This window comes from Oncorhynchus clarkii, chromosome 18 (genome assembly GCF_045791955.1).
Source record: "Oncorhynchus clarkii lewisi isolate Uvic-CL-2024 chromosome 18, UVic_Ocla_1.0, whole genome shotgun sequence".
Classification (NCBI taxonomy): domain Eukaryota; kingdom Metazoa; phylum Chordata; class Actinopteri; order Salmoniformes; family Salmonidae; genus Oncorhynchus; species Oncorhynchus clarkii.
In genome coordinates, this window is record NC_092164.1 from 18655023 (window position 1) to 18905005 (window position 249983).

The window sequence follows — 249983 nt, forward strand, 5'->3', positions numbered from 1 at the left end:
GTGTGTGTACACCCCCAAGCAGTGGTGTACGCACACAAGTCTCCTACGGCCATCGCCAGTATAGCCAGTGCCTGACATATGCACGGTCTTCCCAGCTCAGCACGGCCCATCTGATACACCCCTCTGGTTTATTGATCCTCTTCATTGCAGGAGAACGAGATGCAGACAGCATCCTCCCGGCTGAGCCAGACCAGCCATAATCATGATCTAATGTCCTGCTTCTCTGCTCAATAGCTGATCTCTGTATCATGGTATAAATCTGATGCTAACCTCATGATTGTCTTTATTGTGTGACTGTTTTCATATCATGTTGTATTGACGCTGTCCACAGCCCGTGGATATTCAATACATAAAGGCTTTATGTCCTTTTTGACACATTTACGCTGGTGATGTGGAATAGAAGGAATGGTCAGTAGTCATTGTTCTCAATATGTTATGTGTTACACTGACACACGCACATTCTTATTACGTGATCACTCATTCTGTTCTTTACCATACAGCAATGTTCCCTGTTCTTCAGAACCAGGACCTTGGACAGCACCCTGCCTGTTCTCATTCAAGAGCCCCCTCAGTCAGCAATGACTTTGACTGCCCACATTGTCCCTGCCTCAGTGTGTGTGTGTGTGTGTGTGTGTGTGTGTGTGTGTGTGTGTGTGCACATTCATGTGTGTGTGTGTGTGTGTGTCTTGGAGTGTTTGTGTGGGCTCCTTGCACATTCCCTCTCTCTCCCCCCCATAACCCTCGTAGCCATGGCAACTGTAATGATCGATTCAACGCCATTTGATGCCAAACCTTTCAAATTTAAAAGATAAATAATTGTAGATGCTGGTGACTGATGTGCAATGTCTCCCTATAAATATAAATAAGAGATAGTGGTAGCTGAAAGAAGTGCTGTTAGTTGAGTAGAATTTGGTTCATTTAGTCACTGGGAGTGACTTGATTTCCATTGTTGACAATGGAGAAAATAACCAGGAGACAAACATGGCATGGATAACATGAACTGGAGAAAATAACCAACAGCATGCCTGTGAAACATGTTATTGGAGAGAGACTCACTCTGGCTCCTTCATACACACACACACACACACACACACACACACACACACACACACACACACACACACACACACACACACACACACACACACACACACACACACACACACACACACACAGATTCTCAGTCACAGGGCCTGTGGGGATTGGGCCTGAGAGAGGGGATATGTCACTTCTACTTTAGTCAAGCAGACAAGAACTTGCATATCTCTTCCTAGTCTGTGTTCAAGATTCAGGCTGTGACATTTGACCATGTTTCTGTATTTCAACTAAGAATGTTTGGTTCTCTTGTTATTTGCAATGAGTTTCAATAACACGGTTTGTGTATTTGTTTGTGCGGGACTTGACGACACACAAACACACACCACAGAAGACGTAAAGTGGCAAAGGAGTGGACAGAAAGAGGAAGGAGAGAAAGAAAGGATGAATGGAGAGAAAGATTATTAGAGGAAAACAGATGGCTCCCAATCACAGTGGTCCTTAGGGACATAGAGGAACAACTCTCCACACCTCAGGCTTACGAGCTGGGTGGGGTACTTAAACATATGTGTGTGTGTGTGTGTGTGTGTGTTTGTGTGTATGTATGTGTGTATGTGTGTGTGTGTATGTGTGTATGTGTGTATGTGTATGTGTGTGTGTGTATGTGTGTGTGTGTAACGGGATTGAACTCCAAATCCTTCATTTCCACTTGCTGCCTGTCATCTGTGTGTGTGTGTGTGTGTGTGTGTGTGTGTGTGTGTGTGTGTGTGTGTGTGTGTGTGTGTGTGTGTGTGTGTGTGTGTGTGTGTGTGTGTGTGTGTGTGTGTGTGTGTGTGTATGTGTGTATGTGTGTGTGTGTGTGTGTGTGTGTAAGACTACTGCTTCAAAGCAATACTGTAAGGGGTTTGTAAGATCTACTATGGTTGTCATATACTCACAGAGGTTTGTCATTTGACGTTATCCGACGTATAATATAATTAAATAGTGTAGTTCAATGTCTCTTAACAAAAACTCACACGTGAAAAAATGCTGCCTTTGACATCATGACATCATGGCTGGTTGTGCTAAGGGAGTAACAGCTATAAAATTAGCTTTCAAGATAAACTCAGACACATCACACTTCCACACACAGATAATGTGTGCATGTGCAGCCATATGAACACGCACACACACACACAGGTCGCACACCCACACACACACACACACACACACACTCACACACAGATGACAGGCAGCGAGTGGAAATGAAGGATTTGGAGTTCAATCCCGTTACATTATGCAGCAGATGGCGTCCAGGCCGAGCCCGGCCAGGCCTCTCCCAGGGGTACACCCAGGAGAGAAGGGAGGATATGGGGAGGAGAGGTGGGTGGGTGGGTGGGGGGTTATGTGAAGAGGGGTGAGGGACAAAGCTGCTCTCTCTCTCTTTAATGCACACATCTATTTATTTTCCTCTCTCTGTGCTTCTCTCTGTTCTCTGGGTTAGTGTATGGGACAGTGCACCCAGGCATTTGTCCCTGGCTCCATGCTCAGGCATACACACCACTGCAACGACCACCACAGCCCTCTCCTCTGCTATGTTCTGTCCTCCACCTCACTCTGCCTCTGCACTCCACCACCCCCACCCCCCCCCCCCCCATCTTCCAGCCCAGCTGGGTCTGCACCTGAGCTCAGCCACAAAGGGCTCCGACCCTGACTGACCTGGCTTTGAGAGGAGGAACGAAGAAAGGTGAGAACTGGAAAAGGAGAGAGAGGAGAAAGAGAGAGAGGAGAGGGAAGGAGAGGCAGAGTGCAAGAGAAAGGAAGAGAGAAAGGAAAGAGAAAGAGGAGAGGGAGAGGGGGAGAGAGGGAGAGAGAGAGCAGGATAGAGGGAGTGAGGCCATTGTAATCATGACACTGTAATGGCTAATGGTTTTCACACTACGTTGTTATATTTATGGTCATTCCCGCTTGGCGGTTGATTAGCTCAGTGTCGCTTATTATTGGGCTCGCCATTCAACACACACACACACACAGCGGCCTGTATGCCCCCGGATTTTGCCCAAGGCACTTTTTGTTTTGTATTTTTGAATTAATTGAGCTGGCACTCAAGTGTTGGTCCAGATGTCGCTGTGACCTGTGGGGATTATTAGAAATCTGTTTCCCAGATCATTTATGTGGACCAGTTCAAGGAACGCTCAGATCTGGACACATCTTTGACTGTGACACTCAAGAAGTTTTAGCAAAAACAGAGAAAACTGATTGCTAATGTAGAGAATCATGGTCTTCTTCCAAAAATGAACTTCATCTACACACCCCGAATATCACCATGTGGTACATTCTGTCTGGTCTCCAATGACCATCATGGATGCCCAGGGGTCACTTGGGGCCCTGCAATCTTCCTGGTTGTGCCAAAAGCACTGTGCACCTTGGCAGGACTCAGAGCCTAATGAACTCATCAGCCAGCTGGAGGGGCTTGGATGAGCTTGGAGGGGCTTGGAGGGGGAAGGTTTAGAGAGGAGCAGAGGAGGGACTTGGAAGGGGACGGTTTAGAGAGTAGCACAAGAGGGACTTGGTAGGGGAAGGTTTAGAGAGGAGCACAGGAGCGACTTGGAAGGGGAAGGTTTAGAGAAAAGCACAGGAGGGACTTGGAAGGGGAAGGTTTAGACAGGAGCACAGGAGGGACTTAGAAGGGGAATGTTTAGAGAGGAGCACAGGAGGGACTTAGAAGGGGAAGGTTTAGAGAGGAGCACAGGAGGGACTTGGAAGGGGAAGGTTTAGAGAGGAGCACAGGAGGGACTTGGAAGGGGAAGGTTTAGAGAGGAGCACAGGAGGGACTTGGAAGGGGAAGGTTTAGAGAGGAGCACATGGGAAGGCCTGGGTGCTGTGTGCCACAACCACAAGAGATGACAGGCCAAGAACGAGGGATGGAGATGGAAGGATGGAATGGAAAAGAAGACGGCACATTGGAGAAGTGAAAGTTGGGAAGATGGGAGGAAAGGATGGACGGAGATGGAGGGAGTACATAAGTGTCTACTGCAGATGTAGAGGAGTGAGGTGGAAAAAGGAGAGAGGAATTATACAAAGAGAACCAGAGAAAGAGTTAAAGAGCGAGATCGAGAGAGAGAGAGAGAGAGAGAGAGAGAGAGAGAGAGAGAGAGAGAGAGAGAGAGAGAGAGAGAGAGAGAGGGCAAAATGGAGAATAAGGAGACTAGATAAGAGGAAGAGAGGAGAAAAAGATGTTAGCACGGGCTACGGCTTTCTGAGAAATCTGACAAGAAGTATTGAAAATTGTAAGTGGGGAACCATGCTGGGCCATTTGGTGACTAATGGGGCTTTTTTCAAGTCTCTACTCTTATGTCACCCTGCCTAGTTATGAAAGCTGAAAATAACTAATCTCTTGTCTTTAGTTTATCCAACAGGTTATATACACATATTCAACATAAAAACACTCAGTCTTTTCCTTGTCGGTCTTTAATTCTCCAATAAAACTTCAATGTCCATATTTCCCCTGTGTACGTATCTGTGTATACAGGGCCTTCAGAAAGTATTCATACCCCTTGAAGTATTTTACATTTTGTTGTGTTACAGCCTGAATTCAAAATGGATTCAATCTATATTTTTCTCACCCATCTACACACAATACGCCATAATGACAAATTGAAAAAATGTTTTAAGAAATCTTGTATAGATAATGAAATACAGAAATATCTCATTTACCAAAGTATCCACACCCCTGAGTCAACACCTTGTAGAAGCACCTTTGGCGGCTATTACAACTGGGTGTCTTTCTGGGTAAGTGTCTAAGAGCTTTGTACACCTGGATGTACAGTATTAGCTCATGATAAAAAATCAAACTATGACAATTTGATTGTTGGTCATTGCTAGACAGCCATTTTTAGGTCTTGCCATAGATTTTCAAGACGATTTAAGTCTAAACTGTAACTTGGCCACTCAGGAGCATTCAATGTAATCCTGATAAGCAACTCCAGTGTATATTTGGCCTTGTGTTTTAGGTTATTGTCCTGCTGAAAGGTTATTTCGTCTCCCATTGTCTGTTGGAAAGCAGACTGAAAAAGGATTTCCTCTAGGATTTAGCCTGTGCTTACAGCTGTATTCAGTTTATTTTCATTTTTTAAAACAACCTAGTCCCTGCCAATGACAAGCATACCTGTAACATGATGCAGCCACCACCATGCTTGAAAATATGAAGAGTTTTTGCAAGAAGTGAATTGCTTTGCCAATTATTTTTGCAGTATTACTTAGATGCCTTGTTGTAAAGGATGCATGCCTTGGAATATTTTTATTCTGTACAGACTTCCTTCTTTTCACTCTGTCATTTAGATTAGTATTGTGGAGTAACTACAATGTTGTTGATCCATCCTCAGTTTTCCCATATCACAACCATCTAACTCTGTAACTATTTTAAAATCCCCATTGGCCTGATGGTGAAATCCCTGAGCAGTTTCCTTCCTCTTCGGCAACTGAGTTAGTAAGGACGCCTGTATCTTTGCAGTGACTGGGTGTATTGATACACCATCCATAGCCTAATTAATAACTTCACCATGCTCAAAGAGCTATTCAGTGTCTGCTTTTTTTTTTTTACACATCTACCAATCAGTGCTCTTCTTTGCGAGGCATTGAAAAAACCTCCCTGGTCTTTGTGGTTGAATATGTGCTAGAAGTTCACTACTCGATTGAGGGACCTTACAGATAATTGTATGTGTGGGGTAAAGAGGTGAGGTAGTCATTCAAAAATCATGTTAAACACTATCATTGAACATGGAATAAGTCCATGCAGCTTATTATGCGATTTGTAAAGCAAATGATTAACTCCTGAACATAAATAAGCTTGCCATAACAAAGGAGTTGAATGCTTATTGACTCAAAACATTTCAGCTTTAAATGTTTTATTAATTTCTAAAATGTTCCACAAAAATACCACTTTGATATTATGGGGTATTGTGTGTAGATCAGTGGCACAAAATCTCATCCTATTTTAAATTCAGGCTGTAACACAACAAAATGTGGGAAAATGTAAAGGGGTGTGAATACTTTCTGAAGACACTGTATGTGTGTATATGTGTGTATATGTGTGTATACGTGTGTATATGTGTGTATATGTGTGTATATGTGTGTATATGTGTGTGTGTATCCATGAGAAGACCTTTGTGTCCATATGTGTCTCCATGCCTCTGTACGGCGCGCCGGCGTCCTGCTGGGAACACCAGATGGTGCAGAGGTCTGCCATGGCGATGGCCACATTCTCACATGGGAGCCCTGGCTCCGGCTCCCACACCTCCTGTTCAACACAGTCCCCCCCCCCCCCCCCCCCTAACAGACTTCCCCACAGCCAGAGTCCACCCTGCCGACGCTACACAGCTACGCTACACAGCACCAAGAGCATGACACACAGCAACACAAGGACAGCTCCTTAATGGGCTCACTGTGCCAACGGTTCCCTCCGTTCCCATCTGACATGTGTGCTTTGGTGTTTGTGTGGGTAGATGCAAACGTAGTGTCGTTGAGTTATTCCCCAGGAAATGATGGCGACTTTTCTTTTCAATCCACCTTGGAGGTCCTTGTTGGGAGCAACACAAATATTTTGTGATTAGAGGATAGTTTTGGCGACTTGCATTAAAGGGAAAATCCACTCAAAAATGATATTTTGGTATTGTTTTGCATCACCGTGGCCTTGTGGCCGGCGACACTTTGATTCTTGAAAGTCCAATATCTTGATAACTTGACTGCTGACATGCAAAACATTTAGGGACTGTATCAACAGTGGACTACTGGAGAAAAAAAAACATAAGATTTGACCTTTGACATGTGACAATCAACAAAATAACAGAAAGTTGACATCAATCTAAACACAAAACAGCTTCTGTCTAGACAGGTCTTGAAGTTGAGTGACACACTGACTGATGGCCAACTGGCCCAGACAGACTGGACTGAGCTGAGGGTTGGTCACAATGTCCTCTGTCTCTATCTGCAGAGTGTCCTCCCAAACAGCCCCCTGTGGCACCACATCTCCTGAGACAACACAACCCCATAAACCTCCTGACAAAGTGACTAATCCCTCCCATTTCACCGCTTGCTCCGTCTCACTGGGCCCAGGAACATCGCCGGGAAGGGTCTGTGCGTGTGTGTGTGTGTGTGTGTGTGTGTGTGTGTGTGTGTGTGTGTGTGTGTGTGTGTGTGTGTGTGTGTGTGTGCGTGCGTGCGTGCGTGCGTGTGTGTGTGCGTGCGTGCGTGCGTGTGTGTGTGTGTGTGTGTGTTTGTGTAAAACTACTGCTTCAAAGCAATACTGTAAGAGGTTTGTGTGTCTTCCGACAGGTTTGGACAGGAGAATGGGTGTCAGAAGAGATTGAGAGAGGGCTGAGAATGGGGCTTATTCAAGAGGGTAAATTTCTATCGTCACAGGACGTTCCGATGGTAATGTACAGTACTGTGTACAACAGACATCACCTTTCTACATTACAGTATATTACCTTTCTTTCTGTAATGTTCTAATAGATGAAGAATACATCACTGAAGATTATTTTGAGGATAAACCAGTCATCTTCCCAAGTCAGTACATCATCTGTGCATTAATTGCCACATCCTTGGGGCAGCCTGTATCTGTGGCTTGGACAGGGGCCTAGGGGGTCCAAGGGGTCCGGGGACCACAGACCGCCACGCTGGTCTTTGGAGCAATTACAGCAGCTCACTGCACTGCCGCTGTCAGACTGCCTCTGTCCTCTACCCCCTGACATGTCTCCTATAGCCCCACGACCCCTCGCCATACATACCCCCCGCTGCCACTCTCTCTGTGTCACATCTCCTGTCTATCATCCCCTCCACACACACACACACACACACACAGTCACACACACACGTGTGCAGACACACACACTATACCGGCCCTGTTAACATAGATCTGTTCCTCCTGGCACTGTAGCCAATGCCCGTATGTGTGTGTGTGTGTGTGTGTGTGTGTGTGTGTGTGTGTGCGCGTGCGTGTGTGCATGTGTGTGTGTGTGTGTGTGTGTGGCTCCAGGCCACAGCGAGTCAGCCGTGGTCCCCTCATCCTTTTAATCACCTCGTTAGGCGCAGTCAGTCACAACACTCTCTGGTCACCGGCTCTCTTCAGGACCCCTGGCCTCCTGACCCAGTCCTGGTGGTACCACTGGAGGACAGGAGGAGATGAGAGGAGCAGAGGAGAGGAGGAGAGGAGAGGAGGAGAGGAGGAGAGTAGGAGAGGGGAGCTGGAGATGAGAGGAGCAGAGGAGAGGAGAGGAGGAGAGGGGAGGAGAGTATGAGAGGGGAGGAGGAGAAGAGAAGAAAAGAGAAGATGAGGAGGAGTGTGAGACAGGATCTATTATCTTCAACCAGCAACACAGAGAGAGTCTGGTCAGACTGGCACTGCCTGGTAATGCCCACAGGCCCCCTTAAACCAATAACTGGGACCCTGCCTGGCCCTGCAGCTCTAGGCATGACTGTTCTGTACGATGTCCACTCACTGATAACTGTTATCTGTTGTATTAGCCCCTCCATCCTGTATGATGTCCACTCACTGATAACTGTTATCTGTTGTATTAGCCCCTCCATCCTGTATGATGTCCACTCACTGATAACTGTTATCTGTTGTATCAGCTCCTCCATCCTGTATGATGTCCACTCACTGATAACTGTTATCTGTTGTATCAGCCCCTCCATCCTGCACGATGTCCACTCACTGATAACTGTTATCTGTTGTATCAGCCCCTCCATCCTGTATGATGTCCACTCACTGATAACTGTTATCTGTTGTATCAGCCCCTCCATCCTGTATGATGTCCACTCACTGATAACTGTTATCTGTTGTATTAGCCCCTCCATCCTGTACGATGTCCACTCACTGATAACTGTTATCTGTTGTATTAGCCCCTCCATCCTGTACGATGTCCACTCACTGATAACTGTTATCTGTTGTATCAGCTCTTCCATCCTTCTGATCCTGTTGACACAAGAGATGATGTGAGGTCATCTTCACTGTGACAGTGTATTGATCCCTTCTATAGTAGGACTTCACTTGTGTTGATTTTGTAGGTGGTCATCAGTGGGTTTTATTCTGGCAGGCAGTCATCCTCTTATAACATTGATTGTTTGACAACTGTGTTTGACTATTGATAGTTTTCTTTTCTATAATAATCATGTCAAAATACATTTAACCAAAACCAAAAACGAAAAGAAAAAGAGCAGGATGAGCTGTAGATCTAGTATGTCTATATGCCTCCGTCTGATGTTGAAGGGAAACTGTAGACCGTTCCATCTGCCGACACCAGAGGGGCGATGTTACAATCTGGGTTCTATGTCTATGACTGGAATAGAGGTGGCCCTGTCTTTCATAGTATAACAGTCTAATGGTCAGAAATCGGACTTGAGTTGTCGAAATAAAAACCGAGTTGGAAATATGGACCAAATAGCAACAAATTGATTTTATGAATTCATGTTAGACTTCTAATGAAGAACCTCTTGCTCTGAACGTCACGTTTTCTTAGCATGTTTCAACCTCAATGTATTATAATTATTTAAGGCCTAATAGCCTAATAATTAGTTTCAGTCTCGAAGTGAAATAACTGGCCTAATAAATCACCTTTTATAATGTGAACCAACCTTACTGGTTGTTTCAATAAAATCGATTTTTTTTCCGTTGATTTGCTTATATATTCATTTAATTAAAAATAGGCAGATTTTTACTTTTTATTGTATAGTTCAGAATTTGAATTAATCTGGAGAAAAAAAATCTAAATGTTTAAAGTCCTTATTATCCATTATCGTACTCATCTCTGGTTCCTCTTTGCCCACTATCCCCAGAGGGACTACTGGAGGGCTGAGGGGCGTGAGTAGAGAGAGGGAGGTGAGAGGGAGTGGGCGGTGTTAGACAATACCATTCCTCAAATATATTCCATCCCTCCGTTTCTCAAGTAAGCCTTTATTAGTTGGGATCGTTTGGATCTTATCTCTCATATAAGCCGCGTGCTGGACCCGAGAACGTTCGGAAAACACAGAAGTGGAAAAGAAGGGATTATCTTTCGGCTTTTCAATGCACTGACTGTTGGCACACGGTGCACAAGGGCCTTTCTTATCACGGTCATCTCCATCAAGAAGAACGGACAAATATCTGCACTTTCAGCGAGATCTTATCGACACAACAATCTATTGTTTCCAGCTGGGTGTTCACAAGGCACAAGATTTTTATCTTCAGAAATATTTACCACATAATCGTTAACTATACTATCAACTATACTATCATCTTCCCAACGAAGTGATATACCACAACTTGAAATTAGATGGTTCTGAGATAAACAACATTTTATGTTTGATTCGACTGTTCAAAATCTCAAAAAGTAAAAAGCAATTAATTGCATAAGGCTGTCAACAGTAGGCTATAATTCCTGTCATGAATTGGACTAAATAAGATGGTTTGTGAAAAAAAACAAAGGGAAGCACAGAGTTAATTTGGAGTTGGAGTTTACTCCAACAGCGATCAAGAATCATCAGACAGTTGTGTCTCTCAACTGTTTGTCAAGGTAAGTGTCCAATTAACGAGTAGGCCTAAGAAAAAAGAAAAAACATGTCTATGAGGTACTGACCGTTTCTTTATTAGGCCTGTATTACATATTTACAACAAAGTACACAGCTCGTATTTATCCATTGCATTGTTGATACAACAACATTTTGTGTGGCCCAATTCAATGTCCAGCAGATGTCAACAATTGTATCCTTCTTTCAATGTTGTTCCATCCTGTCAAGTCATACTGCTCGAAGCCAAGCAGATGTGTTCATCTCACTGTGACAGATGGACGACTTTGAATATGGAATATGTTAATTTGAATAGCATGGTTTCTCTCAATATTTACCACAATTTGCTTTAATATTCTGAAAAATGCTATGTTTGCTGCAAAACAAATCATAAGAACTGACACATAAGTGAAAATGGCCTATATTTAATATTTAATGCTCTATAACAAAAATCATTGTATAATAAATTATGCATTGGAAAAAATAGAAGTACAAAAACCTATTACAGTTTACAGTATTCCCATCACTGTCTGTTGCTTTTGCAATTTCCATTAAGACTATCACATTTCTAAATATTCGGCTCTTGATCTCAAATGATCAATTTTATGATTATGGTCTGCCTATGATCTACCCCCTGTGACAGGTCATAGCAAGACATCTATGCAAAAACGACTCCCAATCATAATATTGAAGGAAAAAGTATTATTGCGTTCACAACATTATACTAAATTAATCAATAATATCTCTCTCTCCAGCTCTTTTTGGATACGAACTGAAAAACATATGAAAAGACTGAAAATGATGCTGAGTCCAGACCAAGCTGATTCCGACCTCGGATGGGGACAATCCGACGCAGAGTCGGTGCTCAACGACCTCAAGGTCGGGTGCCTGTCCGACGAACCGATGGAGGGGGAGGGGAAGACGAGGTCGCTGGCCCAACCGACCCTCAGCAGGGAGGAGAAGAGACGGAGGAGACGTGCGACGGCCAAGTACCGCTCGGCCCACGCCACGCGCGAGAGGATCCGCGTGGAAGCGTTCAATGTGGCCTTCGCTGAACTGAGAAAGTTGCTGCCAACCCTTCCCCCTGACAAGAAACTCTCCAAGATCGAGATCCTCAGACTTGCAATATGCTATATCTCCTATCTCAATCACGTTCTGGATGTCTAGTTGAAATTAGTGAGTTACATTTTCAAATGGGAGAATTGGACAAGGAGAATGGAGGGACCAGAAAGAAATATGGGTGACATCATGTCACTTATGAAATCGGGGATACATGAAAGTTGCCAGAAAGTACAAAAAAAGAGAGGGGAGGAAGGGGGGGGGGGGGGGGAGGAGTCTGCAGCCTACAGCCTACTTATCCATGATTTTGAAGAAAATGCCTGTTTGATATTGCGTTTTGGTGAGGCTGGGTAACCCAGATGAACGAAAGGATGGATGTAAACGGAATGATATAGCTGCTTTATAGACATAGCATAGTTGATGTTTCCATAAAGGAGAACAAGTTCAAATGCATTAATGCATTAGTGCCACTTATGACGCGTACAATTGTGACCTTCATCATTGTTATTTAAGTTTATGGAATTATTTATTTAAATGTGTTAATATTGAAGGTTCTCTTATTTATTTATGTTTATAATAGACAAACGTATTTTATATACATGTCCATTGTTTGTATCATTGTATACATGTATATTTTAGGCTGTGATGATGAACTTCGAAAATTATGTTGTTGCTCTTCAAATGGCACTTTCTGTTTTTGTATTATACGTTTTTTTTATTTTATTGAATTAGTACGTTAAGTGTAATATACTTTCATTCATGTCATGTCTATTGTCTATCAGGCAACGATAAGCACTTAATCATGTTGGGTTAAGTAAACTCATAAAACGTCAAACTTCGTTTAGTTCCCTTAAGTGTAAAGGGGAAGGAAGTTAATCAAAACTGAACAATACACTTCGACTAACCGGATATAAAAAGCAAAAATCTAATTGAATGACATCGTTTGTGTTGATATCACTTTACAATTCAGAGGCAAACCTCTTTTGCTGTGACCAAAAATCATTTCAAAATATTCTGATTTCTATTAAATGTTTTTATTTCCTTAAAAGCTAGAGGTGTTTATTTATATATATGTCTCTGCTTTGTATCTCAAAAAACATAATAAGTAATTTTATAGCGAAGAAAAACATATCTTCTATCCAAAGATTTTTTGTCTCTTCAGGGTTGTGTACTTGTTGCTTTATGCAGATATTTTGTAGTAGAGTTATTGTGACAGCTGATTTTTAAGGAACGCATTTTTTATATTTTCCGGTGGTGTTTTTTGATTAAAAAAGGGAAAGAAATACATGGTATTGAGACTTTTCTGTTTTAATTGACATTTTATTGAGACTAAAACTGAGAATAATTACTTGGGAATCTCCTTTCCAAAAATAGTCACACAATGTTGAAATTAGTCGGCCAGTTGCTCAGGGGGGAAAATCCCTTGCATAATGATTGGAGTAATATGAATGAAATGGACAGTGCAGTGGCCTTGATAAAAAAAAAATGATTTTAATATTTAAACAGCAGCTGTCATCCTGGAGGAAAAGCACGATGGTAGCCTAGCCTATTACACTTCCGAAATTATCTTGATTGACGGGCCTCTATATCTTTCATCCCCCCCAAACCCCCCCCCCCCCCCCCCCTCCAAATTCGAATGATAGGCATATACAGTATTATTAAATGACGTCGGTGTGAGCCTATATCCCGCTGCTTTGAAACTGTTTACACACACACGATGTAGGTAGTGGTCAAGCAAGCAAAGAGAGCATAGCCTATATGTGATTTTTTTCTCTCCTGTGCATGTATTCTGTGCTGCTCCTCGCTAGCTCCTGGCTGAAAGGCGCTCTCCCCAGAGAGGGGGCAGGTGTTACTCCAGACGAGCCAAGACAACCAAATTACTGGCCGTCTGGCACCTCCCGTGGGAAAGAGAGAGGGAGAGGGGATGGAGGAGAGATGGAAATTTATGAGCGAGCAAGCACATTCATGTAATATTGCCAAATATGAGCAAGGATCCAAATCTTTGTATTTATTTCTGATGTATTGCCATCAATTCTGCTAAGGATTGTGGTCTAATAATGTAGGCCAATGCATTAGCTTAAGCTAGCGCAATTACATTATTTAGGTTAGGTCACACATGGTGTTTTTGCGCTTAAATCGGATAATATGTACTAAACAAACGAATAAAGGAATATACAAAAGTAAATAAATATCTGTGATATGAACATTAAATATGTATGTTGACAACCCCTAGGCGATTTGTACGAGAATAATTCGTTGAGGTGAGCGGGGGGGGGGGGGATCTCTTTGGTCAATATTATTAACAGTGACGAGGTGAAAACGAATGGAGAATTTTGTGCAAGTCAGTGGGCACCTTACATAATTTCGATGCTATATGATTTACTTGCATTATGAACACCTTTAAGATTAGAGATGTTTTCTGATTATTAATTCACAATAAACTAAAACAGAGAAATTACATGTAGGCCTAGCCCTTATTCATTACCCCAATTCTATTACATTACATTGAACCAACCACTGGACGGACGTCCACTTCAGCCTTGTGACGAACATGTCCAGACGCTCAAGCGCGTCCTAAATGCTCTGTCTAAACGCGAATACCACTGGCACGCTGTACAGTTTCGGAAACATTTTAAACAAAACTTTTATGTAAGCTAGAAATAATTTTCAATTACAAAATATACACTTACTGTATGCAGTTTAGGAAACTTGCACCCGACCACACTTCCAGCCCTCCAATTTCTGCTTCGAATGTCTGCAATGGAGCATAAATGGGGAGGAAGTTTCCTACCTTGGCTGGGGCTGTGCAACTTTCTAAACTGCGTATTTGAAATATTATTTCTCCCTGATGTGAAAGTTATGTATTGCAAGCGAGAATTATTACTGTTTCTTAACGTTAAAACAGAGCTTTGGGATTGGAGTTCATTGATCCAGCTGTGGTCCATACATTCAATTGAGAACTCATAGGTATACCCCCTTTGATTGTGTCATGTTCTGATTTATTGTTCACATTTATTGCCCATTTTACAGAGTTCCAATACATATGAAGTGTATTCCATAAGCATTTTCCTCTGATGGTAAGAACATTATCCTTTCTCCTCTCACTTGTGTTAACACCTCCTGGTTACCTTTGTACCATGTGACCAGTGACCACATAACCCCAATGTGAGAATGCCCCTAGTGTACAAAACAACAACATCCCTGTACAGACAACATATACACATCACATGAAATGAGCACATAAGAAGGCCAAAATGGCTCCTACAACACCATGGCAGACTCATTAATAACCTGCATAGGCTCATTCATGAATGGTTGGAGGCATCTCCAAATTGGTTTAGAGCAGGTGTGTCACATGTACTGATGACCCATAAACCCTATGATCTCTCTCTCTCAGGGCATCTATGGAACCAAGGGAAATGTCAAAGGGAAGATCTCAATTCCATACCTCCTAACGTCCTCTCTCATCTCCTTCTGGAAGACCTTCTCCTCCAATGGCTTTTGAGAAGGAGACGAGGTAAGAGGAGAAAGGATGCCAGGAGTATGCAATTTAAATCTTCCCAAAGGCCATTTACATGGGCAACTTGACGTAAAGCACCACACTGTATACTGGGATCGTGGACCTTTGAGACAGAGAAATAAAACAGCCTGGTCCCTTCCCATCATGCCTCACTTCCTCCTCCAACATCTCCTCCTCTTCCTCCTCTTCTTCCTCCTCCTCATCCACGTCCTTGTCACTATCCTCAGGTGGCTGCTGTAATAAGGGGTGGTGGGGCCTTGCTTCGTATGTCTTTATCTGAGGAGAAGTGAGGGAAATGGGTTTTTGTCATGTCCAAGGTCTCTCCTAGTCTTGTAATCAGAAAGGCTCTATACTTGCAGAAAGATGTCCTTCGAATACAGTATGTCTGTCTGTCAGTCAGTCAAAGCTTCTTATACAATTGGCCCTTTATCATTTCTCTAATTGCTTTCTCCTACATTTGACCTCATATAAACCAGCCTTCCTTGGATTACTAATTCAATTGCTGGTAGACTATTAAACAGTTACTTGAATGAATCCCTCTTGTTGTTTCTTTAGCAACATTAACATTCTCTAAATGGTATTTAATTCAACATACTGTGTTCAATTTGGATTGGCCCTTGTACAATGGAGAGTATTTCATACTATACATGCTTTAGATTGCCATAGTCTCCCAACAGAGATATTTCACATAGTGAATATATTCTCTTCAACCCCAGATAGTAAACCAACCAGCATCATTCTGGCCAACCTTAGCCTCAGACTCCTGTTCAAGCTTATTACGTAGACAGTCCATCTGTACTTGCATAAACTGTAAGACCATTTGTGTTCCCTTCCCCATCCCAAAAGGTTCTGTTGCACCGCCATCGGTCCCCTTCAATTTATTCTTTACAAACTCATGAGAGGGGAGAACCCAACAGACAGGCAGACAGACAGCCACGGCCCAAACCGCTGTGGGCAGTGAACAGACTGCGAGTGTGACCGGTGCATATGTGTTTGTGTGTGAGAAAGAGCCCTATTGCTTCCCCCTTTTCACCGTGGATTATGTCATGGCGGAGGCCTACAAGTGACCATATGTCAGGAAGTGTGCAGACGGCCTGGGATGACTATGACCATTATCAACATTTGGCCGTCCTCTCCCGTTCATCATTCAGGTAGACTCCTTTAAAGCCTGGAGTAGAAGACACACACATTCTTTCATTCTAAGGGGCTTGATAGCTTTGTGTGAATTTGCTAGGGACAAAAAAATATGACAACAAACAGCCATATGTTCCCTGTGTGAGGAATAGAGGAACAGCATTTGAGGGTTTTGTACCTCTGTTTTTTTTATCCTTTACCTTTTTTCTCTCCACTCTGGATATTGTAACAATTATCAATGTTCAATGCACCCCCCCTCCCCCCATCCTCCACCTCCACTCCTGCTTCCTCCTTTCCTCTTCTCGACCATCCCCATCAGAGGTGTGTGTTGTGAAGTGTGTGTGGGTCCTTTTAAGCAGCGAGCAGCACACAGCAGGACAAAGGCAGGTCCATGTGTTGAAATGCGACCCACGGGATGGGACGCATTATCCCTGCGCACTTCACCAGCAGGGTCCCAGGGCTCGAGCTGGCTCGTGGCCCTTTGTCTCCAAACAGATGGAAACGGGCAGAGAGGCGAAGAGGAGAGGAGGAGGAGAGACACGGGAAGAGATGAATGGAAACGGGGAGGGTGAAAAAAAAGCGAGTCAGTCTGTTCTCATTAACTCTGGGTATTGAAGGCGTCGCGGACCTCACAATGCGTCAGCAGCCCTGGATGGTCCCGCTGTCATTCAGACTCACGCTCCTACCATCTGTACAGTGGACATGTCATAAGGTGTGTGTGCAATGCATACATTATCCAATACTACACGTCCCAATCTGGCACGTTAATATGCCACATTCATGAGCTTTGAATTTGTTTACGATTTGTTTTCCAATTGTTGTGTATTTGATGTTTCCAGCTTGAAAAGGATAAACAATACTTTGATTATTTCTGACCACGAATAAAGCTTTTTCAGTCCTGGTGGTGCATCTGAGGCCTTTGAAATATAAATGTGAAATGTTCAATCTAAAATGACATGGAGGATCGAAAAACGAGAGAGAAAAAAACTTGAAAAGCATAGATGTATCTCATTATAAATTTTCTTGCTCTTGCCCGCACACATGCACAGACCAATAAAAAAGGAGCACAACCATTTTTCACGTTTTGATGGTTCAGCAGGCAAACTAAATTCAAAATACGCAAATACAAATAATTTGTCACACACACTGAATGACATTGCAGTGAGAATATCTCATTTAGGTAAAAGACGATTTGGAGAATCCAAGTCAGCCCAAATAACATCCTTGTTGATGTGTGTTTGTGTGTGTGTGTGTGTGTGGTCTCATAAGCTGCATCTCTTTTCACTTCGTCTTCATTTTACATGCTTTAATTTCTCTTTTTTCTTTTTACCAAAATCCCTAAACTCATAAACTGTGTGTCTTCGGGGAGTGATCCATCCATCTTCCGGACACTAAATTTAATGATCTCATGGGCCCACCTTGCATGCTCAATAGAGACCATCTGCACGCGACGCTTACCTTCATGAATAAAAGCAAAATCTGATAGTGAGTGCTGTGACTCACACCACACGCGTGCCTAGTTAAATGTGAGAGCTTGCCTCGCACACCCATAGAACTGTCTAATCAGATTCACTGCTTTCACTCAAAATGATTGATTGGTGAGGGGACGGGTCTCTTTTGTCAACTTGTGCTGTCCTATTTAATGAAGTAATGCTTACTTGAGAACATCAAGAAAATGTTGTTTTGCAAACTTGCAATGATAATAAATAGCCAATATAGCTTGTTCTTGTTGCTGTTAGCCAGTGTTTCGAATTAGCTGAAGATGGTCTGTAGGATTATTTTTTTAAATTCAAAAACATTGCAAAATATGACACAAAAAATATGTTGATTATCAGTGTAAAACTAAAGTAAAACAAACTATTCAATTGTAAAGGTCATGTTATTTATCCATCCTTGCCGGCATAAAACGAAAACATTATCTCAAACCCCAATATATTTGAAAAACAACAACATAACGTGGTCTCGGTATCCCAATGGCAATTCACAATAGCACAACAGCTTGTGCAGTGCTGCACGTTATACTGTAATGAAACTGTACTACTCTTATATGGCCAGAGCGGGGCGCACTAACCTTAAAATCTGAGAAAACCCAATGCTCAATTTAATGTTCTGTTATAATGAGGTGTCCAGGCTATTGACCAAACATGTCATATGGTCTCAGGGATTGACCTTGACTAATATGCGGCAGGTAGCCTAGTGGTTACGATCTTTGGTCCAATAACTGATAGGTCGCTGGTTTAAATCCCAGAACCAACTAGGTGAAAAATCTGTCTGTACTCTTGAGCAGGGCACTTAACCATGATTTCTCCTGTACATTGCTCTGGATAAGACTGTCTGCTAAATGATGTAACTGTGTGATGAGTGAGTTTTAGGAGCCTATTGGTAGTCTTATGCCTTCTTGTTTTCACCTCATGTTTCTGTCAACATACATGTAAATAACCCTGATGATCCACTTTTATCAACCTCACCATTCATTGAACCTTAGAATGACATTATGTACTTGTCAGTTAAACCTCCTTTCCCCAGCCTCTGTGTTTGCATGGCCCTCAGTGGGGAGGGACAGAAATGAAGGGTCAGGGGGTCATGTCCTGGTCATGACCTTTATTCTCTGCTGAGGGGAGGAGGTATTTTTGGAGGTGGGGGGGCTGAAGAGGCCAAAATACACATGCTGTCATCACATGATGTCATCTCCCTGCTCAGCAGCTTTGTTGTGTTAGATGTTTTAAAATATTTGTATTATAAATGAATAACACACTAAACCCATTTGGAACAGTTCCTAGTATTTCCTGTTCCACGCGTCTGGGTGGGGGAGAGGGGAAACAGTTGAGAATCGATTGGTCTTCAGAGCAGACTCCTTGCCAATGAGGTGCTCTGAGGGTATTTTGCAGACTGACACATCATTGACATCATCTGACCTCGACTGGCATAGAGGCTCTGGAGGTCTGAGGGGGAAAAAAACAAAACATTATTTACATTCCACCTTTAAGAGCCAGTGCTAAAGCTTCACTGAGCTCTTTGTTGTCTTTGACTGACTGGAACCAAGCACCCTGTGTAAGGTTCTGTATTTATTTTCTGAGTCAACCTTGTGTTCTGTTTCTTTGTGTTCTTGAACGTAGCCCTGTCTTTCATTTTTGTTCATTGATTTCACCTGTGTTAGTTACTCACCTGGTCTCATCAGCTCCTTATTTAGTTCAGTTCATTCTGTTTGTGCCTTTGTGAGCTATTGTTCATTTTGACTCTACTAAGCCTTTTCCTAGCTTGTTTGTGAGAACCAGTTATAGCCTTCAGTCCTAGTTTTGATTCACCTGCCTGTTTGCCTACCTGTGTATGACCATTGCCTGCCCGTGACCACGATTCCTGCCTTCTGCGAAGGCAAAATAAACACGTTGCGCACTGCTCGTGAATCTACAACTTGAGTATTCATTACACCCTGCAATATCTCTCTAAGGTCCGATGGACTGCACTGATAAAACAGGATGCTAATCACTCATCTGCTTTGTTCATGTTGCAATGAGATAAACCATGATGGTACTTAAGCAAGAGGATGGCACTTTATATTACAGGATACATTTCATTATTCTAGAATCTATATAATGGGATAAGCCTGGTGAATGCACCGCCCACAACCACAGGGCTCTCCAGAGGGTGGCGCGGTCTGCACAACGCATCACCGGGGGCAAACTACCTGCCCTCCAGGACACCTACAGCATCCTATGTCCCAGGAAGGCCAAAAAGATCATTAAGGACAACAGCCACTGCCTGTTCACCCCGCTACCATCCAGAAGGCGAGGTCAGTACAGGTGCATCAAAGCTGGGACTGAGAGACTGAAAAACAGCTTCTAATCTCAAGGCCATCAGACTATGAAACAGCCATCACTAGCACAGAGAGGCTGCTGCCTACTTTCAGACTTGAAATCATTGGCCACTTTAATAAATGGAACACTAGTCACTTTAATAATGCCACTTTAATGTTTACATATCTTGCATTACTCATCTCATATTTATATACTGTCTTCTATACTATCTACAAACTAAATTGCACAACTATACCGCTCTGTCATTGCTCATCCATATATTTATATATTCTTATTCCATTAATTTACTTACATTTGTGAGTATTAGCTATCTGTTGTGGAATTGTTAGATGTTACTTTTTAGATATTGCTGCACTGTCGGAACTAGACGCACAAGCATTTCGCTACACTGGCAATTAATATCTGCTAACCATGTGAATGTGACCAATAAAATTTGATTTGAATGTTCATATTCAGATGAATAAATTACAGTTAGGCTAAGTGCATATATGACTTAAAAGCAGTGGTGGTTCTAGCTTGCATGACTCCCTGGGCCAACCCCCCCTTCAGCGCCCCCCCACAAAAAAAAAGCACCATTCTGCACTAACTGTCATTTTTATTGACATTTGGAACAACACAAATAAATAATCATAACATTTAAAACTAAATAAATATATATACAAAAATAAGACTCATAAATATAAAAAAAAGTAACAAAGACAAACAGAAACATATTGCAGTATATAAATACAAGTAAAAAAAGAGAATTATTACACTATTACCCATTTGCTAACAAAAAAACACAAATAAAACTAAATTGCACAAATCCTATATCACTCAAATACACAAATAGAATAACACACTTCTAAAGAAGAGACCCTGATTATTACACTATTGCACTTTAAACAAGAAACACACAAACTAAATTGCACAACTAATTGTACAAAGTTAGAGGTGGGCTATCTGATAGATCCCCCCGCTCCCCCTACCTCGGGCTTCCAGTGGGGAGACCTGAGGTCAACATATTGTTTTACTTTGCCTGGTTTCTATGGCACCAAACCCTAAGCTATTTGCACTCTCCTGTCACTTTTCCCACTTCAGCCACTTGTGACAAATCCACCTAACAGAGCCGAGCTGCGGGTGTTCCTGACACTCACTGAAGGTTTGAAATGTGGATGTGAACTGGACTCTGACTCAGAAATGAATTGCAAACACCTGTAGCCTACTTGTCAGACAAGTGAAGAAGATTTTGCCAGTCATTTGGTGCCGCGGTTTTATCCTATTTGACTATATTTGCATTGTACAGCCTACTGTAATCACTTGACAGTTCACAGTCATCACCATTCCCCCCTAGCGCACCATTGTCGCACTACACATTTCCTTTTCTCTCGTCATGTAAGTGCTGCCCCCTGTACAACGGCTTGAACCCGGGCTGGTTCCCGACTGTACCGTGTGCTTGAAGGGAGAAATATGCAATTTACATTTCTGGATGAAATCTCATCTTGGAATGGTTTACCTCCAGTGAAGGTGAGTAGCCCTGCTCGAAACAGTCAGAATTCCAACGTCTGCATCCCACGTTGAGGAGTTGTTCGTGTATTTTATGAGTGCGATTGAGCCCGATGTAAATTGGGAGTTTGGTTGGCTTGTTCCTGCTTGATGTAAGCTACACTACTAATTATTTTTCTTCGGTGGAAATGTTATTTTTTTTTACAGGTAGGCAGGCCTACATTGTATTACAACAGTACAACCTACGAGTAACCGTTTGTGTTTTCTAATACGCTACATGAGCTGTAGGCTACATGTGGAGAGAAAAGGTGATTTAGAATTCCCTCAATCTAAAGGACTGCAGTCAGCCAACGTAGGGTGTAAAGTTAACCCTTGAAAGTCATGTAAAGCAGGAGTTAATGTTTTCTAAAGCGTTACACCTAGAATGACAACAATCGCTTGTTTTTCAATTCAATTGATTCAATAATAACATAACTCAAAAGTCTCAAACACACTTTCAGACTTAACTTTGAACCACTTTCTGCACACGGTTGACCGAATTCGTTTGTAGTTCAGTCTGGCCACCTTGTTACCATCAGCGACAGCGTTGCGCCTCCAGAAACAATGTTGCACAATGGCTCATTGATATCATTCACGCTCGTGCAGACAGTTTCATATCATAGACCGTTCTCCTTAAACATTGCTCCTTAGTGTTTGTGAATATGCTGGTTGTTGAACCAACTGTCTGGGCAGGGCTCGGGAGGCCTTGCAGAGACCAGGGAGTTTCCTATGGAAGTCTGCCATTTGGGTTTACAGGTAGGATCGGGCAGAGAAACAGCTGTATAGCTCTACTACAGTCTGAATATGCTGTTGTATGAAAATGACAGTCCAATCCGAAAACTAGCACTTTGCATTTGTTAAGAGTACCGAATAAATTTGGTAGAATTCCCATGATTTGCCTTCACCACATGCTTGGTGTTAGCCAGGCTGTAGTGAAGGTGTAACAATGTAATGTAAAGTGCTACCTGAACCTTCTGGACTGTCTGTGTTTTGTATTCTGAATGTAGTCTGGCCATTTTAAGAACTTCTCGCCAATGAGGTAGGATTTTGTTGAAACATTGTTCAAGACTGTGTTGTATAAATGAATAGATTCATAATAATCTAACATTTCATTTGGGCCTTCTAAACTATGCGGAACTTGGAATATGTTACATAGTAGTGCCAACGAGTGTCACCCAGACCTGAAAATCCCAAAACATACAACAGACCGGTATGGTAATTCAGCTGAACAGACCATGACAAACCACAGTAGATGGTATATCTGTGTTGAATAAACAAACCCACAATTTTTCTCAGTGTTTAATCATTTGCAGACTGTGCCAATAAGATGTAGCTAACCTACCTAAATTCTCTAGATGTTCAGTATAGAGTTGACTCCAATATACAGCTCTATTGAAACTCCACGGCTATGAGCATTGTACAGACTAGCAGTCTCGACTCCCCCACCCCTAGTTGCAGTAAGAACCAGGATGGTTGGTTGGTGGTAGTGCTTAGGAAACACTGAACAATGAAACTCCCTTTGTGTTGTGAAACATGACTGACTTGTCTCAGACAAGAGAAACACACTCACTTGTGAAGATGGATATATCTTCCTGTCTGACCATGAATAATTCACAGATCCATTATCATATATTTTATCTGAACACCGAGCCTAACATCAGAGAAGTGTGATTTATAGGTCGTTTCCTTGTGGGATTTGAACAAGTCATCCTCCTGCAGCGCTCTCCATTCTGGTAGGCTAAATGGTTTCCGTTTGTGCGTCTCTTCGCGTCGGCAAAGATAATATTTGAAAGCCGATGACATGATAACTGTCATAAGCTCCTCGTGTGAGTGACAGCGTGTGAGTGATCGTCAACATGGATGGGGAGGGATGCTGCCCCTGTGAGAGCTTTAGGTGTAGCATTGTGGTCTTTGTGTCGGCGATCAAGAGAGATGTGACGGCAAACCAGGTGGAAGGAGTAGTCACCAATCAAGTGCCTCAGCTCTGCTACAGAAGTACAGAGAGACAGAGCTGCATCCTGGAAAAAGTCCAAGAGGACATCTTTTTGCCGTAATCTTAGATAATGTGCAACATTCAAAGTACATACAACAGCAAGAAGGGGGTTCTTCATCTTATCTTATTTTAATCCATTAATCCGGTATGTTTGGAAGCCAAAGTGCTGCAACACGGACTGTAACACTGCTGCAACATTACAGTAACAGGCTACACCTTGGAAACAAGGTATTTATTACACAGTGCCTCCTCCTGTTTTTGAGTTTATCATTTTGAATAGAGAAATCACAGCTTAATTATTATGCTCCTCATGTACTATGAGAGCTGTCTCTCTTGGCTCTAAGGCTGTGTTTAGACAGGAAGCCCAATTAGGATATTTTTTTTACCAGACTAATTGGTATTTTGACCAATCGCATCAGTTCGTTTCACATGAGATCTTTTTCAGAGCTGGTCTGATTGGTCGAAAGACCAATTAGTGAAGAAAAAAGATCAGAATAGAGCAGCCTGTCTAAACTCCGCCTTAATAACCTGTGGTGTCTGCCTCTCTTGTGAGTCCCAAATGGCACCCTCTTCCCTTTATAGTGCAATACTTTTGACCAGGGCACATAGGATGCTGTATTCCCTATATAGCCCACTACGTTTGACCAGAGCCGTATGTGTCCTGGTCAAAGGTAGTGCACTCTAAAGGGAATAGGGTTTCATTTTTTGCGATTTGTTTCTCTGCATCTCTGACACTAATGAATGGCCGGGGGAGAGGGGGACATTCTGGAATGTTGATGCAATTAATGGGTTCATACGCTCCATGGACAGCATCTCGATGACCATGTGATTCCAAAGAACACATTTAGTCGCTGACTCGTGTTTCATCCCTCGGTCGACTCCCCTCCGGCGTCTCAGATGAATCACGTTGTTACCTTTTAACTGAATAAGTCTCTCCCGTGTTCAGCTTGTCTTTCGTTACGCTTGTGTTAGCTTGTAGTTAATAGAGTCCAAGTAGATTTTACAGTGAGAAGTATGAGGGGATGTGTGTGTACCGGTATGCATATGTACATGCATACTCAATTAATATTGTTTCATGTGGGAAAAACACAAACAGGACAGGAAGGGCGTGTCTCGTTGGGAGCTGCTTGGACAAATGTCAGTGTTGTCCTTTTGTCCTCCAGTGATTTGAACGCTCCTCTCTGTGTCTCAGCTAAAAGGTCTTAGTTCCTCACATCCGCACCACCACAACAGCTGTTTGCCTCTGATACGTATGGCCTAGCTGGAATACCAGGCCAGTGCAACGACTGTCCTATTCACTCTGTCAGAGGAGATGGGTTAGAGACTATCTTTGGCTAATGAAGGTCGGACATATCATTGGCTGGTAATGATGATGAGCTTTTAATAGGCCCTTTGCTTATGTTGTGGTGAGGTGTGGGAGGGGCTCTGTCAGGCACACCGCACAGCTGTACTTCCTGGTCACAGGCTAGCAGGAGACGGCTTCAGTCAGGGCTCCCCTTTGTTCCTGAATACCTTCCCCGGTTGGCAGAGCTTTGTGCTTAGACTCGGTCACTAGAGAGAATTAAGATGTCTTTTTGGGAAAGTACAGTAGTCTAGTTTCTCTTCCCCAGTTTGGGAGAGAGTCCCATCTCCTATTAAAGGCTGTGAGTAGTGAAGGATCTGTAAATTAGGCTGTCATATACAGTGGGATTAGATTACCGTCTTTGGCGCCGGAAGCTTGGTTGGAATTACAAGACCAATCTGTGGACTCACTGTCGCTGTGGAAACCATGAATGAACAAACTACCTTTTACCGTAAGGATGAAAAAGGCAATAATTTATTATTTTTTTCACAAAGAATGAGCTACAGGACGTCACCGTTCCTGCGTTGTTCTGTTGTCGTTTTGTTTGCTCTGTTATCACCAGACCGTTACGACAGCCTGCTCTGGAGGAGGAAGGATGTGCCGGGGGGGGGGGGGGGGGGCTTGAGGGTCTGTCTGGGTTTGGATTTGGTTAGCAGGCACTTGATGCGGCTTTGTTAGTGAGCTGACTGGTTAGATGGTTGTTTTCTTGTTTCTTTGCTCTGATGTTGTGCTACCGCATGTTTGTCATCTTGTGCGTTTCACTCAAGGGTATTTACACTCCCGCAGTTCCTCAAGCATGAATCCCAGAGTCACACCTGTGTGTGTCTCTACCTTGCAGACCAGTCCTCATGCCTCTGTCTCCCTTGGCTCTCTGAGGGTGTGGTCCTTCATAGTGAGAGGATGTTTATCCAGTGTAAACAGGAAGAGAGCGGCTGAATGGAGGAAGATTAACAAGGAGGCTCTCATTGGCAGGCAAACGCCAGCTTGTCCCGCCGTAGACCAAATCAGAGGCAGGCAAACGCTGCTGGCTTCGGCTGCCGCGGATAACCTGACGGCTTCCCTAAGTAGTGTGTGTGTGTGGGGGGGGGGGGCACAGTGTCTTCAGCTTTAGTGCTGCACGGCCACTGGCACCACTCTAAGTAAAGACCAGGGACCAGATTAGTGTTTCCCTTATAGATCTGTTGAAGACAGCCCTTAAAGCTGCCTTCAGTCACCAACATCTTCAATTGAAACCCAGTTTGGCCAAATTCGTTGACAAAGCAGCTTAGCTGGGCTTTTGGGCAGGTGGTGACTGGCCAGGTGATTGTGGTATTCTCTCTCTGACCCCCATCCTGGCAGGGACCTCGACCCCATCTTTTTCACCCTGTTAATCCCTTTCATCCCTCATTCTTAAAAGGATTAGCACGGGAGATGGAAATGCCTCTGTGATGCTCTCTGCAGAACCAGCCTTATTTGCTCTGTCTGGGCTCTGTCTGGGCTCTGTCTGGGCTCTGTCTGGGCTCTGTCTGGGCTCTGTCTGGGCTCTGTCTGGGCTCTGTCTGTGCTCCTGTAGCAGTACCTTTACCCTGGTTGGAGTGTCTATAGTCTGTCTGTAGTCCTCAACCCAGGCCCTCTGCCTTACTCTGGCCAAAGTGTCTGTAGCCCTGCCTTACTCTGGCCAGAGTGTCTATAGCCCTGCCTTACTCTGGCCAGAGTGTCTGTAGCCCTGCCTTACTCTGGCCAGAGTGTCTGTAGCCCTGCCTTACTCTGGCCAGAGTGTCTGTAGCCCTGCCTTACTCTGGCCAGAGTGTCTGTAGCCCTGCCTTACTCTGGCCAGAGTGTCTGTAGCCCTGCCTTACTCTGGCAAGAGTGTCTGTAGCCCTGCTTTACTCTGGCCAGAGTGTCTGTAGCCCTGCTTTACTCTGGCCAGAGTGTCTGTAGCCCTGCCTTACTCTGGCCAGAGTGTCTGTAGCCCTGCCTTACTCTGGCCAGAGTGTCTGTAGCCCTGCCTTACTCTGGCCAGAGTGTCTGTAGCCCTGCCTTACTCTGGCCAGAGTGTCTGTAGCTCTGCCTTACCCTGGCCAGAGTCTGGATTTTTCTGCCTGGTCTTTTGACCAATCACATCAAATATTTCAGTGCTGATCTGATTGGTCAATTAGTGAAATAAAGATCAGAATTGTGCTACCTGTCTAAAAGCAGCACCAGAACTATTTTGATTGCCGAACTGGCACATTGACTGAGCTGGCAGCTGGCTCTTCCGTAGAATAAAACAGCCTTAGAGAGGTTTGTCATCATGTTGTTCAGTATTCCCTCCGATGATTCAGACGTTTAAAAGTGTGTCAGCAAGAGTGCTGTCAAAATATCCAGACTTTGTTTGATAGAACTAGCTTTCTCAATCCCCATGTGCAAACACACACACACACACACACACACACACACACACACACACACACACACACACACACACACACACACACTAACTATATGGGTCACTGTTTACATTCACCCCAAGTGCTACTAGTTTCTAGTATTTCTCTAGTTTTCCTTTCTAAGTGTCAGATAAGATGGCACGGGGCAGTATCTTGGATGAGCAGTTCTTTTCAGTGAAACGACTGGAACAAATGTGGTTATGAAAACAGAGAGAGTGCCCCAAGGGAGAGTTCGAGCCCCGCTCTACTTCCCATGGCTTCAGTTGTGACTGCTGCGGTAGTTAATCAACATGTTTAATGTGTGCAGAAGTGCGCTTTGCTTGTGTAACCGGCTAGCTAGTTAGCGGGGTGCGTGCTAATAGCGTTTCAATCACTAGCTCTGAGACCTTGAAGTAGTTGTTTCCTTTGCTCTTCAAGGGCCGTGGCCATAGGTAATGGAGCCATAGGTAACAATGCTTTGTGGGAGGCAGTTGTCGGTGTGTGCAGAGGGTGTGCAGAGGGTCCCTGGTTCGAGCCCAGGTAGGGGCGAGGAGAGGAACAGAAGCAAAACTGTTACACTTGTGATAGTCCAAAAGTGTTTGAATGAGCACGCATACTGCTAACTCCAAACACGTCAGGACAGCAGGATGTGACTGTGGAGGAGACGGAGAGTGGTGACTGTGGAGGAGACGGAGAGTGGTGACTGTGGAGGAGACGGAGAGTGGTGACTGTGGAGGAGACGGAGAGTGGTGACTGTGGAGGAGACGGAGAGTGGTGACTGTGGAGGAGACGGAGAGTGGTGACTGTGGAGGAGACGGAGAGTGGTGACTGTGGAGGAGACGGAGAGTGGTGACTGTGGAGGAGACGGAGAGTGGTGACTGTGGAGGAGACGGAGAGTGGTGACTGTGGAGGAGAGTGGTGACTGTGGAGGAGAGTGGTGACTGTGGAGGAGAGTGGTGACTGTGGAGGAGAGTGGTGACTGTGGAGGAGAGTGGTGACTGTGGAGGAGACGGAGAGTGGTGACTGTGGAGGAGAGTGGTGACTGTGGAGGAGACGGAGAGTGGTGACTGTGGAGGAGACGGAGAGTGGTGACTGTAGCACTCTGGTTAATTTCACAACAGATCTGGGTCAGTTAGAGTGGATTTCCTCTGCTGCAAGGGGTCATGGGAGTTGGCATGCTTTAAGTGTACACTCCAGTGAGTGTGCTCGTTTCTGGGATATGTTCGTAAATTCAACAATGTTCACTTTAACCTCTCTCCTTCAGATCCTTGTTTACATTGAAGATTTCACTAGGGATTTTGGCCCAATACAAGCCAGCTGTATACCAGAGTAGGGCGGCTCATTATAATGTCCAGAATGGGGCAAATGGAATGGCATCAAACACCTGGAAACCATGTTTTTGATACGATTCCACTGATTCTGCTCCAATCGCTAGCACCAGCCTGTCCGCCCCAAATAAGGTGCCACCAGCCTCCTGTGCTGTATACATTATTTATCACCTGTGTTACAATACAACATATGTTATCACTTTGTCAACGTTCCTTTCTGAAATGCTACATTTTCATTGAATTCTTCTTTAAATGTGATTGGATGGTTCTAGGTCAAAATGGAATCTTTTAGTGTTGTACGATGAATGATGCTGGCGCTGTTGAGAAGTGTACGTTGCAAGCTTGGCTTATCAGCTCTTCTGCCATATTGCATTGATGCGTGTGACTTTATGTAGCGTGCTCCGTTCACCTTCCTGTCCCGTTACCTCCAGCTGTTAGAGGCTCTCTGTCTACCTTCTCGATGGTTTACCTGTCGTGTGTGTGTGTGTGTGTGCGTGTGCGTGCGTGTGCGTGCGTGTGTGTGTGTGTGTGTGTGTGCGTGCGCGCGCGTCTGTCCCCAGCTCTCCCTGCTCACATGGCTCTCTCTGTTTCCCCAGGCGTTGTTACTCAGCCATGTGCCTAATCGTAATCCCTGTTGTTTCACTACGTCTGTTTCTGCCCTTTTCACTTCTGTTCCCTCTTCCCTTCGGTCATTTAAGAACAACTCTTACATCATATCCTCCTGTACATGTAGTCAAATCAAGGGCACCCAATAAACGCTCTTATCAGACCTGCGTCTCCTAGAGAATGCTGTAAAGTCTTTAGCCGGGTCTAGGAGTAGAACTAATGGTATGGAATTAGTGGGGAGTAAAAAAAAAAATACAAAAATTCTCCCTTTGATATTGAAATCGGCTTGATGTTTAAGTTACGGCCCTCCTCTGCATCCACACAGCCTTTAGCATTTTTCTGGGAGATTGATCCTCTTGGGAAAGAATGTTTCCAAGATTAGAGACTAAAACACAGAATATAGGCCTAAAGCTAAATTGGATATTTTACGGTATCTGTTTGTGTGTTGTTGGCTGGTTGTCTCAATTCCCCTCTGAAAGCTTCTTGGTTTAATAATGTGATAACCAAACACTGTTTTACCTGGAGCACTTTGTCTGTGTGATGATGTCACGCTAGTGGAATGCTGGGAGAGAGGGGCCTCGCTGCTGGAGCTGGTCACTGCCAGATTTCCCTCTGGAGATGGCGGGGGGGTGAGACCGGGGTCGGCGAGGGAAATGGGTTTGTTGCTCTGCATCCGACCATTGTTTTGTTGAAGCTCCAGACGTAGACCTGCATGCTCTGCACAACATTCCAATTCAATCTCTCTTCTCATAGGCCAGTCTGTCTGTGGAAAGATTTATTTCGTTGAGGGAGGGATTCATAGCTAGGTCTGCTGCTGTTCTGTTGTTTGTGGGTGTGCTTAGTGCTTACACTCTCTGTGAACTACTGTAGGTTTGGGTTGTCAAGGAGGTTAGACGTAAGAAGAGCCTTTCACAATTTACCTTTATATTAGAATCAACAGAAACTAGTCCAATGGTTTCAAATCTCTCCTGTGTCAAGCTTCAATTGGTGTGTGTGTATGCGATCCCTCCCACACAATCTTCATTAAAATAATGATTTCCCCATCCTGCCTAATGGGAATGTCAAATGCTGCTTTAGTGAAGCGGTTGTGTTTTTCTCATATTTATCTCCTGGAATGTTAATTCCAGAGAAAAAGGTGAAGTGGAAGCTATGTGCAGAGATCCCAGCTGTCCAGATCTATCTGCAACACACATTCTTGTCTTTCAGTATCAACTGGGCTATAGCAGACCACCACTTCTGTCCTCTGACCAGACCTGGCTGTCTCTGTCTCCTCCCCAGGTTGATGTTTCCTAGTCGGGAATCCCCAGGGTTGCTTTCAAGATTGACACCCGACAGCTTGCAGCCTCTGCCAATCTCCTGAGCGAGCTCCGCCTCCCACCGGACAAGACTGCCCACAAGCTCCCGCTGTGTCTGCCTGCGGCAAAGCCCAGCAACCTCCGTGAGGCCCTTGGCCAATTGCCCGGGAGGAAGGACCTCGTCGCCATGGACACGGAGTCCACCTACTCAGGGTACTCGTACTACTCTGGTCGCTCCCGGGGATCCCACAGACATGGGTAAGAGGAAGTTATTGACGTTCATACCCTCTCTAGTTTGAAGGATAGACAGTCGCGAAACCTCTAATAAATTGCTCTCTTCCTCGTCCCTCCTTTTCTACCCTGTTCTCTCTGTTTCCTCTCTTTCTCTCCTTCATTCCACTCGGTCGCTATCCCCTCTTTCCCCTCCCTCCATCTGTCCACCACAGGGCAGTGTGGGGTTATTTGTCTGTCATTAGTGGAATAGCAGTGTCTGACAGGCTCAGGAAGGGAGAGGGGGACAGGTGCTGAAGAGGCCTGACTGATGGCTCAGCTGATACAGAGGGCCACAAGCAAGGGGCTCCTGTTCCACACAGCCCCTCCTTTATCCAGCCTGCACATCTCTCTCTCTCTCTCTCCCTCTTCCTTCCCTCTCTCTCTCTGGGACCAGTTACCCAGGGTGAAAGGATCCCTCTACGACTGAATCTGGTGGGACCCCCTGAAACCTCTGGTGTGCTTTCTATCCCTCTCTCTCTTTTTCTTTCTCTCTATGCTCTCTCGTCTCTCCCGCGTCAGACCCCACTCAGCTTCAGTCAGTCGCCGATCCCTTGCTCGCAAGCCCCAGACGTGTTGAAAAGCCAGCAGCTGCCCTCGTTAATCTCCACTTGACCTCTTCCCTCGCTCCCTCTCTCCAGTGATGTCACCACCACTCCCTTGGGATAGATTTGGGCAGGCGTATCACTGGATGGAGAGGCCTCTCCGCTCCCCTGCCCCAGCTCTCCTCTCACGTTCTCCCGGGGGGAAATTTGACCGTGTAGTCTGAAGCTAGGCAACGAAAACTGGGGACACTTTTGTAAATTAAAGTGGGGTTGGAGGTGGGTGAGTGGAACTCACTTTCCCACCCAATCACCTCTCTTCCTGTATCTGTAACTGAAGAGAGTGACTGTGTCCTAAAGATCACCCTATTCCCTATATAGTGCACTGTTTCTGGCCAGGACCCCCAGGGCCCACAGGGCTTTGTTCAAAAGTAGAGCACTATTTAAGGTTTAGTGTGCTGTTTGGGATGCAGGAAGTGAGTGATGGCAAATTGGAGAGGCGGTACAGGGCCTCCTTGCCAAACTCCTTTCCACTCTCTCCTCTCCCACTATGCTAAGGCCACTGGCTGGCCTCTAATTCAATAGACAAAAGAGAAACGCTTGGCTTTGAAAACCCCCTGTCTCCTCTGAAGTATAATCCTTTTACTCTGACGGGTGCCATGCATGAAGAGGCTTTGGATTGCCATTGTCTAATTGCATCTGTGCCAGACATGGATGGACACACACACACACACACACACACACACACACACACACACGCACGTGTAAACAGCTGTGTAAACAGCTGTGTGCCTCTCTGAGATCCCATGTCTGGCCTTGGTACACAACTAAAGCTAAAAAGATACCAGAGAATGAACTTCCAAGGTATTACCATGGCTCAAGCTGCGTGATCCTGTACCGTGTCAAACGTCTCTCCCACTGACTCTGGATCACTGCCTCGTGCTGCTGTTTTTGTGGTGTCGTCTCTAGCGCGATTTATACACAGGGAACCCAGTCAGTCCCCATTGTAAGCCACTGTGCCTCTGTAGACAGTGGCGCTTGGTCTTTTTAAGGACATCAGAGTAGTTTGCTACCTATTGACGATTCTCCCAGACCAAGATCACCTGCCTTTCAGCATCCGCCGCAACGTGGCGTTGAGTGACGTCGGTAACTTCTGAGGCTTCTTTCTCTTCTCTAGAGGGGCTCTTCTTCTGTGGCTGTGGAGCGTGCCAATGATCATTGACTAGTGAGTCTCACATTGGTAGTCAGTCATGTGGAAAATTGGCTCTTTTTGATTGGTAGGACTCCAATTATATGGCGGCACACTCGATTAACACGTTGTAATTTATTCAATTCACTATCTCATGCCAAACTTTTAATCCCTTTGCTGCTTGGGGTGTTATGGTTCCCCAAACTGTTCCCCTTTCTGAGGCAGGCCACATTTTAGGGAGACACCCTATTTCTGGAACTTTCTGATTAGAGTTGATGCTAATGGGAAAAGCCAAGTGGAGTGAAAATACCCCCTTACCCACATGCTGCTTTTGAACTTTCCAACTGAAACTACATTTATTTTAGTCAGGGGTCTACAGAGCAGGTCAAGGAGAGGCACCCACCTTGCCTGATTAATGCTATAGGGGAAACACTGGTACATGTCATACAGTGTGTACCCTGTCACCTGATAATGGAGCTAATCCTAGCCAACAGTCTGGCCTCACCACGGCCCCTATCACACACTGCTCCCTGGGCCTCTCTCTCTGGCTCAACACTGTGTGGAGAAATGTCATTGAGCAATGCTGCCGCCATGGATTCTCCCCGTCACTATGAGGGATGGGCAAATGAACGTGCTATGTCCAGGCTTGAAGCTATAGAGACCTTGGCTGTGTTGATTTAGGGTTGAGTAAATGACCTTTGTTAGTTTATCTGCCACAGCCACACCTCTTTGCCTGTTCACCCCCCCCCCCCCCCTTCCTTGTTACAGTTACACAGAGTGAGCAGAGCTGCCAGTGTCATTGACTACAGCCACTCTCTCAAGGTGAAGTGAAAACGGCCTCTCTCTCTCCCTGTAATATGATTATTCTGAGAGTGTGGTTATGTATTTGGCTCCTCGTCATCCTCCCGTTAGCTGACACTGGCAGTGAGTACCGAGTTTCTTGGGCTCTGAGCTCCGCCGTTGACACGGTGCCTGTTTTACACAGGTGTGTGTGTGGTTTGACTGGCCAGCCATGCGGAAAGCGAGCAAATTCATCCACAGACAGACTCTTGGCGGAGGAGGTGCAAATCGGCTTTGTTTCCCACAGCCCTCTGTGTCAGTGAGAGGGGGTGCACAGACAGTGTCAGACTTAGCTGCGGGTGTTGCGGTGGAAATCGCTCCCAGGTTTGGCGCTGCCGTAGGTTGCCAGGCTTCCATCCTCCATCTAAAAGCCACATCTGCTTTAGGAAGCCACTCTGGAAGTCAAATTCCTTTTTAATCAAATGATACCAGAGGAGGGCTGTAGAATAGCAATGAGGCTGGCTGGCGTTGTGTGCTAATGATGCAGGAGGAGGAAGAGTTGCACATTGATTTGCCCACAAGCTACTTTCTGCTTTCCTGAAGTCTGTTTCTGAAAGGCAGGCTGGGATATAAAAAGGGTGCTTGAGACTCTCTCCTTCATCCTACGTCCTACATTGTGATTTTAAACAATCACACCAGTCATAAGCAGCTGCCTCCAGACGTACCCGTATATGAGTCATCCAATCTTTACATCGACTCCCGGATAAACAGCTTAACTGAGCCTACCCCGATGTGACTTACAACCCCTATTGGCTGGAGGGGTATACCACAAATGAGTATCAATGAGTAAGCCAGCTAACTTTGATAAACAAGCAGAAACAGCTAGTTATTTTCTTGTTCATGGAGCTAAACTTAGATATGAGTTTTTGGTTGTTGAGTTAAGCAGACCATGCCCATTTCAAGCTTATCTTTCCAAAAATGTATTTCCATCATATTTAAGCAAGTTAGCAGGCTAACTCCTTGATCCTGCTTTGTAGTATAACCCTCTACCCAACCCTGGCCTGTGCAGCAGTACAGTACCATACCATATTAATGAGTACTGTAAGTATGAGTACTGTAATAAGTCCCCCCACCCTCTCTCCTCACCAGCTATCTCCCAATAGGGCTCCTCCAGTTACTAATCACTGTCAGTGTGAATGATGATCATGCTCCTCGCTGGACTAATTGTAGCACTAGTAATGATATCCATAATTTATTTAAGGATTACTTCGATCTCCGCTTCCTTCTAGATTCAATGTATTAGTTCTGAATGTCTCTTGGTGCCTCTCCTGTTATTTCTGGAGTACCATGCAGTGCTGGAAGTAATGTAAGTCAATGTCCTCTCTGGGAGTCCCCAGTGAAAATGAATGGCGGAGAATGCCAATCCACTATGACTGACTCTTCAGATTTCCCAGCCCCCAGTGAAGAAATATGTTTATTAAGAATTCTAATCCTGTTCCAATTTATCTTTGCATGTTGCATTATTCTATTTTTCTGATATTGTTCATCTGAGTTTGTGGAAGCTGGCTGCGGTCATTTTCAATAGGAAACCGTGTCCTGATCAAAAAGGGAAAAACCCAGAATAGAGGCAGGAAACCGATGTGTTCACCTCTCTACCACAGCACATTGGCTTCTATAGAGGTCCATTACTTCCATAGCAGCCAATCACACCAATTCCCCCGATGAGCCTAACGTCAGGATATCCTGATGGGCTGTCCAATCAGCGTTGATCCTTCAACCACTTTTACCTATGCTGAATGCTTCAGCGGCACTCTGAAGTGTGACTCGTCTATTTAGTTGAAACTGATTGCTGTTTTGATTGCTTTAGGTCAATCAATAATGGATCTATGAGATCAATAGTGTCTATGTCATTGAATATCCACATTGCAAGCTTAAGAAAAGTGCATAGTGCTCTTTCATGTCCTGGCATCCAACTCTCACAACCAAATCCATGCCTATGTTCCGTAACAGATGGGTAAAATGTGCCAGTAACACCTATTGAACCATTTTGTTTGTGGCATTTATCCTAATGCATAAGGAATGCATATCTACAGTGCTACGCACCCAAAAAAGTGAATCTGATATGACAACGTGAGGTATTCTAAAGGATTTGAACATCCCTAAACAAGGCATACTGGGACACACCAGGGTCCTATGCCAGCACTGAGACTGAGGTGGCCACGTTACTGCCTGCAGTGAAAGAGAGATACAGGAAAAGCCACCCCATTTAGAGGAAATGTCATTTGTTACACTCGATACATCACTTTTATGGTCTTCACAAAAGACTCCTTACACGGAGATATGCTCAGAGGACAAGAAATGAACATTTAGGGTCAAAAGAAAAATGGCAGCAATATCTTGAACTGTGCTTGGTCTTCATCACAGCTAGAGGTTTGCGCCAGTTTTAAATCATGATTTTCCCATAAGTTGTTTGTTGATGTCCCTGGATGGCACTCCGGTTGTAATTCAGCCCATGTTGTCTAGCATTTGCAATTTCTGGAATTTTTAATAAAGACGTACAACACGTTTTCATTCTGCAACTTGTTTGTTTCCCCCATAATCCCTCTGCGATAAATTAGATCAGACCGAGCCTGTCCTGTTATCTCCACACTATCCTGTTTCTCTCTCTCGCTCCTCATCTCTCTTCTATTCTCACGCTGTCCCTCTGTAACAGACCGGAAAGTACTGTATCTAGCTACTGTACAGTACAGTACCATGGCTATCCCTCTAACAGACCAGACCATGAGTATCTAGCTACTGTACAGTACAGTACCATGGCTATCCCTCTAACAGACCAGACCATGAGTATCTAGCTACTGTACAGTACAGTACCATGGCTATCCCTCTAACAGACCAGACATTGAGTATCTAGCTACAGTACAGTACCATGGCTGAGGGCAATTGGAAATAGAATGGGATTGACGAGATCAGATTAGTGGAGGCTGGGAGGGCGATGAGCCTCCGCAGTGTCCGGGGTAGTAGAGCAGATGGAGCTGCAGTGGGCACAGTGCCATGTGTTGTACTGTATATGGCTGGATGGAGAAACCCTGTCTGTCACTCACTCCCACACAGGATCTGGGGAGTGGGGAGGTGAAGAGGGTCAGTGCCGGGGTCGGATCCACTAATGGCCCTCGCGGGGGAGATTTTAACGTGGGAGGAAGTGAGGTGAAGTAGAGGCGAGTTCACAGCGGTTTGGTTGGTAGTTGGGTCATGAGGGAGGCAAGGAGTGGAATAAAGAATGCTTTGCCACCTTTAGACTCATCAGTAGGTAAAGGCCTGATCCCCTAGTCCTCTACTTCCCTTGTCCCCTAGTCTCCCACTGCTGGCTTGCCTCAGCAGGGTTGGTCCTGGTCGATCCCTGTCTGGGAGACCAGATGCTGCCGGAAGTGGTGTTGGAGGGCCAGTAGGAGGTACTCTTTTCTCTGGTCAAAAAATGTTTTATCCCAATAACCCAGGGAAGTGATTGTGGACATTGCCCTGTGTAGGGTGCTGTCTTTCGGATGGGACGTTAAACGGGTGTCCTGACTCTCTGCGGTTACTAAAGATCCCATGGCTCTTATTGTAAGAGTAGGGGTGTTAACCCCGGTATCCTGGCTAAATTCCCAATCTGTCTCTCATACCATCATGGCCACCTAATCATTGCCAGTTTCCTATTTGCTCCTTCATCACCCCGTCCTCTGTAACTATTCCCCAGGTCGTTGCTGTAAATGAGAATGTGTTCTCAGTCAATTTACCTGGTAAAATAAGGGTTAAATTTAAATTAATGGTACTCCATTCCCCTTGTCCTCTATTCCCCTGGTCCCCAAGTCCTCTATTCCCCTGGTCCCCAAGTCCTCTAGTCCCCTGGTCCCCTAGTCCTCTATTCCCCTGGTCCCCTAGTCCTCTATTCCCCTGGTCCCCTAGTCCTCTATTCCCCTGGTCCCCAAGTCCTCTATTCCCCTGGTCCCCAAGTCCTCTATTCCCCTGGTCCCCAAGTCCTCTATTCCCCTGGTCCCCAAGTCCTCTATTCCCCTGGTCCCCTAGTCCTCTATTCCCCTGGTCCCCTAGTCCTCTATTCCCCTGGTCCCCTAGTCCTCTATTCCCCTGGTCCTCTAGTCCTCTATTCCCCTGGTCCTCTATTCCCCTGGTCCCATAGTCCTATTTTCTGACTCAAACAGCGTCTGAGTTTTCACCTAAGCCCCTGCATACGTTCACTGTGAGAGAATACTCATTAAAGACATTCTAAGTAAAAGCCAGCAGGATTATGAAGACTCCTATAACCCTGTTGTTGCTGATGCTATGGAATAAAAGAGAGAATGAAAATCAAAGAGAGAGAAATAACATGAGGCTCGTACTGGAAATCCCGCCTGTGGCAGTCCGTTGCTATTCGCCACGCCGACATGCACTCTTCCTATCCTCTCCTCTGGTCTGCTGGTTGTCATGGTAACCCCGTACCTGTCGTTATTTCTCAGGGAGCGCAGCCGCGACCACCACAAGTCACGCAGCAAGGATGGCAGCCGCTCGGAGAAGTCTGTCACCATCAACGCACCACCAGCAGAACCGCTGCTGGGAGACTCGTCTGTACTGGGGGAGGAGGTCCAGGTAGGCCAATCCCTGCTCACACAGCCCACACAGCCCAGACAGCCCACACAGCCCAGACAGCCCACACAGCCCAGACAGGCAAAAAAACACATTGCTAGAAACCCTCCAAATATGAACTTGGCCTTTTTTTCCCTCACATGACAACTCCTTAACTTTTACATTTCTATATTCCTATGTTTTATTACCCTGATTTGTATTTATTGTGCAATGCCTCATTATGATGGTAATTTAATCAGAAAGGCACGGGCACATACAGTATGCGTCGGTGGACAGCTCAGCTCACGTGGCTGTTTATCCGTGCTTGTAGTTGGATTTATGGTAAACAACTTCTTTGTAATACAAATGAATGCATCAAATGCACATGTATAAATCCAATCGTGGGAGCAAGTCAATCTATCCACCAGCCGGTCCGGACAAGCCCTGTGCCTTTCTGGTTGAGCTGAAGACTTCACAGGCCTGTTTGAGGCTTTCAGATCACACACAGTGTGTTTATGTCCCTTTTTTTGTGTTGTACAGCTAGTGCACATAGTCTCTGGTGTTAAACACTAGGCATCTTGGCTTTACGGGTTTCAGGCTTTGGCTGATAAAGTACTGCTGGAAGTGGGCTTTGAGTGCTAGGTCTGCCTGGCCCTTGAAGAGAGGGAGGGAGGGAGGGATATAAAATTAGATGTTAACAGCAAGACAGACCGTTGGACAGATCCAGATGTGTTGGCTTATACACAGATTTTGCCGTCCACGTGCAAATTCTATGTTCACTACAGTAGAGTATAGCGCAGAGCAACACTACCACTACCAGCCCTTCTCTCACCATGACACTAACCCTTACTGACCCACTTGGCAAACTCCTTTGCGGTAAACTCCCTGCGGTAATGCTGATGGGTGTATATGCCCTGGGGGGGAAGAGCAGTAGCCAATGCAACTATGCTACAGCCAATGCTAGCTAACCTGTAGCAACCATCCCATATCTATCTTGACTTGAGTAGCCTAGCGAAGCTAGCTAAGCTATTTGAGGCCACATGATGCACTTTCCCCCCCAACCCCATTCAGATAAAACAACAGGCTACCTGTTGGTAGTTCGTTGTAGCCGACTACTTCACATTTGGCTAGCTTTTACTTCTGTAATTGTATTCCATCTTGCATTGCATTAGTGAAAGGCATAAACAAACAAGCTACATACCTGAAGGCACCGGATGGCTACCGGTCTTTTTATGGGTCGCACCATAAACTACATTGAAAAGTTTGTTTTATTAAATAGTCATTAGACAAATACAATGTCACATCACGTGTCACAACAACAATGTCACATCACATGGATATTTTAATTTAATTTAGAAAGCTTTTTTCAGTGTTAAAATAGGCCTATAATCATTTTTTGCCTGCTGAAATGAATACCCATATTCAAGTGTTTGATGACTAACATCCGTTCGGGTATTTTCGTATATAGTAACCGTGCACATCCCAAGTACAGACATTCACATGTGGCCGGCTGCACAACGTCTTAACGATGCATTGGACCGTCATTTTGACTCTGGAGGCATATTTCCTGGAAATATCTATCCAGACATACTCACATGCTTTTCATCTTGTGTAATTGATTAGTGTGTGTGTCTGGGGTTTGGCTGTAGCGCTGTGTATGTGTGAGTATTTTCTGTGTTTTGACACTGTGTGTGTACTGTGCGGTGTCTTTGACACGGTGTGTGAGCCCAGATGCAGGGGCTTGTGTTTGTCAGGAGGGTGCCAGCCCTCAGCAAGCTGTGGCCCTCTCTTACTCTGCTATAACCAGCTCTCCAGAATGAATTGTTTTTTGTCAGGGTGCTTGTGTGTGTGTGTGTGTGTGTGTGTGTTTCGGGTTGTTTGCTGTTGAGCTTGTCAGGGAAAACTTGTTGTGTGACACTGAGTAAATACTTCATACTGTAAGCTATACTTTGTTTGTCATTGTGCGTTTGGGTACAGAATTTGAATTGGCAAATCAGGTCGTTGGTCTCAGTATGCTCCATTTTTTTCTCATCATTTTGTCTTGACAGTTTTATGAGTGTGCAGTTCTTGGTGATTCTGCAGTGAAGTTTGAACAGAGCTGTTTGCTACTATATTGAACGGCTGCCATTGAGGGAACCAGTCCACAGCTCCAGCCTCCAGGCTATGCTAGTGCGCTAATGCTCAACCCTCTCCAGTCGAGAGAACAGTAGCGGTCCCTATTCGTCTCGACTACTCATGTGTATTTATGATACATTATATCAGTGTTGTAACGGTAGATTGTAGATGTGGAATGGGGACTTCTGAAGTACTCGTCTCTGGCATAACAGAGTTGTGCAGCTGTGAGTTGTGCAGCTGAGGAATGCACTCTAGGTCCTCACTGCTCTACCATTATGTGAAGTGGCACCCAGGAGAAACATGATATATTTATATATGTAAATAAAAGCCAGGAAGCATTCTTTGAGAATGAACAACCCTCCACCTCCCACCTCTCCTGCTGACACAGACAGCTGTTTGAAAAGAGAAAGTGGATCTAACTTTATTTATAGTTCACGGGATGTCAATGAAGTCAGAAGTCTTATAGAACCCAACAATTTGACACTGTGTTTGTGTGCGCCTCTGTGTGTGACTCATTCCAGGCCTCCAGCTCAAAGCTTGTTTGTGTCATGTAGGCTAATTCTGGTTTGTAAAGGCATATTACACAGGTTGCTGCACATGTTCACGTCTGTGTGATGATCGTGTACTACCTAACCTCGGCATTGAAGTGAATAAGAATCTGGCTTAAAGGAGTGGGACATTTATTTTTTGGGGCTGCCAATTGGTCGTCGTGTCATTTACTGCAGGCGAAAGCCAAAGGGGGCAGATGTAGTTCCTGCCAGTCCCTCAGAATGGAGGCAGTGCCAATCAGACATCAAACCAAACTCTGCCAGGCTCTGATCCCCCAGCCCCATAACAAGCACCTCACTACTGTACCTCCCCACCCCTGTCTACCCCCCCTCCTCTCCCTCCAGCTTAATTCTGCCCAATTACAGCAGCGCCTGTCCTCTCAGATGGTAAAGAGGTACCAACACGACTACACTGTATTTCTAGGCGGAGTGCATGTACTTCGGTGTTGGGGATGTGGTACAGTAGTAGCGATTTCGGGACCTTGGATGTGGCGCAGGGCTTGTTCTCATGTCTTCTCCTAACCCCATGTTGAGCCTCTGCTTCTCCACTAGTTGAGGTCTCTCTAACAAAATGATTCCATGTTTCTGTGTTTTTGATGTTCTTGGAAGTTCCTTGCTCTGCCACGGTTGTCCTGGGGTTGAGGCGAGTTCCTTGCTCTGCCACGGTTGTCCTGGGGTTGAGGCAAGTTCCTTGCTCTGCCACGGTTGTCCTGGGGTTGAGGCGAGTTCCTTGCTCTGCCACGGTTGTCCTGGGGTTGAGGCGAGTTCCTTGCTCTGCCACGGTTGTCCTGGGGTTGAGGCGAGTTCCTTGCTCTGCCACGGTTGTCCTGGGGTTGAGGTGAGTTCCTTGCTCTGCCACGGTTGTCCTGGGGTTGAGGCGAATTCTAGGTCTATGCAGGAGACAAGTGGTCGATGAAGGCGCTTCTTCACACAGGAAGTGAGTTACTGTGTCCACTCCAGTCCTTTTTTGAGATCTGCGTTTTACTTGAATCTGTAGAGTATCTATGAATCTTTTTTTATTTTTTTATGACATCTCCATCTTTTAGTAGCAAGGCATCTTCTAGCGGTGGTGTGACTGGTTGTTTTGTCATCCTCCATAGAGGCTGCTATAAGCCTGCAATCCAATGTCTATGAACAGTTAATCCGTACAAAGACTGTCGTCGTCACCGTGTGTTCATTGGCTGGCCCGGACCGCCCAGGTCCCTTGTCAGGCCCTTCGCTATTGGCCGCAAGTCGTGACACTGTCACCGTAATGCTCAGTGGCTCAGAAGGAATGGACGGAGAGTGGTTTTCACTGGAGCAGGCAAGGATGAGCGGAGAGAGACAGAGCGGGACAGAATGAGAGAAGTTGCCCCAGGGAAGTGAAGGAATAGAAAAATAGCGTTTAAAGATGGGATGGGGGGGTATGGGGGTGGCAGGCAGGAGCCCTCTGAGCCTAATTGGTTTGTTATTTTGTTTGCTGTCTCTCTGAGGGGCACAGCTGCTTGTTTAATTTACCCCCCCCCCCCTTCATCCTCCACTGGCCCTTTCACCCCCCCCCCCCCCATATCTTGCTGCTATTAGGACATCCCATGTGATGTCTCTCTCTGTGTGTGTGTGTGTTGCTTTTCATAGCCTGTACATTAAACCCAGAGACACACAGCCCATACAGAGGAATCTCTCTCGGGGCGTGATGGGGTGATGGAGATCTAGTGGTGAGGCTGCAGCAGGGTAGCGGTGGAGGCAGAGAGGTTGTCTCAGCGTGGAGAGATGCACTAGCTGGATCTTCATGGCCAAGCTTCTCCCTGTCCTGGCCGGGCGACGCTGTTACGTGTAAAAGTTAGCTGTTTCGACATGAGCTCTCCGCTCTCTGCTTTGATGGAGACTATGGAGGTGATGATGGGGATGGAGGAGATGGCGGTGGAGACCTCCAAGGAAGAGGACGACTCCAGCGCTCCACCTGGGGACACTCCTACTCTCAGCCCAGGGCCATGCACAGAGTCAGGCCAGGTAAGACACAGTAACCACGGACTGTGTGTTGGATGGCCAATGGCTGTAACATTTCCTTCTATCCAAGAGGATGTTAAAGGTCTGGATACAAGGAGTTGACATGAATGCAACTGGCAAGTCATTAGTGTTCAAGTAGCGTGCGTGCATTTGTTAAATACACTGAGAGACAGTGGTTTTGGTGTAGCTGTTGTGGTCTGTGAGACCACTGTTTTTAGAAGTGATTTCAAAATGGCCGGGGTTTTTTGTTTTGGAGGGAGAAATCTGCTCTGTGATGACAAAGCTGGAATCTTATGGTCCTTTTACATGATGTTCAAAATGAGCTGCATCTCACGATGTGATAGGAGGGTTAGAGGACAAGTGTTTAGTTTAAATAGAAGTCATTTTCCCTGGAGAACTCCTATTTAACCCTACTGGACTCTCTTTCTGGCAGTCTGAACTCCAACGTTGTTCCTGGCTGTTCCACCTATTTCCTCCATGTTAGTGTAGAACATTGCTTCTGCCCACCTCCCCTGCCTCTCTGTCTTGACATGTAATCGGCAGCTTTGTTTGCTTTGCGTTGCTTGTCACGGCTGTGGTTGGAGCTGGATGTGAACGGCTTCAAGGAATGCCCTCTGTGCGTTGCTATATTTACACACAGAGACACCGCTCGTCTCCCAGGAGTCTGTGTGCTTATGCTCCTACTCAGTTGCACAACGGAATGCATTCAACCTGAAATGTCTTCCACATTTAACCCAACCCCTCTGAATCAGAGAGGCTTCCTTAATCGACGTCCATGTCATCGGCGCCCGGGGGGGAGGTGTTGTTAGGGGGGGTTAACTGCCTTGCTCAAGGTGAGAACGGCAGATTTATTTCACCTTGCCCGATCGGGGATTTGAACCAGCGACGTTTAAGTTATTGGCCCATCGCTCTTAATTGCTAGGCTGCCTAGCGTGTGTTAGATTGTGTAGATGTCTTATTGCTGAATAGGTTTGGCCAGTTCTACCCAGTTTCTCAGCACTCAGAATATAAGTGTTTTTATGCACCTCTCTCTCTTTGTTTCTCTCTCTGTCTGTCTGTCTGTCTGTTTCTCTGTCGGTCCCTCCCTCCGAATCCCTCGATCTGTTCAGATTTCACAGGAGTTCTCGTTGCCATTGGGATGTCAGTTTTGCTCGCGCCCCTCTATCCTGTGTCCTCTCCTTTCAATGGCTACCCTGTCCCCTCCCATCTCCTCTCCCCTCTCTTTCTGAATGTGTAGCAGCGTGTGGGAGAGAACATGTCAAATTGGATGTTTCAATGGCTATTCAGCTGACTCCCCCCCCCCCCCCCCCCCCCCCACCACCACCACCATAGAGGTGTTGGTGAATCACCACAGGTTTCTGATTAGGGTGGATGTTGTGGATAGGCCTGACAGGTGTGTGTGTGGGGGGGCACAGGGAAACCCCAGGCAGGCTAGGGCCCAAACTTCCCCATCCAAAATCTCCATCTTAAACCAGCGCTGGTTGGTACGGGCCAACCAATGGAAAACCCTTAATGGAGTGTTTCTCTAGATCACTTCATCAAAATGAGATTGATTTAAAATGGGTTTTTCATTCTCTATTTGGAATCATTCCATTCATGGAAGTCCTTCTCTCTCTCTCACTCTCTATGTTTTGAGGAATCCATTGCCACTCCATGGTGAGAGCATGAAACAGGATTTCTTCAACATCCTTTAGTGTTAATGAGGGCTCTCTTACACATACACACACTCTCTCCCTCCTCTTTCCTCTCCTCTCTCCCTTTCCCCTACTCTCACACACACATAGTTGAGAGCTGCATCAATTCCCTTGCCTCTCCTCCTCCACCCGCTTCCTCACTCATTACTGTGGCAGGTTTGGATTTTGTAGGTCAAGTACTGAACCTGGTGTGTTTTCTGTGGACACACTGCTCTTCCTGGTTCAGTGGGCAGGTGGAGACTAGAGGATCTCAGTGCTCTGGCTGTGGGCTGTGGTGGTAGAGTCAAGGTGCTGATGCTCAACACCACCTGGAAACTACACAATGGGGTCAGCTGACTCCTATAACAAAAGCACAGCATGGAACTGTTGAAATGGCACTGAAATATGTTCCAGTGTTGAATGGTGCAATTCAAGCCAGCCATGTGACCTGAACATTCAATCAGATGTGGATGTTTGTTTTCCACCGAAATGCAAATGTGCAGTTGCATAACAACCGCCTATGTCTTGACCCTGTGTCCTCTTCACCCCAAAGGTCATACAGCTGCGCCACACTGTGATTTACAGCCCTCCCATTGGTCCATTATAAGGATTATTCTCTGGAGGCCAGGCTGACTAGACTAATGGCTATTTACGACCGTTAGGTTGTGTTATCGGTCAGGATTGTATCAGGAATGTTATCCGTTAGGTGGGTCAGTTTTACTGTTTCAGATAAGAATCTGGACATTTTGACTGTGTGTTGTCAAACCCTCCCTTGGACTGCTTGAATTGGCAGAAAGTAATGATATGGGAGGATTCATTACTAAAAGGATGGACGCACAGCTTGGAATTCAGCCTGTAGGAACGGAGGAGCGACAGAGGTGTAGTTTCTATTGTGTACACATCACCAACAAACTAACATGGTCCAAGCACACCAAGACAGTCGTGAAGAGGGCACGACAAAACCTTCTCCCCCTCAGGAGACAGAAAAGATTTGGCATGGATCCTCAGATACTCAAAAGTTTCCACAGCTGCACCATCGAGAGCATCCTGACGGGTTGCATCACTGCCTGGTTTGGCAACTGCCGGCCTCCGACCGCAAGGCACTACAGAGGGTAGTGCGTACGGCCCAGTACCAAGCTTCCTGACATCCAGGACCTCTATACCAGGAAAGGCCAAAAAATTGTCAGACTCCAGCCACCCTAGTCATAGACTGTTTTCTCTGCTACTGCACGGCAAGCGGTACAGGAGCACCAAGTCTAGGTCCAAGAGGCTTCAACCCCCAAGCCATAAGACTCCTGAACATCGAATCAAATGGCTAACCAGACTATTTGCATTGTCCCCCCCTGTTACTAACTGTTATTATCTATGCATGGTCACTTTAATAACTCTACCTACATGTACATATTACCTGGACTAACCGGTGCCCCGGGACATTGATTCTGTACCGGTACCCCCTGTATATAGCCTCGTTATTGTTATTTTATTGCTGCTCTTTAATTAGTTGTTACTTTTTATTTTATTGACTTTTTTTTGTTGGTATTTTTCTTAACTGCATTGTTGATTTAAGGGCTAATAAGTAAGCATTTCCACTGTAACCTGTTGTATTCGGCGCATGTGACAAATACAAATAGATTTTATATGCCTCACTTGGTTCTCTCTGACTTCATTCAAATCTGAGCTCCTTTGAAGTTGAACACAGTGTGATAACCATGATGGGTTGTCTGTAAGTGGCTTGGGATAGGGACATCAAATACACTTCTAATGTATTGAACCCACAACAGCAACACAATGTAATAACCATGGTGGGTTGTCTGTAAGTGGCTTGGGATAGGGACATCAAATACACTTCTAATGTATTGAACTCAACAGCAACATTGAACTAAATGTAGTTTGTCTCTGGACACTGCAGTAGGAGCTGGCCTGATTACAGTGGGATATTAACTGTGGATGCTGCATCTTTCCGACTGGGATAAAGCTTGGCCTTCTATTGTTCTGCCTCCTCCTGCCCATCCTGTGCTGTTTTTAAATACCCCCCCCCCCCCCCCCACACACACACACACACACTGTGCAGTCCCCTATCGCAGATGGATGGTAAATGCATCCTATATGAATTCCCTTTTTCTCCCTTCCGTACTATTTTTAGCTGCCTGCTGATTTCAAATTGGAGTCCTCTGCTGAGGAAATCATATCGGGCTCCATCTGTTGTCGTTGGGGAATGAGGGAAAGAGCATCTAGACAGACCAGAGACTGTCTGTCCAGTCTCCCCGTTGGTTTCTATTGGGCAGTCATCCCTGGCAGCTCAGTTAGCAGGCTACACTGTGGGCATGTGTTGGTACAGTGTTATAAAGGCTCTTATCTGTGTTGTTTTTAGTAGCTCTCGCCAGCCACAAATGACCTTTATTATCTGTTGTTGCCAGAAAACACAGACGTCAGCGCCTCGCCTCGCGTACCCCAGTTGGCAGTCACTCCATTCGCTGTTTTCTTTTTCCATTTCCTGTCTTTCTCTCTCTCGTTCTGTAACTCTTTGTTTGCTCGTCCTCCCCTCCCTGGTTGACTTTTGAACGGAAATGAGCACAGCTTTAAGCTGTCTATAGAAATGAGCCTAGAGTAGACAATTCCAGCCTGACTTGCCAGATTTATAACTTTTCCTGTCACTAATACATTTGACTCTAGTAGCAACATGCTCATATGCTACAGTATTTAACACTGACTCCTCTCTCTTTCTCTCCCCCCCTCCTCCCAGGATGACAACTGGGGCGAGACCACCACGGCCGTCACGGGGACGTCGGAACACAGCCTGTCCCAAGAGGACATTGTCCGGATCACCAAGGACCTGGAGGACAGCGTGGGCCTGGACTGCCGGCGCTACTTTAGCCTGACCCTGGCTGTGGTTCTGGGCCTGCTGGTCTTCCTCACTCCCCTGGCCTTCCTGGCTCTCCCCCACCTCCTCTGGCCTGACAAGCTCCTGGTGTGCGGCACGGCCTGCGAGGGCCTCTTTATTTCTGTGGCGTTTAAGCTGTTGATACTGCTGTTGGCCGTTTGGGCGCTGTTCTTCCGGGCTCCGCGCGCCGGCCTTCCCCGGGTGTTTGTGTTCAGAGCGCTGCTGGCCGTGCTGGTGCTGCTGTTCGTCGTGTCCTACTGGCTGTTCTACGGCGTGAGGATACTGGACTCACAGGTACAGCACCAGTGTTTGTAACGCGTCTAATTACCGGTCACCACATCTGCCTCTTCAAGTATTCAGTTTGTACGTCATTGCTTTCATCTGTGTCAATCTCTTGTCATGAATGTGTGTACCACAGGAGGTTGGTGGCAGCTTAATTGGGGAGGACGGGCTCGTGGAAATGGCTGGAGCGGAATAAGTCGATTGTTATATTACATATATTACATTCCATTCGCATTATTATGAGCCGTCCTCCCTCAGCAGCCTCCACTGGTGTGTACCTATGTAGTGTGTTGACACTAGCACATGCTGGGTTGTTTTGTTGTTCCCAGGATGAGAACTACCAGGGCATCGTGCAGTACGCTGTGTCTCTAGTGGACGCTCTGCTCTTCATCCACTACCTGGCCATCGTTCTGCTGGAGCTCAGGCAGCTGCAGCCCGCCTTCTCTGTCTGCGTCACGCGCTCCACCGACGGAGAGGCACGCCACTACAACCTGGGCCAGCTCAGGTGAGACGCGGAGGGAGATTGAGAGGGGGAAGGGAGAACGGAAAGGGGGAGGAAGCGAGAGGAGAAAAGTCCTTGAAAGTAAGACGGGACAATTCAGTGGGTATAGCAGGCTGAGGAGAAAGAAAGAGAGAGAGAGCAGAGAAAAGCCAGCAAGTAAGAAGTGTGAGTAAGAATCTCGTGTGTGTGTGTGTGTGTGTGTGTGAGTAATAAAAGGACTTAGTCCTTTTGATGTGCCGTCTGACTGTACCAGGAAGACGTTTTACCTTGCTGAAAGATATAGTAAGACTGTCAAAAGGCATCATAATTGTATACATGGTCATTTCACAGTCCATGGTGTGCTCTCTCTCTCTCTCTCGCTCTCTCATATCCCCTTTTGTGAGGGCCTCAAACATATGCTGGTATTATGCTGGGGCCCTCTGGTTCACCTTTGTCTACCTCAGTACAGTGGCAGATGATGGACATGTAAAGTGCTTTAGCCTCTGCTTCACTAGTGTTGTTAGAGGCTGCCCTGGGGCTGTTGTCGCTCATAAAGCGCCTTGCTATTTTCCTCAGCTGGCCAACGCAGCAGCACTCTGTCTGTATGCGCTTGTAAACAAACAGCTAATTAGTGCTCCCTACAGGCCACACTGGGCATCTGGTCAGAGAAGATTCATACCATACACACTCATAATACACACACACACACACACACACACACACACACACACACACACACACAGATTCTCAGGTTCAAGGGGAGACTGGGTGTGTTTTCAGACATTTTCCCAGGCCTGTCCTCCATTCCCAGGCAACCGGGGAGGACATTCCTCTGTGCAGGCAGGCTGTATGTGTCTGGCAGGCAGACTGTCTGGTCTGGAGGCCTGTTCTTCTGTCTGGCTCTGACCTGGCCATTCTTTGATGCCAATCTCAGGCCTGAGGAAGTGCTCAAGATCCTAACACCAACATTACCAGAGATTCACCTCGGCAAGAATCCTTCTATTCTCCTCATTCTGTCCCTTATCTCCAGTGTGGCCTAACATAACAAGTCGCTACTTATGGTAGAGAAGAGCCACAGGCAACCGAGGCACAGTGAGGCTCATATCTAGGCCAGTGTTTGGGCTTTATTTGTTTGTCTCCTCTCTCTACTGTAGTTTAATAATTGATCAAAGTACCGAGCACCGGAGAGCCTGACTGCTCAAAGTGCTGCCTTCATCACAATGGGTGTATATAGTGTAGTTAACTTTAGGAGGTTGGTTTAGTAGTTTGTACTTGTTTTGTGCTAATGCACAATTGTGTGTGTCTGACGAAACGTCTTCATACAGTATGTATAGATTAATGTGGCGTACAAAGTGGTTTGGGTTTTCCTGTGTGTCAACCCAGGAGTATTATATCTTTAAGTGTATTTAAAACTTGACAAAGTTGTTTTTCAGTGTGCCTTTGTTTTGGAGATGTCAGAATGTGTCTGTCTGTCTGTGTGTCTGTGTGTCTGTGTGTCTGTGTGTCTGTGTGTCTGTGTGTCTGTGTGTCTGTCTGTCTTACCAGTGGTGTCTGTCTGTCTGTCTGTCTCTCTGTCTGTCTTACCAGTGGTGTCTGTCTGTCTGTCTGTCTGTCTGTCTGTCTGTCTGTCTGTCTGTCTGTCTGTCTGTGTCTGTCTGTCTGTCTTACCAGTGGTGTCTGTCTGTCTGTCTGTCTGTCTCTCTGTCTGTCTTACCAGTGGTGTCTGTCTGTGTCTGTCTGTCTGTCTGTCTGTCTTACCAGTGGTGTCTGTCTGTCTGTCTGTCTGTCTGTCTGTCTGTCTTACCAGTGGTGTCTGTCTGTCTGTCTTACCAGTGGTGTCTGTCTGTCTGTCTGTCTTACCAGTGGTGTCTGTCTGTCTGTCTGTCTTACCAGTGGTGTCTGTCTGTCTGTCTGTCTTACCAGTGGTGTCTGTCTGTCTGTCTGTCTTACCAGTGGTGTCTGTCTGTCTGTCTTACCAGTGGTGTCTGTCTGTCTGTCTGTCTGTTTTACCAGTGGTGTCTGTCTGTCTGTCTACCATACCAGTGGTGTCTGTCTGTCTGTCTGTCTGTCTGTCTGTCTGTCTGTCTGTCTGTCTGTCTGTCATACCAGTGGTGTCTGTCTGTCTGTCTACCATACCAGGGGTGTCTGTCTGTCTGTCTGTCTGTCTGTCTTACCAGTGGTGTCTGTCTGTCTGTCTGTCTTACCAGTGGTGTCTGTCTGTCTGTCTTACCAGTGGTGTCTGTCTGTCTGTGTGTCATACCAGTGGTGTCTGTCTGTCTGTCTGTCTGTCTGTCTGTCTACCATACCAGTGGTGTCTGTCTGTCTGTCTGTCTACCATACCAGTGGTGTCTGTCTGTCTGTCTGTCTACCATACCAGTGGTGTCTGTCTGTCTGTCTACCATACCAGGGGTGTCTGTCTGTCTGTCTGTCTACCATACCAGTGGTGTCTGTCTGTCTGTCTGTCTGTCTGTCTGTCATACCAGTGGTGTCTGTCTGTCTGTCTGTCATACCAGTGGTGTCTGTCTGTCTGTCTACCATACCAGGGGTGTCTGTCTGTCTGTCTGTCTACCATACCAGGGGTGTCTGTCTGTCTGTCTACCATACCAGGGGTGTCTGTCTGTCTGTCTACCATACCAGGGGTGTCTGTCTGTCTGTCTACCATACCAGTGGTGTCTGTCTGTCTGTCTACCATACCAGTGGTGTCTGTCTGTCTACCATACCAGTGGTGTCTGTCTGTCTGTCTACCATACCAGTGGTGTCTGTCTGTCTGTCTACCATACCAGTGGTGTCTGTCTGTCTGTCTACCATACCAGTGCTGTCTGTCTGTCTGTCTACCATACCAGTGGTGTCTGTCTGTCTGTCTACCATACCAGTGCTGTCTGTCTGTCTGTCTACCATACCAGTGCTGTCTGTCTGTCTGTCTACCATACCAGTGGTGTCTGTCTGTCTGTCTACCATACCAGTGGTGTCTGTCTGTCTGTCTACCATACCAGTGGTGTCTGTCTGTCTACCATACCAGTGGTGTCTGTCTGTCTACCATACCAGTGGTGTGTGTGTCTGTCTGTCTGTCTCTACCATACCAGTGGTGTCTGTGTGTCTGTGTACCATACCAGTGGTGTCTGTGTGTCTGTGTACCATACCAGTGGTGTCTGTGTGTCTGTGTACCATACCAGTGGTGTGTCTGTCTACCATACCAGTGGTGTGTCTGTGTACCATACCAGTGGTGTCTGTCTGTCTGTCTGTCTGTCTCTGTGTGTCTGTCGGTGTGTGTGTCTGTTGGTGTGTCTGTGTATCATACCAGTGGTGTGTCTGTGTACCATACCAGGGGTGTGTGTGTCTGTCTACCATACCAGGGGTGTGTGTGTCTGTCTACCATATCAAATCAAATCAAATCAAATTTTATTTGTCACATACACATGGTTAGCAGATGTTAATGCGAGTGTAGCGAAATGCTTGTGCTTCTAGTTCCGACAGGGGGTGTGTGTGTCTGTCTACCATACCAGGGGTGTGTGTGTCTGTGTACCATACCAGGGGTGTGTTTGTCTGTGTACCATACCAGGGGTGTGTTTGTCTGTGTACCATACCAGGGGTGTGTCTGTCTGTGTACCATACCAGTGGTGTCTGTCTGTGTACCATACCAGTGGTGTCTGTCTGTGTACCATACCAGTGGTGTCTGTCTGTCTGTCTACCATACCAGTGGTGTCTGTCTGTCTGTCTACCATACCAGTGGTGTCTGTCTGTCTGTCTACCATACCCCTTACAGAGGGGGACAGTAGCCTCAGTGTGCTTCCTGGTTTCCCCGGGGGGGAATAGGAAGCACGTGGTACTCCCTCCCTCCCTGACTCAGTCTGCAACAGTTAAGTTAGCTCCCTGCTCTTCTTAACAAATGACACGAGACCCGGGGAGGAGGAGAGGGGAATGGAGGAGAAGGGGAAGAGAGGGGTGGAGAGAAAGATGTAAAGGGAGAGAGAGCCTGAAGGTACCACGTTCATCTGTACAAACAATAGTACGCAAGTAGTGTGCCTTTGTTTTGGAGATGTCAGAATGTGTCTGTCTGTCTGTCTGTCTGTCTTACCAGTGGTGTCTGTCTGTCTGTCTGTCTGTCTTACCAGTGGTGTCTGTCTGTCTGTCTTACCAGTGGTGTCTGTCTGTCTGTCTACCATACCAGTGGTGTCTGTCTGTCTGTCTATCATACCAGGGGTGTCTGTCTGTCTGTCTACCATACCAGGGGTGTCTGTCTGTCTACCATACCAGTGGTGTCTGTCTGTCTGTCTGTCTGTCTGTCTGTCTGTCTGTCTGTCTGTCTGTCTGTCTGTCATACCAGTGGTGTCTGTCTGTCTGTCTACCATACCAGGGGTGTCTGTCTGTCTGTCTGTCTTACCAGTGGTGTCTGTCTGTCTGTCTGTCTTACCAGTGGTGTCTGTCTGTCTGTCTTACCAGTGGTGTCTGTCTGTCTGTCTGTCTTACCAGTGGTGTCTGTCTGTCTGTCTGTCTGTGTGTCATACCAGTGGTGTCTGTCTGTCTGTCATACCAGTGGTGTCTGTCTGTCTGTCAGTCATACCAGTGGTGTCTGTCTGTCTGTCTGTCTGTCTGTCTACCATACCAGTGGTGTCTGTCTGTCTGTCTGTCTACTATACCAGTGGTGTCTGTCTGTCTGTCTACCATACCAGTGGTGTCTGTCTGTCTGTCTACCATACCAGTGGTGTCTGTCTGTCTACCATACCAGGGGTGTCTGTCTGTCTGTCTGTCTACCATACCAGTGGTGTCTGTCTGTCTGTCTGTCTGTCATACCAGTGGTGTCTGTCTGTCTGTCATACCAGTGGTGTCTGTCTGTCTGTCTACCATACCAGGGGTGTCTGTCTGTCTGTCTGTCTACCATACCAGGGGTGTCTGTCTGTCTGTCTGTCTACCATACCAGGGGTGTCTGTCTGCCTGTCTGTCTACCATACCAGTGGTGTCTGTCTACCATACCAGTGGTGTCTGTCTACCATACCAGTGGTGTCTGTCTACCATACCAGTGGTGTCTGTCTGTCTGTCTACCATACCAGTGGTGTCTGTCTGTCTGTCTACCATACCAGTGGTGTCTGTCTGTCTGTCTACCATACCAGTGGTGTCTGTCTGTCTGTCTACCATACCAGTGCTGTCTGTCTGTCTGTCTACCATACCAGTGCTGTCTGTCTGTCTGTCTGTCTACCATACCAGTGGTGTCTGTCTGTCTGTCTACCATACCAGTGGTGTCTGTCTGTCTGTCTACCATACCAGTGGTGTCTGTCTGTCTACCATACCAGTGGTGTGTGTGTCTGTCTGTCTGTCTCTACCATACCAGTGGTGTCTGTCTACCATACCAGTGGTGTCTGTGTGTCTGTGTACCATACCAGTGGTGTCTGTGTGTCTGTGTACCATACCAGTGGTGTGTCTGTCTACCATACCAGTGGTGTGTCTGTGTACCATACCAGTGGTGTCTGTCTGTCTGTCTGTCTGTCTGTCTGTCTGTCTGTCTCTGTGTGTCTGTCTCTGTGTGTCTGTCTCTGTGTGTCTGTCGGTGTGTCTGTCGGTGTGTCTGTGTACCATACCAGTGGTGTGTCTGTGTACCATACCAGGGGTGTGTCTGTCTACCATACCAGGGGTGTGTGTGTCTGTCTACCATACCAGGGGTGTGTGTGTCTGTCTACCATATCAAATCAAATCAAATTTTATTTGTCACATACACATGGTTAGCAGATGTTAATGCGAGTGTAGCGAAATGCTTGTGCTTCTAGTTCCGACAGGGGGTGTGTGTGTCTATCTACCATACCAGGGGTGTGTGTGTCTGTCTACCATACCAGGGGTGTGTGTGTCTGTGTACCATACCAGGGGTGTGTTTGTCTGTGTACCATACCAGGGGTGTGTTTGTCTGTGTACCATACCAGGGGTGTGTCTGTCTGTGTACCATACCAGGGGTGTGTCTGTCTGTGTACCATACCAGTGGTGTCTGTCTGTGTACCATACCAGTGGTGTCTGTCTGTCTGTCTACCATACCAGTGGTGTCTGTCTGTCTGTCTACCATACCAGTGGTGTCTGTCTGTCTGTCTACCATACCAGTGGTGTCTGTCTGTCTGTCTACCATACCAGTGGTGTCTGTCTGTCTGTCTACCATACCAGTGGTGTCTGTCTGTCTACCATACCAGTGGTGTCTGTCTGTCTACCATACCAGTGGTGTCTGTCTGTCTGTGTACCATACCAGTGGTGTCTGTGTCTGTGTACCATACCAGCAATATGTTTTTACCTCCAGGTATTTGACATCGTAGTTGTGGGTTTGTGAACCCACCTGCCTCCTCCATATGTTCACATCCACTAACACTCTTCATCCTGCTGTGGTCGTTTTCTCTGTATCAGTCTTGGCATATCCAGCACCACTCTGAGATGAATCCCAGGCTGTAATCCCTCTATACGGGACACATAGCTGCTGCTAACCTCTACAATACACCCTGCAGTGGTAAAGCTGCTTTATAACATACAGTGGGACACACACACACATACAGTGCCTTCAGAAAGTGTTCACATGCCTTGACATTTTCCACTTTTTTTTGTTACATTTGGGATTTGTCTTTTTTTTATCTATACAAAATACTAATGTCAAAGTGGAAGAAACATCTACGCTTTAAAAAAAAAAGATGAATGAAAAATAAAACATTAACTTGATTACGTAAGTATTCACCCCCTTGAGTCAATACCTTTGGTATCGATTACAGCTGTGAGTCTTTCTGGGTAAGTCTCTAAGAGCTTTCCACACCTGGATTGTACAATATTTGCCCATGTTTATTATTTTTGAAACTCTTCAAGCTCTGTCAAGTTGGTTGATGATCATTGCTAGACAGCCATTTTCAAGTCTTGCCATAGATTTTCAAGTAGATTTAAGTCAACTGTAACAAAGCCACTTAAGAACTTTCAATGCAACTCCAGTGTATAACTGGCCTTGAGTTTTAGGTTTATTGTCCTGCTGAAAGGTGAATCTGTCTCAGAGTGTCTGTTGGGAAAGCAGACTGAACCAGGTTTTCCTCTAGGACTTTGTCTGTGTTTAGCTCTATTATGTTTATTTTTATCCTGAAAAAGACCCCCTAGTCCTTGCTGATGACAAGCATATCCATAACATGATGCAGTCATCACCATGCTTGAAAATATGAGGTGGTAATCAGTGAGTGATGTTTTCTGTTGGATTTGCCCCAAACATAACACTTTGTATTCAGGACAAAAAGTTAATTTCTTTGCTACGTTTCTTGCAGTATTACTTTAGTGCCTTGTTGGAAACAGGAAGCATGTTTTGGAATATTTTTTATTCTATACAGGCTTCCTCCTTTTCACTCTGTCATTTGGGTTGGTATTGTGGAGTAACTACATTGTTGTTGATCCATCCTCCGTTTTCTCGTATCACAGCCATTAAACTCAGTAACTGTTTTAAAATCACCATTTGCCGCATGGTAAAATCCCTGAGCAGTTTCCTTCATCTACAGCAACTGATTTAGGAAGGACGCCTGTATCATTGTAGTGACAGGGTGTATTGATACACCATCCAAAGCATAATTAATAACTTCACCATGATCAAAGGGATATTTTTGTTTTGTAGGGACCTTACAGATAATTGTAAGTGTGGTACATATATGGGGTAATCGTAAAAAAAATCTGTAATTTTGGAATAATTTATAAAAACAAAATTCCAATTTGACATTGTGGGGCGTTGTGTGTAGATCAGTGGCACACAATCGAAATTGTATCCATTTTAAATTCAGGCTGTGACACAACAAAATGTGGAAAAAGGTTCTAAATACTTTCTGAGGCAACTGTGTGTGTGTGTGTGTGTGTGTGTGTGTGTGTGTGTGTACAATTGAAGTCGGAAGTTTAACATACACCTAGGTTGGTATGACATCTACTGTGTGCATGACACAAGTCATTTTTTGAGCAATTGTTTACAGACAGATTATTTCACTTATAATTCACTGTATCACAATTCCAGTGGGTCAGAAGTTTACATACACTACATTGACTTTGCCTTTAAACAGATTGGAATATTCCCAAAAATTGTCATGGCTTTAGAAGTTTCTGATAAGCTAATTGACATCATTTGAATAAATTGGAGGTGTACCCGTGGATGTATTCCAAGGCCAACCTTCAAACTCAGTGCCTCTTTGCTTGACATCATGGGAAAATCAAAAGAAATCAGCCAAGACCTCAGAAAAACAAATGTAGACCTCCACAAGTCTGGTTCATCCTTGGGAGCAATTTCCAAATGCCTGAAGGTACCACGTTCATCTGTACAAACAATAGTACGCAAGTATAAACACCATGGGACAACTCTGCCGTCATACCGCTCAGGAAGGAGAAGCATTCTGTCTCCTAGAGATGAACGTACTTTGGTGCAAAGAGTGTAAATCAATCCCAGAACAACAGCAAAGGACCTTGTGACGATGCTGGAGGAAACGTATCTATATCCACAGTAAAATGAGTCCTATATCCTGAAAGGCCGCTCAGCATGGAAGAAGCCACTGCTCCAAAACCGCCATAAAAAAGCCAGACTACGGTTTGCAACTGTACATGGGGACAAAGATTGTGCTTTTTGTAGAAATGTCCTCTGGTCTGATGAAACAAAAAATAGAACTGTTTGGCCATAATGACCATCGTTATGTTTGGAGGAAAAAGGGGGATGTTTTCAAGTCGAAGAACAGCATCCCAACTGTGAAGCACGGTGGTGGCAGCATCATGTTGTGGGGGTGCTTTGCTGCAGGAGGGACTGGTGCACTTCACAAAATAGATGGCATCATGAGGAAGGGAAATGATGTGGATATATTGAAGCAACATCTCAAGACATCAGTCAGGAAGTTAAAGCTTGGTCGCAAATGGGTCTTGCAAATGGACAATGACCCCAAGCATACTTCCAAAGTTGTGGCAAAATGGCTTAAGGACAACAAAGTCAAGGTATTGGAGTGGCCATCCACAAAGCCCTGACCTTAATCCTATAGAAAATGTGTGGGCAGAACTGAAAAAGTGTGTGTGTGAGCAAGGGGGCCTACAAACCTGACTCAGTTACACCAGCTCTGTCAGGAGGAATGGGCCAAAATTCACCCAACTTATTGTGGGAAGCTTGTGGAAGGCTATCCGAAACGTTTGACCCAAGGTAAACAATTGAAAGGCAATGCTACCAAATACCAATTGAGTGTATGTAAACTTCTGACCCAAATATATCTATATATATACAGTGCCTTGCGAAATTATTCGGCCCCCTTGAACTTTGCGACCTTTTGCCACATTTCAGGCTTCAAACATAAAGATATAAAACTGTATTTTTTTGTGAAGAATCAACAACAAGTGGGACACAATCATGAAGTGGAACGACATTTATTGGATATTTCAAACTTTTTTAACAAATCAAAAACTGAAAAATTGGCCGTGCAAAATTATTCAGCCCCTTTACTTTCAGTGCAGCAAACTCTCTCCAGAAGTTCAGTGAGGATCTCTGAATGATCCAATGTTGACCTAAATGACTAATGATGATAAATACAATCCACCTGTGTGTAATCAATTTAACGAATACTTTCGCAAGGCACTGTATATATTACATACATATTACATACATACTGCACTGCGATGAGGGAGAGTGTATATATCCATAATATCCTGTCACTTAGCCTGACATTTCCCCTGCGTCAGCACTAGGTGTGTAAAGTTGCATACCTCCCCCTCCATGTCACTGCTGTTAGGACGTCCCATGTGATGACTATTTCTTTCTCTGTCTCCTCACTCGCTCTCTCCTACTTACTCTTCCATGTGGAACGATACACAGCAGTAGACCTTTCTCATGGTGTAGTATCAATAGGGGAATAAGGAGGAGGAGAGGTTAGTAGAGAGGACTGTGTCTGTCTACAGAGGGGGACAGTAGCCTCAGTGTGCTTCCTGGTTTCCCCGGGGGGGAATAGGAAGCACGTGGTACTCCCTCCCTCCCTGACTCAGTCTGCAACAGTTAAGTTAGCTCCCTGCTCTTCTTAACAAATGACACGAGACCCGGGGAGGAGGAGAGGGGAATGGAGGAGAAGGGGAAGAGAGGGGTGGAGAGAAAGATGTAAAGGGAGAGAGAGCCCTTTGAAATGAAAAGCTTTGAGACAGGATTCAGTGTTAAATAAGAGGGGGGGATAGTGTTTCTAGAGCGAGGGAACTGTAGACTAGTCAGTTGAGCCGTGAGGAATGACCCTGTACTCCTGTAGGCCTGTGAAAAGCTGCTTGCATCTGCTGCTGCTCTCAGTAGGCCGAATGCAGTTACAATGCAGAGGAACCGGGGTCTGACTGTCTCAGCAGCGTACTAACAGGGCTTGATTGGATCAGTAGGCTACAATAAGCTACAGCAGAAAATTATCCCTGGCATTTCTAGATCAAAACCCTAACGGTCAACCTGGACTTGTGTAAAGGCACGTAAACAAAATGGATATTGTGTAGCTGGCTAATCAGCACTGGTACATTGATCACTTGACGACATGTCTGCATTGCCAATGGCTTAGAGATGGGTTCAGGCCATACTCAGTTGTTACGTAATGAATTGCTGAAGCACAAGAATAGAACACATATAAAAAGTCTCAACTGGTGAAATATTGCTGTCTTTGAGAGGTAAGACATGGCATGTTGTGCCGGGACATGACGTCCATGCTGCAGCAGCAATAGGGAGTAGTCTCTCTCTCTCCCAGCAGCGCTGTGAGGTTCTGTTCTGTGTTTATTTGCAGAGCCTAGGCAGCAGGGATATGGCCCTGTGTTCAGGGGGGCGGGTAATGATAACATGATGGTTCAAAGTAACAGTCTCTCACTCACACACACACACACACACACACACACACAGACGGACAGCTGATCGTCCTCACAGTGGCAGACCACATGTAACAACACCTGCACAGGATCTGTACATCCGACCATCACACCTGCGGGACAGGTACAGGATGGCAACAGCAACTGCCCGAGTTACACCAGGAACGCACAATCCCTCCATCAGTGTTCAAACTGTCTGCAATAGGCTGAGAGAGGCTGGACTGAGGGCTTGTAGGCCTGTTGTAAGGCAGGTCCTCACCAGACATCACCGGCAACAACATCACCTCTGGGCACAAACCCACTGTCGCTGGACAAGACAGGACTGGCAAAACGTGCTCTACACTGACTAGGCACGACTTTGTCTCACCAGGGGTGGTGATTGGATTTGCGTTTATCGTCGAAGGAATGAGCGTTACACCGAGACCTGTACTCTGGAGCGGGATCGATTTGGAGGTGGAGGGTCTGTCATGGTCTGGGGCGTTGTGTCACAGCATCATCAGACTGATCTTGTTGTCTTTTCAGGCAATCTCAGCGCTGTGCGTTTTACAGGGAAGACATCCTCCTCCCTCATGTGGTACCCTTCCTGCAGGCTCATCCTGCAATGACCCTCCAGCATGACAATGTCACCAGCCATACTGCTCGTTCTGTGTGTGATTTCCTGCAAGACAGGAATGTCCGTGTTCTGCCATGGCCAGCGAAGAGCCCGGATCTCAATCCCATTGAGCACGTCTGGGACCTGTTGGATCGGAGGGCTAGGGCCACCTCCCCCCCAGAAATGTCTGGGAACTTGCAGGTGCCTTGGTGTAAGTGTGGGGTAACATCTCACAGCAAATCTGGTGCAGTCCATGTGGAGGAGATGCACTGCAGTACTTAATGCAGCTGTTGGCCACACCAGACACTGACTATTACTTTTGATTTTGATCCCCCCTTTGTTCAGGGACACATTATTCCATTTCTGTTAGTCACATGTCTGTGGAACTTGTTCAGTTTATGTCTCAGTTGTTGAATCTTGTTATATTTATACACATTTTTACACATGTTAAGTTTGCTGAAAATAAACGCAGTTGACAGTGAGAGGACGTTTATTTTTTTGCTGTGTGTGTGTGTGTGTGTGTGTGTGTGTGTGTGTCACCCCCATCTTCTCCCCTCAGTGTCAGACCTTGCAGTGTCTGGTTTTCCTGTTTTTATCGATTGTGTATATATCTTTTTTTCACGGTTGATTCATTTTATGTTATTGATATTTTTTTATAGTCGTGGATTTTATTAGCTGATTATTAGCTCAATTATTTAAAAAAAAACTTATGTCCAGGTTCCAAGTAAATCTCAAATTCTCCTTATTCTTTGTCTGTGTGTGTGCGCAGTATTCAGCGGGCAGCATTGGCCATCATAGAGAACTACTACAGAGACTTCTCTGTCCACAACCCGGCCCTGCTCACCGCCTCGAAGTCCCGGGCCGCTAAGCACCTGGCCGGCCTCAAGGTGTATAATGTGGATGGTGAGTTCCCCACAACCCCCGCTACCGGTAAGTGCATGGAGACTCCTTGGGTTTATCTATACATGTTCTCTTATCTGTCCTTTGGGCTTGATGTTTGACTCTCTCCTCTTCTCGGCTGCTCTCTAACACCCAGAGGCCTTTAAAGCCAAACTGAAAGCTTACCTTTTGGACAGTAAGTTCAGTAGTTCTATAGAATAACTCTCTCACTAAAACCTGCATCTCTGAGCACTGGCTGGACTCACTGACGAACCCGCCTCTCTCTCACTGGAGCTGCACACCAAACCAATCCCCTTGCACACCACTTTAATCGGCATGCCTCATTGGTTTAGAGACACCGCTGTGAAATGATTTAACTCACTTGTGTAGGCCACACCCAAAGCATGTGATGTCACTTTCGACGTTGACCTAGTGACTACTTATCGCTGCATCTATTTACTAATGTTATACATTTTCACTTTTAGCTGAACATCTGCTTTGACTGTTTCTGATATGGAATAATACTTTTTTGAATTTGTAAAGAGTGAAATCTAATAGGATATCTGGAGAGAGGGAAACTAAATATATGCGTTTGTTTGAACATGTTTAGTTTTGAAGTGAAGATGCATCATGACTACTTCATGACTACTAAATCTCCTGTATTCCCCAAAAGTGCGCACACCCCCCCCCCCCCCCCAACCCCCCTTGTTCTCTCGTTCATTTTTTTCTCTCTCTCTCTCTCTGGCTCTTTCTCTCTTCCTCTCTCTGGTTCTTGCTCTCTTCCTCTCTCTGGCTCTTGCTCTCTTCCTCCCTCTGGCTCTCTTCCTCTCTCTGGCTCTCTCTGGCTCTTGCTCTCTTCCTCCCTCTTGCTCTCTTCCTCCCTCTGGCTCTTGCTCTCTTCCTCCCTCTTGCTCTCTTCCTCCCTCTATTCTATCTCTGCCCTCCTCCTCTCCATATCCCTCCCTCTACCCTCCAGTAGTGCTTAGAGATGAGACAGCCAGCAGTGTTAAATCAATAGCTATACTGCCCACTCTGTCGCTCTCCTCTCGTTCTCCTCATTGAGGAGCTGGTCTCTGGGGAGTGTCATCACAGTAACTGCAGCAGGGACAGTAACATGGGGAAGTCTGGGAGAGAGACTGTCCTCCCTCCATTATCCATGACCAAGGTCCATCACCTAACCACTAAGCATGGCTGTTAGAACACACACTTCAGATGAGTTGGCAGGAGACATGGCTTTGCTGAAATGAGTCATGATACTCATAGACAGCCACCCTTAATTCCCAATGTTTAGCTTTTCAGTACTATATTTTATACTGAAATGCACATGTACAGACCCACAGTGCTCTCGCCTTTATATCAAGCAAACTGTGTTATTTTGATCACCAGGTAATTCTTCTTCATGGTATTAACCCCCCAACAAAAAATCTCTCTTTCGGGTTGGTAAGTTGACAGGTTCATGACCTGACTGGCTGTGCAAACATGGCTGCCGTTTCTCAGACTGGAGAAATAGGGCATGGATATATAATGGAATTCTCCCGTCCCGAACCCCCAGCCTACCCTACATTAATACTGCAGCAGCTCCAGCCCTCTCTTAGCCCCTATTAACATGAGCCGTCGCTCTCTTGCATATTAACACTCTCATAATGACATGCGCCTGACATTCAACTTTTGAAGTTGTCCTGGGAAGTTTATTAAGACGGACACTCAGCACCGCCCAAAGACACAGAGAGGCAGAGTAGCAGAGAACTCGGAATAACTGAATGTTAAACAGTGGATGCGTGGGTGTGGTGGTTTGAACATGCTTTTTCAACTATACAGATTTTTGTTGATGACTACAGTGTTCCGTCCTTTATGATTTTAGGTTTTACTACTATTCAAAGATGCAAAGAAGTGTTTTTTTTTTTTACATTTTTTTTTAGAAGTGTCTATATGTCTGTCTTACGCTGAGTATAGGGCATGTTTGTTAGTGTGTGAGATATCTTGACACTCTGACTTTGCAAGATTCTGTATCAATAAAAATAATGAACACCTGTATTAAGCTAACATCCCTCTGTTGTCTGCCTCCCTAGGCCCTGGGAACAACGCAGCGACCGGATTGGCCCACTCCCAGTCTCGGGCTATGATTGCCGCTGCCGCCCGCCGCCGAGACACCAATCACAACGAGCTGTACTACGAGGAGGCGGAGCACGAGAGACGCGTCCGTAAACGCAAGGCCCGGTGAGAGACAGGTTTGGGGGGGGGAATGGAAGGACATATGGGGATTGTTTTGGTACGTATTTTGTGGTAAAGGAGCCGTTTGGACTTACCAACCAAACGGATACTAAAGTATGTCTCCTCTCTTTGGTTTGATATTAGATTACGTTTACATTTTGAATCACTAAACAGACACTCTTATCCAGAGCAACTTGTAATTAGTGCATTCATCTTAAGATAGCTGGTGGAGAGACAGTTGTAGTAAGAACGTTTACCCTAAATAAAGTACCAGTAAAAAGGTTGGACACACCTACTCATTCAATGGGTTTTTCTTTATTTGTACTATTTTCTACATTGTATAATTGTAGTGAAGACATCTAAACTATGAAATAACACACATGGAATAGTAACCAAAGAAGTGTTAAACAAATCAACATTTATTCTAGATTCTTCAAAGTAGTAACCTATGCCTTGATGACAGCTTTGCACAGTCTTGGCATTCTCTCAACCAGCTTCAGCTGGAATGCTTTTCGAACAGTCTTGAAGGAGTTCCCACATATGCTGAGCACTTGTTGGCTGATTTTCCTTCAGTCTGCGGTCCAACTCATCCCAAACCATCTCAATTAGGTTGAGGTCAGGTGATTGTGGAGTCCAGGTCATCTGATGCAGCACTCTATCACTCTCCTTCTTGATCAAATAGTCCTTACACAGCCTAGAGGTGTGTTGGGTCATTGTCCTGTTGAAAATAAATTATAGTCCCACTAAGCGCTAACCAGATGGGATTGCATATCGCTGCAGAATGCTGTGGTAGCCATGCTGATTAAGTGTGCCTTGAATTCTAAATAAATCACAGACAGTGTCACCAGCAAAGCACCATCACAACACCACCTCCATGCTTTACGGTCGGAACCACACATGCGGAGTTCACCTACACTGTGTTTCACAAAGACACAGCGGTTTGAACCAAAAATCTCAAATTTGGACTCATCAGACCAAAGGACAGATTTCCACCGGTCTAATGTCTATTGCTCGTGTTTCTTGACCCAAGCAAGTCTCCTCTTCTTATTGGTGTCCTTTAGTAGTGGTCTCTTTGCAGCAATTTGACCACGAAGGCCTGTTCACGCAGTGTCCTCTGAACAGTGGATGTTGAGAAGCATCTGTTACTTCAACTCTGTGAAGCATTTATTTGGGCTGCAATTTCTGAGGCTTGTAACTCTATAAGGAACTTATCCTCTGCAGCAGAGGTAACTCTGGGTCTTCCTTTCCTGTGGCGGTCCTCATGAGAGCCAGTTTTATTGTAGCGCTTGATGGTTTTTGCGACTGCATGTTATGAATCTTTCAAAGTTCTTGACATTTTCCGGATTGACTGACCTTCATGTCTTAAAGTAATGATGGACTGTCGTTTCTCTTTGCTTATTGGAGTCGTTCTTGTCATAATATGGACTCTGTCTTTTACCAAATAGGGCTGTCTTCTATATACCACCCCTACCTTGTCACAACACAACTGATTGGATCAAACACATTAAGAAGGAAAGAAATTCCACAAATGAGCTTTAAACAAGGCACACCTGTTAATTGAAATGCATTCCAGGTGACTACCTCATGAAGCTGGTTGAGAGAATGTCAAGAGTGTGCAAAGCTATCAATAAGGCGACGGGTTGCTACTTTGAAGAATCTAAAATATATTTTGATTTGTTTAACACTTTTTTGGTTACTACATGATTCCATGTGTTATTTATTTATGTCTTTAGACTATTTTCCACATTGTAGAATAATAGTAAATAAATAAAAACCCTTGAATGAGTAGGTGTGTCCAAACTTTAGACTGGTACTGTAGTTATCAGCTAATTCGGTGCTGGTAGGAAAAGACAAGTACAGGTATTTTTGATTTATTACTCCTATGCCATGTAAAGCCTTTTTAGATGCTTCCAAAGCCGCTGTAGTAGAAGTAAACACTCCATCATATGTGCTGAACAACCACATTGTGCTGAACAACCACATTGTGCCCTCCTAGACTGGTGGTGGCGGTAGAGGAGGCCTTCACACACATCAAGCGTATGCAGGAGGAGGAGCAGAAGAAAGCCCCCGGCGACGTGATGGACCCGCGCGAGGCCGCCCAGGCCATCTTCCCCTCCATGGCCCGCTCCCTGCAGAAGTACCTCCGCACCACCAGGCAGCAGCACTGCCACAGCATGGAAAGCATCCAGCAGCACCTGGCCTTCTGCATCACCAACAACATGACGCCCAAGGTGACCAAGTGTTCTCATCAGTGGAGGCTGGTGGGAGGAGAAATCGGAGGACGAGCGGATTGTAGTGGCTGGAATGGAATCGTTTGGTATTTCATTCCAGCCATTACAATGAGCCCATCCACCAACTTAAGGTGACATCACCCACTGGTTTTGACCAACTCCTTTGAGTGGCACCTTACTTGTACAGTAGTAACAAATAATGATGTTATCGGGAACGTGCTAACTCCTCTCCTCATAGGCCTTCCTGGAGAGTTACCTGACCCCCGGGCCCACCTTGCAGTATGGCCGCGAGCGCTGGCTGGCCCGGCAGTGGACCCTGGTCAGCGAGGCGTCGGTCACCAGCGGCCTCAAGGAGGGCGCCATCTTCCTCCTCAAGTGCATAGACTTCAGCCTGGTGGTGACTACCAAAAGGATCCCCTACATCCAGCTTTCAGAGGAGTTCATCGACCCCAAGTCGCACAAGTTCGTCCTGCGGCTACAGTCAGAGACCTCTGTGTAGAACTGTTTTTACCACCACACACCTTTTTTTTGTTTTCAAAATGGTTTTATTTTAGGTTTGCGGTTTTATTTGAGGATTTTTTATATATTATATATGAATATATGTTACACACCCATTGGAAAATATTGTCCTTTTTATCTAGGGTTTACCTGGTTTGAGTTAATATAAAAAAATATATACACCGGTGATGAATTTGACTTGTCTTGCATGCACACACACACACACAGAAGATTGAACTGAACTCTGTGGAGATGGATCTATAGATGAACAATGTGTGCACACAACTGCATATGTGTCAATGTCTATGAACACCGTTGTTCCACCTCTGAAAGACTGATGCCGAGCTCAAGACGAGGAATTGTTTTAATTCCATGGCTCAAGAGGGGGACATCTCACCGAGGAGTCAAATGACACTACTGTTGCTATGGACATTGCTTCATTCCCCCTCAGCCAAACCACTACAGATGGTGAACTGCCACTATTTAACTTCTGGACAAAATGTATCTTTTAACACAACCGTCTCAGGCCTGTCTGCTGTTCTGAAACTATAGCTACTTAATTTACTTTTTTTTTTTGCGTTACATGCACATGTTCTCTACAACTGTATATTGATTATGTATAAACACATTGTGATATAATGTTGTTTTAAGTCTGTGTACTGGGTCAATCTCCATCCCATTTCCTTATATCCCGATCTGTGGATTTACAGAGTAAGACATGAATATCAGTAGCCTTCGTTGTTAAACAAAACCCTTGTTTTAGCTGTTTATAGGTGATTGTTAAATAGATATTCAAATTCAATGCCCATTTATATGATTAACCCCAAGGCTGAAGGCCTTAAATCTCCAAGGGATCTGCTAAAATATTTTTAGGCCTCAAAGTGTGTACTGTAGTACGGCTTATGCGTAAAGCAGCACTTTCCCAGGTGCAATGTCGCAATACAACAGCATGTTATACTGCAGTACATCTCGTCCACAAGCCAGCTCTCTCTCTCTCTGTAACAGAAGGATATTCTGTACTATGTTATGTAATAAGTACTGCTGTCAACATGGGGGCTCAGAATGGTCCATCCATATCCCAAATGAACAGATACCAATATACACTCATGGCTGGTTTGTAAAGCAGAGCTCTTCAAATGTTTAAAACCCATAGTCGCCCATATTAGGAATCCCATAGGATCCTGATTGCTGATGTAACTCAATATTTCCAGCTTCTGTAATGGATTTTGGAGATGTGCTGCTGTCTCGTTCCACTTTTCAATTTTAAATGGGACGTTCACACTTCCCAGCTTAGTCATATTTTGATAATGAGTCCATTTAGGACCTTATATTTGCTGAAACTTGACAGCTACTTTTTTTTATAAAGCAACACATGCCCCGCATATATCTCTTCTCAGGGTTCAGGCTTTCACATCTATCACACTTACTTTGCAAGATAGAGCACTCCGCGAGAGAGAATGCACAGATACAACTAATGTATGACACTGATTTGGACCACAGCGCAGAACTCTATTCTGCAGCTATTACCATTTAAGGTCTAAGTGGTTAATTAAGCTAATCGCCTCTTGAGATGGTGAGTACGGTACTAGGGGGTGAAGAGGAGCCTCCCTTGTAACTCACCCGTCTGGTTAGTCTTCTATTACCATGTCATCAAGCGAGATATCATGTTGAGCCGTGAATCTGGGGACCTGATAGCTTTGAGGATGAACATAAAAATCCCTAATGACATCAGAATCCTATATTCTCCCCTAGTGAATGTAGGTGGCAGATTGAGATCCATCCAGGATGAGTTGCTTCAGAGGTGATCAGGATCCTATCTGCGTAAAACCTCATAAATCCCCATGTAGAATGGACTTCTGGCTTGTAGAGGTCCTCAACGGTATTACAGCTCTGCGTGTCATTCCTAAAAAACAAAACTGCCCGTCAGCGCCACCTGGCAGACAAACCAGAAGGTGTCAGACTTTGGTCTGGCAAGGGGTTACTGTTGATGGGTGCCGACACATTTTCACACATTCACAAACAAACGCATGATGCCCGTGTCCAGTTATAGACAAACCATTTTTAACGATTAGCATGTGGCTCATAAAAGCCACTTGGAAATGCAACTCTCTTTGTTTTCTCGTCATGAAAACAAACATATTTTTATACTTATAGCACGGAGTCTTTTGTACCCATAATTGATGGACTTTATATGAACCCCAACTCCTGTGACTGTGCCTCTTGTCTTTACACTGTATGTATTTATGTAGCCATTCCCTTATTACATGCTCAGCCTTCCCTGTATTGACTGCAGGTTGACGTTTATTGGGATTAGTCTTGCCCTGGAGGCAGAACTGAGCGATTTCCACTAGATGTGCCAGCGGAAAAGTCCAAATTTGCTGTATGGCAAAAATTAATGAAAACAAAAATGTGCTTTTTTGTTCTTAAAGGTTAGTGTTCGCGGTGTGGTTACGAGCAGGACTTTGTGGCTGTGCCAGGTTGTGGCCACCCTGTAGAGCTGCCTCCAGTACACGAGTCTTCCCAATAAATGCTAACCTGCGTATTGACCTCTGTCATGTTTTGCTGGCCTGGTCACAGATCTGTTTGTGCTGTTACTGCCAGGTTCTGCTAACCTGGGAGTAACTGATCTGCGACCAGGCTAAAGGTTAGCCAGGTTGCACCCATACTGTAGAACTCTGCTTGTTACTGACCTGACATCGCATTGTAACCAATGTGTCAATTTCACTATACAACAGGCATTTGTGTAAAATAAACATTTGTATGAACATTCGTTAACTGGCTCTAAGAAAGACTTTTTCAAACATTCCATTGAAATGATATTTTTTGAGGACCATACAACTGTATCCTAAGCATGTCTGTGGTCCTGTGGTGGTTATAGGTAACACATTGAGTGCCATTGGTACTAAGAAATCACTTGTATTGACTGTCACCCAGGCATAGGAAGTGAAATGACCATGACTTGTTGCCTCTTCTGTGAAGGCTCAATGAGGAGCTGTCAGTGTGTGTAATTGTCTAGACTCGAGTTCCACTACTTTATAAATGAATACAGTGCTGCCAGACTAACCACAAGCACCACAGCGTGTTGTTATGACCTATTAACATGTCAAAACCCAATTTCAAACATTCTGCTCTGTCATTGCCCATTAACAGTTTGATCCTGCTATATGAGCCAAATGTCAGCTTTTTGGGTTATTTTGGGGCTGGCTGGTTGTTGTCATGGTGCCCATAGTAATTGGCTTGCTGTCAGGCTCTCAGTGGGGTGCCACACAGCCTTGTGGGTAAATGAATGTGTGCAGCGGCGACGCACGCAACCTCATCCCACGAAAACTAGCTGCGGGCCCACCTGTCACTACTCATCTATCACCGGTTTAATCCTCGTTTCTCCTTCGCTCTCCAGAAGAGCCACAGAAATACATTGTTAGAGTGTGGAGAGGAAATGAGAAGCATTTGCATCTAAATGGAATGTTTTTTTTCCTCATACTTTCCCTCGTTTGGTTTTGTAATGACTTGGTGATGTGTGCTGGCCTGGCTGTGTGCAGACCGACTGAAGCAGAGGGGAGAGATCAGTGGTATTTTGTTCTCACAGCCTGCTCTGAGTCGGGCCTTTTGGGCTTTGGGCTCTGCTGAACAAGATCAGTTCTGGGTAGGGCAGATCTATAGTACTACCCTGTGCTCACAGAGTCTGACAAAGCTCTCCTGACCAAGGAGCTTGACTCTGAAACACATCAGGAATGTGTACCGAAAGGTCCAATGCATCTGTTATCACAATATCAAATCATTTCTGGGTAACAATTAAGTACCTTACTTTGATTGTTTTCAATTAAAATGGTCTAAAAGAAACAAAAATAGCTTCTTAGCAAAGGGCAATTTCTCAAGCAAGAATTTAGCTGGGACTGTCTGGGAGTAGTCTGAGAGGGGAGGGGAAAACAGAAAATGAGCTGTTATTGGCAGAGGTTGGAAACTCTTTCTTATTGGTCTCATAAATGAGAATTTTGCTTTTTCACAAAAAAAAAACAGATTTGGTTATGTAAATTCCATGTTATCGAAGGGTCCAGACACTTTTTTGCGATTTCACTTGTTTTTGAGAAACGTACACCAAGCAGCGATTCACTTCCTCATTGCACTATGGGGGCTCTGAAAAAACATGAACAAATATTTGGGTGTTTTTGGAGCATTTGTTGCTGTTTTTTTAAGAGGCCTCACACTGCACAACGAAGATGAGAAAGTGAATCGTTGCTTGGGGTAAGTTTCTGAAAAAACTAGTGAAATCACCCAAAACAATCTGAAACATTACAATTACATGAATTGAGATTTGGTTGTTAAAAGGCCAACTTCTTCTTTAACTATATAATTTACTGCATCCCACCAAAACAGGCTGAAATTTCAATGTCTTTTCAAGTAGCGCTTACACTAAAATAGCATCATTTTCACAATTTCATGGTATTATTCCAACCTCAACGTGTGGAAATATATAATAAACCCAGGAAATCACATTTGTTTTAATGCACTGGGCTTATAAATGTGCACTAATAGTGGCAGGTGCATGTACAGTGCCTTCGGAAAGTATTCAGACCCCTTGACTTTTTCCACATCTTGTTACATTACAGCCTTATTCTAAAATTGATTAAATTGTGAGAAAGCAAGAACAGGTTTAAAAACTTGTCACATTTACATAAGTATTCAAACCCTTTACTCGGTACTTGGTTGAAGCACCTTTGGCAGCAATTACAGCCTCAAGTCTTTTTGGGTATGACGCTACAAGCTTGGCACGCCTGTATTTGTGGAGTTTTTCCCATTCTCTGCAGATCCTCTCAAGCTCTGTCAGGTTGGATGGGGAGCGTTGCTGCACAGCTACAGGGTTCAAGTCCGGGCTCTGACTGGGCCACTCAAGGACATTCAGAGACTTGTCCCGAAACCACTCCTGCGTTGCCTTGGCTGTGTGCTTAGGGTCACTGTCCTGTTGGGAGGTGAACCTTTTCCCCAAATCTGAGGCCCTGAGCGCTCTGGAGCAGATTTTCATCAAGATTCTCTCTGTACTTTGCTCCGTTCATCTTTGCCTCGATCCTGACTAGTCTCCCAGTCCCTGCCGCTGAAAAACATCCCCACAGCATGATGCTACCAACACCATGCTTCACCGTATGGATGGTGCCAGGTTTCCTCCAGACGTGACGCTTGGCGTTCTCCCATCTCCACAAAGGAACTCAAGAGCTCTGTCAAAGTGAGCATCATGTTCTTGGTTACCTCCCTGACCAAGGCCCTTCTCCCATGTTTTCTCAGTTTGGCCAGGCAGTCAGCTCTAGGAAGATTCTTGGCGGTTCCAAACATCTTCCATTTAAGAATGGTGGAGGCCACTGTGTTCTTGGGGACCTTCAATGCTGCAGAAATGTGTTCCCAGATCTGTGCCTTGACACAATCCTGTCTCAGAGCTCTGTGGACAATTTCTTCGACCTCATGGCTTGGTTTTTGCTCTGACATGCACTGTCAACAGGTGTGTGCTTTTCCAAATAATTTCTAATCAATTGAATTTGCCCCAGGTGGACTCCAATCAAGTTGTAGAAACATCTCAAGGATGATAAATAGAAATAGGATGCACCTGAGCTCAATTTCGAATCTCATAGCAAATGGGCTGAATACTAATGTAAATAAGCTATTTCTTATGCAGGTGCTTCTACACCTGCAGGTGCTTGCTGTTTGGGGTTTTAGGCTGGGTTTCTGTACAGCACTTTGTGACATCAGCTGATTTAAGAAGGGGTTTATAAATACTTTTCAATGAAATTTGATTTCGTTTTTTAAAATAAATTTGCTAAAATATCTAAAAACCTCTTTTCGCTTTGTCATTGTGGGATATTGTGTGTAGTTTGTTGAGGAATTGGTTTTAGAATAAGGCTGTAACGTAACTGAATCTGAATACTTTCCGAAGGCACTGTAACTCCTGAGTGGCGCAGCGGTCTAAGGCACTGCATCTAAGGCACTGCATCTAAGGCACTAAGGCACCAAGGCACTGCATCTAAGGCACTGCATCAGTGCAAGAGGCATCACTATAGTCCCTGGTTCAAATCCAGGCTGCGTCACATCTGGCTGTGATTGGGAGTCCCATAGGGCGGTGCACAATTGGCCCAGTGTCGTCCGGGTTTGACTGGGGTAGGTCGTCATTGTAAATAAGAAATTGTTTTTAACTGACTTGGCTGGTTAAATACATTTTTTACAAATAAATAAATACTAAGGTCAGATCTCACACTGCCAGCCAGAGTCCTGACCAGCATCCTCTCTGGCTATACACTTCTCTCTATAAATTATTCAAACCGTTCTGAATAATGCAACATCGTTAGTCCTTCAAATGCAGGGTGGGAAGCACAGGCAGCACACCCTGCAACCACACACAATTTTAACAACACACACACACACACACACACACACACACACACACACACACACACACACACACACACTCTGAGTGAATCGGTGTTACTGAGTATAAATGAATAATGAGAGATTCACTTAAAATCACCTCCCTCCAGCTACTCATACGCTGTGGTATGCAGACGGTATGTTTGGATTATGGCAAAATGCATAAACATGCCATGCTATGGCTGAAGGGATGTGGTGGAGGAGCTAAGAGGCTGTATCCTTAGGCGATAGGACAGATCACTGCATGTTCTCCCTGCCCCATGGGAACCGGGGAGTGAAAACACTTAAGACCAGAATGAGTGTGTGAATTATGGTTGTGGCCCCCAGTGAGGGTCTCCAGGGCCTTCAGTTTTATTGATACCTGTGTCATGACAAAACGTGCAGATGTTCAACATGAATAATGGCTGAAGTAAACGCAAAGAGCGGGCTGGCATGTAGTTCATTGGTTGGGTTATTCAGTGTCCGGCACAAGCTCCATGGAAGACGGGGACTAAGGAAGGGTTTGGTCGAGAAGGGATACAGCTTTTGTTAAAATTGACTTTTTGTAGCTGGTATAGGATAACTTACACAGCAGGTTAGGATAATTAATGTAGCAGGTTAGAAGAACAAGGTTAATGTTAGAAAAGGGTTTTTTATTTTTTTATTTTAATGTTAGCTATAATCCCTTCTAGACATGACCCTAAGAAAGAGGATAAGAGTAGGTAATGAATGAGGCCCAGGATAGAGATTATCTCTATCAGCTCAACAATGTGGCCCTAAAACCTGTTTGTTTTTTTGTGGGGGAGAAGGAATGTAGTGAAGTAAAGTACATGTACCTCAAAAAACAACTTAAGTAGTACTTTAAAGTATTTTTACTTAAGCATTTTCCACCACTGCACGTACACACCAGTGGAGGCTGGTGGGAGGAGCTATAAGAGGACGGACTCATTTTAATGGCTGGAATGGAATAAATCAAATCAAATCAAATCAAATTTTATTTGTCACATACACATGGTTAGCAGATGTTAATGCGAGTGTAGCGAAATGCTTGTGCTTCTAGTTCCGACAATGCAGTAATAACAAGTAATCTAACTAACAATTCCAAAACTACTGTCTTGTACACAGTGTAAGGGGATAAAGAATATGTACATAAGGATATATGAATGAGTGATGGTACAGAGCAGCATAGGCAAGATACAGTAGATGGTATCGGGTACAGTATGTACAAATGAGATGAGTATGTAAACAAAGTGGCATAGTATAGTATAAAGTGGCTAGTGATACATGTATTACATAAGGATACCGTCGATGATATAGAGTACAGTATATACGTATGCATATGAGATGAATAATGTAGGGTAAGTAACATTTATATAAGGTAGCATTGTTTAAAGTGGCTAGTGATATATTTACATCATTTCCCATCAATTCCCATTATTAAAGTGGCTGGAGTTGAGTCAGTGTCAGTGTGTTGGCAGCAGCCACTCAGTGTTAGTGGTGGCTGTTTAACAGTCTGATGGCCTTGAGATAGAAGCTGTTTTTCAGTCTCTCGGTCCCAGCTTTGATGCACCTGTACTGACCTCGCCTTCTGGATGATAGCGGGGTGAACAGGCAGTGGCTCGGGTGGTTGATGTCCTTGATGATCTATATGGCCTTCCTGTGACATCGGGTGGTGTAGGTGTCCTGGAGGGCAGGTAGTTTGCCCCCGGTGATGCGTTGTGCAGACCTCACTACCCTCTGGAGAGCCTTACGGTTGAGGGCGGTGCAGTTGCCATACCAGGCGGTGATACAGCCCGCCAGGATGCTCTCGATTGTGCATCTGTAGAAGTTTGTGAGTGCTTTTGGTGACAAGCCGAATTTCTTCAGCCTCCTGAGGTTGAAGAGGCGCTGCTGCGCCTTCTTCACGATGCTGTCTGTGTGAGTGGACCAATTCAGTTTGTCTGTGATGTGTATGCCGAGGAACTTAAAACTTGCTACCCTCTCCACTACTGTTCCATCGATGTGGATAGGGGGGTGTTCCCTCTGCTGTTTCCTGAAGTCCACAATCATCTCCTTAGTTTTGTTGACGTTGAGTGTGAGGTTGTTTTCCTGACACCACACTCCGAGGGCCCTCACCTCCTCCCTGTAGGCCGTCTCATCGTTGTTGGTAATCAAGCCTACCACTGTTGTGTCGTCCGCAAACTTGATGATTGAGTTGGAGGCGTGCGTGGCCACGCAGTCGTGGGTGAACAGGGAGTACAGGAGAGGGCTCAGAACGCAACCTTGTGGGGCCCCAGTGTTGAGGATCAGCGGGGAGGAGATGTTGTTGCCTACCCTCACCACCTGGGGGCGGCCCGTCAGGAAGTCCAGTACCCAGTTGCACAGGGCGGGGTCGAGACCCAGGGTCTCGAGCTTGATGACGAGCTTGGAGGGTACTATGGTGTTGAATGCCGAGCTGTAGTCGATGAACAGCATTCTCACATAGGTATTCCTCTTGTCCAAATGGGTTAGGGCAGTGTGCAGTGTGGTTGAGATTGCATCGTCTGTGGACCTATTTGGGCGGTAAGCAAATTGGAGTGGGTCTAGGGTGTCAGGTAGGGTGGAGGTGATATGGTCCTTGACTAGTCTCTCAAAGCACTTCATGATGACGGATGTGAGTGCTACGGGGCGGTAGTCATTTAGCTCAGTTACCTTAGCTTTCTTGGGAACAGGAACAATGGTGGCCCTCTTGAAGCATGTGGGAACAGCAGACTGGTATAGGGATTGATTGAATATGTCCGTAAACACACCGGCCAGCTGGTCTGCGCATGCTCTGAGGGCGCGGCTGGGGATGCCATCTGGGCCTGCAGCCTTGCGAGGGTTAACACGTTTAAATGTCTTACTCACCTCGGCTGCAGTGAAGGAGAGACCGCATGTTTTCGTTGCAGGCCGTGTCAGTGGCACTGTATTGTCCTCAAAGCGGGCAAAAAAGTTATTTAGTCTGCCTGGGAGCAAGACATCCTGGTCCGTGACTGGGCTGGGTTTCTTCCTGTAGTCCGTGATTGACTGTAGACCCTGCCACATGCCTCTTGTGTCTGAGCCGTTGAATTGAGATTCTACTTTGTCTCTGTACTGGCGCTTAGCTTGTTTGATAGCCTTGCGGAGGGAATAGCTGCACTGTTTGTATTCGGTCATGTTACCAGACACCTTGCCCTGATTAAAAGCAGTGGTTCGCGCTTTCAGTTTCACACGAATGCTGCCATCAATCCACGGTTTCTGGTTAGGGAATGTTTTAATCGTTGCTATGGGAACGACATCTTCAACGCACGTTCTAATGAACTCGCACACCGAATCAGCGTATTCGTCAATGTTGTTATCTGACGCAATACGAAACATCTCCCAGTCCACGTGATGGAAGCAGTCTTGGAGTGTGGAGTCAGCTTGGTCGGACCAGCGTTGGACAGACCTCAGCGTGGGAGCCTCTTGTTTTAGTTTCTGTCTGTAGGCAGGGATCAACAAAATGGAGTCGTGGTCAGCTTTTCCGAAAGGGGGGCGGGGCAGGGCCTTATATGCGTCGCGGAAGTTAGAGTAACAATGGTCCAAGGTCTTTCCTCCCCTGGTTGCGCAATCGATATGCTGATAAAATTTGGGGAGTCTTGTTTTCAGATTAGCCTTGTTAAAATCCCCAGCTACAATGAATGCAGCCTCCGGATAAATTGTTTCCAGTTTGCAGAGAGTTAAATAAAGTTCGTTCAGAGCCATCGATGTGTCTGCTTGGGGGGGGATATATACGGCTGTGATTATAATCGAAGAGAATTCTCTTGGTAGATAATGCGGTCTACATTTGATTGTGAGGAATTCTAAATCAGGTGAACAGAAGGATTTGAGTTCCTGTATGTTTCTTTCATCGCACCATGTCACGTTAGTCATAAGGCATACGCCCCCGCCCCTCTTTTTACCAGAAAGATGTTTTTTCCTGTCTGCGCGATGCGTGGAGAAACCTTTTGGCTGCACCGCTTCGGATAGCGTCTCTCCAGTAAGCCACGTTTCCGTGAAGCAAAGAACGTTACAGTCTCTGATGTCCCTCTGGAATGCTACCCTTGCTCGGATTTCATCAACCTTGTTGTCAAGAGACTGGACATTGGCAAGAAGAATGCTAGGGAGTGGTGCGCGCTGTGCCCGTCTCCGGAGTCTGACCAGAAGACCGCCTCGTTTCCCTCTCTTTCGGAGTCGTTTTTTTGGGTCGCTGCATAGGATCCACTCCGTTGTCCTGTTTGTAAGGCAGAACACAGGATCCGCGTCGCGAAAAACATATTCTTGGTCGTACTGATGGTGAGTTGATGCTGATCTTATATTCAGTAGTTCTTCTCGACTGTATGTAATGAAACCTAAGATGACCTGGGGTACTAATGTAAGAAATAACACGTAAAAAAACAAAAAACTGCATAGTTTCCTAGGAACGCGAAGCGAGGCGGCCATCTCTGTCGGCGCCGGAAGTAGAGCTCAATGGAACGGAGTCAAACGTGGTTTCTGTATGTTTGATACCATTTCATTAATTCCATTCCAGCCATTAAAATGAGTCCGTCCTCTTATAGCTCCTCCCACCAGCCTCCACCGGTACACACACATCACACGCATACACACACCCAAAACCTTTAGGTTACATTACATTTATTCATACAGTATCACATATACAATCAAGTATTTATGGAATCAAGACAACACAACCTGGTCTCATAATAACCTTTAACTTATACAATCCTCCGCCATAAAGAAGCTTTAGCTTTTATTTAGAAAATGTAAAAAGTAATTATACGATGTACTGATGTTACAGGTTATTTCACAGTCTAATTAAGTATTTACTTGCTATGGTCTGAGAAATTGCATGGTAACAATTAGTTATTTTAGTGCTTCTAGTACAAAGAACTGAACACTACAGATACCTAACTACCTGGTATCAAGCAGTAAAGGCTATACGTGCACTTGTTTAAATACATCCCAAAGAGACCAAGCGTTTACTATTAGATCATTCCCATGCAACTATCATTTCACCCTACAATTTCCATGAAAATACAAGATAAAATACCAGACTGTTCAATAAAACATAACCCATGAAATCTCTGCTGGACTGCAGGTTAGCCACTGTCATCATGGTCGTCATAGTCTCCATGGTCCTCGTGATCGTCACCATGGTGCCTATCCTCCCTGTCAACCCCGTCATAATCATAATCATCCTTCACATCATCGTCATCCTCAGTGTTGACCTTCCCAGACAGCACGTCTTCTATCCAGTCCTCCAGTTCCTCAGCTGTGGGCAGGTCTTCATCGTTGGACATGTCCAGCCAGACACTGTCCGCCTGCCACAGTGGGGGGTCAAAGTTCAACCACAATCATCCAATTCAATTTTGTCTTCGGCTCAAGAGGTCATACAGATTCTATTGTAACGAGACGTCCACAGATATGATCTTACCATTACGTTGAACCAACAGGTGGAACACAACTTAAGTTAAAGGAGAGCTCAACTTACGTCTGTCACGTTCACAACTCCAATCTGAGGCTTAAACAGGTTCACCTTGAAGGTCTTCTCCCAGTATGTGGTCAGCTGGATCGGGGAGACAGACACAAACCATTGGTGCAGTTTATGACGCTGAACAATCACACCAGAAGAAATAGGTCATCATATACAGTATGATGGTGTGTGTGGGGTCAGAGGTCATACCAGTGGGAAGTCATCAGGGTCAATCCACACTATACTGAGCTCAGGGTTGTTGGTGTTGTCTCTGGCCACGTCTTTCAGGATCTCCAGGAACTCATAACCATCTGGAGAAATCACAGATGGACAGCTTAGAGATATTTGTACGCACCCATTTGTGTGTCTATCCATGTACTGTGTAAAATATGGAATCCGCATTAGGGGAAACAGCGCCACTGTCCGCCCCCAGCACCTTTGTTATTGTTTTTGTTTCGTGGAGGAGAGGTGTGTCGAGAAAATTGGAGTACATGTTCTTCTGTTCTGTGGGGGGGACGTGTCTGTTGTTTTCAGTAGCTTCGTTGTTGTTGTCACATCCCAGATGGACGTTTCAGTTTCACCATTTAAGGATTCCAGCTTTAAAAATGAGAAAATAAAGATCAACAAACCAGGGTCTTCCTCCTCAGCAAAGGCTACAATGTGGATCCCATCCAAGTCATCCTCCTGGGAAAGAGACGTTGAATTTGTAAAGGGTACACATATAATACCACCAGTATAATTCCCTTTTCTCAGGGAGAGGTACAGTAACACTGTAGGTAACTCACCCACGTCTCAAACATGTCCTCTGCACGCAACTTTCTCAGAGTCGCCCTGCGGAAGACAGATCGCAGCCACACAACATTTCAAGAATATCCAACAGTAAACTGGGTCATCCATATGAGATAAGGACTAATAACAGGGACGATATGAAAAATGACTGGATTCTAATGATCTGCACCAATGGGAGAAGTTAGAACCACAGAACTCAAGGGTCGCACACATCGCATTGAATGTGGATCTCCTGTTTATCCATCGATCGTTCAGGGAAGTCTGACTGACAACGTTTTCACGTGATTCTACATGTAAAATCGGTTTGCACAGGGTTCACTCTCGGCATACAAACGCTATTGGTGTGTTCGAGCCCTGAAATGAAATATTTTTTCGGGTTACCTTTTGTGTTGGTGGACAAACTCCACTATCTCCATCTCTGAGAGTTGCCTGCCAGGGAGGATGGCTGGTTCCTCCATGAAGGGCTCATAGAAGTTCACCTCGTTCATCTTCAGAGAAAGGTGCTTCGCCGTCTGCATCACAACACACAACTTATCCATCACTGATGTTGTGTCGAAACTGACCTCGATACTGTCTACACGCACACAGGTTTGACTTGATTCAGGTTTGTGGAGTGTACTGTACTTACAGCTTTGTCGAATGTGGCGAAGAACTTGATGTAGGGCTGAAACCGCTCTGAGGCCTCCTGGAACGCCTTGTAGTCTGATAGAATGGAAGAAGAGGAAGAGAGAGAGAGAGAAAGAAAGAGATTACAGTTTGGCAGGATTGCATTCAAAACTCATCTTCCTTCAGAAAACTATGTGATCAGGAAAACAAGGGTTGACATTCAATTTCAATTTCCCAGCGTAATCTCTCTCCCTCCTCCTCCTCAGTAACAGAACCATTTTACATCCAGCTTCTGAGGCGCCAGGCTATCCTCTCAATAAGCCCCAAGGTCACGGCCGTAGGACCTACAATCTTCTCTCCGAAATAGGATTTTTCCTAATAGAAGCTGCATCATGCCTCTGTCAAATATGAGATTTTATCTTCCCTTCTCTCGTGTCTGGGTTTCTTCTTTGGAGCAGCACTGTCTATAATTGCTCTCGGCCTATTAGACAGAGAACTAGAAGCTATTAAAAGCCTCTCAGGAGGCAAGAAGGAGTGTAGATCAGCCCAGAGCAAAGTGTCTTTTTTAGCATCTGGCTTAACAGCTATTTGCCTCTATTAGGTCCTATGTGGGGTAGTGAGCTTCTGGGGAGTACAGGGCAGGAACAACAGTTGTTCACACAATTCACTTGTTTGACTCGTGTGAACAGGCCATCCCATAATGCATGCTTAGGCATACACAGACTCACATGAGTCCTCTCCCTTGAAGTAACCAATGAGGCGTATGTCTTCCTCCATCCTCTCAAAGGCCCTCAGTTCCATAGGGTTACTGATGAGCTCCACTGGGTCCTCCAACACCTAGAGGGCAGAGGAGCACAACAGCCTGGCCATTCATTAACACAGTGGGAGAGAGTGGGCTGTGATGAGTGAGTTGCCTTTAATAACAGAAAAGTTGCCACTTGTATTAGGCAAAAAGCATTGTTTGTACCGTACACGAGCAATACAAGTTTATTCCTTGCATTTATCTTTTATTAATTCATCATGTTTGCTCTCTACTCCCTTCAAACTCTACACCAATAGCTATATTTACCAGTTACAACATTCCTTCAAACACTAACTCTGTTTTTTCCCCCAGGAAAGACAAGGGGGAGAGGACTTACAGTCTTCTCCCGCTGAGCCTTGCATTACATTGCAGCATTTACATATCATCTAACAAGGCAGAGGCTGTTCATTTTGTATAACATGATGAGCTAGGAAGTCTTCTCCCACTGTGGTTATATCCCTCTTATAGTGGAGGAAGAGACACGTCCCTCTTCCCTCTCTCTTCAACCTTCCTCTTACCTCTCTCTCCCATGTCCCAGCTCCCTCTTCCCTCTCTCCTACCTCCCTATTCCCTCTTTCTCCTCCCTCCCTCTTCCCTCTCTCTTCAACCTTCCTCTTACCTCTCTCTCCCATGTCCCAGCTCCCTCTTCCCTCTCTCCTACCTCCCTCTTCCCTCTTTCTCCTCCCTCTCTCTTCCCTCTCTCCTACCTCCCTCTTCCCTCTCTCTCCTCCCTCCCTCTTCCCTCTCTCCTACCTCCCTCTTCCCTCTCTCCTACCTCCCTCTTCCCTCTCTCTCCTCACTCCCTCTTCCCTCTCTCTCCTCACTCCCTCTTCCCTTTCTCTCCTACCTTCCTCTCGCCTCTCTCTCCTCCCTCCCTCTTCCCTCTCTTTCCTACCTCCCTCTTCCCTCTCTCTCCTCCCTCCCTCTTCCCTCTCTCTCCTCCCTCCCTCTTCCCTCTCTCTCCTACCTCCCTCTTCCCTCTCTCTCCTCCCTCCATCTTCCCTCTCTCTCCTACCTCCCTCTTCCCTCTCTCTCATACCTCCCTCTTCCTTCTCTCTCCTACCTCCCTCTCTCTCCTACCTACCTCCCTCTCTCTTCCCTCTCTCTCCTCCCTCCCTCTTCCCTCTCTCCTACCTCCCTCTTCCCTCTCTCTCCTACCTCCCTCTTCCCTCTCTATCCTAACTTCCTCTCCCCTCTCTCTCCTCCCTCCCTCTTCTCTCTCTCTCCTCCCCCTCTTCCCTCTCTCTCCTACCTCCCTCTTCCCTCTCTCTCCTACCTCCCTCTTCCCTCTCTCTCCTACCTCCCTCTCTCTTCCCTCTCTCTCCTACCTCCCTCTCTCTTCCCTCTCTCTCCTACCTACCTCTCTCTCCTACCTCCCTCTCTCTCCTACCTCCCTCTCTCTCCTACCTCCCTCTCTCTTCCCCTTCTCTCCTCCCTCCATCTTCCCCCTCTCTCCTACCTCCCTCTTCCCTCTCTCTCCTACCTCCCTCTCTCTCCTACCTCCCTCTCTCTTCCCTCTCTCTCCTACCTCCCTCTCTCTCCTACCTCCCTCTCTCTTCCCTCTCTCTCCTACCTCCCCCTCTCTCCTACCTCCCTCTCTCTCCTAACTCCCTCTCTCTTCCCTCTCTCTCCTCCCTCTCTCTTCTCTCTCTCTCCTCCCTCCCTCTTCCCCCTCTCTCCTACCTCCCTCTCTCTTCCCTCTCTCTTCTCCCTCCCTCTTCCCTCTCTCTCCTACCTCCCGCTTCCCTCCCCTTTGATCCTACTCACATCCAGCAGGAATTCCACCAGGGTGTCTGCTGAGAATTCTCCGTCAAACTCAATCACACGGTCGTCCTTGAAGATGTACAGACTGCCCTCCTCCTCCAAACCTGAGGGCCCAGAGGAAAGGAGGATTCAGGAAGCATTGGTGACTGAGTGCCAACTGGAAAACAGGCCTTGACAAATACTTATTTTGTAGAGGTTATGGCATTTTGATATTTTTGATGTAAAGGAATAGTTCAGAAGCCTTGTTTCCATATTCGTGTTTTGTGACCAGGGGTTTGTCTGACCATGTGACCTGACCAGGAAACACACTGGGACCTACAGTATATATGACAAATTACGACGTACCCAGTTTCTTGGCAACTTTGGCATCCTTCTGGGAGTCGACCATCCCAAAGCCAATGTCCTTGTCCTCCAGGACCTGTGCAGTCAGCTGCGGATTTACCAAAACACAACATTTGTCATCAGCCAACTTGGTATTTCAACAATGTAGCAACAATGTGTTGTTTGGGGTGTTGTAGGCACTTATTTCCTTAGTATCCACCTCAATTATTAGAAAAATGCAGCATTGTATTAGTCCACTGTGGGAAATAGAAATATATAACCTGCTTTCAAGCTCAACTTCCTCTCTCCCTGATGCTTGGAATTTGGGCTAGCAACAGCAGCCAGTGCTGTCTTTGTCTACACAGCTTTGATTACCAAGGTCATAGAGGAGAGCACCCTGTGGACTGACTGTGGGAGAAACTCCTTTGTAAGTGTCAGCACTGTTTACTGTTCAGATAACACTTCCTCAGAGAGGAACAAAGGCCTCCAAACTCCCACTGCACTGCAGAGGGCTAAAGTGGAGTTTGACTGAGGTTTTGTTGTGACTGCGGTGGGTACTTCTAACTTTCTGAAAAACAGATGTTTGCAAATAGTTAGGCTACTGTTTAGTATGCATCTATACTGTCACAAGAAGCAATGGAGCCTCTTTCATTAGCTAGTTAATGTATTCTGAGACAATTAAGTAGTTCCAGTGCATTCAGACAGTATTCAGACCCCTTGTCTTCGTCCACATTTTGCTAGGTTACAGCTTTATTCTAAAACGGATTAAATAGTTTTTTCCCCTCATTAATCTACACACAATGCCCCTTAATGGCAAAGCAAAAACAAGTGTATTAAAAAAACAACTGAAATATCACATTTACATAAGTATTCAGACCCTTTACTCAGTACTTTGTTGAAGCACCTCCAGCCTGGAGTCTTCTTGGGTATGAAGCAAAAGCTTGGCACACCTGTATTTGGGGAGTTTTTCCCATTCTTCTCTGCAGATCCTCTCAAGCTCTGTCAGGTTGGATGAGGAGTGTCGCTGCACAACTATTTTCAAGTACCTCCAGAGATGTTAGATTAGGTTCAAGATCGGGCTCTGGCTGGGCCACTTAAGGACATTCAGAGACCAAGCCATTCCTGCGTTGTCTTGGCTGTGTGCTTAGGATCGTTGTCCTGTTGGAAGGTGAACCTTCGCCCCCAGTCTGAGGTCCTGAGCGCTCTGGAGCAGGTTTTCTGAGTGCCTTTTACTGAGGAGTGACATCTGTCTGGCCACTCTACCATAAAGGCCTGATTGGTGGAGTGCTGCAGAGATGGTTGTCCTTCTGTAAGGCTATCCCATCTCCACAGAGGAACTCTGTCAGAGTGACCATCGGGTTCTTGGTCACCTTCCTGACCAAGGCCCTTCTCCCCCTATTGCTCAGTTTGGCTAGGCGGCCAGCTCTAGGAAAAATCTTGGTGGTTCCAAACTTCTATACCATTTAAGAATGATGGAGGCCGCTGTGTTCTTGAGGACCTTCAATGCTGCTGTTTTTGGTACCCGTCCCAAGATCTGTCTAAAAACCTGTTTTCACATTGTCATTATGGGATATTGTGTGTAGATTGAAAAATGTTTCATTTAATCCATTTCAGAATAAGGCTGTAATGTAACGAAAGTGGAAAAACTCCAGGTGTCTGAATAATTTCCGAATGCACTGTATAAAATATAATTATAAGCTGACCTAGAAACAGTCCTGGGAATATACATAATCATCACGTTCTGATGGTATGATATTGCTCTGTTCTACAAGAGAAACCAGGTAATACTCTCTCTGAAACTACCCATCAACCTTTGACAAATGACAGCAATATAACCTGTAGAGTTCACTCTTTAGGTCAGGGGTGTCAAACTCATTCCACGGAGGGCCGAGTGTCTGCTGGTTTTCTTTTTTTCCTTTCAATTAAGACCTAGACAACCAGGTCTAGGGGAGGGGAGTTCCTTACTAATTAGTGACCTTAATTCATCAATCAGGTACAAGGGTGGAGCGAAAACTCGCAGACACTCGGCCCTCCGTGGAATGACTTTGACACGTTTATCAAGTATGGAAAAGGGAAATAAGATGTTATTCTAGTTTTAGTCTGTTCTTTCTCATGACATGTTGTAACAGATAAGCTTCAGTGTCAGAAAGGTATGTGTGGTTGAGGTGCTATTTGGCTTAAACATTTGGCTTTGACTGATCTCTGACATCAAATCTTTGTGTTACGAAGGCTTCTCAAATGGTCATATATCTGCTGTCCAGGCACAGAACTTATTTCTCTTGTCCACACAGTGTCCAGAAATCCTCATTTAAAATGTCCTGGTGGCGCATAAAGATGTCAACTCTATTTATGATGTCACCGGAGTTGAAGTGACAGACGGTTAACTGCAGCGAGGGAAGACATGTAAATCAACCAGCCTGAATGTGATGGAAAGACGATGCCGACCTTGGGAACAAACAGGTGCTTTTACAAAGACGCATCTAAGGAACTAGGATGTGTAATATATCTGCCGTGTCAATTATCAAATTAAATGTATAAATTCACTGTGATTACCATTAAGCCTTAAAGCTCTACATTTCCCCATCCTCATCTGTTAAAATGACCTTTTGTCTGTGCTCTACACATTTTGTCTTGGGGTCGAATAATAATCCCATAATCCTATTCACTACTTTATTGACCTTGTTTACCAGGAAACATCTACTATCCAGGATCCTTGGAATGTCTGTACCCTAAACCCTAACCTTAACCATAACCATTACCATAACTATAACCCTTACCCTTACCTAACCCTAACCGTAACCCTTACCTTAACCATTTTAAATTTCAACTTCAATGGGGGGGATGGTAGGGACATCCCAAGGATCCCTGATAGCACTGACCCGCAGACAAGTAATGTTGGCACCTGTTGGCTGACCTATAGCATCTGAACATCCCTGCACTACCTTCCCTCCTCTCTCCTCCACTCTCACCTCATCTCCTCTTCCCCCTCTCCCCCTCTTACCTCCAGCACAAGCTCAGTCATCTGAAGCTGCTTCTGCCTGCCTTTGTGAGCCGGCTGCGGTTCATGGTAGAGTAGGCACAGCATGTCAAACCTCTTCAGAGCCTTCTTGTAGTTGCGTTCGTTGATGTGCAGAACGCGGTCCTTCCCGTCAAAGCTGGGGAACTCCAGTCCCTGCTCTGCAGTGCACAGAGAGGTCACGTACAGACAGGGCAACAGAGACAGCCAGAAGAGCTGCATCTTTCTTAGAGGGAAATGTCCACTAATGGACAATGAGTAGGAACTGGAAGAAGCAGCAGAAACTATACAGAACTATAACCCTTGAGACTTCAATGGATAGTAGCCAGTACTAGCCACCAATTTGCACCAGTAAAAGTTTTGAAAATAACAAGCAAGAGTAGAGAATTGTTGTTCGCCCTAAAGTCTCCAGCTCTGGTTGTATTATTTCACTCTCTCTTTCTCTCTCTCTCTTCCTCACTCTCTCTAGTTCTCTTTCTGCCTCTCTCTCTCTCTTTTCCTTCTTCCTCTCTCTTTCCTTCTCTCTCTCTCTCTTTCTCTTTCTTGACTGCCTCACACTGTAGTTAAAAAAAAAGAAAGCTCACAATAAAATAGCAAGTGACCCCCTCTCTATTGCACTTTTGGGGCCTTTTTTTGAGGCCAGTTGTTTCTGGGCTTAAAATAACTGTTGGGCTGCGGAAAAGAGGACGGATAGATAGATAGGAGAACCCCAGGGGGTTTCCACTGTCTCTCTATCAGCGCCTGACATGATGAAACATCTCTCTAGCTGTCGGGGGAATGGCCAAGGAGTTGGGATGTGGGGCGGAGGAGAGAAGTGGATCTGGAGTGAGAGGGTTCACCATTATTTTTGGAAGGAGTGTGTTTTCAGTAATGTGAAGTGCTGTTACAGCATGCATGTTATCCTTATACAGCAGGGTGTTTAAAGAATAATAGGTATAAAGCCTGATCTACAATGTGAAGGAAATGTAATCATTGCCCTCACACAAGCCACTGTTTGTGCTAAGGAAGCAACAGTGTGTTTAGCTACTTCGTGTCATATGCCAAATGGCAAGGAGTGGAATGATATCTTAACAGACTGGTACCCAGACTAACAGTGTGTTTCCATGGATGATGAGCATAATGAATACTGATTTGTTCATTGTGTAATGTAGCTCCAAGGCTGGGTAGAGAGGGCCAAAATAACACTTACAATGCCATTGAAGACACGAGAGAAAAGTTTACAAATGTAATATGTCTGTGTCCTATATTTGTCAGGGGGACTAACAGCATTGACCGAGGGTGTGTACATAACTGTGACTGAATGCGTTTTGTGTTTGATCAAATTCAAATCTAATGAGCAGCAGATTGAGGCCTCTTTACATTGAAACAAAAAGACGCAATGTACAGAACCAACCTGGATTCAGAGCTACATGTAACATAGTAAAAATAAATCAGTTTTTCTACCATGTAGTATGTATGATATGTTCCATTTCTTATGGTATGGACATCCACAAATTAATACATCATCCATTTCATATGATATGTTCCGAATTGCAGTTCATACAATATGTTAAGAATGTGCAAAACGTATGACATGTTACGAATCCCAATTTGTTGTGGCTAACGTAAGCTAGGTGGCTAATGCTAATGTTAGCTATGTGGCTAACGTTAGCTAGGCTAGGGGTTAGGGTTAGGCATTAAGGTTAGGAGTTAAGGTTAGGAGTTAGGGTTAGGAGTTAGGTTAAAGGGTTACAGTTAGTAAGTATTTGCAAAGTTGCTAATTAGCTAAAATGCTAAAGTTATCCGTGATGAGATTAGGCAAACTTAGAATTTAACAACCAGGAAATGGAGGAGCGATTTCTGCATAGTGCTTCTTTAAAGATGCACTATGCAGAAATCGCTCTGCCATCACTTGGTTGCTAAAATTAGAATTGTTTGCCTAATTTCAGTTTATGTAACAAAAGTCATTGTGTAGAGAATCATTGTACCATCTAAATCGTTGTGAAATATATGTTCCATAACCAAAAATATTGTATTTTCAGCTGTTTGAAACTGGTGTACAAAACCGAAAGTAAAAGATGCAAAAACTAAACAAAAAATTTGGTCAGGTCTCCCAAGAAATTACATATTGTAGCTTTAAGTAACCTGTTTTATGTAACTATACCAAACATAACATATCATACTAATTTGGGGGTCTCGGATTTAGGTTTACTATGTTACATCTCGTCTATCAGACCAGGCTGACAGAACACACACAAAATGCTCAAACGGTCCCAATATTACGGTAAAGATACGTCAATACCTGTAATTACGGTAAGGGTTTTCAGACCAAACTAGAGGCTGACCAAGCATCAGTCATCGCTAACTGTCTAAGCGAAGAAAATGAAGCTGCCGTGGCTCTTGATCCCTCTTCTAATTTTACAGTTTTGTGGAGTTGATTTCAGCGTAGCCGGATCAGGTAACAATAAAGATATGGAATATGTAAATTTTTGCAGGTCTGTGCTGGACAAATTGCATGACCGAATTATTCTCAGGAGTTTCCATTCATCCTAGCTAGCTAGCCCAGTTAACGTTAGCTAACAAACTAAGTTAGCTTGCAAGTAGAACCAACTGGTTGCATGCGAAATAATATATATATTTTTTTTTTGGGGGGGGGGGGGGGCAGAAATCTTAATAGAATATTGGATACAGAGTTTTCTCAAGGCACCCCTTTAAAGAATTAATTTTATTTAACTGTGTGGCTCAAGTTGTTACTTTAGTTAAGGTTAGTTAATGTAATGCAACAGGTCTGTCAGAGTTGTAGTAACGTTAGGGTCGGATTATCTGACATTTAACCTTTCCAAGCCTGGTCTCATAGACTAGATGTAACATAGTAAATGTAAATCTGACATACTAAATTAGTAAAATACAGTATGTTACGTTTGGTATAGTTACATAAGACAGAAGGTCACTTACAGTAAAAAGGAAAGGAGTGTGGTAGTTGCGTGTTCGAATCTATTCATGGTCAATTTTAGCTAATTGGTAACTTTGCAACTACTTTTTAGCTACTTTGTAACTACTTAAAATGTTAGCTGACGCTAACTCTTAACCGTAACTCTAACCGCTAGCTGAAGTTAACCACCTAGCTAATGTTAGCTACCTAGGTAATGTTAGCAACAACTAATTGGAATACGTAACATATCATATGAATTGCAATTCGTAACATTCGTAACATATCATACGAAATGGAGTGTCTCAGATTTATGTACAGAAAAATAGTAAATGTTCTGAGACCAGGTTTCCTTTCCTGACCTCAGTCTCTTCTAAATACTAGTGTGCAGCTTGCTTATCCCATATGTACAACCCAATGCAGTGTAAGTATCCTTTGCCACGGGCTTTCAGTGTGTAAGCAATCATGCACACTGATCTGTATTTCAGTAGTCCAGGAAGTGCATGCTCTTTGCCTAACAAGCTCTGTTTTATTAGGTAATGGTGGCAGGTGGCAGATATACCTTGAAAAGATCACCAAAGCCACGCAACTTTACAAGCCTTGCAGCCCATACAACTGCAGTTGCCATCTCAGGTAATACATGCAAGAGAACCGATGTTGCTCCCTATGAGAACAGTATTGCTATACAAAAGGGTTTCAGCTTTTTTAACAAAAAGCCATTGGTTGCCTTTTTAGAGCAGACCCTTCATTCTCTCTCCATTGTCCTCAATCCATCCAGTGTCTTGAATGATGACCTACGACCCTTCAGAGAGGGAGTGTCTGAGGAGCTCATGGCGGACACGCTTCGTCGTGGTGTGGGCACCCATTACCAAATCATTAATGGTAAACTGTATCGGGAACAGAACTGTATGTTCCCAGCCAGGTGAGGAAACAAAACATTACAATTAGTCTGTGAAACACATCTGAGTTTGTGTGTGCAAGTGTTTCTCATCAAGCTTAGAAATCAGACCCTGGTTTTGTATGATAAATGTGGTCCATTAATTAGTGGTCGATCATTTAGTAACATTTATTATCTTTAGGCCTATATCAGTAGCGAGCTAGTTAATATGATAGTCATGTCTCAGCTGTCTGTCTCTCTGATTGGTTTAGGTGTAGTGGGGTGGAGCACTTCATCCTGCAGGTGATTGACAAGTTGCCAGACGTGGAGATGGTGGTGAACGTGCGGGACTACCCTCAGGTGCCAGGCTGGGTGCAGCCTATCCTGCCTGTCCTGTCTTTCAGTAAGGTCAGCTCTGCAACCATGCATGTCCTCATCACACGCACACAAAAGTGTTGCTTGTTTATGTTATTTAGACATGTTTTTACTTTTGTAAATGTATACATATTTGTTGGAAGTAGTGAAAGAGAGTTGTCCAATGTGATGGCATTTGTGTGTGTAAAATGAAAGTGTTGTGTGCATTTAGACTGCTGACTACCAGGACATCATGTATCCTGCCTGGACGTTTTGGGAGGGGGGCCCGGCGGTATGGCCCATATATCCCACTGGACTAGGACGATGGGACCTCATGAGGGATGACCTTAAAAAGTAGGTTTGACCTCCTTGTGGTGAAAGGAAACATTTGTATTTTATTTATACTACCAGATCATTTTCCATGTTATTCACAAACACTCTGTTTGTGTTAGATCGGCAGCACAGTGGCCCTGGAAGAGGAAAGAGTCCAGAGGATTCTTCAGAGGATCCAGGACGAGTCCTGAGAGGGACCCCCTTGTCCTTCTGTCCAGAGAGGCTCCAGACCTGGTGGATGCTGAGTACACAAAGAACCAGGCCTGGAAGTCTGAGAAGGTCCGTCTGGAACTACCAATGCAAATGTCTGTGTGACAGTGGCTTGAATGCCTTGAGAGCAGTGCTATGTTTTTCAACCGCAATATCAACAACTGTTCAATAGCCTCTTCTTTTTTTATTTTTTTATTAGGACACACTAGGGAGACCACCAGCTCAGGAGATTCCCCTGGTGGAGCACTGTCAATACAAGTAAGAACAAGATATTATGGTGGAATTGCATTGCGCTTGGTTTTGTGTTTACAATGAATGTTTTACATCAAGTGCATAGATGTGGCTTCACTCTGACACTTTCCAGGTCAGCCTGGATAAAATTAGACTAATTTAACAAATGTTTTTAGCTTCAGAGATTTTTAGATTGACTGAGAGAACATGGACCTTGTTTTCATGAGTTGAGAGGGAAACTTCCATTACCTGTTTCAAAGGTCTGTTAATTAACCCTGGTTATTTATTTTTAAACCTTCAGCTATGGAATAAAACACTACAGGTGTGCATTGTCAGCATCAGTTACGTTTGCAGGGCTCCAAATCATAAACTCACCACCAGACTACCAAGGATAGGGTAACTTTTTCCTTACCCTGTACACACAGTGTGATTTCCACCACAATTCCTACCTCATCATCTGACCTCTAACCCCTCAGGTACCTGTTCAACTTCCGGGGCGTGGCGGCCAGCTTCCGCCTCAAGCACCTGTTCCTGTGTGGCTCTCTGGTCTTCCATGTAGGGGAGGAGTGGCTGGAGTTCTTCTATCCCCAGCTGCTGCCCTGGGTACACTACATCCCTGTCAAACAGGACCTCTCTGACCTCAGGTGACCTGTCTGGCTTGGCTGTGTATCATAACTGTTCAACTGTTAACCTGCTCCATGGGTAGTAAAGTGGAATATGTGGTTTGTCTAATGTCTGAATGTTCTCTGTTATATCTATAGTGATGTCCCCCTTTTCTGTCTTTCCAGGGAACTGCTACAGTTTGTGAAAGAAAACGATGACATCGCTCAAGAGATTGCCGTTAGGTAACAAGCTGGGTTGTGAACTAGAAAAAATGGCTTTAGACTGGTTACATTACCTGTCTGCTTTTTCACAGCTTGTACAGTGTCATGCTAAATAATCAGACTATTGATATTGTTGACTTATGTTAGTTGACCAACCTCTGCCTCCAGGGGTCAGCGGTTCATCCTGGACCACCTGAGGATGGAGGATGTGTCGTGTTACTGGGAGAGACTCCTCACTGAGTTTGGTGGGCTGCTCAAGTACAAACTCCAGAGGAAGACTAACTACAATCAGGTCATCCACAAGCATGGGAGGACAGAACTGTGACCGAGCCGTGGGGGGGGGGGGGGGGTGTGTGTCACTGTATGGACTATATGAAGGCAGCTCCAGTCAATAGATAGCGGCAGATCACACTGCTAATTAATGTCCCTAATGCTGGTCTTAGAATTAGGAATTGCTGGTCTTCACATTTATGCTGTGGTCTCCCCATAGATTCTTCATAGGGTTAGATGTAATGGAGTACCCTTTTAAAGTATTGTGTTATAGAAGATTTAGGAGCTGAAAAATGCTATAAGAAGAAAGCAGCTATTTGGGATTGAAATTACCATTGGGAATAGCACACAGAAAGAGTAGGATACTGTATATGTTGGTTCTATCACACGGTTTACAGTTTGTATTTAGCAGACCTGGGTTCAAATACTGTTTAGGGTATTATAATTACTTTAAAATATATGTGGAAGTAATTATTTAGATATTTTTTAATTTGAAAAGACAAGTATTAGAATGTATTTGGAAATACACTTGGAAAGTATTTGAAAATACTCAAATACACTCCAGCATTTAGCCCAGGCATTCAATTTTTTGATGTTGAAATTAGTATTTGAAAGGGAAAGGGGATATATAGTCAGTTGTACAACTGAATGCATTCAACTGAAATGTGTTTAATGCATTTAACCCAACCCCTCTGAAAATACAGTACTTTCAAATAATTCCAATAAAAGTAGTTGATTCGGGCCACATTTTTTGAAAATACTTTACTTTCTCTGTATTTACGTAACAAATGATCAAATACACATGTATTTGAACCCAGGCCTGGTATTTAGTCTTTCCATGCTCAAAATATCAGCGACTTTATGCCTCGAAAGGAACTTAGGGTAGAGGATTTATAAAGCGCTTGATAGCGTTTGCTATTAGGCGAAATCAGTTACCTCACCCCACACTGAAATTGTGTGAAAAATCAATGAATTTGGTTGATTCTGGGAAATTACACCTAAAAGGCCATTTTCCATCTGCTTTCCCTTACTGCCCTCTAGTGTGTGACAGAAGCCCTGTATGCTGCTCAGGAGTTGAAACTTACATCTTCCATTTTATAGCCAGTGGTCCATTCAACTACAAACACAACCAAAACACTCCTCACCTCAGAGTGTTGCCTCTGTTTAAGAAGAACAATACACTACCATTGCCATATACTGTAGAGATACGATGTAGCTTGAAACACTCCATATTAAGCATTAAATAACTACACTCAACACCAAGTGCCAATAGAACGTGATTCATTAATGTAGAATGACATGTCAAACCCACTGTCACTACACTACTTTACTTGGACCTGCCTTGGAAAAGATGAGTATGAGCCACAATGGTACTGAAATGTTGAATATGTTCAAGTATTCCCATTGTAGAATGTATGTGTTAGTTCTCTGATTCTACAGCTGTGGTATACATGTATGTATGGTACTTTGCACTGTGTATTGTCTTGACCAAAGAGTACGAGGTGCAATGCCAAACTATGTTCAGCTTGTGTTCAAAACATATGATGTGATCTTCATGCTTAGTCAGAGTATTGTATGCACAGAGATTGTACTACCATGGGCAGGTTGATTCACCTGCAGAATTGGTGGAATAGTTTTGGTTTATCTGTTGGGCTTTAATTATTAGTAATTGATGCTATTTTTTTGGCTTGAAACACTGACTATGATATGATGCAATAACAGCCTTTTGTCAATGTTTTGTTTCCTTACATTTTACATTTTTATATCGAATGTATCATTTTAAACTCCGTAATAAATTCACAATGGTCTCCAATGAATGTGTATGTTTGGTCCTCCACCTGAAGGGGGTGCTCTCCAACCAAATAGGTTCAATTTACTAGCTAGCAGTTCAGGGGTGTACCGGTGGAAATCAGAAGCAGGTAGGAAAGACAAACTACAAGGACATTTCAGAATAAATTGGTAAATACTCAGTAAACAACTTAACCGTTCAAACGTAGTCTGCGATATACCTATGCTTAGCTACGTTATACAAATAATAGGCTGTGCTTCAGAAAGCACGGAACTGCTGAATAAGTTCGCATTCACAGCTAACGTTACCTAGCATGATGAATCCCCTTAGCTCTTTGCGTCTTCGCATGGAACAAGATGCTTTGAGAACGTGAAGTTATGGTAAAGACATGCACCGTCTTTGGTAACCGTGTCACCTCACCTGCTCCACTAGAATGCAAACGTAACATATCTATTGTCGTTCAGTCTGCTTCATACGATAGCTACGTAAGTGGTCATCTTTACCTTGGGTGTTGTTGACCTATTTGTCATAACAGCTGATTGTAGCCAGCCTGATAATTTCCAGCCGGTGTAGACCGTGTTTATCAATGTTCCAGCAATGTTAAAGTTAATGTACAGTAGGTATTCTATTGTACACACTAATGACTATGTAATGTCAGATGCGGTATTAAAACAGCTGTTGCACTGTTTGTGTTTTGTCCATTTTCTCTCGATTCCTCTGCCCAAGGGGCATTTATTTAGCAGAAGGATTAGCTGTAACATAAGTGTAACATCCTAGCTCCTGGCCATGTGTTCTCAGATCCAGCTCCCATTGCTGGTGAAGCGTTCATGATGCATCCTCCTGAACGGCCTAGTGCGTCCCCAGCCCCATGTCAGCAGGCAGCCTCTGCCCCCCAGGGCACCCTCTGCACCAGACCACTGGGGGGTCTCCTCCAGCTAGCCATGCCCTCCCTGGGCCGCCTCCTCCCCAGGGTCCATGCAGCTGACAGTGTGGCGCCTGCCCCGGTACACATCCCCTCCCCCCTGCCCAGCCTCGTGGGCAAGCCAGAGTTCCCAGACTCTGGATGGGACCGCATCAAGGATCTCTTCGACAGGGAGTAAGTTATGACCATGACACCTCTCTTCTATTGTCTGTGGCTTAGCTGAGTAAACCCATCACCATCGGGGAGCGCTCCCCATTGCCTACCTGTGCAGCAGATGAGTTTTCTAGCCTGCACCTAGTTTAGAAGGTTCCAGTTATTTTAGAAGGTTCCAGACTTCTAGTGTAGCATTGCCATCACTTGCCTTACAGGGCTTCATACATTGTCTGCTCTGTTTGATTTTAAAGCTTGTTTATACACCCCTTCCCTGTGCTCCCAGTGAAATGCAGAAGTATCCTGAGGAGCTCTCCAGCGTGGTGAAGAGTACCTTAGCTGCCGCCTTGGCCGGCATGATCTACGGAGGGCTGCCCGCCGCCCGGCACGCCAGGGAGAGGTACATCCAGCTCCACCAGGCTGAGATATACCACAGCCGGGTGGAAGCTGTGGTGAGTGTCTGTGGTTGTGAATTAACAGCAGGCCATTACATACAGTGGGGAGAACAAGTATTTGATAACCTGCAAAATCGGCAGTGTTTCCTTACAAAGCATATAGAGGTCTGTAATTTTTATCATAGGTACACTTCAACTGTGAGAGACGGAATCTAAAACAAATATCCAGAAAATCACGTTGTATGATTTTTAAGTAATTAATTTGCATTTTATTGCATGACATAAGTATTTGATACATCAGAAAAGCAGAACTTAATATTTGGTACAGAAACCTTTGTTTGCAATTACAGAGATCACACGTTTCCTGTAGTTCTTGACCAGGTTTGCACACACTGCAGCAGGGATTTTGGCCCACTCTTCCATACAGACCTTCTCCAGATCCTTCAGGTTTCGGGGCTGTCGCTGGGCGATACGGACTTTCAGCTCCCTCCAAAGATTTTCTATTGGGTTCAGGTCTGGAGACAGGCTAGGCCATTCCAGGACCTTGAGATGCTTCTTACGGAGCCACTCCTTAGTTGCCCTGGCTGTGTGTTTCGGGTTGTTGTCATGCTGGAAGACCCAGCCACGACCCATCTTCAATGCCCTTACTGAGGGAAGGAGGTTGTTGGCCAAGATCTCGCGATACATGGCCCCATCCATCCTCCCCTCAATACGGTGCAGTCGTCCTGTCCCCTTTGCAGAGAATGATGTTTCCACCTCCATGCTTCACGGTTGGGATGGTGTTCTTGGGGTTGTACTCATCCTTCTTCTTCCTCCTAACACGGCGAGTGGAGTTTAGACCAAACAGCTCTATTTTTGTCTCATCAGACCACATGATCTTCTCCCATTCCTCCTCTGGATCATCCAGATGGTCATTGGCAAACTTCAGTCGAGCCTGGACATGCGCTGGCTTGAGCAGGGGGACCTTGCGTGCGCTGCAGGATTTTAATCCATGACGGCATAGTGTGTTACTAATGGTTTTCTCTGAGACTGTGGTCCCAGCTCTCTTCAGGTCATTGTCCAGGTCCTGCCGTGTAGTTCTGGGCTGATCCCTCACCTTCCTCATGATCATTGATGCCCCACGAGGTGAGATCTTGCATGGAGCTCCAGACCGAGGGTGATTGACCGTCATCTTGAACTTCTTCCATTTTCTAATAATTGTGCCAACAGTTGTTGCCTTCTCATCAAGCTGCTTGCCTATTGTCCTGTAGCCCATCCCAGCCTTGTGCAGGTCTACAATTTTATTCCTGATGTCCTTACACATCTCTCTGGTCTTGGCCATTGTGGAGAGGTTGGAGTCTGTTTGATTGAGTATGTGGACAGGTGTCTTTTATACAGGTAACGAGTTCAAACAGGTGCAGTTAATACAGGTAATGAGTGAAGAAAAACTAACAGGTCTGTGAGAGCTGGAATTCTTACTGGTTGGTAGGTGATCAAATACTTATGTCATGCAATAAAATGCAAATTAATTACTTAAAAATCATACAATGTGATTTTCTGGATTTTTGTTTTAGATTCCGTCTCTCACAGTTGAAGTGTACCTATAATAAAAATTACAGACCTCTATATGCTTTGTAAGTAGGAAAACCTGCAAAATCGGCAGTGTATCAAATACTTGTTCTCCCCACTGTACATGCAATACGATGTCAGTGCTTTTGTATACATTTTCCCAAGTGAGGCAAAAGCACATTGTCTGTCTGTCAATTAAAAAAAAAAAAGATTGTCTTGTGTTGATGGAGGCTTTGTGTTGTCGTTGTTCTCCCCCAGCGTTCTGCCCATAACGCAGCCATCCGGGGCTTTGTGAGGTATGGCTGGAGGTGGAGCTGGAGAGTGGCAGCCTTCGTCACATTATTCAAGTAAACAATGTCTACATGACTATTCAGTATGGGACTCTTTCCTCTGTGGCCACTATATTAGTTTGTTCTCCTGTGTTGAGTAACATTAGTTGATTACCTCTCTCTCTGTGTGTGTGTGTGTGTGTGTGTGTGTGTGTGTGTGTGTGTGTGTGTGTGTGTGTGTGTGTGTGTGTGTGTGTGTGTGTGTGTGTGTGTGTGTGTGTGTGTGTGTGTGTGTGTGTGTGTGTGTGTGTTCTGTCAGCACTGTGAGCACAGGCCTGTCTGTGTACAGAGATAAGTATACCCTCAGCCACTACGCAGCAGCAGGAGGTGAGTTACTTCAACACCCAAATGGAGAGGATACCTCAATGTATTATACACACCCACACTTATACAAACTACTTCACAGTAATAATTTGTAAGACATATACAGTGCCTAAGGAAAGTATTCAGACCCCTTGACTTTTTCCACATTTTAAGTTATAGCCTTATTCTAAAGAGTATTACTTTTTTTTTCTTCTACACACAATAACCCATAATGACAAAGCGAAAACAGAAATATCACATTTACATAAGTATTCAGACCCTTTACTCAGTACTTTGTTGAAGCACTTTTGGCAGTAATTATAGCCTTGAGTCTTCTTGGGTATGATGCTACAAACTTGGCACACCTGTATTTGGGGAGTTTCTCCCATTTTTCTCTGCAGATCCTCTCAAGCTCTGTCAGGTTGGATGGGGAGCATCACTGCACAGCTATTTTCAGGTCTCTCCAGAGATGTTTGATCGGGTTCAAGTCCAGGCCACTCGGACATTCAGAGACTTGTCCCAAAGCCACACCTGCGTTGTCTTGGCTGTGTGCTTAGGGATGTTGTCCTGTTGGAAGTTGAACTTTGTTGTCTTGTTGGAAGTTGAACCTTTGCCCCAGTCTGAGGTCCTGAGCGTTCTGGAGCAGGGTTTCATCAAGGATCTCTCTGTACTTTGCTCCATTCATCTTTGCCTCGATCCTGACTTGTCTCCCAGTCCCTGCCGCTCATCTTGGAGCTCTACGGACAATTTTTTTTGACCTCATGGCTTGGTTTTTGCAAGGTCAACTGTGGGACCTTATATAGACAGGTGTGTGCCTTTCCAAATCACAATCCTGTCTCTGAGCTCTACGGAATTAAAATTGATTGAATAGATTTTTTTTGTCCCCATTTTAGAAATTTCAGCTAATTTGTTGAAAATGAAAAACATCTAATTTACATACATATTCACACCTCGTTGCTATGACACTTCAAATTGAGCTCAGGTGCATCCAATTTCCTTTGATCATCCTTGAGATGTTATTACATCTGTGGCCAATTCAATTGTTTGGACATGATTTAGAAAGAAACACACCTGTCTATATAAGGTCCCACAGTTGACCGTGCTTGTCAGAGCAGAATCTATACCATGAAGTCCAAGGAACTGTCTGTAGATCTCCGTTATGTCTGGAGAAAACCAGGCACAGCTCATCACCCATCTAACACCATCCCTACCGTGAAGCATGGTAGTGGCAGCATCATGCTATGGGAATGCTTTTCAGCAGCAGGGACTTGGGAGACTGGTAAGGCTAGAGGGAACAATGAATGGAGACATACATGCAAATTCTGCTTCAATGCAAACAACCTTAGACTGGGGTAAAGATTTACGTTCCAACAGGACAATGACCCCAAGCATACAGCCAAAGCAATGCTGGAATGGCTTCAGAACAAGACTGAAAGTCCTTGAGTGGCCCAGACTTGAATCCCATTGAAAATCGGTGGAAATACACCACCACTCCCCATCTCACTTAGCTTGAAAACATCTGCAAGGAAGAATGGGAGAAAATTCCCAAATTCAGATGTACAAAGCTGATACAGACATACCCAACGCGACTCATAGCTGTAATCGCCACCAATGGTGCTTCTACAAAGTATTGGCTCAAGGGTGTAAATACTTATGTAAATGAGTCATTTCTGTATTTAATTTTGAATAAATTTGCTAATTTCTAAAAACATGTTTTCACTTTGTCATTATGGGGCATTGTGTGTAGATGGGTGAGAGATTTTATTTTATTTGGAATTCAGGCTGTAACACAACAAAATGTAGAATAAGTCAAGGGGTATGGATACTTTCTGAAGGCACAGTAAGTGTGATTATTGTAAATGTGTGTGTATGACATTCCTGCCTGTGTGGGTTTGAGCAGCTGTGACAGGAGGCCTATTCAGGCTGAACCTGGGTCTCGGGGGACTGGTGGCAGGCACGGCCATAGGAGCAACCATGGGGTGAGATATGAGGGTTTTAAGTGGCAAAATAATGGGCTAGTTTTGAACAAAGTGGTTACCTGGACTAATAGTGTTGACAGTGGAGAAGAGGTATGAGGAGTAGTTTGAGGGAGCCAGATAGTCCGGGCTTGCCCTGCAGTATGGTACAATATGAACTATGAAGCCTGAAGGATGTCAGAAGCAAGTCTCTGGCTGCCAGCTGCGCCCCCTCCCTGCAACCCCTCTGCTTCCCAGCTGCACCCTTTCCTCCTCTCCCAACCCTCCAGCCCCCCTCCCTCCCCCTAGCCTTGCGCTGGGTGCCAGAGGGACTCATGTGTGTTGCAGAGGGCTGTGTTTTGGGCAGTAGAGCAGGGACAGAGGCCAAGGCAGCAGCTGCCCATCTATTTTTACCACCCCATTGTTACGCCATCTTTTCATCTCCATCCAGCTCCCTCTATCGCTGCTGCACTAGTCCCTTCTGTCCTCTCCTCTTCACCTGTCTTCTCCCTCCTTTTCCTCTCCTGTCTCTTCCCCCTTCCATGTCTGTCACATATTCTTTGATTTGTATGTATATCTAATGTGTCAGTGAAGGTTTTTAGAGTAGTAATGGACTGGGTGTATGTGATCCAACATTCAAGCCATGTTGCTGTGTCTCCAGAGCGAAGCAGAGCGCTGTCTATGTCTGCCTCAGTGCCCAGCCACCTGGACCGTGTGTTTGATGTGTGCAAACAGCCCCGGGTGCACCCACAGCCTCAGCCAGGTGCAGGGGAGTGGGGAGGGAGAAATGAAAGCAAGCAGCTAATCAGATAACACATCACGCTCCAAATGTCTGCCCCTACCTCCCTCATAGTCCTGACACATGGACGAGGTGATAGGGGCGGGCCGGGTTACTAAGTGAGTGACAGCCACCACAGCTCTTCATGCTAAGCTATGTTTAGGGGGGTTGGAATGAGAGCTGTAGTCGATAACGGGAACCTGGATAGATGAAACCCTGATTGATACTCAGGAGTGAAACAATTAAATGCTCAGAGAGGCAGCAACATGGCGTCCAGCTCTGAAGTTGGCCAAACTCTCTGTATTGTATAACAGTCTGAGGGTTACTGAGAGTATGTGACGGCCACAGTGACATAATTTAATGTGACGCAGAACATTGACATGTTGGAATGAAGGTGATGTCAGCTCGGCTCATGTCATCTCTTGTCAGGGTGCCGGCAGGAGCTCTGATCATCGCCATGCAGGGATTGGCGGGAGAAACGGTCCGGGAGAGGAGGAGGAGGGAGCGCAGAGAGCTGTATGAACTAAAACTGGCAGAATGGTACATTACATGGGCATCAAAACACACACACACACATTTTTTGTTTTTTTACTCCTAGTATTCACTCACTTTTTCCTACACCCTCAAGGAGTGCCCGTTTGCAGTTGACGGATGACCTGATTGGTGATTTGAGCAGCAGTGGGCGGATCCAGGATGTAGACCAGGACATACAGAAGATCCAGGAGCTGCTCAGTTTACCACGGAACGAGGGCGTGGCCCAGGACTCTGACAGCCATTGACAGCAGATGAAATACTCTAACTGATACCAATCATAGCCATCCTCACAGACAGACAATGGTGGGTGAGACTTTCCTCACCTCTGAGGACATACTGTTTTCTTTTGATGTCGACTACTCTATTCTATGTTCTGTTGAATACAAAAGAGGACCTACTTATTTGCTCAAATATGTATTGATGCTGAATTATGATTTATACTGTAAATGTGATTACTTTGTCTGGAACTTTGAAATGATTTCCAACGTATTTAATATAAATGGCAATAATGACACAGTATCTTCAAGTCTGAAATTCACTGAATTAATCATGACGTGTGCAAAGTACATGAGGCTGAGAGCCAGTGGGTTTGAAGAACTCTGAGGAAAAGCACTACATTCTAGTCATTTAGCAGACGCTCTTATCCAGAGCAACTTACAGGAGCAATTAGGGTTGTGTCTTGCTCAAGCGCACATCAGATTTTTCACTTAGTCAACTCGGGATTCAAACCAGCGACCTTTCGGTTACTGTCCCAACGCTCTGATCCGCTAGGCTGCCTGCTGCCCAGTGTGTAGGTTAAGACACAGTCACATTGCCATTATGTTCAGATAATTGATCAAGCACCCGACTGCTAGGCAATTCCATAGTAATGATGCTGAGACTTAGATTTTTCACTTTAAAATGTATGCCAAACAAAAAACAATGATTGTAAAGTTAAACAAACCATAAAACTCTATGCACAAGGACAACTTTTAACAATTTCCATTGAACATTTTACAAAAACATTTCTTTGAAGAACAGTGCAAATGCAAAGTTTGGTAACAGAAGGACAGTTTATGCTGTTTGTGCCATCCTTCTGTTACCAAACTTTGCATCTGCACTGTTCAAGTAAATGCATTTTTGCAAAAAATGTAAACATTTATAATTGGAAAATCGGAGTCTCAGCATTCTGTTACCATGGAATTGACCTGCTTTATTCTTTCTTAATGACAGTGGGGCGTGTGTCTATAAACATGAAAATTGAATTACAATCTGTGTGTTTCCATGTCTGTCTTTAGGCCCCTGGGCTTGTCAGCAGCAACTAGGTCAAACATAGCCTCTGCCCCTGCTGTAAACAAGATGTGGCACAGTAACAGCTGGGGCTCGGAACGCGACTCAGATTGACAACAAATAGCCAGGAGATTGGAAAGAGAGACAAGTCGTTAGTTAACAACACAGCTAACATTCTAATTCTACTTTAAAGGTTTGGTCAGTGACGATCGGTGACAGCCATGTGGTTTAGTGTGTCATTAAGTTATGATTGTGTAATTCAATTCAGTAATCATCTGAATGAATTACATTTCATGTCCTATTAGAGAGAGTCTGCTCAGATCAACAAGTGACGTATGCGTTATTATGCAAATTAGTTTTTGTTGAAATGTAATGCAATAGTGTCCCCTTTTGTTCCAGGGAGATATTACTAAATAAATGCATTCCTCTTCACCTCCCAGCTGAAGGCTAGCCTACAGTTAAAATGTAAATCATTTGATTAGAATGGCATTAGGAATGTATGGAATTTATTTTCAGGGCACTGGGCGGCATGTTTTAGACAAAACAATGACAGGCTTTTAAAACATACAGTTGAAGTCAGAAGTTTACATACATTTAGGTTGGAGTCATTAAAACTTTTTTAAACCACTCCACAAATTTCTTGTCAACATACTATAGTTTTGGCAAGTCGGTTAGGACATCTACTTTGACAAGTAATTTTTCCAACAATTGTTTACAGAGAGATTATTTAACTTAAAATTCACTGTATCACAATTCCAGTGGGTCAAAAGTTTACATACACTAAGTTGACTGCCTTTAAACAGCTTGGAAAATTCCAGAAAATTATGTCATTGCTTTAGAAGCTTCTGATAGGATAATTGACATAATTTCAATAAATTGGAGGTGTACCTGTGGATGAATTTCAAGGCCTACCTTCAAACTCAGTGCCTCTTTGCTTGACATCATGGGAAAATGAAAAGAAATCAGCCAAGACCTCAGAAAAACAATTGTAGACCTCCACAAGTCTGGTTCATCCTTGGGAGAAATTTCCAAACGCCTGAAGGTACCATGTTCATCTGTACAAACAATAGTACTCAAGTTTAAACACCATGGGACCACGCAGCCGTCATACCGCTCAGGAAGAAGACGTGTTCTGTTTCCTAGATATGAACGTACTTTGGTGCTAAAAGTGCAAATCAATCCCAGAACAACAGCAAAGGACCGTGTAAAGATGCTGAGGGAAACGGGTACAAAAGTATCTATATCCACAGTAAAACGAGACCTACTTACTTTTTTGGAGAAATGTCCTCTGGTCTGATGAAACAAAAATAGACCATAATGACCATCGTTATGTTTGGAGGAAAAAGGGGGAGGCTTGCAAGCCAAAGAACACCATCCCAACCGTGAAGCTGCTTTACTGCAGGAGGGACTGGTGCACTTCACAAAATAGATGGCATCATGAGGTAGGAAAATTGTGGATATATTGAAGCAACATCTCAAGACATCAGTTAAGAAGTTAAAGCTTGGTCGCAAATTGACAATGACACCAAGCATACTTCAAAAGTTGTGGCAAAATGGCTTAAGAACAACAACGTCAAGATATTAGAGTGGCCATCACAAAGCCCTGACTTCAATCCTATAGACAATTTGTGGGCAGAACTGAAAAAGCATGTGGAGCAAGGAGCCCTACAAACCTGACTCAGTTACACCAGCTCTGTCAGGAGGAATGGGACAAAATTCACCCAACTTATTATGGGAAGCTTGTGAAATATCAGCAATTGTGAGAAACTAAGTTTAAATGTATTTGGCTAAAGTGTATGTAAACTTCCGACTTCAACTGTATTTTACTGCTGCAAAATATTTTGCTGCTATACATTGCATAGATAGTATAACATCTCTACGCCTACAGTGTGTATGTAAAGCTGTCAAAGCTAATGGGATTTCCGTATAGGGCAGGCCCGCTGCACCCGAAATAACATTAGAAAGGTAGGTGTCTTTTGAAAAGCAACCTCAAGAGGTTACGTGAGAAATGCAAATGAAAACCGACCAATTTGGTGCAGTTGACAACCTCACCACCACTGTCAGTTACTTGTCTCACTGGATCAGTGTTGACCTCACCATGTGTCCGCTAACAACGTTGGGTTACGGATGTAGCCTTGGTTCTCTGAGTAGTCTCTGAGTAGTCTGGCGAACGATTTATGGGAACTTCTTCTCGCGATGTGATTGAGATGCTTAATATCAAAGATGTTTAAGTGATAATGCCGGCTTCGGGGACATTATCACTTGTATACAAGTGGTTACTAACATATTCAAATAATGATCGACATTTAAATTAAAAACGTCAATTTATTCGTACTATTTCATCCTTCCACAAGATATAGTCCCAACACAAATCTAGGATTGCTAGAGACGCGACCCAGTCGTTCGTTCTTTTTGTTCTGTATGTATAGACGCAACCCAGTCGTTTGTTCTAAATGGTCCATTGCCATACTGACTCCCTTGCTCGCTAGCTAGCCGATTACGGCTAGTTCACAGTCACGTCAAAAAGTGTAGTCAGAATAACAGCAGTACAAGTAGCTGAATTTTTTAAAGATGTTTTCTAGTTAAGATGTTTTCTAGTTAAGTTAGTTGTTTTCTAGTTGGATACATCCATAACAATGAGTTTATGATGCCTGGCAGAACAAATGTGTTCTCTTGTCATGACACTGTTCAGACAAAATAAAGACAATCCATGACATTCATTTGAGCTGATTTTAATAAATGAAACCATACATTCACTTTATCCACCACAGCTGACTTAAGTGATAATGCCGAAGAAAACGGTGTTTGTTGGATATATTGGCACCGCTGTCTCCCTTGGGTCCAGATGATTCTTTGTGGCCTCGTTATATGCGAGAGTGGCGTATCTGAGAGAGAATGCGTTGTTATATTGTTTTCCAGTACCCTAATTACGAGAGCAATTTAGAAATAACACAAACAGGTTATGGACAACATACATTAGTCCGTTGGGCTTTAGTTGTCTGTTCCCTTCTTTTCCTATTCGACCCAGATGTAACTGGAGGTTGAACCACACTTTCTGGACCAGACCGGATGGTGTACCGGGATTCAGAGCCTGGGAGTTTGAGCTGGGCCATGTCCTTATCCGTGAAGGGAGGGTGGCTGTTTGTGACATATTTTCCTTGCGTTCTTAGCTGTTTGATGTTACCCTGAAGTACATGCTTCGAGACACCAGTTGCGACCGATGGGTGGGTCATTTAGAAACCGGTTGAGCCCACTACTGAGTGCCAGGTAGCTACTTATGCTACACTGCTCCCCCTTCCCAATTCGCACATTTCCATAAAACTGTCGGAGAAGGATGTTAAACTGTTCCTTCGTGACAGTTTTGAAGTGAACAACGTTATTCTCTGCTAGCCAGCCCCCGAAGCAAAGCACAGCCCAGTTTGTGTTCTTAACTGTGTGTTGTTTTTTTTTCCGTTGAGGCTTTTCTCTAGTCTAGGTAATTCAATGCAGTATCCTCCAAATCTGCGTGCATTGGTATTATTGCCATCTCTTTTTCCCATTCATCCATAGTAATGCCGTCGAAAAGATCATAATACATGTTCCACTCATCCGTTTTAGTTTTCGCAACAAAGTTGGATTTAGCCAGTCAACTGAAAAAAAGGTTTGTGTGTTGCTATGACAACCAACTAAATTTGCTGTCAGTGTTCTGACGCATTAATTTTATATGGGACGGTGGAGATCGCAATTAAATATTGAAACAGTATTTAAAAGCTCGGAGAGCGACAGCAATGTTTATACAAAGCTCTGCTGTTGAAAACCAAATGCTAATCTAAAATAAATTAGGAGATAATGTCTAGATGGGTTTTTTTTATAGTGGAGATCAAATTTATACATTTCCTGGCAGGGTTGATGAGACAGTGGATTGAGCAGTGAGATGGAACAGAGTAAATAGGCATTTCAACGTCATCGATTTTGCCGGTGGTAATTTGTGAAATAGACACAGGCTGGAAAGCAGTTTTAACCAATCAGCATTCAGGATTAGAACCACCCGTTGTATAATTACATTCACTCTACACCCTTACTGTACCCACTTAACCTGTCATTATAAAATGCGGTATGACGTGACATACTGTCTATTACTTAAAGTGGAGGAACGACATGAAAGCATAGCGACCCATTACTCTAATCTGAGAACCAAGGTTACATCCAAAACGTTCTCTTTCGTTTTCGCAACATGTCACCAAACAACCCATGGGAGAGGCTCACCATTTTACTTAGTCTAGATGAGTCCCTGGGACATCCTCCTATCCACCACAGGATGCAGCAAAAATATAATTACCCAACAGGGTAGCACAGAATTTCAACTGTGATATATAACCGTATACACAAGCAAGCTGAAAGCTAGAACTTAAAACATGAGGCTTTTCAACTGGGTGCAATAGCACCAAGAGTGGAAGGTCACTGTTTAGGACATCCATCTCACTGATGGTTGATAAGTATGTATGTACAAGGTTCACAGTACGCTTACTTTTCTGGGTTGAGCGAGTGTGCCGTGTCCAGATTCACAGCCCTCACGGATAGTGTGGACATAACATTGAGTGTGATGTACCTTATGAAAGTCATGGGTGTTGCCCTACATTTAACAGCACAGATAGAGTCCAGAGAGAACCTTCTGAACAGGATGGGTAGAAGGTGGATATAATTCTCCAACACGCTTGGCTTAAACAATAGCCAATAGAAAGGCAGTCTTGACTGAGAGCTTACATACACTATATATACAAAAGTATGTGGACACCCCTTCAGATTAGTGGTTTCGGCTATTTCAGCCACACCCGTGGGTGTATAAAATCAAGCACAAAGCCATGCGATCTCCATAGACAAACATTGGCATTAGAATGGTCTTACTGAAGCGCTCAGTGACTTTCAACGTGGCATCATCATAAGATGCCACCTTTCCAACAAGTCAGTTCACAAATTTCTACCCTGCTAGAGCTGCCTCTGTCAACTGTAAGTGCTGTTATTGTGAAGTGGAAATGTCTAGAAGCAACAATGGCTCAGCTGCAAAATGGTAGGCCACACAAGCTGACAGAACAGGACCGCCGAGTGCTGAAGTGCGTAAAAATCAGTTTCATGAAATGGGTTTCCATGGCCGAGCAGCCGCACACAAGCCTAAGATCACCACGCTCAATGCCAAACTTCGGCTGGAGTGGTGTAAAGCTCGCCACTATTGGACACTGGAGCAGTGGAAACGCGGTCTCTGGAGTGATGAATCACGCTTCACGATCTGGAAGTCTGACGGATGCATCTAGGCTTGGCGGATCCAAGGAGAATGCTACCTGCCCCAATACATAGTGCCAACTGTAAAGTTTGGTGTTGGCGGAATAATGATCTGGGGCTGTTTTTCATGGTTCGGGCTAGGCCCCTTAGTTCCAGTGAAGGGAAATCCTAACGTTACAGCATACAATGACATTCTAAGCGATCCCGTGCATCCATCTTTGTGGCAACAGTTGGGGAAGGCCCTTTCCTGTTTCTGCTTGACAATGCCCCCGTGCACAAAGCGAGATCCATACAGAAATTGTTTGTCAAGATCGGTTTGGAAGAACGTCACTGCCCTGCACAAAACCCTGACCTTAACCCCATTGAACACCTTTGGGATCAATTGGAACGCCGACTGTGAGCCAGGCCTAATCGTCCAACATCAGTGCCTGACCTCACTAATGCTCTTGTGGCTGAATGGAAGCAAGTCCCTGCAGTAATGTTCCAGCATCTAGTGGAAAGCCTTCCCAGATCAGTGGAGGATATTATAGCAGCAAAGGGGGAAGCAACTCCATATTAATGCCCATGATTTTGGAATGAGATGTTGAACCAGCAGGTGTCCACATACTTTTGGTCATGTAGTGTAGCTCAAGTGAAGACAGGTGCTCAAATTGTGGGCTCATTTGTGATCGTAGGACAACATCTAATGCCCATGAGGGTATTGAAGGAGCATCGGAGAGCCGTAGCCCGTGGGCACCTTTTAATGAATTGTAATTCTAGACTGCCCATGATGCACCCGCAATCTGGCCATGACCCATACAGATGGCTGCAATATACACTTTTAATGTATACTGAACAAAAATGTAAACACAACATGCAACAATTTCAATGATTTTACTGAGTTCATATAAGGAAATCAGTCAAGTAAAATACATTAAATCCATAAATCTATGGATTTCACATGACTGGCCAGGGGTGCAGCCATGGGTGGGCCTGGGAGGGCATAGGCCTACCCACAGGGAAGCCAGGCCCAGCCAATCAGAATTCGTTTTTCCCCACAAAAGGGATTTATTACAGACATAAATACTCCTCAGTTTCAACAAGCTGGATGTAGAGTTCCTGGCTGGCATGGTTGCATGTGGTCTGCGGTTCTAAGGACGATTCGACAAACTGCAAAGTTCTCTAAAACAACGTTGGAGGTGGTTTATGGTAGATAAATTAAAATAAAGCTCTGGTGGATTCCTGCAGTCAGCATGCCAGTTGCATGCTCCCTCAAAACATCTGTGGAATTGTGTGACAAAACTGCACATTTAAGAGGGAAATGTTATTGTCCCCAGTACACCTGTGCTGTTTTTTTTTGTACCTTTATTTAACTAGGCAAGTCAGTTAAGAACAAATTCTTATTTTCAATGACCGCCTAGGAACAGTGGGGGGATGTTCAGCTGGGGGATTTGAACTTGCAACCTTCTGGTTACTAGCCCAACGCTCTAACCACTAGGCTACCCTGCCGCCCCCATCAGGTGGGTGGATTATCTTGGCAAAGGAGAAATGCTCAAATAACAGAGATGCAAAATAATTTGTGCACAAAATGTGAGATAAATAAGCTTTTTGGAACATTTCTGCCACCTTTTATTTCTGCTCATGAAACATGGGATCAACGCTTCAGTATAGATGGGGACTTCCCTGCAGACATAAGCTACTGGAGAAAGTCAAATTACAGAAAAGATTCCACTTGTAGGTATACAGCGTAGAGGATGCCCTGGCTGCCTGAATTGTATCAATTACCAAGGAGGGCAACTCTGCAGCTACAAGGCAGTCACTTCCAGGGGCCACACCCACAACTTCAGTATGCTGGGTTAGGGTGCCAAAGCTTGCCGTTCGCTTGTGACAGGAGGTCCTTTCGAAGAGGGAAATCTCATGGTTGGGAGGTTGTCAGCTGTGCAAGGTCAATGTGGATCAACTAGTAGAACTGACGTGCTCTCGAGGTTGCTCCCTCGGGTCTTGAGGAAGATCAAAGGAATTGGTGGCAACGCATACAGCATCCCACTATATCCTCCAGTCATAAGGATAAGGGCCTCCACTAGAGAGAAGGTATGCTGCCTGATTCTCCACCACCGGCAGGTGCTCTGAGGGATGTAAGGTGTCTGTTTGCCCAAAGCAGTAGCTCCCTTGCTATCTGCTGCAGTCCCATAGACCTCAGTCCGCCTTGGTGGTTGATGTGTGCAACCACTGTTAAGTCCGTATCAGTACATGTTGTCCTATAGTACTGGGAGGAAGTGCCGGAGTACAAGGTGAACCGCATTGAGCTCCAGTACGTAGACGTGAGCTGTTGTCCATGGTACTGACCATACACCCAGGACTAGTTCAAGGCTGCTCCTCATCCCTGTGTTCAAAGTCACCTGGTTGTAAACTGTGCCTAGGAGAACTCCACTGGGAGTTTGAAGTGCTAGGCGCCACCATTGCATTGCTCTTCAGCAACTCATTGAAATGGTCAGCTTTTTGTGTTTGTCTCTTCTGAGACATAGATAGTGTCTGTTGTACCAGCGCTGTATTGGCCACATGTGGAGCAAGCCCAACTGTACAACATGGACTGCAGCCGCCAGGAGGCCTAGGAGCCTCTGGCTCTCTAGTGCTGTCACCTGTTTTCTCAGTTTGAATGTTGAAAGGCAATTTGGCAACGACACCACTCTTTCTGGAAAGAGTGTTGCTCACATGATTTGAGTGTACAGTGTCAAGCCCAGGAAGTGCACACACTGAGTGGGGACCAGACCACATATTATCCAATCGTCTAAGTAGTTCAGGACCTTGACTCCTGCTTGGCGAAAAGGGGCTAGCACTGCGCTTATGCACTTTGTGAGAATGCGAGGCGTGAGTGAAAGGCCAAAGGGTAGAATGAAAAAACTGAAAACACATTTCGAAGGCAAATCTCAGGTATTTTCTGTGTGCAGGTAGAATGGGGATATGAAAGTATGCGTCTTTCAGGTCCACTGTGGTGAACCAATCACCTGGTTTTACTGACTGAAGGATGGTTTTGATTGGCAGCATTTTGAAGGGAAATGCGGAAAGATGATGACTCAGACACCTTAGGTCCAGGATCTGCCCTTTTTTGCCACCAGAAAATAGATTTGAGTAGAACCCGCAGTTCTACCTCTTCGATTGCATGCTTTTCCAGGAGGAAATGCATTTCTGAGCTGAGTGTTTGCTTTTCAGCAGGGTTGCGAGCTGTTGTTTTCAAGACACCCCTGAAGTGTAGGGTCACTGACAAAATTGTAGTGCATAACCTTGTGTTAGAGTGCATAAGAACCAATTTGTTGGGTGTTGACTCTTTTCAGCTGGAAAAGTGGTGCTCAAGGAAATGGTGTTGCGCTAAGAAATCGGTCCCACCAAGGACGAGGCTCAGCTTGCTGTGGTGCACCTCTGCTTCTTGGCCGATGCTGCGCTCCACCTCGTCTGTAGGGCTGAGAGTGTCTGTTCCTCCACTCCTGAGCAGGTACAGCATGAGTCTGAGCCTGGTTTCTTGGCATCCCAGTTGGAGCCCTGGGATGGGAGTAATGATTTTCTGGCAGGCGCATTCTAGGCTTTGGAATGAGGCGCTGAAGCTCCATTTTGCTTCCTTGTCTTCTTCAGACACTTGGGGGTGGGCCGCTGCTGGGCAAAATATGCCTTTCCACCCTGTTATATAGTCCTTTGTTTCATCACAAAAAAAGAGAGCAACATCTGTCCAGTGAAGTCCACAAAGCATGTTGCATGTAACAAAAAGTCACATCAGTGGAGGCTGCTGAGGGGAAGACGGCTCATAATGGCTGGAACGGAGCAAATGGAATGGCATCAAACCATATGTTTGATGTATTTGAAACATTACCCTTTTCCGCTCCAACCATTACCACGAACACGTCCTCCGCAATTCAGGTGGCACCAACCTTCTGTGAGTTACATGACCTACAGCATGGTCAAGGAAGTTAATGTTTCCGTAATTTTCGAATAACTAAACATATTAATGGTGAATTCGACTGGACACGGTAGACTCCTCCTACTTTTTATTTACACATGTTGGCGTGGTGTCATTGCACAATGGAACAACTGAAGAAAGATGTTAAATGTAATCCATCGACAACAGCCAATTTCTTTTCACGGATGTTTTTCTGGTAAGTATACAACTTTGTTTACAGTTAACACTCTGTAGCTCGATCTTTTGAAAGTAGCCTGGCTATTATGGGTGCGTTCGTAAATTCGCTCTGGCTGTCGTTTGAGAGTGCCAGAGCTCAAAATAACGGCCATTTACGAACGCCCAAAACCGGTTAACTATGGCAGGTGTCATTAAACGTAGACCAAAAAAACGTGATTAAATTGTTGCCAGCAGCACAGTTAGTCACTAATGACCTGGGAAACATAAAAACAGCCTAACCAGCTCTGCTAGGGCGAGTAAAATGGCAGTAGCTGTAATGTAGTGAACATTATGCCACATTCCAGTCCGTGTATGCTCCATGTTTTACAGTTGCCAGACAGTAGTGATATGTCATGTGAACTATGCAATGCCAGCATACTTCGGAGTAAAGTTAAACTAAAGTATACGAATGCCCCGACATCTAAACAACTGTGGATGTTACAATTGGCGACGAGTGAAACGCACAAGAGGCGAATGTAATTAACAAGGCGAACTACGTGCCTATGTGAGTAAACGAAGATAGCAAAAACAGACTAGCCAACGTCGGAATCAGCTAACTAATATCGTACATTGTTACAATACAATACCATGATGTACACACGGAACCCAGCTCGAGGTGGAAACAATTTTCTAGTGGCATTAGACGGCGCGGATAACACACAGAAAAGGGCATTACTGTTACGCTATGCAGGGTCGGATGTGTACGATATATTTGACACACTGCAAGATACCAGAGCAGCTGATGACTATAATACAGCTGTAGCCAAGCTCAGTGCATATCTCTGTCCAAAAATCAACACAGAATGAAACCTACGTTTTCAGACAAGCAAGACCAAATTAAAACGCTATGTACTACTCCCTTTACAGAACAGTGCAAACTGTCTCTAACCAGAATAGAAAGAGTGGGAGGCCCTGATGTACAACTGATCAAGAGGACAAGTACATTAGTGTCTCGTTTGAGAAACAGACGCCTCACAAGTCCTCCACTGGCAGAGTCGCCTCTTCACAGTTGAATTAGAGACGGGTGTTTTGCGGGTACTATTTAATGAAGTTGACGTACAATAATCCCTTTCAGAGTTTTGGCAGTTTCATATCAACAACAAAAATAACGTGTGCTACCCGAACAAGCATAACACCGTTTTTAAATATACTAATTCAGGGAAAACGGAAAGAGGTATTCTGCTCGTTTTTCAAGTTAAGTCTCAATTACTCCTCAATTGAGTTTACGTCACATTTGATAGCTAATGTAATGGATTTTTTTTGCCAGCGCAAGTCTAGACATCAATAGCTGTATTATGTCTACAACGGTTAATACGTTTTGTCAGCCAGGTGTATCTCTACAGCATGGGCATATCTCTGGGTTTGATGTGGACATCCCCATGCATACACCTTATCAAAATATGACTTATTCAATATTGCACAATCCCGTTCTCTGGGCTTTGTCTGCAATCATAACCAGTTTTGTATGTGTGTGTGTGTGTGTGTGTGTGTGTGTGTGTGTTTAAATATCACACACACACACACACACACACACACACACACACACACACACACACACACACAGTGCCCTACATTAATATTCGCACCCTTGGTAAAAAAAAATGTACATATATTTGTTTATACATTCAAAATATTCACAAAAACCTAACCTTTTAATGAAAGTTAAAAAATTAATTATGTTTTTCTCACGTGTGACACAATTATTGGCAGCCCTACATTCAATACTTTGTGCAACCTCCTTTGCCAAGATAACAGCTGAGTCTTCTCCTATAATGTGTAATGAAGTTGGAGAACACATAGCAAGGGATCTGAGACCATTCCTCCATACAGAATCTCTCGAGATCCTTCAGATTCCGAGGTCCACCCTTGTGGACTCTCCTCTTCAGCTCAGCCCACAGGTGTTCTATGGGGTTTAGGTCAGGGGACTGGGATGGCCATGGCAGAACCTTGATTCTGTGGTCAGTGAACCATTGTTGTGTTGATTTTGAGGTGTGCTTTGGATCGTTGTCCTGCTGGAAGATTTGACCACGGCCCAGTTTAAGCTTTCTAGCAGAGGCAGTCAGGTACTTGATGGAGTCCATGATACTATGTATTAGAGGTCAACCGATTAATCGGCATGGCCAATTAATTAGGGCCGATTTCAAGTATTCATAACAATCGGTAATTGACGTTTTTGGAGGCCGATTATGGCCGATTACGTTGCATTCCATGAGGAAGCTGCGTGGCAGGCTGACCACCTGTTACGCGAGTGCAGCAAGGAGCCAAGGTAAGTTGCTAGCTAACGTTAAACTTATCTTATAAAAACAATCAATCTTCATTAGAGGTCGACCGATTAATCGGAATGGGCGATTAATTAGGGTCGATTTCAAATTTTCATAACAATCGGAAATCGGTATTTTTGTACACCGATTTGGCCATTTACATTTTTTTTACACCTTTATTTCATCTTTATTTAACTAGGCAAGTCAGTTAAGAACACATTTTTATTTTCAATGACGGTCTAGAAATGGTGGGTTAACTGCCTCGTTCAGGGGAAGAACGACAGATTTTCACCTTGTCAGCTCGGGGGATTCAATCTTGCAACCTTACAGTTAACTAGTCCAACGCTATAACCACCTGCCTCTCGTTGCACTCCACAAGGAGACTGCCTGTTACGCGAATGCAGTAAGCCAAGGTAAGTTGCTAGCTAGCATTAAACTTATCTTATAAAAATCAATCAATCATAATCACTAGTTAACTACACATGGTTGATGATATTACTAGTTTATCTTGCATGTCCTGTGTTGCATATAATCTGACTGAGCATACAAGCATCTAAGTATCTGACTGAGCGGTGGTAGGCAGCAGCAGGCTCGTAAGCATTCATTCAAACAGCACTTTCGTGCGTTTTGCCAGCAGCTCTTCGTTGTGTGTCAAGCATTGCGCTGTTTATGACTTCAAGCATATCAACTCCCGAGATGAAGCTGGTGTAACCAAAGTAACATGGCTAGCTAGTTAGACGGGTGCGCGCTAATAGCGTTTCAAACGTCATTCGCTCTGAGACTTGGAGTGGTTGTTCCCCTTGCTCTGCATGGGTAACGCTGCTTCGAGGGTGGCTGTTGTTGTGATCCTGGTTCGAGCCCAGGGAGGAGAGTGACGGAAGCTATACTGTTACACTGGCAATATTAAAGTGTCTATAAGAACATCCAATAGTCAAAGGTTAATGAAATACAAATGGTATAGAGGGAAATAGTCATATAATTCCTATAATAACTACAACCTAAAACTTCTTACCTGGGAATATTGAAGACTCATGCTAAAAGGAACCACCAGCTTTCATATGTTCTCAGGTTCTGAGTAAGTAACTGAAACGTTAGCTTTCTTACATGGCACATATTGCACTTTTACTTTCTTCTCCAACACACTTTGTTTTTGCATTATTTAAACCAAATTGAACATGTTTCATTATTTATTTGAGGCTAAGTTGATTTTATTGATGTATTATATTAAGTTAAAATAAGTGTTCATTCAGTATTGTGGTAATTGTCATTATTAAAAATAAATGTTTTAAAAATCGTCCGATTAATCGGTATTGGCCTTTTTGGTCCTCCAATAATCGGTATCAGTATCGGCGTTGAAAAATCATAATCGGTCGACCTCTAATCTTCACATAATCACTAGTTAGCTACACATGGTTGATGATATTACTAGGTTAATTAGCTTGTCCTGCGATGCATATAATCAGTGCGGTGCCTGTTAATTTATCATCGAATCACAGCCTACTTTGCCAAACGGGTGATGATGTAACAAAAGCGCATTCGCGAAATAAGCATAATTGTAATTTTTCAACACTGATACCGATTATTGGAGGACCAAAAAAAGCTGACCGATTAATCAGCGCTTTTTTTGGTCCTCCTTTTTACATATAAAAATCGGCCGATTTAATTGCTGTCAGCTCTTTTTGGACCTCCAATAATCGGTATCAGCGTTGAAAAATCATAATCAGTCGACCTCTACCATGGATCCTAACAAGTTGTCCAGGGCCTTTGGAAGAAAAACAGCCCCACAACATCAAAGATCCACCACCATACTTCACAGTGGGGGGGATGAGGCACTTTTCTGCATGGCTATCTTTCTGTCTACGCCATACCCACCTCTGGTGATTGTTTCCTACTTTTTTTTTATTTTTTCTCATCTGACCATTGAAAGTTCCAGTAACATTTGGCAATTTGTAGGCGCTTGAGTTTGTTTGATGACTTTTTTATTGCAACCCTCCCAAAAAACGTATGGTTATGTAGGTGGCGTCTTATTGTAGTTTTGGAGACTTTCTGACCTCAAGACCCAACTAACGTCTGCAATTCTCCAGCTGTGATCCGTGGAGATTTTTTGGGCCTCAAACCATCCTCCTCACTGTGCGTGGGGTCAATATAGACACATGTCCTCTTCCAGGCCGATTGTTTAACATCTCCAGTTGATTTAAACTTCTTAATTATTGCCCTGATAGTGGAAAATGGCATTTTCAACCGTTGAGCTATTTTCTTATAGCCATTTCCTGATTTGTGCAGCTCAACAGCCTTTTGTTGCACATCATTACTGTATTCTTGGGTCTTTCCCATAGTGATGGAGGACTATGGGAACTTGGCCTAATCACTCAGGTGAACTTAAAAACGTAAAATATGAATGGGAATTTTCTTCAGTTAGATTTTACTCAAGAACTTCTAGGTGTGCCAATAATTGTGGCACATGTTCCGGAGAAAAATGTTTATTTAATTTACTTCACCATTTTTTTTCAATCACTTTACTTAAATTGAAGGTTTGATTTTTGTGAATATTTTGAATGAAAGACCAAGAGGATAAATAGCAAAGGCATTTTTTTTTTCATTGCCCGTTTTGCTCATATTTACCAAGGGTGCCAATATTAGTGGAGGGCATTGTACCAGGATTAATGAAACACAGAATAATAATAATAGATGTTTGGTGAATGAATTATGACCACTGGAGTCTGCCACTAAACATTTATTTGTATTTTTTTGCCAAAACATGTTCTGCAGGAGGGGTTAATAGGAATTTAAAGTAATTTGACATGATTTAAATGAATCGGGTCATTAACCTTTTATTTAACTAGGCAGGTCAGTTAAGAACAAATTCTTATTTTACAATGAAGGCCTACCCTCCCCTAACCCGGGTAATGAACATATATATGACCTTTGAAATTAACACGGGAGAAGTTAAACGTAGGCTATGTCTGGCATAAGCTTATTCCCATACTTTACAATAACTCTGTTGCAGTGGTCTCCATATAGGCTATTCCCTCCATCGCCACACTTCCGCCCAGTTGAAGCTCTCGTGATCTCCATGCCTCTTCGGAAGAGCACCCCTCAGCCTCAGGAGATTACCTTCTGGAGGTATGCAGTCAGTCATTATACCCTAATGTAGGTATATTTGCCTACTATCCAAATAAAGTGCAGAGCATGCATGATGCGTGCAACTCCTCATTCCAACATATTTGAACATTTACTTCAGTCAGTCAGTATGTCATCCATTTAGTATTTTGCCATTCATTCGGTGATCTGTCCGTTGCAATAGGAACGAAATCAAAGAGAATAGAACAGTCTTATCCATTTGTTTATTGAAATCCATGTGTATTCAAATGATCCAAAGTTCGTTAGCCTACCTAATAAGTAAATGTTTAATTTAGGCCTATCCAAATTAAAAAATAGGTCTTCAACTTGTGCCTACAACCTGTCCCAAATAAAAAAATAGGTCTTCAACTTGTAGGCATTGCAATTCAGGCTATAATTTTGGGTACTGGTATCTTACGGAATAATTTGAGTACTCTTTGTGTTTTATAACAGTTTTTATTTATAGGGCTCCCTTTAAAAAGAGACCCTAGATCACAGGCCTCTAAATGTAGCCTCTAAATAAAATGTAAACAAAATAGTTGAAGAGGCACGCGCAGTTGCTGATAGGGAAAACAGATCTGGCAATAAGAATTGGCTATAGATAGTCTTGACCATTTGGCACCCCTTGGCTATTTCGCTCAGGACAGGTTACAGCCAAGACTTAATATGGTGTTTTGTCTCATTTATTGATATGGATATAGCCTCTATGGGATGGGGTTGTGCGACGCAAATTGCTATAACAAGCCTACATACAGAGTGGAATTCACTAATACAACAGTCAAAATGGCTAATATAAGACCTATAGTCCATGCTCCCAAATACTGGAACAAGTGCAGCTATAAAAATAAATGTATGCAATTATTTGGCCATTTAAATAACACACAACAGCATGGCATATTTAGATAATGGAATAGGCCTACCCTAAATCATATTTACTTTCTATTTTGAAGTTCAGGTGGATATTCTAGACAAGGCTCTTTTTTGTCATTCTCACTCAAGTCATTTGCTGAAGGCCCAAGCCTATACTATGTCATCTACTGGTATAACATTGTTATTGAATGCACTTCTAAAACGAGCAAGACTTTTTAAAATTGAAATTAAACTAGAAACAGCAAAGCAACTCTAACGTCTGGGCTAGAGTTACTTGATTGACTAGTTAACTTCGACTAGCTACGTTTGTTTCATGTCCTTTAAGATGCCACATTACTGACAAAAGTTTGTACGCATAAAAAGTTCTGTAACCAAGTAAAGGGACACGTAAAAATGGAATGTGTAAATGTTAATTCATAGTTGTAACATTGGGATTGTACGTTTACAGATCTATTTTAACGTTTGTCTTTCCCGCATGGCTTTTTTTTACGTTCCTAACAATTTACATATGGATTTTCTTACTATTCTAACGATAGTAAGAACGTTAAACATTTTGTTAAAAACGTTAAACCTTTTGGCAGGTATCTGGCTCCATAGATGTGTTCCACAATGCGTGCTCGAGGAGTGGAACTCACCTTCCACCGAGTTGCATTATTTTCCAGAGAATGCATAGAACCCCGAGTTGAATGCTCTGCACCAGAGGTTACTTAGGCAAAAAGCAAGTTTAGAATGTATCACAGCGCCTGTACTGAATATATGTTTATATTAATAGTATGTTTGTTGTCGCTTGGTGTCTTTCCTATATAACTTATTTAGTTTAGATATTTAATATCTTATGGTGTTCTTGTCTATTACTGTTCTGTACTTTGTCATGTTATTTGTACATTTTATGTGGATCCCAGGAAGAGTAGCTGTGGCATGTGCAGTAGCTAATGGGGGTCCTAATAAATTAAACTTCTATACCATTGCTATAATTTAACACATTTGCCACTAGAAATATGTTCAGTTGCAGGTCGAAATGTGTTCAACATCCACTTAAGTAGATAGCCATAGTAGTTGCCTTGGTAATCAAACAAACAGACCTGCTAGTTTAGTTAACCCAAACCATCATATATGCAAAAGTATGTAGACACCCCTCCAAATGAGTGGATTTGGCTATTTCAGCCACACCCGTTGCTGACAGGTATATATAATCAAGCACACAGCCATGCTGTCTCCATAGACAAACATTGGAGAGCTCAGTGACTTTCAAAGTGGCACCGTCATAGGATGCCACCTTTCCAACAAGTCAGTTCGTCAATGTGGTAGGCCACACAAGCTCTCAGAACAAAACCACCGAGTGCTGAAGTGCGTAACGTTCAAACTGCCTCTGGAAGCAAGGTCAGCACAAGTCAATGATTACCATGCGAAAGGCCAAGTCGTGTCTTTGACTATCATTAAATGTGAAGACTGTATATTATCAAATCAATTCTCTGTAATTTAATTACGTGATTAAACTAATCATGTCACTTTAATTAAGTAGGAATTTGGGGCACCACGGACAAATGTTTATAGTGTATTCATTTCCCTAATATAACTCTTCAGATATCTTCACATCTTATCAAAAGTCTCTTGTTAATTAATTTTACCTCATCAGTCTCATTACTAAATGTCGCAAACCCTTGGATATCTGCACGAATCCTAGCATAGAATCATGAATCAGCGATATACAAATTGGCTTAATTATTTATTTACTAACTTAATTAATCACAGAATTACATAAACACACACACACAATAGGTGATATATTGGTTTCTACATGATACAAAGAAAGTCCCTAGCGGACAACCGATATGATGGCTTGGTAGACAAAGGGGTGGGGCAGTTCAAGAAGGAAACACAGAGTGGATTCACAACATACCTAGAAATTGCTAATACTTTGAACATGAACACCCGCTCATTCGAAAAGAAATAGCAATTTACATAATTACGAGTGTCTACCTTTGTTGTGCCTCTCTGCGATTTTCTGGTCCATCTGCTGGATAGTCAGTCGACATGGCGCCTCTGGTTTGTCCACCTGAGATCAAAGTCATAGCTTGTTAGAATGGATACTCCAGAGTATCATTCAGAAATGATCTTAGAACGAATGTGTTTACCAGACTAAAGTATTTAAACAGCTACAGTCTGAGTAATTGTTCTTTAGTTTGTAGATTTCTTAGCCATTTCAAGGTGGGAATGATCTCCATGTTCCCTGCCTTGTCCTTTGGCAGAGTTGTAGTTCTTAACCGTTTCAGCATGTAGCGTCAGCTCCATGTTTTCTAGTCTTAACTGTTCGAGACGTCCGGCTTACCGTGGGTCTCTTTGGCACAGTTGCCAATCATTTCAACATGTAGCTACCGCTTCATGTTTTCTGATCTAATGTACATTTTGTCAAGTGGTTTTATACTCTGTGGAAGAAGGGGGCGTTCCATGACGCCGAAGTAAATGTCTGTACTCACAGGGACGTGTCCACTGACTAGTTCAACTTTATTTTAAAAACCCACACTCTCATTTAGAGGGCTAACATCACATTTCATCTTTTCACAAATAGTTTCATATGTAATCATATACGTTTCACAACATTTAGATGTAAACCCCATAATGGAGAAGTGTACACAACCAAAGACACAGTCATGTGTGTTTTCTGTCCTTCTTGAGATCACCACATGAAACACACACTCCACATGACTGTCCCTTAAGTGTCCACGGACCACTCCCACTCCCTTTTGCCAAGGAGAATGTATTTGTTCTCCATAGGCTCTCTCCCACCATACTGAGAGTTTCTACCAGGAATTTGTGACTGTTGTAAAACCTTATGTGAGAGAGGGGGGAGCCACGATGTACACCCAAAAGGGCCACGTCGTGACACATTGTTTTTAAGAGTGTTTAATCATGATTTCTGCTGACAGACATAATAGGCTACATTGATTCATGTGTAGAATTGCAGGAAATTACATTTTCAAACCTAAATTTCTCTCTCCACAGTCAAGAAGGGGGTAACTAAAAAGTTTTGCTAGCCATCTAGTTCATACCCTGAAAGTTAGCTTGTGTCCAAATTTGGTTTGATTTACTTGCCATCCATAGTGGTGATGACAGAAGTCTGACTGTTAACTTTACTAGTACGAGGACTTGCCGATGTCAAGCGTATTCCAAAAGCCTAATCTCTGTTGAAGCAAGCAAGCTGAGGTGCCTTCAGAAAGTATTCACAATCCATTACTTTTTCCACATTTTGTTGTGTTACAGCCTGAATACAAAATGTATTAAATGGAGATTTTGTGTCACTGGCCTGCACACAATACTCCATAATATCGAAGTGGGATGTATGGTTTCAGAATGTTTACAAATTAATTCAAATGAATAGCTGAAATGTCTTGAGTAAATAAGTATTCAACCCCTTTGTTATGCCATGCCTAAACAAGTTAAGAAGAAAAAATGTCCTTAGGTCACCTAATACTTATTGGACTTACTCTGTGTGCAGTAATGTTTTACATGATTATTGAATGACTGCCTCATCTCTGTAACCCACACTTCCAATTATCTTGAGGTCCCTCAATCGAGTAGTGAATTTCAAGCACAGATTCAACCACAAAGACCAGGGAGGTTTTCCAATGCCTCGCAAAGAAGGGCACCTATTGGTAGATGGGTTAAGAAAAAGCAGACATTGAATATCCCTTTGAGCATGGTAAAGTTATTAATTTCACTTTGGATCGTGTATCAATAGACCCAGTCACTACAAAGATACAGGCGTCCTTCCTAACTCAGTTGCCGGAGAGGAAGGAAACCCCTCAGGGATTTCACCATGAGGCAATGGTGATTTTAAAACCATTAGAGTTCATGGCTGTGGTATGAGAACTGAGGATGGATCAACAACATTGTATTTACTCCACAATACTAACCTAAATGACAGAGTGAAAAGTAAGTCTGTATAGAATAAAATATTCCAAATCATGTATCTTGTTTCCAACAAGGCACTAAAGTAACACTTTCTAAAATGTAGCAAAGAAATGTACTTTTATGTCCTGAATACAATTACGTTTTGGGCAAATCCAACAACACATCACTGAGTACCACTATTCATATTTTCAAGCATGGTGGTGACTGCATCATGTTATGGGTATACTTGTCATCGGCAAGGAACAGAGCTAAGCACAGGAAAAATCATAGAGGAAAACCTGGTTCAGTCTCCTTGCCAACTGACATTGGGGAAACAAATTCACCTTTCAGGAGGTCAATAACTTAAAACACAAGGCAAAATATACACTGGAGTTGCTTACCAAGACGACATTGAATGTTCCTGAGTGGCTTAGTTACAGTTTTGACCTAAATTGGCTTGGAAATATATGGGATGTCTTGAAAATGGCTGTCTAACAATGATCAACAACCATCTTCACAGAGCTTGAAGAATTTGAAACAGAATAATGTGCAAATATTGTGGAAAAAGTCAAGTGGTCTGAATACTTTCCGAATGCACTGTACTGGGTGCTATAATGAAATAGAATGCCTTTCAAGCCAATCAGAAACTAGTATTCAACAATGCCATGGTGTAATTGTAAACAAAACACCAAATACCTTACTGAATCAGCCTTATTAAATGTCTTAATTATTCTTCAGGAAGAGGAAGTTCCTGTGATATTTCCCCTAAATGCTAAAATGTTTATGTCATTTTCAGGAGAGTAACTAAGCTATTTACTGTGTGTTCTGTAATCATTGCAGAACATACTGAGCAATCGGGTAGAAGGGCCTTGGTCAGGGAGGTAACCAAGAACCTGATGGTCACTCTGCCAGAGCTCTAGAGTTCCTCTGTGGAAATGGGAGAACCTTCCAGAAGGACAACAATCTCTGGTGGAGTTCTGCAATCAGGCCTCTATGGTAGTGGCCAGACGGAAGCCACTCCTAAGTAAAAGGCACATGACAGCCCTCTTGGAGTTTGCCAAAAGGCACCTAAAAACTCTCAGACCATGAGAAACAAGGTTCTCTGGTCTGATGGAACCAAGATTAAACTTTGGCCTGAATGCCAAGCGTCACGCCTGGAGAACCTGGCACCATCCCTACGGTGAAGCATTGTGGTAGCAGCATCATGCTGTGGGGGTGTTTTTCAGTGGCAGTGATTGGGAGACTAGTCATGATCCTTGATGAAAACCTGCTCCAGAGCGCTCAGGACCTCAGACTGGAGGCGAACGTTCACCTTCCAACAGGACAACGACCCTAAGCACACAGCCAAGACAACGCAGGAGTGGCTTTGGGACAAGTCACTGAATGTCCTTGAGTGGCCCAGCCAGAGCCCGGACTTGAACCCAATCGAACATCTCTGAAGAGACCTGAAAATAGCTGTGCAGCAACGCTTCCCATTCAACCTGACAGAGCTTGAGAGGATCTACAGAGAAGAATTGGAAAAACTCTCCAAATGCAGGTGTGCCACTCTTGTAGCGTCATACCCAAGAAGACTCAAGGCTGTGATTGCTGCCAAAGGTGCTTCAAGAAAGTACTGCATACAGGGTACTTGTGCAAATGTGATAATTCTGGTTTATATACATTCTCAAAAAATTCTAAAAACCTGTTTTTGCTCTGTGATTGTGTGTAGATTGAGGAGATGGAGGGGGGATTCATCAATTTTAGAACAATGTGTAACAAAATATGGAAAAAGTAAAGTCATCTGAATACTTTCCGAATACTTTTTAAGTTGGACTTAAAGCACTAAAAGCACTCCCTCTATGCAGAATGTAAATGTCTATGGTTCAACTCTCTTCAGATAGGCTTTAGAAAGACCAGTTCAACTAATTAACAAGAATAGCAGTACAGCAAATATTTTATCTTTATTTAACTAGGCAAGTCAGTTAAGAACAAATTCTTATTTTCAATGATGGCCTGGATAACTGCCTTGTTCAAGGGCAGAGGAACAGATTTTTACCTGGTCAGCTCGGGGATTCGATCTTGCAACCTTTCGGTTACTATTCCAACGCTCTAACCACTAGGCTACCTGCTGCCCCAAATGTGAATCAGCTTTCAGATAATTAATTGAAGGTGGTGTGTGTCTTTGCATGGTTTCTTATCCACCGAGGGCCAGTGTGGTAGGGTTTTGTTCTATCCAAACAAAATCACACCTGATTCAACTAATCAAGTCTTGATTGAAGTCTTTGATTAGTTGAATCAGGGTTTTGTTCTAACCACTGGTTAGAACAAGAGCCTAAGTGTACATTATCTGTGCATACAATTGGACATCCCCCTGTTATGAGTGCTACGTTCATTTTTTTAAATTAGGCAAGTCAGTTATGAACAAATTGTTATTTACATTGACAGCCTAGGAACAGTGGGTTTAACTGCCTTGTTCAGGGGCAGAACGACAGATTTTTACCTCGTCAGCTCGGGGATTCGATCCACCAACCTTTAACCACTAGGCTACCTGCCATCCAAAAATGTAATGACATGGTAATAATCCGTTTATTTGAATAACTTTAGGGTAAATTAATATTATCACATTTTACATAAGAAATGTCAGCTTGTACATTTTGAACATTTGGAGATGAATTATATTAGAGGTGGGCTTTTTTTGGAACACACATGGGCTGAAAGGGTACATTCAGTACCCATTAAACCCAGTCTGGACTTTTCACATATTTTATCAAATATTTGTGTCTCTTGTTAAAAAATGTTAAGTAAAGACAAAAGACTTGATCAGAGATTAATCTCCACTTTATTTGTTATTTGATCTCTCTAAAAAAACATGTGTGCAGTATGTGTTTAGAAATGTCTAAACTTAGATTTTGGTGGGTTTATTAGGTACACTTACCATATCAACAATAGGTTAATAAAACAAATACTAAAATATAGTTTTGGGGTGGAATTTTCCTTTAAGTGTCAGTGGTCTCTTAAAAATACCACTATCTCGATATTCTCTGCTGTTACATGCTCATTTCAAGTATCAAAACCCCAAATATGGTTGTACTTGTATTACTCTTGTTTATATTTCTATTGTCTTTTGAGTCTTGTAAACAATCAATGTAAAGCATCTATTACATTTGAGAGAAGTTCCATTTCTCCAGCCCCATCCTTCAGTGGAAGTGGTGGGGCTGACCACAGACCCCAAACTATGCTGCCTGATTATCCATTCAGTGTTTTCCAGGGTTAGGAAACACCACAAAATCAGTAGAGCAAAGCAAGCAAACTGATCACAGGTCAGTCAAAAAGTTAACCTTCTATCCCATGAGCCATACTAGAGTTCAGAGAGAATGTTGCACAGTGTTGATGCACAGTATGATGAACTGGTTGTTTTGAGCACGATGAAGATTTGTGATTTGACACATCCCGATCTGAATGTGCCATTCCACACTGTTCATGCTCTTTCAAGCTGAAAACTGAAAAACAAGGTAACAGTAGTTAGGTTTCCATCCAATTAGTGACAGATTTCCATGTGAATATAAAAACAATCTGCCTTTTGCCATTAAATTCCCATATAATGAATGGGGATTCAGTACATGGGTGCACATTTTGTTTTTTCCCTACCACTACACAGCAGATTTAAAATATTCAAAGCTTGATGATGAGTTGGTTATTTGAATCAGCTGTGTAATGGCAGGGAAAAAAAACTAAATGTGCACCCAGGGGGGACCCCAGGACCGAGTTTGGGAAACCCTGCTTTATTAACAAACAGCTCACAGATGCAGTGTGGGTCGGCTGTCTACCTTAGGAGATTATTATGGATAACAGCGAAATTATTTGTCAAACGGCAGCCAAGCTTCATTCATGTCACCAGAATAAGACCCTCAATATTTATTGGAAAGGAGCATCAAACTCATCACCTTGCAAATTCAGCACCCTGTGAAGTTCATCATAATTGATTTAATCTGTAGCTTAATAAACTGCATGCTTTCCCGAGTCGTAGTGGGAGGACCACACAACATATCATCTCGTGACTCCAAATTTACTACGATATGATGGTTATTATATCAATATTTGCCCATAAATACATTTTACCAACAAATGGATCCCACCATGCTCGAACTAAATGTGTTCTGTCGACATTTATACAATTGTGCCGGCGTGGTTTGTGGTACTGAGAAAGGGGTAAAGTTCACAGTGCTCCTTGCATTTAGATGTAAAAACATTGTTCTTGCATGCATATTGATCACGCAACAGTTACCACCTGTAATAGAATATTCTTTGTTCCATGCTAATTCCTATATCAGTGACACTGCTGAGGGAGAGTGGCTGAGGTCACGTAAAGTTGGCTGACACAACTAAAACAAATGAGCTATTGGTTAACACTTGAACCCTGAAGCAGTCATTCGTAAAAAGATAAAGCTACTTATTTAAGGTACATTTAATTTGTTACTCTTCAACCAAGTTGTCGTAGGGCAGTGCCAACAAACAAGGCCAATTCTTCCAAAAAACCAGGCCCTTCTACTACATGTATATCCTAATAAAAAATAAAAACATAAAGCAGAATATTTAGGACAGTGCATTTTAACGTTGGGGTTCATGGATGAAATGTTGCTCATACACATCCACTTCCTATTTTGTGAGTTCTCTTTCCTCAATCTGCATTGGTTAATTATTGCATTAGTTCATTTCTTATTGCACTGGCTAATTAATACATTGGTTAATTAATGCATTGGTTAATTGATTCATTGGTTAATTAACCTGCTCTGTCTCTCTCTCCCCTCCTTTTTCTTCTCTATCAGTTGGGTAACCCCTTTATTCAGTATTGGAAATAAGCGAAGGCTAGAGGAAGATGACATGTACCAAGTGCTTCCTGATGATGCTTCTCAGGGCCTGGGAGAGGAACTACAGAGGTATGACATACTGTGGCCCAGCTCTATTTTGCTCCCTAGGACATTGCCCTATCCCCTAGCCTAGCCCTTTCCTTCTAGCCTAGCCCTTTCCCTCTTCATTGTTTACATCCCTTATGGTATTTTTTTGTTTGGTTTTCTGAGCATTGAAAGATTACCTTCCCTGGCTCCATTTGAAGTTTCATGTTAAACACTGAATTTAGCACCATGTGTATTTATGCTCCAAATAGCCCGAAATAGAGATTATGAAAATATTAATGGCCTGTGTTCTGTTTTCTGATCATAATCTAACAATGTGCTAATCTTTACAGACATTGGGATAAGGAGGTTCGAATGGCTGCCAAGGAACTGCGGATGCCCAAACTCACCAAAGCCATCGTGAAGTGCTATGGGAAACCCTACGCAGTGCTGGGGATCTTTAGTTTCACCGTAGTATGTAGAAATATATGTTTTCCTGTTCTTGAAAATAACATTTGACCTATGTACCTACAGTACGTGGTGAGTGGGTTATACAGTTGAAGTGGGAAGTTTCAATACACCTTAGCCAAATACATTTAAACTCAGTTTCACAGTTCCTGACCTTTAATCCTAGTAAAAATTCCCCGTCTTAGGTCAGTTAGATCACCACTTTATTTTAAGAATGTGAAATGTCAGAATAATAGTTGAGAGAATTCTTTATTTCAGCTTTTATTTCATTCATCACATTCCCAGTGGGTCAGAAGTTTACATACACTTAATTAGTATTTGGTAGAATTGCCTTTAAATTGTTTAACTTGGGTGAAACGTTTTGGGTAGCCTTCCACAACCTTCCCACAATAAGTTGGGTGAATTTTGGCCCATTCCTCCTGAGAGCTGGTGTAACTGAGTCAGGTTTGTAGGCCTCCTTGCTCGCACATGCTTTTTCAGTTTTGCCCACAAATCTTCTATAGGATTGAGGTCAGGGCTTTGTGATGGCCACTCCAATACCTTGACTTTGTTGTCCTTAAGCTATTTTGCCACAACTTTGGAAGTATGCTTGGGGTCATTGTCCATTTGGAAGACCCATCTGCGACTAAGCTTTAACTTCCTGACTGATGTCTTGAGGTATTCCTTCAATATATCCACATAATTTTCCTACCTCATGACGCCATCTATTTTGTGAGGTGCACCAGTCCCTCCTGCAGCAAAGCACCCCCACAACACAATGCTGCCACCCCCGTGCTTCACGGTTGGGAAGGTGATCTTCAGCTTGCAAGCTTCCCCCTTTTTCCTCTAAACATAACGATGGTCATCAGTATATCCATATACAGTGGGGCAAAAAAGTGTTTAGTCAGCCACCAATTGTGCAAGTTCTCCCACTTAAAAAGATGAGAGAGGCCTGTACTTTTCATCATAGTTACACTTCAACTATGACAGACAAAATGAGAAAAAAATTCCAGAAAATCACAATGTAGGTTTTTTAATGAATTTATTTGCAAATTATGGTGGAAAATAAGTATTTGGTCAATAACAAAAGTTTATCTCAATACTTTGTTAAATACCCTTTGTTGGCAATGACAGAGGTCAAATGTTTTCTGTAAGTCTTCACAAAGGTTTTCACACACACTGTTGCTGGTATTTTGGCCCATTCCTCCATGCAGATCTCCTCTAGAGCAGTGATGTTTTGGGGCTGTTGCTGGGCAACATGGAGTTTCAACTCCCTCCAAAGATTTTCTATGTGGTTAAGATCTGAAGACTGGCTAGGCCACTCCAGGACCTTGAAATGCTTCTTACAAAGCCACTCCTTCGTTGCCCGGGCGGTGTGTTTGGGATCATTGTCATGCTGAAAGACCCAGCCACGTTTCATCTTCAATGCCCTTGCTGATGGAAGGAGGTTTTCACTCAAAATCTCACGATACATGGTCCCATTCATTCTTTACTTTACACGGATCAGTCATCCTAGTCCCTTTGCAGAAAAACAGCCCCAAAGCATGATGTTTCCACCCCCATGCTTCACAGTAGGTATGGTGTTCTTTGGGTGCAACTCAGCATTCTTTGTCCTCCAAACACGACGAGTTGAGTTTTTACCAAAAAGTTATATTTGGGTTTCATCTGACCATATGACATTCTCCCAATCTTCTTCTTCAAACCAAGCTGCTTATCTATTGCAGATTCAGTCTTCCCAGCCTGATGCAGGTCTACAATTTTGTTTCTGGTGTCCTTTGACAGCTATTTGGTCTTGGCCATAGTGGAGTTTGGAGTGTGACTGTTTGAGGTTGTGGACAGGTGTCTTTTATACTGATAACAAGTTCAAACAGGTACCATTAATACAGGTAACGAGTGGAGGACAGAGGAGCCTCTTAAAGAAGTTACAGGTCTGTGAGAGCCAGAAATCTTGCTTGTTTGTAGGTGACCAAATACTTTTTTCCACCATAATTTGCAAATAAGTTCTTTAAAAATCCTACAATGTGATTTTCTGGATTTTTTTTCTCATTTTGTCTGTCATAGTTGAAGTGTACCTATGATGAAAATTACAGTCCTCTCTCATCTTTTTAAGTGGGAGAACTTGCACAATTGGTGGCTGACTAAATACTTTTTTGCCCCACTGTATGTCAGCTTTTACAGTGTAAATAAGTGGATTTGAGTTCAGGTTGAAATCGCTCTACCTCTCTTATTCCCCCGATAGGAGGTGGTTAAGGTGATCCAGCCAGTGTTCTTGGGAAAGCTGATCCAGTACTTTGAGAAGTATGATCCTGATAATATGGATGCGCTGTATGAGGCCTTTGGCTACGCTGCTGGTATCGCTCTGTCCACTGTTGCGCTGACTGTTCTCCAAATTCATTATTACTACCACGTCCTGAGGACCGGCATGAAGATACGAGTGGCCATGTGTCACATGATCTACAAGAAGGTCATTCTACACTACATACTTGCATACAGCATTTTACAAATTAAAATCTTCAAGAACAATTTACTAGTAAATTTAATTCCCCCATAGGCCCTGTGTCTCAGCAGTGCAGCGATGGGAAGAACAACCACAGGCCAAATAGTGAACCTGCTATCCAACGATGTCAACAGGTTTGATGAGGTAAAAGCAGGAAGTGCATGAAGACATGCGGTTACTTTGGATGAAATGGTTGAGCACATCATCACCCTTCATTCCATAGGTTTATGAAGAGTTATGGCTCTAGCTTATATAACAATTGACCATTTTTCAAATGTACAGGAATGGAATGCACCAATATTTGAGCCGTCTGTCATCCTGTCCTGGCAAATAAAGTACATAAGTTAAATCCAGATGTAGAGAACAAAGTCATGGATGAATGGAAAATGCAGATGGTTGCTTAGCACAAATGTTTACAATAGTCCAACGCTAAACTCAAAGCAGACTGAAAGAATATAAATGTATATAACATGGGGAGCCCATGCAGCTTCTTCAGTGGTATGATGACAAGCGTGGCCTGTTGGCCGCTGTATTAGGTCATGAATCCAGCTTGAAGGATCATATCATCTATGTTGTGCTAAATGCAACTACTTAGAAACATTAACAGCTACATTAACCAAGGATCACTGGTCTTTGTAGGTGACCACCAATCTGCACTACCTCTGGATAGCACCTCTGCAGGCTGTGGTGGTTATCATTCTCCTGTGGTATGAGATTGGCCCGTCGTGCCTTGCAGGCGTGGCTGTCCTTTTGTTCCTCATGCCACTACAGACCATGTTTGGAAAACTCTTCGGCTCCCTCAGGTGAATTACATAAGTTACATGACATGGTTTGAACTTAGAGTGGGGTCTTCTTGAGAAAAGTTGACCGTGTCCTTATCTTTAGGGGGCAACGTTTTTCAGTGAGTTGCTCCTATGCTAAAGTGATTATGTCAGGGCTTCCTGTTAAATGGTAACCCATAGGTCAACCTATATGTTAATGATGTGCTTGTTTTAAACCCCTTTTTAGTTTAGACTAATAATTTACCTCTTGGAACACCTAGCACGTGCGAAGAAAAGTTAGCTTCAAATGTTGGCTGGCTTATTGACTGACAATTGAACCGTGAACTCTTGCTTTGGCAGCTGTTCACACGATCAAGGACACAAGTAGTGGAAGTAATAGTTTTTATTAGGCGTTATGAAACCCTAAAGCAATGCAGACTTCTCTGATTCTAGGAAAGAGTTATCTTAATTAAATGCAATTGAAACATTGCCGTTAGTTCGTTAAACTCTGGGAAACGTCAGAAGTTTTTGTTCACAAGGAGATATGTCTGAACTGACTGAGGGAACTCCTTTCCTTGCAGGAGTAAAACTGCTGTCCTCACAGACAGTAGAATACGCACCATGAATGAAGTGGTGTCTGGAATCAGGATCATCAAAATGTATGCCTGGGAAAAGCCCTTCTCAGCACTGGTCAATGAAGTCCGAAGGTAAAAACTACAGTAGTAACATAAATTGTACAGTTGAAGTTGGAAGTTTGCATACACTTAGGTTGGAGTCATTAAAACTTGTTTTTCAACCACTCCACAAATTTCTTGTTAACAAACTATAGTTTTGGGAAGTCGGTTAGGACATCTTGTGCATGACACAAGTCATTTTTCTAACAATTGTTTACAGACAGAATATTTTACTTGTAATTCACTATATAACAATTCCAGTATGTCAGAAGTTTACATACACTAAGTTGACAGTGCCTTTAAACAGCTTGGACAATTCCATAAATGATGTCATGGCTTTAGAAGCTTCTGATAGGCTAATTGACATCATTTGAGTCAATTGGAGGTGTACCTGTGGATGTATTTCAAGGCCTACCTTCAAGCTCAGTGCCTCTTTGCTTGACATCATGGGAAAATCAAAAGAAATCCGTCATACTGCTCAGGAAGGAGACCCGTTCTGTCTCCTTTTCGTGTTGCGAAAAGTGCAAATCAATCCCAGAACAACAGCAAAGGACCTTGTGAAGATGCTGGAGGAAATAGTTCCGAAAGCTTCAATATCCACAGTTAAATGAGTCCTATATCGACATAACCTGAAAGGCCGCTCAGCACGGAAGAAGCCATTTGCTCCGCCATAAAAAAGCCAGACTACGGTTTGCAACTGCACATGGGGACAAAGATCGTACTTTTTGGAAAAATGTCCTCTGGTCTGATGAAACAAAAATAGAACTGTTTGGTCATGATGACCATCGTTATGTTTAGAGGAAAAAAGTGGATGCTTGCAAGCCGACGAACACCATCCCAACTGTGAAGCACGGGGGTGCAAAGTCAAGGTATTGGATTTACCATCACAAAGCCCTGACCTCAATCCTATAGAAAATGTGTGGGCAGAACTGAAAAGGCGTGTGTGAGCAAGGAGGCCTACAAACCTGGCTCAGTTACACCAGCTCTGTCAGGAGGAATGGGCCAAAATTCACCCAACTTATTGTGGGAAACTTGTGGAAGGCTAGCCAAAACGTTTCACCCAAGTTAAACAATTTAAAGTGTGTGTAAACTTCTGACCCATTGGGAATGTGATGAAAGAAATAAAAGCTGAAATAAATCAATCACTCTACTATTATTCTGACATTTCACATTCTTAAAATAAAGTGGTGATCCTAACTGACCTAAAACAGGGATTTTTGCTAGGATTAAATGTAAGTAATTGTGAAAAACTGAGTTTAAATGTATTTGGCTAAGGTGTATGTAAACTTCAGACTTCAACTGTATATGTTTATTTCTATTAGCTGGATACACAAAAGGTATGATTAACCAACGACCCTCAGCTAGATGCGACCAATCCCTTTAACATTCTCATTCCTTGTACTGTCCCAGTCTTTTGTCTTGATGGTGGCGCTGTGGAGCGATGGTGCTTGAACCCCACCATGGCTGCTTGCGGCTATATTTTTTCAATGTGAATTTCCCTTCTGGGACAATTAGATGTATTGAAAATAACTTTTGCATGTTTGCAACTGAATTTAAATTTAAATTTATAGTGTTAAATAACACTGAGAACAATATTTTTTGTGAACAAATGTTTCATTTTGGTGTTATAATAAGGTTGGTAGAAACATGGAAAATCTTTGTGGAAATCGGTTCCAGCTCAAGTCAATTACAAAATCCACAATGCAATGATCTCTCTATTGGCTGGCTGGCTTGCTAGCTTTGTAGCAAAGGTAGTTACACACAATAATACCAAAGACAATATCAGCATGTAAAGTAGCTACTGCAGTTACAGTATATATTTACGCTCAGTGTGTCGTCTTGATCGCTGGTGAAAAGTTTGTGTCTTTCGTAGAATTGTCCGTCTCTCTCCCTCTCTCTCTTTCCGTCTTGGTTAGAGGGGATAGTTCAAAGTGACATTCGTTATAAAAATGGATGTTTTGGCGGTTTTCGTTCTTCGTGTTCAATGATACTGAATTCCTATCTGCAGACTAGTAATTAGTATCAAGACTTGTTCTTATTCTGTCAGTATCGATAGACTGTACAGGCATACACCTACAAGGGTCCTAAAATTCCAAATCAAATAGCTAAATGATCCATGTTATGACCCCCCCCTCTCTCTCTTTCATTCTTCTCTCAGGGAAGAGATCTCCAAGATCATGTCAAGCTCCTACCTGCGAGGCCTAAACATGGTCTCCTTCTTTGCGGCCAGTAAGATCATAGTCTTCATCACCTTCGCCGTCTACGTCCTCCTGGGGAACACCATCTCAGCCAGCCGGGTGTTTGTGGCAGTGTCTCTGTATGGTGCCATCAAGATCACAGTGACCCTCTTCTTCCCACAGGCCATTGAGAAGGTGTTCGAGACCATCATCAGTATCCGCAGGATCAAGGTACTCTATAGATCATCTGGCACAAAATGGCTGCTGTGCCTCACCTAGGTGCAATGAGTTCTTGTGGTTTAGTAAGGTTTGTTTGGCTGCATCATCTCTCTGTTGACCCACAGAATTTCCTTCTGTTGGATGAGATTGAGAGACCCAACATGAGATTCACCTTGGAGGAAAAGAAAGACGCCTCTGTTGAGATCAAGGACTTAATTTGCTACTGGGACAAGGTGAATATTCTGATCAAATGTTGAATGTCCAAAATGTTGATGTACAAAACAAGAAGAAGCCTGTCCTGTGTGATAGCTTCATGTATTGCTATGAAATGTCCCTTTCTTCTCTCTCTCCAGTGTCTGGACGCCCCATCTCTCCAGAACCTGTCACTCACAGTGAAGTCGGAGCAGCTCGTTGCTGTCATTGGACCTGTGGGGTCTGGAAAGGTCAGAGGTCATGCACAGTACATAATACACTATATATACATACGTTTGTGAACACCCCTTCAAATTCAGCTATTTTAGCCACACCCGTGCTGACAGGTGTATATAATCCAGCACACAGCCATGCAGTCTCCATAGACAAACATTGGCAGTCGAATAGCCTTACTGAAGAGCTCAGTGACTTTCAACGTGGAACCGTCATAGGATGCCACCTTTCCAATAAGTCAGTTTATCAAATTCCTGCCCTGCTAGAGCTGTCCCGGTCAACTGTAAGTGTTGTTATTGTGAAGTGAAAACTTCTAGGAGCAACAATTGCTCAGCTGCGAAGTGGTTGGCCACACAAGCTCACAGAACGGGATTGGCTAGTGCTGAAGCTCGTAGCGTGTAAAAATCATCTGTCTTCAGTTGCAACACTCACTACCGAGCTCCAAACTGTCTCTGGAAGCAATGTCAGCACAATAACTGTTCTTCGGGAGCTTCATGAAATGGGTTTCCATGGCCGAGCAGCTGCACACAAGCCTAAGATCACCATGCCCAATGCTAAGTGTTGGCTGGAGTGATGTAGTAAAGCTCGCCACCATTAGACTGGAGCAGTGGAAACACACTTTACCATCTGGCAGTCCGACAGACGAATCTGGGTTTGATGGATGCCATGGGAACGCTACCTGCTCCAATGCATAGTGTCAATGCACGACAATGCCCCCGTGCACAAAGCAAGGTCCATACAGAAATGGTTTGTCAAGATCGATGTGAAAGAACTTGACAAGCCTGTACAGAGGCCTGACCTCAACCCCATCGAACACCTTTGGGAAGAATTGGAACGCTAACTGTGAGCCAGGCCTAATCGCACAACATCAGTGCCCGACCGCACTTATGCTCTTGTGGCTGAATGGAAGCAAGTCCCCGCAGCAATGTTCCAACATCTAATGGAAAGCCTTCCCAGAAGGCCCATGAATGCCCATGAATTTGGAATGAGATGTTCAATGAGCAGGTGTCCGAATACTTTTGGTCATGTAGTGTGTGTGTGTGCGTGTATATATGGTAAAATATGTAGTAAGCCATCAGCCAGCGCACATGTTTACCATCCCATCTCCCACAGTCCTCCCTGCTCAGCGCCATTCTGGGGGAGCTGCCTCACGACAAGGGCGTGTTGAGGGTCAAAGGTCAGCTGACCTACGCCTCCCAGCAGCCCTGGGTGTTCCCTGGAACCATCCGCAGCAACATTTTGTTTGGCAAAGAGCTCCATCCTCAGAAGTATGAGAAGGTCCTGAGAGCCTGCGCCCTCAAGAGGGTAAGACACACTGAATGGAGCTCTCATGGTATTTATTCTAGGAGCGTTGCAGTGGTTGTAATGGCTTTGTGTTCAATGACTGTTAACCCCTGTCGTCTCTGTTATCACTTCTGTGTTTAGGACATGGAGCTGCTGCCAGACGGGGACCTGACATTGATAGGGGACAGAGGAGCAACCCTCAGTGGGGGACAGAAAGCTAGAGTGAACCTGGCCCGGTAAGACCACAGCTCCACTTCATACCAGAGTAGATATGAGTTGAGGTACATTCTATAGATGAATATCCTCCAGTCTCGATCTGAAAGCCTTGTTGTGTCTCAGGGCTGTGTACCAGGATGCTGACATCTACCTGCTGGACGACCCTCTAAGTGCTGTGGATGCGGAGGTCGGGAGACATCTGTTTGAACAGTGAGTGAACCACAGTTTCAGCTAAACAGTTTTTTTTTTTACCAGACTGGTCCCATTTGAGATAAATAGCAGCTCACAAGGTTTCAGACCAATTTACAACATAAAACACAACAGTTAAAAGAAACATACATTTATTTACACATTGAGCAGCAAGATGGTTTGGGGAGGTATGGTGCAACTATGAAATGATGACCTCTTCCTACTGTATATATTTGGTCACATGATTAATGTTGATGGAATTTATATGTTTAAATGAATGATTAGAATATTCCACCTTTGAAACCATATAATTGTTTGAAATGTATTAGAATCATTAAACTATAATCTGATGTGTGTAGTTTTAGTCAGAAGAATTAGAATACGTTTTAGTATGTAAGCAGGGTGCAAGTGGGAAACAAATGATAAGAGTAGCTATCGACAGACAAGCTGGACCACTGTGTTTCTTACAGGACATTCTGTCTCCACCCGGGGAGGGGAGAAACTGTTAGGCTGGCAGAAGATTATGTAACATGTTGCAGAATTAGGGTAAAACAATATATCGGTACAATATGTCTTTATAGTATCTTAAACACAGACTGTCTGAGTAGAATTTGGTGCCGACCTGGCTAGGGGCATCTGAGAGATTGGGGAAAGGACGGGGGAAGTACATCCCATGGTCTCCCTATATTGAGGGATGACGGGGAGTGATTCTCACGGCCACCTCCCTAATCTTTGTCGGCTGGGTAGTAGGACAGTGTGCGTAGAATACCTACTGTTTGTATGTGTATGTACTGTATGTGCGTAGAATACCTACTGTTTGAATGTGTATGTACTGTATGTGCGTAGAATACCTACTGTTTGTATGTGTATGTACTGTATGTGCGTAGAATACCTACTGTTTGTATGTGTATGTACTGTATGTGCGTAGGATACCTACTGTTTGTATGTGTATGTACTGTATGTGCGTAGGATACCTAATGTTAGTGTGTGAATGTAAGTAAGGAGCCAGTATAAAATTTGTACAACAGACCAGCGCTCTCGTGAATAAACATTTTGACTATTTAGCTGGGCCTCCGTCTGTTTCATTCAACCAGTATCTGACAAATTCTGGGTTGCAGACTGAGTAGTTGAATTGAATTGAGTTATGAACATTGAGAACATAATTCTCATAACATGTTTCCTAGAAACAAAGGGTGTCTCAACTAACCCTTTGGCTCAACTTACCCCTCTATCCTTTAGTACAACTGAACTACATTCTTCCCAGACTCAGATTAGGTCTACTTACTGGCTGCTTCTTTAGGGCAGGAATGTTTTTTTTGTATAGCATTTACAAGTAAAAGGATATTGAGGGTCGTGTGGATTCTCTGTAGTTAGAACAGGCCTTAGGCCTTCACCAGCAGGGTGAAACTGCTCTTAAAGTGTCCGTCTGTCTCTCTCCATGTGTCTGTGTGTCCAGGTGTATCTGTGGTATTCTGAAGAATAAGCCCCGCATCCTGGTCACCCACCAGTTGCAGTACCTCCAAGCAGCCAACCAGATCCTCGTCCTCAAGGAGGTGTGTTCCTGGCAGGGTTTAACATTCTACACATGCTTTGTAACCTACAGTGCCTTGCGAAAGTATTCGGCCCCCTTGAACTTTGCGACCTTTTGCCACATTTCAGGCTTCAAACATAAAGATATAAAACTGTATTTTTTTTGTGAATCAACAACAAGTGGGACACAATCATGAAGTGGAACGACATTTATTGGATATTTCAAACTTTTTTAACAAATCAAAAACTGAAATATTGGGCGTGCAAAATTATTCAGCCCCCTTAAGTTAATACTTTGTAGCGCCACCTTTTGCTGCGATTACAGCTGTAAGTCGCTTGGGGTATCAGTTTTGCACATCGAGAGACTGACATTTTTTCCCATTCCTCCTTGCAAAACAGCTCGAGCTCAGTGAGGTTGGATGGAGAGCATTTGTGAACAGCAGTTTTCAGTTCTTTCCACAGATTCTCGATTGGATTCAGGTCTGGACTTTAACTTGGCCATTCTAACACCTGGATATGTTTATTTTTGAACCATTCCATTGTAGATTTTGCTTTATGTTTTGGATCATTGTCTTGTTGGAAGACAAATCTCCGTCCCAGTCTCAGGTCTTTTGCAGACTCCATCAGGTTTTCTTCCAGAATGGTCCTGTATTTGGCTCCATCCATCTTCCCATCAATTTTAACCATCTTCCCTGTCCCTGCTGAAGAAAAGCAGGCCCAAACCATGATGCTGCCACCACCATGTTTGACAGTGGGGATGGTGTGTTCAGGGTGTTGCTTTTACGCCAAACATAACGTTTTGCATTGTTGCCAAAAAGTTCAATTTTGGTTTCATCTGACCAGAGCACCTTCTTCCACATGTTTGGTGTGTCTCCCAGGAATCTTGTGGCAAACTTTAAACGACACTTTTTATGGATATCTTTAAGAAATGGCTTTCTTCTTGCCACTCTTCCATAAAGGCCAGATTTGTGCAATATACGACTGATTGTTGTCCTATGGACAGAGTCTCCCACCTCAGCTGTAGATCTCTGCAGTTCATCCAGAGTGATCATGGGCCTCTTGGCTGCATCTCTGATCAGTCTTCTCCTTGTATGAGCTGAAAGTTTAGAGGGACGGCCAGGTCTTGGTAGATTTGCAGTGGTCTGATACTCCTTCCATTTCAATATTATCGCTTGCACAGTGCTCCTTGGGATGTTTAAAACTTGGGAAATCTTTTTGTATCCAAATCCGGCTTTAAACTTCTTCACAACAGTATCTCGGACCTGCCTGGTGTGTTCCTTGTTCTTCATGATGCTCTCTGCGCTTTTAACGGACCTCTGAGACTATCACAGTGCAGGTGCATTTATACGGAGACTTGATTACACACAGGTGGATTGTATTTATCATCATTAGTCATTTAGGTCAACATTGGATCATTCAGAGATCCTCACTGAACTTCTGGAGAGAATTTGCTGCACTGAAAGTAAAGGGGCTGAATAATTTTGCACGCCCAATTTTTCAGTTTTTGATTTGTTAAAAAAGTTTGAAATATCCAATGAATGTCGTTCCACTTCATGATTGTGTCCCACTTGTTGTTGATTCTTCACAAAAAAATACAGTTTTATATCTTTATGTTTGAAGCCTGAAATGTGGCAAAAGGTCGCAAAGTTCAAGGGGGCCGAATACTTTCGCAAGGCACTGTACATATGACCACAGGTGCATTTCTGCTTACCTTTAACTTTGTTGAGCACATAACACATGTCTGCTGTCAATCTTTATGAAATGAATAGTTCACCCAAAGGCATATGCATTTACATATGAATACAGACTCCAGAAGTCGGGCAGGGCGTTGACGTGTGTATGTATGTGTGTGTGTGTCAGGGTCACGTGGTAGCGAGGGGGACATACTCCGAGCTGCAGCACTCTGGGGTTGACTTCACCTCCCTGCTGAAGAGGGATGAGGAGGAGGAGCCACAAACCAACAACAATCACTCAGTGGTCAAACACGCCTTTTCCCAGAACTCAATATCCTCCCACACCTCCTCCATGCACTCTGTTAAAGATGGAGCTGAACAGCTTCCGGTGGGTCCAAACCCCACTCATTTCCTTTCAAGCCCTTAGATACAGTCACTGGGAGGATTTTAATTCTGAAGTCTCCCTGATTGTTCATCCCTTAGTTAACATGGTATTATCTATTATCTGTCCATCTCCTCCCAGGAGGAGCTTGTCCAGACAGTAGCAGAAGAGAGCCGATCAGAGGGCAACATCGGCGCCAGCCTATACTTCAAGTACTTAAACGCAGGAGCCAGCATCCTGGTTATGCTGGGCACAGTCCTCCTCAGTCTCATCGCGGAGGTATTAACGCATCCAAAATGTCAGGCAGTGAATAGCCATATGTCACCATTCTACCTCATAGCATCTACAGTAAATACAAGCATTTTGACTTCTGATAGATGTGTGCAAAATCTAACTCTGAACACATCAGTGCATTGGAACCAATGACATTGCAATGGTCGAACCAACTATAATGTAATTTGTCACCCACAGGTAGCGTATGTTCTTCAGGATTGGTGGCTGGCTTATTGGTAAGAAGCATCTATCGTTACAGTAGCTATTTGTTTCACAGTTCAGTTGGACTATAGTGAACATTCAAATAACAGTGCTGTTTGATTGACAGGGCAGGAGAGCAGGAGAAACTCAATATTAACAGCACTGTGATTGTCCAAAATGGCCTCAACATCACTCAAGAATTGGACCTCCGTTTCTACATGGGTATTTATGCAGGTATACAGAGGAATACTCTATATTTACGTTTCCCTTTTAAAGAATGGGAATATTTTCCAAGTAAGTATGAGGTTGTCCCCTTCCCTGGGAGGAAGCTTGGCAAAATCGTGTAATGACTGACAAGTCACCTTCTCTGTGTTCAGGTTTGACTCTGGCCTCAGTCATCTTTGGCTTTGCCAGGAGTCTGGTGATGTTCAATGTGCTGGTGAAAGCTGCTCAGTCTCTGCACAACCGCATGTTCATCTCTCTCCTCCGGACACCTGTACGCTTCTTTGACATCAACCCAATTGGTGAGAAACCCCCCTGTGAAATAGAATTGATTTGTGTTGTCTTTTTCTTGTAGACTTGGAATTGAGTCCTGACCTCAAAATGCTTTGAAACTGGTTAGGGTGAGATGGGAACAGACGTAATTTCAACATCTAGTTTTGATTTACATTTGGTTGTTGTCAACTAACGTGAATTCAAAGTATAAAATAAATACAAATGAAAGTATTTGTATTTAGGTTCAAAGTTGTGTGAAAAAAATACCAAATTCCCTTAGATTTGTTAGGAATTGAAAACTGGTCAAGTTGTGGGGAAATGCTAGATGCAAAATACAAGGTGAACAACTTCTATATTTAAAGGTTTAATAAATAGACATAGACAAAAATATGCATATGGGAAGACAGAAACATTCCTCTATGAAGATCGCAGCAAAGCTCTCCCCCTACAGAGGAGAGGGCGGATCTAAATACTCTTGCCTTTCCTGCGTTTCATCCTTCCGTGTCTGATGCCAAAGCATTAAATCAAGGCTAAGACCTTGGGGTTGAATAGACTATACATTTTAAACGTCTTAATGGCTTAGTACACCCATGGTAGATTTTATGGCTCAGGGGCCCAGATACCAGTAACTAAGACCTGATTTATGGCGACCTCTGGCCTTACAGAGGGTACCTAGAGGCCAAATTTCAATAGGGAATAGTCATAAAAAAAATTGCATTATTAGCAGGTGATAACTTTTTTCAAATCCAATCAATTTTCCACGTTGAGTAAACGTCATCACATTAAAAAAAATTGTTGAAATGACGTGGGAAACAATGTTGATTTTTACCAGTATTTGCCCAGTGGATTACTTCCTCTTTTTCTGTCACAGGAAGAATTCTCAACAGGTTCTCTAAGGACATCAGTCAGCTGGATTCCATGTTACCTAATACCTTTGTTGACTTCAGTCAGGTAAGTGAGTTTATAGTCCTAGAGGGGATCATCTATGTATTTTGGCAGGCGGATATAGATTTCCCAATCCAGAATCTATATTCCATACATCTTTGCTTCTCTTCATGTCTCCTGGGCGTATTCGGTCTTGCCACAGTCGATCCTGCAGAACATCGGTGTAGTGGTGGTGGCAGCGGCAGTCATGCCCTGGATCCTCATTCCTGTCGTTCCTCTACTCATCATATTCCTGTTCCTGAGACGCTACTTCCTGCAGACGTCACGGGACGTCAAACGCCTGGAGTCCACCAGTGAGTGACAGGACTGACTGGGACAGTGAGGGGAGGCAAGGGACAAATGATAATTGTACATTTGCTCTATTAATGTGCATGATTTCCTTTTGTGTCTGCAGGCAGCTAAGTTTATGTATTTCCTGTGTTCTGCAGCTCGGAGTCCCGTCTTCTCCCACCTGTCCTCGTCCCTCCAAGGTCTGTGGACGATCCGGGCATTCAGAGCCGAGGAGAGATTCCAGAACACCTTTGACACTTATCAGGATCTGCATACAGAGTCCTGGTTCCTGTTCCTGGTCACTTCTCGCTGGTTCGCTCTCCGACTGGATGGAATCTGCGCGGCCTTTGTCACTGTCACCGCCTTCGGCTGCCTATTCCTCAGAGATGGTAAGAGGTTGAATTATTATTGCTTAAATGTCACACCGTATGTAGTGCACTTTTGACCAGTGCCTTAAGATGTGTATATATACCTTCTATTAAGTCCACCTTAAGGGACCCCTGACTTCATTACACAAGCTGTTACACAATGGTAGAAATCAATGTTGGTTTCATCTGACATAAAAAAAATTGAATTTGAGGTTGGATAATCTTTCTGCTCAAAGTCTTTGGCTCATTGCCTGTTCTCGAGCAACAACTTTTATTACACTTGGGGCCAAACAGTTATCCAAGATACATCACCGGTTGAACGTTTTAGAACAGCTACTCATTCAAGGGTTTTTCTTTATTTTTACTATTTTCCTCATTGTAGAATAATAGTGAAGACGTCAAAACTATGAGATAACACATATGGAATCATGTAGTAACCAAAATAGTGTTAAACAAATCAAAATACATTTTATATTTGAGATTCTTCAAATAGCCACCCTTTACCTTGATGACAGCTTTGCACATTCTTTCCATCGGCTTCATGAGGTAGTCAACAGGAATGCATTTCAATTAACTTCTTGGTGACAGGGGTCAGTATTTTCACGTCCGGATGAAATGCATGCCCAAATTCAACTGCCTGCTACTCATCCCCAGAAGATAAGATATGCATAGTATTTGTGGATTTGGATAGAAAACACTCTGAAGTTTCTAAAACTGCTTGAATCATGTCTGTGAGTATAACATAACTTATGTAGCAGGCGAAACCCCGAGGAAAAAACATTCTGATTTTTTTCTTTGAGGTCACTCTCTTTTCAATGGGTTTCATTGGGAAACCAGATTTCTAAGGGACCTTCTTGCAGTTCCTACCGCTTCCACTGGATGTCACCAGTCTTTAGAAATTGGTTGAGGTTTTTCCTTAGTGTAATGAAGAAGTAGCTCTGTTCAAAACGAGGGTAACTTCAAGTGTACTGTTTGTTAGAGGCGCGTGACCAGAAAGGTAGCATCAGTTTGTTTTCTTCCTGTATAGAACACAGATCATCCTGTCTTCAATTTGAGCGATTATTTACTTTAAAAAATACCTTAAGTTGTATCACAAAAGTAGTTTGAAATGTTTTGGCAAAGTTTACAGGTAACTTTTGAGATATTTTTTAGTCGCATTGCGCAAGTTGGAACCGGTGTTTTTCTGGATCAAACGCGCCAAATAAATTGACATTTTGGATATATATGGACGGAATTAATCAAACAAAAGGACCATTTGTTATGTTTATGGGACATATTGGAGTGCCAACAAAAGAAGCTCGTCAAAGGTAAGGCGTGATTTATATTTTTATTTCTGCATTTTGTGTCGCGCCTGCAGGGTTGAAATATGGTTTCTCTCTTTTGTTTACGGATGTGCTATCCTCAGATAATAGCATATTTTGCTTTCGCCAAAAATCCTTTTTGAAATCTGACATGTTGGCTGGATTCACAACACGTGTAGCTTTAATTTGGTATCTTACATGTGTGATTTCCTGAAAGTTGGATTTTTATAGTAGTTTATTTGAATTTGGCGCTCTGCATTTTCTCTGGCTTTTGGCCAAGTGGGACGCTAGCGTCCCTCATATCCCAGAGAGGTTAACAGGTGTGCATTCTTAAAAGTTAATTTGTGGTATTTCTTGCCTTAATGCGTTTGAGCCAATCAGTTGTGTTGTGACAAGGTAGGTGTGATATACAGAAGATAACCCTATTTGGTAAAAGACCAAGTCCGTATTACGGCAAGAACAGCTCAAAAAAGCAAAGACAAACGACAGTTCCTCATCCACATGAAAGTCAGTCAATACGGAAAATGTCAAGTGCAGTCGCAAATAACATCAAGCGCTATGATGAAACTGGTTCTCATGAGGACCGCCACAGGAAAGGAAGACCCAGAGTTACCTCTGCTGCAGAGGATAAGTTCATTAGAGTTACCAGCCTCAGAAATTGCAGCCCAAATAAATGCTTCACAGTTCAAGTAACAGACACACCTCGACATCAACTGTTCAGAGACTGCGTGAATCAGGCCGTCATGGTCGAATTGCAGCAAAGAAACCACTACTAAAGGACACCAATAATAAGAAGAGACTTGCTTGGGCCAAGAAACACGAGCAATGGACATTAGGCCGGTGGAAATTTGTTCTTTGGTCTGGAGTCCAAATTGGACTTTTTTGGTTCCAACCGCCGTGTCTTTATGAGATACGGTGTGGGTTAACTGATGATCTCTGCATGTGTATTTCCCACCGTAAAGCATGGAGGAGGTGGTGTGGGGGTGGTTTGCTGGTGACACTGTCTGTGATTTATTTAGAATTCAAGGCACACTTAACCATCATGGCTACCACACCATCCCATCTGGTTTGCGCTTAGTAGGACAGCCATTTGTTTTTCAACCGGACAATGGGCAATGGGCCAACACATCTCCAGGCTATGTAAGGACCAAGAAGGAGAGTGATGGAGTGCTGCATCATATGACCCGGCCTCCACAATCCCCGACCTCAACCAAATTGAGATGGTTTGGATAAGTCTGAGTGAAGGAAAAGCAGCCAACAAGTGCTCAGAATGTGTGGGAACTCCTTCAAGACTGTGGGAAAGGCATACAAAGTAATGCTGGTTGAGAGAATGCCAAGAGTGTGCAAAGATAAAATAGATTTTGATTTGTTTAACACTATTTTGGTTAATACATGATTCCATAGTTTTGATGTCTTCACTATTATTCTAAAGAAAAAACCCTTGAATGAGTAGGTGTCTTAACTTTTGACCGGTAGTGTATGTCAAGAAACATAATTAATAAGAACATTTCATCAAATCAAATAATCTAATCAAAATCACATTTTATTTGTCACATGCTTCATATAAAACAGATGTAGACTAACAGTGAAATGCTTACTTAAAGGCCCTTCCTAACAATGCAGAGATAAAGAAAATAGAGAAATAATAGGAAAGTAATAATAAATAACAATAACTTGGTTGATGTGCAGGGGTATGAGGTAGATATGTACATATACAATGTGTCCGGAAAATATTCAGACATCTTCTCTTTTTGTTATGTTACAGCCTTATCCTAAAATGGATTAAATAATTGTTTCCCCTCAATCTACACAGCGAAAAAAGGTTAGCTAAACATTTTTGCAAATGTATAAAAAATTAAAAACATACCTTAAAGAAGTATTCAGACCCTTTGCTATGAGACTTGAAATTGAGCTCTGGTGCATCCTGTTTCCATTGATCATCCTTGAGATGTTTCTACAATTAGTTTGGAGTCCACATGTGGTAAATTCAATTGATTGGACATGATTTGGAAAGGCACACACCTGTTTTATGTAAGGTCCCACAGTTGACAGTGCATGTCAGAGAAAAACCCAAGCCATTGATGGAATCGTCTGTAGAGCTCCAAGACGACAGGATTGTGTCGAAGCACAGATCTGGGGAAGGGTACCAAATCAATTCTGCAGCATTGAAGGTCCCCAAGAACACAGTGGCCTCCATCATTCTTAAATGGAAGAAGTTTGGAACCACCAAGACTCGTCCTAGAGCTGGCTGCCTGGTCAAACTGAGCAAGAAGGGCCTTGGCCAGGGAGGTGACCCAAGAACCCTATGGTCACCCTCTAGAGTTCCTCTATGGAGATGGGAGAACCTTCCAGAAGGACAACCAGCCCTCCACCAGTCAGGCCTTTATAGTAGAATAGCCAGACGGAAACCACTCCTCATTAACAAGCACATGACAGCCCGCTTGGAGTTTGACTCTCAGACCATGAGAAACAAGATTCTCTGGTCGGATAAAACCAAGATTGAACTGTTTAGCCTGAATACCAAGTGTCACGTCTGGAGGAAATTAGGCACCACTCATCACCTGGCCATTACCACTCCTACGGTGAAACATGATGCTAGCAGCATCATGCAGTGTAGATGTTTTTCAGCAGCAGGGACTGGGAGACTAGTCCGGATCGAGGGAAAGATAAACGGAGCAAAGTACAGAGATCCTTGATGAACATTGTGCTCCAGAGAGCTCAGGACCTCCGACTGGGGGAATGTTCGCAAGTATCTGAAAGTCCTAGAGTGGCCCAGCCAAAGCCTGGACTTGAACCCTATCGAACATCTCTGGAGAGACCTGACAATAGCTGTGCAGCAACGCTTCCCAACCAACCTGACAGAGCTTGAGAGGAACTGCAGAGAATGGGAGAAACTCCCCAAATACAGGTGTGCCAAGCTTCTAGCGTCATACCCAAGAAGATTCAGGCTGTATTCACTGCCAAAGATGCTTCAAAAAAGTACTGAGTAAATGGTCTGAATACTTATGTAAATGTTATATTTCAGTTTTTTATTAGCAAACATTTCTAAAAAACTGTGTTTGCCTTGTCATTATGGGGTATTGTGTTTAGATTGAAGATTTTTTAAATCTATTTTAGAATAAGGCTGGTACGTAATTTTTTTGGGGAAAAGTGAAGGGATCTGAATACTTTCCAAAGGCACTGTAACTAGGAATAAAGTATACAATGCATTTGGCATATGAGTGTGCAAAGGATAGATAATTAACAGTAGCAGCATTGTATGTAATGAGTCAAAAGAGTTATTGCAAAATGGGTCAATGTGGATAGTTAAATAACTACCCGGACTAACTACTTAGCCCTCTTATGACTTGGGGGTGGAAGCTATTCAGGGGCCTGTTGGTTCCAGACTTGTTACATCGGTAGCACTTGCCAAGTGATAGCAGAGAAAACAGTCTAAGACATGTTATCTGTGTCTTTGACCATTTGTAGGCCCTTCCTCTGACACTGCCTGGCCTAGAGGTTCTGGGTGATAGGGAGCCCTGCACTGGGCCTTACACACTACCCTCTGTAGCGCCTTGCAGTCGGATGCCAAGCAGCTGCCATACTAAGCAGTGATGCAGTCAGTGAAATGCTTTCAATGGTACAGTTGTATAACTTTTTGAGCATCAGAGGACCCATGCTAAGTCTTTTTAGCCTCCTGAAGGAGACCAGGTGTTGTCGTGCCCACTTCACGCCTGTGGTGGTGTGTGTGGACCATGATAGATCCTTATTGATGTGGACACAGAGCTCTCGACCCGCTCCACTACAGCCCTGTCGATGGGGGTGTGCTCAGCCCTCCGTTTCCTGTAGTCTATGATCATGTCCTTTGTCTTGCTGACGTTGAGGGAGAGGTTGTTGGTCTGGCACCACACTGCCAGGTTTCTAACCTCCCAATAGGCTATCTCATCGTCGTCGGTGATCAGACTTACCACCATCTTGTTGTCAACTTAATGATGGTGTTGGAGTCGCGCGCGGCCACACAGTCATGGGTGAACGGAGTACATGAGGGGACTAAGCACGCACCCCTGAGTGTCCCCTGTGTTGAGGGTTAGTGTGTTGGATGTGTTGTTGCCTATCCTCACCACCTGGGGGCGGCCCGTCAGGAAGTTCAGGATACATTTGCAGAGGGAGGTGTTCAGTCCCAGGGTCCTTAGCTTATTGATGAGCTTAGAGGGGATGATGGTGTTGAGCACTGAGCTGTAGTCAATGAACAGCATTCTCACATAGGTGTTCCTCTTGTCCAGGTGGGAGAGGGCAGTCCCGAGTGCAATAGAGATTGCATCATCTGTGGATCTGTTGGAGCGGTATGCAAATTAGTTGGGTCAAGGGATGAGGGTGTTGATGTGAGCCATGACCAGCCTTTTAAAGCATTTAAGGCTACAGATACGAGTGCTACAGGCCATAGTCATTTAGACAGGGTACCTTGGTGTTCTTGGGCACATGGATTATGGTGGTCTGCTTGAAATATAGGTATGACAGACTAGATCAGGGAAAGGTTGAAAATATCAGTGAAGACACTTGCCAGCTAGTCAGCGCATGCTAGGAGTACACGTCTTGGTAATCCGTCTGGCCCTGCAGCCTTGTGAATATTAACCTGTTAAAAGTTCTTACTCACATCGGCTACGTAGAGCGTGATCACACAGTCGTCTGGAACAGGTGGTGCTCTCATGCATGATTCAGTGTTGCTTGCCTTGAAGCAAGCATAAAAGCATTTAGATCGTCTGGTAGGCTTGCGTCACTGGGTAGCTCGCAGCTGGGTTTCCCTTTGTAGTTAGTGATCGTTTGCAAGCCCTGCCACATTCGACCAGTGCCAGAGGATTCAATCTTACTGCTGTATTGACGGCTCGATAGAAGTTGTTGTGGGATTTCTTATAAGTGTACGGATTAGTGTCCGGCTCCTTGAAAGCGACAGCTCTAGCCTTTAGCTCAGTGCGGATGTTGCCTGTAATCCATGGCTTCTGGTTGTTGACATGCTGTGTAGCCAATTAATAGGGTAAATGTTCTTATCTGTTCCAATCAGGGCTGGAGGCAGGAGCTGTGGGTTTGGTGTTGTCTTACGCTGTCACCCTTCTTGGGAACTTCCAATGGACCATTCGTCAGAGTGCGGAGATGGAGAACATGGTAAGATCACAATAATTCTGGTATTCTGGTATTGTCCATCCCTCAGCTCCCCAGGACCTTTTACAATATGTGAAGGATTTTAACTGGGAATAAATATCCACAGAGAAAATAATCAAACCCAGAGATCAAATCAAATTGTATTGGTCACATACACATGGTTAGCAGATGTTAATGTGAGTGTAGTGAAATGCTTGTGCTTCTGATTCCAACCATGCAGTAATATCTAACAAGTAATCTAACAATTTCACAACAACAAAGGAATGAATAAGAATATGTACATATAAATATATAGATGAACGATGGCCGAACGGCATAGGCAAGATGCAGTAGATGGTATAGAGTACAGTATGGGTATGTAAAGATGATATAAAGTGGCATTGTTTAAAGTGACTAGTGATATATTTATTACATCCAATTTTTTATTATTAAAGTGGCTAGAGATTTGAGTCAGTATGTTGGCAGCAGCCAATCAATGTTAGGGATGGCTGTTTAACAGTCTGATGGCCTTGAGATAGAAGCTGTTTTTCAGTCTCTCGGTCCCAGCTTTGATGCACCTGTACTGACCCCGCCTTCTGGATGATAGCGGGGTGAACAGGCAGTGGCTCGGGTGGTGGTTGTCCTTGATGATCTTTTTGGCCTTCCTGTGACATCGGGTGTTGTAGGTGTCCTGGAGGGCAGGTAGTTTGCCCCCGGTGATGCGTTGTGCAGACCTCACTACCCTCTGGAGAGCCTTACGGTTGTGGGCGGAGCAGTTGCCGTACCAGGCGGTGATACAGCCCGACAGGATGCTCTCGATTGTGCATCTGTAAAAGTCTGTAAATTTCTTCTGTTGCGCCTTCTTCACCACGCTGTCTGTGTGGGTGGACCATTTCAGTTTGTCAGTGATGTGTACGCAGAGGAACTTAAAACTTTCCACCTTCTCTACTACTGTCTTGTCGATAGGGAGGGTGCTCCCTCTGCTGTTTCCTGAAGTCCACGATCATCTCCTTTGTTTTGTTGACGTTGAGGGTGAGGTTATTCTCCTGACACCACACTCTGAGCGCCCTCATCTCCTCCCTGTAGGCCGTCTCGTCATTGTTGGTATTCAAGCCTACCACTGTAGTGTCGTCTGCAAACTTGATTGAGTTGGAGGCGTAAATGGCCACACAGTCATGGGTGAACAGGGAGTACAGGAGAGGGCTGAGAACGTTGTGGGGCCCCAGTGTTGAGGATCAGCGGGTTGGAGATGTTGTTTCCTACCCTCACCACCTGGGGGCGTCCCGTCAAAGTCCAGGACCCAGTTGCACAGGGCGGGGTCGAGACCCAGGGTCTCGAGCTTAATGATGAGTTTGGAGGGTACTATGGTGTTAAATGCTGAGCTGTAGTCAACGAACAGCATTCTTACATAGGTATTCCTCTTGTCCAGATGGGTTAGGGCAGTGTGATTGCGATTGCGTTGTCTGTTGGCCTATTGGAGCGGTAAGCAAATTGGAGTGTGTCTAGCGTGTCAGGTAGGGTGGAGGTGATATGATCCTGGACTAGTCTCTCAAAGCACTTCATGATGACGGACGTGAGTGCTACAGGGCGATAGTCGTTTAGCTCAGTTACCTTAGCTTTCTTGGGAACAGGAACTATGGTGGCCGTAAACACACCAGCCACCTGGTCTGCGCATGCTCTGAGGACACGCCTGGGGATGCAGTCTGGGCCGGCAGCCTTGCGAGGGTTAACACGCTTAAATGTTTTACTCACGCTGGCTGCGGTATAGGAGAGCCCGTAGATTTTGGTAGAGGGCCGTGTCGGTGGCACTGTATTGTTCTCAAAGCGAGCAAAGAAGTTGTTTAGTTTGTCGGGAAGCAAGACATCGGGGTCCGCGACGGGGCTGGTTTTCTTATTGTAGTCCGTGATTGACTGTAGACCCTGCCACATACCTCTCGTGTCCGTTGAATTGCGACTCTACTTTGTCTCTACTGACGCTTAGCTTGTTTGATTGCCTTGCGGAGGGAATAGCTACACTGTTTGTATTCGGTCATGTTTCCGGTCGCCTTGCCCTGATCAAAAGCAGTGGTTCACGCAGTTTCTGGTTGGGGAAGGTTTTAATATTCACCATGGGTACAACATCACCGATGCACTTGCTAATAAACTCGCTCACCGAATCAGCGTATACATCAATGTTGTTGTTCTACGTTATCCGGAACATTATCCCAGTCCACATGATTGAAGCGTGGAATTAGATTTGTTGGACCGACCTGAGGACTGCCGTTTCTTGTTTTAGCTTCTGTCTATAGGCTGGGAGAAACAAAATGGAGTCGTGGTCAGATTTGCCGAAAGGAGGGCGAGGGAGGGCTTTGTATGCGTTGTGGAAGTTAGAGTAACAATGATCCAGAATTTTGCGCATTCGATATGCTGATAACATTTAGGGAGCCTTGTTTTCAGATTAGCCTTGTTAAAATCCCCATCTACAATAAATGTTGGCTCAGGATATGTGGTTTCCAGTTTACATAGAGTCCAATGAAGTTCTTTCAGGGCCGTCAAGGTTTCTGCTTGGGGGGGATATACACGACTGTGATTATAATCGAAGAGAATACTCTTGGTATATAATGCGGTCGGCATTTGATTGTAAGGAATTCTAGGTCAGGTGAACAAAAGGACTTGAGTTCCTGTGTGTTGTTATGATCACACCACGACTCGTTAATCATAAGGTATACATCCCCGCCCTTCTTCTTACCAGAGAGATGTTTGTTTCTGTCGGCGCGATGCTTGAAGAAACCAGGAGGCTGTACCGACTCTGATAACGTATCCCGAGTGAGCCTTGTTTCCATGAAACAGAGAATGTCACAATCTCTGATGTCTCTCTGAAAGGCAACCCTTGCTCGGATTTCATCTACCTTGTTGTCAAGAGACTGGACATTGCCGAGTAGTATACTCGGGAACGGTGGGCGATGTGCCCGTCTACGGAGTTTGGCCAGAAGACCACTCTGTCTGTCCCTTCTGCGGCACCGTTGTTTTGGGTCGTCTGCTGGGATCCGATCCATTGTCCTGGGTGGTGGACCAAACAGAGAATCCGCTTCGGGAAAGTCGTATTCCTGGTCATAATGTTGGTAAGTTGACGTTGCTCTTATATACAATAGTTTCTCGCCGGCTGTATGTAATAAGACTTAAGATTTCCTGGGGTAACAGTGTAAGAAATAATACATTAAAAAAATGAAATACTGCATGGTTTCCAAAGAACACAAAGCGAGGCGGCCTTCTCTGTTGGCGCCGGACCTGTAGAAATAACATTAATTGGAATCAAAGGGTTTTAGTTGCATCCTGTCATTCAGGAATGTTCAGCTGAAACAGCTCACATAAGAAAACAGGGTGAGGGTTATTTTTTATAATAATACGTTTTATAATTTAGAAGCCATACTATTATAAGACCAATGTTAACCAAGCTCCCAGTCTCAGAGTGGGCCAGTCGACGAGATTAGAACCAGGTTTGTTTGTTTGATTGACATGGTTATTTATTTACCGTCCTCAGATGACATCAGTAGAGAGGGTGGTGGAGTACACAGAGCTGGAGAGTGAAGCACCCTGGGAAACCCAGAAGCGTCCTCCTCCTGAGTGGCCGAGCCAAGGCCTAATCACCTTTGACTGGGTGAACTTCTCCTACAGCTCAGGTGGACCTGTGGTCCTGAAGGACATTAAGGCCATGTTCAGGCCCAAAGAGAAGGTTGGCATCGTGGGCAGGACGGGTGCGGGGAAAAGCTCCCTGGCATCGGCCCTCTTCCGCCTGGCAGAGCCAGAGGGCAGGATCTACATCGATGGAGTTCTGACCTCCGAGATTGGCCTCCATGACCTGCGCCAGAAGATGTCCATCATACCTCAGGTAGCTACTGTTGGTGGGTCTTCTATGGCTGCTCTGTCCCTTAGTCTTTCTGAATGTAGTAAAGGAAAAGCTTCTAGTTCAGATATGGCTCTGTTAGAGTTTAATACATGTTTCTGTTTGTGGCCCCTCTGTTCTGCAGGACCCAGTGCTTTTCACGGGCACCATGAGGAAGAACCTGGACCCTTTCCACCAGCACACAGACGAGGACCTGTGGAACGCTCTCCAAGAGGTACTGCTCCTCAGACTCCTATTGATGCAGATACAGTAACGGGATATACTCACACACATTTACATACAGGTTAATGGGCTTTTGGTGGCATCGGGGTCTTACTCCAGTAACTGTTTCCTCTCCAGGTCCAGCTGAAGTCTGTTGTGGAGGAGCTGCCCAATAAGATGGAGACGGTTCTGGCTGAGTCGGGCTCCAACTTCAGTGTGGGTCAGAGGCAGCTGGTCTGTCTGGCCCGAGCCATCCTGAGGAAGAACCGCATCCTCATCATCGACGAGGCCACGGCCAACGTGGACCCCAGGTACAGAGCTGCCTCACACAGACACACACTGTCTGTCCTTTAGAGCTGATCAGCAGAGGCAGTTGATATGCTTTACAACTGGGAGGCATCTACTAGTCAAGCGTAATGGAGTTTCTATATCTTGGTTGAGTCTCTTTCCTGAACTGTGTCCTGGATCTGTAGAACAGACGAGCTTATCCAGAAGACAATACGAGACAAATTCAGGGAGTGCACCGTGCTCACCATCGCCCACCGCCTCAACACCATCATAGACAGCGACCGCATTCTGGTGAGAGCTCTTCCCATCAAATAGATGTGTACCTGTCTCACACACGCGCGCGCAAACACACACACACACACACACACACACACACACACCTCATCAGTCATATAAATTAAATAAAAAACCAGATTGAGCAGGTTGTGAGAAATGCAATTATATTCACTTTAATTTCAGGTTGATCTGAGATCTTATCCTATGTTTGTTTAGTGAAATGAGCTTACCCTGTTTACACTTCTCTGAAGGTGCTAAGTAATTCATCCTGTGCAGAGTGAAGATGGGTACCCTCTATTGTAAACGGAGCGCTAGATCACTTGTTTCCGAACTTTGGGGGTCGGCAGGGGGGTCCCCCCCATCCCAAAAAATTGTTAAGTAAAGGTCTGAATTTAAACTTAATCCTGAAAGTTGTAATAGAAAAATGCACAAGGTGCATCGGCAGTTTTCCTCATCATGACAGTCATTGCAGACCTTAGAGAGCTATTAATCTAGGCCATGTCAGCTAAAGTTGTTTAGCAAGGTTTTTTTGCCTATTGATTGTTGTAAGGTTTGAGTTTTAAAATGGCAAAAAACAATCAGCATTGTGAGGTGTGTGAACAGTTTGTCATGAACAGCGCTTCAGCCCATAGAAAGACAGGGGGGGGACATGGGATATTCCCCAGTGCTGGAAGTGGAGACTTAGTGAAAAGGTTTGGGAACCCCATAGATTTTCACTCCAGGCAAGTTTAGCCAGGTTGACTTACTGACCTTTGACCCTGCCTTCAGGTGCTAGGCGCTGGTATGATCCAGGAGTTTGACGAGCCGTACGTCCTGCTTCAGAACCAGGAAAGTGCCCTCTACAGGACAGTCCAGCAGATGGGCAAGGCTGAGGCAGCTTCCCTGCTGGAATCAGCCAAACAGGTGAGCACTGACACTGCATCCCAACATACACATTCTCTCAACCTAACTTGATTTCTTTACCAATTGACAATATTTTCATTCAGGCTTATATGAACAACGGCAACAGCCATGGCCTTTGAGATGGTTGTGTGACGTTGCAGGGACTTGACGAGCAGAAAGAGAGATGTTATATCTGCCCAATTTATATATTTTTTTCCACTAATTAGTCTTAACTAATCACATCAGATCTTTTCACATCACTCTGGCTGTGTAAATGCAGCCAGAGTAATTTTAATGGTAAGTTGTTGATTACTTATTTGCATGCAAAATCAGGAAAGATTTATGGAACTGACTTTAATATGCAGTGCTTTATCAGCTTTTTAAATTTAAATAAGGAAGCAAAATGTATTTCCTTATTGACACTGATGTGTGTTGCATCTTTAATACTACTTTCATTGACAATCATAAGAATAGTATTACAACAATGGAAGTAGCATTGCATTTTCATACTTTGTGCCTCAATCTTTTACTATTTGAACTGCTGCTACTCCTATTGATTTATTCTACTGCACAGTATCCTGACCTCATGCTGCACTGTGCAATGGAACTAATTGGCGTGTGTATTCATATACTATACGTGCAATAGAAAATTACACTTCACCATTGTACTCACATGAAAAGTCATGCTGTCATTATGCTATAAGGGATTCAGGGATTTTCATGAGGATTAACTTGACCAAAGTGAGTAACCCATGTATGTCTCACGTTGTTTGCATGAGTGAAAGCTGTGTGATGGTTGTAAGGACAATCTAGATCATTTACAAGCAGGAATACCTACCCGTCAATGTGAAAATGCATTGAACTTTAAACTTATCTTGAACTTTGACTTATTCCCTAATGGGACAGTATAGAGAGACCTTGACCTTAGCTTTAAAAAATGTATAATTTTGATTCCATTGGTTTTGCAGTGGATGTAAAATGTAATTGTTTCCCCAAAGGTGGTGTTATTTTTAAATGTACCTATAGCAACATTGTACCTCCTGTTTTTTACATATTTCAGATATATTGATGTTCCTTACATAGTAAAGTTTGTTTGTAAAATGATATTGTGAAATGTAACCTTCATTTTAATAAACTGTTATTTAAGTCTTGTCTCTTATGTCACGTCTTCAACGTAAAAACATGTAGTTGCGCTTCTTTTGGAGTTTGTTAATACTAATTAGTATTGCCTAAAGAAAAGGGCCCAAAATGATAACTCCTCAATTTTACAAGCTGGTTTTGTAAGCCTCTTCCTACAATTTCACTTTACCCTATTCAAACACACACTTAAACAGCATTAGATTATCCATCTTTATAGATATGAACATTTTCAGATCAACCAAATATATACAGGTTTGACAAGTATTTAAATGCATCATCCGTGACATTCTTCAGTGAATACTTTGTGAAATTCCTTTGTGATAATCATGAATTTCTGAGGAGAACCTTGTGCAATGTGAGGAGGATGCATTATATAAAAGGCCAAGTAGGCTGCGTATAGACAGGCAGCCTGATTCTGATATTTTTCTCATCTAATTGGTCTTTTGAACAATCGCATCAGATCTTTTTCAGACCTGAAAAAAAATATCCAAATTGGGCTGCCTGTCTAAACACAGCGGTAGAGTTTTCCTTATCCAATCTTGTTCTGAGGACGAATGTGAATGGTTGGATGAAAGTTTAATGGTCAATTCTTATTTTCAATGACGGCCTAGGAACAGTGGGTTAACTGCCTTGTTCAGGGGCAGAAACTACAGATTTTTACGCTGTCAGCTAGGGGATTCGATTGTGCAACCTTTCGGTTACTAGTCCAACACTCTGACCACTAGGCTACCTGCCTAGTCCTGTGACTTTCCTCACAAAAACATATCACCATGCCAACGTGGAAATTAGATGATTTTACAATTGTATAACCATGTTCGATTAGGGGCTTTATTCAATCCGTATGGCCGAAGTTCCACGTTATAGTGCGATTGAAATTGAAAGGCAATGTCCCCGCGTTCGTGTATTCCAGGGAAACGACACATCAGCTTAATCAGAAATGACCTTTACATTTCAATCATACTATACTGGGGATCTTCTGCGCTACAGATTGAATCTAGCCTTTAAAATCACTCTCAGAAATAGAAGTGATATGCATTCATGTAAACTCATCCGACAAGACCTGACGATGAGGATCAATGTGAATATAAAAAGGCACAGTCAATTACAAGCTAGAAAAGCTCCCGTATACACCATTTCAAGTCCCAGTGCAGCCAAATGTGATTTTCCTGTGTTTTATATACCTTTCACACTATTGGAGTAATACTATGAAATTATGAAAATGATGATGCCCTTGTAGTGTAAGAGCTGTTTGAAAAGACAGGCTGAAATTTCAGGCAATTTTGGGATAAGAGTTTACCATGCGGTAAATGAGTTAATAGACCAATAAGAAAGAGCGTTCCAAACCTCTGCCAATAAGCCAATTGTCAGTTTTCCCCTCCCACTCAGGCCACTCCCAGACAGTATTTGCAACATTGTTGAGAAATTGCCCTTTTGACTAAATAATTAGTGGGATTCATATTTAAACTACCTGAGTTGAGTTTCAGAAGACATTCACAAACCCTATTTGGTACATTGATGCAGTGGCTACAGCAGATACAGTAAATATATTTGGAGCTGCTGGTGCAAATAAGTTGTAAAAAAAAAATGTTTACATCACTGGTATGCAACAACAAAAAAAAAATGACACTTTATATGAGATTGATTTGGTATGGCTAAATAACTTAAGTTTACACTTTGAATACACATTACTACATTTAAGATATTAATTATACAAAAACAGATGAATCATAATCTAAAACTGCTGCAAAAAAATGAAAAACGTGATGTAGTTTACACTTACAATCAGATAATAGGCCACACAAGTGAATCTAAGGAAAGAGTCCTCAAATTTTAGCCCTTGTAAATTGTATACGCAAGTCGTCTGGCAAAAAAATACTTATCAGTCAAGTCACAATTATACAAAAAATTGCCATGGGTCTCAATGGTTATTTCTTTAAATTGATAGATTTTTTATTGAACGTTCGTTTAAATGATAAATAAAATAAAAACGAAATAAGGGACAGTTAACATTTCCCAACTTTTGTAGCTTGGGGAAAAATCCCTACAACTGCGTCAGTGGATTTAACTCAACTCATCCTGTGGCACACTGGACCAAGCCGTTCCACCGCTTTGCAGATTCCTGTCCAAATGGAGTTTCCAACATGTAGTGTTTGCTGGGTGATAAGGCACTGTTGATCTCTGTAGACTGGAGAATGCCATGGGACTGCAGTGCCAGCCAACTCCGAGGAGCAGTACTCCAGGCTTTAAACAATAGTCAAAGCCTCCTCTAGGTTCTTACAGGGCCGTCTCAAAGATGACCAAGTTACCGTCTGCGCCGACCCCGCCGTTGGTCGTACTGGGACGACTCCGGCTATTGTATGCCTGAATCAAGATGAGACAACCAGTGTTTAGTGGATGCCAACCCGAAACACCAGAGGTATGTGGTGGACGCACAAGAACACAACTCCCACACATCTGTGTGGTAGCATGTCACTTTGAACATTTCTAAGCTATTTCACTGGCAGAGAACAGAGTGGGAGAGTAAAGTAGAAATGCTCTGTTGAGTCAGTGTGCTACTTACCTGTTTAGCTGACTGCAGGAGGGCAACGGCCTCCTGCCTGCCTGTCTGCTGGACCATCTTGAAGAAGATACCATCGTGGTTCTGAAGTAGGGTGTGGGGCTCGTCGTATGCGCGGATTTGACCCGCGTCTAGAACCTGGGAACAGAGTCAAGTTATATAGTAAGTAATCTATGGTGTATCATTAGGGATACAAAAAGGACCTGACAAGCCCTTGGACATTAAATGAAAACCAGTGTATTTAAGAAAAAAACTAAATTGTAATACTGAAAAGTAGACCGATACCCAGTTGGACGTGTTGGGTGATCATTGTGACTGGAGAGCTCTCACCAGAATGCGATCGCTGTCTATGATGGTGTTGAGGCGGTGGTGAGCACGGTGCACTCCCTGAAATTGTCTCGTATCGTCTTCTGGATCAGCTCGTCTGTACTACAGAGCCAAGACAAACAGACAGGTGAGGACACGCAAAGCTGGGAGGAAGAAACACACAAACTTTTGTCTACTAGTAGATGCCTCCCAGTCTTATTTTGCATTCATAACCAAGTGGAAAGTTGGTAATTACCAGCTGGATGCATTCACATGCTTTCTTATTGAGAAAAGACAAGTGGCTTATTGACAACAGGCTGCATCAAACTAAAATTACAGCTATCATGCCTGTAAACAAATTAGTGTTCGAAAACCATATTACTAAATTGCTTTTTATATTAAAAAAAAATGTTTTTACTGTTTCATTTAACTGCCAAAATGCTGTTATTGAGAATTTCCTTAGTAGGTGACGTCAGAGGTCAGCATGTGAGAGAAGTCGGAGCTCAGGGATGATGGACAAATTTCCCCACTAGTAATTACCAGTTGGAGGGGCCTTCAAGTGGATTTTTCCCAGTCATAAGTGGTAAATACCACCTTCCCACTTGGCTATGAACGCAGCATTAAAGCATGTCAGCTGCTCAGCTCTAAAGGACAGGCGGGAGGTCCTCCATGGCAACGTGTGTGTGAGAGAGGAAGCTCTTTACCTGGGGTCCACGTTGGCCGTGGCCTCGTCGATGATGAGGATGCGGTTCTTCCTCAGGGCGGCCCGGGCCAGACAGACCAGCTGCCTCTGACCCACACTGAAGTTGGTGCCCGAATCAGCCAGAACCGTCTCCATCTTATTGGGCAGCTCCTCCACCACAGACTTCAGCTGGACCTGGAGAGAAAACAGTTACTGGAGTAAAACCTTGATGCCACCAAAAGCCCATTAACCTGTATGTAAATGTGTGTGAGTATATCTCGTTACTGTATCTGCATCAATGGGAGTCTGAGGCGCAGTACCTCTTGGAGAGCGTTCCACAGGTCCTCGTCTGTGTGCTGGCTGAAAGGGTCCAGGTTCTTCCTCATAGTGCCTGTGAAAAGCACTGGGTCCTGCAGAACAGAGGGGCCACAAACAGAAAAATGTAATAAGCTCTAACAGAGCCATATCTGAACTAGAAGCCTTTCCTTTACTACATTCAGAAGGACTAAGGGACAGAGCAGCCACAGAAGACCCACCAACAGTAACTACCTGAGGTATGATGGACATCTTCTGGCGCAGGTCATGAAGGCCGATCTCGGAGGTCAGATCTCCATTGATGTAGATCCTGCCCTCTGGCTCTGCCAGGCGGAAGAGCGCCGATACAAGGGAACTTTTCCCCGCACCTGTCCTGCCCACGATGCCAACCTTCTCTTTGGGCCTGAACATGGCCTTCATGTCCTTCAGGACCACAGGTCCGTCTGAGCTGTAGGAGAAGCTGACCCGGTCAAAGGTGATGAGGCCTTGGCTTGGCCACTCAGGAGGAGGACGCTTCTGGGTTTCCCAGGGTGCTTCACTCTCCAGCTCTGTGTACTCCACCATCCTTTCCACTGGCGTCATCTGAGGACAGTGAATTAACCACGTCAGTCCAACAGCCCTGGCTTTTGTACTAGCATGGCTTCTCTAAGAAACCCAGTACATCATTGGGGGTGAGCTCCCTGACATCCAGGAAGGGAAGGCCAAGAAAGTCATTAAAAATTCCAGCCACACAAGCCATAGACTGTTCTGTCTGCTTCTGCACAGTAAGCGGTACCAGTGGATCAAGTCTGACAGCAACAGGCTCCTGAACAGCTTCTATCCACAAGCCATAATACTTCTAAATAGCTAAAGAAAATGGCTACACGGACTATTCGAGGTATCCTTGTATTTAATTGTGTCTCTATGCTCACTCACAGGACTCTACACACTCCATGTGCACACACACACAAATACATATCATCATATTAGCTGCTGCTACTCTGTTTATCATACATCCTGATGCCTAGTCACCTTACCCATATACATATCACCTCTACCACTCCAGTATCCCTGCACATTGTAAATATGGTACTGGAACCAACTGACCCTGTATATAGTATGCATACTTAATTTCTAGTGTTCTTATTTCTCATGTTTTTGTTCTGTTATTTTTAGTTCTACATTGATTACTGCATTGTTGGGTTTAGAGCTTGCAAGAAAGGCATTCCACTGTACTTGTGCAGTACGTTAAAACGTGAAACTAAAAGCACAATAGAGAGCGGCATTAAGAAGCTTCAGAAAACCCTCAGGCTGGATTCTTGAAAGAGCTGTTATGGACGAACATTCCATCCTGGCACGAATACCAGCATGAACAAGATGAAAGGCCAAATAGACCAGGAGGCAGTTTCAGAGTCACCACTAATAGTTCTGAGAACTGGGTTACACATCTCAATCAACATATTTACAGACTAAGTTCTCTGGTGAGTTTGTAAAACATCTTGTGAAGATGCAGGGCCAAAATGTGTCGTGGCTCACCTGAATGAAGTCCACAAAGGTCCAAGGTAAGGCCGCGTCCAGTTGGCCGATGTCCTTAGAGAAGCGGTTGAGGACTCTTCCTGGGACACAAGAGGAGACAACACCAGGAATTTAAAGACTTTTCTTTCTTTGTCTACAGATATGATATGTCTGACCTCAAGTAAACACAAATGCAGCATCTCTCAACACAAAACTGTGGCAACAGAAAATCTCTTTCCCTATATGTTCCAGTTTGTGCATGGCTTATGGCTCACCAATTGGGTTGATGTCAAAGAAGCGTACAGGTGTCCGGAGGATAGAGTTGAACATGCGGTTGTGCAGAGACTGAGCAGCTTTCACCAGCACATTGAACATCATCAGACTCCTGGCAAAGCCAAAGATGAGTGTTGCTCCAGTCAAACCTGAAAACACAGATTTCCCATTTTAGGATGTTACATTTTGTAACACAGACAGACACACAAAGGTTATAGAGGAAGAAAGAGCCTGCATGACTGTTAAAGGAATTTCATTCCTATATGTTTATTAATTAATACACTCAGCCCATTTCTAAGAATTCGTAAGATACTTATTTGCATAAAATGGACATAGACCAGTCTCAAAATCAATCAATAGCATTTATTATCGAGAGTACTGATCATGGTACAATTTACAACTGGTTATAAACTAAAAATGATGTCATAGGTTTTGAACGGTCCTTCCTCCACTCCGATACAATGGCAGTATAGTTCACAAGCCTTCCCACATCGTCCACCACCTGTTAGATAATTTACTACCAGCCCAAGGTCTCCCTGTGTAGAGATAAGGAACACAGCGTTCTAGCCAGTCTGACGAGAACTTCATTCGTTTCTACCAAGGAACAGACAGTCTTTGTTCTAATTCTTGATTATAATTACACACATTATATTCAGTACTATGATTATAATAAGATTCATACATCCATACAGTAACATTATAGTATTCTGTTTAGTCATAGTTCTGATTGAAATGTATACATCATTTAGTCATTATTGATAAAAATCCCTTAACAATGACACTATTGTAGGAGAAGCAAAACAATTTCCAGAGTAGGGTTTCCACGGTGTCTCACCTGCGTAAATGCCGAGGTAGAAATCCAGGCTCAGCTCTTCAGTGACGTTGACACCATTTTGGACGGTCACAGTGCCGTTAACGTTGAGCTTCTCCTGCTCTCCTGCCCTGTCAATCACAGAGGAGACAGAGCCAGTCCCAACACAGCATGTTAAAAGGGTAACATGACAGTTGCATGACTGGAAATGAACAGTGAAATTAAAACGTCTTACCAATATGCCAGCCACCAGTCCTGTAGAATGTATGCTGCCTGCACACAAAAACATATGTTAGTAGACCTATATCATTTAATGAAGTCGTCATCAGATTGAGTTTCTTCCGCACTACTATTGCTGTTTTTGACCATGTAGTTGTACTGGGGTTATGATGTCATTACCTGAGCTAGGAACTGAAGTAATACAACTCCTATCAACACCAGGATGTTGGCGCCTGCCTTCAGGTACTTGACGCCGATGGTCCCCTCCGAGCGGCTCTCCTCGACTACTGTCTGGACAGGCTCTGCCTGCATTACACAAACATCATAGGATTTATTGGGGCTATTCATTAAAGCCACTGCAAATAAAATTATGCATGACAACTGTGCAAAGTGAGTCATTCTGTGCACTCTGTGTAGGAGAAACTCTGTAGAGGTTCAAGCAGGAGGGACGTTGAGAATTTACACAACCCCTGTGCTGGGGAATCTGAGCATGTCAACAAGATACAAATTAACTTCTTTTGCAGTGGCAAAAAAAACATTTGTACGTGTTACTAAAGAATTTCAGTTAATTATTAGAGATACTGCCTTGGGCCAAATCAGTGTAATTGTGTAAATGCCGAATCTCTATGGCAAGACATCATTCACCCAAGTGTCGTCAAAATCGTGTCAGTGCTGTCTGAGATATTGCGTGTGACGGAATTTGCTGTGTCTGGCAAACTTCTACTAAAGGTTTGTACGCCTTCTTGTGGACAAAAAGAGCAAACACAGGTAACTTTCTTCACTCACTGCTTTGCTACAAAATATCATAATGGACACAGAGTGAAAATGCTCCTAGTGACTATCTAAGGGCTGAACCGGAAGTGGGGGGGGGCACAGGAAGCTGTTCAGTTCCATCTTTAACAGAGCGTATGGAGGCGGTGTGAGAGACCACTGAATTCTGCGAGAGGGTGCAGCAAGCGGCTTTCAGTCTCTGCTCCTGGGGCTTGTGACCCCTCCTCCTCTTCCCTCTTCAGCAGGGAGGTGATGTTGACCCCAGAGCGCTGGAGTTCAATGTACGTCCCCCATGTCACCATGTGACCCTGAAACCGACACACGAAAGTCACACCTCACCAAACATCTGGAGTTTGCATGTAATGTATACAGTTGAACTCAGAAGTTTACATACACCTTAGCCAAATACATTTAAACTCACTTTTTCACAATTCCTGACATTTAATCTTAGTAAAAATGCCCTGTCTTAGGTCAGTTAGGATCACCACTTTATTTTAAGAATATGAAATGTCAGAATAATAGTAGAGGGTGATTTATTTCAGCTTTTATTTCTTTAATCACATTGCCAGTGGGTCAGAAGTTGACATACACTCAATTAGTATATGGTAGCATTGCTTTTAAATGGTTTAACTTGGGTCAAATGTTTCAGGTAGCTTTCTACAAGCTTACCACAATAAGTTGGGTGAATTTTGTCCCATTCCTCCTGACAGAGCTGGTGTAACTGAGTCAGGTTTGTAGGCCCCCTTGCTCGCACACGCTTTTTCAGTTCTGCCCACACAATTTCTATAGGATTACAGTCAGGGCTTTGTGATGGCCACTCCAATACCTTGACTTTTTTGTCCTTAAGCCATTTTGCCACAACTTTGGAAGTATGCTTGGGGTCATTGTCCAATTGGAAGACCCACCTACGACCAAGCTTTAACTTCCTGACTGATGTCTTGAGATGTTGCTTCAATATATGCACATAATTTTCCTACCTCATGATGCCATCTATTTTGTGAAGTGCACCAGTCCCTCCTGCAGCAAAGCGCACCCACAACATGATGCTCCCACCCTCGTGCTTCGTGGTTGGGATGGTATTCTTCAGCTTGCAAGCCTCACCCTTTTTCCTCCAAACATAACGATGGTCATTATGGCCAAACAGTTCTATTTTTGTTTCATCAGACCAGAGGACATTTCTCAAAAAAGTATGACATTTGTCCCCATGTGCAGTTGCAAACCGTAGTCTTGTTTTTTTATGGCAGTTATGGAGCAGTGGCTTCTTCCTTGATGAGTGACCTTTCAGGTTATGTTGATATAGGACTCATTTTACTGTGGATATAGATACTTTTGTACCCGTTTCCTCCAGCATCTTCACAAGGTCCTTTGCTGTTGTTCTGGGATTGATTTACACTTTTCGCACCAAAATATCTTAATCTCTATGAGACAGAACGCGTCTCCTTCCTGAGCGGTATGACAGCTGCGTGGTCCCATGGTGTTTATACTTGCGTACTATTGTTTTTAACAGATGAACTTGGTACCTTCAGGTGTTTGGAAATTGCTCCCAAATGATGAACCAGACTTGTGGATGTCTCTATGTTTTTTTGGAGGTGTTGGCTGATTTTCTTTTGATTTTCCCATAATGTCAAGCAAAGAGGCACTGAGTTTGAAGGTAGGCCTTGAAATACATCCACAGATACACCTCCAATTGACTCAAATGATGTCAATTAGCCTATCAGAAGCTTTTAAAGCTTTTCCAATCTGTTTAAAGGCAAAGTCAACTTGGTGTATGTAAACTTCTGACCCACTGGAATTGTGATACAGTGAATTATAAGTGAAATCATCTGTCTGTAAACAAATGTTGGAAAAATGACTTGTGTCATGCACAAAGTAGATGTCCTAACCATGCCTTGGTTTTTGCTCTGACATGCACGGTGCATCTGTGGGACCTTATATAGACAGGTGTGTGCCTTTCCAAATCATGTCCAATCAATTGAATTTACCACAGGTGGACTCCAATCAAGTTGTAGAAACATCTCAAGGATGATCAATGGAAAGAGGATGCACCTGAGCTCAATTTCGAGTCTCATAGCAAAGGGTCTGAATACTAATGTAAATAAGGTTTTTCTGTTTTTTATTTGTTATACATTTTAAACCATTTCTAAAAACCTGTTTTCGCTTTGTCATTATGGGGTATGATGTGTATATTGCTGAGAGAAACAAAATATTTAATACATTTTAGAATAAGTCTGTTATTTAACAAAATGTGGAAAAAGTCAAGAGGTCTGAATACTTTCCGAAGGCACTGTATAGGCATAGGGCTGAGACAATAAGACACAGTGGCAGAATAAATTCAATCACATCTTTTGTTTCGTCACAAAACCGGAGAGCAACATCTGTCCGGTGAAGTCCATAAAGCATATTGCATGTAACAAACATTTACATGACCTACACAGCATGGTCAAGCAAGTTTAATGTTTCTGAAATGTTTGGACTACTAAACAACTATTGATTTAGAACCACAGAGAGTTGCCGCTAGTTGAAAAGAAAATAGGAGCTGCCTCCACTATTCCAGCACCATTTCAACTTCAACATTTCAGCATCGTCAAATCACCTATGCTTAGTTGAATACAGTGACAACTAAAAGATAACAAAAACTATTTTGTCCAATCAATGCAAGCTAAATATGATGTTCCTGTCAATAGTACTTGTGTGTGTGCGTGTGCGCGCGTGCGTGCGTGCGTGTGTGCGCGCAAGTACAAAAAAACATGTTGACTCACCCTACTTGTAGAGAAAAGGCAATGCCATCCTCCTCTCTTTCATTTGGCCAAAATGGTCTATGACTATGTCATGCAGTAGGCCTACATGCTTTTAGTTTCTGTTTTCCTAGGCTACCTGGCTAAAATGCTTGCTGGAGTATGGAAAACCAGCCACGTAGTGGAAACCGATGTCTCGCTTCCGGACAGGCTGAACACCTCCCGTTGCTTTAAGGATAATACAGTGCCCCCAACGCGGCCCGCTATCAAGGACTGTGGACTCTCCTTCTCTGTGAATGGCGTGAGTAAGACATGTAAAACCTCTACAAGATCGGTGGATCCCCCACGGGACGGTTGAGCTAACGTAGGCTAACGCGATTAGCATGAGGTTGTAAGTAACAAGGACATTTCCCAGGACATAGACATATCTGATATGGGAGAAAGCTTCAATTTTTGTTAATCTAACTGCACTGTCCAATTTACAGTAGCTATTACAGTGAAAGAATACCATGCTATTGTTTGAGGAGAGTGCACAGTTATGAACTTGAAAAGTTATTAATAAACCTATTAGGCACATTTGGGCAGTCTTGATACAACATTTCGTACAGAAACACAATGGTTTATTGGATCAGTCTAAAACGTTGCACATACACTGCTGCCATCTAGTGGCCAAAATCTAAATTGCGCTTGGGCTGGAATAATACTGTACATTAGAGCATTTCTCTTGCATTTCAAAAATAAAAAAATGTATTATCTTTTACCAGATCTAATGTGTTATATTCTCCTATATTCATTTCACATTTCCACAAACTTCAAAGTGTTTCCTTCCAAGTGGTATCAAGAAAATGCATATCCTTGCTTCAGGTCCTGAGCTACAGGCAGTTAGATTTGGGTATGTCATTTTAGGCTAGTCAAGGATCATATCACCTCCACTTTACCTGCAACCCTAGACCCACTTCATTTTGCTTACCGTCCCAATAGATCCACAGACGATGCAATCGCCACCAAATCACACTGCCCTGCCCCATCTGGACAAGAGGCATACCTATGTAAGAATGCTGTTCATTGACTATAGCTCAGCATTCGAGACCATATTACCCTCCAAGCTCATTATCAAGCTCGAGGCCCTGGGTCTCAACCCCACTTTGTGCAACTGGGTCCTGGACTTCCTGACGAGTCTCCCCCAGGTGGTGAAGGTAGGAAACAACACCACCTCTTCACTGATTCTCAACACTGGGGCCCAACAAGGGTGCATGCTCAGCCCCCTCCTGTTCTCCCTGTTCACCCATGACTACGTGGCCAAGCACGCCTCCAACTCAATCAACAAGTTTGCAGATGACACAACAGTAGTAGGCTTAATTACTAACATCGATGAGACAGCCTACAGGGTTCTGGGAGTGTGAGGGTTCTGGGAGTGTGGTGCCAGGAAAATAACCTCTCACTCATCGTCAACAAAACTAAGGAGATGATCGTGGACGTCAGAAAACAGCAGAGTGAGCACCCCCCTATCCACATCGATGGGACCGCAATGGAGAAGGTGGAAAGCTTCAAGTTCCTCGGCGTACACATCACTGACAAACTTAAATGGTCCACCCAGACAGTGTAGTGAAGAAGGAGTGTCTCTTGAAGTGTCTCTTCAACCTCAGGAGGCTAAAGAAATGTGTCTTAACACCTAAGACGCTCACAAACTTTTACAGATGCACAATTGAGAGCATCCTGTCGGGCTGTATCACCACCTGGTACGGCAACTGCAACTGCACCGCCCACAACCGCAAAGCTCTCCAGAGGGTGGCGAGGTCTGCCCAACGCATTACCGGGGGCAAACTTCCCGCCCTCCTGGACACCTGCACCACCCGATGCCATAGGTAGGCCAAAAAGTTCATCAAGGACATCAACCACCCGAGCCACTGCCTGTTCACCCCGCTATCATCCAGAAGGCGAGGTCAGTACAGGTGCATCAAAGCTGGGACCGAGAGACTGCAAAACAGCTTCTATCTCAAGGCCATCAGACTGCTAAACAGCCATCACTAGCACATCAGAGGCAGCTGCCTATAGACATAGATTAGGAATCACTGGCCACTGTAAGGATATGAAACACTAGCCATTTTAATAATGTCTCCATGTCTTGCATTACTCATCTCATATGTATGAACTGTACTCTATACTATTCTACGGTATCTTAGTCACTTTAATTGTGTGTAAATATTGCATCGCCCATCTCATATGTATATACTGTATTTATTCTATACTATGCCACTGTATCTTAGTCCAATGCCACTCTGACATACACTACCATTCAAAAGTTTGGGGTCACTTAGAAATGTCATTGTTTTTGAGAGAAAATCTATTTTTTTGTCCATTAAAATAACACCAAATTGATCAGAAATAGAGTAAAAACATTGTTAATGTAATGACTATTATAGCTGGAAATGGCTGATTTGAAATGGATTCAGTGTTTAGCTGTGCTGACATACTTGCAAAAGGGTTTCATAATGATCAATTAGTCTTTTAAAATGAACAACTTGTATTAGCTTATTCAACGGACCATTGGGACACAGGAGGGGTGGTTGCTGATAATGGGCCTCTATAGATGTTCCATAAACAATCAGCCATTTCCAGCTACAATAGTCATTTACAACCTTAACAATGTCTACACTGTATTTCTGATCAATTTGATGTTATTTTAATGGACAAAACAATCATTTTTCTTTCATAAACAAGGACATTTCTAAGTGACCCCAAACTTTTGAATGGTAGTGTATATGTATATATATTCTTAATCCATTCCTTACTTAGATGTATGTGTATTTTGGGTATATGTTGTCGGAGCTAGAAACACAATAATTTCGCTAGACCCGCAACAACATCGGCTAAACACGTGCATGTGACCAATACATTTGATTTAGATTTTTTTATTAGACCTCAGTGGGATAACGAGCTTGGGCCTGCTGTGCATGTGCGGCAACTGGGTGCACACAGGGTTGCCATGTCTGCTGTTTTTGAACACATTGGGGTACTTTCAAAAAATATGTCGCGGGTGAAAATGTATTGGCATTTGGGCTGCTTCTAAATTGCACGCGGCCGCCACGGCAATTTCATACAAATATATATTTCACCGTGACCTGCTGCTGCTGACTATCAGGCAGTGAGGCAGCCTGTTTTTGAGTGTGTGGGAGTGGTGGGGAAGGACGGAGGAGTGTCTGTGTGTGTGTTGAGACAGCTGAGTGAGAGGTGTGAGGTGCACAATTAGCCCAGCGTCGACAAGGTTTGGCCGGGGTAGGCCATCAGTGTAAATAAGAATTTGTTCTTAACTGACTTGCCTAGTTAAATAAAGGTTACATGTAAAAAATAAAATAAAAATGATCAAGGGAAGGGTTTTACACATGCTCAGTTCTTGGATCTCAAGCGCTGCGCCAGTACCTCGCGTTTTTCTGTTATGAGGAAAAGTCCAGAATGAAACTGACATTAAATGTGGAGAATTATACATTTGCATCTGTTGGCCATCAATTAGGCTATTTATTTATATGCATATTTAGGCTAGCCTACCATTTTATACAATACATATGTGGAAATTATTATATCTGGAGTCATTGCAAATTTGTGCCACCTGGAGCTGGAAAACGGTTTAGTAAATAGCCTATAACTTCAGTTTGTTTTTGTAACCTTGTGTTGTTATGCAAATATTAATGGACATGTTTAGTTCAGGAAATGGGAAGTTATCAATTATGATTATGGTCACAGTTCTATTGCAATTGCAGACAGACACTTTATTTTGGGACGATCTCTTGTTTCATGTAGTGAATCTGCTATTCAATGCGTTTGTATGGGCTAATAGCCCAAAATGATTTTGTGTCATATCATTTTGTAAGGCGATGCCTGCATCCAACTAACCGAACCATGACGAAATTGGATTACAACAATAAACCCAGATTTTAGTCAGTAGGCCTAGACTATGCCTATTGAAATTATTTTGCAGATAGGCCAATTATAATGGTTTGCAGTCTTAACATCTGGCACATAATAAAGTCACATTCGCATTTTAAAGTTTAATAATGGCAAATTATATTTTCTCTTGTGACATATTCAAATTAATTTATTAGTCACATTTTCTCGCAATAATTAGTCATTTGATGGAAACCCGAATTTTGCTTAGGTCATTAGAAGTTAAATTGAGATTCCTTCTTAATTGACTCAATAACGTTATGGAAAAATTGTTTATTGGTTAGATGTGGCAACTCCTCTCTTGCTGCGAAAAAAAAAATGGGCTAGTTTTCAGGCCTTGTGTGTGGGTTTTAAGTAGTCATTGGGCTGTAAATTCAGGAACACCTGGCAACCCTAGGCGCATTTGGCAGACCGGTTGTAGTTTTTATGGCCGATATAACGAGCTGGTGGCGAAAACTTTGATCAAACAATTCAGGGACGGAAATAAGTAAATCAGATTACATAATTATATGTAAGGTTAGGAAATCGAAATACAATTACGAAATCATCTGTAATTGTCAATGGTAAAACAAAGCTTAAGACGATGTTTGACAACCTTGAAAACAGAAAATGAATGTGAATTCGTCTGGACACGGTAGACTCCTCCTCACCGGTCTATTTATTTACACATTTTGGCTGGGTGTCATAACACAACAATGGAACAACTGAAGAGAGATGTGCAATTTAATCCATTAACAACAGCCAATTTATTTTCACGGGTGTTTTTCTGGTAAGTATACAACGCTGTTTACAGTTAACACTGTAGCTCGATATTTTGAAAGTAGCCGATTAGTAAGGGATAATCAACAAGGGGCTGGCTATGCGTTCTATGGAAAAATAACGAGTGGAGTGGAACTGACCTTTCACGGAGTTGCATTTATTTTCCAGAGAACACATAGAGCCCCGAGTTGAATGCTCTGCACCATTGGTTACTGCTTACTCAGGCAAAAAGCAAGTTTAACTTAAAAAAAACAGATACAAAAACGTAATGTATCACAGCGCCTCTCCTCTGTCTTAAGATATAATTTAACTACTGTATATATACATATGTATATATGAATAGTGTGTAAATAGTGTTTTTGTTGTCCCTTGGTGTCTTTCCTATATATCACGTTTATTTAATTTTTGCGGGATTTTTGTATTGAACTTAATGTCATATTTTATGTTGTTGGTCTTGTTCTGTACTTTGTAACGTGTCTGTGCGTTTTATGTGAATCCCAGGAATAGTAGCTGCTGCATGTGCACTGAAGTAGCTAGCAAGTTTACCAGAAGCTAGCTACAGTAGTTGCCTTGATAAGCAAACGAACAGACTTGATAGTTTAGCTAACCAAACCATCAGTCCTAGCTTGCTGTTATGAAAATCAATAAAAGTTCACAATAAGTTACAGAGCATTTGATTTGCCTGCTAAAACCATTAACAACAGTCAAGGGATTGTTAAGTAAATGTTGATATTAACTATTTGATTGTAATACAGTATCATTAACCTCTTGAAGCAACCTGGTCTCAGAGCATTTTGTATGATTATGTATGTAAATCCTACAGTATACACTCCATTTAGTATGATATGTAACATTTCGTATGGATGTATTAATTTGTGGATGTCCATCGTCCTTTTCGTATGATATGTTATGAATTTGCAAACATACAATATATTAGGAATATGAAAAATGTATGATATGCTACGAATAGTTAGAACTACACATTTACAATTATTCCATGCCAAACAATTGTGCATGTTTAGCTCTATCATCAGAGTTGTACAGCAAATAACTTCATGATGAGCAAACATAAATTGATCATGTAATTACAGATAAGTGAGGGTAGCCTCAAGATATCTCTCTATTGGCCACCATTAATTGTATATTTGAGTGACATAAAAGTGAACTATACCTGACAAGTGTTTTAGGTGAATTTCCGAATCATTTATGGGCTCTGCCTGTCGAGCAGTAGATGGGGCCCATTTGTGACCTAGCGGCTCGATTCGGTCTTATGTAGCAAAATTTGAAATTGTGTTTTTTAAATTGGATAGAAGTAAAGACTCAGAGCTAGAAAATTGTATATCATACACTACAGAGGATCAATGGAAAAGTAATTATGCTTTGAAAGTTGATTAACTTGTAACCCCACTTTTGAGAAAATGGTCCTTGAATGTTTTGGTACACCTACTGGAGAGCTCTTTGTCTACACTCATTCAGCATAGTTCACACCCTCTTAAGTAAGCCTTAGCCCTTCCCATCTCTTTAAGGATACACTTGAGGCCATGTGCTAAACAGAGTGAGTGCAGAAGTGTACTAAACAACCAAATATTTCAAGACTAAAGGCTGGTTTATACTGCGTTTACCGACATGTCTGTAGACAGTTATCACAGTGGCATCATGAACATTCTATTGTCGTTCGACATCAAACTTGTCATTGTCATTATGAAAAGTATAAACACAAAAACTACAGGCTGCATGACACCAATAAACCCATCTGTTTTAAAAATGAATTTAGTATGTGTCAATGTAGCAAACCAGGCAACTAAATACAACTTTCTAAACAATGTTTTGGTTTGCTTCAATTAATGACCATATCATATAGCTGACCATCTTAACTTTAGCTAATTTGTATGAATTATTACAGGAAAATAAGCTTACAACAAGATCATTATTTACAAGTTAATAGCAAGCTAATTGCAGATAATAGATTACGGTTGTGAGTGTGATGAAATAAAAACAAGGCATTCTACTAGATTTTTTTTTTTTTACTTGGACACTGTCTCATTGGCCTAACCTTATATCCTAACTTGACTTTGGTGCAAGTCATGTTGTTCCTCATATTACCGTCTCTGGTAAACACACACTATATCAAAGTTTATTGGTCACATGCACAGGACACAGAAGGTGTAAACAGTACAGTGAAATGGTTACTTGTATAGTGCAGTCTTTTGTTCAGACACGTAGCTAGCTAGCTAAACAATGAACCATAATCCCAACTCATAATGTTACTGCCCTGCATGAATCTGCAGGTAGCTAACCAACTAGTTTCAATGTTTTATTAGCTATCTAACACTAGCAATGCAAATGGCTCCAAGATATGAATAATATTACTACACAGATCATACAAGTAACATTAGCTATTGAGCCAGCCAGCTAACGTTAGCTAGCTAGCTAAGAGTACGCTTTAACTTGCAATGAAAACTACTTTCTGAAAAATTTGAAACTGGTCATATCTGAAAATGTAGCTAGCTGGACTCTTAACCTGTCACGGATGCCATGGTTGCCCTTAGTTTGAAGATGTAATCTCGAGAAAGGTGTTTTACACAACAGCCTGTGTGTTCTCTTTTCGACTCCCTCCACATATTTGCAATCAATAGCCAGAATTTTCTCAATCTCCTTAGCTATCATACTCTGCTTCCACCGGGCATTCCACTGATCTCCAAACTCGGCCCTCCAGAAAGTGGAGAGCAGCACTTTTGCAGTTCTTCTTGATATCTTTAAAAAAATACACATTAGAATGAATTACCTACACAGAGTACAAGTTAGAGACAGAAGCGTGCTACATGGCAGTCCAATCCGAACTCATCTCTCGACATGTCCAGCCCATCCATTATCTCAGCCAGACATGGCTAGCAGGTAGGTTCCGGTCTTTTTCCGGGGCTAAACCAACTATGCTCGTAATTTAACAATTTATTTGTATTTACAGATAGCATACACATTTGTTATTAAGGCAGATGAAATGTTCACATGTTCCAGAAGGTCAAAAATGCATTTTGATCAAATATAAATGTTTACGTTCAAATGCCTCTCCTGTGAAGTAGTGACGCGCGACATATTCTTTCTATTCCGCAACAAAGCCTCCTTCACTCACGCCGCCAAACTTACCCTAGTAAAACTGACTATCCTACCGATCCTCGACTTCGGCGATGTCATCTACAAAATTGCTTCCAACACTCTACTCAGCAAACTGGATGCAGTTTATCACAGTGCCATCCGTTTTGTCACTAAAGCACCTTATACCACCCACCACTGCGACTTGTATGCTCTAGTCGGCTGGCCCTCGCTACATATTCGTCGCCAGACCCACTGGCTCCAGGTCATCTACAAGTCCATGCTAGGTAAAGCTCCGCCTTATCTCAGTTCACTGGTTACGATGGCAACACCCATCCGTAGCACGCGCTCCAGCAGGTGTATCTCACTGATCATCCCTAAAGCCAACACCTCATTTGGCCGCCTTTCGTTCCAGTTCTCTGCTGCCTGTGACTGGAACGAATTGCAAAAATCGCTGAAGTTGGAGACTTTTATCTCCCTCACCAACTACAAACATCTGCTATCTGAGCAGCTAACCGATCGCTGCAGCTGTACATAGTCCATGGTAAATAGCCCACCCATTTTCACCTACCTCATCCCCATACTGTTTTTATTTATTTATTTTTCTGCTCTTTTGCACACCAATATTACCTGTACATAACCATCTGATCATTTATCACTCCAGTGTTAATCTGCATAATTGTAATTATTTGCCTACCTTCTCATGCCTTTTGCACACAATGTATATATAGACTCCCCTTTTTTCTACTGTGTTATTGACTTGTTAATTGTTTACTCCATGTGTAACTCTGTGCTGTCTGTTCACACTGCTATGCCTTATCTTGGCCAGGTCGCAGTTGCAAATGAGAACTTGTTCTCAACTAGCCTACCTGGTTAAATAAAGGTGAAATAAAAATAAATAAAAAAATTAAAAATAAAAAATTAAAAAATATGCCTAGTTTCCTGAAACGAGTCGATGTACACTTAGCTGATAATGGTTACTTTGCAAGCTACCGGTAGAAACTTTGTACAGTTGCCTGAACATAGTGGTAAGTAAACCCAACATAGGCATACCTAGCGAAGTATTCAGACCCCTTGACTTTTTCCACATTTTGTTACATTACAAATATTTCCTCATCAATCTACACACAATACCCCATAATGACAAAGCGACTACAGCTTTTTTGAAATGTTTGCAAATTTCTTAAAAATAAAAAACAGAAATACCTTATATTCATAAGTTTTCAGACCCTTTGCTATGATACTCGAAATGAAGCTCAGGTGCATCCTGTTTCCATTGATCATCCTTGAGATGTTTCTACAACTTGATTGGAGTCTACATGTGGTAAATTAATTTGATTGAACATGATTTGGAAAGGCACACGCATGTCTATATAAGGCCCCACAGTTGACAGTGCATGTCAGAGCAAAAACTAAGCCATGAGGTCGAAGGAATTGTCTGTAGAGCACAGAGACTGGTCTGTGTCAAGCAACAGATCTGGGAAAGGGTACCAAAACATGTCTGCAGCATTGAAGTTCCCCAAGAACACAGTGGCCTCTATCATTCTTAAATGAAAGAAGTTTGGAACCCCCAAGACTCTTCCTAGAGCTGGCCGCCCGGTCAAACTGAGCAATCTGAGTAGAATGGCTTTGGTTAGGGAGGTGACCAAGAACATGATGCTCACTCTGACAGAGCTCTAGAGTTCCTCTGTGGAGATGGGAGAACCTTCCAGAAGGACAACCATCTCTGCACCACTCCACAAATTAGGCCTTTATGGTAGAGTGGCCAGACACAAGCCACTCCTCAGTAAAAGGCATATAACAGCCCGCTTGGAGTTTGCCAAAAGGCAACTAAAAACTCTCAGACCATGAGAAACAAGATTCTCTGGTATGATGAAACCAAGATTGAACTCTTTTCTCTGAATGCCAATCGTCACGTCTGGTGAAAACCTGGCACCATCCCTACGGTGAAGCATGGTTGTGGTTGCATCATGCTGTGGGGATGTTTTTCAGCGACAGAGACTGGGAGACTAGTCAGGATCGAGGCAAAGATGAACAGAGCAAAGTACAGAGAGATCATTGATGAAAACCTGCTCCAGAGCGCACAGGACCTCTGGGGTGAAGGTTCACCTTCCAACAGGACAACGACCCTAAGAATGGGAGAAATTCCCCAAATACAGGTGTGTCAAGCTTGTAGCGTCATACCCAAGAAGATTTGAGGCTGTAATCACTGCCAAAGGTGCTTCAACAGAGTACCGAGTAAAGGGTCTGAATACTTATGTGCTATCATTTGCATTTATTTTTATGACCAAAAAAAACATGTTTTTTTGCTTTGTTATTATGGGTTAATGTGTAGATTGATGAGCGGGGCAAAAAATGATTTAATCAATTTTAGAATAAGGCTGTAACCTACCAAAATGTGGAAAAAGTCAAGGGCTCTTCCAAAGGCACTGTGTGTGTGATATATACTACCGTTCAAAAGTTTGGGGTCAGTTGGAACTGTCCTTGTTTTTGAAAGAAAAGCTGCATCTTTGTCCATTTAAAATAAATTTCAAATTGATCAGAAATACAGTGTAGACATGGTTAATGTTGTAAATTACGGTTGTAGCTGGAAACTGCAGTTTTTTAACGGAATACATAGGCGTTCAGAGGCCCATTATCAGCAACCATCACTCCTGTGTTCCAATGGCACATTGTGTTAGCAAATCCAAGTTTATCATTTTAAAAGGCTAATTTATCATTTGAAAAGCCTTTTTCAATTATGTTAGCACAGCTGAAAACTGAAAGCTGAAAAGGAAATCCTGGCCGGCCAAACCCTTCTCTAACTCGGACGACTCTGGGCCAACTGTGCGCCTCCTCATGGGTCTCCCGGTCAGCCTGGGATCGAACCCAGCGCTGTAGTGACGCCTCAAGCACTGCGATACAGTGCCTTAGACCGCTGCGTGTTGTTTAATTTCTTCACGCACTTTTCTGTGGGAGGAAATACAGTACTCAAGAACATCACTTTGGATAGGTTAAACATTTTGTTGATATTGATTCTTGACTTGAAGTTGGTAATTCGGTTTGATCATTTATTTACTTCTTCTTTCACTTCCAACTCTTTTTCTCCCAATTTCTCTCTGCAAACTCTTTATTGCACACAATCAATCCCAATATTTTGATTTCTTCCTTTACCTCTATATCCCAAGTAGTTTTCTTTTCAGGTTTTCCTGTCTATACTGCCTCTGATTTGGCCTTGCGGCAGATACTTTCTCATAATGCCAAAAGTACTCTGACAATGTCAAATTCCTTTTTGTGTGTGAACAAGAACAGTCACGTCGTCGGCGTATCCTAGACTCGACACTTTATCTTGATCTAATAATACACCCTTTTATCTTCAGTAAAGGGGGGTTCAGTAAAAGTGTCCAAGCCTTGTGATATTTCATTATTTATTTGTTTATGTCTTTTTTTATGTCTAAAAACCTGTTTTTGTTTTGTCATTATGGGGTATTGAGGTCCTTTAATACATTTTAGAATAAGGCTGTAGCGTAACAAAATGTGGAAAAAAGTCAAGGGGTCTGAATACTTTCCGAATGCACTGTTTCAACAATAGTTTTTCTGTGGAATTGTCCAATTTTTCATGTGTCAGTGGTCTTTTTAAAGAGACTATCTGGATATTCTCTGCTGTCACGTGCTCATTTCAATTATCATAACCCAACATATGGTTGTATTGCTCTTGTTTATATTTTTGTTGTCTTTTGAGTTTTGTAAACAATCAATGTAAAGCTTCAAAATATCTCATGGACTGTCACTCCATGCATAGTCCCACATCTATTACATTTGAGAGCGGTTCCACTTCTCCAGCCCCATTATTCAGTTTAAGTGGTGTGGCTGGCCGCAGACCCCAGATTATCCATTCAATGCTGCCTGATTATCCATTCAGTGTTTTCCAGGGTTAGAAAACACCACAAAATCAGTAGAGCAAAGCAAGCAAACTGATGACAGGTCAGTCAAAAAGTTAACCTTCTATCCCATGAGCCGTACTAGAGTTCAGAGAGAATGTTGCACAGTGTTGATGCACAGTATGATGAACTGGTTGTTTTGAGCACGATGAAGATTTGTGATTTGACACATCCAGATCTGAATGTGCCATTCCACACTGCTCATTGCTTCAGTTTGAAGGAGGCAACCAGTTGCAGTGCTCTTTCAAGCTGAAAAACAAGGTAACAGTAGTTAGGTGTCCATCCAATTAGCGATAGATTTCCATGTGAATATTCAAAAATCTTTATAAAACTATTTGCGCATTTTAGACTTGAGATGTTTCCATCAAACAGACTTTTTGCGGATAAAAGGCTGTGTGTGAGGACATAGTGCACATAACAATAACTTTTGCCTTTAAATTTCCACGTACTGAATGAAAAATACAAGTTAATTGGGTTTCCATCACATTTATCAACACTACTGATGGTTTTGTCACAACTGTTGTCATACGACAAATGTGCCCGCTCTAGTCTTGGCACATGCTCTTTAACCAACAGCTTGCTGATGCAGTGTGGGTAGTCTACCTACATTATGAGATTATTATGAATAACCAATATTATTTGTATTTGTCAAACGGCAGCCAAGCATCGATCATCATGTCACCAGAATAAGACCCTCGAGATTTATTGGAAAGGAGAATCACCTTACACATTCACCACCCTGTGAAGTTCCTCATAATTGATTTAATCTGTAGCTTAATAAACTGCATGCTTTCCTGAGTCGTAGTGGGAGGACCACACAACATATCATCGCATGACTCTAAGTTTACTACGATGTGATGGTTATTATATGAATATTTGCCCATAAATACATTTTACCAACAAATGAATCCCACCATGTCGAACTAAATGTGTTCTGTCGACATTTATACAATTGTGCCGGCGTGGTTTGTGGTACTGAGAAAGGGGTAAAGTTCACAGTGCTCCTTGCATTTAGATGTAAAAACATTGTTCTTGCATGCATATTGATCAAGCAACAGTTACCACCTGTAATAGAATATTATTTGTTCCATGCTAATTCCTATATCAGTGACACTGCTGAGGGAGAGTGGCTGATGTCACGTAAAGTTGGCTGACACAATTAAAACAAATGAGCTATTGGTTAACACTTGAACCCTGAAGCAGTCATTCGTTTAAAAGGTAAAGTTACTTATTTAAGGTACATTTAATTTGTTACTCTTCAACCAAGTTGTCGTAGGGCAGTGCCAACAAACAAGGCCAGTTTAATTCTTCCAAAAAACCAGGCCCTTCTACTACATGTATATCCTAATAAAAAATAAAAAACATAAAGCAGAATATTTAGGACAGTGCATTTTAACGTTGGGGTTCATGGATGAAATGTTGCTCATACACATCCACTTCCTATTTTGTGAGTTCTCTTTCCTCAATCTGCATTGGTTAATTATTGCATTAGTTCATTTCTTATTGCACTGGCTAATTAATACATTGGTTAATTAATGCATTGGTTAATTGATTCATTGGTTAATTAACCTGCTCTGTCTCTCTCTCCCCTCCTTTTTCTTCTCTATCAGTTGGGTAACCCCTTTATTCAGTATTGGAAATAAGCGGAGGCTAGAGGAAGATGACATGTACCAAGTGCTTCCCGATGATGCTTCTCAGGGCCTGGGAGAGGAACTACAGAGGTATGACATACTGTGGCCCAGCTCTATTTTTCTCCCTAGGACCTAGCCCTACCCCTGGGCCTATCCCCTAACCTAGCCCTATCCCCTAGCCTAGCCCTATCCTCTAGCCTAGCCGTATCTCCTAGCCTAGCCCTATCCTCTAGCCTTATCCCCCAGCCCTATCCTCTTATCTTCTAGCCTAGCCCTATCCCCATCTCCCAGACCTATCCCCTAGCCTTATCCCCTAGCCTAGCCCTATCCCCTAGGCCTATCCTTTAGCCATATCCCCTAGCCTAGCCCTATCCCCTAGCCTAGCCCTTTCCCTCTTCATTGTTTACATCCCTTCTTGTATTGTCTGTCTTTTTTTTTTCTTTTTCTGAGCGTTGATTGATGACTTTCCCTGGCTTCATTTGGAGTTTCATGCTAAACCACTGAACTTAGCACCATTGTGTATTTAGGCTCCAAATAGTCCCAGGTAGAGATTACAAAAATATGAATGGCCTGTGTTCTGCTTTCTGATCATAGTCTTAACAATGTGCTAATCTTTCCAGATATTGGGATAAGGAGGTTCGAATGGCTGCCAAGGAACTGCGTATGCCCAAACTCACCAAAGCCATCGTGAAGTGCTATGGGAAACCCTACGCAGTGCTGGGGATCTTTAGTTTCACTGTAGTATGTAGAAATATACGTTTGCCTGTTTTTTAAAAGAACATTTGATCTATGTACCTACAGTACATGGTGAGTGGGTTATCTTTCCATATATGTCAGCTTTTACAGTGTAAATAAGTGGATTTGAGTTCAGGTTGAAATCGCTCTACCTCTCTCTTGTTCCCCCAATAGGAGGTGGTTAAGGTGATCCAGCCAGTGTTCTTGGGAAAGCTGATCCAATACTTTGAGAAGTACGATCCTGATAATATGGATGCACTGTATGAGGCCTTTGGCTACGCTGCTGGTGTCTCTCTGTCCACCGTTGCACTGACCGTCCTCCAAAGTCTCTACTTCTACCACGTCCTGAGGACCGGCATGAAGATACGAGTGGCCATGTGTCACATGATCTACAAGAAGGTCATTCTACGCTGCATACTTGCATACAGCATTAAACAAATTGAAATCTTTAAGAACAATTTACTAGTAAATTGAATTCCCCCATAGGCCCTGTGTCTCAGCAGTGCAGCGATGGGAAGAACAACCACAGGCCAAATAGTGAACTTGCTATCCAACGATGTCAACAGGTTTGATGAGGTAAAAGCAGGAAGTGCATGAAGACATGCGGTTACTTTGGATGAAATGGTTGAGCACATCATCACCCTTCATTCCATAGGTTTATGAAGAGTTATGGCTCTAGCTTATGTAACAATTGACCATTCCTCAAATGTACAGGAATGGAATGCACCAATATTTGAGCCGTCTTGTCATCCTGTCCTGGCAAATAAAGTACATAAGTTAAATCCAGACGTAGAGAACAAAGTCATGGATGAATGGAAAATGCAGATGGTTGCTTAGCACAAATGTTTACAATAGTCCAACGCTAAACTCAAAGCAGACTGAAAGAATATAAATGTATATAACATGGGGAGCCCATGCAGCTTCTTCAGTGGTATGATGACAAGCGTGGCCTGTTGTCCGCTGTATTAGGTCATGAATCCAGCTCGAAGGATCATATCATCTATGTTGTGCTAAATGCAACTACTTAGAAACATTAACAGCTACATTAACCAAGGATCACTGGTCTTTGTAGGTGACCACCAATCTGCACTACCTCTGGATAGCACCTCTGCAGGCTGTGGTGGTTATCAGTCTCCTGTGGTATGAGATTGGCCCGTCGTGCCTGGCAGGCGTGGCTGTCCTTTTGTTCCTCATGCCACTACAGACCATGTTTGGAAAGCTCTTCGGCTCCCTCAGGTGAATTACATACGTTACATGACATGACTTGAATTTACAGTCAGAGTGGGTTCTTAGTAGAAGTTGACTATGTCCTTATCTGTAGGGGGCAACATGTTTCAGTGAGTGTTTCCTATGCTTCAATGATTATGTCATAGAGGTACCTTAGGTCAACCTATATTAATGATGCCCATGTTTTAAACCCCTTTTCAGTTTTGACTGTAAAGATTACCTCTTGGAACACTTCAAGCACATGTGAAGAAAAGTTAGCTTCGTGAACACTTGCTTGGGAAGTTGTCCACATGATCAACGACACAAGTGCTGGACGTAATAGTTTTGATTTGGCGCTATGAAACCCTAAAGCAATGCAGACTTCTCTGATTCTACGAAAGAGCTATCTTAATTGTAAACATTGCCATTGGTTCATTAAACTCAGGAAACGTCAGAAGTTTTTGTTCACAAGGAGATATGTCTGAACTGACTGAGGGAACTCCTTTCCTTGCAGGAGTAAAACTGCTGTCCTCACAGACAGTAGAATACGCACCATGAATGAAGTGGTGTCTGGAATCAGGATCATCAAAATGTATGCCTGGGAAAAGCCCTTCTCAGCACTGGTCAATTAAGTCCGAAGGTAAAAACTACAGTAGTAACATAAATGGTATATGTTTATTTCTATTAGCTAGATACACAAATAGTACGATAAACCAAGGTCCCCCAGCTAGATAGGATTGATCCCTTTAACATTTGCATTCCTTGTACAGTCCATTTTGTCTTGATGGTGGAGCCATGGTGCTTGAACTCCGCCATGGCTTTTTGCAGCTATATTTTTACATGAATTTCCCCTATGGGAGAATAAATATGTATTGACTTTTTGCATGTTTGCACCTGTTGTTTTCAAAAGGGAATATCGAAGACCAGAAAGTAAATGGGTCGTTCCACCAAATGAATACATTCTGTGTAGTGTAACTTATTTCACCACCCAAAACCCCTCGTTCCTTTAATTTACAGTGTTAAATAACACTAACATGTGAGAACAATATTGTTTGTAAACTAATGTTATAACTTGACTTGTTCCAGCTCAAGTCAACTACAAAATCCACAATGCAATGCTCTCTCTATGGGCTGGCTAGCTAGCTAGCTAGATAGCACATGTCGCTACACACAGTAATATCAAAGACAATATCAGCATGTAAAGTAGCTAATTAGCTGTAAAATCACCTAAACAAACTGCACTATCAATTTAGAAGTCTACAATATCACCATGTTCAACCTGTAGATTGATGTGCCTCACAGAGTGGTATTAACGTTCGCAACGGCAGATACCTTTGAGGATATGGAAAATGTTGCCCATGCTACATCAAGGAGCGCTTATGGAGCCAGATACCTGCCAATAGGTTGAACATACGTATCATTAGGATCGTAAGGAAATCCATACGTAAATTGTTAGGATCGTAACACGGAACCCAAACCGGCTGCGCGCGTGCGCCATCGTGCATAATTTATTTTGTCCCCCTACACCAAACGCGATCACGACACGCAGGTTAAAATATCAAAACAAACTCTGAACCAATGACATTCATTTAGGGACAGGTCAAAAAGCATTAAACATGTATGGCAATTTGCACTTGCTAGCTAATTTGTTCTATTTAGCTAGCTTGCTGTTGCTGGGTAATTTGTCCTGGGATATAAACATTGAGTTTTTATTTTACCTGAAACGCACAAGGTCCTCTACTCCGACAATTAATCCACACATAAAACGGCCAACCAAATCGTTTCCAGTCATCTCACCTCCTTCCAGGCTTTTTCATCTTTGAACTTATATGGTGATTGGCATCTACACTTTCATAGTATTACCACGACAACCGGCAAAACATTTAGTCTTTCAATCACCCACGTGGGTATAGCCAATGAGGAGATGGCACGTGGGTACCTGCTTCTATAAACCAACGAGGTGATGGGAGAGGCAGGACTTGCAGCGCGATCTGCGTCAGAAATAGGAATGACTTCTATTTTAGCCCTTGGCAACGCAGACGCGAGCAGTGTGGGTGCAATAATTGAATACCATGGATTTCTACATTTATTTTGCGATGCTCGCGCACACGACGTGTCCGGTCTGGTCAGCATGTAAGAAAAGCCATGCGTGAAACATGAACGTAAACGTGACATTTCATCTGTGAACATACAAACACCATGTTACGATTACGGACCAACATTTTAGACTTGAACAAATCTTGTATTGCAAGTCAGACGCACAATAATACCTTTGAGAGGTTTGGCAGTTTCGTCTCACCAACCTGTGAGGAGAGCAACCCGAACAAGCAAAACACAGTATAAAAAAAACATAAGTCGGGGAACCAGGAAGAGGTATCCTCCACATTTTCAAGTTAAGTCTCCATTCCCTATTACTCAGAGTTTACTTCACATTTGATAGCTAATGTAATGCATTTGTTTGAAGGAAATAAGTACAAAAGTATCTATATCCACAGTAAAACGAGTCCTATATCGACATAACCTGAAAGGCCGCTCAGCAAGGAAGAAGCCACTGCTCCAAAACCACCATAAAAAGCCAGACTACGATTTACAACTGCACATGGGGACAAAGATTGTACTTTTTGGAGAAATGTCCTCTCGTCTGATGAAACAAAAATAGAACTGTTTGGCCATAGTGACCATCGTTATGTTTGGAGGAAAAGGGGGAGGCTTGCAAGCCGAAGAACACCATCCCAACCGTGAAGCACGGGGGTGGCAGCATCATGTTGTGGGGGTGCTTTGGTGCAGGAGGGACTGGTGCACTTCACAAAATAGATGGCATCATGAGGTAGGAAAATGATGTGGATATATTGAAGCAACATCTCAAGACATCAGTCAGGAAGTTAAAGCTTGGTCGCAAATGGGTCTTCCAATTGGACAATGACCCCAAGGATACTTCCAAAATGGAGGCAAAATGGCTGAAGGACAACAAAGTCAAGGTATTGAAGTGGCCATCACAAAGCCCTGACCTTAATCCTATAGAAATTGTGTGGGCAGAACTGAAAAAGCGTTCTGCCCACACACCCCTTATTTTTGGCACTAAACAGTCTCCATATATACTTCCATTAATTTTTTTCTACTGGTGACCGGGGGACCTTCGGATGAGTCTTGTGAGGCCCCAACATGTACGTGTTTGTGAGATTCTCATCTTCTCAGCAGTCATATTCATTTGTATGCCAAACCGTTCAGATGATTTTGTGAAAAGACAGATTTTCGGGATGTCTCATGGTCCAACAGACACCGCTTTATCTCTGTCACCACAGATGCGGAAGTGCGTCATAGGCAGATTGAGACACATCCAATGATATCTCTTGCTTAAATTGACCGATTTTTATGGGTATTTTTGTGTTGATTAGATTCCAGCGGGGGCGCAGACATCGACCTTGGGGGTTTTAAAGAGCATTTCAATCGGGAAAGGGGGATACCTAATCAGTTGTCCAACTGAATGTATTCAACTGAAATGTGTGTTCTGCATTTAACCCAACCCCTTTGAATCAGAGGGGTGCTGCCTTAATCGACATCCACGTCTTCAGCGCCCAGGGAACAGTGGGTTAACTGCCTTGCTCAGGGGCAGAACGACAGAATTTTACCTTGGCAACTCAGGGATTCGATCCAGCAACCTTCCGGTTACTGGCCCAATGCTCTAACCACTAGGCTACCTGCAATCGAGTACAGGCTTAACATGACAACAGAGACAGGATGTCATAAGGAATTTTATTGAATAGTTTGCGGCCGGTAATTATGCTGTATTGGAAAGTATCATATGGAATGTTTCTGGATGAAATGAGACATCTGTGTATGTCTACCCAGCCACACGATATGCATGGTTAACATGAAACGGATTTCTGCATAAATTAGTCATATCATTTGATCTGATCTTCATCTTAGTCACAACAATAGACAAACAGTGTGCTTAAACTAATAACACACATTATTGTATTTTTCTTGTCTATATTGAATACATAATTTAAACATACACAGTGTAGGTTGGGAAAAAGTATGTGAACCCCTAGGCTAATGACCTTTCCAAAAGCTAATTGGAGTCAGGAGTCCAGGAGAACTGATTGCTGGGGCTGATATCAAGCAAACGGAAGACATTTAGTTTATGATGAGATTATATAAAAATGCCAAGAGTTAAAGACAGCAGTAGGTCTATTGAGCTCATAAAGCATTGATGACATATTTGAGTCGCTGATGAATCGATTGATCAAATTACTAATGTTGCAAAGCTTCACTTGAGCAAGGTTACTTAAAATCAAATAGGAATGACTAGCTTACAGACCACGATTGCTGAGATGGATTGTCGATGAGGCCATTCAACAAGTTCTCTTGAGTTCAGCTTAGTAAAGTCCACTCCTATGCAGCCAAGTAGCTCTGAACAGTACTCAGTCTGTGTAGATCAGTGGACGGGAATTCTCATACCCGGCAGGGTACGATCATGGATGACACACCAGTGTTATTTAGTGTTCCATACGTTGAGCCACTACCAACAGCATAGATGCACCATTTTCACTGTAGAGGATAGCTAAATTGCATGTTGTTTAGCAAATGGTGTTCGATATTGCCTGCCTTGACAGCAGAGGGGGCACTTGATAATTGTAATGGCCGTTACTGCAGCACCTTAGTTCCAAGTCCACTCCTATCCAAATCATATAGCTGTGAACAGCACGCCAGCAATCAGCCTGTGTAGACCAGTGTACGGGAGTGCTCACGGCCGGCCGGGCACGACCATGAAAGACGTGCCGATGTTATGGCGTTCCATACATTCTAATAGACTTAATAGAGAGGAGAGAGCAATAGTGAGGGAAGAGGAAACAGCACAACATGTTAAGGGGAAAGAGTAGGCCCGTGGTCTATACATCAGAAACCATACATAATGCCTACACTGCGCTAGATCAACATGACATGATCAAATTGGCATAGCCCTATGATGAGTGAACAAGATTGCCACCAGTAAGCATGTCGTTGAATGTCTATCCTGTATATATGACAATAACATTTGATTTGTGCAGGCATGATATCTGCTACAAAGAAGACTACGCTATAATGACTCTGCATTGCGTACAGAACTTAAGAATGAAGTGACAATGAGTAACAATGAATATCGTCAGATAATAGGCTAAGCATGGATTATACTTGCGAGCCACTACCAGCAGCATATAGCCAATGCGACCTTGTCCATGCGGAGGATATATCTCTGTGTACTTCCTGAAAAATAAAGTTTGACACAAGACAACATATTAGGCACGTTCATATTGCACCTTAGCCCTGGGCTAAGGGAGATTTTAGTAAACGTGCATTTACAATGATCCATCCAGATCTTATAGCCAGTCATAGCTGTGGGAACTAGGGGTGCTGAGGGTGCTGCAGCACCCCATGATAAATCACAATGAAAACATAGTTTTACATAAATAAAAAAAATCCACCAAATTAATGCACTAGTGCACCAGACCATGTGATGAGAAACAAAAGTAGGCTACAGTGATACTTCAGTGACAAGCGTCGGCTGGGCAAGTAGCCTGTAGCTATCCCTGCAAATTGAAATACAGTGGACAATGATGATCCGTCCGAGTATTCGGGGTCCACCCTTTGCATCGATTTCCACAAATAATTCCACTTGTTGAATAGCCTACAGTTACCAGCTCAGAAACCAGGAATTCAAAAATATGCCATGGATAGTGAAATTATTTGATTGAAATGAGCAACAATTCCCACACAGAAATACCTGAGGTAGCCTACACGATTGCCATGAAGGCAAAGCATGACGGTGTAAATTACAGAGACGATGTGGATGAGTTGTCGAAGACTGTTGCTGTAAATCTAATACAACACGTTACTGAGTACCACTCTCTGTATTTTCAAGCATAGTGATGGCTGCATCATGTTATGGTTATGCTTCTAATCATTAAGGACTGGGAAGTTTTTCAGGGTAAAAAATAAATGGAATGGAGCTAAGCACAAGCAAAATCCTAGAGGAAAACCGCGTTCAATCTGCTTTCCACCAAACACTGGGAGATGAATTACCTTTCAGCAAGACAGTAACCTAAAACACCAAAACACCAAAGGCCAAATCTACACTGGAGTTGCTTACCAATAAGACAGTGACCGAGCTACTGTTTGGAATTAAATCTACCTAAAAATGGTTGCCTTGCAGTGATCAACAACAAATTTGAAAGATTTTGAAAAAAAATTGTAAGAATAATAGGAAAAGTTGCAAAATCCAGGTGGGGAATGCTCTTAGAGACTTACTCAGAAAGACTCTGTCTTTTGTAATTGTAATTGCTGCCAACGGTGCTTCTACAAAGTATTTACTTATGTAAATTAGATATTTCTGTATTTTATTTTCAAGAAATTAGCAAAAAATTCTAAAAACATGTTTTCACTTTGTCATTATGGGTGAGAAATAAAATCACTGTAATCCATTTTGTATTCAGGCTGTAACGCAACAAAATGTGGAGTCAAGTCAAGTGGTATGAATACTTTCTGAAGGCACATATGCGTGTGTGGTTTATAGTATTTGGCTGAGGGCCAGGCACCCCTAGCAGGGCCTCACAGAGGGAGCAAAGTCACATTAACTTCACCAGCTGCCAACAAACAGCTTTCAGTTACATCACAGGTCTGGTCCCCTGATCCCTCTCACCATGAACAGCCAACACTATCCAGCCACGAGACCTGGCTGTAGTCTTCTTTCTGCTTCTCTTTGGCCTCAACATGAGGAGAAGTTGCATGTTTTTGTCTCTGAATGTTACATTCTATGGTAGCTTTTAGTGGAATGTCTGGGGCGTTTGTGGAATTCCCATTCCCAAAACATTCTACCTCCCATATTCTTGGCTGCAGCAAAGTGCACAAAAGCTGTAATAGTCATTCTGTAGATCTTCTTCCATTTTTCTTTATCTGTGAAAAACCTTTGTTAGAATCTATTTATGCATCCATGCGTCAGTCTAATGAACATAAAAAAAATCCCCATTAAAATCTATCAGTTTAAGCTATAGATAACTGTTTTTTTTACATGGGGAAATGGACAAACACGATTAGAAAAAATGAACAGCAATTTTAAAGGAAACGGTTGACTTGGTCTTTTAGCTAGTTAGGTCTTTTTTGCAAAAGGGCCTATTTCGCCCTATTTCGCCCATCCTTTCTCAGAAGCACAACATTGGCACCAAAGAAAATGTCTTTACTATTGTTAAGAATATTAATTATTAACTACTATTTTTAAACAAAAAAGGTAAATACGTGATTTTTCTCTAACATGCTATCATCACTTATGACCGAAAATAACTTCTGGACATCAGAACAGCAATTACTCCCCTCGAACTGGACGAAAATGTTTTCTTTAACGAGTCCGACGCGAAGGATATACTTCTTTCTCAGGAACGGGCCCAAATCCCCATCATTTGCATGAAGAAAATATGTTGGAAAAGGGAGGCAGAGGTCGGGCTGCCTTCTGAGAATTTGTAGGCGAGTGAGTAATCCCCCTCGACCATCAGTCCTGTTAGCCAACGTGCAATCATTGGATAACTAAATTAAGACATTAAAAACTGTAATATCTTGTGTTTCACGAGTCGTGGCTGAACGACGACGACGTGGTCTGTGCCTATTTGTAAATAACAGCTGGTGCACAAAATCTAATATTAAGGAAGTCTCTAGGTTTTGCTCGCCTGAGGTAGAGTATCTCATAATAAGCTATAGACCACACTATTTACTAAATTAGTTTATCTATATATTTTTTTGTAGCTGTCTGTTTACCACCACAAACCGATGCTGGCACGAAGACGGCACTCAACAAGCTGTATAAGGCCATAAGCAAACAGGAAAATGATCACCCAGAGGCGGCACTCCTAGTGTCCGGGGACTTTAATGCAGGGAAACTTAAATCCGTTTTACCAGAATGTTAAATGTGTAACCAGAGGAAAAGAAACTCTAGACCACCTTTACTCCACACACAGAGACAAGTACAAAGCTCTCCCTCGCCCTCCATTTGGAAAATCTGACCATAACTCTATCCTCCTGGGATCCCTGCTTACAAGCAAAAACTAAAGCAGGAAGTACCAGTGACTCGCTCAATAAGGAAGTGGTCAGAGGATGCAGATGCTAAGCTGCAGGACTGTTTTGATAGCACAGACTGGAATATGTTGCTGGATTCTTCCGATGGCATTGAGGAGTACACCACATCAGTGACTTGTTTCATCAATAAGTGCATAGATGACGTTGTCCCTCAGTGACCATACGTACATACCCCAACCAGAAGCCATGGATTACAGGCAACATCCATACTGAGCTAAAGGCTAGAGCTGCCGCTTTCAAGGAGCAGGACTAAGAAATCCTGTTATGCCCTCAGACAAACCATCAAACAGGCAAAGCGTCAATACAGGACTAAGATTGAATCGTACTACACTGGCTCCGATGCTCGTCGGATGTGGCAGGGCTTACAGACTATTACGGACAACAAAGGGAAGCACAGCCGCGAGCTACCCAGTGACACCAGCCTACCAGATGAGCTAAATAACTTCTATGCTCGCTTCGAAGCACACAACACTGAAGCATGCATGAGAGCATCAGCTGTTCCGGACAACTGTGTGATCACGCTCTCCGTAGCCGATGTGAGTAAGACCTTTAAAAAGGTCAACATTCACAAGGCCGCAGGGCCAGACGGATTACCAGGACGTGTACTCCGAGCATGCACTGACCAACTGGCAGGTGTCTTCACTGACATTTTCAACCTGTCCCTGACAGAGTCTGTAATACCTCCATGTTTCAAGCAGACAACCATAGTCCCTGTGCCCAAGAACACTAAGGCTACCTGCCTAAATGACTATTGCCCCGTAGCACTCACATCTGTAGCAATGAAGTGCTTTGAAAGGCTGGTCATGGCTCACATCAACACTATTATCCCAGAAACCCTAGACCCACTCCAATTTGCATACCTCCCCAACATATCTACAGAGGATGCAATCTCTATTGCACTCCACACTGCCCTTTCCCACCTGGACAAAAGGAACACCTACATGAGAAAGATATTTATTGACTACAGCTCCGCGTTCAACACCATAATGGCCTCAAAGCTCATCACTAAGCTAAGGACCCTGGGACTAAATACCTCCCTCTGCAACTGGATCCTGGACTTCCTGGCGGCCGCCTCCAGGTGGCAAGGGTAGGTAACAACACATCTGCCACGATGATCCTCAACAAAGCACCCCCTCAGGGGTGTGTGCTCAGGCCCCTCCTGTACTCCCTGTTCACCCACAACTGCATGATGACTCCAACACCATCATTAAGTTTGCAGATGACACAGTTTGCAGATGATCAGGTAGGCCTGATCACCGACAACGACGAGAGCCTTTAGGGAGGAGGTCAAAGACCTGGCCGGGTGGTGCCAGAATAACAACCTATCCCTCAACGTAACCAAGACTAAGGAGATGAATGTGGACTACAGGAAAAGATGGACCCAGTACGCCCCCATTCTCCTCGCCTGAGCTGTAGTGGTGCAGGTTGAGAGCTTCAAGTTCCTTGGTGTCCACATCACCAACAAACTAGAATGGTCCAAACACAACAAGACAGTCGTGAAGAGGGCACGACAAAGCCTATTCCCCCTCAGGAAACTAAAAAGATTTGGCATGGGTCCTGAGATCCTCAAAATGTTCTACAGCAGCTGCAACATTGAGAGAGAGCATGACTGGTTGCATCACTGCCTGGTACGGCAATTGCTCGGCTTCCGACCGCAAGGCACTACAGAGGGTAGTGCGTACGGTTCAGTACATCACTGCGGCTAAGCTGCTTGCCATCCAGGACCTCTACACCAGGTGGTGTCAGAGGAAGGCCCTAAAAATTGTCAAAGACCCCAGCCACCCCAGTCATAGACTGTTCTCTCTACTACCGCATGGCAAGCGGTATTGGAGTGCTAAGTCTAGGACAAAAAGACTTCTCAACAGTTTTTACCTCCAAGCCATAAGACTCCTGAACAGGTAATCAAATGGCTGCCCGGACTTTTTGCATTGTGTTCCCCCCAACCCCTCTTTTACGCTGCTGCTACTCTCTGTTTATCATATATGCACAGTCACTTTAACTATACATTCATGTACATATGTACATACTACTTCAATTGGCCCGACCAACCAGATGTCCCGCACATTGGCTAACTGGGCTATCTGCATTGTGTCCCGCCACCCACCACCCACCACCCGCCAACCCCTCTTTACGCTACTGCTACTCTCTGTTCATCATATATGCATAGTCACTTTAACCATATCTACATTACATACTACCTCAATCAGCCTGACTAACCGCTGTCTGTATGTAGCCTCGCTACTGTATATAGCCTCACTACTGTTTTCACTGTCTTTTTACTGTTGTTTTTATTTCTTTACTTACCGTTCACCTAATACCTTTTTTGCACTATTGGTTAGAGCCTGTAAGTAAGCATTTTACTGTAAGGTCTACACCGGTTGTATTTGGCGCACGTGACAAATAAACTTTGATTTGATTTGAAACCACTACTAAAGGACACCAATAATAAGAAGAGACATGCTTGTGCCAAGAAACACGATCAATGGACATTTAGACCGGTGGAAATTTGTCCTTTGGTCTGGAGTCCAAATTGGAGATTTTTGGTTCCAACCGTTCCAACTGTCTTAAAACTTCTTATGGCTGGGGGCAGTATTGAGTAGCTTGGATGAATAAGGTGCCCAGATAAACTGCCTGCTACTCAGTCCCAGTTGCTAATATATGCATATTATTAGTATATTTGGATAGAAAACACTCTGAACCTTCTAAAACTGTTTGAATGATGTCTGTGAGTATGACAGAACTCATATGGCAGGCAAAAACCTGAGAAAAAATCCAACCAGGAAGTGGTTGGTCGTTTTTCAACTCATTCCCTATTGAAGATAGTGGGATATTGGTCATGTTGCACCTCCTAAGGCTTCCACTAGATGTCAACAGTCTTTAGAACCTTGTTTGATGCTTCTATTGTGAAGTGGGGCTGAATGAGAGGGGATTGAGTCAGAGGTCTGCCAGAATGCCTTGAGCTCGTGACGCTCGTTCACGTGAGAGCGAGCTCTGTTCCATCGCAATTCTACAGACAAAGGAATTCTCCGGTTGGAACATTTTTGAATTTGGTGCCCTGCACTTTCACTGCCTGTTGTCATATCGATCCCGTTTGCGGGATCTCAACCCTAAGAAGTTTTTAATGAAAGCCTCCACTCCACTCTAGCTAGCTGGCTTGCTAAGTAACGTTACATCATGCGTTGGGATTCATTGTTTACTTAGCTAGCTATCTAGCTACATTTCTTAACAAAAGACTCATCTTAGTGTGCCAGAGCGCAGAATAACTGATGCATTTTTGAACGCTCAACACCCGTTGAATATGTCCAGTGTCAGTAAACAATTGTTGCCAGCAGCACAGTTACCAATGCTCTAGATAACATGAAAAAAGCCTAACCAGCTCTGCTAGGGCGAGTAAAATGATCAGAGTGGGGTGTTCTTTCATTATGTGTCAGGAAGTAGCTAGAAAATGTTAGCCAGTTAGCTTGGGTGCTTGACTGTAGTTGTGAGGTCAGAGCTTTCGGAACAATCCTACTTATTGGCCAGTGCGTCCAGTGGGCGATAGGGCGAGCAATATTCAGTGAGCTGTTCTCTCTCTCTTAGATGTCTGGAAGTAGCTGGCAATTTAGTACAGAATGGTTGGATCAACCTTTAAAGAGATGGGTGGGGCTAAGGCTTAAGAGGGTGTGAACAATGCTGAATGGGTGTAGACAAAGAAGGGCTCTCCAATAGAGTTTACAAGTTGATCAACTTTCAAAGCAGAATTACTTTCCCATTGTTTCCTCAAATGCAGTGTATCATATACCATTTTGTAGCTCTGAGTCTACTTTTATCTAATGTAAAAAATAAAATAAAAAATAAATGTTGCTACATAAGACCGAATCCAAGTGTTGAGTCACAAATCTAAAATATATTTAGATTTGTTTAACACTTTTTTGGTTACCATATGATTCCATATGTGTTATTTCATCGTTTTGATGTCTTCACTATTATTCTACAATGTAGAAAATAGTAAAAATAAAGAAAAACCCTTGAATGAGTAGGTGTTCTAAAACTTTTGACCGGTACTGTATATACACCTAAAGGGGTCCTAAAATTCAAAATCAAATAGCTAAATGATCCTTATGGTATGACCATCTTAAAACAATTCCATATGTTAACTTAGTAGAACCTCCCCCAACGACTTAGACTTTTATAGGTTAAAGGAAAGATTTATAAAGACTCCATTGAATTTAACAGATGTGTAACAGAATGTTTTGTTTAATTGTGTTATTATTGAAAGACTTCACTTTCATTCTTCCCTCAGGAAAGAAATCTCCAAGATCATGTCTAGCTCCTTCCTGCGAGGCCTAAACATGGCCTCCTTCTTTGCGGCCAGTAAGATCATTGTTTTCATCACTTTCGCCGTCTACGTCCTCCTGGGGAACACCATCTCAGCCAGCCGGGTGTTTGTGGCAGTGTCTCTATATGGTGCCATCAAGCTCACGGTGACCCTCTTCTTCCCACTGGCCATCGAGAAGGTGTTCGAGACCATCATCAGTATCCACAGGATCAAGGTACTCTATAGATCATCTGGCACAAAATGGCTGCTGTGCCTCACCGAGGTGCAATGAGTTATTGTAGTTTAGTAAGGTTTGTTAGGCTGAATCATCTCTCTGTTGACCCACAGAATTTCCTTCTGTTGGATGAGACTGAGAGACCCAACATGAGATTCACCTTGGAGGAAAAGAAAGATGCCTCTGTTGAGATCAAGGACTTAATTTGCTACTGGGACAAGGTGAATATTCTGGCAGGGTCAAATGTTTAATGTCCACATGTTTTATAAAATGTTTATTATTAATTTTTTTTTGTATTTTACAATCTTTCTCCTCAATTTCGATCTCGCCTCATCGCTGCAACCCCCCAACGGGCTCGGGAGGTGAAGTTAGAGTCGTGCGTCCTCCGAAACATGACCCGCCTAACCGTACTTCTTAACACCCGCCCACTTAACCAGGAAGCCAACCACACCAATGTGTCGGAGGAAACACCATTCAACTGACGACCAGAGTCAGCCTGCAGGCACCCGGGCCCACCACAAGAGTTGCTAGAGTGAGATGAGCCAAGTAAAGCCCCCCGCCCCCCCCAATTCTCCACTAACCCGGACCACGCTGGGTTAATTGTGCGCCGCCCTATGGGACTACCGATCACGACCGATTGTGATACGGGCCTTAGACCACTGCGCCACTCGGGAGGCCCAAATGTCCACATTTTGATATACAGTGCCTTCAGAAAGTATTCAGACCCCTTGACTTTTTTCACATTTTTTACGTTACAGCCTTTTTTTTATCCTCAGCAATCTACCCACAATACCCCATAATGACAAAGTGAAAACAGGTTTTTAAAAATGTTTGCAAATGTATAAAAAAGTGAAAACAGAAAAACCTTATTTACATAAGTATTCAGACCCTTTGCTATGAGACTCGAAAAAATTGAGCTCAGGTCCATCCTGTTTCCATTGATCATCCTTGAGATGTTTTTACAACTTGATTGGTTCAATTGATTGGACATGATTTGGAAAGGCACACACCTGTCTATGTAAGGTCCCACAGTTGACAGTGCATGTCAGAGCAAAAACCAAGCCATGAGGTTGAAGGAATTGTGCGTTTAGTGCCAAGACAAGATTGTGTCGAGGCACAGATCTGGGGAAGGGTACCAAAAAATGTCTGCAGCATTGAAGGTCCCCAAGAATACAGTGGCCTCCATCATTCTTAAATGGAAGAAGTTTGGAACAACCAAGACTCTTCGTAGAGCTGGCCACCCGGCCAAACTGAACAATCGGGGGAGAAGGGCCTTGGTCAGGGAGCTGATCAAGAACCCGATGGTCACTCTGACAGAGCTCTAGAGTTCCTCTGTGGAGATGGGAGAACCTTCCAGAAGGACAACCATCTCTGCAGCTCTCCACCATCCAGGCCATTATGGTAGAGTAGCCAGACTGAATTCACTCCTCAGTAAAAGGCACATGACAGCCCACTTGGAATTTGCCAAAAAGCACCTAAGACTCGGACCATGAGGAACAAGATTCTTTGGTCTGATGAAACCAAGATTGAACACTTTGGCATGAATGCCAAGCATCACATCTGGAGGAAACCTGGCACCATCCTTACGGTAAAGCATGGTGGTGGCAGCATCATGAAGTGGGGATGTTTTTCAGCGGCATGGACTGGACACGTCAGGATCGAGGCAAATGTGAATAGAGCAAAGTACAGAGAGATCCTTGATGAAAACCTGCTCCAGAGCTCTCAGGACCTCAGACTGGGGTGAAGGTTCACCTTCCAACAGGACAATGACCCTAAGCACACAGCCAAGACAATGCAGGAATGGCTTCGGGACAAGTCTTTGAATGTCTTTGAGTGGCCCAGCCAGAGCCCGGACTTCAACCTGATTTGAACACCTCTGGAGAGACCGGAAAATAGCTCCCAACACTCCAACAGCAACACTCCCCATCCAACCTGACAAAGTTAGCGAGGATCTGTAGAGAAGAATGTGAGAAACTCCCTAAATACAGGTGTGCCAAGCTTGTAGCCCAGGGGTGCAGCAGTCTAAGGCACTGCATCTCAGTGCAAGAGTTGTCACTACTGTCCCTGGTTCGAATCCAGGCTGCATCACTTCCGGCTGTGATTGGGAGTCCCATAGTGCGGCGCATAATTGGCCCAGCGTCGTCCGGGTTTGGCTGGGGTAGGCCGTCATTGTAAATAATAATTTGTAATATCAGTTTTTTTATTTTTAATAAACTTACAAACATTTCCAAAAAACTGTTTTTTCTTTGTAGATTGATGAGGGGGAAAAAACTATTTAAACAATGTTAGAATAAGGCAGAAAACTGTTATGTTTTAATTCTCAGAGTAAAAACTCTATGGACACTATTAAAGCTCAAACCAAGTTTATTCTTTCGAGTGTCAATACAGCTGCATTAGACAAAGACATTCACACAAGCACTGACATTTAACCTGTTCTCCTATGCTGAATCTCCTCTTACACATCTGAACAAACATTGCATCTTTATTGCTAGGCAGGAAACTAAGTGATACAGGCCATAAACTGGCACCCCTCAGGTCTCTATTACAACTAATGACTAATAACATTTAAAGTTCAGAATTCCAATCCTATCAAAACTAACAAAATGTGGGGAAAAGTCAAGGGTTCTGATTACTTTCCGAAGGCACTGTACAAAACAAGAAGACACCTGTCCTGTGTGGTAACTTCATGTGTTGCTATGAAATGTCCCTCCCTTCTATCCCCACAGTGTCTGGATGCCCCGTCTCTCCAGAACCTGTCACTCACAGTGAAATCGGAGCAACTCGTTGTTGTTATTGGACCTGTGGGAGCTGGAAAGGTCAGAGGTCATGCATAGTTAGGAGTGTTACTGTGACCATATTACCGCCACTCCGGCGGTCACGAGTCATGAAGGCAGTCAATATCCACGTTACCATTTAGTCACAGGAATTAGGCTTCTCCAAGCGCTGATGGTCATTAGTAGCCTACGAAACTTACTAACTGCCTGGTACTCAGCACTCTATTGTCCCTCTAATCACTCTGACATCAATGCAAATGTATCGAAAATGTAATCAAACACTTCATGAGAGCCCATGAGCTCAACATTTGTATAGGCTATGCAATTGCACATGAAAACCAAATGAACCACGGGAAAAGCGTCCTCCATTCGCTATTTAAGTCCATAGATTACATTAATTTGTTTCCCCTGCCCCTGTTTTGAGATAGGTGCATGATAATGGTCCATTTTAAATCAAAACAAAAGTTCACACAGTACCAGTCAAAAGTTTGGACATACCTACTCATTCCAGGGTTTTTCTTTATTTTACATTGTAGAATAATAGTGTAGACATCAAAACTACGAAATAAAACATATGGAATCATGTAGTAACCAAAAAAGTGTTAAACAAATAAACACATTTGAGATTCTTCAAAGTAGCTACCCTTTGCCTTGATGATAGTTTTAGTATATGTAAAGCCAGTGTTAAATCAAGAATAGTCTGATGGGTGACAATATTACCCTATCACTTATATATTATCACTTTTTCTAATCATAGTTGCACACCTTATGTACACCGTATGTAGCCTTGCCCATAGGCCTATATGTTTTGATAAGGTTTGTATCACAACTAAAGTGGACAAATAAAATTAAAATTAAACACATTAATTTGCTTTATAAGGGCTGTAGAGCCTAACTGATAAGCATCGCGTAAGTTTGGGTAAGAATTTTCACCATAAAAATGCACCTTAATAATAAAAGCATTACTTTTGATAATGGTGTTTTCCCGCTAATGGAACATTCACGCTTATAGCCTACTGCCGTGTGCGCATTGCTGCGCACATAATGTGAAGAAATAGCCTAATAGTTAATCAACATTTTAAGCTAAATGTTCTGATCTGTTGCTTCAGCCTCATTGCATAAAACAGGTTTATTGATGCTGGTGGTTGTATTAATTTGGGATCTATCGCTTCCCACAACTGTCCCAGACTATGTTGGTAATATATCTTTCTCGCACAGAATAGGTCACCTTTTGTACTATGGGGGATTGTAGACTGACATAGGCTAGTGCTTTTACTGTTCGTTAGGCCTACTCATCTTGTTGGCTGACGAAAAGTACATGTGGACAGTTCTTCCAATACCTTTTAATATGCACCTCGGAATTGGATAAGTACGCCCGCAGTTGCGTCACCGACGTGTCTGTCTTCACTTGTAGCCTGTGAGAAAGACCAGATCAGGTGATGGAGAGCCATGTGAGTGAAAGGTGCTTCTGAGAATACAGTACTCAGGAAGAAGGGAATTATAATTATTATATTCAGCCCAATGGCACTGTGTCCACTGGCTGCAAAAGGCATGGATTTTTTTAGGGGACATTACGGCCACACTGGATGTAAGGGAATGCCGCCGGGAAATTCGAGGCATTATCAAGCGCTTGTCAAGTTGTGAATGAGAGTGATGAAGTGTGTACAGCCTGTGTAAAAAAAACAAAGCAGAGCTCATGCCTTTCATGCAATGTTTTTCAAATCATCAGAGTCACATCATGCAGCCTTACAATGTATTCAAAATCCAAACATATAGTCCAACATTTGTAGAACAACTAAAGTTACATTAATAATTCTATATTAAGCATATAGGAGTACCTATCTTTGTTAACCACTCAACACGGAATAGCCGCATGTGCGCACTCCTTCAAATCGTTTGGAGAACATATCCTTTCTATTTTATTCAGCTTTGTTCAATTGGATTCGTCATACTATAAAATAATGCAACGGAATTCTAATCAAATCTTGTCTGTTAAATGAACTAGTGTAGCCCACAGCCATATGGCATAACATAAGGATAACTCAGAGTATGCCATTCTGAAATAGACTACATTTCTTCATATCATGTTTCTTTAGACCTGTCTAAAATAAATATTGAATCAATTGTGAGGGAGTAGACTATATTACATGGATTTATTGTGAAGGTGCAGACTATATTACATGGATTTATTGTGAAGGTGCAGACTATATTACATGGATTTATTGTGAAGGTGCAGACTATATTACATGGATTTATTGTGAAGGTGTAGACTATATTACATGGATTTATTGTGAAGGTGTAGACTATATTACATGGATTTATTGTGAAGGTGCAGACTATATTACATGGATTTATTGTGAAGGTGCAGACTATATTACATGGATTTATTGTGAAGGTGCAGACTATATTACATGGATTTATTGTGAAGGTGCAGACTATATTACATGGATTTATTGTGAAGGTGCAGACTATATTACATGGATTTATTAGACTTTTTAAAATGTAGATGTTCCAAAGGTCTGCATCAGTGGCTTATACTGTAGGCTATGTGTTGAAGCCAGGAGATGCTAAATGTGTTTGCTAATTAACAGTCAATTACCGTGAGACCGGCAGTTATTTGCTTGACCATCACCGGCTGATGAAATTTTGTGACTGCCACGGCCTAATGCACAGTACATATTGTAAAATATGTAGTAAGCCATATCAGCCAGCTCACTTGTTTACCCTCCCATCTCCCACAGTCCTCCCTGCTCAGCGCTATCCTGGGGGAGCTGCCTCGTGACAAGGGGGTGTTGAGTGTCAAAGGTCAGCTGACCTACGCCTCCCAGCAGCCCTGGGTGTTCCCTGGAACCATCCGCAGCAACATCTTGTTTGGCAAAGAGCTCCATCCTCAGAAGTATGAGAAGGTCCTGAGAGCCTGCGCCCTCAAGAGGGTAAGACACACTGAATGGAGCTCTCATGGTATTTATTCTAGGAGCGTTGCAGTGGTTGTAATGGCTTTGTGTTCAGTGACTGTTAACCCCTGTCGTCTCTGTTATCACTTCTGTGTTTAGGACATGGAGCTGCTGCCAGACGGGGACCTGACATTGATAGGGGACAGAGGAGCAACCCTCAGTGGGGGACAGAAAGCTAGAGTGAACCTGGCCCGGTAAGACCACAGCTCCACTTCATACCAGAGTAGAAATTAGTTGAGGTACATTCTATAGATGAATATCCTCCAGTCTCTATCTGAAAGCCTTGTTGTGTCTCAGGGCTGTGTACCAGGATGCTGATATCTACCTGCTGGACGACCCTCTAAGTGCTGTGGATGCTGAGGTCGGGAAACACCTGTTTGAACAGTGAGTGAACCACAGTTTCAGCTGAACAGGTTGTATTTTTTTAACCTTTATTTTACTGGACTTGTCCCATTGAGATAAATAATTACTTTACAAGAGACAAAATAACAGCTCAAAGTTTGACCCATTTACAACATAAAACAACCCACTACAGTTTAAAAATATACATTTACACATTGAGCAGCAAGATGATTTGGGGAGGTATGGTGCAACTATGAAATGATGACCTCTTCCTAACAAAAAAAGAAGTGCCACTTTGAGGACCCTGTGTTTCAAAAGAGAATTCTTAAAAATCGAAATAACTTCACAGATCTTCATTGTAAAGGGTTTAAACACTGTTTCCCATGCTTGTTCAGTGAACCATAAACAATTAATGAACATGCACCTGTGGAACGGTCGTTAAGACACTAACAGCTTACAGAAGGTAGGCAATTAAGGTCACAGTTATGACAAGTTAGGACACTAAAGAGGCCTTTCTACTGACTCTGAAAAACACCAAAAGAAAGATGCCCAGGGTCCCTGCTCATCTGCGTGAACGTGCCTTAGGCATGCTGCAAGGAGGCATGAGGACTGTAGATGTGGCCAGAGCAATAAATTGCAATGTCCGTACTGTGAGACGCCTAAGACAGTGCTACAGGGAGACAGGACAGACAGCTGATCGTCCTCGCAGTGGCAGACCACGTGTAACAACACCTGCACCTCAAACATCACACCTGCGGGACAGGTACAGGATGGAAACAACTGCCCGAGTTACACCAGGAATGCACAATCCCTCCATCAGTGCTCAGACTGTCCGCAATAGGCTGAGAGACGCTGGACTGAGGGCTTGTAGGCCTGTTGTAAGGCAGGTCCTCACCAGCAACAACATCGCCTATGGGCACAAATCCACCGTCGCTGGATCAAACAGGACTGGAAAACAGTGCTCTTCACTGACAAGTCGCAGTTTGTCTCACCAGGTGTGATTGTCGGATTTGCATTTATCGTTGAAAAAATGAGCGTTACACCAAGGCCTGTACTCTGGAGCGGGATCGATTTGGAGGTGGAGGGTCCGTCATTGTCTGGGGCGGTGTGGCACAGCATCATCGGACTGAGCTTGTTGTCATTGCAGGCAATCTCAACGCTGTGCGTTACAGGGAAGACATCCTCCTCCCTCATGTGGTACCCTTCCTGCAGGTTCATCCTGACATGACCTTCCAGCATGACAATGCCACCAGCCATACTGCTCGTTCTTTGTGTGATTTCCTGCAAGACAGGAATGTCAGTGTTCTGCCATGGCCAGCGAAGAGCCTGGATCTCAATCCCATTGAGCACATCTGGGACCTGTTGGACCGGAGGGTGAGGGCTAGGGCCATTCCTCTCAGAAATGTCTGGGAACTTGCAGGTGCCTTGGTGGAAGAGTGTGTTAACATCTTACCACAAGAACTGGAATATCTGGTGCAGTCCATGAGGAGGAGATGCACTGCAGTACTTAATGAAGCTGGTGTCCACACCAGATACTGACTGTTACTTTTGATTCTCCCTTTGTTCAGGGACACATTACTCCATTTCTGTTAGTCACATGTCTGTGGAACTTGTTCAGGTTATGTCTGTTGTTGAATCTTGTTATGTTCATACAAATATTTAAACGTGTTAAGTTTTCTGAAAATAAACGCAGTTGACAGTGAGGACGTTTCTTTTTTTGCTGAGTTTTTTTGGTCACATGATTCATTTTGCATATGGTTTTCTAGAAAGGGTGGCTCAACTTACCCCTCTATCCTTTAGTACAACTGAACTACATTCTTCCCAGACTCAGATTAGGTCTACTTACTGGCTGCTTCTTTAGGGCAGGAATGTTTTTTTTGTATAGCATTTACAAGTAAAAGAATGTTGAGGGTCATGTGGATTCTCTGTAGTTAGAACAGGCCTTAGGCCTTCACCAGCAGGGTGAAACTGCTCTTAAAGTGTCCGTCTGTCTCTCTCCATGTGTTTGTATGTCCAGGTGTATTTGTGGTATTCTGAAGAATAAGCCCCGCATCCTGGTCACCCACCAGTTGCAGTACCTCCAAGCAGCCAACCAGATCCTCGTCCTCAAGGAGGTGTGTTCCTGGCAGGGTTTAAAATTCTACACATGCTTTGTAACCTACATATGACCACAGGTGCATTTCTGCTTACCTTTAACTTTGTTGAGCACATAACACATGTCTGCTGTCAATCTTTATGAAATGAATAGTTCACCCAAAGGCATATGCATTTACATATGAATACAGACTCCAGAAGCAGGGCAGGGCGTTGACGTGTGTATGTATGTGTGTGTGTGTCAGGGTCACGTGGTAGCGAGGGGGACATACTCCGAGCTGCAGCACTCTGGGGTTGACTTCACCTCCCTGCTGAAGAGGGATGAGGAGGAGGAGCCACAAACCAACAACAATCACTCAGTGGTCAAACACGCCTTTTCCCAGAACTCAATATCCTCCCACACCTCCTCCATGCACTCTGTTAAAGATGGAGCTGAACAGCTTCCGGTGGGTCCAAACCCCACTCACTTCCTTTCAAGCCCTTAGATACAGTCACTGGGAGGATTTTAATTCTGAAGTCTCCCTGATTGTTCATCCCTTAGTTAACATGGTATTATCTATTATCTGTCCATCTCCTCCCAGGAGGAGCTTGTCCAGACAGTAGCAGAAGAGAGCCGATCAGAGGGCAACATCGGCGCCAGCCTATACTTCAAGTACTTAAACGCAGGAGCCAGCATCCTGGTTATGCTGGGCACAGTCCTCCTCAGTCTCATCGCGGAGGTATTAACGCATCCAAAATGTCAGGCAGTGAATATGTCACCATTCTACCTCATAGCATCTACAGTAAATACAAGCATTTTGACTTCTGATAGATGTGTGCAAAATCTAACTCTGAACACATCAGTGCATTGGAACCAATGACATTGCAATGGTCGAACCAACTATAATGTAATTTGTCACCCACAGGTAGCGTATGTTCTTCAGGATTGGTGGCTGGCTTATTGGTAAGAAGCATCTATCGTTACAGTAGCTATTTGTTTCACAGTTCAGTTGGACTATAGTGAACATTCAAATAACAGTGCTGTTTGATTGACAGGGCAGGAGAGCAGGAGAAACTCAATATTAACAGCACTATGATTGTCCAAAATGGCCTCAACATCACTCAAGAATTGGACCTCCGTTTCTACATGGGTATTTATGCAGGTATACAGAGGAAGAGCATTCCTAAATATACTGTATATAAATATACTGTATATTTCCTTCTCCCTTTAAGGAATATTTTGCAAGTAAGTATGAGGTTGTCCCCTTCCCTGGAATGAAGCTTGGGAAAATCGTGTAATGACTGACAAGTCACCTTCTCTGTGTTCAGGTTTGACTCTGGCCTCAGTCATCTTTGGCTTTGCCAGGAGTCTGGTGATGTTCAATGTGCTGGTGAAAGCTGCTCAGTCTCTGCACAACCGTATGTTCATCTCTCTCCTCCGGACACCTGTACGCTTCTTTGACATCAACCCAATTGGTGAGAAACCCCCCTGTGAAATAGAATCTGCTTGTGTTGTCTTTTTCTAGTTGAGTACAATACAATTACTTGGAATTGATTCCTGACCTCAAAATGCTTTGAAACCGGTTAGGGTGAGATGGGTTGAAGGGTTAAATGTTCTCTTCCCACTGGGAACAGATGTAATTTTAACATCAAGTTGAGATTTACATTTGGTGTAAAGTGTATATACAGTTGAAGTCTGAAGTTTACATACATCTTAGCCAAATACATTTAAACTCACTTTTTCACAATTCCTGACATTTAATCCAAGTGTCTTACGTCAGTTAGGATAACCACTTTATTTTAAGAATGTGAAATGTTAGAATAATAGTAGAGAGAATTATTTATTTATTTCATCACATTCCCAGTGGGTCAGAAGTTGACATACACTCAATTAGTATTTGGTAGCATTGCCTTTAAATTGTTTAACTTTGGTCAAATGTTTCGGATAGCCTTCCACAAGCTTCCCACAATAAGTTGGGCCAATAAGATGGGTGAATTTTGGCCCATTCCTCTTGAGCTGGTGTAACTGAGTCAGGTTTGTAGGCCTCCTTGCTTGCACACACTTTTTCAGTTCTGCCCACACATTTTCAATGGGATTGAGGTCAGGGCGTTGTCATGGCCACTCCAATACCTTGACTTTGTTGTCCTGAAGCCGTTTTACCACAACTTTGTAAGTATGCTTGGGGTCATTGTCCATTTGGAAAACCCATTTGCGACCAAGCTTCAACTTCCTGACTGATGTCTTGAGATGTTGCTTCAATATATCCACAATTTTCCTACCTCATGATTCCATCTATTTTGTGAAGTGCACCAGTCCCTCCTGCAGCAAAGCACCCCACAACATGCTGCCACCCCCGTGCTTCACGGTTGGGATGGTGTTCTTTGTCTTGCAAGCCTCCCCCTTTTTCCTCCAAACAGAACGATGGTCATTATGGCCAAACAGTTTTATTTGTGTTTCATCAGACCAGAGGACATTTCTCCAAAAAGTATGATCTTTGTCCCCATGTGCAGTTGCAAACCATAGTCTTTTTTATGGCTTCTTCATTGCTGAGCGGCCTTTCATGTTATGTCGATATAGGACATGTTTTACTGTGGATATAGATACTTTTGTACCGGTTTTCTCCAGCATCTTATCAAGTTCCTTTGCTGTTGTTCTGGGACTGATTTGCACTTTTCGCACCACAGTACTTTCATCTCTAGGAGACAGAAGGCATCTCCTTCCTGAGTGGTATGACGGCTGCGTGGTCCCATGGTGTTTATACTTGCGTACTATTGTTTGTACAGATGAACATGGTACCTTCAGGCATTTGGAAATTGCTCCCAAGGATGAACCAGACTTGGAGGTCTACAATTATTTTCCTGAGGTCTTTGCTGATTTCTTTTGATTTTCCCATGATGTCAAGCAAAGAGGCACTGAGTTTGAAGGTAAACCTTGAAATACATCCACAGGTACACCTCCAATTGAGTCAATTAGCCTATCAGAAGCTTCTAAAGCCATGACATCATTCTGGAATATTCCAAGCTGTTTAAAGGCACAGTCAATTTAGTGTATGTAAACTTCTGACCCACTGGAATTGTGATACATAAGTGAAATAATTTGTCTGTAAACAATTGTTGGAAAAATTACTTGTGTCATGCACAAAGTAGATGTCCTAACCAACTTGCCAAAACTATGGTTTGTTAACAAGAAACTTGTGGAGTGGTTGAAAAACAACTTTTAATGACTCCAACCTCATTGTCTGTACATAATATATATTTCACAGTCATTGGATTTAGGTTCAAAGTTGGGTGAAAAAAATACCAAATTCCCCTACGTTTGTTAGGAATTGAAAACTGGTCAAGTTGTAGACAAATGCTTGATGCAAAATACAAGGCGAACAACTTCGTTATTTAAAGGTTTAATAGACAAACATATGCACATGGAAAGACCGCATGGAAAGACCGAAACGTTCCTTTAAGTTTGCAGCAAAGCTCTCTCCCTCCAGAGGAGAGGGAGGAACTAAATACTCTTGCCTTACCTGTTCGCTGTTTCATCCTTCCGTGTCTGGTGCCAAAGCATTAAATCAAGGCTAAGACCTTGGGGTTGAATAGACTATACAATTTAAACGTCTTAATGGCTTAGTACACCCATGGTCGATTTTATGGCTCAGGGGCCCAGATACCAGTAACTAAGACCTGATTTATGGCGACCTCTGGCCTTACAGAGAGTACCTAGAGACCAAATTTCAATAGGGAATAGTCATCCAAATATAGCATTCTTAGCACGTTGATGACTTTTTAAAAATCCAATCAGTTTTCCACGTTGATCAATCATCACCACATTGAATTTGTTTTGTTGAAATGACCTGGGAAACGGCATTGATTCAACCAGTTTTTCCTCCTGTTCTACCACAGGAAGAATTCTCAACAGGTTCTCTAAGGACATTGGCCAGCTGGATTCCATGCTACCTATTACCTTTGTTGACTTCAGTCAGGTAAGTGAGTTTATAGTCCTAGAGGGGATCATCTATGTATTTTGGCAGGCGGAAAGATTTCCCAATCCAGTATCTATAAATCTTTTCTTCTCATGTCTCCTGGGGGGCATATCTCATTTTCCACAGTTGATCCTGCAGAATATTGGCGTGGTGGCGGTGGCAGCGGCAGTCATGCCCTGGATCCTCATTCCTGTCGTTCCTCTACTCATCATATTCCTGTTTCTGAGACGCTACTTCCTGCAGACGTCACGGGACGTCAAACGCCTGGAGTCCACCAGTGAGTGACAGGACTGACTGGGACAGTGAGGGGAGGCAAGGGACAAAGGATAATTGTACATTTGCTCTATTAATGTGTATGATTTATTTTTGTGTCTGCAGGCGTGTGTGAGTTTATGTATTTTCTGTGTTCTGCAGCTCGGAGTCCCGTCTTCTCCCACCTGTCCTCGTCCCTCCAAGGTCTGTGGACGATCAGAGCCTTCAGAGCCGAGGAGAGATTCCAGAACACCTTTGACACTTATCAGGATCTTCACACAGAGTCCTGGTTCCTGTTCCTGGTCACTTCTCGCTGGTTCGCTCTCCGACTGGATGGAATCTGCGCGGCCTTTGTCACTGTCACCGCCTTCGGCTGCCTATTCCTCAGAGATGGTAAGAGGTTGAATTATTATTGCTTAAATGTCACACCGTATGTAGTGCACTTTTGACCAATGCCTTAACCTCTCTAGGATAGGGGACGCTTGCGTCCCACTTGGCCAAAAGCCAGGGAAAATGCAGCGTGGCAAATTCAAATAAAATGATATAAAAATCTAACTTTCATTAAATCACACATGTAAGATACTAAATTAAAGCTACACTCGATGTGAATCCAGCCAACATGTCAGATTTTAAAAAGGCTTTTCGGCGAAAGCATAAGAAGCTATTATCTGATGATAGCGCAACAGTAAACAAAGAGAGTATTTCAACCCTGCAGGCGCTACACAAAACGCAGAAATAAAATGTAAAACATGCCTTACCTTTGACGAGCTTCTTTTGTTGGCACTCCAATATGTCCCATAAACATCAAAATTGGTCCTTTTGTTCGATTAATTCCGTCCATATATATCCAAAATGTCAATTTATTTGGCGCGTTTGATCGAGAAAAAAACAGCTTCCAATTTGCACAACGTCACCACAAAATATCTCAAAAGTTGCCTGTACATTTGCCAAAACATTTCAAACTACTTTTGTAATACAACTTTAGGTATTTTTAAACTTCAATAATTGATAAAATTGAAGACGGGATGATCTGTGTTCAATACAGGAAGAAAACAAACTGAAGCATGCTTTCTGGTCACGCGTCTCTAACTAACAGTACACTTAAAGTGACCCTCGTTCAAGATGGCCGTACTTCTTCATTGCACAAAGGAATAACCTCAACCAATTTCTAAAGACTGACATCTAGTGGAAGCGATAGGAACTGCAAGTAGGTCCCTTAGAAATCTGGATTCCCAATGAAAACACATTGAAAAGAGAGTGACCTCAAAAAAAAAATGTCCTCGGGGTTTCGCCTGCTAAATAAGTTCTGTTATACACAGGCATGATTCAAACAGTTTTAGAAACTTCAGAGTGTTTTCTATCCAAATCTATTTATAATATGATATATTATCTTCTGGGGATGAGTAGCAGGCAGTTGAATTTGGGCATGCATTTCATCCGGACGTGAAAATATTGCCCCCTGTCACCAAGAAGTTAAGGCTACAGAGCAATAGTCATTCAGACAGATTACCATGGCATTCTTTGGCACAGGGACTATGGTGGTCTGATTGAATTGTAGGTATAACAGACTAGGTCAGGGAGAGGTTGAAAATATCATTGAAGACACTTGCCAGCTGGTCAGCATAAGCTCTTGAGTACACATGGTAATCCATCTGGTCCTGTGGCCTTGTGAATATTAACCTGATTAAAGTTCTTACTCACGTCAGCTACGGAGGACGTGATCATACACTTGTCTGGAACAGCTAGTGCTCTCATGCATGATTCAGTGTTGCTAGCCTCAAAGCGAGCATTTAGCTCATCTGGTAGGCTTACGTCTCTGGGAAGCTCGGTTTCCCTTTACAATCCGTGATCGTTTGCAAGCCCTGCCACATCCGACGGGTGCCAGAGGATTCGATCTTAGTGCTGTATTGACGCTTTGCCTGTTTTATCGTCTGAGCTCGTAGTGGGATTTCTTATTAGCGTCTGGATTTGTGTCCGTCTCCTTGAAAGCGGCAGCTCTAGCCTTTAACTCATTGCGGATGTTGCCTGTAATCCATGGCTTCTAGTTGATGACATGCTATGTAGCCAATTAATTGAGTAAAATGTTCTTATCTGTCCTAAATCAGGGCTGGAGGCGGGAGCTGTGGGTTTGGTATTGTCCTACGCTGTCACCCTTCTTGGGAACTTCCAATGGACCATTCGTCAGAGTGCGGAGATGGAGAACATGGTAAGATCACATTAAAGTCCTAACTCTGGTATTGTCCATCCCTCAGCTCCCCAGGCCCTTTTACAATATGTGAAGGATTTCTACCTGGGAATGAATATCCACAGAGAAAATAATCAAACCCAGAGATCTGCAGAAATAAGATTCATTGGAATCAAAGGGTTTTAATTGCATCCTGTCATTCAGGAATGTTCAGCTGAAACAGCTCACTTAAGGAAACAGGGTGAGGATTATTGAAGTTCTGTAAAGTTTTAGAATTTAGAAGCCATACTATCATAAGACCAAGGTTAACCAAGCTCCCAGTCTCAGAGTGGGCCGGTCGACGAGATTAGAACCAGGTTTGTTTAATTGATATGGTAATTTATTCACCGTCCTCAGATGACGTCAGTGGAGAGGGTGGTGGAGTACACAGAGCTGGAGAGTGAAGCACCCTGGGAAACCCAGAAACGTCCTCCTCCCGAGTGGCCAAGCCAAGGCCTCATCACCTTTGACCGGGTCAGCTTCTCCTACAGCTCAGAAGGACCTGTGGTCCTGAAGGACATGAAGGCCATGTTCAGGCCCAAAGAGAAGGTTGGCATCGTGGGCAGGACGGGTGCAGGGAAAAGCTCCCTTGTATCGGCGCTCTTCCGCCTGGCAGAGCCAGAGGGCAGGATCTACATCGATGGAGTTTTGACTTCCGAGATCGGCCTTCATGACCTGCGCCAGAAGATGTCCATCATACCTCAGGTACGGTGCATTCGGGAAAGTATTCAAACCCCTTAACTTTTTCCCCATTTTGTTACGTTACAGCCTTATTCTAAAATGGATTAAATAGTTTTTTCCCCTCAATCTACACACACTACCCTATAATGAAGCAAAAACAGTTTGACATTTTTGCAAATGTATTAAAAATAAAAAACTGAAAAATGACATGCATAAGTATTCAGACTCTTTACTCAGTACTTTGAAGCACCTTTGGCAGCGATTACAGCAGCAAGTCTTATTGGGTATGATGCTACAAGCTTGGCACAACTGTATTTTGGGAGTTTCTCCCATTCTTCTCTGCAGATGCTCTCAAGCTCTGTCAGGTTGGATGGGGAGCGTTGCTGCACAGCTATTTCCAGGTCTCTCCAGAGATGTTAGATCTGGTTCATGTCTGGAGTCTGGCAGGGCCACTCAAGGACATTGAGACTTGTCCTGAAAACACTCCTGCACTGTCTTGGCTGTGTGCTAAGGGTTGTTGTCCTGTTGGAAGGTGAACCTTTGCCCTGGTCTGCGGTCCTGAGCGCTCTGGAACAGGTTTTCATCAAGGATCGCTCTGTGCTTTGCTCCATTCATCTTTCCCTTGATCCTGACTAGTCTCCCAGTCCCTGCCACTCAAAAAACATCCCCACAGCATGCTGCCACCAACATGCTTCACCGTAGGGATAGTGCCAGGTTTCGTCCAGATGTGACACTTTGCATTCAGGCCAAAGAGTCTAATCTTGGTTTCATAAGACCTGATAATCTTGTTCCTTATGGTCTAAGAGTCTTTTAGGTGTCTCTTGTCAAACTTAAAGTCGGCGTTCATGTGTCTTTAACTGAGGAGTGGCTTCCGTCTGGCCACTCTACCATAAAGGCCTGATTGGTGGAGTGCTGTAGAGATGGTTGTCCTTATGTAAGGTTCTCCCATCTCCACAGAGGAACTCTGGAGCTCTGTCAGAATGACCATCTGGTTCTAGGTCACCTCCCTGACCAAAGTCCTGACGATTGCTCAATTTGGCCAGGCGGCCAGTTCTAGGAAGAGTCTTGGTGGTTCCAAACTCTTTAATTTCAGAATGGATGCCACTGTATTCTTGGGGACCTTCAATGCTGCATAAATGTTTTGGTACCCTTCCCCAGATCTGTGCCTCAACATAATCCTAATGGACAATTCCTTCGACCTCATAGCTTGGTTTTAGCTCTGACATGCACCGTCAACTGTAGGACCTTATATAGACAGGTGTTTGCCGTTCCAAATCATGTCCAATCATTTGAATTTACCACATTTGGACTCCAATTAAGTTGTAGGTACATGTCAAGGATGGTAAATGGAAACAGGATGCACCCGAGCTCAATTTCGAGTCTCATAGCAAAGGGTCTGAATAATATACAGTACCAGTCAAGTTCAGACAGACCTACTCATTCCAGTGTTTTTATTTATTTGTAGTATTTTCTACATCGAAGAGAAACTTTGAAATAACACATTTGGATTCATGTAGTAACCAAAGAAGTGATAAACAAATCAAAATATGTTATATTTGATATTCTTCTAAGAAGCCACCCTTTGCCTTGATGACAATGTAGAAAATAGTACAAATAAAGAAAAACCCTTGAATAAGTAGGTGTCTGAACTTGACTGGTACTGTACATCATTTTTTTGTTTGCAAAAATGTCTAAACTTGTTTTGTCATTATGGGTATTGTGTGCAGATGGATGAGGAAAACAATTTATTTAATCAATTTTAGATTAAGGCTGTAACGCAACAAAATGTGGAAAAATTCAAGGGGTCTGAATACTTTCCAAATGCACTATAGCTACTGTGGGAGGATCTTCTGTGGTTGCTCTGTCCCTTAGTCCTTCTCTTTTCAGATATGGCTCTGTTAGAGCTTATTAGAGCCCTTCTGTTCTGCAGGACCCAGTGCTTTTCACCGGCACCATGAGGAAGAACCTGGACCCTTTCAGCCAGCACACAGACGAGGACCTGTGGAACGCTCTCCAAGAGGTACTGCTCCTCAGACTCCCATTGATGCAGATACTCTAACGGGATATACTCACACACATTTACATACAGGTTAATGGGCTTTTGGTGGCATCTGGGTCTTATTCCAGTAACTGTTTCCTCTCCAGGTCCAGCTGAAGTCTGTTGTGGAGGAGCTGCCCAATAAGATGGAGACGGTTCTGGCCGAGTCGGGCTCCAACTTCAGTGTGGGTCAGAGGCAGCTGGTCTGCCTGGCCCGAGCCGTCCTGAGGAAGAACCGCATCATCATCATTGACGAGGCCACGGCCAACGTGGACCCCAGGTACAGAGCTGCCTCACACAGACACACACTGTCTGTCCTTTAGAGCTTTACAACTGGGAGGCATCTAGTAGTCAAGCAAAGCGTGATGGTGTTTCTATATCTTGGTTGAGTCTCTTTCCTGATTAACTGTGTCCTGGATCTGTAGAACAGACGAGTTGATCCAGAAGACAATACGAGACAAATTCAGGGAATGCACCGTGCTCACAATCGCCCACCGCCTCAACACCATCATAGACAGCGACCGCATTCTGGTGAGAGCTCTTACCTTCAAGTAGACCAATCTCTCTCAAACACAAGATAAAAAACGAGGGGGGGGGGGGTAATCCCCCTGAAGAAAAAAAAATTGTTGAGGAACTCAGTCTGGCTTTAAACTTACTCATGAAAGTTGTAATGGTAGAATGCAATTTTGAAATTGGGTAATGCGTCAGAAGTTTTCCTCGTTGTGTCAGTCATTGCAGACCTTAGAGAGCTATTTATAACTTCCCAGAAATGTCCAGATCAACTAGGCCATGTCAGCTAACATTTTTGTTGTAATGTTTGAGTTTTAAAATGGCAAAATGTATAGAATTGCAGGAAATAAGCTTTAAACCTGCTAAATGTTCTCTCCGCCAACAAGAGGGGTGTGAACAGTTTGTGTCATGAACAGTGCTTGTGCTCACAGAAATAGACAGGTGGCACGGGATGTTTCCCAATGCGGGAAAGGGGCCTGAGTGAAACTGCTTGGGAACCCCATAGAATTTCAGTCTAGCCAGGTTGACTTACTGACCTTTGACCCTGCCTTCAGGTGCTAGGCGCTGGTATGATCCAGGAGTTTGACGAGCCGTACGTCCTGCTTCAGAACCAGGAAAGTGCCCTCTACAGGACAGTCCAGCAGATGGGCAAGGCTGAGGCAGCTTCCCTGCTGGAATCAGCCAAACAGGTGAGCACTGACACTGCATCCCAACCCAGCACACACATTCTCTCAACCTAACTTGATTTCTTTAGTTTAATCAATACACTAACAATTTATTCAAAAGAGTTTGGCCAGAAAATCTGTATAATTTGTTACATTTTATTCCATCATTGCCACGGCTAATGACTTGACTGGTATATTACACTTTTGGTGAATTCTGATAGCCCAACTGAAAATGTCTACCAAGTCACTGACACAGTTCACAATATTTTCATTCAGGCGTATATGAACAACGGCAACAGCCATGGTCCAAAAATGGCCATGGCCTTTGAGACGGTTGTGTGACGGTGCAGGGGCTTGACGAGCAGAAAGAGATATCACATATCTGCCCAATTTATATATTTGTTCCACTAATTGATCTTTTAACCAATAACATCACCCTGGCTGTGTAAACGCAGCCAGAGTCATTTTAAAATGGTAAGTTGTTGATTACTTGTTTGCTTGCAAAATCAGGAAAAATTTATGGAACTGACTTTAATATGCAGTGCTTTATCAGCTTTTTAAATTTAAATAAGGAAGCAAAATGTATTTCCTTATTGACACTGATGTGTGTTTCATCTTTAATACTACTTTCATTGACAATCATAAGAATAGTATTACAACAATGGAAGTAGCATTGCATTTTCATACTTTGTGCCTCAATCTTTTACTATTTGAACTGCTGCTACTCCTATTGATTTATTCTACTGCACAGTATCCTGACCTCATGCTGCACTGTGCAATGGAACTAATTGGCGTGTGTATTCATATACTATACGTGCAATAGAAAATTACACTTCACCATTGTACTCACATGAAAAGTCATGCTGTCATTATGCTATAAGGGATTCAGGGATTTTCATGAGGATTAACTTGACCAAAGTGAGTAACCCATGTATGTCTCACGTTGTTTGCATGAGTGAAAGCTGTGTGATGGTTGTAAGGACAATCTAGATCATTTACAAGCAGGAATACCTACCCGTCAATGTGAAAATGCATTGGACTTTAAACTTATCTTGAACTTTGACTTATTCCCTAATGGGACAGTATAGAGAGACCTTGATCTTAGCTTTAAAAAAATATAAATTTTGATTCCATTGGTTTTGCAGTGGATGTCAAATTAAATCGTTTTCCCAAAGGTGGTGTTATGTTTATATGTACCTATAGCAACACAGTACCTCTTTTTCAAGTTTCAGATATGGATGTTCTTTCCACGGTGAAGTTTGAATTAAAATGAAGGTTACATTTCAAACAAACTTATTTAAAAGTCTTCTCTCTTGTCAGGTCTTCAAATCAAACATGTAGTTGCTTTTCTTTGAGTTTGTTAATACTAATTAGTATTGACTAAAGAAAAGGGACCAAAATGATAACTCCTCAATTTTACACCATCTTTTCACAAGCTGGTTTTGTAAGCCTCTTCTCACAATTATTTCCCTTTACACTCTTCAAACAGTGTTACACTATCCACCTTTAGATAAACCAAATATATACAGGTTTGTCAAGTATATCAAGTATTTAAATGCATCACCCGTGACATTCTTCAGTGAATCCTTTGTGATAATCATGATTATCTGAGGGAAACCTTGTGCAATGTGAGGAGGATGCATTATATAAAAGGCCAAGTAGGCTGCGTTTAGACAGGCAGCCTGATTCTGATATTTTTCTCCACTAAATTGGTCTTTTGAACAATCGCATCAGATCTTTTTCAGACCTGAAAAAAAAAAATCAAAATTGGGCTGCCTGTCTAAACACAGCGGTAGAGTTTTCCTTATCCAATCTTGTTCTGAGGACGAATGTGAATGCTTGGATGAAAGTTCAATGGTCAGTGGGCGGAGCTTGCAAGAGGTGAGAGCAGGTGAGAGTCAAATAAAGAACAGCCTTTTTAGGGTTGCAGGTTGGAGGGGGATGGAGGGTGTTAAACACAGGCTATGACGGGCTAGGTTGCCAGTTTGAATCCGGCATGTGCCTTTTCTTTTTATACACTGCTCAAAAAAATAAAGGGAACACTTAAACAACACAATGTAACTCCAAGTCAATCACACTTCTGTGAAATCAAACTGTCCACTTAGGAAGCAACACTGATTGACAATAAATTTCACATGCTGTTGTGCAAATGGAATAGACAACAGGTCAAAATTATAGGCAATTAGCAAGACACCCCCAATAAAGGAGTGGTTCTGCAGGTGGGGACCACAGACCACTTCTCAGTTCCTATGCTTCCTGGCTGATGTTTTGGTCACTTTTGAATGCTGGCGGTGCTTTCAATCTAGTGGTAGCATGAGAATGAGACAACCCACACAAGTGGCTCAGGTAGTGCAGCTCATCCAGGATGGCACATGAATGCGAGCTGTGGCAAGGTTTGCAGTTCCTGCAAGAGGAAGGCATTGATGCTATGGACTGGCCCGCCCGTTCCCCAGACCAGAATCCAATTGAGCACATCTGGGACATCATGTCTCGCTCCACCCAACAACGCCACGTTGCACCACGGACTGTCCAGGAGTTGGTGGATGCTTTAGTCCAGGTCTGGGAGGAGATCCCTCAAGAGACCATCCACCACCTCATCAGGAGCATGCCCAGGCGTTGTAGGGAGGTCATACAGGCACGTGGATGCCACACACACTACTGAGCCTCATTTTGACTTGTTTTAAGGACATTACATCAAGGTTGGATCAGCCTGTAGTGTGGTTTTCCACTTTAATTTTGAGTGTGATTCCAAATCCAGACCTCCCTGGGTTGATAAATTTGATTTTTTTATTGAAATTGTGTGATTTTATTGTTATCACATTCAACTATGTAAAGAAAAAAGTATTTAACAATAATATTTCATTCATTCAGATCTAGGATGTGTTATTTTAGTGTTCCCTTTACTTTTTTTGAGCAGTGTACCTTCCAACATTCCTCACATGTCTAATCTACATTACTAACGGACTGAACAGCTTGGTGGTCTCCCCGGTGGCACCATGGACTCGGTACAGGGATCAGGTCACCGGGTCTAATCTTGTTGATGCCAGAGGTTCTAACTCAACCCTTATTCCTGAACTTAAATAATCACCTTTGTTTCCACCCTTGACAGAACAACATCTAATAAGGAAAACCACATTCATCAGTCCTGTGACTTTCCTTACAAACATGTCAACAGTTGCAATAGTGAAATGAGCCGATTTTAAAAATTGTATAAAACAAATTGATTAGGGGCTTTATTTAATCCGTATGGCGTTAGTTCCACACTATAGCGCAATTGCCTTTCAATTTTCCAGCGTGCGTGGGGACTCTATTCAATGTAAACACCACATCAGCTTAATCAGAAATGACCTTTACATTTCAATCATGCTATACTGGGGATCTTCTGCGCTACAGATTGAATCTAGCCTTTAAAATCACTCTCAGAAATAGAAGTGATATGCATTCATGTAAACTCATCTGACAAGACCTGACGATGAGGATCAATGCTGAATATAAAAAGGCACAGTCAATTACAAGCTAGAAAAGCTCCCGTATACACCATTTCAAGTCCCAGTGCAGCCAAACGTGATTTTCCTAGGTTAGGTTGCCAGTTCGAATCCGGCGCGCGATTTGTTTTTCAACCTTACCCAACATTCCTCACTAATCACATTTCTAATCTACATGACTAACCATTTCTTAACCCAGTGCAGTCAAACATGATTTTCCTGTGTTTCATATACCTCTCCACACTATTGGAGTAATACTATGAAATTATGAAAATGATGATGCCCTTGTAGTGTAAGAGCTGTTTGAAAAGACAGGCTGAAATTTCAGGCAATTTTGGGATAGAGTTTTGGCCTTCCATGGTGACATCACCATGCGGTAAATGAGTTAATAGACCAATAAGAAAGAGTGTTCCAAACCTCTCTGCCAATAAGCCAATTGTCAGTTTTCCCCTCCCACTCAGGCCACTCCCAGACAGTATTTGCAACATTGTTGCCTGAGAAATTGCCCTTTTGACTAAATATTTAGTGGGATTCATATTCAAACTACCTGAGTTTCAGAAGACATTCACAAACCCTATTTGGTACATTGATGCAGTGACTACAGCAGATACAGTAAATATATTTGGAGCTGCTGGTGCAATAAGTTGTCTTTAAAAAAAAATGTTTACATCACTGGTATGCAACAACAAAAAAATGACACTTTATATGAGATTGCTTTGGTATGGCTAAATAACTTATGTTTTTACTTTGAATACAAATTACATTTATAATAAATATGATTTATATAGAAATTATTAAAATAAAACTGCTGCAAAAAATGAAAGCACTAAACCACATTACGTAGTATTTACTTTCAAATCGGATATTAATTGGCCACATATGAATCTAAGGAAAGAGTCCTCAAATGTTGGCCCTTGTAAATTGTATACGCAAGTCTGTCTCAAATATCAGTCAAGTCACGATTATACAATCAATTGTCATGGGTCTCGATGATTATTACTTTAAATCGATTGATTGGTTACTGCATGTTCATATAATGATAAATAAAAAATAAGGGACAGTTAACATTTAGTGTTATCCCACCACGTACTTTCCCAACTTTTTTTTAGCTTGGGGAAAAAAATTCCCTACAACTGCATAAGTGGATTTAACTCAACTCAGCCCCAACTGGACCAAACCGTTGCGATTCCTGTCCAAATGGAGTTTCCAACATGTAGTGTTTGCTGGGTGATAAGGCACTGTTGATCTCTGTAGACTGGAGAATGCCATGGGACTGCAGTGCCAGCCAACTCCGAGGAGCAGTACTCCAGGCTTTAAACAATAGTCAAAGCCTCCTCTAGGTTCTTACAGGGCCGTCTCAAAGATGACCAAGTTACCGTCTGCGCCGACCCCGCCGTTGGTCGTACTGGGACGACTCCGGCTATTGTATGCCTGAATCAAGATGAGACAACCAGTGTTTAGTGGATGCCAACCCGAAACACCAGAGGTATGTGGTGGACGCACAAGAACACAACTCCCACACATCTGTGTGGTAGCATGTCACTTTGAACATTTCTAAGCTATTTCACTGGCAGAGAACAGAGTGGGAGAGTAAAGTAGAAATGCTCTGTTGAGTCAGTGTGCTACTTACCTGTTTAGCTGACTGCAGGAGGGCAACGGCCTCCTGCCTGCCTGTCTGCTGGACCATCTTGAAGAAGATACCATCGTGGTTCTGAAGTAGGGTGTGGGGCTCGTCGTATGCGTGGATCTGACCCGCGTCTAGAACCTGGGAACAGAGTCAAGTTATATAGTAAGTAATCTATGGTGTATCATTAGGGATACAAAAAGGACCTGACAAGCCCTTGGGGGACACGCACACAACCGTTCAAAAAGGTTTGGGGTCACTTAGAAATGTCCTTGTTTTTGTCCATTAAAATAACATCAATTTGAACAGACATTTAAATGTTGTAAATGACTATTGTAGCTGGAAACGGCTGATTTTTAATGGAATATCTACGTAGGTGTACAGAGGCCCATTTTCAGCAACCATCACTCCTGTGTTCCAATGGCATGTTGTGTTAGCTAATCCAAGTTTATCATTTTAAAAGGTTAATTGATCATTAAAAAAAACATTTTGCAATTATGTTAGCACAGCTGAAAGCTGTTCTGATTAAAGAAGCAATAAAACTGGCCTTCTTTAGACTAGTTGAGTATCTGGAGCATCAGCATTTGTGGGTTCGATTACAGGCTCAAAATGGCCAGAAACAAACAAACACTTTCTTCTGAAACTCAGTCTATTCTTGTTCTGAGAAATGAAGGCTAATCCATGCGAGAAATTGCCAAAAAACTTAAGATCTCATACAACGCTGTGTCTCCTTTCACAGAACAGCCCAACCTGGCTCTAACCAGAATAGAAAGAGTGGGAGGCCCCGATGTACAACTGAGCGAGAGTACAAGTACATTAGAGTGTCTAGTTTGAGAAACAGACGCCTCACAAGTCCTCCACTGTGCTTCTAGGCAGAGTTCCTCTGTCCCGTGTGTGTTCTTTAGCCAATCTTAATATTTTATTTTTATTGGCCAGTCTGAGATATGGCTTTTTATTTACAACATGCCGGAGTCGCCTCTTCACTGTTGACGTTGAGACTGGTGTTTTGTGGGTACTATTTAATAAACCTGCCAGTTGAGGCCTTGTGAGGGGTCTGTTTCTCAAACTAGACACTAATGTACTGGTCCTCTTGCTCTGTTGTGCACCGGGACCTCCCACTCCTCTTTCTATTCTGGTTAGAGCCAGTTTGCGCTGTTCTGTGAACAGAGTAATACACGCTGTTGTATTGGGCCACTGTAAGCCTACGTAGATTTTCCATTGAAAAAAATCTTTTGTTTCCAGCTACAAAAGACATTTACAACATTAACAATGTCTACACTGTATTTCTGATCAATTTGATGGAACATTTTTTTTGTTGCTTTTCTTTCAACAATTTCTAAATGACCCCCAAACTTTTGAACGGTACTGTATATAAAACAAAAAATACTGTAGTGTAGACAGGTACCCAGTTGGGTGATCATTGTGTAACTGTGGAGCGCTCTCACCAGAATGCGGTCGCTGTCTATGATGGTGTTGAGGCGGTGGGCGATGGTGAGCACGGTGCACTCCCTGAATTTGTCTCGTATTGTCTTCTGGATCAACTCGTCTGTTCTACAGAGAGCCAGGACAGACAGACGAGGACACACTCAGCTGGGAGGAAGAAACGCTCACTTTCCTCTACTACTTTATAACTCCCAGTCATGTTGCATTCATAACCAAGTGGGAAGTTGGTAATTACCAGCTGGATGCAGTCAACTAATTGAGAAAAGACGAGTGGCTAATTGACCATAGGCTGCATCAAACTAAAATTACAGCCATCATGCCTGTAAACAAATGAGTGTTCGAAAACCATATTAGTAAGTTGCTTTTTATTTATTTATTAAAGTATGGTTTTACTGTTTCATTTAACTGCCAAAAATGCTGCTGTTATTGAGAATTTCCTTACTAGGGGATGTCAGAGGTCAGTATGTGAGAAAAGTCAGAGCTCAGGAATGATAGACAAATTTCCCCACTAGCAATTACCAGTTGGAGGGGCCTTCAAGTGGATTTTTCCCAGTCATAAGTGGTAAATACCACCTTCCCACTTGGCTATGAACGCAGCATTAAAGCATGTCAGCTGCTCAGCTGTAAAGGACAGACGGGAGGTCCTCCATGGCAACGTGTGTGTGAGAGAGGAAGCTCTTTACCTGGGGTCCACGTTGGCCGTGGCCTCGTCGATGATGAGGATGCGGTTCTTCCTCAGGACGGCTCGGGCCAGACAGACCAGCTGCCTCTGACCCACACTGAAGTTGGAGCCCGACTCAGCCAGAACCGTCTCCATCTTATTGGGCAGCTCCTCCACCACAGACTTCAGCTGGACCTGGAGAGGAAACAGTTACTGGAGTAAAACCCTGATGCCACCAAAAGCCCATTAACCTGTATGTAAATGTGTGTGAGTATATCTCGAAACTGTATCTGCATCAATAGGAGTCTGAGGAGCAGTACCTCTTGGAGAGCATTCCACAGGTCCTCGTCTGTGTGCTGGCTGAAAGGGTCCAGGTTCTTCCTCATAGTGCCTGTGAAAAGCACTGGGTCCTGCAGAACAGAGGGGCCACAAACAGAAAAATGTAATAAGCTCTAACAGCCATATCTGAACTAGAAGCCTTTCCTTTACTACATTCAGAAGGACTAAGGGACAGAGCAGCCACAGAAGACCCACCAACAGTAGCTACCTGAGGTATGATGGACATCTTCTGGCGCAGGTCATGAAGGCCGATCTCGGAGGTCAGAACTCCATCGATGTAGATCCTGCCCTCTGGCTCTGCCAGGCGGAAGAGCGCCGATACAAGGGAGCTTTTCCCTGCACCCGTCCTGCCCACGATGCCAACCTTCTCTTTGGGCCTGAACATGGCCTTCATGTCCTTCAGGACCACAGGTCCGTCTGAGCTGTAGGAGAAGCTGACCCGGTCAAAGGTGATGAGGCCTTGGCTTGGCCACTCAGGGGGAGGACGCTTCTGGGTTTCCCAGGGTGCTTCACTCTCCAGCTCTGTGTACTCCACCACCCTTTCCACTGACGTCATCTGAGGACAGTGAATAAAGCACCATGTCAAACAGCCCTGGCTTTTGTACTAGCATGGCTTCTCTAAGCAGCCCAGTACATAATTGGGGGTGAGCTCACTACCATCCAGGAAGGAAGGCCCAGATTCCAGCCACACAAGCCATAGACTGTTCTGTCTGCTTCTGCACAGTAAGCGGTACCAGTGGATCAAGTCTGACAGCAACAAGCTCCTGAACAGCTTCTATCCACAAGCCATATTACTTCTAATAATTAACAAAATGGCTACATGGACTATTTGTTACCCTTGTATTAATTTAGTCTCTATGCTCACTCACAGGACTCTACACACTCCATTTGCACACACACACACACATACATACAATCGTCATATTAGCTACTGCTACCCTGTTTATCATACATCCTGATGCCTAGTCACCCCACCCCTATCACGCCAGTACACTTGCACATTGTAAATATGGTACTGGAACTGACTGACCCCGAATATAGCTTACTGACTTCTCATGTTCTTATTTCTATATCTCATGTTTTTGTTCTGTTATTTTTAATACTACATTGATTACTGCATTGTTGGGTTTAGAGCTTGCAAGAAAGGCATTCCACTGTACTTGTGCAGTACGTTAAAACGTGAAACTAAAAGCACAATAGAGAGCGGCATTAAGAAGCTTCAGAAAACCCTCAGGCTGGATTCTTGAAAGAGCTGTTATGGACGAACATTCCATCCTGGCACGACTACCAGCATGAACAAGATGAAAGGCCAAATAGACCAGGAGGCAGTTTCAGAGTCACCACTAATAGTTCTGAGAACTGGGTTACACATCTCAATCAACATATTTACAGACTAAGTTCTCTGGTGAGTTTGTAAAGCATGTAGCATCTCTGAGGAAGGGTTTAATTGTAAATACAGGTGTTCCTCTACATATCTGGTTGTCTCACCATGTTCTCCACCTCAGCACTCTGCCGCACCCCCCACTGGAACATCCCCATGAGAGTCACAGCGTAGGACAACGCCAGGCCTACAGATCCAGCCTCCACCTCTAACAAGGCCAGAAGAGAAACAAACAGGACACTAGTTAGACCCAATGCTCAATCAATCATTTCTATTCTAGGTATGGAAACAAGCTGTAGTTTTCATAGCCTCTTTCAGCTAACTGTAATTGTGTTGGCTCTGTGTGCCGTTGTCTCTTACGGTCTCGGAGCAGAAGGCAGCCGAAGGCGGTGATGGTGACAAAGACAGCGCACATGCCATCCAGGCGGACGGCAAACCAGCGAGAGGTGACCAGGAACAGGAACCAGGATTCTGAGAAACGAGAGACACTGATTCAGTTTTATTCCTATAGAACAGAGCGGAGACTGTTTGAGAATTATATTTAAGAACACGTATACATTCTACCCAATGTACTTGTACAAACAAAATGGAAGTAAGGCAGCATTGAAAGGAGAGCCACCTGAGTGCAGATCCTGATAAGTGTCAAAGGTGTTCTGGAATCTCTCCTCGGCTCTGAAGGCCCGGATCGTCCACAGACCTTGGAGGGACGAGGACAGGTGGGAAAAGACTGGACTCCGAGCTGCAGAGAGACATGATTACTGTCAGCACACACACACACACACACAAAAAGTTTTTAAAAAGCCACTGGCACTCACTGGTGGATTCCAGGCGCTTCACATCTCGTGACGTCTGCAGGAAGTAGCGTCTCAGGAACAGAAAGACGATGACAAGAGGAACCAATGGGATGAGGATCCAGGGGATGACGGAGGCCGCTACAGCGATCACACCGATGATCTGCAGGAATATCTACTCAGGAAAACAGCCCCAAAGACATAACCAGAGGAGAGGGAACAGGTTAACTGGTGATCGAATAGTAAATACCTTGTGAAGATGCAGGGCCAAAATGTGTTGTGGCTCACCTGAATGAAGTCCACAAAGGTCCAAGGTAAGGCCGCGTCCAGTTGGCCGATGTCCTTAGAGAAGCGGTTGAGGACTCTTCCTGGGACACAAGAGGAGACAACACCAGGAATTTAAAGACTTTTCTTTCTTTGTCTACAGATATATTATGTCTGACCTCAAGTAAACACAAATGCAGCATCTCTCAACACAAAACTGTGGCAACAGAAAATCTCTTTCCCTATATGTTCCAGTTTATGCATGGCTTATGGCTCACCAATTGGGTTGATGTCAAAGAAGCGTACAGGTGTCCGGAGGAGAGAGTTGAACATGCGGTTGTGCAGAGACTGAGCAGCTTTCACCAGCACATTGAACATCATCAGACTCCTGGCAAAGCCAAAGATGAGAGTTGCTCCAGTCAAACCTGAAAAGACAGATTTCCCATTTTAGGATGTTACATTTTGTAACACAGACAGACACACAAAGGTTATGGAGGAAGAAAGAGCCTGCGTGACACTATTCTAGGAGAAGCAAAACAATTTCCAGAGTAGGGTTTCCACGGTGTCTCACCTGCGTAAATGCCGAGGTAGAAATCCAGGCTCAGCTCTTCAGTGACGTTGACACCATTTTGGACGGTCACAGTGCCGTTAACGTTGAGCTTCTCCTGCTCTCCTGCCCTGTCAATCACAGAGGAGACAGAGCCAGTCCCAACACTGCATGTTAAAACGGTAACATGACAGTTGCATGACTGGAAATGAACAGTGAAATTAAAACATCTTACCAATATGCCAGCCACCAGTCCTGTAGAATATATGCTGCCTGCACACAAAAACATATGTTAGTAGACCTATATCATTTAATGAAGTCGTCATCAGATTGAGTTTCTTCCACACTACTATTGCTGTTTTTGACCATGTAGTTGTACTGGGGTTATGATGTCATTACCTGAGCTAGGAACTGGAGTAATACAACTCCTATCAACACCAGGATGTTGGCGCCTGCCTTCAGGTACTTGACATAGAGGCCGACGCCGATGGTCCCCTCGGAGCGGCTCTCCTCGACTATTGTCTGGACAGGCTCTGCCTGCATTACACACAAACATCATAGGATTTAATGGGGCTATTCATTAAAGCCACTGCAAATAAAATGACATCTGTGCAACATAATGTTAAGTGAGTCATTCTGTGCACTCTGTGTAGGAGAAACTCTGTAGAGGTTCAAGCAGGAGGGACGTTGAGAACTTACACAACCCCTGTGTTGGGGAATCTGAGCATGTCAACAAGATACAAATGAACTTTTTTCTTAAGGAAAGTACAACATGTACTTTGCTGTGGCTTGCATAGCTTCTACTAAAATTACAAGGCAACAGTAAACACTTTGTCCCCCACGAATGATGCAGTGAAAATTGAGTTATAGCCTGTGACTAAATCATTTCGGTCTATTATTATAGATACTGCCTTGGGCCAAATCAGTGTAATTGTGTAAATGCCGAATCTCTATGGCAAGACATCATTCACCAAAGTGTTGTCAAAATCATGTCAGTGCTGTCTGAGATATTACGTATGATGGAATTTGCTGTGTCTGGCAAACTTCTACTAAAGGTTTGTACGCCTTCTTGTGGACAAAAAGAGCAAACACAGGTAACATTTTCTTCACTCACTGCTTTGCTACAAAATATCATCAGGGACACAGAGTGAAAATGCTCCTGGCGACTGTATCAAAGGACTGGAAGTGGGCGGGACCCACCGGAAGCTGTTCAGTTCCATCTTTAACAGAACGTATGGAGGAGGTGTGGGAGACCACGGAATTCTGCGAGAGGGTGCGGCTGCGTGGCGAGCGGCTTTCAGTCTCCGCCCCTGGGGCTTGTGGCCCCTCCTCTTCCCTCTTCAGGAGGGAGGTGAAGTCGACCCCAGAGCACTGGAGTTCGCTGTACGTCCCCCTTGCCACCATGTGACCCTGAAACAGACTCACGAAAGTCACACCCCACCAAACATTTGGAGTTTGAATGTAATGTATAAGTCTTGTCTGTGTGCAATTATAGAGGTGTTCCTACATGTGCTTACAGTATAACCCATGGAAACACATCTCCCCCTGCTTGCTGTGCAGGTCCTGCATTAACTTAAGCACAGGGTAGTGCATGTGTGCTCCTATGCAGTCTTAAAGCATGTGTAGAATGTTAAACCCTGCCAGGAACACACCTCCTTGAGGACGAGGATCTGGTTGGCTGCTTGGAGGTACTGCAACTGGTGGGTGACCAGGATGCGGGGCTTATTCTTCAGAATACCACAAATACACCTGGACATACAAACACATGGAGACAGTCTGAGTTGACAGCAGACCTGCCAACCCTGTCCCAACTTTTCAGAGTACCAGACTCATGTGGGCAAATTGGAGATTGGCCCTGTTTGATAGGTGACAATCACTAGGGCCAGCTCACAAGTATTGGCTTTTCAGACACGGATCCTAATCAACACTAAAAGCAAAAACATTTTTTTAAAACAAAATGAACACATCGACAGAGACCTCAAACTGATTTATAAGCGTGGAAGTAGGCAACCGCAAAGGGAATCTGAAAGCTGTTCGCTAGTTTTCTAAACTCCCGACTCCATTTAATGCCAAGATGTTAATTTTTGATTATACTTGAATTTTTTTTGTGGCGTGGATCATAATTACAGTTAGTCTATGAGGTTGCGTGATCCGCGTAATATTACGTGGAAAATACAACTAATAGGGCCTCCCGGGTGGCGCAGTGGTCTAGGGCACTGTATCGCAGCGCTAGCTGTGCCACCAGAGACTCTATTCGTCGTCCGGGTTAGGGAGGGTTTGGCCGGTAGGGATATCCTTGTCTCATCGTGCACCAGCGACTCCTGTGGCGGGCCGGGCGCAGTGCGCGCTAACCACAGTGTTTCCCAAGACATATTGGTGCAGCTGGCTTCCGGGTTGGAGGCGCGCTGTGTTAAGAAGCAGTGCGGCTTGGTTGGGTTGTGTTTCGGAGGACGCATGGCTGAGCCCGTACGGGACTTGTAGCGATGAGACAAGATAGTAATTACTAACAATTGGATACCATGAAATTGGGGAGAAAAAGGGGGTAAAAAAAATAAAAATACAACTAATGGAACGCATAATTAAATGTATCACTCGCATAAATGAGACCAGTTATTTTTCGTATTTGCATTTAAATTTCTTTCACTAACAAATGCGAGTGAACTGCTGGCACTTCAGAGCCCACTGAATGTCCATCTTATGTTCGCTTAACGTTAGCTTGAAACAATGCGTTTACCTTTCCACAACACAGGGAGTCGAAAAGGGATTTGTCCATGTGTTTACGTACAGCTGACAGTTGGCAAACTCAGCATCACAACAAACAGGAGGGGCTACGTCGAATAATGATGTATTGCAGCTGTGTTGCAGCTCGAGAATCAGGACGTTAGATTTACTCAGTGGATTTATTTTTTATGAAAAATTAAATAAAATACAATTCAGGCTCTATTCATTTCTGCATAACCGGGATCTCGTGCCTGTGTACACGGACAGAATTGCATTGTTGGTACGCAAAATGCGTGCATTTTGGTGGGCCTGTGACAACACCCACACCAAAAACACAGATTTGCTCTTTCAACGGTTAGAACACGTTTCAATAGCGTTATAGCTTTCTGTAAAAGTGAGCCCTGCACAGTAAACATGCAGCCCACTGCTCATCACTGCCCTGCTGGTTCCATTATGAACACTTTCAGAGGACCATGTCATGTGACAGGAAGAGGTAGAGTAGGGCCCTGTTGCCATTGTGTGCCTGAGAGTGGCAGCAGCACCACTCCTTTTCCTGCCTTCCAGAGGCTAGGGCTGCTTTGCTGGAGACCTCAGGGAGGTAGGAATAGAGCACTCCAGGCTTTCCGCTACTCTTCCAGATAAAATCAACAAAGGACTGGGGGACAGGAGCAGGAACAGAGTGCTTCATAACGCCCCAGAACAAAAGTGGAAGTACCGTACATATTCCAGTTTATGCTTCAGTAAGCCAGTAGTTAATCCACTGTATTACATACTTCAGTAAGAGAGGAACACTTTGCTCATGATCAATGAGGTCATTTCCTTGCTTAGACAATGTTTAGACTTGGTGAGCTACCCTGTGGCAATTCCCGTGACCCCTTATAAAGGACAAGGAGAGTGAGGATTATGCTGCTGCAAAAGTGAATGAGCTCGCACAGACATCAATTAAACATTGGTTCAACGTCACTTCATTGAAATGACGTGGAAACAACCCGTGTGTGCCCAGTCAGTTGTGTTTTCTATTGTTTTGCTGTTTTACAGTCATGTTGAGACGGTGCATTGAGAGCAAAGTCCTATCAGTGTATTATTGTACTGCATCACTCTATTCAGTTGTAAAAAATAAAAAATAAACGTGTTTAGCTGAAACTGTGGTTCACTCACTGTTCAAACAGGTGTCTCCCGACCTCCGCATCCACAGCACTTAGAGGGTCGTCCAGCAGGTAGATGTCAGCATCCTGGTACACAGCCCTGAGACACAAGGCTTTCAGATAGAGACTGGAGGATATTCATCTATAGAATGTACCTCAACTCATTTCTACTCTGGTATGAAGTGGAGCTGTGGTCTTACCGGGCCAGGTTCACTCTAGCTTTCTGTCCCCCACTGAGGGTTGCTCCTCTGTCCCCTATCAATGTCAGGTCTCCGTCTGGCAGCAGCTCCATGTCCTGAACACAGAAGGGACAACAGAGACGACAGGGGTTAACAGGACCCACAACCATCAGAATCTCCCATTGTGTTCAATAGGGCAGAGGGGACAGAGCTTGTATGTGTTCATGTACGAGTGTTGGCAGCTCTGATGAAAGGCGTACCACCTAGAGCCCAAGGTGTTGGTGCTCTTTGCAGTCAAAAGTTCAAGAGATCCAACGTTCACAATGGAGCTTCACCAATCCTTGCATTTAGCAGTCTCCCAGCATTAAATATAATGAGAGCTCCATTCAGTGTGTCTTACCCTCTTGAGGGCGCAGGCTCTCAGGACCTTCTCATACTTCTGAGGATGGAGCTCTTTGCCAAACAGGATGTTGCTGCGGATGGTTCCAGGGAACACCCAGGGCTGCTGGGAGGCGTAGGTCAGCTGACCTTTGACCTTCAACACCCCCTTGTCGTGAGGCAGCTCCCCCAGGATGGAGCTGAGCAGAGAGGACTGTGGGAAATGTGAAGGGGGAACAGGCGAGCTTGATAAGAAGAACATACACTGAGTGTACAAAACATTAGGAACACCTTCCCAATATTGAGCTGGATTTAACAAGTGACATCAATAAGGCATCATAGCATTGGCCTGAATTCACCTGGCCAGTCTGTCATGGAAAGAGCAGGAATTCATAATGTTTTGTACACTCAAGTGTACACAAAGGCAGGCTTTATGTCACAGTAAGAGGAGAAAACCTCAATGTTTACACATCCTGCAAAACCGGTATCTGATTCACACTTTAAATAAATATTCCAGTTGGCTTACTTCCCCGCTACGTTGGCGGTCCTCATACAGTGATGCAATAAGCTGCCACACCAAGCTAAGAAACATGACCTCTGACCTTTCCAGCCCCCACAGGACCAATGACGGCGACGAGCTGCTCTGACTTTACTGTGAGTGACAGGTTCTGGAGAGACGGGGCGTCCTGACTCTGTACAGAGCGAGAGAGGGGTCATTTCAGGTTACACTTTATTATAAAAGAGTGAGCACCAAAATGCATAAATATACAAATGCTAACCTGCCTTGTTATTGTAATGGAGAGAGTTTAGCATGTCTTGGGGGGGTATGAGCTACCTTTCTCACAAATCATTCAGGACTATCCATAATCATGGTAGCATCCACATTAATGTAGAAGTGTTTAGAAACATATTCTATTCTTATATACAATAAGTGACATTATTTACCATTCATTTCTATTGGGCACAAAATAATCTTAAACAACCAAAACAAACAGCAAATGCATCCAAAATGTTTGTAGACTCACAAGTTTAATACACAAGTGAATTTGTTTATAAACACTTTTGGTCCCCTAAAATGGGAGGACTATGAACAAAAAGTGCTGTAATTTCTAAGCGGTTCACCCGATATGGATGAAAATACCCTGAAATGAAAGCTGACAGTCTGCACTTTAACGTCCGTCATTGTATCATTTCAAATCCAAAGTGCTGGATTAGAGAGCAAAAACAATACAATTGTCTCGGTCTCAATACTTTGAGCTCTCACACACACACACACACACACACGCAGCATCAAGCTGTAATAAAGGTGTTTGTGATAGCAGTAAACAGTACTGTAGGTGTATCTAGGAGTCTGGGTGGCAGTAGTTGAACATTCACCTTGTCCCAGTAGCAAATCAGGTCCTGGATTTCCACAGAGGGCTCTTGCTTCTCCTCCTGGAGAAATCCATGGTTGCTTTTCACAATCTCATCCAACAGGAGAAAAGTCTGAGTGGAAACAATAGTTCATCAAGAGTTCTACAGTGATATACAGCCATGTCTCCTTATGTTAACAAAACTGCCACATCGAGATGGACCCGAGACTTTGTTTACAATCGTGTTGGATCGAGATGACACATTCAACAACTTGAGGATCTTGACTGCAATGATGCCTGTTACGTCCCTGGCTTTGAACAATCAGATGACATACAGTAAATTAAAAGCCTGGCTGTGGCTCAGATAAGTCCCATGATGATTTTACAGTCACTGATCATAAAGCATGATAATGTGACATGATTACATAATGAGTCTTATGGGATCAGCCAGAGCTGGGCCTTGTGTTTCACATTGGCATCCAGGCAACTGTCAGGACAGCTCATCTAAAATTAACTAAAAAGGAGCCCAGCGCAGAGACGACACCTGCACTGTCGGAAGCCAACACGTGCAGAAGACGAGCCTTGCACAACTTCAGGAGAGCTCTGGTATTGCATGGTTCACACATCAAGAGATTATGCATTATCTCTATTGACAGATATGTATTAAGTAAATGCACAATAACCAGAGCAACTGGGCAAGAATGGGATTCATATCCGCAGCAGCGCTTAGATCTGCATTTCACACGGATTATTTTTAAGGGACGATGTGTCATAGCATCTCTACCTTGGATTAACTATACAGATACCGTGTGCTTCCCAGGAAAACATTACCATATGATAGCACAAATAAACACTAAAACTCCTTCGGAGAATGCAACCATTTAAGAAGTTCACATGTATTGTAATACCTTGATCCTACGGACGCTGATGCGCGTCTCAGACAGTTTCTCTACGGCCGAGGGGAAGAAGAGGGTGACGGTGAGGCGGACGGCACTGTACAAAGACACGGTCACAAACACCCGGCTGGCTGAGATGGTGTTCCCCAGGAGGACGTAGACGGTGAAGGTGATGAAGACTATGATCTTACTGGCCGCAAAGAAGGAGGCCATGTTGAGGCCTCGCAGGTAGGAGCTCGACATGATCTTGGAGATTTCTTTCCTGGGGAGGGGTGAGAGAGGCATTCCGTAACAAAAACAAACCCAGAAAGCCGATGTGCACCACAGAGTACTATCGTATTCCCATAGCGGACGCTTGCTAATTGTTAACAAGTGCAATTCAACATAAACAAATTGCAAGGACAGACACCCCTGCTCATAAAGTTGTACAACTATCTTAAATGATTTGTTGCACGCACAAAACAAATATTAGACAGCAGGGTTCTTGATCCAGGAGGAGATTTATCGTCTGCTGTAACCAAGAAGCTTGATCTTGCAGGCTAGCCACTTAGCTAGCAAGTTAGCAAACCAAATACATAGCTGGATCCCTGAGTTGGAGCGAATTAAAAGTTAAACGTATAGCTAGCTATAAGATATTTAGCTGGCAAACAGTTGTGAATTTCAAGCGTAACTTGAACTTCACCGTTAACTCTGTGTGCTCTTTGTAAACAAACAGCAGGGAGCAGGTCTCGAACTCTCGACCTTCGAGCCCGAGGTCCGGCGCGCTCTCGACTGTGCCGCAAAAGCATGCTAATGTGGCAGGGTCGATTTCCGCGCTTATAAACCCAGGGTCGTAACAATACCATGATTGGCTCAATCAGCTGCTTTGGGGAAGTGCTTCATAATGAAAAAAAACAAAACAGGCGAAATGAAGAACACGATCTGCTTTATCTATTAACCTAGTGCATAAGACGACTGCAGGATGACTGCACTCAGTGTCCAGTTTAATTAGGTACACCACCCCGTTCACAAAAATGGTTAGCTTCAGACAGTAAATCACGTGGCCATGGCTTGCTATATAAAGCAGGCAGACTGGCATCCAGTTGCTGTTCAATTGAACGTTAGAATGGGCAAAGCAAGTGACCCAAGAGACTTAGCGTGGTATGAACGTCGGTGCCAGGCGGGCCGATTCCAGTATCTCAGAAACCGCAGTGACTAGGGTTACCGAGAATGGTGCGACTGTTAAAAAAACATCCAGTCCGCGGTAGTCCTGTGAGCGAAAACAGCTAGTTGATGAGGCCGAATGAGAATGGTAAGAATCATGCAAGCTAACAGGGGGCCACAACCAGGCAAATAACGGTGCAGTACAACAGAGGTGTGCAGAACGGCATCTCGGAACGCACAACTTGTCGGTCCTTGACACAGATGGGTTATTGCAGCAGACGACCACACCGGGGTTCCACTCCTATCAGCTTAAAAAAAAAGAAGTGGCTCCAATGGGCACACTATCACCAACACTAGATCATTGAGGAGTGGAAAAACATTGCCTGGTCCAATGGTAGAGAAAGGATTTGGTGTAAACAGCATGCGTCCATTGCCCCATCCTGCCTGGTGTCAACGGTACAGGCTGGTGGCAATGTTGAAATGGTGTGGGGAATGTGTTCCTGGCACACGTTAAGTCTTTTGATACTAATTGAGCAAAGTTTCCAATCTCTGAAGAAATCAGACTGTTCTGGAAAAGGGGTCTGACCCAGTAGTAGATTGGCCACTGAGTGAAATAAATAAATACAAGTATTGAAAAATCATACCGTGGGTATTTCAAAATACCCCAGTATAAACCCTTTTCATTAGGCTTGGGTGGTAATTACTAGGATTTTAGTTGATTTTACTGACATCTGTATGTTTGTATAACTTATACATTTGTGTCAGTGTTACTTTGGCACAAAGTACTAGATAAGATTATCTAAAATGTCTGGACAAACCCTCAGAAGAGACAATGTAGTTAGTGTGTTTGACAGTTTCCTTAATAAACATTGTTACATCATCATAAGAAGCTATTGTTGGTGTCGATTCGTCAAGACAGAAAAATTACAAGAAGAGAAAGGTCTTTGGTTAAAACACACCGTGGGACTTTCACTCGCGTCAGCAATCCTAACAGAACAACCAGCTGAAATGAATCATGGGTGATAACAGAATTCTTGAAATAACACATTTCACAATCTGTAATGGGCTTTGGACAACAGCACTTGTTAAGCCTTATTACAGTAACAATATCTACAAATCTAACACTATCTCAATATTGAGTTTGTTCTGTGCAGTGGGATCCGTGCAAAAGCTTCAATGTTATACTTTTTTTTTTACCTTCTGACTTCATTGACCAGTGCTGAGAAGGGTTTCTCCCAGGCATACATTTTGATGATCCTGATTCCAGACACCACTTCATTCATTGTGCGTATCCTATTGTCTGTCAAGGCTGCTGTTTTACTCCTGCAAGGAAAGGACAGTCATATATTAGGTCTGGGTTCCTCAACCCTCACCCCCCCAGCAATTTTATTTTTGGAAATCTGTTCCAAAGTATTCCCAAGCATAATAGAAAGATACTTACATTTGTTTACAATCATATGTAAGGTTTGAAATTACTATGATTATGAATCCTGGCTTAGGAAGGCCACCAAAGATTCTGAGATTTCATTACCCAACTACAACATTTTCCATCAAGATAGAACTGCCAAAGGGGGAGGAGTTGCAATCTACTGCAGAGATAGCTTGCAAAGTTCTGTCATACTTTCCAGGTCTATGTCCAAACAGTTTGAGCTTCTAACTTTAAAAATGATTCTCTCCAGAGATAAGTCTCACTGTTGGTGCCTGTTATAGACCCCCCTCAGCTCCCAGCTGTGCCCTGGACACCATGTGTGAATTGATTGCACCCCATCTATCTTCAGAGTTCATTCTGTTAGATGACCTAAACTGGGATATGCTTAACACCCCAGCAGTCCTACAATCTAAACTAGATACCCTCAATCTCACACAAATCAAGGAAACCACCAGGTACAACCCTAAATCCGTAAACATGGGCACCCTCATAGATATCATCCTGACCAACTGGCCCTACAAAGGGATCTCAGCGATCACTGCCTCATTGCCTGCATCCGCTATGGGTCCACGCTCAAACGACCACCCCTCATCACTGTCAAACGCTCCCTAAAACACTTCTGCGAGCAGGCCTTTCTAATCGACCTGGCCCGGGTATCCTGGAAGGATATTGGCCTCATTCCGTCAGTCGAGGATGCCTGGTCATTCTTTAAAAGTAATTTCCTCACCATCTTAAATAGGCATGCCCCTTTCGAAAAATGTAGAACTAAGAACAGATATAGCCCTTGGTTCCCTCCAGACCTGACTAACCTTGACTAGCACAAAAACATCCTGTGGTGGACTGCAATAGCGTCGAATAGTCCCCGCGATATGCAACTTTTCAGGGATATCAGGAACCTATACACACAGTCAGTTAGGAAAGCAAAGGCTAGCTTTTTCAAACAGAAATGTGCATCCTGTAGTTCTGACTCCAAAAAGTTTTGGGACACTAAAGTCCATGGAGAACAAGAGCACCTCCTCCCAGCTGCCCACTGCACTGAGGCTAGGTAACACGGTCACCACTGATAGATCCATGATAATCGAACATTTCAATAAGCATTTCTCTACGGCTGGCCATGCTTTCCTCCTGGCTACCCCAACCCCGGCCAACAGCTCCGCACCCCCCGCAGCTACTTGCCCGAGCCTCCCCAGCTTCTCCTTCACCCAAATCCAGATAGCAGATGTTCTGAAAGAGCTGCAAAACCTGGACCCGTACAAATCAGCTGGGCTAGACAATCTGGACCCTCTCTTTCTAAAATGATCCACTGCCATTGTTGCAACCCCTATTACCAGTCTGTTCAACCGCTCTTTCGTATCGTCCGAGATCCCTAAAGATAGGAAAGCTGCCGCGGCCATCCCCATCTTCAAGGGGGAGACACTCCAGACCCAAACTGTTATAGACCTATATCCATCCTGCCCTGCCTTTCTAAAGTCTTTGAAGGCCAAGTTAATAAACAAATCACTGACCATTTCGAATCCCACCGTACCTTCTCCGCTGTGCAATCTGGTTTCCGAGCTGGTCATGGGTGCACCTCAGCCACGCTCAAGGTACTAAACGATATCATAACTGCCATCGATAAAAGACAGTACTGCGCAGCCGTCTTCAACCTGGCCAAGGCTTTCGACTGTCAATCAGCTTATTCTTATCGGCAGACTCAATAGCCTTGGTTTCTCAAATGACTGCCTTGCCTGGTTCACCAACTACTTCGCAGACAGAGTTCAGTGTGTCAAATCGGAGGGCCTGTTGTCCAGACCTCTGGCAGTCTATGGGGGTACCACATGGTTGAATTCTCAGGCCAACTCTTTTCTCTGTATATATCAACGATCTCGCTCTTGCTGCGGGGGATTCCCCGATCCACCTCTACGCAGACGACACCATTATGTATACATCTGGTCCTTCTTTGGACACGGTGTTAACAAACCTCCAAACGAGCTTCAATGCCATACAACACTCCTTCCGTGGCCTCCAACTGCTCTTAAACGCTAGTAAAACCAAATGCATGCTTTTCAATCCGTTTTGTCACCAAAGCCCCTTTTACCACCCACCACTGTGACTTGTATGCTCTAGTCGGATGGCCCTCGCTACATATTTGTTGCCAGACCAACTGGCTCCAGGTCATCTATAAGTGCCAGCAGCATACCACCCTGCATACCACTGCTGGCTTGCTTCTGAAGCTAAGCAGGTTTGGTCCTGGTCAGTCCCTGGATGGGAGACCAGATGCAGCTGGAAGTGCTGCTGGAAGTGGTGTTGGAGTGCCAGTAGGAGGCACTCTTTCCTCTGGTCTAAAAAAAATCCCACTGCCCTGTGTACGGTGCTGTCTTTCAGATGGGCCGTTAAACGGGTGTCTTGACTCTAAGGTCATTAAATATCCCGTAAGAGTAGGGGTGTTAACCCTGGTGTCCTGACTGAATTACCAATCTGGCCCTCAAACCATCACGGTCACCTAATAATCCCGTTTTAAATTGGCTCATTCATCCCCCTCCTCTCCCCTGTAACTATTCCCCAGGTTGTTGCTGTAAATGAGAACGTGTTCTCAGTCAACTTACCTGGTAAAATAACAGATAAATGAAGAAAAAAAAAAGTATATGCTGGTAAAGCTCCGCCTTATCTCAGCTCACTGGTCACGATAACAATACCCACGCGCTCCAGCAGGTATAGCTCACTGGTCATCCCCAAAGCCAACACCTCCTTTGGCCACCTTTCCTTCCAGTTCTCTGCTGCCAGTGACTGGAATTAATTGCAAAAATCGCTGAAGCTAGAGACTTACATTTCCCTCACTAACTTTAAACATCAGCTAACCGATCACTGCACATAGGGCTATTTACAGATGGACTACCTCATTCCCCATATTGTTTTTATTTACTTTGCTGCTCTTTTGCACACTAGTATCACTACTTACACACCATCATCTGCTCATCTATCACTCGTGTTAATCTGCTAAATTGTAATTACTTTGCTACTATGGCTTATTTATTGCCTCACCTCATTTCATTTGCACACACTGTATATAGACATATTTTTCTATTGTGTTATTGACTGTACGCTTGTTTATTCCATGTGTAAGTCTGTGTTGTTGTTTCTGTTGCACTGCTTTGCTTTATCTTGGCCAGGTCGCAGTTGTAAATGAGAAATTGTTCTCAACTAGCTTACCTGGTTAAATAAAGGTTAAATAAATAAAAAATTCAACACTAGGGTTAGGATTATGTTCTCATATGGTCTATGCTAGGGATAATCATTACACATCATAAAAGCAGGCCAAAGATCAATTTGTAAAGCAATTGCTATGTTCATTCGGGTTCATATTGGGCAAGAAAAGGCACTCACTGACCTCCCTGCGTGTTTTGAAAAATCGTAAGCTCAGACTCCTATCTACATTGTGTGTTACCTGAACTTGGAGAAGAGCCTTCCAAACATGGTCTGCGTTGGCATAAGGATGACGAGGACGGCCATGCCTGCGAGGCATGATGGGCCAATCTCCACCCACAGCAGCCCCAGGACGGCCGCCGCCTGGAGAGGCCCTACCCACAGGAAGTGCAGGAAAATAGTCACCTGTAACCAAGAGGGATCATGTGTTGGAACTCATAGGGTGAGTGTTTCTAAAAAAGAACAGGATTTTGGGAGGTTATGGTACATCAGTTGTCTCAAATTCCCTCCAGCAGGCCACCACAAGTGACTTATGGGCCTGATGTGGCCCACAAGCCATGAGTTGTAGACCCGTGTTCTAGACCCCTGTGTAACATCTATAACATGGCTGCTTCATCTACACTGTAGTTTGATGCTACAGTCACTGAATTCAACTGTGCACGTTCCATTCAGCCATGTTCTAAACAGTAATATGTAGCAGCACCTTTCCTTGACTTTGAATCATTGACCACAATATGCAATAAAACAGCAGGGTGGAGTAGGACAGTGTTTCCCAACCGTGGTCCTTGAGTATCCCTAACAGTACACAGTTTCATTGTAGCCCTGGACAAACACACCTCATTCAACTCATTGAGGGCTTCATGATTAGTTGACAAGTTTAATCAGGTGCACTTGTACAGGGTTACAATAAAAAATGTATACTGTTGGGGGTACTGGAGGACCAGGATTGGGAAACACTGGAGTAACAAGTCAAAATGTTCATTTGTCTGCCAGGTGCCCGGAGGAGCCTGTGACTCGGACCATTATCAAAATGCACAGTACTCTACTTTAAAAACTCAAGTGTTACTTTGACTGGCACCATGCAGGTTAACAACTCAGTCAGCCTTGTGCAACTTCCAGGGTTGAAGTAACACAGCTGATATTGGATTGGGTCTGTCTGTCTGCACAGTGGATCAAAAGGTCTTAAAAGTATAGGTTTATTTTCAACAGCTTTTTCTACTGTTGCTAATACACTAAGTCAGCAATATGCAAAGTGACAAAAAAAATGCATTACAGGGTTCATACCTCATCAAACTTGTTGACATCGTTGGATAGCAGGTTCACTATTTGGCCTGTGGTTGTTTTTCCCATCGCTACACTGCTGAGACACAGGGCCTATGGGGTGACATATACATTACCACGTTAATTATTGCAAACTCAATAAATAACCAGGTAATTTGTCACAATATGAAGAAGAAAATACCTAAATGTCAGTTTGGAAAGGCAGTCATACCATAGAGCAGGGTTTCCCAGCCCTCTCCTCAGGGACCACTAGTTGTTTCACATTTTTTTATGTAGCCCTAAACTGGCACACCGGATTGAATTACTCTATAAATCATCAACCCCTTGACTAATTGAATCAGGTGTGCAAACTTAGGTTTAAAAAAGTGAAACGTATGGGTTGGGAAATACTGCCCTAGAGCAGGGGTGTCAAACTCAAACCAAGGAGGGCCAAGTGTCTGCAGGTTTTTCCTTTCAATTAAGACCTAGACAACCAGGTGAGGGGAGTTCCTTACTAATCAGTGACCATAATTCATCAATTAAGTACAAGGGTGGAGCGAAAACCCGCAGATACTTGGCCCTCTGGAATGAGTTTGACATGTGCCCTAGAGGGAGGGTGGCTCATCCTTTAGTCTGCCAAGTTCAAGTTCAGGACATCAGATACAACCTTGAAAAAAACAGTTAAAAAAATTAAAAAAGGTCTGTAGGCATGTGTCTCTTACCTTCTTGTAGATCATGTGACACATGGCTACTCGCATTTTCATGCCGGTCCTCTGGACGTGGAAGAAGTAAAGGTGATGCGTGACAGCCAAGATCATGGTGGACAGACAGACACCAGCAGCGTAGCCAAAGGCCTCATACAGTGCATCCATATTATCAGGATCGTACTTCTCAAAGTATTGGATCAGCTTTCCCAAGAACACTGGCTGGATCACCTTAATCACCTCCTATTGGGGGAACAAGAGAAGAGGTAGAGAATACAGAGGATATGAGGTGAATCCACAGCTTGATATATAAAACATATGGCTAAGATATCATTAATTCCCTAGCAGGGTACCAGTAAGTCTTAAACAGGTCGTGTTTTTTCTTCTACATACCTCAATAAGAGTAAAGATCCCCAACACTGCGTAGGGTTTCCAGTAGCACTTGATCAGGACTTTGGTGAGTTTGGGAGGCCTGAGATCTTTAGCAGCCTTCTGCACCTCATGGTCCCAAAGACTGTGGAGAGATGGCTTTCATTTTACTTTGGGAGAATCTCAATTGCAATGACTTGATTTCTCACGTCCTCGCCAATGAGTTTTGAGGAGGCGAGGACTGACGACGCAAGGTATCCCTATAGGTACCTGGATGTTCAAGTCTGCATTGCATCATGTGGTGATACAATTACCCTTAAAGGGGCAATCTAAGATTGGTACATCCATTTCTTTACATTTAAATGAATGAGTATATAGCCATTGATTTGTGAGCTTAGTTCAACTGTCTTAATCCATCACAACACAAAATAAGCTTGTTTTACTCCACTGTGTCTAAACAATGTCATTGTAAGCAAACACTATACATCTTCAAAACATGGTTAAAACTATAATTCCGACCTCATGGATGGTCAGTGCTTGCATCCATTGCTCTGTCTGAATCTTAGAGTATGAATGTGTAACTCAAAGAAACTCACTGAAGGTTCATAATATAAAACAATATCAGATCAGATTTAAATAGTTCTGAAGTAACTACATTGATTTGTCATTTTAAAATATATCGAGGTAGTTTTCCCTGCAAAAACAATATTTTAAAATAGTTTATATTACTCAAACCACCTGCGGGCCGAAATGGACCCCCTGCAATGTTTGACACCCCTGTTTAGTTAAAGACAACGGATTGATCAGCATGACCACATTTAACAAACGTAGGATATGTTATTTACATTTGTGTACCTCCCTTTAGTATGATACGCTACGTTGCGAATAGAATAATGGTCCGGTTACTTAAGACAGAAACAAAAGTAGGTCAGGGAGCATGGGTCTGTCCAGCAACTCAAAGGTTGCATGTTTTAGTCACGTCGGGGACAACTGTAGCATTTTAGCCAACCCTTCCCCTAACCTCAACTTAAATTCTCCATACCTGCTAAGCAAATACTCCTAACCTGCTGCTTTAGCCACTAACGTTAGCAACAAATACTAACAACGCAACAAGAAGCCCGGTCCCAGAGAAAGATGTATAATACTATACGTCCTCCAAGATGCTTGATACAGTCAGTCATCCAATTTGTATGATGTGGTACAATAGTTATTACATTTTGTAAGGTAACATATACTAAATGGAGGGAGACAAGTGTACATTCCAAATCCTACAAATCTCCCTGAGGCCAGGTTGTATAGGTGAATATTCACAATGTCTTGGTGAAATGCTGAAACACTTTGTTTATTTTTTCCCTCATTTACAGGAGGGTATGCATGCTTCCTTTTATTGAGTCATTTTAGAACTGTCCTTGAAAGCAGACAGGACAGGCAGCATGTAAAATATTAACAAGGACATGTTAAATGCCGCAACTCCTTTTCACCCAATTATCAAAGGGTAAACAGCCAAAAGGATATGGCTTTCATGATATGCTTAGTGTATAGTAGTGGTAGGATAAACATCCTCAGGTGGGCGATAAACAACTGGTTTGAAGGCGATTCCGCTATTACGTTTTATTTAAGGTGATGTTTGGGCTTAATTAACCACAATTCATCAGGCCACTTCTGTCTTGGTTCAAAATTATACGTTTGCCATACCTCTGTAGTTCCTCTCCCAGTCTTTCAGATCCATCCTCCGGAAGCACTTTGTACATGTCATCTTCCTCTAGCCTTCGTTTGTATCCAATGCGGAACAAAGGATTTAGCCAGCTAATGAAAAAGGGAAGAGAGAATATATGGAAAAGGGGAAGAGATCAAAGCTAGAGATGAAGAGAAGTGTTTAATACACGTAGTGTTACATTCAGGATGAGCAGGGCAATGCATGCACTAGACCAGGGGTTCCCAAACTCGTTCCTGGGGCCCCCCATGGGTGCACGTTTTGTTTCCAGTTTTTTTCTTCCTAGCACTACACAGCTAATTCAAATAATAAAATCTTGATGAAGAGTTAGTTATTTGAATCACTGTGTAATGATAGGGGGAAAAAACTAAATGTGCACTCCGGAAGGCTCCAGGGCCGAGTTTGGGAAACGCTGCAGCAGACCAGTGCGTCCTAAACTTTTTTACTCATGCTCCCCTTTCATCTAGGGCTGGGAATTACCAGGGACCTCACGATATAATATTATCCTGATTCTTACGTGCCGATATTATATGCATTGTGATTCAATGCTGCGATTTTATTGTGATTCAATGTTCCAAACATATTGCTCACCATATGTCTGCTGCAGAGGGACAAGAGAGAGCTATGAGAAAACGAGTTTTGATCTGTCATGGAAATAAATAAAAAAGTGGTGAAATGTATTGACTCCCTATTTAAAAAGAAGATAGAGAACATGCTATGAAGGGGGAAAAAATACTGGAGATATGGTACAGCTACAGCAAACTAGCACAAAAATAATGTTGGGATAGTCAAAACGATATATCAAAAATAATATCCTGATTATGTAGCTATCGTTTTTCCCCGATCACTACTTTCATAATCACCTGGACATTTCTGACAAGTTATAAATAGCTCTAAGTTTTTTTTATTTTATTTTATTTAATTAGGTAGGCTAGTTGAGAACAAGTTCTCATTTGCAACTGCGACCTGGCCAAGATAAAGCATAGCAGTGTGAACAGACAACACAGAGTTACACATGGAGTAAACAATTAACAAGTCAATAACACAGTAGGAAAAAAAAATGTCTATATACATTGTGTGCAAAAGGCATGAGGAGGTAGGCGAATAATTACAATTTTGCAGATTAACACTGGAGTGATAAATGATCAGATGGTCATGTACAGGTAGAGATATTGGTGTGCAAAAGAGCAGAAAAGTAAATAAATAAAAACAGTATGGGGATGAGGTAGGTAAAATTGGGTGGGCTATTTACCGATAGACTATGTACAGCTGCAGCGATCGGTTAGCTGCTCAGATAGCAGATGTTTGAAATTGGTGAGGGAGATAAAAGTCTCCAACTTCAGCGATTTTTGCAATTCGTTCCAGTCACAGGCAGCAGAGAACTGGAACGAAAGGCGGCCAAATGAGGTGTTGGCTTTAGGGATGATCAGTGAGATGCAATGACAAGAGGGAAAACTGCTGATGCACTACCCAATTTCGAAATTGCACCTTGTGCATTATACTACTACAACTTATTTTTTAAGTTTTGGTTATTCCTCATCTCCCACTACCTCGTCAAGCCCCCCACTGCAGATCCCCCAGTTTGGGAACCACTGCAGTAGAGGATGTACTCTATTTGTGACATAGGCATACTGGTAGCATGTCTTTGTAAAAAACATTTATTGCAAATGCTTGAGTACCCAACTGTGTGCACTGTGCATGTAAAATGTACAAATTGTCAGCAAATGCCTTAGCAAACTTTTTAAAAATACCTACTCCAGTCTCCTTTTGAGCTAATTTGCACTGAAAAAAAAGATTTTGCTCAAAACATTTTGTTTTACCCATTTGTACATTACTGTCTTTATACGTGGGGTGGGGTCTTGTTTTTCAACTGGAAAAGTCAACAAAAATTGCTGGAGCGCGTCTTTAATGTAAATATAAGGCACAGATTGTCTCATTCAATTCAAAATGAGGCATCCATCATTTCCCTTCTCGCAGAGGTTTACCTCTGAGTGTATCCGAAACAAACCAGGTGGGGATTAATAGCCTAGTTTGCGCAAACAATATGCTTGGTTCATAAATTACTGGAATCTTATTTGGCACCATACATAATCCAAGACTATGAATCAACCGGAAATTGTGATTTCACAGTGGGGGAAACCATGGAATTACATGGGTAAAACGCACTTTGTGTAATAAACCAGACTAGTGCTTTTTAAGTTATACGTGTTCATTATCACGTTATACCTAATTTAATTAAACAACTAATCGTTTAACCTCTCAAACTAAAATTGACTGAAGATCTTTCGAATAGCCGAACAGTAACTATAACGACTATCTGTAGAGCCTAGCTCAGCTTCATTTCAATAACCCGGCAGCGAAGGTTGCTGACTTACCAGAAGAATACCTGGGAGAAAAGATTAGCTGTTGCCGATGGATTCGTCTTCGCATCTTTTTTTACCGGTTCCATATTTCCCTGCTGGCACTATTCAAAGGCTTAGCCAACGTCCACGTGTGCGGTAGGACAAAGTCGCCACCTCCACTCTTCAAAACTGTAACTTTATTTTCTGTTGTGTAACATAGTTGCACGCACATGGTACTAAATTACAAGACAGACAGCCAATAGAAAATGTGATAACTATGTAAAGCCAATCACTGATCTCGAGTCGGAATTGTGCTGTGGCACGACACGCGCTAGCTAGCGCCAAACAGGGTCGTCCCTAGTTACCAAAGTCATAATCCCCGCCTATTTCTAAAATGTATCTTCTTAATTCTTATTGTTGTAACCTTAACCATACTGCCAACCTTATGTCTAACCTTAAATGAAGATCAAAAAGTACATTTAGGTTTTCATGAATTTTTATTTTGTGGCTGTGGTAACTAGTGGAAACCAGAGAGCCGTGGAAGTATAGTAATTGGTGACAGTCAATAGCTGAGACTGAGGTCTCATTCAGTAATGTCCAAAATGTGAATGCATAGTACTGCATACTACATCCTTCTTGGGGTAGAGCCAAGTTGACTCTAAGGGCAACTTCTACCTGGATCTAACTTCGAGTTCATGAACCTCCTGGTTCAATTGAAGGCATTGGTTTGTTGAGAACATGAACTCTACAAAGATACTGCTGCAATTGATTGAATTCTCCATGTGCTCTATATTAAAGGGCACTTCATTTAATATAACAGGCTATTAAAATTCAATATTGGTGCATAATTTCTACTTAAAATGTCAAAGAAAAGGCACTATTTTTGTGGAACGACCCTCTAACAAATATGAGAGCTTCAGTCTTGAGAGTTTAAGCAAATCAACATCAAACATATCACGGTGTAAGTGTGTGAAGCCCCCCTATAACAGTTATGTACCATACCTATTTGTTATTTGGTTACAAACAAATAATAAAAACAATAGGAATCCTGCATCTTCGGTGCTAAGAACTCTAAATAGGTGTGACACAAAACTAACTGTAAACCTGACTGTGTGTTCATGTTCCTGAATCCCGGCTACCAAAAACGAATCCTTAGAACATACGTAGCCTATCAGGTTCCAGGGATGTCATCTGGTTTCTCTCTCTAGCAGAATGGGTAGTAAACAGTGACACCATAACAACCATCTGTTATATATTAGTGCTGTGGCAAATATGTACTCAGTGAGGATCTAACCTTCAAGCAATTCATTTGAACCACATGTAACCACACAGAGAGCAACAACTTTTCAGCATGCACATACACTATTCTTGACACAAAGCATTTTTGAATGTAATTTTCAACAGCGAAAGCTGTAAGGCTCACTAAAGCATTGCTCTCTCTTTTCTCTCTCGCCTCTCTCTGTATAGCCACATATATACCTGGCGCTAACATGCATCCTTTTTCCTGATCTTGTTCACATTCTGATTGTGCCCATATTTTCAGAAACGTGTCTACACATTGTATTCAAATGTGGCTCATATCTTTCCACTGTGTCCGCATTGTGACCAGATTTCCTGGTCCCTCCCTGTATGCAAATTATTTGACAGCTACTCTTTCAAAATAATATGTGTTTATTTATTTTAAGACACATATTGATGCCATAAGTCAATGGTCCCATTGGGCACACTCTGGTTGAATCAATGTTGTTTCTACGTCATTTCAATGAAATTACGTTGCAATAATAATATTTTAAATGGTTTCATTGTCCATATCTGTCTACACTTGTAAGATATCCGGACACAATGCGTTCCTGACTACTTTCAGAGGTGGTCAGGAAGATTGATTACTTACAGAGGTGGTCAGGAAGATCAAATCACAATCAGATCACAATGCATTTTTTAATCGTCTACACCTGTCTGAAAATGTGTGCAAAATCAGAATGTGGACAAGATGAAAAGTGGAAAAGATAAATCAATGAAAGAGTGGATTGCAGGTCCTTCTTCAGGTAAAGGGCATGGTGAGAGAGAACCCTCTTCCCCCCTCCTATACCTATCCTCCATCCCTGATCTGCCCTTTCACCACAGACAAAGGAGTGGCTCAGGAGCTCTTGCAGAAGCAGACAAATCGTCTCCTAACTCTTTTTCTCTCTCTCTTCTCTCTCTCTCTCTCTCCTTTTCTCTTTCTCTCTTTTCTCTTTACCTAAATTCAATTCATAGAGCTTTATTGGCATGGGAAACATGTTTACATTGCCAAAGCAAGTGGAATAGAAAATAAACAAAAGGGAAATAACAATCACAAATTATCAGTAAACATTACACTCACAAAGGTTTTACAATAATATAGACATTTCAAATGTTATATTATTGGCTATGTTGTAACAATGTGACAATAGTTGAAGTATGAAAGGGGAAATACATAAACAGATAAATATTGTTTGTATTTACAGTGGTGTTTGTGTTCCACTGGTTGCCCTTTTCTTGTGGCAACAGGTCACATATCTTGCTGCTGTGGTGACACACTATGGAATTTCACATAATAGATATGGGAGTTTATCAATATTGGATTTGTTTTAAAATGTTTTTTTGTTTCTGTGCAATCTGAGGGAAATGTGTGTCTCTAATATGGTCATAAGGAGGTTAGGAAGTGCAGTTCGGTTTCCAGTTCATTTTGTGGCCAGTGGGCACATAGTCTGTCATCTCCTGAGAGCCAGGTCTGCCTTTGGCGGCCTTTCTCAATAGCAAGGCTATGCTCACTGAGTCTGTACATAATCAAAACTTTAATTTTGGGTCAGTCACAGTGGTCAGGTCTTCTGCTACTGTGTACTGTCTGTTTAGGCCCAAATAACATTCCAGTTTGCTCAGTTTCTTTCTTGAGTCTTTTCTAGGTTTCAAATAATTCTCTTTTTTTTCTCATGATTTGGTTGGGCCTAATTGTGTTGCTGTCTTGGGGCTATGTGGGGTCGGTTTGTGTTTGTGAACAGAGTCCCTGTACCAGCTGGCTGAGGCGACTTTTCTCCAGGTTCACCTCCCTGTGAGTGAGGGATTTGTTAAGGAAGGTTTGAAAATTGCTTCTTTGTAGGTGATTGTACAATTTCATTAATTTTTTTCTGGATTTGAATAATTAGTGGGAATCGTTCTAATTCTGCTCAACATGCATTGTTTGGTGTTTTTTGTCCTGCATTTCATTCAATTTAATTGTACAATCTAGTGGGCTCTGGTAGTCTTTAATAGCTGATTCTAAGATTTTTAATTGATCATCTATATGTTTTCACTGTTTGTTCTTTGTTATAGGGCCAAAAGATTGTGGAACTGGTTTATCCATTCATCTCCATTTTGGAAAGATAGCTCTTTATGTTGTCATTTGTTTAGTGTGTTCCAATTTCCCCCAGAAGTGGTTAGATTCTATGGATTCTTCAATTACATTGAGCTGATTTCTGATGTGTATTTCTGTACTGTTTTAGCGTTTAATCAAATCAAATTGTATTAGTCACATGTGCCGAATACAACAGGTAAGCTTATTTACGAGCCCCTAACCAACAATGCGATGGCTAGAAGACCGGTGATGTCGACCACCGAACGCCGCCCGAACAAGGAGAGGAACCGACTTTGGCGGAAGTCGTGACTGTACACCCCCTTGACACGCGGCTCCAGCAGAGCGCCAACACCGGCCTCGGGGACAACCCGGAGGGCGAGGTGCCGGGCGATCCGGACGGAGACGGTGGAACTCCCGCAGCATTGAAGGGTCCAACACGTCCACCACTGGAACCTAGCATCTCTCCTCCGGACCGTACCCCTCCCACTCCACAAGGTATTGAAGGTCCCTCGCCCGACGCCTCGAATCCAGTATGGAGCGAACGGAATACACCGGGGCCCCCTCAATATCCAGAGGAGGCGGAGGAACCTCCCGCACCTCAGACTCCTGAAGCGGGCCAGCCACCACCGGCCTAAGGAGAGACACATGGAACGAGGGGTTAATACGGTAATCGGGGGGAAGCTGTAACCTGTAACTAACTTCGTTCAGTATCCTCAGGACTTTAAATGGCCCCACAAGCCGTGGCCCCAGCTTCCGGCAGGGCAGGCAGAAGGGCAGGTTTTGGGTTGAGAGCCAGACCCGGTCCCCCGGTGCGAACACCGGGGCCTCACTGCGGTGACGGTCTGCGCTGGCTTTCTGGCCAGCGCACTCTCGCGACCACCCCGTGAGAGCCCTCCGTTGCTATGAAAGCTACAGGAAACCCTGGCAGCGTGCAGCCGTCCCATCATACTCCCGGGGAAGGGCGAGAGGAATCCCACTGGGACCGGGTGCAGAGGGGGTGAGTAGTGGAGACCCCGGTTGTGCTGGTGGAGGCGCTGGAGGAACTCCCTGTCTCTTCCAGCGGTCCATGGTTTAGATGACGCGGTCCATGGCGGTGCCGAGATGGTGGAGAATCGCCGCGTGCTCCCGGACGCGCTCCTCGACCCCTATACCAGGGGCACCTACTCCTGCTGACTCCATATTCAGGTGTGAAATTATGTAAGACGTGCGTGACTGGATGCAGGGAAGTCAGGTGCTGGAGAGCAGAACTGTTTAAAAACCGGAGCAGTTTAATATGCAAAAACCAACGGCACCCAGAACAACAAAATATGGGTACAAAATAACCCGTCACGAACCAGTCAGAGTGCACAAACACTCTACAACAAACAATTTCACACACAGACATGGGGGTAAAGAGGGTTAAATACACAACAAGTAATGAGGGAATGTAAACTAGGTGTGTGGGAAAACTAGACAAAACAAATGGAAAATGAAAGGTGGATCGGCGATGGCTAGAAGACCGGTGGCGTCGACCACCGAACGCCGCCAGAAGAAGGAGAGGAACCGACTTCGGCGGAAGTCGTGACATTAAGTCATACTTTAAAGTATTTTTACTTAAGTTCTTTACCACCACTGCCAGGAAGTTGTCTGAAAGGAATTGAATTTGTTGTTGGCTAATTGTTTTCTGTTAGGTTTCTACACTATTTTCCTTCCATCTTTAGCATTTCTTGATAGTATGCAGTTTTTTCGGCTTTGATGCCTCATGATTGATTATTGCTCTGTTCAAGAAGGCTGTGATCTGATAGAGGTGTCAGTGGGAGGACTGTGAACGCTCTGAGATACTCTGGGTTGAGGTCAGTGATGAACTAGTCTACACTACTGTTGCCAAGGTAGGCGTAGCTACCGTAAGAGTCCCCTCGAAGCCTACCGTTGACTATGTACAGACCCAGTGTGCGACAGAGCTGCAGGAGTTGTGACCCGTTTTTTGTTGGTTGTTTAGTCGTAGTTGTGTCTAGGGGGGATATTGTGGAAGGAATGCTGTTTTACTGGAAGGAGAGAAGGTGATACCCACAACTGCCGAATTGCATGCGCTGAAGCCCAGCGTGAAGACTCAATCAAATGTTTTATGACATTGTTTGGGTGGCTGACCATTTGTGGGCTAACACAAGGGGTTAAACACAGGGGTATTCTCCAGGGCGGGGCGTTCCCATGGAAGTCATGGGGTCACTGATGCCAGAAGAGGAATGAAACAGACTAAATGAATGTTACTGTATGAATGAAATTGTCATGTTTGCATTGTCTCAAGAGTTTATAAAGAGCTATGACTTATGATATATTTTATTGTACTGTAAATGCTATGGATTTATTGTTACAGGGAAGCTGTATTCTTTTGTTCATTGGACAGGGATAGTTAAAAGAGGAGTGACACAGAGATGCGCTCCTATCATTTAAATTGATTAGATTAGAATCTGGGTATGTGGTTCCTGTCTTTTGTTTTTACTAGCAAAGTGCAAAGAAATGCTAATTCAGGTTGGGGGTGAGTTTCTGCTTGAATTTGGTTAAAAGGGCAAGTGCATTTGCTCATACTTTGAGAACGTGCTACCAAGCTCCTGTGTGTATCAGACACATTGTTTTTTCTCTTTTTCTCAAACAGATTTAAGTCAAAATTGTAACTCGGCCACTCAGGAACATTCACTGTCTGCTGAAAAGGGAATTCATCACCCAATGTCTGGTGGAAAGCAGACTGAATCAGGTTTTCCTATAGGACTTTGCCTGTGCTTAGCTCCATTCCATTTATTTTTTATCCGGAAAAACTCCCCAGTCCTTAACGATTACAAGCATGCTCATAACATGATGCACTCACCACTATGCTTGAAAATATGAAGAGTGGTAATGTGTTGTATTAGATTCAAAGGACGTTGGTGGCACCTTAATTGGGGAGGACAGGCTCCTGGTAATGGCTGGAGCGAAATAATAAGAATGGTATCAAATGCATTAAATACATGGTTTGATGCCATTTAATTTCCTCCGTTCCAACCATTATTATGAGCCGTGCCTCAGCAGCATCCATTGGTTGGATTTGCCCCAAACACAACACTGTCTTCAGGACAAAAAGTTTATTGCTCTGACACATTTTTTATAGTATTACTTTAGTGTCTTGTTGCAAACCGGATGCATGTTTAGGAATATTTGTATCTTGTACAGGCTTCCTCCCTTTCCCTCTGTCATTTACGTTAGTATTGTGGAGGTACTACAATGTTGTCAATCCAGCCTCAGTTTTCTCCTAACGCAGCCATTCAACTCTGTAACTATTTTAAAGTCACAAATGGCCTCATGGTGAAATCCCTGAGCGATTTCCTTTCTCTCCGGCAACTGAGTTAGGAAGGACGCCTGAATCTTTGTAGTGACTGGGTGTATTGATACACCATCCAAAATGGAATTAATAACTTCATCATGCTCAAAGGGATATTCAATGTATGTTTCTTTTTTTTACCCATCTACCAATAGGTGCTCTTCTTTGCGAGGCATTGGGAAACCCTTCCTGTTTTTTGTGGTTGAATCTGTGTTTGAAAGTCCATGCAACTTATTATGTGACTTGTTAAGCAACATTTTTACTCCTGAAGTTATTTAGGCTTGTGTAACAAAGAGGTTGAATACTTATTGAATCAAAACCTTTGAGCTTTTCATTTGTAATTCATTTGTAAAAATGAATTTAATCCATTTAAATATAGGCTGTAATACAACAAAATGTGGAAAAAGTCAAGGGGTGTGAATACTTACTCAATGCACTGTAGGTAGCACACAATAGGACATTTTTCTCTGTTGAGATTATTTCCTTATTTATTTCTAACCAGATGTAAAATGTTCCTGTTTTTATTATTTAATTGAGTGGGTTAGGTCTGCTCTATACCAAAGTAGCATACTCCCTGAGTCGCTTCCCTGTTTCACACCAGGTCATTTGGTGGATGGGACTACCAGCTCTCTGTAACCTAGAAGGAAACCAGTGGGTCCATCTCCTCTATATCATGTTTCTTGTAGGATGACAATGTCTGTATTTCCCAATTTCTTCGGTGAAGTCTGGGTTCCTGCTCTTTAGTCCAATGGCAGACCTTGTATAATCCAGGATGAAATAGTCAAAGCTTTGTGTTACATAGTGTCCAGTGTTGTTATTTGTGTGGTTTAGGCTCGGACCATTAGGTGTGAGCTGAGTATCTGGTGCATGCCTCTTAGGCTGCAGGATGGGGCTTGGGCTGGTGTATTAGTGGGGGTTGGGCCTGTTGCTCTGCATACATTCTCTTTCTCTCTTTCTCTCTAACTCTCTCTTTCTCATTATCTTCATTACTGCAAAGAACAGATATAACACCCTCTGGGTGTGGTGCTTTGGCTGAAACTAAAAACAGCAGAGTCATGCTATGTTGCTGTAGCTTTTTAGCTCCTCTCTGGGGCCAGAGCTCAGGGAGAACAGCCAACAAGGGATTACACTGTTGCCCTGCTCAACCAACTCAGTAAAATTCATCAAGAAAGGATCAAGGCTTTCCCTTATTGAAACCTTGTGATGCGATTAATCTTCTACATCAGCGTTTTTCCTTATCCTTTCTTCCGCTCTTCGTTTTCTCTTAAACTACTTGTAAGGCAAGTGGCCATAGTCAAAGGACTGGAAAAAGGAAATGTATGTCACCATAAATTGATCTGTGTGAAGTGTGGTGTACTTGGGATTATGTAAACGGAAAAGACTAGAAAACATGATGCAATACACACTAAAACCAAATGGTTCTATATAGTACCCAATAAGAGTTATTTGGCTTGTAACCATTGTGGATCCATTTTTTGGTTTGAAGGTTCTATAAAGAACCATGCTCATATGGTTCTAAATGGAACCTGAATGGTGCTATAAAGAACCCTTTCCTTACAGTTCAATAAAGAACCATTAAAAAAGGTTCTATATAGCACCAAAAAAAGGTTATTCTATGGTTACAACCCTTTTTGGGGCTGTATAGAACCCTTTTTGTGGTTCTTTCTTTATGTTCCAAAGTATTCCCCCTTAGAACAGCCTCAATTCGTCAGGGCATGGACTCTACAAGCTGGCCCATGTTGACTCCAATGCTTCCCACAGTTGTCAAATGTTCTGGATGTCCTTTGGGTGGTGAACCATTTTTGGTACATACAGGAAACTGTTGAGCGTGAAAAACCCAGCAGCGTTACAGTTCTTGACACATACTGATACGTCTAGCACCTACTACCATCCCTCGTTCAAAGGCACTTAAATCTTTTGTCTTGCCCATTCACCCTCTGAATGGCACACATACAATCCATGCCTCAATTGTCTCAAGGCTTAAAAATCCTTCTTTAACCTGTCTCCTCCCCTTCATCTACACTGGTTGAAGTGGATATCAATCAGGGATCATAGCTTTCACCTGGTCAGTCTATGTCATGGAAAGAATAGGTGTGATTATGTTTTAACAAATGCTCTTATCCAGAGCGACTAGGGTAAAGTTCCTTGCTCAAGAGCACACCAACAGATTTTTCACCTAGTCAGCTCGCGGATTTGAACCAGTGACCAGTGGCCAACGTTCTTAACCGCTAGGCTACCTGCCGTCAAATATTATATCGGTTTGCGCTTCTTTTGGTCAATTTGCAGTCTGCAAATTATTTATAATTATGTTCCGGGCCCCTAGCCATCCGCTCATGAAAAAATCAGCCCCCGTGGCTGAATCTAGCTGATGATCCCTGCCATAGGCTTTATTATTGAGTTAATTGACAAGTTGAATCAGGTGTGCTATGTCTGGAAAGGCTGGGGTCCCTGAGGAGAGAATTGAGAACCACTAAGTTGGCCAACAGTTCTCAATTGACACAAGGCCTTACATGAGTCTTTCACAAGACACAGCATTGGTCATGTATAAAGTGTAATGGCGTAACACAGCAGATTACATACACTGGAATGACACTCTCACTCACGATTGCACAAAAAGAGCTGTGAGCAAACCACGCCCCAAATTGTTTTTTTCATGAGCCGTAACCTACATTTTAATGACCACTAAAAAAGCAAATAACCCTTTTGTGAACTGTAAAGAACCATTGAATAGCTCAAAAGGTTCTTTGGGTCATTGTGGTTCCTCATAGAACCATCACCTTTCCCAAAGAACCTTAAAAAATTAAATGTGTTTGTGTGCAGGTAATTCCATTGAATTTTGAATGGAAAAAGCAACCTCTCATATACAAGCTTGTACATGATTGTGTTAAGACATGGTAAAGTAAAATATATATTTATCTGAGGTTGTCACATTTTAACTCTTGGAGTCAAGAATGGACTTCGCTTCACAGCTCAATCACGTTGTCTGCCTAGTTACACATTCAGTCATTCTGTCATTGTTGTTACGGTTTCTTCCTAACAGAAACACATGGATAACCTACCCATGACCCCAGGATTTGGACCCACTATTTAGGGGTCAGAATGTGTGACCTCAATGGAAATTAACTGACTTTTGTAATGTCTAAAACACAGTATACTAATGGTAGGAAAGTGGCATTCTCTCAACTGTAGGATCACACAAAAAACAGATTATGTTCACCTTAGTTTTTATTTGACACTGTGGCTGGTTTCCCAGCCACAAAAAAAGGGAAATCTCTTTAAGAATGTATTTTTAGTCCTGAACTAAGCTTAATCTAACCCTGTATGACCTTTACATGAAAATCAATCACCAGGCGAAGAACCATGCCTGTGTTCATACGAGAAGGGTGACATATTGTTGTCTTGTCTAAGTCTCTTATGATGCTGTGCCATTGTCATGACAGCACATATTCTGCTATATCATTGGAGCAGCCCTAGATCAAATCTCTTTGGCAACAGCTGCTCTGGCAACACACCCAGATGACATAAATACCGCACACCACATCCTCACCTCACCTTGTTTATAGAGGTGCACATGGTCAACGCATAGCCGTCTGTAATAGTTTAGTGTAAATGGTTTTCTTGAGATTTCAGATGTAATTTATTATTCTATTTGACTGGCTCTAGTTACTGACACAAAGAGGGAAATTAGCCCACAATAGTGACTGTTCAGAGGAGCTAGTAACTCTCAAAACAGAAACTGCAGGCTGGCCCAGCCCTCGAAATGACTCTTAACCATTGTACTCAAGAGGTTTTATTTATTTTAGGGAGGCATGTAGCCTAGCGATTAGACTAGAGAGGTGAGCCAGCAACTGGAAAGTTGGAAGTTTGAGTCCTGGGTCTGACAGTAAAAATCTGGTGGGAAGTGAGCTGGCAACCAGAAGGTTACTTGTATCAATGTCATTGCCTCCTGTTGTGCCCTTGAGCAAGGCACTTAACCCCATACATCAACTGCTCCAGTGTGGCAGCCCCTTGCTCCAATCTCTTCCAGAGGGGTTGGGATAAAATCTTATCTTAATGGTCTTTCTCAAGAATTCTGCCTTATCTGTATATGTTCTTATCCACCCACACACCTCTGTGAAGTAGAGGTGTTGTGTTCACGTTCTGTAGGTCTGGTCATCTGATTGGACGTTGACTTTTAGAGTTTGCTATTGGCCATCAACTCAAATAGGTCAGATGGTTATAAAAGGGAATCAGATTCCTTGTATGTTTCTCTTGGTTCCTGCTCTCCTTCGGTGTGGTCAGAGTATGTGAGGGGAGTGGAGCTGGAGCGTACAGAGGTGTCACAGTGGCACAGTTGTATGGACGATGGGGGGGGGGGAAGGGTGGTGGCTTGCCTCTTACTGAAAGCCTCCCGGAGGTGGAAGTATTCGAGAGGGAGAGAGGAGAAGTCTTGGTCTTCAATGGATGCAGGAGGACATGGCAAAGCTCTTGGTGGGGGTCTTAGACATTTAGTCTGGCAGTCCCTACCCCAGTCTAGTAGGTGTCCCATGGACCAGGAGAATGGTGGGTTACATAACGCTAGCCAGGGGTACCCTAGGATAAGGGGGTTCT

The 249983-nt window shown here is 43.5% G+C and overlaps 7 protein-coding genes and 2 pseudogenes across 16 annotated transcripts; 6 read left to right on the forward strand and 3 right to left on the reverse strand.

Annotated features, from left to right (window-relative positions):
- Positions 1-10027: 10027 nt before the first annotated feature.
- LOC139372503 (helix-loop-helix protein 2-like) lies at positions 10028-11836 on the forward strand. The gene is made up of 2 exons (XM_071112229.1): positions 10028-10565; positions 11313-11836. Exon 2 carries the CDS (start codon positions 11341-11343, stop codon positions 11722-11724), a length of 384 nt encoding a protein of 127 aa, XP_070968330.1. The 5' UTR covers positions 10028-10565; positions 11313-11340; the 3' UTR covers positions 11725-11836.
- Positions 11837-21432: 9596 nt separating this feature from the next.
- Positions 21433-67905, forward strand: LOC139373150 (vang-like protein 1). 4 transcript variants are annotated; one of them, XM_071113296.1, is made up of 10 exons: positions 21464-21591; positions 30544-30818; positions 37832-37961; positions 47003-47434; positions 47752-47927; positions 60086-60246; positions 60353-60391; positions 62265-62412; positions 64403-64637; positions 64876-67905. In XM_071113296.1, the coding sequence occupies exons 2-10, from the start codon at positions 30748-30750 to the stop codon at positions 65134-65136; spliced, it is 1653 nt and encodes a 550-aa protein (XP_070969397.1). In that variant the 5' UTR covers positions 21464-21591; positions 30544-30747; the 3' UTR covers positions 65137-67905. The 4 variants fall into 4 exon arrangements, with proteins under 4 accessions (XP_070969398.1, XP_070969397.1, XP_070969399.1 ...); XM_071113297.1 differs by lacking the exon at positions 60353-60391 and having other exon boundaries at positions 21433-21591; XM_071113298.1 differs by lacking the exon at positions 60353-60391 and having other exon boundaries at positions 60086-60219; positions 64876-65136.
- Positions 67906-76130: 8225 nt separating this feature from the next.
- Positions 76131-84848, reverse strand: LOC139372504 (calsequestrin-2-like). Its single transcript, XM_071112230.1, has 11 exons — positions 84273-84848; positions 81296-81380; positions 80954-81054; positions 79113-79221; positions 78407-78480; positions 78160-78290; positions 77775-77820; positions 77619-77673; positions 77200-77300; positions 77008-77082; positions 76131-76837 (listed from the first exon to the last, which is right to left on the reverse strand). The coding sequence occupies exons 1-11, from the start codon at positions 84507-84509 to the stop codon at positions 76616-76618; spliced, it is 1236 nt and encodes a 411-aa protein (XP_070968331.1). The 5' UTR covers positions 84510-84848; the 3' UTR covers positions 76131-76615.
- A 1743-nt stretch (positions 84849-86591) lies between these two features.
- LOC139373151 (protein O-glucosyltransferase 1) lies at positions 86592-92090 on the forward strand. The gene is made up of 10 exons (XM_071113300.1): positions 86592-86724; positions 87732-87828; positions 87974-88117; positions 88345-88480; positions 88659-88780; positions 88879-89038; positions 89169-89227; positions 89677-89844; positions 89989-90045; positions 90193-92090. The coding sequence occupies exons 1-10, from the start codon at positions 86649-86651 to the stop codon at positions 90347-90349; spliced, it is 1176 nt and encodes a 391-aa protein (XP_070969401.1). The 5' UTR covers positions 86592-86648; the 3' UTR covers positions 90350-92090.
- A 20-nt stretch (positions 92091-92110) lies between these two features.
- Positions 92111-102314, forward strand: LOC139373152 (complex I assembly factor TIMMDC1, mitochondrial-like). 5 transcript variants are annotated; one of them, XR_011627538.1, is made up of 9 exons: positions 92111-92213; positions 92882-93179; positions 93442-93607; positions 95357-95445; positions 95687-95754; positions 97631-97709; positions 98893-99003; positions 99092-99300; positions 100275-100411. XR_011627538.1 is itself a non-coding variant. In XM_071113301.1 (8 exons), exons 1-8 carry the CDS (start codon positions 92111-92113, stop codon positions 99240-99242), a joined length of 1065 nt encoding a protein of 354 aa, XP_070969402.1. In that variant the 3' UTR covers positions 99243-99516. The 5 variants fall into 5 exon arrangements, 3 of the variants coding, with proteins under 3 accessions (XP_070969402.1, XP_070969404.1, XP_070969403.1); XR_011627539.1 differs by having other exon boundaries at positions 92185-92253; positions 100275-102314; XM_071113301.1 differs by lacking the exon at positions 100275-100411 and having other exon boundaries at positions 99092-99516.
- Positions 102315-109408: 7094 nt separating this feature from the next.
- Positions 109409-152799, forward strand: LOC139373157 (ATP-binding cassette sub-family C member 4-like). Of its 3 annotated transcripts, XM_071113308.1 has the most exons (30): positions 109547-109646; positions 114935-115050; positions 124614-124724; positions 125033-125153; positions 127366-127590; positions 127678-127767; positions 128263-128426; positions 128966-129091; positions 131217-131466; positions 131580-131687; positions 131808-131897; positions 132994-133185; positions 133306-133400; positions 133504-133590; positions 135026-135122; positions 136960-137160; positions 137296-137433; positions 137626-137663; positions 137756-137862; positions 138006-138152; positions 138995-139074; positions 139211-139361; positions 139497-139727; positions 146046-146146; positions 149643-149990; positions 150130-150219; positions 150345-150517; positions 150680-150785; positions 151539-151673; positions 151757-152649. In XM_071113308.1, the coding sequence occupies exons 2-30, from the start codon at positions 115001-115003 to the stop codon at positions 151790-151792; spliced, it is 3888 nt and encodes a 1295-aa protein (XP_070969409.1). In that variant the 5' UTR covers positions 109547-109646; positions 114935-115000; the 3' UTR covers positions 151793-152649. The 3 variants fall into 3 exon arrangements, with proteins under 3 accessions (XP_070969410.1, XP_070969409.1, XP_070969411.1); XM_071113309.1 differs by lacking the exon at positions 114935-115050 and having other exon boundaries at positions 109409-109646; positions 151757-152799; XM_071113310.1 differs by lacking the exons at positions 109547-109646; positions 114935-115050 and adding an exon at positions 110006-110171 and having other exon boundaries at positions 151757-152799.
- A 1637-nt stretch (positions 152800-154436) lies between these two features.
- On the reverse strand, positions 154437-161942 carry LOC139372505 (ATP-binding cassette sub-family C member 4-like; annotated as a pseudogene).
- A 5354-nt stretch (positions 161943-167296) lies between these two features.
- LOC139373156 (ATP-binding cassette sub-family C member 4-like) lies at positions 167297-210652 on the forward strand (annotated as a pseudogene).
- Positions 210653-213483: 2831 nt separating this feature from the next.
- LOC139373155 (ATP-binding cassette sub-family C member 4-like) lies at positions 213484-239028 on the reverse strand. Its single transcript, XM_071113307.1, has 30 exons — positions 238744-239028; positions 236350-236460; positions 234679-234799; positions 234304-234528; positions 233606-233695; positions 232563-232726; positions 228907-229032; positions 226579-226828; positions 225696-225803; positions 224921-225010; positions 224341-224532; positions 223962-224056; positions 223775-223861; positions 221548-221644; positions 221096-221305; positions 220295-220432; positions 220131-220168; positions 219920-220026; positions 219627-219773; positions 219373-219452; positions 219109-219259; positions 218913-219032; positions 218654-218764; positions 218401-218501; positions 217121-217468; positions 216894-216983; positions 216596-216768; positions 215915-216020; positions 214476-214610; positions 213484-214276 (listed from the first exon to the last, which is right to left on the reverse strand). The coding sequence occupies exons 1-30, from the start codon at positions 238815-238817 to the stop codon at positions 214190-214192; spliced, it is 3972 nt and encodes a 1323-aa protein (XP_070969408.1). The 5' UTR covers positions 238818-239028; the 3' UTR covers positions 213484-214189.
- Between the last annotated feature and the right edge of the window lie 10955 nt (positions 239029-249983).

Excerpts from the sequence above, each read along its gene's own strand:
- LOC139372503 (XM_071112229.1), top strand. The coding sequence starts at position 11,341 with ATGAAAAGACTGAAAATGATGCTGAGTCCAGACCAAGCTGATTCCGAC.
- LOC139373155 (XM_071113307.1), bottom strand. The coding sequence starts at position 238,817 with ATGGAACCGGTAAAAAAAGATGCGAAGACGAATCCATCGGCAACAGCT. Across the intron at positions 225,011-225,695 it reads TGATTTGCTACTGGGACAAG|AGTCAGGACGCCCCGTCTCT; the intron begins GTGAATGTTCAA and ends CGCTCTGTACAG. Across the intron at positions 216,984-217,120 it reads AGATGTCCATCATACCTCAG|GACCCAGTGCTTTTCACAGG; the intron begins GTAGCTACTGTT and ends TCTGTTCTGCAG.
- LOC139372504 (XM_071112230.1), bottom strand. The coding sequence starts at position 84,509 with ATGCAGCTCTTCTGGCTGTCTCTGTTGCCCTGTCTGTACGTGACCTCT. Across the intron at positions 79,222-80,953 it reads TGGTGGAATTCCTGCTGGAT|GTGTTGGAGGACCCAGTGGA; the intron begins GTGAGTAGGATC and ends TCTGCCCTCTAG. Across the intron at positions 77,301-77,618 it reads TGCTGAGGAGGAAGACCCTG|ATGGTTATGAGTTCCTGGAG; the intron begins GTTTGTTGATCT and ends TGATTTCTCCAG.
- LOC139373151 (XM_071113300.1), top strand. The coding sequence starts at position 86,649 with ATGAAGCTGCCGTGGCTCTTGATCCCTCTTCTAATTTTACAGTTTTGT. Across the intron at positions 88,118-88,344 it reads AACTGTATGTTCCCAGCCAG|GTGTAGTGGGGTGGAGCACT; the intron begins GTGAGGAAACAA and ends TGATTGGTTTAG. Across the intron at positions 89,039-89,168 it reads AGGCCTGGAAGTCTGAGAAG|GACACACTAGGGAGACCACC; the intron begins GTCCGTCTGGAA and ends TTTTTTTATTAG.
- LOC139373152 (XM_071113301.1), top strand. The coding sequence starts at position 92,111 with ATGTGTATGTTTGGTCCTCCACCTGAAGGGGGTGCTCTCCAACCAAAT. Across the intron at positions 92,214-92,881 it reads CCGGTGGAAATCAGAAGCAG|ATCCAGCTCCCATTGCTGGT; the intron begins GTAGGAAAGACA and ends ATGTGTTCTCAG. Across the intron at positions 99,004-99,091 it reads GAACTAAAACTGGCAGAATG|GAGTGCCCGTTTGCAGTTGA; the intron begins GTACATTACATG and ends TACACCCTCAAG.
- LOC139373150 (XM_071113296.1), top strand. The coding sequence starts at position 30,748 with ATGGACACGGAGTCCACCTACTCAGGGTACTCGTACTACTCTGGTCGC. Across the intron at positions 37,962-47,002 it reads TACTGGGGGAGGAGGTCCAG|GATGACAACTGGGGCGAGAC; the intron begins GTAGGCCAATCC and ends CCCTCCTCCCAG. Across the intron at positions 62,413-64,402 it reads GTCCGTAAACGCAAGGCCCG|ACTGGTGGTGGCGGTAGAGG; the intron begins GTGAGAGACAGG and ends GTGCCCTCCTAG.
- LOC139373157 (XM_071113309.1), top strand. The coding sequence starts at position 109,549 with ATGTTGGCGTGGTGTCATTGCACAATGGAACAACTGAAGAAAGATGTT. Across the intron at positions 128,427-128,965 it reads AAACTCTTCGGCTCCCTCAG|GAGTAAAACTGCTGTCCTCA; the intron begins GTGAATTACATA and ends CTTTCCTTGCAG. Across the intron at positions 149,991-150,129 it reads AGATGTCCATCATACCTCAG|GACCCAGTGCTTTTCACGGG; the intron begins GTAGCTACTGTT and ends TCTGTTCTGCAG.